Source organism: Camelus bactrianus, chromosome 3 (assembly GCF_048773025.1).
Source record: "Camelus bactrianus isolate YW-2024 breed Bactrian camel chromosome 3, ASM4877302v1, whole genome shotgun sequence".
Classification (NCBI taxonomy): domain Eukaryota; kingdom Metazoa; phylum Chordata; class Mammalia; order Artiodactyla; family Camelidae; genus Camelus; species Camelus bactrianus.
Genome location: NC_133541.1, coordinates 44,546,877 through 44,835,234, shown reverse-complemented (window position 1 = coordinate 44,835,234; position 288,358 = coordinate 44,546,877). Strand labels below are relative to the sequence as shown.

At 38.4% G+C, this 288,358-nt stretch overlaps 4 protein-coding genes across 7 annotated transcripts in view; 1 reads left to right on the top strand and 3 right to left on the bottom strand.

Annotated features, from left to right (window-relative positions):
* CWC27 (CWC27 spliceosome associated cyclophilin) overlaps positions 1–70,691 on the bottom strand; it is a 199,069-nt gene extending 128,378 nt beyond the window's left edge. For both annotated transcript variants that reach the window (XM_074358921.1, XM_045512419.2), the window contains exons 1-10: positions 70,421–70,691; positions 58,990–59,086; positions 54,136–54,248; positions 51,784–51,927; positions 50,053–50,151; positions 49,316–49,419; positions 47,556–47,625; positions 37,143–37,222; positions 36,138–36,171; positions 32,919–33,076 (exon numbers count right to left, since the gene is read on the bottom strand). In XM_074358921.1, coding sequence (XP_074215022.1) covers positions 32,919–33,076; positions 36,138–36,171; positions 37,143–37,222; positions 47,556–47,625; positions 49,316–49,419; positions 50,053–50,151; positions 51,784–51,927; positions 54,136–54,248; positions 58,990–59,086; positions 70,421–70,462 — 941 coding nt within the window. In that variant the 5' untranslated portion in view covers positions 70,463–70,691. The remainder of the gene's footprint in view (positions 1–32,918; positions 33,077–36,137; positions 36,172–37,142; positions 37,223–47,555; positions 47,626–49,315; positions 49,420–50,052; positions 50,152–51,783; positions 51,928–54,135; positions 54,249–58,989; positions 59,087–70,420) is intronic.
* Positions 70,692–70,908: 217 nt separating this feature from the next.
* Positions 70,909–107,123, top strand: SREK1IP1 (SREK1 interacting protein 1). Its single transcript, XM_010949382.3, has 5 exons — positions 70,909–71,096; positions 80,843–80,890; positions 88,289–88,432; positions 99,044–99,116; positions 101,498–107,123. Exons 1-5 carry the CDS (start codon positions 71,084–71,086, stop codon positions 101,685–101,687), a joined length of 468 nt encoding a protein of 155 aa, XP_010947684.1. The 5' UTR covers positions 70,909–71,083; the 3' UTR covers positions 101,688–107,123.
* Positions 107,124–107,174: 51 nt separating this feature from the next.
* Positions 107,175–124,930, bottom strand: SHISAL2B (shisa like 2B). Of its 2 annotated transcripts, none has more exons than XM_074358936.1 (3): positions 124,355–124,818; positions 119,876–120,033; positions 107,175–107,373 (listed from the first exon to the last, which is right to left on the bottom strand). In XM_074358936.1, the coding sequence occupies exons 1-3, from the start codon at positions 124,543–124,545 to the stop codon at positions 107,237–107,239; spliced, it is 486 nt and encodes a 161-aa protein (XP_074215037.1). In that variant the 5' UTR covers positions 124,546–124,818; the 3' UTR covers positions 107,175–107,236. The 2 variants fall into 2 exon arrangements, with proteins under 2 accessions (XP_074215037.1, XP_074215042.1); XM_074358941.1 differs by lacking the exon at positions 107,175–107,373 and adding an exon at positions 123,948–124,095 and having other exon boundaries at positions 119,898–120,033; positions 124,355–124,930.
* Positions 124,931–175,856: 50,926 nt separating this feature from the next.
* Positions 175,857–269,397, bottom strand: RGS7BP (regulator of G protein signaling 7 binding protein). 2 transcript variants are annotated; one of them, XM_010949384.3, is made up of 6 exons: positions 268,584–269,391; positions 267,506–267,672; positions 209,421–209,551; positions 194,624–194,771; positions 192,384–192,454; positions 175,857–181,425 (listed from the first exon to the last, which is right to left on the bottom strand). In XM_010949384.3, the coding sequence occupies exons 1-6, from the start codon at positions 268,746–268,748 to the stop codon at positions 181,334–181,336; spliced, it is 774 nt and encodes a 257-aa protein (XP_010947686.1). In that variant the 5' UTR covers positions 268,749–269,391; the 3' UTR covers positions 175,857–181,333. The 2 variants fall into 2 exon arrangements, with proteins under 2 accessions (XP_010947686.1, XP_074215014.1); XM_074358913.1 differs by lacking the exon at positions 175,857–181,425 and having other exon boundaries at positions 192,380–192,452; positions 268,584–269,397.
* Positions 269,398–288,358: the final 18,961 nt, after the last annotated feature.

Genomic DNA, 288,358 nt, shown 5'->3' with positions numbered 1-288,358 from the left:
GAAGGGCTATGTCCCTGCAGGGAGCTCATCTGCAGTAGTTTCCTCCCCAAGAGATTAGAGCTTAGCCCTTAGAGCTTAGCCTTTAGACATTAGGTCTAAGAAAGTTTATAATATGCAGTCTTCTGGCCACAGATGGCCTTGCTCAGACAGTTACCACATCCCCTACAATAAGTGCCAGGAATCCTCCTTGATTCTGTCATCTTTGGGCACTCAATCAGTTGCCAGGTCTAGTTGCCATTTCTTTCACAACCAACTTTCCCCCCATCTCTTCCTTTGTATGTTCTTTTCAACTGCTTTAATCACTCCCATGTATAACTGCCCAGATGCCTAATGGATTTTTCTGACTTTAGTCTTCTACTGCTGTAATCCATCTTATTACCATAGTGTTCAGAAACCTTAAATAGATATCTAAAGAAAGCTTAAATAGTCTGCCTCAAGATCTCCAGACTCCAGCCCAGCACTTCGTTTCCCAACATTTGCCTATGGAGACAGCTGGGCCTCTCCCAGTTCCCACACCAGGCCTCATGCTTCCCCGCTTCCTGGAACTTTCTCAAATCCCCTCCAGAGAGGAATGACCTCCCTCCACCTGTATATCTATCAGCTTGAATTCTTTCAGCACTGCCTATTTTACCCTCACCTTCTTCATTCCTGGAATCTTCACAGAGGCCATCATAATTCAATGTACGTTAGATGAACACTGAATGAATGCTTCTTCTCAACAAGCTTTTTAAGGACCAAGACTTTGTCTTCACACCTCTAACCTCTGTACACTTATTTAAGAACCTAATGAAAGTACTTAACAGATAAAGGTACTTCACTTATTCACTCATTCAATAAACATTTCCTGAGCACCTAGTACATGTCAGGCACACAGGTTAGGAATTCACAAAGAGGACAGAATTAAAATTATGAAAATGGTCTGTGACATAAGAAGAAAAATACGTATTTGGTCTCTGCCCCTGACAAAGATTTCCTAAAACCCTTGTAATTTCCTGAATGATGGGGCTGATAGAAGCATCTTATACAGTACTCCTAAATTCCGTGGAATTTCCTGGGTGTTAGGAGTCTATCTTTTGTTCTAATGAGATGACTCCAGGTGGGCTAACTAGACAGCTTCAGGATGCAGGCTGTCAACAGAAAGGCCAAACCATGATAAGAACCTTGGAACTTTTAGCCCCATCCCCCATCCTCTGGGGAGGGGATAAGGGCTGGAGACTAATTAATAAATCAATCATGCCTATGTAATAAAGCCTTGATGAAAATCACTAAACTATGGGGTTCAGAGAGCTTCCAGGTTGGTATAAGCATCCATGTGCTGGGAGAGTGGTCCACTCTAAATTCCACAGGGACAGAATCTCTTGTGCTTGGGACCCTTTCAGATCTCATGCTATGTATCTGTTCACCTGTATCCTTTATAATAAACTAGTAAACAAAAGTGTTTCCCTGAGTTCTGTGAGTCATTCAGGTAAATTACTGAACCCAAGAAAGGGTTTGTGGAAGCCCCAGATTTACAGTCAAGTTGAACAGAAGTGTGGGTAATCTGGCAACCCACTACCTGCAACTGGTGTCTGAAGCAGGGGGCAATTCTGTGGGACTTTAGGCTGAAAAAGCTATAGAATAAGGAAATATGCAACTAGGCAGGGGATGGAAGTTGGGGGGTAAGTATGTATGAAACCTGTGGAGTGTTTGCTAACTCTGTGTAGTAAGTACTAGAACTGAATTAAACTGTAGGACACCTAGTTAGTGTTGGCAGAGAATTGCTTGGTATAGAAAAACCACACCTTTGGTGTCAGACATGTTGTGAGTAGAGAAACAGTTTTTTCTTTTATGGTGCAACCTTACATTGTTTTGAAAGAGTCTTTTCTTATCAAAGAAGAACTAGACCAGACAGATTCTCAGTTCCTCTTGAGGCAAGTTTTTATAATACGATTCATTATTTCTCATAAATACCCTATGCACATATGACCACATCCAAATCTGAGTATAAAAATCATTCTAAATCTAAATAAATGATTTTATAAATTTGGTCAGTTTAGGTTACCATACTTCTGTTCCTTTTCTTTGACACAAAAAAATTAAGAGCTTACTAGGTTATTCTAAGACTCAAAGTTATAAATTTCAGCTTTAATACTTATGGGGAAATGGGCTTTCCAGAACACTTGTAAGTTAAGAGGCAGAGGACACCTGTGTATTAACTCTGCTTTCTCCCTCTGGATGAGAAAAGGTCCTTGCTGACGCTGAGTTTGGTTCAAGAACCAGGAAAGTCTGGTAATTATAAACATTCCCTTAAAAGGAAGCCCACAGAGTGTTAGTTCAAGTTCTTCTGGAATAGTGATGAAAATGGAATAGCTCACAGATTCTTAGTTCTTTTAGAATAGTGCCTCTAAAAGGGTAGTGACATACCAAGAAATGACCTTTCTTGATTCAGGGACCCTATCTCACATGTATATTGTTATTGGCAACTGCTGATCCCTATTAGGGGCTAAGAGAAGCTATGCTGAGATATGTTGCACCTGCTTCCGCCTGATTTTATCTCTGATAAAATACTGGACCTTTGGTTAATTAAATTGGGAACTGAAGGTAAAAAGCACACACGAGTGTATGTATATATGTTATCCTCTTGTCAATCTGTAACCCACCCAAAACATTGCATTTAGAGAAAAACTAAAATAGCAAAGGTAATCTAATTGCTTTGACTGAACAGTAACATTAATTATTCAGGAATAAATCAATTATGTGATCAATACTAATTGTGGAGATTGTTCATTTGATTAATTGAAGAGAGTTACTCTTCAGTAGGGAGAACTTCTGGTCACAAAACAAAACGTAGATAATTTAGGAATCTCTAGGGAAAATGTAGTGTAGTAAGGTGTTTTATACTTCAACTTTTTCAAAATGATACCTCAAAAGATAGAAGGTGTTAAAAATGTCTTCCAAAGGAATACTATTAAAAGTTTGCAACTTCAGAAATACTTTGAAAGAAAAGGGTTTTCTAGAACCAGCAACAACTACTTCAGATTTTACATTTTGAAAAATGCTCAGCAAAATTACACATTGAAGTAAGTTGCAAAGTTGTAAAACTAAATAAGAAAAAAAAAAAAAAGAGTTCATAGGATCTTAGTCTATGTTTTTAATGTCCAACATGCAGAAAAGAGTAGTAAAATGGATTTTGTTAAGCCTGGACTTCTCTCTTGTTGGCCTAAGAACAAGTCATTTTGCTATACAGCAAAAGATAAGACTAATGCTAGATATTAAACACGACTTCACTGACATCTTTTCTGGTTTCCCCACGAAAAAGAGACTGATTAAAATCTTCTCCTGAGGTTTGAAACCAAATTTGGCAGTTTAGTAGCCAAAGTAAGCAATGGAGTCACATTAAAAACTTATCAGTGTACAAAGTTCTTTTTAAAAGTTAACTAAAATAAAGTAAGCTACTGAAGATTTTAACATCTTTAAACCCCAGTCTCAACAACCAAAAATGTAGTTACATATGATAAAGATTATAATAGTGCCACTTTGCTCCAAAGGCATTACAATTCCTTCCTGAAAAAAAGTAAGCCTCTGATATATCTAAAAGCCTCTGATATACTCCCTCCCTTCCCCCCAAAATTATAAACGTTAAAAGTTAAGCCTCATTTCAGAAATGCAGAAGGAGGGCAAATTTTCTGAGGGTTTCTCATTTGTACCTGGAAAAGTCTTGAGCTTGAATGACTTGAGAACTGCAATTATGTACACCCACAAATGGCCTAATGTAGACATGAGTATTTGTTTGTAAAATTTGGTGCGTATGAAGTGGCAAGTACAAAAGCCATCCTTCTGAAACTTTCCCTGGTGGATGGAAAATCTTAGTTTCTCATTTATGTAAACCAGTTCTGTAACTCAGATAAATACAACTTTTTTAGAAAAGGAACATTACAGCAGCCTTGCTTTTCCTCGGCTAAACTTAGAGCATTCAATGATGGGCACATTTTCTGAGCTCCACCTTCTGCAAACAAATTTAAAAGTACTGAAAAGCAACCAAGGCTTTACATCACAGAATAACAGATTTAGGAACGAACACTGGAGAAAATGTTACGAACAGTACTGTTACCCTTTTGGGTGATTTAAACAGTAAGATTTATTGTCTCTTTCTAGTCTAAATTTTAAACCATGGATTTTGTCAAAGGTTAGTACTAACTCACATCAAATTAGGATTGATGTGAATGGGCCAACTAACTCCTAACCACATACTAAAAGTAAGAAAATGATTTGCCTTTTTTTTTTTTTAAAGGTCATATGTCTGGGACTACAGCAAAAAGCATTATTATTAAAGGGAAAACTCCATGTGGTTCCAAGAATGGCAAAAACATCTTCACAGAGGAAACTCTTGATTAGCAATTGAATGAAAGTAAAAATACAAAAGTTAAGTGAAATCTAAAAATAGAACATAGCATGTAATACACTGCAAAGCCCCAGCAGTCAGTGCTATTTGTGCCTGAATGCTTGGGATTCACCTCTTTTCTCTTTGTCTTCTAGAACCACCAATGACCATTAGATTACCTCAAAAGTACAGGACTTATAAACACTTTGAAATAATGTGGTACCTCAGCAGTATTCAAACTTAATTGTAAGCCTCTTCTGTATGTTCACTAGGTTCTGTTATTATAAATGGGTAAAAATAATATACTCTCAGTCGAATGCCTTAAATGTGATCATTAAATAATTATTTGAATAGAGTACTTAAATATTTGTTAAACTGGATGTAGAATATAATTCATAAACTAGTTTAATTCTTCATTAAATATTTTCTTCTTGAGTTAAGCAATTTATTGTCCATCTAGTGTATCATCAAAATTAAGCTAGCAAGTTTTAAATCTTTGTTTGGGTTTGACACAGTTCAACAGTTCCAAGAATTAAGATAGGCTCATAAAGAGACAAGAGATATGGAAGCAACATGTATCAGGACAAAGCTTGAGTCTTTTTTCCCTAGGCAAGAACACAGTGGCCTCTCTCATTAAAATAAAAATAACTAACTAAATAAATAACAACAAGGATATACTGTATAGCACAGGGAATCACAGCCATTATCTTGTAATTAATGGAGCATAATCTGCAAAAATACTGAATCTCTATGCTGTACACCTGAAACTAACAGAATGTTATGTCAACTACACTTCAATAAATAAATAATATGAAGCTATCCTATAAAACAATTCACCAGAGAAGTCTGACTAATTGTTTGCTAGAGGCTGTAATTCCAGAGATGGTTTAGAGGAAAAATAAATTATTTAAAGACACTGGATCTTCCATACAATGAAAGAATATTAACATAAAATTTTAGTTTTATCAAAAATTTAACCATCAATTCATGGCAAACTACTCCTTCTAACAGAAATGAATCCATATTACCTATATCAAGCAAGATAACATCATACATAAATATACAGCTATTTCCACTGCTAATTTACATAATGGAAAGTGGAAAACTTTGCTGTTTCCAAATCCCAAGCCAAAGCATATAATTATCTTTGCCAAACATTCAGCAATCTACAGAGTCTGAATGCGTTAGATATCCATAGCCAGTATTACATCTGTTTTATGGACATGCCTGTAATGGGAAGGAGGAACACAGATTTAGCCAATAATCCTCTATAAATGTGATTTAGACATTTACTTTACATAGAAATTTATCATTCATTTATTTAGCAACTTTTTGAAAAGTAAATTTTCCAATTATAATATTGGAAGATGTTCACTATTTAAAGACACGATGTTAAATACATCCTGGAGAAGTTGAGTGGAAATAGTCTATTGTTAGGAAAGTTCTTCAGTCTACTATTCATGTGCCTGAGAGACTATCTTTTTATCAAAATAAAATTTATAAATCTGAAAACCGTAAGAAAATATAAACTTATCATAATGTTCTCCCTTTCAGTTTTGTTAATTCAGATTTTAAAAGATGTTTCTCTGTACTGTTAAGAGGGGGACATATGCAGGCTCCAGAAACCTTCAGTTGTTTTAGCGGTGAGAGCCAGGGGAACTCCCAGAATTGAAAACTCTTTTCCTGTTCTACGACTGAATCCAAGGACAATCTTTAGAAACAATTCTTGCTTCACCAAATATGAAGCTTGCTTTTGGAGATGGCTCAGGGGAAAGGATTAAGAGCTTAGGTGTACACAAGTCTGAAGTAACAGTGTTGTATAAGCACATGAATGGGAAACTTTTGGACCCTAGGTATAGAATACATGTGTCCTTGGAATTTACAAAGAAACTTTAGTTTCAATCAAAACAAACAGCAGAAAATACAAGAAAGGACATACATCAGTAAAAATAAAGTTAAGATAAATGCTTGGAAATCTCTCCACTTGCCTTTTGAATGTGTCACTGCACTGAGCATTACCTTTTGGCCAGGCTGAGAAGAGTGATTATCATCTAGTCTAACTTAGAGTGAAAGGCATTTCATAGAACTCCAAAAACCAAATTATAAACATGAGGTTAAAACAAAATATAAAATTATTCCAGATCTTTTGTACTGTCCTAGCAAATTACATCAAGGTTCCTTTGGTTAAAAAAAAAAAAGTTCCTTTTGTATTTGTGATATGTAGAAGAATACTGAGATAGTATGAGGAGATGTAGTATCAGAGATTCATAAAAGGGTTCATTTAAAGTTCAAATCAGAAAAGAACAGAGTTTTGTTTCTGGTTACAAGGATGGCAGAAAAAATTCTACTTATTACCCTTTTATGCAAAGAGATGTAATTCGATAAATGTTGAAAAATTTCAAAGAATTAATTTGTTTTTACTTTCTTTAGAATTTGAATATTAATGATACAACATGATTTCCTTTAAAAAAAGGTGATGGGTAAATTTTGAGGTTGCTTCCAAGAAAAAAATTCACAGTTGATTATCCCCCATCTGATGTTTAGTGATAATATTCAAATTTGGATCATGGTTATTTACTATCCTAACAGAATAATTTCATTCGATATGATTGATCAATGGCATGAAGTCTCCTGTTGGTCTCAAAAATATGGTTAAGCTACTTTTGTATTCAATCAGAAGTTCTGGCAAATATGTTCAAAAAAAGATAGAAGCAATCAACAGCTACTGTGTTCTGGATTAATGATGGATTTAGCTGAAGCAAAGACTAATTTTGACTATATTCAGAGACTCAACACTTCCCCCCTACACTGTGTGGCAATGATGATAACTAGCCTTTTAGTACAAAGCTTTGGGGTAAGGCCATAGGAAAAGAATCACAACTTTGAGTTATGTCACAGAGCTAACAACAACTTTCAAAGAAATGCAGATTGCAAAGAAAATACGAGCTGAAAGCAAAAGCCTACAGAAAGCAGTACAAATGGTTGTTTAACTTCAAGACTAGCCAAGTTGTGTTATCATTTAACACTGAAGACCAAAACAATTCCCCAACCCTTTATAACCACTGAAAATACCTCCTGAGGCCATTGAACCTGCTGAAGGAATCATTTCAAAAGCACAAATTGGTCAATGGATAAAGACAATCCAGTTATAGCACATGGACGAAAGCATTTACTCCTTTGTCTCTGCTATCAAAGCAGTTCATAGTGTACTTTTCAAACTAAAGTAGTGTAAACAAGATATACAAAGAACTGATTCTGAAGGTCTTCAGAAATAAAATGTGTCATCGATTTGATTTGGTTTAAGTATGAGCTGATTTGAAAGCAGTGAGAGAACTTGGGAGTTTCCAAACATCCAGAATTAATGGAGTACATATAACAATCTATAGAATGCAAAATAATAATTTGCAAACACACAGGCTGATTCTATGCCAGGTAGTGTTCTAAGAGCTTTATCTATACATATACATTAACTCACCCTCACACAAATCCTATGACATAGTACTATTATAAGCTCACCTGACAAATAAAACTGAGGTAATTACTTGCTCTAGATCCCACAGCTAGGCAGAGCCAGATTCATTTGGTTCTAGTCTCTGCTCTAAGCTTTTAAATCACTACATAAGCAGTTCTCAAAGGATGGTTCATAGACCCTGGAAAACCCAAAAATCATTTCATAGAGAGTACACAACCTCAAAACTATTTTAATAATAATATAAAGATGTGATCTTCCCTTTTCTATGTTTTGACATTTGCACTGATGGTATAAAAGCAACTGTGGGTAAAACTGCTGGAACAGCATGAATCAAGTGGCAGCACACTGTGCTGGAAGTCATTGTATTTGTCACTGCCAGGCACTCACAGTAAAGGGGAAAAAAAAATTAAACCAGTTTCACTGAAGAATCTACTTGATGAAACAGTAAAAATTATTAATTTTATGAAACTTCAACCTTTGAGCACCACACTGTGTGATGAAACTGAAGCATGCATAAAGCACTTCTACTGCACATACAAGTATGATAGTTCTTTTGAGGAAAAACAGGTGCAATCATTTGAATTGTGAGCTAAAACAGGTTTTTTTTTTGCTGGTTTTTTTTTTTTAATACATCACTTTATTTGAAAGACAGACTGGTTACTCTAATTTGGGAACAAAGTAATCCTCTCACTTTAAGGAAAAAGACTGAAAATCATAAATTTGTTGACAATAATAAAATCTGAGCTTTCAAGGAAAAAACAGAATTTTGGAAAACTCAGAACTATACTACCACTACCTTGGAAGAAGCTGGAGATCAGTGATGATTTTTAACAAAAGTGATTTTTTAAAAATCATATGGCAAAATGTATCTACATTTGGAAGATCTGCATAACTCAATGGATTAATACCTTCCAAATGGCCAACGCATAATGTTACAATATTATGCATGGGTGAACGATCCATTCAAAGTGCAAAATAAACCAATGGATTTTAATGTATAACAGATTATGAAGAGTTCATTGATTTCATACTGCAGTTAATCTTCAAGAAATTTGTACTTGTTGAGTTTTGGCATAATATCAGAGAAAAATAACTATAATTATCCGAAAAGGCTATTAAATACTCAAAATACATATCTGTGTGAGGCCATATTTTCCTCCTATAATTTAACCAAAACAACACAGTACATGTGACAGACTGAATGAAGAAGCAGATATGGGCATCCAGCTGCCTTTCACTGAGCCAGTCATTAAACAGATTTGCAAAAATGTGAAACAATTCTACTCTTCTCACTAAATGTTCTTTATTTTGGGAAAAGGTTACTTTTTCTAACATATGTGTTATTTATGTTAAAATATAATGAAGTTTATTATTCTTATTTTAAATTTAAATTAATAGATATTTTATAGAATTTCTCCACATTAATTTCTAGTAAGATCAATATTAAGACATATAACCCCCCAAAACCAAAAACTCCTTGGAGTCCTCAATAATTTTTAAGAGTATAATGGGTTCTGAGACCAAAAAGTTGAGAACTGCTGCCCAAAGCTATACTGGTCACTCTCCTGCACATGTGAGTGTGTGTGTGTGTCCATCTATGTACACATCGGGGGATGGAGGAAGACCAACAGCCTTTGGCTGCTTCCATATTTACTACTCAACTTCTGCGGCTTTGTTTTGCTTCTGAAGTAGAATTCCCTGCTTCCCTACTAGGAAGGGAATGTACTGACCGTAGACATGAAAATTACCTTGGCAATTATAATTCTATAACTCAAGAAATTGTTATTTAGCATTAAAAAAAAGTAGTACTCTGACTAAGCAGAAAGTAGTAGTAGTAGTAGTAAATTAGACAGCTATGAAGGTCTAATGACCAGTAAACCTATTTGAGTACTCCTGAATATTTGAAGAACACAAAATCAAATGTGTGATTCACAAATAGACCATATTTATAAGGTAAGGCAAATATTTATACAAATACAACATAATATAATACACCACCTATTCAAATCTCACCCTCCTTGAAGATCCAGCTAAGATTTAAGATTCTTAAAATATGCCCTAATCACATAGCAGATATTCATTAAATATAAACTGAAAAAAAAATCAAATAAATACACTGATTAAAATGATTCTCCTTTCTCAGACCTGCCATTGAAATTATTGTCAGGATATGGTCAGCAATCATGGATGTGTGGCCTTATGTGTGCACTTCTAATGGCATTTCATAGCTTTTAAACACACACGCGCACATACACACTTTTGTATATGTATACAAATAAAGTTACATATTTATCTCCTGACACTTTTCTTCCCCCTTAGTGGCATACCAATACACCCCAGAATAAATTTCCCAAATTGAGGAAAACCAATTATAAGTTACAGCCTGTTTCTATAGGAAAATTTTCTTAACTTCTACATAACACACAAATAAAATTGCAAACATGATCCATTTATGAGTCAGTAAATACCCTGACATTGAGCAAATAATTCTAAAATTGGAAGTTGACTGAATTTCCTGGACCCAACAAATAATCTAACAAAACAAGAATGAAACGCATGAGTCATAAAAGGTATAGGTGAGGCAAGTTTTTAGACAACCCAAATCAAGAAAGATCATTTCATAAGAAATGACATTAACAGCTTAATTATTCTTTTGTAATCAAATTTATCTTAAACATAAAAACCTAAAAATCACACTTTCATTTTGTACAGTCACTGAGATTATCGTTTGCATAATTGTAGATTCAACATTCACTCATTCCTTTAACAATGGTTGAATATTTACCACATACCAAATGACCATTGGTAGAAGCTATGACTACTTCTCTAGGTGGCTTACTGGCCTTTTGCTTGCATATACCCTTTTTATTAACTAGTGAGGGGAGGAAAAATAATAGTTGCTTTCACAATATAATGCATTGTTGTAGACTGGTGAGTGGTTTGGAAGCTTTCAGAGGGAAGTACACACACACACACACAAAGGAAACAACCCATATGTCCATCAACTGATGAATGAATAAACTAAATGCTGTATATCTGTACTATAGACTATTATTCAGCAATAAAAAGGAATGAAGCGCTGAAACAAAAAGTATGCCAGATTCTCATTCGGATATTGAGACTACTTAGGTTGACAGTAACAAAACGAACTTGATCAAGCCACATATCCTCTAAAAGTTTATCTGTTAAATGAAGAAACAGAAAGACAGTTGATATAGATCTTCCAGCTTTAAACTTCCGTAATTCTCTTTAGGCACTTTGAACATGTGGTGTAGAAAGAGTAAGTGAGACAGGAGATTTCATGCTACTTAATGGAAAAAAAAAAAAAAAGTAGTAGAAATGACTCATCCTAGCTATTTAATAAATGTATTATACATTAACTGTTTTTTCTTAAATTAAGAAATAGTAAAATAAACAGTATTCAGAAAGAATTACTTGGAAGATTCCAAAAATATATTAGAAAATATCATAAGTACATTGTATCTTGAAAATAGAAAAAGAAAATATTATAACTGATAGAATTTTATTAACTATGATTTATTGAATGCCTACCCACTCATCTCATCATACAACAATCTGCTAAAATAGGTACTTCTATTCCTATTTTAAAATGAAGAAATTGAGACTCAGGTAGATTAAATAATTCATCCAAAGACATTAATTTAAATAAGGCACTGCTGGTATTCTGACCAGAGTCTGTCTGACTACAAAACAATACCCTTTCCACTATAACAACATAGTGCATTTAGATTCCCACAAATGAGTCCCTTCTTTATAGATAAGCTTTAATTACTAGTGGTAATGGGAAAAGAAACAACATGAAAAAATAAATCCCACACAAGCGTGGTATAATAGTTTATGACATGGAATAAATTCCAGTAAAATGAATTCTGGGGCTGGATGAGATTCTAGATCAGATGGCTTCTGAGGTCCCTTCTAAGTCTCAAATTCAAGCAATATTCTCAATTCATTTAGTTTAAACAGGTTCTCTAAACCATTTCCGCACTTATTACATAAATTTATAATTTTATTATATGAACTATAAGTTAATCACAAATTGTAAGCATATAATTTAAAGGAATAATACTGGGACTCTTCTAAGGAAAGGATCCAAAGACTTTCTTTTTTTAAACTTTCTATTTTCTTTCATTGAGTTTGTTTAAACGAAACACATTGAAAACTCAAAAGGCTATTTTAACCCTGGCTAATAATACTTTCATAAGTTGGGAAAAACTTGCTCCAAAGAAGAATATACAGATTTGATTTTTCATTTCCATGTACTTTTTCTGTTTTTAGGGTGAGACAACAAAACTGCCACACACACACACAAAATGTTCTAAAGAAAATTAAGTAAGACAAGTCCAAGAAAATTTACCAACTAAAAATTTATTCTTGGATAATCAAGAGGAAACTGAGAAAGATTTCTAAGTTTTATGCAAGATAAAACAAAGAAAATGACATAAAACTAACAGCTGCCTTATATTATGACCTACTGCAAATAATCAAGTAGCAAGAAACAAAGCTAAAAATAACTGTTAACTTATTAATTGAAATAGCTAATGAAGTACAAAGTCAGAACTTACTACTTAGTCTTAGTTTTTTTAGAAATAGGGTCATTTAAAAAAATCTGATCTAATAGTAAATTTAAAGCTACTAGGTATAATTTAAACATTAAAATGCAAGTCTAAGGTGCCGTCAAAAGTCCTTATAGAGCATTCCAAACAATCACAGCAGAATACATATTCTTTTCAAGTACACCTGGAACATGCACAAAGATAAGCCATATCCTGGACCAAAAGACAAGTCTCAATAAACGTAAAATAACTGAAATCTTACAGAGTATGTCCTCTGACTACAATAAAATTAATTTAGACATAAGTAATAGAAAAATATCTGGAAATTTCCCAAATATTTGGAAAATAAACAGTCCACTTCTAAATGACCCACAGGGCAAAGAAGCAGCCCCAAGGGAAATAAATTAGGCAGTACTGTGAACTGAATGAAATTGAAAGCGCAATTGTATCAATCCAGGTTTAACCAGAGAAGCAGAACCAATTGAATTTCTTCTTCAGCGAAGACTCAGCTTTGCTCCTCAGCCTTTCAATCGACTGAATCAGGCCCCCAGATTAGTTTGGATAATCTGCTTTACTTTAAGTCACTGATTATGGACTTTAACCGTATCTATATGGAATACCTTCACAGCAACAGCAATATTAATGTTTGATTAAACAGCTAGGGTCCACAGCCTAGCCAAGTTGACAGTTGATGAAACTGACTACCACAGCAACATATAATAATTGGTGAAACGACAGAATGCAGTGCTTAGAGGGAAATTTGGAGCTTTAAGTGCTTATACTAAAAAAGAAAGTCCAAAATCAACTATCTAAACTTCCAGCATAAGAAACTAAAAAAGGAAAACACAGCAACAAAGAACAGACAAGGAGAAAAAGGAGAAGAGAAAAAGGAGGAGCAAATTAAACAAAGTAGAAAGAAGGAAGTTAGAGGACTACTTGATTTCAAAACTGTTACATATTACAGACCGTGTAAATCGTTCTCTCAAAGACTTTTAATAACATATGAGACGCGCCAATTTGGAAAATTCTCAGTTTCAACTTTTCCCTGCTGACCATGCTCCAGATAAAACTTTCACTGAAGTTGAAAGCTGGATGCACCCTTGAAGCTAGAAGGTAGTTTAATCCTTTCGTTTTTAAGAAAAGAACATGCAAGGTCAAACAGCTGGGGAAACGTTGTGCAAGGACTAGCATCCTGATTTCCAAAACCTCTTCCCAAAGCTCTTCCCATTATATACTGTCTCCAAGTTGCCTTACATGTCACTAAAAATATGCCACACCAAGGTCACTGTTCTGCAGAAACCATGGAAAAACACCACCATACCTATGTGCTGGTTTTCTTTTATTTCTTAAATTTATCCACATTAGCACATAAAGCACCTTCCCCTCTGGGGAACCTCCTAGGAAATAAACACCTTTTCTGTGCTGAAAGATTAGAAAAAGGCACCCAGTGCTTTGGGCTGATGTGGTCCCTGAGCAGTGCACAAGGCTTGGTGTGGAACTCCAGCTAGATTTCAGCCCATGCTCATACTCCACAGCTAAGTCCTGTTTTTCAGGTCACAATGGACACAACTGTCTTCAGTAGCCCTGCTTATTGATCATCTGCTATCCTATCAAATGCAGAAAATCCAGTAATGTCACTTCATAAAAATACTCCCTTCAGAAGTCAAATATATATAAAAACAAACTTTGAAAACCACATCTTAAAACTCTTAAGCTGTATCTTAAAACACTTGGCATAGAGAAGTTCTAATATTGTAAATATTCAAGGAGAATCACAATGTTAAGAGTAGGAAGAAAAACTTTATTACTAATACTTCATTTTAAAAATGATATTTTATGTTTGTTTTGTTTAGTAAGATTTGAAGTGTTTCTGTAAGTGCTATATTAAAAATCACATAGAAGGAAAAAATAAACCAATGTTTTCCTAAGCAATAAATGTCATCATTGAGTTTTCAGCAAGGACATTTATCTTTCTAAAATAAAACAGTTGCATACACTAGCTAAAGTTAGAATTTTATCTTTTAATTTTGTTTCCTTAAGTGAACATGTCCATAATCACATTTGTAGAACACGCTATTTTTGTTTTATGAAGTTGTCATTAAGTTTTTATTATAAACAGGATGTTCTCAAAAATACTTCCATTTTTTATAAACATTCAAAATGAAACAAATGAAATAAAAATAGTAATTAACAATTTCAGTAAAATGCATTATCTTAGAAGATTTCTTTTATTAGCAAAATTACTCCTACAGTGTACTTGCTCCAGTTTAGATTCTGGCTGTTGGCAGTATAAAGCTGCCTTAAAACACACCTTCAGGAAAACTAATTAACCTCATCCGACTTAATATTTTACTTGGGATTTCCTATGTATTTAGAGTACTCAGTCTGTCTATGCCACTTGGTACTTTTTAATGTATTCCCTTCTGAAATAATTTCATGTGCTCATGGCTTACAGCACATGATTTAGGCAATAACTGCATCTGATATAGACAGAGTACATTTTCTGTAGCCAAGAGAGGGATGTAGGAGGTGAGAGAACCAGGATGTTTATGAAGAACAGCAGTTACTAATTTTCTTTCTAGGTAGGCTTGGCTTGTCTCTACATTTTCCCCATGGAGTGGGTTCATCTCTTCTACTTCATTGGTATCACACTGCTTTAACACAGACATCCCCTTAAATACTGCTCTGGTTGCCATATATGCTTAATAATTATTGTCAATTACCTAACAAATTAATTTTTTCATTTTATTTTGAAATATGCCATGGTTGGAAGGAGTGCCAAAAGGTAGGCTGTCCTATGGTTGTTAAAGGGGGTTGGATTGTGTGGTGGGTAGCAAAAGCACTTTAAACTATGTAATCATAGGTCACCAATGGCATCATGTTTTAACAGTAGTCTCATACACATAATTTCATTTGACCTAATCACAATCCTATTGGGATAGGAAGGGCAGATATTAATCGCATTTTACAGATTCAAAAATGTTGACTTGTTCAAAATTTACTCAGGATAAACTGATGCTGGGATCAGAATCTAATCTTTATAGATCGCAATTGTCATTAAATTTGAGTAACATTCATCATACAAATAAAATTTTTAGCACAGTGCCAGAAATAAAATTTGTTTTCACCTTGCCACTTGGTAGATTCATTCTTCTCCTTAAACTACAACCTCAGTTACTACAGGGATTTGGTATTCATCTTCAAATTATAAAAGGTAAAATAAACATAACTACCTGTCACAGTAATCTCACCAAACCCCCTACTCATATTGCTCCTCCAGAAAAATGTAGAAATCCAACATTCATCCATCCTTGAATCTTTCAAGTTGACTTACTCTAAGTGAAAAAAGAAGTTGATCTATGTTTATCTGTTCACTTGAATTAACACATAAATCAAGCAAAATGAGTTATATTTGCACTTTACTATCCTGGAAGGTACCTCATGAGCTGGTCCCAACCTATCTTTCCAGTTCTATTTCCAACTATATCCTCTCCTCTAGTCACAACAGATTGTTCCTCAAATACACTGCACTTTTCTCAGTTTCCTTTACTGGAAATTCCCTCCGCACCCATTTCCTCTTATTCAAACTCTACCTCTTCTTCAAGGACTGGTATTAATGCTATCTTCTTTGAATACATGCAGGCTTCCTGATCCCTAAAGTCAAAATTAATCTCTCCCTCCTCCAGGAAGCTACTGTACTTTCTCTAAACGTCTGCTTTATATAGAGTTCATTGTGTTCTAGAGTTCACAGCTATCCATCTGGCTTAGCTGTGAGCTTTGAGGCGGGGGAGTATCTTTCTTTATATCTACCACATACATATTGAAGATGTTTGAGAAAATGTTTACTGAATGCAAATTATCTAGCAAAGAGAACACTGTCTTAGTTCAAGTTTTCATCGTATCTTATCTGGATCTGGACTACTAAAGCAGTCTCCTGGCTGGTCTCCCCAACCTCTAGTGTTGGCTGTCTCCAGTTTATTTTCCATATTACTACCACAGTGATCCTCTGAGGCAAAAACCTGATCATGGCAGTTTCCAATTTTACTTTATATTGTTCTCTACCATTTAGAAAGTCCAGTTTCTAAACATGCCATCCATGGCCCATCTTGATTTGGCCTCAGTCTACTACTCTAATAACTTTGTACATTAATTCATGCAGATGTGCATCCATGAGTACACAAGTTCCCAGGTTATCAGGATATCAAACTCCTACCCATCCCCTTGAATGTACTATTTGCATCCTTGGTCCACCATTCAACTATCTCATTTTTTATGCCCTATCTCAGGGGAGGGATAATATGGCAGGTAAGTCAAACATATCTGTGTTTAAACCTAGATTGTCCATTACTTGGAGAGTAATCCTAAGTTAAACTTTGCAAATACAATTGCAGAAAGATGGGAAAGCTCTCCAACTTCACCATTCTTTCTCTACTTTCTTTACTATACCACTCTGCTCCTATGCTTAGGTGGGCAACTTTAACATTCTGTGTAAAATATAAAACTAGGAGCTAGTTCCAGATTTAAAAATTAATAAGCTGTAATCTTTGTTTCCTTCTACCTGCTTATTCACTAAAACTAAAATATGAGGTAACAATATACAGAAAAATTTAAATCTTTTTTTGCTTATAATAGTGGTCCATCTCAGCAAAGATGTACATATAGCATATTTTCATATATTGTTTGCCTCACTTATCTTTGGTGAAATATCTGTTCAGATCTTTTGTCCACTTCCTAATTGGCTTGTTTAAGAGTTTTGGTTTAATTTTTAAGAGTTCTTTATATATTCTGGATACAAGCCTTTTTATCAGATGTGTGATCTGCAAATATTGCTTCCTAGTCTGTGGCTTGTCTGTCCATTCTCCTTAACAGCGTCTTTTGCAAAGCTGAAGTATTTTATCACTGCACTTCATGACTTTTATATCTAAAACCTCACTATCAAACCAAAGTTCATATGGATTTTTCTCCTGTGTTTTTTTTTTTTTAAATGGAGGTACTGAGGATTGAATCCAGGACCTTGTGCTACTAAGCCACACTCTACCACTGAGCTATACCCAACCTACGTTTTCTTTCAGAAGCTTAGAAGTTTTACGTATAGGTTTCTGATCCATTTTTGAGTTAATCATTATTCAAAATGCGAGGTATGTGTCAAGGCTCTCTTTTGGTGGGGTACAAAGAACTCTATTCTAGCACAATCTGTTGAAAAGACTATCATTTCTCAATCAAATTGTCTTTGCAATTTTGTCAAAAATCAGTTGACTATGTTTGTGTGAATCTATTTCTGGGCTCTGTATTCTGTTCCATTGGTTGATCTCTCTATCGTTTAGCCATCTATTTCTTTTCCTTCTTTAAGGTTTAATAGGTATATAATGCACTAGATTTGTTAAACAGCATATACTTAAGTACTTCCTTCTAGTTCAAGGTATCATAACTCTGTATATAGATTTCCTTCTGTCCTAAGAATCAGAAACGGAAATCTAACAGTAAAAAAATGTTAACATAAGCAGAACTTAACGGTGAAGCAGAAAAAGAATACTGTAGCATGCAGTAATATACTAAGACTAGGCAATTGCTCTGCCTGAAAACTCGGAGTTTTTTCAACCTTAAATAGCCCAATTGAGGTGAATCCCTTTGGCATAATCTATTTCCGCGTCAGATTTATAGCTCTGTAGGGGTTTTGATTGCTTGCATTTTGTTTTAACCTGGTTTAGGTGCCAGGTATTCATCTATTCTAAATTTCAACAGTAACATTGTTTTAAAAAATAACAGTTCAAAGACATATACAGTATGAACTTACAAATATTCTTAAAACAGTACTTTAGAAACTTTTTAAAAGAACTGAAATTAATTTTCTCTTATGCAAACATGCCTTATATGCTTTTTTGATGGAATAGCAGTATCTTATCAGTGTTTTATGAAAAGGACCTTGAATTAGGAGTTTCTATACATCATAAAAAGCTATTACCTTAAACTCCATGAATTAAGGTAATTCAAACATTTCTCCATATTATGGCCCTAGCACCAAAGACCCAAAGCAGTGATGCTGCAATTGAACCATCTTTAGGTTCTAAACCGCCACTGGAGGCCAGGGTTCTAGGTGCTTAATTCTTGTTGACAGTTGTGTGTATTATAACAGGAGTATGTCCCTTTCTTCCTAGTGAAAATTGTTTGCTATTCACTGGCACAGCTTAGAAACAAGGCCAGTTTGGCTCAGAGAAGGGACCCTCTCACTTTGTCTCCCCAGACTAGAGTAACCAGTGTCTTCTGCAAACATCTGAGCCACTGAAAAAGACAGATAATCTAGATTCAAACTGGCTCTTTAACCTTTTTACCTTAATTCACCTATGCTTTCAGTATATAGGAAATGTCAAGTAACATGTGTATTTTTATCACTAATTGGCTTACTACAAAAACTATGAGCAAAGACCTTTAAATATCTACTAAAATGTAAACACACTTTGTCCCAAAATTCATTCCATACTACACAGTATAGGCTAAAACAATGAAAGGTACACATCGTAATTTTTAGAACTTCTCTAGGATACTGATAAATCCTACCTAAGAGTATAATGATGAACATAAAGCAAAATAATTAGGACTGGGGAATAACTCTGCAAGGTTATCCTAGCCTTCAGTTTCTGGGCTACTCTCCAGTAGCATCAGGATTAGACATTCTCACCTTCTATCACACTAAATATGCTTTCACAGGTAAGCTATATATCTTTTTTCCTACGTGACTAGGCACGTTTGCATAAACTATACCTAAAACTGAATCCTACCAAACAGCAGCAAGGATATAAAATACAAGAACGGTAACACTCAAGTCTTTGTCTCAGGCCTACATGATATCATTCTAAACTCTTTGAAGCCAAGCCAAGGGTTTTTCTTTTTAACTCCCTTACACAAAGCCTGTCTTTAAGATATTTCAAGTTATTGTCAATATTGTGAGCAAATAAGCATATCCGGAAATTTTCAATTAATTTGTAATGATTAATATAACCAAAAAAGTAAATGGTTATCTAAAAGGAGAAAGAAACTGGCAGGAAGTCGTTACATAACTTTTGAAGTTAAGAAAACATTCTTTTTCTTAGAATCAAGAAAATCAAATATACAGCAAAGAACAAATCTAACTTCCTATCTGCTAAGTACATATACACCTTTGATCTGATGAATTTCTAGAACAAATTAAAAATACAAATTAAAAAGAAATGATTCAGTACTTAGGCTCACATACCAATTAATAACTGTCTTTGACCACAAGAAAAGTACTTTTCAGTAGGAATAGAATCCTACCCATTATCATATAATAAATTTGAGACTGTTTAAACAAGATAATTCTTTTAAAAAGCAGCTAAATCAACACTATAAATTTTAAAATGTAAAGCAGACTACGTTGACATCACAAAATTAGCAATTAGGAATACCAGGAAAATGTATTAAGGATCTTTAACAAAAAAAAATTGAGTAGAAGATAATATAAGTAAGACTTATATTCATTTCCTCCCTGCCCGCATTCCCACCTTAAAGATCCCACTCTATTCACAGCCCTGGAAGAAACAGTCTTAATGTACTTATCGGCTTACTGAAAAATAAACCAAATATAAAATTACATTAAAAATCTAGTAAGCCACTGAAAGCATACCTTAGAGTAACAATGGAAAAACTCTCTAAGATTTAACACTCCATAGGTGCTTTTAAATAGTACATTCATTGAAATCAATATAAATGTGCACTTACATTAAATAAACTGATACACACGGTTTAGCAACGTCTAAATAATAAAGACTAAGGAGGGGGGAGAGATCAAATATTACTAACATATTAAAACTGGCAAAAAGGTAGGAAAGAACTGTAATGAATTCTATGAGATTCCTCTTGAAAGTAGGTCATTACTGAATAGTTTATATTGTGTCTACTTTTAAAAAGACAAGCTTAAAGGAGAAGATTCAATAACGCTAACAAAATCCATTCGTTTGAAGATTAATGTTGATGAAACACTACAGCAGCTGTTCTTAAAAGATGTAGAACTTCTTGAAAAAAAAAAAAAAAACTTATTTTGGCTAGGAAAAGTGATCCTCTAACTTCACCTCCCTGGAATAGAGTGACCATTGTCTTCTACAAACATTTGAGCCTAGCACTGAAAAGGACAGATAATCTAATTCCAAACTTGCTTTTTAAACTTATCTTCATTCACCTATACTCCCAACATATAGGAAAAAGTTATGTGTATTTTCATTAATTAACTGACTATAAAAATATGAGCAAATCACATTCTAGACCTACTGAATGAGATTTTTGTTTGTTTGTTTTTTGAAGGGAGTAGGTCCTAGCATACACATTTTGTAAAAATCAGACAAATTTAAAAAATTCGTCCCAGGTCATTAGGATATGTACCCTTGGTAGGGATGGAGGGAGTTATTTTAAATCATGTGGTCTGAAAAGGCCTCTCTGATGAGACTCTATTTGAACAGGGAATTGAATGAAGAGAAAGAATGGTTACTAAGAATATCTCGGAGAAGGTGGTTTCAAGCTGAGGTAACCCCAGGTACAGAGGCCTGAAAGACCAATGAGCTTCGCGTGCCGGTGGAACAGCAAGAAGGACACATGCCTGGTGTGACGTGAGCAACAAGAGCAATGTGGAGAACAGTTTGGCCACAGCGTGTATGAAAGTGAGGACCAGAGCACAGAGTGGAGGGGTTGCCTTTGCTAGAAGAATATGGATTCAGGTGCAGATGGGTAGATTTGGTGGTGGAAAATGAGGAAGTTCTCTTGCTATTTCTGTTTCTGTAATGAAATAAGCAGCAAGATGATCAGCCACAAGTGAGAAGGCGGTGGAGATGTTGGGTGTTTTTAGGATGATTCTTTTCCAGGAACAACAAGAAAGCCAACTAAGAAAGCTATGTGAAATAGTGAAGCAGCTACTTAATTCCTGCCTGCCCACATTCCCACCTTAGAGAACCTACCCTCCTCACAGCCCTGGAAGAAAAAGCCTTACGCTATCAGTTAGGTTTAGGTTCTATCGCACTTAACAGAAACTCCACATAATATGGCTTTAACAACTTTAAGATTATTTTATCTCACACAGAAAAAGTTTGAGATAGGCGATCCAAGATGAAACTGTGATTCCATCAAGTCTCCAAGGATCCAGGCTCCTTTGGTTGCTCCATTCTGCCATTCAAAGATCCAACCTGTGTGTCAGGTTGGTAGCAGGAGCAAAGGATGAAGAAGGGCTAGCCTCCTCCTTTTCTTAAAAAAAAAAAAAAAAAAAAAAAAAAAAAGACTGCCTGAAAGTCTCACACATCTCTGTTGCATCTCATTAGCCAGAACTTGGTCACAAGGCCATACTTAGGAGATTGGTGAATGTCTTTTAGCTAGGCAGTCATGAATCCAGCTAAAAATTTGGGTTATCTAGAAACAGACTCACAGACATAGAAAACAAACTTACGGGTACCAGGGGGAAAGAGAACGGGAAGGGATAAATTGGGAGTTTGAGATTTGCAAATACTAACTACTGTATATAAATAGAAAGAAATTGACACAACATTGTAAACTGACTATACTTCAATAAAAATACACATACAAAAAAAAACAAGTTTCTACTGTATAGCATAGGAAACAATATTCAATATCTTGTAGTAACCTATAATGAAAAAGAACATGAAAAGGAATATATGTATGTTCACGTATGACTGAAGCATTGTGCTGTACACTAGAAACTGACACAACATTGTAAACTGACTATACTTCAATTTTAAAAATTGGGGTTCTCATTATTAAGTAAGAAGGGAAGGACAGATGATGGAGGGACTAGTCATTTCTGTCACCTACACATCTCATGGCTTTTAACTCCCCTCCACTATCATTATCCTCTTCAATAATACAACTGAATAGACACCTAACTGAAGCTGAGCCAATAAGATTCTGTGTCCCAAGAATTTGGATTTGGGACACAGAAATCGAGTCAATTTACTTCAGAAGAGCTGAAGTACAAGACAGAGCAGACTAGAGCCTTACAGAGAAAATGCAAGATTGTAGAAGATAATGGAACAAATGAATAAAGGAAAGTAGAGAGATGAGGCTGCAGAGGGAGAGAGAAAAATCTAAGTGTCTGACAACTTCCTTTCCCATGACGCCTGTATGCAATTCTTTTATCTGAATTCTGTATAACTTCCCTGTTCCTTTATACAGAAATCCCTTTACTTGAGCTAATTTACGTGGGTCTCTATTCCCACTTACAACGAAAGGATCCGTAAGATACTTACTAAGAAAGTTATGATTTAATGTGATGTACATATGAAGTGTTTCTGCATCTCCTATAAAACTTGAGGAAATATTCATTATGTTCTTCTCTACCTTTTGTGTAAAGACTGATAAAATAGAATTTCCTTTAGAATTTTATACTTTTTAAGTGTTTGAGATAATTAGGAATTGATACCTTTCTTTTAAAAATTCAGATAATGGCAGGTAAGCTTTATAATGCCTCTTTTTGTCTTGCCTGCCAGGAAGATGATTAAATTTATTACACAGTCACATGGCAATTTCTGGCTAAAGCACAGAGACTTTAGTAGATTATATTACTGCTTCTAAGCACTCAGTGAAAAGTTTATACTTCACCATGGACATCAGGCTTGGCCAGATCATTTGCTCTGGCCAATGAAATTGTGTATATATGCCACTTCTAAGCAGAAGCTGTAAGTGCTGGTGTATGACTCATCATCACTCTTTTCCCTCTGCCATGCCTCCTCTCAGAAAGAGGCTGTTCCTTCATCCTCAACCCTTGAAAAAGATGATATGGAACAGATCCCACCAGGATGTTGACCTAAACAACCATTTCTCCAGTGAAGATATATGAATGGCCAATAGACATATGAAAAATGCTCAGTATCACTAATTATCAAACAAATGCAAATCAAAACTACAATGAGGTATCACCTCACACCAGTCAGAATGGTCATCATTCAAAAGCCCACAAATGACAAATGCTGGAGAGGCTGTAGAGAAAAGGGAACCCTCCTACACTGCTTATGGGAATGTAGTTTGGTGCAGTCATTATGGAAAACAGTATGGAGATTCCTCAAAAGACTAAAAATAGACTTACCACATGATCTAGCAATCCCACTTCTGGGTATATATCTGGACGGAATTCTAATGCAAAAAGATACATCCACCCCAATGCTCATAGCAGCATTATATACAATAGCCAAGACACAGAAGCAATCTAACTGTCCATCGACAGATGACTGGATAAAGAAGTTGTGGTATTATTTATATAATGGAATACTACTTGGCCATAAAAAAGAATAAAATAAGGCCATTTACAGCAACTTGGAGGGACCTAGAGATTGTCATTCTAAGTGAAGTAAGCCAGAAAGAGAAAGAAAAATACCATGTGATATCACTCATATGTGGAATCCAAAAAAAAAAAAGAAAAGAGGACACTATGAACTCATCTACAAAACAGAAACAGACTTGCAGACATAATAAACAATCATATGGTTACCAGAGAAAGAGGGTTGGAGGGGATAAATTTGAGAGTTTGAGATTTACAAATGTTAGCCACCATACATAAAAATGGATTTTTAAAGTTTCTTTTGTATGGTACAGGTAACTATGTTCAATATCTTACAATAACCTTTAATGGAAAAAAAATATATAAACGAATATATGTATATAAATGCATGACCGGGACATTGTGCTGTACCTCAGAGATTGACACATTGTAATTGACTCTCCTTCAATCAACCAATCAATCAATAAGAAACAAATCAGGATGTATGTTTATATGTTGGGACATCGAGGTATAACAGAAAGGACAAACAGGACAAAAATGTGTGAGGGAAGCACTAGGAACAACCAGAGTTTCTATCTCAGTGCTTATCACCACCACTTAGCCAATTATCTAAGCCACAAGAGTCATCTAGAATATAGCCAGAAATATACCTCCTACATCCAATCTACCACCTCTTTATTATCTCAAATCCCCCAACAGACACTACCTTAGTTAGACCCTGACTACCTCTCCCTTGGGCTAATGTAGTAATCTACTATTTTGTCTATCTGCTTCAATCTCCTTCCTCTAACCCATCCCCTACACTTCTATAGAGTAATGCATATTCCTAAAATGATGTTACACCTTTGCTGGAAACATTCCACATGAGAGTCACACTTCAGCTGGACACGTAGGCATTGGCCCTGAACAACCCCTCTCCAGGCTCCCTAGAGGTGTCACAATATTGTAGATTCAGGTACCAGCTATGCCACTTTTTGGCCACAAGTCACTTAACCTCTTTAAGTCCAGTTTTTTGGTTGTTTGTTTTTTATAAAATGAGAATCATGATGCAAATTGTACCTTGTACCTTTCTTCTGGGCATTAAATTAGAGAAATAAAATAGACTCGGCAAAGTGCCTGGTCACACTGTCGAAGAACAATAAACACTTGTGGAATAAGAGAACAAATTCTCTGGCTAGCTCACCCATGAACACTTCACAGCCCTTATTTGCTTATACAACTGTTTCCCTTCACTAGAAACTAAGCAACTTGAGAAGAGGCTGAGACTTACTAATCTGGGCATCCCGGGACATAGCACAGTGCCCAGTATAAAGGAGCAACTCAATTAATGGGTAAAAGCTAAGAAATCTTTGAAAGGTAAAATCCCTAAATAGAGGAGAGAGAAAGGCTAGTCAGACAAAATAAAACCACTAACTGTAACTCTCCCTCAGGCCCTTGTGTAACTTCATGTGCCTTTAACTGTGTGCTAAACAAGAACTTGGCCTCTTGGGTGGCTCTTCTGTATTTTACCCAAACTCACACTTGCCAATTTAATTACAGGTGAATTCACAATGTACAGACAACGAAGGTAGGAAAGTAAAGAATATTTCAAAACTCTTAAATGTGGCTATATTTGTTTCAGAGTAGAGAACATTTCCTCAAATCCTGAATAACTTAAAGAATGTTTGCACATAATCTCAATACTACATTTCAAATGTACAATTCCATTCCCTATAAACAACTGACACTGCAAGATCAACAGAATGTCACTCTCAAGGGTAATACAAATCAATACATTCTAAAGAGATGCAAATATCTTTTTCCCATTTTGACAGCAGAATCTCCCCTACATGTGCATTTCATTGCTTCCTGTCTGCCATACAAAATATAATTGTAAAAACAGTAGGGTTGTTGTATTTCTGAAATATATAACTGAAATTCAAGAGCTTTTTTGTTTTATTTTGAAGGTGATTCCTTGGATATGGATTAAGGTTTTCAGTGAACTAAATGGACATTTTTAAAGATGTATTTTATTTCAAACAGCCCAAGAAACAGTTTTGCCCAGAACATCCAAAAATTCTTGCTATAAAGATCCAAAAAGAAGAAAAATGGAAGCTTGCCAGAAATGCCAAATGATGGTATGGTTTACACTATAATTGTTACTATTCCAAAATTTTAAACATAACAGGTAAAGGCAATAGGATAAACCATCTAGTCTACACTGAGAGATTATCCAACATTAATTTAAAGGATTTGACAATGATAAAATGTTATTTCTCTTAAATAGTGGTTCCCCAAAATTGCTTATCTTACTACCATTAGGGTGAAACTTAAGAAATTGCTGTATTTGACTATTCTTGTCCTATAATAAAATGGCAATTTTATACTCAACCCTTTTTTAACCTGGTATTTTAATCTTTTCCTGAAATACACATTGTCTACTTAACATCTATAATGTTCTGCATGGACTTCTTTTAGAGCATTTGCCATACTGAACTGTAATTAATTGTGGTGTGTGTGCATTGATGTTGTTTTTAATGGAGGTACTGAGGACTGAACTCAGGATCTCATGCATGCTAAACATGCACTCTACCACTAAGCTATACCCACCCCTAATTAATTGTTTATAATTCTTACTTTTAGGCTAAATTGTGAACATTTGCAGACAGAAACATTTTCTCCATTGTCTTCATGTTCCTGGCCCCTGGCAGTGCTCGGCACATAGCAGTTCTTACACAGTAACTGACAACCAAAAGTAACATACATTTGAGAACAGAATGATTGGTTAGGAAAGAATATATAAAAAAAAAAAGGCAAGTTCTAGTAAAAGTATACAAACTTCATTAAAGTCAATGGCTTCAAAGCTTAATATCTGCTGTTAAACCCAAGTATTTCCTGAAAATACAGCATTTAGACTACTACTCCATACCAAAGAAATAATACTTGCGAATTTTCAGAGAGCAATTACCCAGTATAAAGATCTCACGTTTCTTTCTCTTCCTTTTTCGTTCTTTCTTTTCTTTTTTTTTTTTTTTTTTAAACTGTCTGCTTCAGTACAACACCTTGGGGCAAAAGGTGAAAGGAAGCAGAAATGCTCTAACAGGTTAATTTCATTCCTTGCTTAGACATGTTCTGAGGACATAAAGGGGGTACTTCTTAGAGATGATTCTAATGGTTTAAATAGGGTTGTTAAAACATCTGTGGATTTCAATCTTTGTTGTACTACCTTTTAAAGTTAGTACTATCATTTTTTAATGTGTAAATCTTTTAAATGTTTGAAATTTAAATATTTTATTATCTTTTTGAATTGGCTAAAACAAACCTAGTTAATGTACTAAAGACAACTATGTACTTCCTATAGTTTGATCATAAAAGAGAAACCAGAATACAAAGTATATTAAGACTCAAAGAATTCACTGAGGCTGAAAGAAAGCTTATTAATATTTTTGAGAAGGCTAAAAATATTAAGGAAAAAGTATTCAAAGTTCCATAAGAAATCCTGGTCACAGATTTCAAAGCCAACAAAAGGAGACTTGAAAGACTAAAATGAGCAACCGTTCATCTGGCTGTTCACCCAGGCCTCAGGAGGTATATTAAGACTGTATTACCCCTGGCTTCATAATTTAAAGTTCAATCCTACTCACTAGGTTTCAAACTCAACTTCAATATTTTTATCTAAATTTCTGAAGCTATCATATAGTAAGATATTTCATATCCCATCAACCAAACCACAGCTCATGAATAAAACACAAATTCTACTTAACTTTACCAAAAAAGATACTCGTTATATGAAAAAGGAATAGTGCCACAGTCAACTAAATATGACAGGTCAACAGAACATAGCTGATCAAACCAGAACATGTTCAAATATCAAAACTAATGCCACTCTAGTTAACCTTAAAGATAACTACCAAAAGACCGTAATTTGAGGATATATGTGTCAGGATTTCTTTGATTTATATTTCAATTTGATGAAAATAATTTAGAAGTTAGAGTAATCACAACAAAACTAAAGATGATAGAAATTAAACGATAAAAGACAGAATTTCCATAATGATTGTAATCACCATAACAAACCACTGATTTTTGACTAGCCAACTTGCTTGCTACATCTGATTTTACTGTTTAGCCATTTATTATAAATCAATACACAGATGCTAAAAACAAGTAGGGTAGACAACTGTTTGGTTTATATGATTAACTTGCAGCAGCTGAGCTCCACCTACAGGCAAAATAAGTTTCTCTAGAATGTTTTAAAATAGGACTTTCCGAAAGAGGCTGCAACTACCACCACACTGCAGTTTATGTTGAGTGCACATTAGAATCACCTGTGCTTTTTAAAACTTATGGTCCCATACCAAAAGTTCTGACTGAATTGATCAGGGTGGGGCTTGTTCTCAGGTGATGCAAATTATGGAAAAGCTTGAGAGACTGATTTGAACTTTTACCAGCACAAATCTTGAAAAACATTTAGAGTACTCAAATATCATATTTTCCTTCTTCTAAAATTACTTGATTCCCACTATACCAACCCTTTATCTTTTTCAGAGATTAAATTAAGTTCAGTTGATATGTCTTATCCCTGGTAGACTGCAAAAGACCTGAAGTGACACTACACTTTTTCTAAATTACTTTTACATGATTCTATGCCTCAGAAGTAATAGAGTGTTTGGTGGGGATTAGGGTTCTTAACCCTAGATACACACATTAGAATATCTGGAGAGATTTTACAAAGTATTATTGCCCCAAAGTTACATTATGTTCTTAGAAGTTAGAAAAGTGGTACTATTAGGGAATGAGGGGAGAAGTAACCAGAACAGCACAAGAGGGAGACTTCTGGGTAATGGTAATTTTCTGTTTCGTGATCTGCGTGATGGGTATATGGGTGTATTAAGTTTGTAAAAATACACCAACCTATATATTTATGATATGTGCACTATGAAATACAGCTCATACAAATATATCCTGAATGTACATTACACTTCAATAGAAAGTTAACAAGTTAAAAAGGACACGCCCAGGCTTCACTGCAGACCAAGTGATTCAGGATCTTTGGGAGTGGCCTGGGTGTCAGTATTTCTTTTTTAACATTCCTCCAGTTAATCTAACATGGAGTCAGCAGTGAAAACCACGCCTCTAATGAATCACAAGAGTTTTCATTCATCTACTCACCCACTCACTACACAAATCTTAATGAACAACTGCCATATGCCATATGCTTATTTTACTAGACTCAAAAGACTTAAATGTAAGACAGTCTCTGAAGGAGCTCACTCTAAGCACAGGAAGTGGGCAAACCCGTAAACCTCATGTGATGAATACAAGCAAGGTACTTAAAAGGTCTCGAGGACAAAGTGATTGGTCAAAGGATTCACTCACTTTTTTTGTTCATTCATTTATATACATGTCAGCCGCGGGAAGCTGGAGAGGGATTCGAGAAGGTGTGCTGCCCAGCTGGAAAAAGGCGCGAGAAGCCGACATGCAGCAGAACAGCACTCTACCGCAGTACAAGCGGGTGGCTCGCGCGCTCAGGCGTCTGCACTCACTGGCCCTTTTATTATGCCCGCGCATGCGTATTGTTCAAAATGCGTACTCATGCTACCAGCGCATGCGTACATGTACTTCTTACCCCCCACACATGCAAGTTATTGTGAACTTTAACCTGGGTCCCACGACCTACTCACTTAAGACTGCGACAATACATATTTGGGAACCTGTGATGTTTGACCATGGATAAATGGACCCAATCTCTGCCTTCAAGAAAATTACAGTACAAGGGTACACAAAGAAGAAAAAAAAAGATATAACCTGCTGTCATACTGACCATCACAGAAGTGTGAGAAAGGTGCAACAGGAATACCCTGGGGAGTCAGAGAAGGTACTACCAAGTTGCTGACCCTGGAGGTAAGAGGACATAAACTTGAACTAGTCCAGGAGCACTGGTGGTAAATATTAGTATTCTAAAGGAGTGCTTCTCAAACTCTCCTAACGTACAAATCACCGGAAATCCTATTAAAATGCAGAGGCTGATTCAGAAAGTGTGAGGTGGGGCCTGAGACTCAGTATTTCTGAAAAGATTCCAAGTGATATTAATGCAATTGGTCCACAGGTCACAATTTAAGTAGAAGGTTTTTGAGGAAGATGGTTTTCAAGAAGGAAAAGACCAAAAAAAAAAAAAAAAAAAAAAAAAAAAAAGCCAAATTCCATAGCAGAGACTAAGAAAAACAAAAATTGGAAAGCAGCCATTAGATTTGTCAAGGAGGTAGCCTTAGTAAGAGGAGTTTTAGGGGGTGATGAGGGAAAAACTAGAAGATGTATATGTAGAAATAAATGGGAACTAAGGTGGTGGGGACAGGAAATAAAATAAGAGGTTTTGTTTTTACTCTTAAATGCTCCAAGAGGCTCAAGTCTATGCACAAGCTGAAGGAGAGGAATGAGTGAAGAGGGAAAACTGAAGACAAAGGAAAGAGGATGGAATAATTTTGAATGGGTAGAAAGATTTTCAGCTTTAAAGAGAAAGAAGAAAAGGGGATAAAAATTAGTCTGAAAGGGTAGAGGGGAAAGAGAAAAGGATAAGAATTTCTCCTGTTTCATGGCACAAGCAGCCAGGTGATCTGATGAGAGAGTGAATTTAGGTTTAGAGGAAGCACCCAGGAACAGGTAATGAAGAAGCATTGGAGGCAGAGCTGAGGTGGGACTTGCACTTGTCTGTGTGATTCTGCTCAGCAGCATCCAGTGGTCCGTATAGGCTTAGAGGAGGGGACTGGATAAGAAACAGAGTGAGACTGATAACATTTTGAAAAGGAAGGAGGCAAGGGACAGAAATCCTTAAGAAGCCTTAAGTACAGTGAGAGGAAAGAAAGGGGAGAAGGGGGAAGAGCTTTGGATTTTTCCTTATTGAACCTCTAAGTATTTTTCAACAGAACAATTAGGGAAATATTCTACTCCATGAAAATTTGTTGGAAATATATTGTTAAATATCATTTCCCAACTTAAATATTAAGTACTCGATAGATCTGCTCATAGGTTTAACATCCCAAGTGATAAACAACTTCAACATAACTGATTCCAGATGTTGCTTTACCAGTAGAAGCAATACCACCAATTTTCAGTAAAATTATACTTTGAAAATGGCTCCTTGCCTAAAAGGCTGGTAGGCTAGTCTAGTCCCTGATCCTACTACTTGAATCAGAAAATGACCCGAGGATAACAAGAATATTCAAGCACATCCAGAAGAAAACTTTGTATACACCAAGAGCACTGCTTTTTGAATACGTAATGATTTCATACTGACATCCTATTTGGCTGGCAGCTATACCCATTATAATTCAACTTAGACTGAGCAGTAATTTTCCTTTAAATATAATTATCCTTTCTTACCACATTACAGTTTTTTAAGACTCTTAGAGGTTTTTTTGTTTGGTTTGTTTTTTTTTTAACATAAAATTAACTTGAGACTTCAACTACAGTGAAGCTGGTATAAACTGACCAAAAGCACTAATGATTTTGGTAATTTTTGTACTCTAAATAAGTGGTCGTGAGACAATCATAGAAGTTTCTAGACAAGAGACAAAAAATTGTATTTTCCTTTTAAGATTCTGTACTTTCTCCTCTATCCTGACCTTATTTTTCTTTTATTTCTCTTTGTAGGTAGGAGAGACAGGATGAAAGAGGGAGAGAGGAAGATGTGAATATTGAAAACCTGGGCAAAGAGGGGAAGAGTTATAAATGGGTGTTTGGTGTTCCCACAGTTTACTAAGGCAAATTTATCCAAATAAGCTTTATTTAGTTTATAGAAAATTGCTAAATTTTAAGTTATATTAATTATAGGGTATACAAGTATTTGGAACTGTATTAACACCAAAAGAACAGAGTAGAGTTGAGAATTTAAAAAGCACTTAAACATGACAAATATTTGGTTCATCTATTAAAAATTCAAAATGTATTTTTGTCACATTATAAATGAAATCTTTAAAAATTCATTGTTCTTAAAAATCAGCAAATGCATGTCTTAAATGAGAGAGAGAAAAAATATCTTTGATTATATTAATGATTTGACTAATAAAGCTGATAAGAGGCCCTCAGCTCCATGTATGTATAAGCATATACATGATCAACAAAATCTTCAGGCAGTAGTGGCCCGAAGTTAATCTACTATATTAAATTATTCAATGGTGATTACTTGAGTATCAGGTGAATGTTGCTGGGAGAAAGATATTTAAGGTAACTTCTAAGTACCATGCGAAGGTTATATCATTAACAGAAATTTCCGAGAATTACTTTTCTAGTTACATAAACAAAAAAAAAAAAAAAATTGAGGGAGCTAAGCGATGACAACATGGAAATGCTTTTCATTTTTAAGTTCTTCTGTATGAGGATGGGAAACAATGAAAAAAAGAATGTTGTTTATATATAGCTAGTTCTATTTTATCCCCAAATGTAGGCCATCCAAAGAAAACAAACACTACTATTTTTAAAGCAGTATTATTTAAAATATATACCATAAAAGTTGTAATAATAGAGTTACAAAGGAGAGTCTTTCAATTAAGCTGAATTTCAGGAGAATAAAATGTTGAGTCAAAAAATTCAACCACTCTTTACCATCAGACATTTGCTGAAATTTCTTTTATGATACCACTAAGATTAGGAGAGACAGATAGTATAAATCAGACTTGAAAAGACATGAGTATTTTCAGGCCCACACATTTCTTACCAGTTTTGACAGACTTTACTCACCTAAATCAGAGGACATCTCTTTCTCTTCTATACCATTACTTTACTGCTTTCTGAGGGGGAGGTAATTAGGTATCTTTATTGATTTCCGCTGGGAGGAGGTACCAAGGACTGAACCCGGGACCTCTTGGGTGCTGAGCGTGCGCTCTACCACTTGAGCTATCCCCTTCCCCCACCATTACTTTACTGCTCTTGTTGGTTTTAAACAAATAGAATCTTCCACATCTAGCTAATACATCTCTTTCCCCAAATATAAGACATGTTAGAGGCTTTTAATGAAGAGATCAGAAACAAGTGAAGTGGAATTTGACTCATAGAGTACTGCTGTGATTAAAACTGGTCTATTTGCTTTTAGGCCTCCAAGTGGGCTAATTTAACATAACTAATACATATATCAAATGTTAATAAAATAGTATTTTAGAAAATAAATTGGAAAGAGGACTTAATCTTAATTTAAAGTAAAGAACAAGGAGACAAAAACTCTGATACCGGGAAGCGCCATGCCTGCCTTACCTGCGGCTAACTGATTTCTTCCCCACTTCACCCTCTCCAGCTGACTTAACATTTGCACTTGTGTCCTTTTTCAACTTCTTTGCAATTCTCTCTCTCATCAGGTTCTTCTCATCACCATCAGCATATTCCTCATGCTCCGCACCTTCACAGTCTGCATCCTGCAAAAATTGAAATGGAGGATTTGCTGGACAATCCATTCTCTCCCTTCACTTCCAGAGGTCCATCTCAGACTCTCCTCACTGCATTCTCAGCCAGGTTTATTGCTTGTTTTGTTTTGTTTTGAATGAGTAAGGGCTTGAAGAATTGGCTGCAGGTGGGAATACCCCTTGGGGTTTGCTGTAGGCCAGCGAGGTAAGTACAGCAGAGCCCAGGAAGGCTTGTTGCTCAGTCCACACCCAGCCCCTCTGCGCGGCACAGACTGCTCACTCTGAGTCCCCCAGGATACTGTGGCCATCTACATCCCTACTCTTTCCCAGTGGGAAACGTGGCTTCTGGAGGCAGTTGGCCAGCATACTGACCTCACCCAGGGACTAATTCAGGTAAAAGAGGTGGAGGTAGAGAAGCTGAGATTTCTTCCTGTAATTTAAGTCATAGCAATTACTTCTCTTCTCAAAACCCTCCAGTGGATGCCCAATTCACTCAAGACTGTATACAATCTGTACCTCCGTGACATGATCTCCTAGACTCCAGGACAGCAACACTAGCCAACCCTGGAGCTGCTGTTCTCTCCAGCCTGAAACACTCCTACTCCCTGCATCTGCAGTGCTCGCTTTCACCTCCTGCAGGTCTCTGCTCAAATATTACTCTCTCAGTGATACTTCTCTTGATCCCCCTATTATGGCAGAACCACCTACTTACCTCCAGGACTTTCTATTCCCCTTTCTTGTTTTTTTTCTCCTCCAAAACATTTACCACTCATCTGATTTACTATATATTTTAATTATTTATGTAATGATTGTCTCTCTCCCATAACTAGAGGAAGTACTCCGTGAGAGCTAAAATTCTGGACTTTTTGCTCACTGCTGTATCTTCAGCTTCCAGAACAGCTCCCAACATTAGTAGAGAGAGGAAAGGAAGGAGAAAGGAGGAGAGAGAGAGAGGGAAGAGAGGACAGAAGAAGAAAGAAACTACCCCAAGTGGAACTTCTTCTCGTGTAATTCTCTGATCAGGTGAGCCATGGTGAGACAGGATTCTTAACTTGAGGTATGTGGACCCTAGAGCAGTGGTCCTCAAAGTCTAGTCCTCAAACTATAAAACATGGATTGTTTGTTTAAAAATATAGAATCTTAGCTCTCATCTCAGTCTTACTGAACTAAATCTCTAGGGATAGAAATTGTGAGAATTTTCAGCGAGATGTTTAAGAAATTCTTTAGCCTTAAAAGTTAATAACCACGGACCTACGTCTTCCATGCCTGGTCCTCAGGAGATCTAAAAAAATCCCCTGTAAATTCATAAAATTTTGTTTGTGGATATCATATATTTCCCAGAAGAAGGTGCCCAGTTTTAGTCACTGCAAAGGATCTAGGACACAAAACAGATTAGAGACCATACACTATTCTTAGGTGACCTCACCCCCACCAAGACCATAAGAACATATCAATCAGTTTACATCAGGCCTCGATCCTATCTTCCAGACCCATATTAATGTTATACAGATTTTTTCAAGTTAACTGAATCTCAAAATGCACAAAATTAAGCACATTATTTTTCATGTCTCACCCCACCTCAAGCCTAACCTTTCTTTTGTACCCACGTAACAAGTTGCCCAAATCAGAAACTCTGTGATTGTCCTAGACTCCTACTTCTCCCTCACCTCAGAGAATGGAATCCATCACCTCTTAGACCTCTTTTAAGTCTCTCTCTCTCCCATCTCACAGCTGTGGTCTTCTATCAAGTTCTCCTCTTGCCATAGCTTCCCGATAGGGCTCCTTGACTCCAGTGTGTTTCATCCAATTTCTCCTCTATCATGTTGCCAACCGTGATCTTCCTAAAATGCACAGTTGACTACTGCACTCTTCTTTTTAACTAATCCCCTTCAACTGTTCCTCATTACTTTTAGGGTGAGATTTAAACTCCTCCCCATAGCCTGTGAAGCTCTCTAATATTTGGCTTCTCCCTACCTCTCCAACCTCAATTCACTCTCCCTCCTGTCACTACGCTCTGGTCACACTGGTCTGCTTTCAGCTCCTGGAACGCATCAAACTCACTCCTTCTTCAGAGCCTTTTTGCATGCAGTTCCCTCTACCTTTAACACTCTTCCTCCCTGCTCTTCACAAGGCAGGCTCCTCCTCAAACTTTAATGTTAGCTTGTACTTCCTAAATAAGGTATAATTTCTACTTGTCACCATGTTTTAACATGTGCTGTTCTCTGTGATAGAGGAATCCCACCTTCACCAGTTTCTTTTTTGACTTAGTTAACTCCTAATTCTCCCATAAGACACAACACAGCATCATTTCTTCCAGGAAGGTTTTCTTGACCAGGTTAAATAGCCATCCTTTCTCTATTATACATGGTCAGAAGGAACCCTCTCTTTTGACCGTGGTAATAGATGAAGCTGCATTCATGCATGGACACTTACGTACTTCCTTCTGAATTATACAATGCACAGATCAATGGGTTCTTACATAAAGTGACAAATGTATGACATGAAAAACTTGATCTCTCATATATAAAGGAAACCCTGCCTTCTGTTTTATCAGCTTTAACAGCCAGTACAACTAATGAAGAAAAATCACTAGTCTCGAGAGAGAATCTTCTGAAATGTGTGTATAAAGAAGGAATGCTACTATAAATGACTGATCCAAGCATTTCCCATGCATCATGTAAGATGGGGCATCTATGTTTTAACTAGATCAAAACATAATAAAATAAAATCAATGACATCTAAATTTTGAGTATTCAAGTAATGTCAAGTGAGGAGAAAAAAATAGGCTAGAAATTCATATATAAGATTCCAATTTTGTAGGGTAACACACACACATATGTATACTTGGAAGGAAAATTTCAATACCAAAATAATTTAGTTTTCAAATCTTTCAATTTTTTTCAAAATTATACACATACAATTAGAAAAGTTTACCTTTTTATCTTTTAAGGAAAAAACTAATTACCTTTTGTAAAAAACATTATGTTTAAGGAAAAAATAATTTAATCTTTCATAAAAACCTTGAATTGTCTATAAATTGTTCAACTATATTTATACTAAAATTAATACTCACATCATTTAAATCTCCTGCTGCATCCCCCTTTTCACTACAAAAACAAGAAAAATAAGCAAGTTTTAGCTTTTAAATGAGACTAACAAAATTATCCAAAAATTTAGAATATTTTGCTGGGACTAATAGTTCAAAAACACTTCAACATAGAAATTTTCAGAATAGCATTGTAGAGCAAATGGAAACATTCTAAAAGGAAGTTGTTTTTATAAATAGAATAAAAGGTATGCTCCATTAGGACATATATGAATTCACTAGAATTCTTTAAAAAAAGGAAACAACAACCAACAGTGCTATTTTTATGAACAAAGGGCTGCAGAAAACAATTTCTTCTATTGGCTTGATGTATTCTGGCTGAAGAAGCCAAATCCTTCAAATACAAGGACATTAAGAAAAGACTGTTCTGAAATAGAGTTCTTGAAAATGACCTAAACTCAGTACAGTAGTATTTTAGTCCCCCTTTGAGACATTGGCCCAGTATATCATGTGCAGTTATATTCAACAGTAAGACACCTTCCTTTCACAAAGAGAAGAAACAAAAATAGTAAGAAAATTTTCTGATAACTCCTAAAATATGTAAGAAATAATACTCAGTGAACTGGCCCAAAATGTGGCAACTTCTTCACAAAACCCTTCAAATCTGATTTGCTTACCCATGATTCTGAGACAAAAATGATTCAAGGAAAAAGTCAGCAACGCAAATCTGAATTAACCATTAAACTGTTAAAGTAGACAGTTTCCTAGTATTCAAACAATCCCAAAGATTTAAAAGTTTAACAATTGATTTTAATTAGTTCAACAGAGGTAGCGAGCAAGAAGAGTGAAAGTGACTAGAGTGGTTCTCCCCAATATGCTGGAAGCTCTGCTGCTACTGTCACCAAAATGCTTTAGTTCTTTGGTTAGGTTGACAAAAATTTGACTTATGAGAACTGACCTTTACTTACAGAGGAAGCAAGAAAATTATCTGAGCCAGAAAATAACTTAGGATCATACGAGAACCATACTAACCTTTCAACAGCTGGGACAGAGCTGAGATGTGGATCATCCTTAAGCAAGTCATGACTACTCTTGCTTTTTCCCTTCATGCTCTAGAAAGGAATGTGTGATATAATCATGAGTGGGGAAAAAACAGTCTTCCAAAAGGACAAGTTAACAAATTTGCATAACATCTAGTACTGACATACTGTGGTTAGCAAAAGGTATATGGCTCCTAAAAATTTCAGTATCAACTGAAGCTTTATAAGTAAGAATCTTATTCTTCCATTGACTGAAAATATTTTTAGAAATACCTTTTATTTCAAAAGGCTATATATCCTTTAAAATAAGTTTACTGATTACTATTTCCAAATACTAAATCCTTATTATGATTTACTACTAAACTAATTAATTTTAGTCCCATTCTTCACTGTTTAACAATTTTGAGAACAGGTTTCTAAATTTGATAGGCTTTACTTTGAGGCAAATGTATCAATTCTGAAATTTATTTCCATGATGAAAATAATAGATTTTTAAATTTCTGTATGAACATGGAGTTCACATTTTAAAGACCTAATCAGTTTAAACATGCTTATAGTCTATTTTCACAAGGCAAAACAGAAACTTTTCTCAGTTAATCTAAAGATGCTATTTTTCTACAGTTTTAAAAAGTCAAAGAATCTGAATTATGCAATTAATCTGTATTTCTACCTTACACACACCAAGGAGCAATTAAAAAAAAAAGATAAAACATCAAGTAATTACTTGGTAATACATTTGTCCAACAATGAATACTGAAAAAAAAATGTTCAAAATCAGAAGATGGTGTAGTAGAAAGAACACAGGGTAAGAAGAAAGGTGATAATTGGGCCAAATGAGTTTCAAAATCTAATATTCAATAATTCTATGGGTTTTAGTCCAGAACTTGTACCATTTGGGGAAAGAGACTTCAGAACCTCTTCCTACAAAATAGAAATAATACTAGCAGCCTTGCCTACTTCATGCAAGAGAGTAAGTGCAGATATGTGCAAAAGCGTACAAGCGAATATAAAATGACCTCAACTAAAATACAACTTGAACATCTTTTTTTCATGCTTTCCTTCCCTAAAATTTCTTCCTCCTGCATCTCTAGCCATGACTGTTTATTTTCATCTACTCTAAGAAATATTTTCTTATTAATTCTCCCCATGTGGCTCCCTCATGGAGTCATAATCACAGACATTATAGCCATAGTTGGCCTCAGACCCTCTGGTTAAGCCTCTTAGTTAACAGATCAGAAAATGAGAATTACACTAATAAAGAGCAGGAGTAAGATTAGAATTCAGGTCTTTAAGTTAGCCCATTAATAAGCTACACTATTTCATTTACTTGTTGGTTTACAGTTGTTAGTTTAATTAACATTTTTAAAATGGGTTCTTATTTATCTCCCAACACTTAAATCAGCTTGAAGGGAAAAGAAGAAACTTGCCTTACGTCAACTTAAAATAAGACTTAACAATAGGAGGAAACTGAATTAATCTGAAAAATCATTACTATTTAAAATTTTAATTAACTTTTTAAATTAAATTAGCATAGAAATGTATGATCAAAAGCAATTTTTCAGATGGCCCTTCCCACTATAGTAGACTTTGAATCCTGCTGGCAGAGAAAACAAATTATGGAAGAACTGAAGAAATTTGGAGATAGTCTCAAAGGGTGTAAAAATGAATTCAGATATTTCTCTTTTATGTCTGTTCTTTCTGAAAGACCTATTTTAAGGTTCTTATTTATGCCATCAGGTAACAATAAATTTAGAGGAAACAAAAACCTAATATATTTAAAAATAATTTTTGAAAAAATTACATAAAAGTCACTGGCTAATTAAAAGGTTCAGGGGCCGAACAAAATACTAAATATACTTAGTGAATACAGTGTAATGAGCTCTGTAGTAAATTCAAAACTATCTGTAAGCAAATCTGAAAATGAACATCAAAGAGGATGTGGGAAAATCACATTATTACTTGGCACTTGATACCTAAGAATACAGAGGCAGTGAAACAGTGGGAACTAAATAGAGTACAAGTAGAAAGAAAAAAAGCAAGAGGTACAGTAGTACCGGGGAACAACACTGGTCGAGAAGTTGGAAGGTCTGGGCCTCAACCTCTAACTACCTGTGTGTTAATTTTATGCTACAGTACCCAGTTGTTCGGTCAAATACCAGTTTAGATGTTGCTATGAAACTATTGTTTAGATGTGATTAATAATTTAAATCAGTAGACTTCAAGTAAAGCAGATAGTTTATCCACCAAAATGTAAGTGGGTCTCATCTAGTCAGTTGAAGGTCTTAATAGCAAAGACTGTTTTCCAAACAAGAAGCAATTTGGCCTTAAGACAGTAACATAGAAACTCTGCCTGACTTTCTGGCCTGCAAATTTTGGACTCAGAACTGTAACATTAACTCTTCCTTGAGTCTCCAGCTTGCTGGCTGGCCTACTCTACAGATTTTAGACTTGCCAGACCCCAAAAGCACATGAACCAATTCCTAAAAATCAACCAAATCTATCAATCTCAAACTCTACCTCTTCCCCTCTCATTACCCTCCCCATGACACACACATACATACACATATATATAAATATATTGTTTCTTTGATGAACCATACCTATTATATTCTGTGACCTTTAGCAGAGAACCAGAAAACTTAACAGTTGGAAAAAAATTGTACAGGCCACTTAATCTAGTCTCCAACCCAATGCAGGAATCTCCTTGACATCACTATTAGTCAACCAGTATCTCAACACTTGAAAGGAGTTTAATACTCTCACACACACCCACATAAAAATCACCTCTTTTTAGATGGCTCCCACAACTGGACATTTCTCTAATTGGAGGAAAAAAAAAATCTATCCATGTGTAATTTTCAATCGCCTAACCCACAAACAATGTCTGTTATTAGGTATACTCTGTAGAGTTTAGGTACAAATAGATTGGCAGGCAGGGTAACAGCCCCTAAAGATGCCCACACCCTAATCCACAAAACATGTGATTGTGTTACTTTACTCGGCAAAAGGGACTTTGTGGATAAATTAAGAATTTTAAGATGAAGAGATTGCCCTGGATTATCAGGGTAGGTCCAATGTAATCACAAAGGTCCTTACAAGAAAGAGGGAGGCAGGGGAGTCAGGTGCAGAGTGATAAAGGATGAGAAAGACTTGACCCGCTATTGTTGGCTTTGAAGATGGAGGAAGGAACCACCAGCCAAGGAACACAGGCGGTCTCTAGAAACTGGAAAAGGTGAAGGAATGGATCCTCCCCAGAGCCTCCAGAAGGCAGGCGGGCCTACCAACACCTTGGTACCTAACCCAGTGAAGCCTACTTTGGACTTCTGCCCTCCAGAACACTATGATACGAAATTTGTTTTGCTTCAAGCCACTAAATTTATGGTAATTTGCTAGAGCAAGAATACAAAATAATACAAATATGTTAACATCTTTTTTAAATTAGTTAAATATAAACAATTAGAAAAATAAGAGAAGTTTAATACAATTTAATGGGGCAAAAAATATTTTATAAAATTAAGACTGTTTAATACTCCTGACAACCTCTGTACAAGTGGTCTAGCAGCACTCTCCAGGCCATGCCCAACCCACCTCCCAAATTTGGCAGACACTTTAATTTCATAGGATAAATGAGAATAGGACAAAAATATTCTTATTTTATTCTCGAAAGTGGTATATGTGTCTTTCAGGATAAGTTTTTCTGGGTGGGAAAAAAGCCGCTTTATAGCCAACTCTGGAGTTGAGGTTAAAATGTTAATATATCTTATAGTGAGAGAAACACTGTGTATCAATGTGACTGTGATACAATTTAATCACTATTTTCAAATTTAGCTACTGAGAGATACTTTTATACTGGACCTACCATTTACCTTGCCTCAAGAAAACTACTTGTCTGATTGTAAGCTTTCACTTGAAAAATATTTTCTGACATTTGTAATTAAGTTATACACAAAGGCTCAGGAGTAAACTTAAAACCAATACAGATATTTGAATGAAACTATTATTTAAGAAAGCAATACAAAGGGAGGGATCTTCCAGATAAAAACCTTTCAAATGTTTGAAGCCGAGGATCACATTTTCACTTAGTTTTTTCTTCTCCAAAGTATATCAAGTTCCTCAAGCAGTCCCCAAGGAAGATCCTTTTTGGCATCACCCCCATCCTCCTCATGACCCTTCCTTCCTCTGGATGCATCTAGTTTGTCAGTATCCTTCTTAAATGTGTTCAGAACTGAACAAAATGCTGAAAATGTGATCCCCCAAAATGCAAAGAATGTTAAATTCCTCATTCCAGAGACCTTACTCTTAATAACTCAACTAGAGCTTACAGGCTATTAAATCTGATGCCTATTCAGCTGATTTCATTAAACCAAAGGACAGAATATACACATACTCCTATTACATTTGAACTTACTAGTTCAAAAAATCAGGCAGAGGTTGACAACAAAGCTCTCTTTGGGCAGAAGTGTTCAGCCCAGCTATAAATCCATCTGACTGTACTATCTCCCAGATCACATTTCCTTGTGTTGTCCACAAGAATAGCATGAGAGACTCTGACAATGTGCTTTCCTGAACTCAAGATATGTTATTACAGCATCCTCCTATCATGCAATCCTATCAAAAAGGAAATGAAGTCAGTCTGGCAAGTCACTTAACCAGAGTCTCAGTTTCCTCATCTATAAAGAAAGGAAGTTGGACTAGATCCCTTTGAGCTATAAAATTCTATTATTCTAAAAGAGATTTTATCAGGTAGTAAGAGATACTGAAATAAATAGTGAAGGAAAGCTAACCCACGTGGGAGAGGCACCTTGTCATGAATACTGAGTGGGGTGAAGCAGTGTCTGTAATCCCACACTGATAATCCATAAACCAGAGACGACTCGACCTTATTTCTCCTTTCACAGAAAGTAAAGCCTCAATACAGACTTTACCAATTATTAACTTGTGGTGTTAGGTTCTGGAATAAAGCTTAACACTGTGGAGTCACTGAAAAAAGAAATGTGATAAGCAAATAAATAATGAAACAATTATTTTCAAGCCCTCTAGAAATATTTAATTCCATGCAACCACTGAAACTGCAAATTGTTCTTAGTCATTGTAAAAGACACTGAGTTGACTTGGCTCTAGTTATTTACATTTGAAAACAGTAAGGCTAAATTTTAAAAAAATATTGGTCATACTTTTCTAGTATTCAGGCTCGCCTTCCCTTTTCTTATCAAAGTCTCATTTTACCCAAAAGGTAAGAGTATTTGAAGGGTAATCATAGTCAGGACAAAAGCAGAATAAAGAAAATACACTTCCATTTCTGTTCTCTCTAGAATTTATCTCATGTGCTTCAGAGAAATTTCCTTTTCTCTAAACCAGTAAATTTTGACAATTTTGCTCTCTTTTCTCAAGCTAAACTCACCTATGACTCCATTATATAAACACACAGAACAGCTAAATTCTGCAGGCCATCTGCATGGTGTTCCAAGACCCACTCGCACATGAAGAGTGGGTTGCTGGTGGGTCATGATGTACAGGTGTACACCCATCCTCTCCAAGACTGCTCAAGCTACTTCTCAGGACCCTGTGGGAGTGCTCAGGAAGGGCACTAGGCCAGCTGTGCTGAGCTTATGGCTTCCTACCTCAGAAAGCTGGACTACTGTGGAAGTTTCTCACCAGCCCTCTAGACTACCTGAGCATGAGGGCAGCAGCTGCTGCACGATAATCATGATCATATTAGCAACCAATATTCTTTAGCTTTCTGAGAATAAAGTACAAATTATAACATAGAGTATATTGTTTATTTTAAGACATTTGACTTTCAAAACCATTTTTTAGGATTGCATGATGTAGCAAAGTAAGGACTAACCATTTATTTTCACAACTCTAAATGGTACATATTATTCCCATGTCACAAAGAGGAAAATGGAGGCTCAGAGAGCCTAAGTTATCCAAGGTCAGAGTGTCTGTAGAAAGTGAAGTGTCAATATGAGTTTGTATGATCCCAAATCCATGCTATTTTTACTTCAACACACCGCCACTCAAAGATGACACAAAGCTTACCATCAAGGAGCTCACAGCCTAGGACCCTATATAATTAATGAGTTAGAAAAAGGTATAAAGCTTGAATAGTATACAATGAGAACATAGGCATATGTTTCCATGTAATAAAGTTAAAAGAATGCTTTCAAAAGGAAAATACAAGTATCACAAGAAAGGCAGAAGTTAGATCAGAAAAAGAAAAGATTAGGGAAAACTGGAAAAGACATTTAGAAAAGATAGTATTCTAGGTGTTGAAAACAAATATGACATTGATATTCGGAAGTGGGACAGCACACTTCGCAGGGAAAAGGACATGAACAAAGACATACAAAAAGGAAAACACAAGGCGTATTTGTAGAACAGCAAGTAGTTCAGATCTGCTGACAGTGCTTCCTACAGTCCCCAGATAAGGTTTCCAGGGAATTCACTACATGTATAGATTCCCTGGTCTCTTCCTTACAGATTTTGATTCAGTAGGTCTGAGATGGGAACTGGGAATATAAGTTTTTAAAAATTACTACAAGTGATTTTTATCAGTAGGGAGGTTTAAGAAATATTAGACTAAAGGACAGAGTTAATCATGAAGGCAGAAGCTTGAAATAATAGGCCAAGGAATCTGGCCTTATTTCTACAGACAACAGAAAGCAACTTTAACATCTTAATGAGACTTCAGGAATACTATTCTGATAATAATAAGTGGAAGGGGGAAAAAGAGAAGGGAGATGGGAGACCAGTCTGTAGTCCATGGCAGCAGCCCAGGCTAGAGATAATGAAGGCCTGAACAAGGGTAGTAGCGAAATAAATTAAAAGGAAAAAAGATTTGAGACACACCATGGATGAAAAATTGGTAAGAACAATGCAACTAACTGGTTGTGCAAGGAAAAGATAAGAAAAAAGTTCGAACTTAATCTAAATTCTTCAAGGGACACTGGTATCAGGGAATTAGAAAGAGAAGTCACAGAACAGGGAGAAGTTTAGGAAGAAAAGATAATAAATTAAGCTTTGGCTAAGGCTTAGGTAACTAGTGAGACATCAAACAGAGAGATGTCCAGTAGGCAGCTAGATAAAAGAAGAGTAAGTCAGCCTAGAGATACAGATTTAAGAGTCACAAACAAACATGATAATTTTATCACACGGCACCATCAATTAAAAACTCAGATGAGAGAAATGTGATGACACACAGTAGGCTTAGACCACCTATTTGATAATGGACTTTCAGTTGCAATGTTCTTGGCAAAGAGGAAAGAATTTACTTGGTCTTTCTACTGTTTAAAGTGTTTTCCAGGTTTCAGAGCAAACATAAAGAGCATGCTAGAACTATCTATGGTGGTATCTTCCACATTTCAACCTTGTAGCAAACACAAATTGCTTTTGGAGTATCAAGTTCACTGTATTCAGTGTAAGTTAACCATTTTTTTTCTTTGGGCAAAATTAAGTCACAGGAGGAAGATAAGCCTTAAAAATTTAACACATGCTGTTGTTGCAAACAGAAAAAATTCAAACTAAATTTCTGAGAAAAGTCCATCTCAGAGCAATTGTGAACAAAACTTATTTTAGACCAGAAATTTAATTCAACAAAAAGACTGACAGAAAAATTCCTTTCGCCCACCCTTGTTCTCCAAGGCTGCTCAACCTCATACTATGCAGGGCCCTCTGGGAGGTAGGGAAGAGCAGTGGGCCCACTGCACTGAGCTGCCCTCCACCCCAGAATGCTGTGCTGCCAGCGGAATTTCTTGCCAGCCTTTTAGATAGGTTGGGCTTGAAGGAGGCAGCTTCTGCAGTATTCAAAAGCACATTAGATAGAGACTTTAATAGCTATAGAAACTTAAGTTCAAAATTCTGATTCCATGACCTCCTAATTACATGGTCTTGGTCAAGGAACTTGACATCTCAGCACTGATACCTTCACTTACAAAATAGGAATAATAATATCTATACCACATGGTTGTGATAGAGATAATACAAAATAAATACTTATCACAGGGAGGAGGTAAAAAAAAAGAAATCATGATAATGTAGTATAAGTGCTTTGATGGCCACAGACAGATTATTATGGAAAGAAGTTAAGCTCAGCCTGAGTGGAAGTTGGGGGTAGGGGAGGGAGGTAGAGGTAGTGAGGAGTTAATAATGGAGCTAAATCTTAAAAGGAAACACAAGAATTAGCCAAATTTGCTTTTTCAAGCAAAAGAAAAAACAGGGGTGATGGACTTAGGGGAAGGTGTGGATATGCAAGGGAACTTGACATCTTTAGAAAACATCAAAGGGAAACTTGACAATTCCCAGATCTAACATCCGTGGTTTTTTCCATTTACAAATATACCCACAGGATCATGATACATAGTAAATCTTTCATTTTCATAAGGGACAAATTTGAATCATAAATAATGCAAGACTAGTACACTGACATCTAAAGAAGATGACTTCTGGGATATCAGGGGTGACACAGTGATGATGCTGAGAAGGAATAGTAAAAGGAGGTTTTCACAGAAAGATTAATTTAATTTTGACATACAAAATAGAGATGTTTCAAAACACTAATTCAAAAAATACATGAACCTCAATGTTCATAGCAGCATTTTTACAATTGCCAAGATACAAAGGCAATTTAGATGTCCCTCAACAGATGAATGGAGAAAGAAGACGTAATACACACACACACACACACACACACACACACACACACACACACACACAGGAATATTACTCAGCCATAAAAAAGAAGGAACATTAGCCATTTGCAACAACATGGGTGGACTTAGAGGGTATTATGCTAAGTGAAATAAGACAAATACAAATACTGTATGATATCACTTATATGTGGAATCTAAAAATGTAAGAAACTAGTGAATATAACAAAAAATAAACAGACTCTCAGATATAGAGAACAAGTTAATGGTTACCAATGGGGAGAGGGTGGGGGAGGGGCAATATAGAGGTAGAGGATTAAGAGGGAGAAAGTATTACATATAATAAGCTATAAAGATATAATATACAACACAGGAATATAGCCAGTATTATATGATAACTATAAATAAAGTATAAACTTTGAAAATTGTGAATCACTATACTGTATTCCTGCAACTTATATAATACTATACATCAACTATACTTCAATTAAAAACATTTTTTTTAAATAAAATAAAATAAGAGATGTTTCCTAAAGGCAACTCAGAATGAGGGATAGGAGCCTAGAAAAAATATCTGGCCTTGTCTGCTAGAGCTCAGAATGTTAGTATACAGGTGGTAATTGAATCCATGGTATCAAATAGATCAATAAAGGATACTGAAGACAGAGTAAAATAAAATTGTGACCAAAATATTTCTTACACATGCCCATTTTAATTCAGTTTTAATGCAAGGAAGAGCGCTCACTATTATGCCCAATATTAGACTACCAAAACCAGGCTCAGTGATGAGCGAGGCAAACGGATAAAGAAGTAAATACAAGGGTGACAACAATGTGCTTCTTGGTCAATGCTATTGTTAGCGTCAGTGAGAAACAGGTGACTATGTTAAGCAAGTAAAGCAGTACTAGGTTATGAACTTGTAATTATAGACTATAATAAAGCCTTTGAACCTCATCCTTTAGGTCTCAGAAAGAAAGACATATCAAAATTTGGGGGAGTAAAAACCCTTGAAGATGATTTTCTTTGGACATATTTATCAGAATCACTGCTCTAAACAACTGTAGAGCACTGTATGTGTTTCAAAAATTAGCTTTGTGATAAAAGTAATACTGAGGAAAACCATACTTAAAGGCCTGCGGGAAGCATGGTGGGGTAAAAGGCAAGGAGGCAATGTATACTCCAAAGACATGGACTTCATAATGAGACCGACCTAAGTTTATAAGTTCAAATCCCAGCTCTAGCAACTTACCAGCAGTGTGACTTTGAGCAAATTATAACCTATCAACACCTTCATTTATTCATAGGTAAAATGGGAATGATAATACCTATCTTAAAGGACTGCACTGAGAATAAAATGAGTAAATATATATAAATGATATTAAAATGAATATAAGAACTTTTGCTTGTCACTGTTTATTATAGTAATGATAATAATTATTATTATCCAGCAAATCAATTAAACCAATAACAATTAAAATCTGAATCATAAAACTGAATCATTCTTTAACTCTGGTTCTAACTGATTAAAAAATGCCAGATTTTTTTTTTAAACTATAATTTTAGGAGGACAAATCATCTCAGAAGTTGTAAATATTAGAGACAACAAATCATTTTACTAATCAGTTCAATGAACATTTACAGAATATGTACTATGTAAAACATGCTGTGCTATTTATAGCAGGAGATACAAAAATAAGTGAGACACAGATCTGAATCTCCTTCAACATTCAGAACAAAGGGCAAATTAAGAGTTTTACCTGACTAACTCGATTTACTTCCTCCTCTTCTTCCTCGGCTTCCTCTCCAAATGAAAGTAAACTAAAATTCCTAATCAAAAAAAAAAAAAAAAAAAAAAGAAAGAAAGAAAGAAAGAAAGAAAAAATTAGGAAGAAAAAGTTAAACAGAACTTATACATATCCTATTTTCAAAGCAATAGAATGGAATTTATAAGAAGAAACACAATCTATCAATAGACAATATTACTTAGTATTCAGGGGAAATAAAATATACTAAGGATCTATATTTTTAGCATAATATAAAGTATTTGGCCCAGATCACAGATGCTTCATAGACTAATGATCAAAAATCCATCCTTAGTACTACCATTAAATACACTGAGTCAAGCATGACAGAAATAATGAAAGCTTTTAATTTTTATTAAAACTGGTTAGCAAAATGGGGATTTCTGAATAACTAATAAACATATAGCACTGAGAGCACTAGAAATGGGAAGCAATTAATCTCGTGTCTGCCAAAATAATCTTAATATTTTAAAATTAGTAAGTCATAAAAAGTTATCAAATATAAAAACAAGCAATACACTTAGCTAAAAAAAAAAAAAAAAATCCCATGGTAAGAAAAAGCTAAGTTTTATCTTTTTTGAGTCTTCAAACTAAAGCATCACAAGGAAGATAAATAATAAGTTATTAAAACTCTCTTCTCAAATACTGGAAAAATAAAAGACTTGGCAACAGAAGAGGAATTTTCATTTCATAACCTAGATGCAATCAATGACTGCCACATCATCCCTAATATATTTGCTACACATTAAAAACAAAAATAAAAACACCCAATTTTTGCACTTGTCAAGACAAATCATAATAATGAAATATTGTATCTGAATATAGTGACAGTGACCTTTCTCTCAGAGATAAATTAGTTAAAATAAATGAATAAAAAACAAAAGGAAATCAAATATAAAGTTATATGTTATTTTGCCACAAGATATCAACTGCTTATCAAAATGTCTGACTCACATTTGACAGTTTATAAAAGCAACTTAACTTATTTACATTGTAGGACATCAAGGAAAGAAACGAATACATATTGAATACCTACACTATTGGGTTTTTTCAAATTCTCCTCATTTAATCTTCATAAGAACCAGGTGTTGCACTATAATTCTTCCATTTTATAAGATGGGGAAACTGAAGCTCAGAAAGATTAATAAACTTTGCTTCTTATAACTGGGGTAGGCAGGATTATACTTAAAGCTGTCTGAATCTAACACTTACAAACACAAAAAAAATCCCTAATACAGATGTTATAATTCAGTAAAAGAGTAGGTTGAAATCTCTGATGTCTATTTCAACAAAATGGACAAAATTAATAATGTAAAGAATTTTGTTCACAAAATACTGAAATATATTAAAGAAAAGAAATTTCTATTTTTTTGAGAAAACTATCCTCAGGAAATAATCCAGAATACAGAAATGGCTTTATTTTTTTAAATATTTACAATAAGATTATTTTTAATAGCACCAAAAAAAGGGGAGTAAAATAATGTAATAATTTTTTAGCTTAAGTTTTTAAAGTTATATATGGTATCTGAATACAAGAAATGCACATTTAGGGGAAAAAAATACACACACACAACAGACATTCATATAGATATTATCCCTCAGTCCAAATTTGCCTCCCCTTCACTAATAAGCAATTGTGACAAAAGGAAATAAAGTGAACTAAATGAATCAGTGTTTCTTTTCAAGCTGAGTCAAAATGTTTCTACTATGATTACTTTGTGCCTTTGGGTCTCAATCTCTTTACTTCCTCGTCTGGTTTGTCTCTTTTTGGCCTTTTTGTTTCTCTTGGAGTGATGTCATCAAAAGGATTAAACAAAACCTATGAAAAGAAATATTTTGAAAACATTATTCAATTTTTTTTTAATTTCACAAAAAATTAAAACCAATATTTAATTATGTTGCTATTAGTGTCTATAATTTTTCCTCACATAACCATTGTAACTGTAGTGATATATATACTAGAAAAAGTGCCTCCATTTCCATGGCCTCATTGTATTTTCCCAGTAATCCAATGTGCTACTAAAAGATGTTTTATCCCTATCTTAAAAAAGGGGAAAACAGTCAAGAAGGCATAATACATAATAAGAGAGACAGACTCAGGTATTTTGACTACAAATCAGATGCTCTATGGTTCTTGCTTCCTCAATGAAGGATCACTTAAATTACCTAAGAAATCACTTCATTGGGCTAAATAAACCTAATTCATCCAACTTTCTATTATGAGTTGAGCTTCCCATTCATTGAGTTATCAGCTAAAGTTTCATCCTTGAATTCAAAACCTTCAATTAAACAAAATTCTTAGCCATCAATTGTGCCTAAATTACATAGATAAAACCTGAGCCGTGATGTGAATTTATTATTAAGCCTATATCTGATAATTTAATAATGCAAATAACCAATTTCTCTTAAGTGATAATTTAAGTAATATATCTCATAATAATCATGTTTCTACCTCACAGCTTTTTATTTTGTGTGGATTATGTGGTCTGTCTTCATCATCAATGTCTACTTCTGTCAGTCGCAGCATGTTATATATTGTATCCCCCGTAACCTATCAAATAAAAAGGAAGATTTAATTGCAAATTATTAAATTCATTCTTTGAAATAAGGAAGGCTTTCTGAAAGTATTTTTAAATAATTATAAAGAGGATTTCATATTATTATATAAGAGTACATGCATTAAATAGTGTAAATAGAGCAATGTCATCTTAAGAGGAAAAAGCATTGATGAAGTTTAATCCCTCAGTAAGATTTTTGGGAAATTTCCAATATATACTTAGTATCAATTTTATTAAAATAAAAATACAGTGGAGGGGGAAGGTAGAGCTCAGTGGTAGAGCACATGCCTAGCATGCACAAGGTCCTGGGTTCAATCCCAGTACCTCCATTAAAATAAATAAATAAATGAACCTAATTACCCACCCCACAAACAATCTTAAAAAAAACATAAAGTAAAACAAAAAATATAATGCCAAATAACCTCCTTCTGAATGACTACTTTTTGTTCAAACATTATAAATTTAGACTTCAGAATACGGTATAACAAGGAAATAACAATTACAATGTGGTAAGTGCTTTGCAGACATTATCCCATTTAATCTTCACAAATATCCTAAAAGTAGACACTATCATTATCTTCCTTCTCCAGGTAAGAAAATCGAGGTTTCTAGAAGTTATAGAGCCAACAGTCATGGCCTTTCTGACTTCTAACCACCATGCGATACTTTGTCTCTAATGTGTGAGTTATACATCAATTGTAAACAATGGTGCAGAATGGCAACCTATATCTCATTTTATTTTTATTCTTTTTTAATAATAGAAAGGAAAATCTATGAACAGACAACCTGTGTTGGAGTGGCTCAAATATGCCCATGCATTTCTTAATCCATGTGCTTACATATTAAGCAACGATATTGTATTGCTTGCTTTTGGCATGACTCCTTTCATTCAACATTTCTCAAAAGTTCTAAAATGATACCAGTTTTCCAGTTGTGCTAAGTTTGTTTTTTCCCTTTCATATTCATAAGATCCAGTTTTGACTAGGATCTGGGGAAACCATTCTTACTGAACCAGCAGAGGGAGCCAATACACTAGTGATGTCTAACATGCATAGGTCTTCAAACGGGAATGTATTTAAGAAAAGGGAGAAATGTGACAAAAAAAACCCCAAACCAAAAACAAACAAAAAAAACTTCAGAATCCCTTTTAAAGAAAACTACTGAAAATTCTATGAAAATGACGTTCCCTGATATGATGTTAAATGTGAGCAGGATTAAATAGGTACTATTCAGTTATATTTCGGGTAAAAAGTTTTAATGTTAACACAACTTCCATTTTAATTTAAGGAAATCTGTTATTAACAAAATAAACTTTAAACTACTAAATGTTATTACCTAACTGTCTTTCTAAAAATGTGAAAACAATATCAGCTGAGTGACACGGTAGCTAATAATATTGTTGATGTGATTTTAGAAAAAAGAAAAGTTAAAATTACAACCAATGACTTATTTGAAACACACATATACAAATTCCAGTGGTCCCTCAGAGTTCATTATAACAGGAATATATAGTATTCCATCATTTTTAGAAATAAATAAATACCCTAGGGAATATCTTTATGAAGGCAGCTCTTGGATAACTTGATCATATATATCACTGAAGCCTAAGATAACGGAACACAAACCTTTCCAAAGATGGTGTGCTTATTGTTAAGTTCATCTGCTCGACCCAGTGTAAAGAAAAACTGGCTGCCATTATCATGAGGGCCAGCATTTGCCATGGCAACCAGTCCTCTCCGATTAAAACGTAACCGTGAGTGGAATTCATCCTGAAGCATTGAAAAAAAAAAGAAAAGAAGATTTAGTGAATGACCGCAGTTATAAGGCCCTTCATATTCATCTAACAAGCAAGATCCCATACAACTTCTAAGCCAAAACGCTTCAGTTTTACTTAACTGATTTTTCACATATAATCAAATCCAGGAGCTGTTGTTCCTTCAATGCTATTAAATTTGACTTGACTAACCTGTAAGAATCCTCTAAATATACTCATCTCAAATTTAGCCTATTTTGTGGAAATCTGCCTATTTACACAGAGGAAGGGTACTCGACGGTAATGGATTTCTAAAATTAATTCTCCTATTCTTCCCATCTGCCAAAGCCATCTAAGCTTCTAGGACCTTCTACTTTTCCTCTAGGATAATTAGTTTTGAATCACTGCAGAGTCTTCAACTATTTCCTTCCCAACCCCATTCTAAATGTCATGAAACAACTGTTTTCTTATTTTTTAATTCAAGGACTCTAGTATGATTGTGTTATGTGCTTTACTGTGTTTTTTAAAGTCTTTAAGTTAAATCTTCTCTGAACTAGCACTGGTCCCATTTGCCAGTTTTCAAAAGAGCAGGAGTAAGCCCTTCTAAGGTAGTTTTCTTGCTGTGGTGGGGCTACATAACATGTACATTAGTCTTAGTTAATCGAATTTCTATCAAGACCTGAAATGACTAGACTCATTTATAATATAGCCATGTTATGTAATCAATGCTTTTCAGAAAGGAAGTTCTTTTTCCTTAATAAATTCTCAAGATATTTGAATTCAAAGGATCATAACTTTGTATATTGTATAAAAATAACTTAATTGAAAAACTTACCGAGATGATTGTATTACCTAAACATAATAAGCAAAAATCTCAATTTAGAAAGAAATTATCACAAAGATCTATTCTGTTACACCAAATAATAAAGGAGTGCATCCTACTAGATGAAGAATCTAAAATAATGAGATATCTCAATTTTTTAAATATAAAATAGTCTAATAATGACATTTGAGACTTTTTAAAATAATCATTTCACATGCTCTAAGGCCATTATCATCTGAAAATTAAAGCAAACAGTTCAAGCATTTTTCTCAAGAATCATACAGTAACCTACCATAAAATTAAAGGACACTCCAGACACTCTATCCCATTAGTATAAATGTGAAGTTTGCCAAAATTCCCATATTTTAAGAGTTACTGATGTTTATTCATTCAAAAAACATAATACTGGTACCAACAGATTAATAAGTAACGTGTCCTTTAGCTTTTACTTGAACCCACTGTTATTTTTTAATATCTTAACTATGACATTAACTCTTTTTTTGTTTTTAGATCTATGTCGGCAGCTAACAAAGCATTGACCTCTCTTGATTAAAACTCACACCCTTTTCTAACATTTTTTATGTTGCTTCTATCTTCTGGTTCCCCTTGTGATTTCTTGTTATGGTATCCATTCTGTGCTACAAAGGTTTATGTGTATGATTTACAATGAATTCTGCTATGGACTGAATTGTGTCTCCACAAAGTTCATATGTTGAAGCGCTCAAGCCCAATGTGACTGTACTGGAGATAGGGCCTATAAGGAGATGAAAAAGACTAAATGACTTTGTAAGGGTGAAGTCTTAATCCAATAGGGCTGGTGCCCTTATAAGAGGAGGAAGACACCGGAGCGATCTCTCTCCACCATGTGAGGACACAACAAGAAGGCAGCCATTTGCAAGCCAGGAGGAGAACCTTCACCAGGTACTGAATGTCAGCACCTTGATCTTGGACTTCCTAGACTCCAGAACTGCAAGAAGTAAATTCCTGTTGTTTAAGCTACCTGGTCAGACGTGTTTTGTTATAGCAGTTCAATATAAATTCTATATAGTGTTAAAAAAAATGTTTGAAAATAGGATGGCATACGCAATGTTCTAAGAGTTGCAGAGATCAGACACAGTCGGATATACGTTTTATAGCCTCTTTTCTGACTCATATTTTCCTTACTACCACTTTTAACTCTACCTGAATTCAATCTAGCATGAAAGTTTGTGATAAGACAAATGAGAGAGAAAGCTTGACAAGGTCTAAGTGCTGCTCTTATTCTGTTTAGTCCTAAATGTGTAATAACCCTGATTTTGTGCACTGATGTAAAATGCATTTTCTTCTTGTAGGAAGCAATCATTTTCAATTAAGCAATCCAAGCTGACTTGAAAATTAATAATAATAAAAATTCAGTCTCACCTTGAACGGGGCTCCATAGACAGACTCTCCACCAGTCCCTGTGCCAGTAGGATCTCCCCCTTGGACTATAAAACCAGGTACAACCCTATGAAATATGGTGTTGTCATAATATCCTGGGGGAAAAAAATAAAAGTAATTTATCAATGTCTAAAACTAAGTGTATCTACAGTTAATACAACTAGTCACAAGATCTTTTTCCCCCAGAATGTTAAATAGGCTCCTAAACCAAAATCTTTTCTTTCCTACTTATAAAATATCTACTCAAAACAGCACAATTTCTATAGAACCAAGGTAGTTGTTGTTTTGTATCTATTTCCTGGATTCTCTCAAACTCTGGATAAACAGTTTTCAAAATAAAAATTAGACTTCTGGTAAAGCTCTGTGGTTCTCAACTAGAGGAAGGAGGAGTAGCAATTATGTTCCCTGGGGGACACTTGTCAATGTCTGGAAATATCTGGTTGCCACACATGGGAGATGTTACTGGATTCTAGTGGGTAGGGGTCAGGGATACTGGTAAACATACTACAAAACACAGGAAACCCCTACAACAAAGAATTACTGGCCCAAAATGTCAACAGCACTAGAGGTTGAGAAATCCTTGCAGAGATAAACAACTTATTTCCTAAGTCTTCCTAGTCTCCCCATAGAAAATTAATTTACACAAACAATATACAAATCCAAAATACATCAAAATTACTCACTGATTATAGGTCTAGCATCATCAATGCACCCTCATCAAGAAACTTTCAATAAATGAAACAAATACTCAACACAATATATAATTGAGCCCAACTAGACTCTTAGTAAGTTTGCTAAATGATTTATATTTATATATCATATATTATTTGGAAGCTATAAACATACAAGAGAGATCATATATGATCTCCTAATAGGTTGAGGTGAAGTCAATTATTGAGTGTAGTCATAACTCAATCTATGCTGAGGACTGCAAAGCAGAGAGATGCAAAGAGCATACACAGTTCCCTAAAGGCTTCACAGAGCTACAGAACTGCCTGACACCAGATTTCTGATCCAACAGGATTATAAACGTCTTTATTATTTATATACAACCTAACTGAATACAACCTAACTCATTCAATAACAAATACTAAGTGCCTACTGTGGGCCAGGCATTTTGCTGCTACAACTACTGACATCACTCATAAAGAACCGATGACATGGTTACTTTGTGATACTTTATTAGTCAAAACATGATTGTGGTTTATCATAATTAATAAAGTACTATAATACTGGAACTTGCAGACACCCTCATATTACTTAGATTTGCAAGCCATAATTGTATATAAAATCCACATTTTAAAACATGTGATCTGTAATCTAACAACTGTATCCAGTATATAGGATGGATTGGAAGAAGTTGATAGAAAGAGTAACTGATTTTTTCAATCCCTTCTCCCTTGAAGAACTGTTGGGCTATATTCACAAAAGCTCCCCAGTACAGTTCTCCTTGTGGTTGCAAATAGAAACTATAAAAACCAAGAAGTCGAAAAGTATCTCTCCTGCATCTCTAAGTAACCATTTACTCAGATTAACATTGTACATAGCAGTCAGGAGTTCTGAGCCTTGCCTCTTGTTAGCTATGCAACTTTAAACTCAATTTTCTTTCTTTTTTTTTTTTCCTTCTGTTTTTTTCCTTCAATTGTGATATAATTGACATATAACATTAGTTTCAGGTGTACAACATGATTCAATATTTGTACATATTGCAAAATGATCATGGACAATAAATCTAGTAAACATCCACTACCATATATAGTTACAAATTTTATTTTACTTGTAATGGGAACTTTAAAGATCTACTCTGTTAGTAACTTCCAAACATGCAACACAGTGTTATCAACTATGGACATCATGCTGTATAGGCAATTTCTCATTATAAAACTAATAATATAAATTAACTTGGTGGTGTTCTGAAGATTAAGTAAGGTAACGTGGAGGTAACCTATAAATTTTCCAGTTCAACATAAATAATAAACTTAATTATTTTCACTTAAGCTCTACAAATTCATATTCAAATCTGAATATAAAACACATACCAGTCTATATCAAAAAATGAAAATAATCCTTGAGGCTCAAATGTGCAGCCAATCAACATTTTTTTGAGCACATGATCAGATTCACTTTTTCAAATGGGATCACTTCAAATTCCAGTATGAAGAAATGACTAGAAGTGACAAGATTGAATAAAAGAGGGAGCAACTGCTGTCCCAAGACAGGAGCATGGCTTATCTTGAGATGCACAGATTCAAGAATTCTCTAGGAAGCAGGATCTTTAAGACTCAGAGATCTATTATATGTGAGGGAAGGGATCATGAAAGAGGTCTTTACTACTGTGCGTTCAAATTGGGAAAATGGTCAAAACGATACAAATTATCACTTATAAGATGAATGAATTCTGAAGACTGAACATACAGCATGGAGATTATAGTAATAATACTGTACTGTATACTAGACATTTGTAGATCATGTTCTCACCACATACACACACACAAAAAGGTAGCTGTGTGATGGGATGGATTTGTTACTGAACGGTGATTGTGGTAATCATTTTACAATGTATATTTAATCATCACATTGTACACCTTTTAAAAACCTTTTAAAAATGACATTGTCTATATACAATTTTTGTCAGTCATACCCCAATAAAGCTGGAAAAAAACGACTAAGAACCTCCCTTTAACTGTGAACACCATTTTAAGTGAGAGCTGTATCTGAGGCTGTGCTCCCATGGCTCATTTTTATTCATTTGCTTTTTAATTTTGGAAACTGTACCTTTAAAAAAATATGAATATTAAAAGATCTAAAAATATTATGACTTGTTTAAATCATATAATCAGTGAATTAGAATGAGGTTCTCTGAATTAAATTTTTAAAACCTTGACTTTATTCATTTAGGAGCATCTTAATTTAACTCAGAGTCTTCTCAAGCATCTTGTTAGCCTTCACAATAATTCTATTTCTTACCTGTTCAATTAAGAGACTTGCTCGGTTATTTTTTTATTATTTTCCTATTCTTTTTCCTTTCTCCTTATATTCTCAGAAATAGGGAAATGTTTTTTTGATGTTGTAATTAAGCTTCATCATCACCTAACTTAAGAACCTTATTTCTTCTTCACTGTCATATTATATCCAGATGTTTTCTGTTTCTTCCATTCACCTGGTCATGGATTATAATTCACCATTTATTCTTTCTATGTTTTTATACTTTCATTCTTCTGTAAAATTTGAGCTATTGATTCTTCAAAACTTCTTTCCAGAAACAGTCTGGCTTTTCTGTGTCTACTGTGTTTCATGGCTCTGTTGACAGTTACTTGAGGCTTCTCTGCCTGAACTACCTGTCTGACTCAACTTCCTTCCTGCCTGCCATAGCAATTACTAATAATGGTCTTTACAGATGCCTTCTTTTCTCTTTTTCTTTCTAGTCAGTTTGGGGGTTTTTTGTTTTGTTTTGGAGGGTTTGTTTTTGTTTTTTGGTATAGGTATTTTTATTTCTTAAGTCTTCACCTGGTAATTTACCTATTTGTCTATCTATTTGGGGAGCTCTCACTGTACCCTAATACAGGTTATTTTGTGCTCTCCTTCACATTTTGCTTTTGACTCAAAATGCTATTTTCTGATATCTTGATTAACCCTGCCTATCTCTAAAAATCAGATATAATTTAGAAGGACGATGATTTGCCAACACTGGAGATATTTGAAACAATATGCAGTATATTCTGAAAGTCAACAAGCTACAAATGTTTAGAACATTTAATTCTACAGAATGTAGGAATATAGAATAAGTTATCTATATAGGAATATAAAATAAATAAAAACATTCTACAGAATAAAAGAATATTTTGAAGGGAAAAACACTCAAGTAGATGTAATTCTGTAAAGTTTGTTAGAAAGAAAAACAATTATTTTACATCTCAAATATAAGAATCATTATTGACATTGATAATAACATCACTGAATGGTGCATGGAAGGCTTAATGGAGAAAGTAGAATTTCAAACGACATTAAAAAGTGAGTTGACTTGAACAGTACAGAAAGGAAGAGAAAGTAGTCCAAAAAGGCAAGTGAGGATATGAGAAGATTCAGGATATGAAGGAGGTATGAGTAGAAACAGGAAGGAACTGCTTAGGCAGTAAAGATTATAACCAACTGAAGGCACATAGATATTTAGTACAATAAAAAATAAAGTTGGAAAGCTAGGAAGCTAAGCTGCCTGAGGATTCAACTACCAGGTGAATAAGTGTGAGGGTAAAGTGATTAAAAATGAGAGGAAGGAAGATGAGGTAAAAGGCAATTATAATCACACAGCTGAAATTCAAAGCAGTCTGGCAAAGAAACTGGCAAATTTGGTTTTACACTAGTTTAGTTTTAGCTGATAGTGGAAGACTTGAGTAAAAAAGTCCACTAGGCAATTAGATCTGTAAATTAGACCTCAGGTGAGACAAAATGGCTGGAATTCTAAATTTGCTAGCCATTTGGATGGAAGTAACAACTGAAACATAAAGACAACAGACGACTAGAGGCAATCTTAGGGATGCTCACACTTAGACAATGAAAGAATGAAGTGCAAATGACCAAAGAAACCAAAAAGGATCAAAGTATTATTTGCTGAGATAAATTTCTCTATTAAAGAGATAAAGATTTATTGGGCGGGACTTTTCATCTCCTCTCTCCATTTCCTGGCACATAGCCCCAGACCTTATCAGTCATATCAACTCCCATCATTCATTACCATCATTTAACACTAGTTTGCACCATCGTGGAAAAATATGCTGCAGTTTATCTTTAAATTAACAAAAGTTCTTCTATAGAATAAAACTCAAGAATTATAATTACCTTCCAAACAAAGCTGAATGAAATTTCTGCAAGCTTTAGGAGTCTCTTTTGGCCACAATTCTATATCAATCTCTCCAGCTGTAGTTTTCAATAAAACCTGTAGAAAGCATATAACATTGTTAAATTAAATTATCATTTTGCTTGATAATCAGTTGATTGGCTGCTCACCTTGAAGCATTCAGTACTGAGTTTTCAACTTAAAAATAAAAATTAGAAACTTTGCTTGGCTTTTGCTATCTTCAACAAATTTCAAATATTCAGTGCAAGTCATTATATATTTTTATCTTTCAAACACTATTTTTGGAAATAATTTAGGCTTTAAGAAAAAATAGCATATATGTTTTTTAATCACAGGAAAAAACCCTCATTCATCTCAAAATCAATAACATAAATTTGGTTTTTTGGGTTTTTTTAACTTTTTTTATTGAGTTATAGTCATTTTACAATGTTGTGTCAAATTTCAGCGTAGAGCACAATTTTTCAGTTAGACATGAACATACATATATTCAATGTCACTTTTTTTTTTTTTTGCTGTGAGCTACCATAAGATCTTGTATATATTTCCCTGTGCTATACAGTATAACCTTGTTTGTCTATTTTACATTTTGAAATCCCACTCTGTCCCTTCCCACCCCCTACCCCCATAAATTTGTTTTAATTAAGAAAGTTTCCCACGGCAACTTCTTCCAATAAAATTGTAGCAAATTAAGAAATTCAAAATCTATCACAGGAAATCACAATACTATAAGACAATTTTACAATTACCTTTTAACATAAACACTCTACTTTTTCATTCAAAATCATGCCATTCCTTATTTACAAAGGAACATTCTTGATCTAATTCTGGGTTGTATATTACTAAAATGCTATGTCTTTAAATTACCATCTACAGTAAATAGCATCTTTTGGTAGCCTCCTTCCTACAGCTCATGAAGGCGGTTACTCTTTGGTGGAACCAGCCATCTGGCAACAACCAAAATCCCTACTGAGCCCACAGGAAGAAAAAGCTTACAACTGTCTTATTAATAACAACAAAAAACCAAAAAGAATGTTAGCTGGAATTCAACTTCTCTAGTATTACATACCCTACCCCCATCCCTACTCAGTGTACCAAAGGAGATCTATGCCAATCCATGATCAATGATTTGTGACCATCACAATCACTTTTGCTACAATTGTCTTTCAATTTCTGTTTCAGAATCCCAAATTATACTGTCACAAGTTTTATCACATTGATGAGTTTATTGTATCTTTTGGGGCTTTTACTAGCTACATATTTCTTTTACCATTATGCTTCAATGACCATGGGGGTGGGGTGGAGGATCTGAAAATATCTATATTGTGGAGGCTTTTCAAATAGTTTCCTTAACCCTTAAAGAAATATGAAAGAACTAGAAATGCAAATGTACATGATTTTCTCAATCCATTACACTTTCTCTATGAAAAGAAGGGAACATTTATTGAGCACCTTCCATGTGTCAGCTTCTCTGCCAGACACTACGTATCCTATCTCACTTAATTCTAACCTACAAGGTAGGTATTATTGCTCCTATTTGATTTATGAAGAAACAGAGACTCAGATAAAGTAACTTTATCCAAGGTCTCACAGTAAACAAACTAAGCCAAAGGCCGTCTGGCTGCAAAGCCCATGCTTTTTCTATACCACCATAGTGCCTCCACAAAGTTCTCCATAAATTCCACGCTACACTGGAAAAAAGGTCTATCAATCTCTAGGGCCTGCCACATGTCTCACAAGAAATCCTCAAGTTACCCTGGTCACAACTTATTTGAATAGAGAACAGTGCCAAAGTCAAAAGCAATCATACATTGGTTGGACATGAGCAAGGCCTTCTAACTTGGTTTGGGATGAAACAATGCCCAAACGAGATACTCCATATTGGATGGTGACAAACCAATCCAACTGGATTCCCAATCTCCAGGGAAGTATACATTTGGGATGCAAACTGAGAGGCTGAGTAACTCCCTCTCCCTTAGACTGTATCTAGAACAATCCTGTGTAACACCTTCTGATTTTCCATGAGGCCTGATGTACCTCCCAATCTTAAAAGCACAGTATACCTAAAACAGACAATGCCCTGTCTACCTCTTCATCCTTTGTATACTAGAAATAAACTGCTATTGTTAAAGGGAACCTAGACATGTCCCCTCATCTTTGCAACTTTAAAGCAGTGATCTCCAAACTCTTGGTTAACTGTGCATCTCTATTAGCAAAGGAGAAAAGGGGGGTGGGAAGGGAGGTAAGGACTTGGAACATACATACCCAAAAAGTACATATTTAAATCCCACATGTACTACTATATTACTCTAGTATTACAAAAGAGTCACACAAAACAAAAATTTCAAGCCATTACATAAAAATACTATTTTAAAATAATTGTTAATTTGATTTTATTTACTAATGATACAATGAAACTTTAAAAAAAAAACAGCTTTATTGAGATAAAATTCACATATCAAAGATTTACTCTTTTAAAGTGGTTTTTAGCATAACCCACATTGTTATACAACCACCACCACTATCTAATTCCAGAACATTTCATTACCCCAAAAAGAAACACTGTACTCATTAAGGGTCACACCCTATTTCCTCCTACTGGCAACCACTAATCTACTTTCTATCTCTATGGATTTGTCTATTGAACATTTCATAAATAGGCATACCTCAGAGATACAGTAGGTTCAGTTTCAAACCACCACAATGAAGTGAATATTGCAATAAAGTAAGTTACATGAATTTTTTTGGCTTCTCAGTGCATATAATGGTTATATATATGTATAATATAGTCTACTAAGTATGCAATAGCATTATGTATAAAAAAAACAACATACATGCCTTAATTAAAGAATACTTTATTACTAAATATTGCTAAACATTTGCTAGTCATCTCAGCCGGTCATAATCTTTCTGCTGGCAGAAGGTTTGAAATACTGCAAGAATTACCAAAATGTTGGATCAAAGACTTAAACATAAGACAAGATACAATAAAGCTCCTAGAAGAAAATATAGGCAAAACATGATCTCACATACATCTCAAAAATGTTCTCCTAGGGCAGTCTACCCAAGCAATAGAAATAAAAGCAAGAATAAACAAATGGGACCTAATTAAACTTACAAACTTCTGCACAGCAAAGGAAACCAGAAGTAAAACAAAAAGACAACCTACAGAATGGGAGAAAATTTTTGCAAAAGATAAAACTGACAAAGGCTTGATCTCCAGAATATATAAGCAGCTCATATGACATAATAAGAAAAAACAGACAACGCAATCCAAAAATGGACAGAAGACCTAAACAAGTAATTCTCCAAGGAAGACATACAAATGATCAAAAGGCACATGAAAAAGTGCTCAATATCACTAATTATCAGAGAAATGCAAATCAAGACTACAATGAGGTATCACCTCACACCAGTCAGAATGGCCATTATTCAAAAGTCGACAAATGACAAAGCTGGAGAGGCTGTGGAGAAAAGGGAACCCTCCTACACTGCTGGTGGGAATGCAGTTTGGTGCAGCCACTGTGGAAAACAGTATGGAGATTCCTCCAAAGACTAGGAATAGACTTACTATAGGACCCAGGAATCCCGCTCCTGGGCTTATATCCAGAAGGAATCCTACTTCAGGATGACACCTGCACCCCAATGTTCATAGCAGCACTATTTACAATAGCCAAGACATGGAAACAGCCTAAATGTCCATCAACAGATGACTGGATAAAGAAGAGGTGGTATATTTATACAATGGAATACTATTCAGCCATAAAAACGACATAACACCATTTGCAGGAACATGGATGTCCCTGGAGAATGTCATTCTAAGTGAAGTAAGCCAGAAAGAGGAAGAAAAATACCATATGAGATCACTCACATGTGGAATCTAAAAACAAACAAACAAACAAAAAGAACAAAACAGAAACAGACTCATAGACATAGAATACAAATTTGTGGTTGCCAAGGGGGCAGGGGGTGGGAAGGGACAGACTGAGATTTCAAAATCTGTAGATACTGACAGGCATATGCAGAATAGATAAACAAGATTACACTGCATAGCACAGGGAAGTGTGTACAAGATCTTGTGGTAGCTCATAGCGAAAAAAAAATGTGACAATGAATATATGTATGTTCATGTATAAAAGAAAAATTGTGCTCTACAATGGAATTTGACACTACATCGTAAAATGACTATAACTCAATAAAAAAAAGTTTAAAAAAAGGAATGGAAAAAAAGGTTAAGATAGCAAATTTTGTTATGTATATTTTTAAATAAATAAAAAATTAATAATAATTACCAAAATATGACAGAGACACGAAGTAAGCAAATGCTGGGAAAATGGTGCCAAAAGACTTGCTCAAGGCAGGATTGCCACAAGCCTTCAATTTCTAAAAAATACAACACCTGTGAAGTGCAATAAAACAAGGTGTGCCTGTAAATGGAGTCATATAATGCGTGCGCTTTGTCTTGCTTCTTTCATTTAGTAGAATGTTGCTTACAGATTGGAGAGGTTCATCTTTCTACTCTATATACTTCGTTTTTAAATGTCTTGAAAATCACAATAGCATTATGTTCTTACTGATAAATATGTCAAGGTAGAGAATACATTGATGACAAAAGTTCACCATTAACAATAATAGAAACCCAAAGTTCAAATGATCTTCATAATAATTTCCAATTTTTGACAGACTTCCCATGCTCCACCTTTTTTAATGATTTGCTTATATTTACATTATTAGTATTATTCTGAGAGCTGGTTTAGTTAATCTAGATAGCATTTAGATGGAATGGAAATTCATCTAGCAAGGCATTAGGAAAAATTACATTATGATATATAAAAACTAACTGACTGAATAACTGAATTTATATGTTCCTTTATATGTATAAACAGTATTGCATTTAAACAAAGGCAAAAATAAATTTATAAACAGAAGTATGCACATTTTCACCCTGCATCCCATGGGTGGTTTGGCACGTTCCCTGAAGTGTGCACTCACTAGTTTAGAAACCACTAAAGAACAAACTAATGCACATCATCCCTCCCTCTCCAGGCTCTGGAGTCAGGCTGTCTGAATTCAAATACTGACCCACGTATGAAGGGAAAGGGAGCTTCCTTACCTTGGACATATCAGACACTACTATGACTCAATTTCCTTATCTAAAAACAGGGTAATAACTGAACAAGCAATGGATCACTGAAGAAATCAAAGGAAAACTCAAAAAATGCCTAGAGACAAATGAAAACAGATATGTAACATACCAAATTTACACGATGCAGCAAAAGTATTTCTAAGAGAGGTCACAGCAATACAGGCCTACCGCAAGAAACAAGAAAATCTCAAACAATCTAACTTTACACCTAAAGGAACCAGAAAAACAAATGAAGTACAAAGTTAGAAGGACGAATACAATGAAGAACAGAATGGGAAGAAATAAAAGAGAGACTAAAACACAACACAAAAGATCAGTGAAATGAAGAACTGGTTCTCTCAAAGGATAAACAGAAATGACAAACCTTTAGCCAGACTCATGAAGGAAAAATGGAGAGGGCTCAAACAAATAAAATCAGAAATGAAAGACAAGTTACAACTGATACCACACAAATATAAAGGAGCATGAGAGACACCCTGAACAATTATATGCCAACAAACTGGACAACCTAGAAAAAAATGGATAAATTCCTGGAAACATACAATCTTCCAAGACTGAATTATGACAGAACAGAAAATCTGCAGAGACCAATTACCTGTAAGGAGACTGGATTAGTAATCAAAAACTCCCAACAGACATAAGTCCAGGACCAGATGGCTTCAGTAGTGAATTCTACCAAACATACAAAGAAGACTTAATACTTCCCTTCTTAACCTCTTTAAAAAAAAAAATTAAAGAGACGGGAACATTTTGAACATATATTCAAAAAGTCTCAACAAAATATTAGCAAACCAAATTCAATACATGAAAAGGAACATACACCATAATCAAGTGGGATCTACTCCACGGATGCAAGGGTGGCTCGGCACTTGCAAAACCATCATGACACACCACACGAGCAGATGAAAGATGAAAACCCTGCGGTCATCTCAGTGGACGCAGAAAGGGCATCTGGCAAAATTCAACACCTATTGTTATGACAAAAACTCTCAACAAAGCGGGTATAGAAGGAATTTACTTCAATGTGATTGAAGCCAAGTATGACAAACTCACAGCTATCATACTCAATAGTGAAAAGCTGAAAAATGTTTCCTCTGAGATCAGGAATAAGACAAGGATACCCACTCTCCCCATTTTCTTTCAACACAGTACCGGAAGTCCTAGCCACAGCAATTAGGTAAGACCAAGAAATAAAAAGCATCCAAATTGGATAGGAAGAAGTAAAACTGTCACTATCTGCAGTTGACATAATACTATACAGAAAACCCTAAAGACTTCAGCAAAAAAATTGTTAGAACTAATAAATGAATTCAGTAAAGTTTCAGCATACAAAATTAATACACAAAAATCTATAGCATTTCTATACATTAATAACAAACTATCAGAAATAGATATCAAGAAAGCAATCCCATTTACAAGTACACCAAAAACACCCAAAAAAACAAAAAACAAAAAACACCTAGGAATAAATTTAACCCAGGAGGCAAAAGATCTGTATCCTGGAAACTACAAGACATTGATGAAAACACTGAAGAAAGGTACAAAATAAGTGGAAAGATATTCTGTGCTCATGGCTGGAAAGAATTAATATTGTTAAAATGTCCATACTATCCAAAACAATCTATAGATTCAATGTACTCCCTATCAAAATTCCAATGGTATCTTTCACAGAACTAGAACAATTCCAAAATTTGTATAAAACCACAAAAGATCCCAAATGGCCAAAGCAATCTTGAGAAAGAAGAACAAAGCTAAAGGTATCACATGCCCTCATCTCAAATTAAACTGCAAAGCTAGAGTAATCAAAACAGCACGGTATAAAAACACACACACAGATCAAGAGAAACAGAATAGAGAGTCCAGAAATAAACCTACACATACATTGTCGACTAATTTACAACAAAGGGGGCAACAATACACAGTGAGGATACAACAGACTTTTTGATAAACAGTGCTGAGAAAACTGAACAGCTGCATGTAAAAGAATGAAACTGGACCACTATCTTACACTCATAAAAATAAACTCAAAATGGATTACAGACTTGAATGTAAGACCTGAAACCATAAAAGTTCTAGAAGAATACATAGGCAGTAATCTCCTTGACACTGGTCTTAGCAATTTATTTTTTAATCTGACTCCAAAGCCAAAGTTAACAAAAGGAAAAATAAACAAATGGGACTACATCAAAATAAAAGGCTTCTGTATGGCAAAGGAAACCATGAACAAAATGAAAAGGGAATGCATTGAATGGGAGAAGACATTTACCAATTATATATTGAATCAAGAGTTAATATCCAACACAACACTGTAAACTGACTATAACTCAATAAAAAAAGAGAAGTTACTTAAAAAAAAGTTCATATCCAAAATACATAAAGAACTTATACAACTCAATAACATAAAAACAATCTGATTAAAAAATGGACATGAACCTTAAGACATTCTTCCAAAGATATACAGATGACCAATAGGCACATGAAAAAATGTTCAACATCACTAATCATCAGGAAAAGGCAAAACAAAACAAAACCACAATGAGATACCACCTCACACCCATCAGAATGGCCATTATTAAAAAGACAAGAAACAAGTGTTGGTAAGGATATGGAGAAAAGGGAACCCCTGTGTACCGCTGGTGGAAATATAGATTGGTGCAGCCAGTATGGAAAATAGTGTGGAGGTTCTTCAAAAAATTAAAAACAGAACCACCATAATACCCAGCAATTCCACTTTAAGGTATTTATCTGAAGGAAATGAAAACACTAACTGGAAAAGATATATATACCCTATGTTCATGTAGTGTTATTTACAATAGCCAACATATGGAAACAATCTAAATGTCCAATAACAGATGTATATAAAGAAGACATACTATGTATACATACATACATACATACATACATACACACACACACACACACACTAGAATACTACTCAGTTATAAAAAAAAAAAGAAAGGAATATTGCCACAATGTGCCAATACATGCCACAATATTTATGGAGCTTGAGGGTGTTATGCGAAAGTGAAGTAAGTCAAACAGAGAAAGTCAAATACAGAACGATTCACTTACATGTGGACTCTAAAAAACAAAACAAACAAAACAAAGCAAAATCCAGACTCTTAGATACAGAGAACAGACTTGTGGTTGCCAGAGGCAAGAAGGGGTTGGGGTGGGGCTGGAGGGTGGAATGGGTAAAGGGGATCAAGAAATACCAACTTGCATTTATAAAATAAATAAGTCATGGAGATGAAATGCACAGCTTGGGAAATACAATCATTAATATTGTATTAACTTTGTACGCTGACAGATGGTAACTAAATTTACTGTGGTGACCATTTCACAAGGTATACAAATGTCAAATCACTATGTTGTACACATGAAACTAATATAATATTGTATGTCACATATACTTCAATAAATTGTTTTAAAAACCAGGATAATAATATTCTCATAGGCTTGTTGTGAGGACAAAATGAGTTATTATACATAGATTACTTAGAATAGTACCTGACAAATAGTAAATACTCAAAATATGGTAGCTATTATTGTTGTAATTAATGTTCTTATACAATTTTTAGTCCACAGGAAACTTACACTCGGTAAAAAGAACACATATATGGTAGGGCCACCTTGATCACCAGGGCTTCTTAATCTTTTCACTAATAAGATCCTGAATTTAACAGAAGGCACGTGGCTCCTCCATTGGCCATACATTCCTAGTGGCCATAACCACTTTGCCAGGCATCAGAGATTTCTCTTCTTAAAGCTTAAATAAGGCGACATTTTGATAATAAAATGTTTCTTAAGAACAAATATTTGAGTTAATATACAATTTAGATTAAATCATCATAAAATGTGGAAATTTCATCTTCAGTAATAAGGAAATTTCTATCAAGTGGTATATTTCTGTGACTTGTCTGCAGAGGCCAGAGTTATAGCACAACACAGCAAAACACTGCACATTTATGGACAGTTGCCAGGGATCAACCACTGCTATAATGTGTCAATTACTTCCCCAGTTGATACTATGCTCTTTGATGAGAGAAATTTTGTCCCCTTTATTCTGAATAGCTTGAATCCTTTCAGTACCTAATGCAGCATTAGGCAATATAGGCACTAAATGAACATTCATTAAGCAAACTTGTTATTACATCTGCTTTAAATTCCTTCCAGGCCAAAATTCTTGCCAAGCTCTCCACAGTACAAAACGCTGAAGCTTCAATGTCTTCATTCAGCCTTATGCTGGAAAAAGTCCCAAACTGTTTCTGAAGGAGAACTTGGGCCATGCCTAATATTCTCCCTCAGCCCAATTCTGTTCAGGAGGACAATACTTACCACAGTTTGCATAAACTTATTTGCATGATTATTTCATCAATATATATTTCTCTTAAGTGACTCTGTGATAATAGAGACAATGCTGGTTTTTCTTTCCACTGTATCCCTAAAACCTAGCATAGAGCCTGGCATGTGCTAGGTGCTCAATAAATACTTGTTGAATGAAAGGTCTCCTATTTAGGCATGAATCCCTGTCAAAGCTTCTCATCTTTATGACTATGTCGAATCTTCCACAGAGTAAAACAACTAAGTCTGCCCTCGACCAGTAGCAATATAACCTCAAGCTCACTGATGCTTAATACTTCTCAGAAGTTAAGAGAAATACACTATTAATTTATCCATCCATCCATCCATTCAATACATACTTAAACTCCTCCTCCTATGTGTCGAGCACCGTTGTACACGTCTGTCTCTGCCTGCATTCTGTGAAGGGAGAAAGGGTGGAGGAGACTACAACAATAAATACTAAGTACTGTAGAAAAAACTAAAGAGGTCAAGGGGGCCAGGGAATGCTGGGATGTAGGACATGAATGAGGTTTTCTTTTTTATAGAAAGTTGATAGGAAAGGCTTCTTTGTTAAAACAACATCTGAGCAGAGTAACGAGCAGGCTAGAGAAAGGAATAGCAAGTGTGTAGGCCCTTCCTAGCAAGATGGGCAATGTATTCAGTCTCTACCAGTGTTTATCAACTTGGGGTGATATCACTCTCAAAAAGTATTTGGATATATGAAGACATAGATATTCTGGGTTTTTACGATGGGTGAGTAGGGGTGAGAAGTGGGGGTAGTTCAAACAACAAAAAATGGAAAGAATTGCTTTGCCCAAAATACCTACTAACATTTTGCTGGGCACATCAATTACAACATTTTTGTTTTTGTTTGGGGTGGGGGCAGGTAGTTAGGTTTACTCATTTATTTTTAGAGGAGGTACTGGGGATTGAACCCAGGACCTAGTGTATGCTAAGCATGCGCGCTACCACTTGAGCTATATTACCAAATGTAAATCATCAAGATTGCACAATTTATGACATAGTCATGCAACAGAATTGTACCTGATGCAAATTTAGTTTATCCTAATTCACCTATATAATTTCAGTACCACTATTTTCTCCATTATACTGGTTCATCACATTCTGTATGTGATATAGACTAGGTCTCAGTTTAAGAATTCAGGTGATACTTATTCCATTATTGACTCTGCCTCATACTGCATATAAACACTTTGGGAATAAAGATACTTTGACCATCAAAATCAATCAAAAAATCATTCCTTCATTCTAATGTGGGAACACTTCTCAATCTCCACTTTCTCTCACAATCATCTCATGTTTTAAGATCAGCTCAAAAGACACTTCCTCCATGAAGCTTTCCCCTACTTTCCCAATTGCTAACCTCTTAGTGCTACCATAGCATTATGCTCCTCTCTCCATATGCACTCCTATCAAGCATATCATAAGGTTTTTCTTTACCTGCCTGCCTCCCAAGCTAAACTGTAAGCTCTTCTAGAGCAACAACTAGACCTCATCCGTCCATCTTTGTAGCCCCAGCATCTACGCACCTGGGGCCTAATAAGCACTAATTAAAGGATTGTAGAACGAATGGAAGGAAAAAGAGCCATCTCCAAGTTAAACAAACAAACAAACAAATATCAATTTTTAAAATGTACTTGGCTTTTTACCTACAACCCTAGAAAACACATGCAGAGTTAGGCTGAAGCAAGAAATAGGGCCAGAAGTTTGGTAGGTGGAGAAATCTCCATTTGAGGGCTTTTTCAATTATATGCTGAGAAGCGCCAATAGGTGGTTTTCGACGCAGGCTGTTTAGAGGCAAGGGTAAAGACAAGACTTCTTGTCATCTCTTCCAAACCCCAGAACTCCCTTAATCTGTGAGTTATCACTTTGGAGAACCCAGGTACCCTGAATGAGGCTCTCACCTTCCCGTTCGTGGGAGGCTCCTGGATGTAAATGTTGCTCATACTGGTCCGTGCTCAGGTCTCTGCTCCTAACTGGGGATGAGAGCGGACGGCCGATCACTAAAGTTGTCCACCTATCGGTACACGCTTCCTAAAATCGGGAGGTCGCGTTTTGAAAGCTCCAGCCTGTCAACACCCCGCAAGACAGCGACACCAAACACCATCCTTTCAAAGCTCGCCCCTCACGGACGCCGCCATGTTGCTCCCGGCCCCGAGCACCGCTATCCCTGACAAGGGGGGACTCCAGTGGCCTCCAGGGAATCGAGAAAAGATTATGAAGCCCCTATAGATTAATTTAATTTGCATTACAATTTGAAAAGTAACAGTTCGTAAGTCTTGGTGTTGTTTACTTTACTACACGCGTGTGCAGGTTTCATTACCCCCCCCCCCGAAGCTGGCAGCAATGGTTTGGACCGCGTATGGTCTACAATAGGATTCCCCTGGAAACTGCAGCAGCAGCTACTTGGTTCCGCCATGCGATAGGCTTTCAGGGCCTCCCGCCACTGTCACGAAGGTTCCCCAGCACGGGTTGGAGAAAGAGGCCGCGCTCGCTGTGCTTGGTCGTCGCGGCCAGCGGGAAGCCAGCGCGTTCTCGGAAGCCTAGGAGTCCGACTTACCAGGACCATGGCAGTCCCAGGTAAAGAACAACTGCAGGGCCCCTGGGTCTGGGCGAGGGAGGTGGGTAGGGGAGGTTGGGGTGCTCTGGGGTAAGGAGTAGAGCCGAAGGGATTTAGGTGCAGGCGTTAAAATTAACAGGTTCGTTTGGTTTACATGCAAACGTTTACAGTTCAAAAATAAGCTTAGAAAGAAAGAATCTGCTCCCCCGCCCCATCCGCTCCCACTGCGCTGGATGGATTACAGGGTAAGTACGGGGGTGGGGGGGTTGGGTGGAGACGGACTAGTAACTGTAGGCCTAGGAGGCGGTTGGCTGAACAAACCTGACCTTAACTTTGGTATGGCTTGAAATAAAATTTGAAGTGGCAACACTTGGCGAACCCAAGCAGGCAGAGGCATTGTTTGTAGTGGAAGCCGCAAGGCTGAAATGGACGTCTTGGGTTCTCTCTCTTCCTGTTGTATGTGTGTGCTGTGTGGCCCTGGACCGGTCGCTATGCCCTTCTGGGCCTCAGTTTCTGCATGTGCAAAAGAAGATTTGTTGATTTATGCGTACGGTTCCTTCCAGCTCGCAGATTGTGTGTCCAGTGGGTGCCGACCTAAAAACGGTGAACCTTGTGCAGTAAGTGCTTCAGAGACTTCCAGTCCACAACTACCAGCTTATTTGAAAGTTCTAGTAGAGGAGGTACCTCCTTCAGCCTACTTTTGCCACGACGTGTTCTGCTGAACACGGCGTGTTCCCCCGCCAACACACACACACACAACTTGGAGATTCACAGTGCACTTTCGTATCAAAAAGACAGAATTGCCATAGTTCAGAAGCCCTAACTTTGTTTTAACTTGCCCTTCCCAGAATGAGCTGACCATGTTTGTTCTGCGGCAGCCTTTACCGAACCGTATTACACAGATAGCTGTTATGGGAGGGGTGTGCTATTCTACCAACTGCGGTTTTGGGGGGAGCACAGGGGGATTGTTAGAAAGAAAACATACATTCATTCATACACAGAACAATTTTTATTAAAAGCGTACCGCCTGCTAGGCTATGTGCTAGGCATCGGGAACAGTTGCTCTTCACACAGAACTTAGTTTAGCCGTGAAAGGAAAGTACTAGAAAGTGGACAAGTGTATGGCAGGGAAAGTACAAAGCCTTGAGGAGCAAGTAGTGAGGGCACCTAACAGGAGACTGGAGGGGCCAGAAGGACTTCCCAGAAGATAATGGCATTTAGGATAGATCTGAAGAATTGTGAAAGGTGTTGCAGCCAGAGGGACTGAATATGTAAAGGAAGAAGTGTGTGAAAAGAGGAAATGAAAGATGTGCCTTATGGATGGAACTCAGAATACAAATGGGAGAGAAGGGAGAAATTAACTAGAGAGATAATAACAGTAGGTAGTATTTACTATGTACAGTACTAACATTTACTATGTGTCGATGTTTCAGATACTGTGTCAAGGGTTGTACTTTCTCTCATTTAACATTCACACCCACATATTATTTCCATTTTACAGATGAGGATGCTGAGGGACAGAGGGATCAAGTAACTTGACTGAGGGAGCTAGTAAGTGACAGGTCGGTCAGGCCCCCACAGACCCCCTGAGCTTATCCTTGTTGCCATGTTTTGGTGTAATTTACAAGGTAGTTTGCAATTCTTAAAGGATGTTTTAAGCCATGACAAGGAGTTTACATGTTTTCCTAAGTACCATAGGAAGATATTTAAGGATTTTTAAACATATTCACATTTTGAAAAGCGCATTATGGCTGCACAGTAGATAGGAGGAGAGCTAGTTTGGAGGCAAAGTCACCAGTTAGGAGTATTCCTGTTAAGTTATGATGGTGCCTCACATGTGGTCTCAAGTCGGTGAGGAGAGAAGCAGATAGATTGGAGATACATTGTTGGTGGTAGCCTCACTGGGAATAGATACATTGTTGGTAGCAGCCTCACTGGGAATCAGTTTGGATTTGATTAAGGTTGGAAATGAAGTATGCCTGGGTTTCACTGTTAGGCAGTTGGGTGGAGCTGTTTACTAAAATAGGCAGCACCTGAGAAGGAGTAGTTTTCAGGGGATCATGGTGGCTTCAGTTTGAAGCTTGTGTTGAGGTGTAATCAGGGAATGGAAATATCTAATAGTAAGAGATAAGAATGGAAATATCTAACAGGCAGGAAGGGATAAAATTCATAGCTTAGGAGGGAAGCCAAAGTCAAAGACAACTAACTACTTGGTGTCATCCACACATGTAATAAGACATGAGTCCACAGAAATGGAAGTCTGCTCAGGTGCAGGGCTTGGAGTGTGAAGAGAATGTCTGTGGTTGGAGCCTGGAGAATATTAACTCGTAAGGGGCCAGCAGAGAAGGGCCAGTCTGCACAGTAGGTTGCCTAAGCACCTGATTGGCCAGGGTCAACCCAGGTGATCTTTGCACAGCTGCATCCAGAATTGACCTGCTGTTTCATTATTTGAGCAGGCATTTTGAGCACTTATGTGGTAAAGGGATTGTGGGGGGGTACATTGTCACAGTCTGTGTCCTCATAAAACTTTAGTAATGAAAATGTGCTGCTTAACAAAGAGGACAAAAGTGACTGTTTTTAAAGTCATTATTGAAATTCCCTTAAACTTAGACCAGTATTATAGATATGTTAACTTTCTTTCAATTGAAAATAATGCTTCGAAGTGTAATAATTTTAAATTGTGCCATTAAGCTAGATGGTAAGACATAGATAAACTGTTTAAACTCAGCAAAAATTGAAATAATAGGCATGTAAAATAATAGCAGTGTATAAAGGTACAATGCAAGTGCCATTAGAAAATACAGATACAGAAAATGTTAAGGCAATTTCTTGGATGATCGATCCAGACAGTGTATTACAGGAAAATAGGGCTCTGGCAGAAACCTTTAGAGGTAATCATCAGAAAGGACAAGAGTGCTCTTTTATTTTTAGGTATAATGCTCATATGGATGCAGTATGGCATTTCTTGAGTGGTCCTGCTAGTGATTATTACAAGATATGACCATAAAGTATCGAGGTTGCTTTCCGCAAAAATCAGCCTCATCCATTTTATGGTCACCTACTTCAGCTGTTTTTCCACAGCAGTGTGTATAAGCTTAGGTAACAGAACGGAATGTGTGCTCTCTTAGAGAAATCATAGACTCTTCGTTGTTGTGAGAGAAATGACATTTAAACACCTCGAAACTCAGTGAAGTTTACTTTCTTTTAAAACTGCTTTTCCCGGTCATAGTTGTTGAAATTAGTTGTGACATTCATGTTAATGATTCACCATTCCCCACGAACAGTTACCTGGCCCAGGTGGCAATATATGTTACTGATGTCATTGGCAGGAAAACTCGTTTTTCTTTTTCTCTCTCTCTCCTTCAGTAAAATCTATATAGCAAGATAGTGAATTTCTTACAGCCAAATTAACATTACATTTGAGTCAAATTCTTAACACACTACTATAGCATCTTAGTAATAGAAGAATTCTAAATTGTACCACATCCAGTTTGTTTTCACTCCTCAGCTATACTCCACACAGTTTCTTTTCTCTCTAGTCTATGCTGCACATCACTGGTGAAATAATTTTCCTAAGTCATATGTCTGATCCTGTCCTTCCTGGAAGCAGGAACTTAGTTCTTGACCCCTATCTGTCAATTTTTTATTTCTTTTCAAGCAGCTTAACCTTTCAGAGGCTCTGTTTCCTTGTTTCTGTAAATGAAGGAGTTGGTGACTGAGCTTCCTTTCATGTCTAAATTATAATGCCAAAGCTCCCCACCTGCAGGGATGAAGTGCCCACTCCGAGGCACGGCCAAATCACTCTGGCTGCCCTTTCCTCCCACCACTACTCTCATGCTTCCTACAATCTTCTGATTTGGCCAACTGTTCCCAGAACTTCTCATGTGCCTTTCTGCCTACATGCTTTTGTTACCACTGTCCTGTTCCACTGGCCATATCTACCGTGGGGAGCTTTCCTGAGCTCTCAACTGCAAGTTATACCTGCCCGTTCATCCTCCTTACTACCAGAGCTGTCCCAGTCTAGCATGTGTTCCAGCTGTGGGTGATTAGCCTAGGTAACCTAGTATATTGTAAGTTTCCTTTAGGAACTTTTCTTTATTTATCTCCCTGGCTTCTCTCACATCTATTTCAGAGTTATGCCCATAATAGGTAAGTAATATTTAGAGGGTTGATCTCTAGAATTGCTGCTGAGCAGAATCTAGTACCAAAGTAAATAGACTAAACTAGAGAGCAGTCTGGTTTCTGTTTCATTAGATAGTGAATTTAAACTTCTCCATGTCTCTTCTTATCTTAAACTGGTAATGCCTGTAGCCTTTTTCTTCACAGGTTATTTGTGTTTTTTGAGACAAGTGGTTGAAAGCACTTTATACATTTACTTGAATGTTAGTTCTTTCATGTCAGTAGTTTAAGCCATTCTTTGATTTATTTTTTTCTCTCCTTTTGAGGGTCAAATGATTATGAAGGCATTATTAACTGAAGGTGAGGACATCTGCTCTTTTAAAATGTTTATATCAAGGAATTTCACTTAACCAATTTTTTTTTAATGCACAGAGACTTAAATTTCTGCTGTTCTTTCTATTTTGCTCTAAGTACAATATTTGGGGATCCCAAAGAAAGGGTTATATCTATGAATTCTTAGTATAAATCAGTAGGAAAGTTTAAATACTTGGAGTTTTACTTCGCATTCAACTTTAGCAGAGTATATATATATTATGTAGATACTAGCACCTATATGGTTTAAAAATGTGGCCCCTATTTGAATTTTAAAAGCAGAGAAAATTGAAGTTATCTTTAAGGGTTACCACATTATGATGACTAAAATTATAATGAAGCAACCAAATGTAAAACAAAGTTTTTCAAAACAGAAAAGGAATCTAATTTAAGCCTAACCAAGTTAAAAATGAAAAGAATGGACAAAGGTAATTTCAGTTGCTAATTAATTAATACAGGGAAAACTTACCTAAGCTATTTACTTTTAAGTTTAAATGATTATAGAAAATGTTTTAATAGAAAGAAAATTTTGACAGGCTTCCCTAAAATCTAAAATATACAGCACAAGAGAAATAAAATATTAAGTTTCAGGCATCACTGTTAAAGTTCTCAGTGACTAAATTGTTGACTTTGGAAAAAGGTGATGTGAAATTTCAAGAGAATAGATTGAGGTCAGTATGATGGCTTACCATACCTTTGGGGGCCACTGAACAACCTGAGGCCACTCCATCCCTTTCTCTCATTTTCTCATTTCATTTTGTTGCTACTGTTTCAACTTTTCTAACCTTTCTCTTTTCTCTCACTTCTTTGCCCTACTATTACTTTTTTTTTTTTTTCATTTTACAGCTTGGAGAATCATATACAGATTTTCATTATTTCCATCACCCCAGAAAGTCCCCTTGTGCCTCTTATCAATTCGCCTTTCCCAGCAATCATTATTCTGATTTCAATTGTCCTTTTATTCCTTTTCTTCTGGTTCCTATCATGCCTCAGGTGGCCAGTGACACTGCAGACACTGTCTAGTTTCATAGCTGGCAATTTGGAGCTATAGAAGTTACTGATTTCCAACTGCTGAACTCTTTTCTTAAGTTTATAACCTCAAAGCAACACATAATTGTTGAGGACCTCCTAACAGCACTACACCATGCTAAGCACTGACATGTGGCATGGTCCCAAATCTAGAGTAACTGACATTCTCTTCTCCTTTAAGTAACTGAGAAGGGAAGGACCCCTGCCACTCAAGTTGTTCAACAGAATTCTAGGTTCAGAGTAAGCCTATGTTAACTTGTAACAAATACAAGAAGTAAAGACCTCTAAAATTCATTCCTAAAACCATCAGTTAATAAAATGTTATTGAAAATCTGCAGTGTAGCTTCTCTGAAGAATTTACAAGTGCAATCATTGCCTTTTGTCAAAGAATGTGTGCATGACAGCAGCTCTTCTTAGTGTTGGGGTTTGGATTGTTTGAAGGAGGTTTTTTGATTTGGTTTTTGAGAAGACAACTCATCACATTTCAAATTTTAAAAATACCAGAAGGTGTATAATGACGTGTCTCTCACCCTTTTTCCCTCTGGACCCAGGACTCCTTTCTTCAGGTAACCAGTGTATATCCTTGCAGAGACACTTTTTACGTATCTCCATCTATCTATTAATATAATCTGTATTATACGTGTGTTTGTATATCTATGAAATTTCCTTTCTTTTATACAAATGGCAATGTTTCATAAGCATAGTTCTACACTTTGCTTTTTTCTCTTTAAATCTTAGAGATCAGTGCATACCATTAAGTAAAGACCATCCTTATTCTTTCATACAATAATTGATGACTAAATTTTACTGCTTATAAACAACGCTGCAGTGAATAACTTTGCACATAAGTCTGTATGCATTTGTGCAAGTAAAGTGAAAGTATTAACTCCCAGATGTGGAAGTGCCGTATCAGAAGAGTATGTACATTGCTAGTTCTGATAGATTTTGTCAGCTTACTTTCCATAGAGATGGTACTAATTTATACTCCTACCAGCAATAGATGGGAGTGTGTCCCCCTACACCCTCATCAAGCTTTTTAATTTTTGCTTTTCTGCTAAGTGAAAATGGAATCCCAGTATAGATTTTAATGTACATTTCATTTATTATGAAAAATGCTGAGCATCTTCCCATGTTGCAGAGTTGTTTCCGTTTCCTTTTCTGTTAACTCTCTGATCAGCAACTTTGCCCATTTTTTCCCCCTCTTGGTTATTGGTCTTCTTCATGGCTTGGTGGGTTTTATAGAGTAGGGATAACACCTTTTGTTGGTGCTGTGAGTTGCAAATATTTTTCCCATGTTTTCATGCATCTTTTGAGTTTGCTTTTGGTGTCTTTGACATTTAGATTTTTTTTTTATGTAGTCAAATTTATAAGTTTTTATTTAATGGCTTTTGAATTGTGGGCCATGATTAGTTAATGGATTTTGGATTGTTGGAACATTTTGAGGGAAGCAGGGTCTGTTACCCCAAATAGCCTTAGCAAACTTTAAAGCTGAGTGGAACAAGAACAGCATGGGAACTAAGATGGGAAAATGGATAACTTGTCAGACTAAGGGCCTCCTGATACAACCTTGCTATTAAGTTTGACATGGATCTCAAGTACCTTTATATTAGCAGAGTTCTTGTTCCAGGCAACAGAAACTGACTAGTTGATTTAAGCAGAATAGGAAAGATATCAGGTAACTCACAGAATCTAAGAAAAGGCTGGATGGTAAAGGCTCTGAAAACAGGCAAGACTGAGGGAACCCATAGCCAAGATCTGCACAGGCCCAGACCTTGTTAAAGCTGCTGCTGCCAGTGGCATCACTGCCTCCAGAAGCTGGATCCTTACAGCAGAATGAACTGTCCCCATTGCATTTATTGTGTCTGTTGCATCAGATTCAAGTTTCAAGTAGACGCCTTTAGTTGGCCAGATAGTCCCGAAAATTACAGGCAAATGAAGCTTGAGATCTTAATGTAACCAGAGGCCGGTGGGGAAGTAGCTGACAGGAAATTATTTGGAGTTCTTGTTATAGTTCCCTTTCATGTAAAAATTACACCCTTGTTGAAGAAGATGAACTGCTCTGAAAACATTTTATATTTCGTTCATTCTAAAAATATGAGACACTTGAATGATGAGTTTTATCAGTGTCTTTAGTCATAAATGAGTTACTTTCTAATACATGCTTAGATGAGATCATTTTGAATCTGTCCATTACATCATTTTTGGTTTGTTGTAGGAATGGTAATGGTGCATTTAGCACAGCTTTGTTCAGTATTATTCAGTGTCTGTGGTTTCTATGGGAACAGATTTAACATTGACCCGAATACTCTGAGCTTTTCTTTTTCCAATGTGCAGTTATTTCATAATGAAAGAGCCTCAGATTTCATTATTAATCCAATTTTATTCCATAGTTCTGCTACCATGCAGCATATGTGTTCCTACACTCTGCAATAAAAACCACAAGGTTTATGAAAAAATAAAATGAGTTTGGGTCACAACACTCAAACTTCATCAGTGATACATCAAAATCATAGGAGCTTATTTGCATATGTCAGTTGGTTAAAAGATATGTGAATACTGCAACAAGTAGGGCGCTGTACCTTTTAAAAGACCTGAAGTTTGTTGTGGAAGTGGAGACCAGGAGAATTGCAGCTTGTGAGTTGTTTTGAAATAATGGTGAGAAGGTGATGATGCCAAATCAGATGGGAGATCATAACACCAAATATGGGTGGTGCTGGTGGTGCTGCTCAGAGCACACGTGGTGAACTGAGGTCGCTGGAAATGTTTTGAGGTGTGTGTGTGTGAGGCTCAGAGCAACTGGATGTGGTTTTCTTTATTCACCTAGTGTATTTTGTGGACATGCTAAGCTCAAATTGTTCCCTCTTATAGCAGTTGCATTGGAACAAATTTATGTTTTTAAAACAAGCATTGTAGCAGAACTGACTATATTTTTACTAAAACAACTAAATAATGTATATTTTAAAGCAAGATTGGAGTTGGGGAAAATGACTAATATTTGACCTTCATAACATTAAAGAAATGATTGGAAGTGATCTTTTAAAATTAGCTGTATTATATTTATACTTTATGTACTTTATTATTAAATTGAGATTTTGCAATTTGAAGGATTTAGAAGTTAGATGCCCTTCATTAAGGAAATAGAGTAATACTGTACTGGCCCTTTGATTGGTTGATGGAAGCCCTTCCTGGAGGCTAAAATCAGGCTATATATACATACAGTGGAATATTAGTCAGTCATAAAAAGGAATGTCATTCTGGTGTATGCTACAATATGGATGAATCTTGAAAACATTATGCTAAGTTAAATAAGCCAGGCACAAAAGGATAAGTATTATGTGATTGCACTTACATGAGACACCTAGAATAAGTAAATGCATAAATACAGAAAGGAGAATAGAGGTTACTAGGAGGAGCTAGAGGGAAGGAGGAATGAACAGTTATTGTTTAATGGGTGTAGTTACTGTGTGGGATGATAATGATGAGGTTTTGGAAGTGCATTGGTGATGGTTGTATAACATTATGAATGTACTTAATGTCACTGAGTTGTACACTTAGAAATGGTAAATATGGTAAATGTTTATGTTCTGTGTATGTTATCACAAACATCAGTTTTAATTTATTTCATCTGTTATTTGTATCTTTAACATTACCTGCATGCACCAGTAATTGTACAGAGATACTGTAAATATTTCTGAACATTGATCAGACTGAATATGTGACTAGTTTGTTTTCTCTTGTCAAAATTGGAGTCCTGAGTTGAGATGTTTCTAATAATACCTAGCAATTAAAGTATTCTGGAATTTGACCAATTCCTCTAAGAAATTTAGACTTTTTTTCTTCTAAGGAAAAGCAGAAGAACATGTGTTAACCTGAATGTTTACATATATATCTAGCCAATTAATTATCTTACATTTGAGGGACGGGCCAAGGTACCCTGGAATTTCTTCCGCAGCGTTACAGAATTCCTAGAATCTTTAAGCTCTCGACTATAGTATTGCATTTCTGTTGAATGAATTAGAGAATAATGTGTCCTTGAACTATTTGTCAAGGGGATAGTTTGAGTAAATTGGCTTTTCTAATGATTTCTAATAGTCATAACAATTGAGTAGTGTCCCTAAGCTACGTCGGGGATGATTTTTTAAATAAATTCTGCAGCAGGTGGTTTTCTTAGCTTTGCCATGTGATGAAATGCTTATGTTTTTACTTGTTTGTATGTCTCCTAACATGTCCTCCAATTGTATTTCAGGTTGCAACAAGGACAGTGTCCGGGCAGGCTGTAAAAAATGTGGCTACCGTAAGTACATTTTAAAAAGTAGTGTTTTGTGCAGTGAATTGTTGCCTCTTTGGGCAGTATGATTTAGTATCCTGATTTCCGGGCCCTGGGCATACTCCTTTAGTCCTGTTATTTAGCTTAGGTTTGCAGATAATTCAGAAATTCCTCTGTCAGCACTAAATACTCATTTTTCTTCCCTGCTGTAGACTCAGTGACAGGGGGCTGTATATCTGGTGACTAGCGAGGATGTCATGAAGTGCAGGTAGGGTAGTAGATTTAAGAGTCTGGAGAAAGTATATTCCAGAAAAAGTACATAGATACTTACTCTTTTATTCCTTATCCTTCTAGATACTAGGTGAAGAGGGGAAGGCAATGAAAGGTTTTCCTGAACTATGAATTGTTGGTGACTTAATTCTTTATAAGGGTGAAATTGAAATTGCTCCCAGAATTTCTGTTCACTGGCAACAACTTGATTTAAACAATCATTAATCTCCATTATGATTAATCGAATGGAGTGGAAAAGTAAACTTCACCGTGTATAATTAGGCAGTCTAAATTTGTACTTAGGTCCTATATAACCAAATATAATTTCTCTAAATAAATATAATTCCTAAAGCCTTGCTTACAGCTCTAACAGTAACATTACACTGTTTTCTAAGCTGTTTGGAGAACATGCGCATGAGCCTGGATTGTCATTAATACTCCAATTCATAGCAGAGTTGTTTCGTAACGAAATAAAGGTGATTTGAAAAAAAAATTTTCCGTACGAAAACAGGTAGTAAGAGAGCACTTGAGGCATAAGTCTCCATTAGAAGGGCTAAGAACAAAAGCAAGCTGGGAGAACCAAGTCACATGCCTCCAAGCAAAGGCTGAAACCTGGCTCAGTTGAAGCTTGCTCAACTAGCAACAGTGGGTGTGTAGGTACACAGATCCTTCAGATGAATAAAAACTCCTGAAGGATATGCTACACCCAAGAAATCTTTTCTTTTTTTTTTTTAAATTTGTTTACATTTTTTTCAGATTTGGTTACATTCTTTTAATCCTTGCTAATTTTGTTTCTTGTTCAAGATTTAACCTACATACGGAGTAAAACCACAAAGAAAAGACATGCATAAGTGAGGCTGGTGGGAGAGGTTATGTGGGGGAGGTAGGGACGTGAAGTGGTTGTGGAGGAGGGACACATAGAAGGTTAGTTAGGGTTCTGTTAACAGTCTGTTTCCTAACCTGAGATGGGTATGCAGCTATTCACTTTATTTTATATACTCTTCTCTTTATATGATGTACAAGATTGTTTGTTTGAATTTTTACATTAAAAAGAAAAGACTTAAGAAAATACAGTATATATAAATGCTGTATTTACTTCAAAATCTGGAATGGATTTCCTAGTTTGTCTACTATTGTTAGTTTATCTACTTGGACTTCTTTTAACTTAAGACTTGTAGGAAAGCAATTAAAGTCATCTTTTGGAAGTAGAATATTTGTTGATCTAGTTTCCTCTTTGCTATTTTATTTTAGACAGTAATTGAAGCATCTGTAGTAAGTATAATTTTTTTTAGGAAAGCCAGGTAACCAAATAGTTTTGACAGTCTTTCCAACTTTAGTGCCTTTTGCTATATTATTCAGATCTTTCGATTTTGGTGATTAAATTATAAACAATTTGTAATTTGTCTCCTATGAGAAAATTTTGTAATATTCTGGGTTAAATTTACATCTTATGGCTGCTAGAGATGAAAGGTTTTGCAATTTACATGTCTTTTTAATAGAAACTACATTTAAAAATGTATCTGTTATTTGAAGGCCAGAATCTGTATTGCTTTTAGAGGTAAGAGAAAGATCAACAAAACCCTTTTAAATGTTTTCAGCACCTAAAAATTTGAATGTTCATCAGTCAGTTACAAAAGAGTGTTGTCCCACTATTGTTGTAAAAAAAGTAGTTTAGATTGTACAATTTTTTAAAATTTTAATACTTGATTGAAAAACATTTTATTGTCCGTATGTTTGAATAGTGGTTATATTGGTTTTTAAAAGTTTCAAGTTAAGCATGAATGTATTGCTAGGTAACATGGATCTCACTTTTTCATGGCAGAATTTCCTCAGCAAAATTAGAAGAATGGATATTTCTATAATGAATTTTTATTTGAATTTTTTTGAAGTTGGCAACTTCTGAAGTGGAAGATGAACAAGCAGTTAAAATACTCAAAGAAATCTGATTGCAAAATCCTTCTATCATTAGTTCTCAACGTGATATTGCTTCCATGGGTATCTGTGGAGGTTTTTGTTTTTGTTTTTTTAGTTGCTCATTACAGGGTGGAAAAGAGCAGTATGACGTTTAGTATGTAGGGTCCAGGGATTATAAACATCCTACAATGTGTAGGCCCGTCCTAGACAATGAAGAATTGTCTGGCCCCTTTGCCAGTGGCACCCACCTTGAGAAAAAAGGTAGCTTTTCTCATTGTTTTAGATTTTTTTCCCCTAATGTTGAGCTGCACCCCACCGGCACAGAAGACCTGGACTTGCCCAGCTCAAGACCAAAGAAAGAGCTGAAGTCAGCAAGAGACATCAGTGGTTTAGTAGATAGAGGAATCTTACACGTATAAAGCAAGATCCTAGAGTGACACCCTATGTGTGAGGCAGATGGCAGGCGGGAAATGGCAGCAGTCTTTGCTGAGGAAGGGAGGGTTACAGGAAAATAATGTCAGGTTGGCTCATCTACTTGGTGCGAGGGTCTGCACTAAGCAGTTTAAAGATATGATTAATGGTATTTCATTTCAAAAACAACCCTGTGAAGTAGGTTTCGTAGTCTCCAGCTGTGTGACTTTACGCAAGTTACTTAACCACTCTGTGCTTCAGTTTCCTGTCTGGAAAATGAGATGATTATAGTACTTAGTTCCATAAAGTTGTTGTGAAGATTAGTTAATGCAAGCTTTAGATCAATGGTTTGCCATAGTAATTCCTCAAAAGTTGTTGATATTGATTATTATTGTTATTGTTACAAATCAGAAAACAGACTCAAGAGGATTATTCTGTTATTAAATTGGAAAACTGGAGATTGAAATCTTGTTATTTTTAAGATTTTACGCTATGCTGGGGTCCTTTATTTCCCCATTAAAAAAATTATGGTAAAATACATGTATCATAAATTGCCATTTTAATCATTTTTAAACAATTTTAAGTATACAATTCAGTGGCATTAATTCCATTCACAGTTATACAACCACAGCTATACAACCATCACCACAATCTATTACAAAATTTTTCATCACTCCAAACAGAGACTCTGTAAACATTAAGCACTAACTCCCCCACTCCTCCCTTCCCCCAAGCCCTAGTAATGTCTAATCTACTTTCTGTCTCTATGAATTTGGCCATGCTAGACATTTAGTGTAAGTGGAATCATGCAGTATTTGTCCTTTTGTCTCTGGCTTATTTCCCTTAATATAATGTTTTCAGAGTCCATTCATTCATGTTGTAGCATGTAGCTTTGTTCCTTTTTATGGCTGAATGATATTTCATTGTATGAATATAGCATATTTTCTTTATCCATTCATCTGTTGATAGACACTTGGGTAGTTTTTACCTTTTAGCTATTGTGAATAATGGGCAACAAACATTGATATACAAGTGTCTATTTGAGTCTTTGTTTTCAGTTCTTCTGGGTATATACCTAGGAGTGGAATACTGAACCATCTCTGTTCAGCTTTTTGAGGAGTCACCAAACTGTTTTCCACAACAGCTCCATCATTTTATGTTCCTACCTGAAGTGTACAAAAGTTCCGATTTCTCCACATCCTTGCCAATGCTAATTTCCCTTTCTCTTTTTTTCTTTTTATTTGTAGTCATCTTAGTCAATGTGAGATGATGTCATGATTTTGTTTTACATTTCTCTGATGACTGATGATGCTGAGCATCTTTTCATGGTCTTAATGGCCATTTGTGTGTTTCATCTGGAGAAATGTCCATTCAAGTTTTTTTTTTAATTGATTCGTCTTTTTGTTCTTGAGTTGTGGAAGTTATATATGTATTAACTATTAAACCCCAGCAGATATATAACTTACACATATTTTCTTACATTCTGTAGGCTATCTTTTCACTTTCATAATAATTTCTTTGCACAAAAGTTTTAAATTTTGATGAAGTCCACCTTATCAGTTCTTCTTTTGTTGCTTATGCTGTTGGTGTTTTATATCTAAGAATCCATCACCAACTCCAAGGTAAAGAAGAGTTACCCCATACTTCCTTCTAAGAGTTTTGTGGCTTTAGCTCTTACATTGTCATGGTCTTTGATCCATTCTGAGTCAGTTTTTGTGTATGACGTGAGATGAGGAGTTCAACATCATTCTTTTGTATGTGGAAATCCTGTTGTCCCAGCACCATCTGTTGAAGAGACTATTCTTTCCCCACTGAATAGACTTGACACTCTTGTCCAAAATCAGTTGGCTATATATGTATGGGTTTATTTCTGGACTCTAAATTCTATTCTACTGGTCTGTATGTCTATCCTTGTTACAGTATCACCCTGTTTTGATTACTATAGCTTTGTGGTAAGTTTTGAAATCAGAAAGTGTGAGTCTTCCACCTTTATTCTTTTCAAGATTATTTTGACTATTCAAGTGCCTTGGGTTTCTGTATGAATTTAAGGATCAACTTTTCCATTTCTGAAAAAGCCATGTTACTTTTTACAGTCAGCTACTGAAATGTTATAACTTGAAATGCCTCTACATATTTGAGGTTAAAATTTAAGTTTTGGTCACCTAAGAATTTTCTGCTCATTGTCTTTTGGGGGTCTTTTAGAAAAGTCAAAAGAACTATCATTTGGAATACAATTATTTCCTAAATTCGTTCACTTATTCCCCAATTAAAAAAAGAATTAAAAGGAAACTTTATGTGTAGCTTCACAAGCAACTTGTCTTATTATCAATTTAGGGTCCGTTTCATTGAAGTAAAGCATTTTAAAGTGAGTGTAAGACAGCCTGCTACCCGTGTGGTTATTAATTAAATATTTTATTTATATTAAATATTCATTACGGTATAAGGTATTTGGATGAAAAGCAAGCTTAAGTAAAGAAAAAATTGTATCATCAGGGGTTCTGATCAAAATGGCAAGCTGAGCCAACGTATAAAGTCCTCCTTTCTGCACCAAACACAAAGATGCTGGAGAAAAATAGAGTAACAACAAAAATAGCCCAGCTGAAAAGAATAAAAAGGAAATTCCCAGGTGTTGCACGGGAAAGGAGAACGAAGCCAGAGCAAGGAATGATAGCTGAGAACAGTGAAGTCCACAGGCCTACTGGAGAGACCTTTATGGGGTACAGAATGAAGTCTTAGACACCTGTCGGGTGGCAGCGTGGCTGGAGTGTAGGCTCCTGGTTGAAGCCAGAATGCTCAAAAAATGCTATGAGGCAGGGATTCGAAGAACTCCATTTACTGTCTAGGGGAAGTGGTGAGAAAGTTTACTGTGTGTTTAAATTCCCACAAAATAATAATTAGAAAGAAAAGAGTAATAAAAAATTGGCAACCCAAGCTTCTTACACCATGTATAGGTATGAGGAGTGACTATACACTTCCTTCAGTGAGGCAGGAACTATTTTTCCAAGCTGAGAAAACATGAAAAATTGGTCTGTATCAAATTAAATTTAAAAAGTAAGTCCAACTACATGTCATTACTAGTGAAACTACTTAGAAAAGTAAAAATTACGTAGAAAATTTCAAAATAATGGGATGGGGAAAAAAGAACACTTAGTATGTTGAATATTGTGGATATTCAGCTGTTTTATGCCCAAAAATTGCAACTTCATATGATTCAACTAATAATAATCAAAAGAGCACGAGTAGAGCAGTTTTAATATCAGACTTTCAAGGCTAGAACAGTACTTAAGGATAGAGATTAAAGAACAATCAGCCTAGAAGAGAAAATAATAATGGTTTTGATTGTGCTTATTAATATAATCTCAAAACATGTATAGCAAAAACTGTATTATAAGGAGAAATTGACAGATCTATAGTGATAAAGGTCAGAAGTTATTAGACAAAAAGAAGATGGAAATTTGAACAGCAAAATATGTACAGGACCCCATTCAACAGTGATATATATTCTTTTGAAAGACGTACCAAATCTTTCTCTAAATTTGCTACATAATAAGCCATAAAAGAAATCTCAGCAAATACCAGAGAACTGATATCAATACAGACCCCATTCTCTGATAACAGTGTAAAAAATTTAGAAATCAGCAAGAGCATGATCTGAAAACCCAGTGTTGAGAAACTAAAAAGAACACTTCTGAATGATTCATTTGGAAGGAAATTTCAACAGAGACTTGTTTCCAGCAGTATTGCAGACTGGACCCTCCTGTAAACAACTGAGAAACTTGTACAAAATATGCAATACATATTAGTTATATATTGGTGTGCTGGGAAGAAAATAAAGAATTAAAGAATACTTGGAGGCCAACAACCAAAGGAAACAGAAACTCTAGGAGGTAAGTCTTGAGGTATTTGCTGAACCCAGGGTTCTTAAAATTCTATTTATTTGGATTGGCAGGGTGCAGGGAATAAAGGCAAGGTGCAGGGCCCTGCCAAGATTGGTACTCTGATAGAAGGTGCTCTTGTATAAATCTAGAACTTTCAAAGGACTTCACCCTCAAGTAAGAGACAACTAGAGATAAATCCTAACACAGGGTTGTGGTGAACCATGAGTGGGTTGTGAAATCAATTATGTGGTTACTGTCCAGCGTTGTTTTTTTTTTTTTTAATACCAAATGTAGTAATGCTTCATGTATTGTTTTAAATTTTGTGGGCTAGTGTATATTTGTATAAGAACATATACATGAGTATACTTAGTTGCAGTGTTATTTTTACCATCATTCAGGCCTTGTCAAAAAAATTTGAAAGCTATTGTGTTAGAGAAGTCGTGGCATACATGCACAAAGAGGCATATGCAGCTACTCTTTTCAGCAGTATTTATAATAGCAAAATACTAGAAGTAATTTAGCAGTCTATCAATAGTAGAAAGGATAAATAATATTTTTATACAATGAAATTAGATGAAAGCTGTGTAACTCCATGAGTATAGTAGTCAAGCTGAGAAGGGAAAAGGTATGAGAAAGGAATAAAATATAGGATCCTAGGTAGAGGATATTTTCTCTAGTATATAGAAAGGGAACATACAGTAATTCAATACCATGAAATCCATAAGAAGTAGCCAAAAAAAATGCTTATTGAATTAGAAGCCATGATAAAAAAAGAAAAAGTTCTCTGAGTACTAACATTCAGGGAAAGCAAACCACCACTCACTGAACAAAAGTTAAAACTCAACATTATATTATTAAAATTATAACTTGTTGCTTGTTATGACACAACAAAACAAAAATTACACAATGCATCCACAGTGCTGCGTTTACATTTTTTATGTGTTTTACTCAGCTGGTCACCTGACTTTTGAATGCCGCAATTTTCTCCGAGTGGACCCCAAAAGGGATATAGTCTTGGATGTCAGCAGCACCAGCAGTGAAGAGAGTGATGAGGAAAACGAAGAACTGAATAAATTACAGGCACTGCAAGAAAAAAGTAAGCAATACTCCTTTCTCCCTCCATCCTTTAAAAGTGTCTTTAAATGTTCTGCTATGTAATGTCATGCTTATCTGTTGTTCTCTTGAATTTATCATTAAAGTATCTTTTTCATCTTCTGTAGGAAGTACTGCATAGGTAAGGGAACAGTCTTCAAACTTTGCAAGTAATTTGCCTCAAATCAAACAGTTGATCAGTGATAGAACCAGGAGGCAAGTCTATTTCTGATTCCACGACCCAGGTTTTATTGTTTTATTTTGTTTTGTTTTCTCATCTCACTTGAATGTGACACATGGGACAAAGAGTCTGATTTAAGATTTGGTTTCGAGTTCTGTTGGCCACTTTTTAGCAAATGACTTTTAGCAAGTCACTTACTCACTCCGAACCTTATTTTCCTTGTGAGATAACACAAAGGATCAGATGGTCAAATCACACTCATTCAAATCAGAGATGTTAGCAGTATCAAGCTTTACTAGTACAGTTGGCCCTTGAACGACAGGGGTTTGAACTGCACAGATTAATTTTATGCTGATTTTTTTCAATAATATATATTACAATACTATACAAGCTGCAGTTGGTTGAATCCCCTGATGCAGGCAGAACCATGGATGCAGAGGAACTGCATATATGGAGGACCAACTATAAGTTACTCTTGAATTTTGGACTGCATGGAGGGGCACTTTCCCTAGCCACTGAGTTGTTCAAGGGTCACCTGTAAGTTCAAGTATACAAGTGGTCGTGAGACGTGGTCGTGAGGCATGGGCAAAGCAGCAAGAGTTCTGGGACTACCAGCACCACCCCCAGGTACTCACTCTGGCCAAGGTTAACACAAAAGATTTCTACATTACTTATGCAAAAGAAAGTCATTTTGGTCATGAAACATCTCAGTTTTGTATCCAGATAGTTACATCTTCCAGGGAGCCATGCCCCATAAATCCATAGATTCCAGGATTACTTAATCATTAACAGCCTTAGACAAACCAGATATGTTGTGCCATAAGCAGATATTCTCTTCCCAACAGCTTGGTCATGGACTTAGAGCTTTCAGGACTGTGAAGAAGTAAATTTCTGTTTTTAACACACCCTCCCCTCAAAAAAACCACAAAAAATGATTCCCTGGCTAGCAAATACTATTAATTTGTTTTCAGGAGGTCTATTACAAAGAAATTTGATTAAGTTACCTTCTTTCTTTCCTGGGGCCTCCTCCTCTCCCTTCAAAAAGAGAACAGATTTCAAACCAACTGTTTAACCGTTTCTCTCTCATCTTGTGTATAAAGTGGTCTATCCTCGCAATGGGGTTTTTAGGGACAAAATGTGATGATATATGTGAAAATATTTTGTAAACTACAAAATGCCATTATGGTAACTTTCACACAGAAGCAACATGCAATTTTTTTAAATACAGGTTTAGGCATGGGGTGAGAGAAATACAGAAAGTTTAAACTTACCTTATTTTAGGTTATTAGAGAACAATAAACACTTTACAATTTTTTAAACTTTCCATGTTATGTCCAGTGAAGGTAAGTGAAAAAGTGAAATGCCAGGTACAGGCCGAGAAGGCAGAAGAGGGTAGAGTCTCAAAGCAGGCAAACAAGAGTAACAGTAAATACAAGTATATACAACTTCAAGGTAAATGTAGCTGCTTGGATATACACACTTAGTTTTGCTCCCTGCTGAAACAAGACAAAAATGATAGTAGAAGAATTTTTTAAAAACATATATCCACAATGACAAAGAAAATAAGAGTAAGAAAATTTTGCTGAAAAGCAGATGACTTAGTGATCATGGACTGCTCACTTAGAAAGCTTTAACCCTTTAACAGTGTGGAAAGCTGAGAAATAACATGATTATACACTTTAAAACCTCCTAAAGACTTGATAATGAGTATCCTTAGTATCTCTGAAAGTGAGAATGATTTTAAGGCTAAAAACAGAGGGAGTGGTTAAAAACCTAAAGTAATTAGATGCTCTGTTCCCTTCCCCTACTGTGTGAAGCCCTGTTCCCTCAGCAGACCGCCACAGGTCTGTTTTCTAGACAGGGTAAGACAAAAGGGTGTGTCTTTAAACTGGGACACACCAATCAAAAATGAAAATAGTTAAGTTAAAAGTTAGATACAGAATGGTGAGTTTATTTTTTTTAATGATAAAATAAAAATAATGAACAAGGAGAAAGTAAATAATTTTTAGTGTACTTATATAATTAGTTGTTTCGATGTTATGAAATAGAGACATGAAAAGGAAGAAAGAGAAATGTTATAAAAAAACAAGGCTCAAAACCTATTTTTGTCTAAGTTCTGTTTTCTATTTTGTCTCTGTACATATTTGCTTCTATTCTGCATATTTTTAAATGTTGGTTTAATATCTTTCATTGAAAACAAAAGAAATCTAAATGAGAAATAAATCAATTTTTGGTGCAAATTATTGCAGCATAATCAATTATTGACACAAATTAGAAAAGACTGAGACCTGTGCAGCCTTAGAAAATATATCACCAGTACTAGGAGCAGAGAAAGATAGAACAGCGCAAGCAAGGATTATAAGCTTTTACTGACTCACTGTATGTATGTGTATGTATGAACATGCTTACTGTCCGGTGGTACTACAATTTCACGATTATTAAGGTTTTACATTGTGCTTTGAACTTCCTGAAGAAACTTGCTTTTGAATTGTAAGTGGTAGTAGCAAATATCTCAAAAGCTGTTTTTATGTTACAGTATGCATAAAGTCAAGTAAAATGATTTTACTGTTTACAAAGGACCAAAGAAATTCAAGAGTATGAAAATTTTTTCCTCATTCAATTTACCTAATGTTAACATTAATCAGCAATTTGCATATAATTAGAAGGTGGTCCTTCCCTCATATCTCATCCCTTAATATTTAACAATATTCTTTTAGTTCAGTACAGAAATGTTGTATTTTGACAGATTTGGAGGATTTTGGCTTAGTTTGGTTTTTGTTTTGTTTGTTTAGGAGTATTTATGTTAAATTCATACGTGATTTTATTTAAGAATGATTGACACTAAAAAATGCCTAGGAGAGTTACTGCTAGAATCAGATTCAAATGAATGACTTAAAATGGTGGTTTCAAGCTTCATAAACATAGGGCTTAAATTAATCCACAGGATAATTGGAGTAAAGCCTATATTTGGCTCAAAATGTACTTTTTATAAGAGAGCTGCAGAAGATACTTGCTAAGTGGTTGATTGGAAGACATAAGAGAGAATGGGAAATTTAGATTAATGAGTCTAGGGTTGGAACTGCATGGTTAAGTATTTAAAAGCAGCGGGGATTGCTGCAACCTGGTGGCAGATCGGCAAACGAACATCTAGCCGAGCCTGCTGGCACTGCTAGGATGTCGAGTCTTCCATACTATCCTAAAGCTGTCTCTAAACACTGGATCATAACCTCTGACACCTGTGTGCTACACAAGAGACAACCACTCTTGCTGATCATTCCAAAATGTAAGTACATAAGGACCTTCTTGCCTTCTATTTTGTACTACAAAGGTTGGTTGTATCATTTCCCAAGAAATTATTATTTTGCAAAAACTTAAACTCTTTTCCCTGCTATGCCGGTGTATATTTCAGTATCCTGTCTCAGAAGGAACCTCAATAAATAGAGGTGAATAGTTTTAATAGTGGTAGTACAGAAACACTGAACTATCTAAAATAAACTTTTGTCCTCAGTGCTTGAATCCTCAGAGCCTTTACTATCATTACTGCTAGTTTCTAAGGATAAATAGTCAGGAAAAAAAAATTCCTGAATTCTAGAACTAATTTTGTATATAATCTGATCAATGGATTCCTTATCCATCTTTCCATAATGGAAGAGGAAAGTATTCCCAGAGCTACTTTTATTTCGCTTAGTTTCTCATAACTTTTTATGACATATTTACAATAGTTATTCTGAACTTATTATAGCTATGAAAAAAAGACAGCTATTCAAGAGAAAGCTAAAGTGACTATTTTAAGATCAAATCATGTAGATTTCAAAACTAAGACAAGGAATAAGGAAGAGTTTTTTAATAGTGATAAAAGGGTTAGTTAGCCACGAGGACATAAGAATACTGTTTATGCACCTAATAACAAAATTTAAAATATGTGAAGCAAACCTGGATGAAACTACCAGGGAAAGTCCTTGTGGATTAAAAAAAATTTATATTTATAGTCAGACTTCAACACAACTCAGTAATTGATTGAACAAGTAGACAGTAAATCAGAAAGGATAGAGAATATTTGAATAACACTGTCAACCAACTTGACCTATTTAACATTTATAGAACACCTCACCCAACAACAGCAGAACACACTTTTTTTAAGTACATACAGAACATCTACCGAAATAGGCCTTATTATAAGGTGCTATGAAACAAGTCTCAGTAAATTTTATAGGATTCAAGTAATGCAAAGTATCTTCTCTAGCCACAAGGAAATGAATAACAGCTTCCTGTTAATTCCCAAATAACTAATCTAGCACATTTCTAAATATTCCATTGGCTCAAAGAAAAAAAACCAAAGGAAATTAGAAAGTATTTTTGACTATGAAAATAAAACACAACATAACATTTATGAAATGTCCCTAAAGCAGTACTTAGAGGCAAATATTTGGCACTCCATGCCTGTATTAGAGGAGAAGAAATGTCTCAAATTTATGACTTCAGCTCCTACCTTAGCACATTAGAAAAAGAAGAGTAAATGAAACCCAAAGAAAGCAGGAGAAAGGAAATAATAAAAATCAGAAGTGAAATCAGTGAAACAGAAAAAAAAAAAAAACAATAGAGAAAAATCAGTGAAACGAAGTTTGATCTTTGAGAAGATCTTTAAAGTTAAAAATTCAGTATCCAAGCTGATCAGGTTAAAAAAGAAAGAAAGAAAGAAAAGTTATAAATTACCAATATCAGAAATGAAAGAAGTGACAACACTACAGATTATACAGATGCTAAAATAGAATAAGAGAATAGTATGAACAACTTATTCCAATAAATTGGACAACTTAGATACAATGGACAAATTACTTGAAAGATAAAAACTATCAAAACTCTTTCAAGAAGAAATAGATAAACTGAGTGGCCTGCATCTGTTACAAAAGTTAAATGTTATAAAACTTTGAACAAAGAAAACCCCCAGTTAATGGCTTCTCATGAATTCTGCTAAACATTTAAAGGAGAAATAATACCATTTCAACATAAAATCTTCTAAAAATTAAAGAGGGGATACTTTCCAACTCAGTTTATAAGACCAGCATTACCCCATAACAAAACCAGATAAAGACACTACAAGGAAAATAGAGACTCCTGTAAACACAGACACAAATGAGAATTTTAAGCAATTAAAAGAGTTTTAGTAAATCAAATCCAACAACATATAAAAAGGATATTTTGACCAAGTGAAGTTTATCACAGGAATTACAAGATTTGTTTTACATTCAAAAGTCAGTCAATGTAATTTACCATTTTAATCAGATTTAAAAAGAAAATCTAGAGTATTTTAAGAAAACTAATATTTTAAGAAAAATTATTTGGGAAGTCCATCTTCCCTTTCTGATAAAAATTTTCAGCATACTAGAAAAAGAAGGAAGCTTCATCAGCCTGCTAAGGGACATCCATAAAAAACAAAGATTACACTGTACTTAATGGTTAAATCCTGAATGTTTCCATAATATAAGGAAAAAAACCAAAGATGTCCACTCCTTCCACTTTTATTCAACATTATAGTGGAGATTCAAGCCATGTAATAAGGCAAGAAAAATCAATTAAAGGCATCCAGAGTAGAAAGGAAAGAGTTAAAAACTGTCTTTGCAGATGACTTGGTCATCTCTGTAGTAATCCTAAGGGGTCTACTCAGAAAGCTTCTAGAACTAATAACTGAGTTTAGCAAAATTGTAGGATGAATATCAATCAATGGGCAAAAAAAAAATCAATGTATTTCTGTATGCCAGTAGTGAACAATCAAATTAAAACTTTTAAACTACCTATTATAATAGCATATATGAAATACTTAGGGATAAAAAAGACAAAAGATGTATAAGACTGAAACATACAAAACATTGCTGAGGGAAATTAGATCAATCAATCAATCAAAAGATATACCAACGTGATTTATAGATTCAATCCAATCACAGTCAAAATTCAAGCAAGCCGTTTTAGAAAATGACAAGTCAATTCTAAAGTTCTTGTAGAAATGTAAAGAATTTAGAGTAGCCAAAATATTTTGAAAAAGAACCAAAGTTGGGAGATTAACACAACCTACTTTCAGAACTTTCTGCAAAGCTACAAGTAGTCTGGACCATGTGGTATTGATGTAAAGACAGATTAGTGTAACAGAACAGCCCCATATATACATGGCCAATTCATTTGTTAGTTAAACTTTATTTTGAGATAATTGTGGATTCATATGCAGCTGTAGGAAATAACACAGAGAGTTCTTGTACCCTTTACCCAGTTTCCCTCAGTTGTAACATCTTCCGAAATGTATTACAGTATCACAATATGGACATTGACATTGATACAGTCTAGATATAGATTATTTCTAACACTACAAGGATCATTCATATTGCCCTTTTATAGCCATACCGTTTTCCTTCTTGTCCTTATCACCTTCTTAATCTCTGGCAACCAACATTTTGCAATTTCTATCATGTCGTAATTTCAAAAGTGTTTTATAAGTAAACCATTTGGTATTTAACTTTTCCAGATTGGATTTTTCTCACTAGCTCTAATTCTCTAGAGATTCAGTCAGGTTGCTATATTTATCAATAGTTTGTTCCTTTTTATTGTTGAATAGTAGTCTGTGGTATGGATACCAGTTTTTTTAAGCATTCACCCATTTAAGGACATCTGAGTTGTTTCCAGTTTGGGGCTATTACAGATAAAATTGCTATCAGTAGGATTTGGATAACTATAAATCTTTTATTTCTGTGAGTTAAATATCCAAGAGTGCAATTGGCTGGGTTTTATGCTAATTGCGTGTTTAGTTTCTTAATAAACTGCCAAACTGTTTTCCAGATTGGCTACACTGTTTTACATCCCTACCAGAAATGCATGAGTGATCTATCCTCACCAGCATTTAATGTTGTCAGTATTTTTAAAAATCTTAGCTTTCTGATGATGTATAGTTATATCTCCATGTGATTTAATTTACATTCCCTTCTGACTGGTGATGTTAAACATTGAATGTTGAGTCCTTTATATATTCTGGATACTAGTCCTTTGTTAGATACCTGGTTTGCTAATATTTTCTCCCAATATGCCCAATATGTAGCTTGTCTTTTTATCCTCTTAATAAGTCATTCACAGAGCAATAGTTTTTAATTTTGAAAAAGTTCAATTTATTAATTTTTCCTTTTATGTGCTTTGATTTCAAGTGTAACTCATTGCTCATCTCTGGGTCACAAAAAATGGTCTCCTTTACTCTTTTCTAAAGGTTTTATAGTTTCATATTTTACATTAAGTTTATGACCCATTTTGAGTTGACTTTTGTATAAGATGTGAAATTTAGAGCACCTACTATTTTGCTTAAGAATGACCAATTGTTCCAGCACTGTTTGTTGAAAGGCTGTCTTCCCTCCATTGAAATGCTTTTATGCTTTTGCCAAAAATCATTTTGTCATATTTATGTGGGTTTGCTTCTAGGTTGTCTATAATGCTCCATTGATCTGTGTCTATCCCTCCACCAACGTAACTAATGCAGCTACGTTAAGTCTTGAAGTTGGATAGACTGATTTTTTCCACTTTATTCTTTTTCAAAGTTGTTTCAACTATTCTAGTTTCTTTTCCTTTTCATAGAAATTTTAGAGTAATGTTTATATATGCAAAAAATCTTGCCTAGATTTTGGTAGGAATTGCATTAAACATGTTTATCAATCTGGGGGACAATTGACATCTTTACTGTATTGAGTCTTCCAGTCAATGAACGTGATATCTCTCTCCATTTATCTTTGATTTCTTTCCTCAGCATTGTGTAGTTTCCAGCATGTTTTAGTAGATTTACACCTATAAATTTTCTCTTTTTTTGAAAAATTGTAAATGGTGTTTCATTTTTTTTATTTTTATTTTGCTGTCTGCATGTTCACTACTAGTGTGTAGAGATACAATTGAGTTGTGTATGTTTATCTTTTATCCTTACTGAACTCACCGATAGTTCCAGTTTTTTTTTTTATAGATTCTTTGGGGTTTTCTATATAAACCATCATGTCATCTGCAAATAGGAACAGTTTTATTTCTTCCCTTTTTCTCTGTAAGCCTTTTGTTCCCCTTGAGTGGTTGCGGTGGCTGGAACTTACAGCATTATGTTGAAAAGAGCAGTGAGAAGTGACGTACTTACCTGGATTCCAATCCTAGGGGGCAAAAACATGCAGAGTTTAACTATTAACTGCAAGGTTTTCTTGTAGAAACTCTCTTTATCAAGTTGAGAAAGTTTCCCTGTATTCCTATTTTTTAAGAGTTTTTATTTTGCCAAATGTGTTTTCTGCATCAATTGATAAGATTCTATGATTTTTTTGTTTAGTCTGTTAACAGTGGATTAAGAGTATTAATAGTGGATTACATTAACTGATTTTTTTAATTGAAGTGTAGTTGATTTGCAATGTTATGTTAGTTTCTGGTGTACACCATCATGATTCAGTCATACATACTCTGTTTCATATTCTTTTTTTTTTTTTAATTTTTCATTTTGCTTGTTTTGGAGGTGGTAGCTGGGTTGGTTTGTTTGTTTGTTTGTTAATGGAGGTACTAGGGATTAAACCCAGGACCTCATGTGTGTTAGGCACATTCTCATTCAGTGATTATTTCCTGCCATTGTGAAACCTTCCACTGAGCTTTTTATTTTGGTTTATTGTATTTTTAGTCTAAAATTTCTGTTTGATTCTTCTTTGGATTTTTTATTTCTTTAAGGTTTTCTATTTTTTCATTTGTTTCATGCATGTTCATAATTGCTCATTGAAGCATTTTTATGATGGCTGCTTTAAAATCTTTTTCACATAATTCTAATATTTCTCTTACTGTGGTGGTGTCACCTATTAGTTAATTTTTCACTCAATTTGAAATCTTCATAGTTCTTGGTTTGATGATTTCTTTTCAGTTGAAATTTGGGCATTTTTATATTATATCACAAAACTCTGGCTTTTCTTCAAGCCTTCTGTTTAATCTGATTTTCTCTGGTACCATTCCAGAAGGGAAATTGAGAATGCCACCTTGTTACTTCCAGGTGGAAATAGAAGTCCAGTTTCACCACTCAACCTCTACCAACACCCAGGATGGACATGCCTTCTTATTACTGCTGGGTGAGGGTAGCAGTTTCAGCTCCTGGTGTGGTATCCCCTGACACCACGGTGGGAGTGGTCTTGCTGCCATTGGGTGATGGCGAAAGCCCTGACATTCATTAGATCTCGTCTGACAGTACTTAAGCATGGATGAGAGGTGTGCCTCATTACTGCTGGGTAGGGGTGAAAATCCAGACTCCCTGTGTGGTCTCCACTGACACTGTTAGTGGAAGTCTCATAACTGGCCAGTGAGGATGAAAGTTTGCCGCACTACTTAGACTTCTCAGGCAGGGGGAGTGGAACGTCTTATCACAGCCCCACAAGGGGAGAAGTATATGTTCTCCACTCAGCCTTTGATGACGTGTGTGGGGGTGGTGCCATGTTCTTGTCTGTGGTGTTTGGCTGGAGAATGGCAGTTATTATCTAAAAGTTTCCTGTTACTAGGTTTTCCCTTTCCTGGTCCTTTGGCTAAAGAGAGCAGACTTTTGTTGGGGCATTTTTGTTTGCACCAGGTTACCAGCTTTTTCAGCTCTAAGTCTGGGCTGCATAAAGCAAAAAAGAAATTCCAGGGAACTCAGCACTGCGTCATTTTCTGGAGTTCAAGATCCCTAGCTAGTGTTTGTCTTTCCACCTTTCAGAGTCATCTTCTGTTTGTTTTTCTAATGTCTGGGTTTTTAGTTATACTTAACAGGAGGAATAGGAAAAGTACATCTACTTCATCTTCTCAGAAGATGTTAAGTGAAAGAAATAAGTTGGAAAATATTATATATGCCACAGTCCATTTTTCAAATGAGAAGAAAACTTGAGACTTATGTGTAACGATGTTGATATAAGTGAATGTTTTAGTTATATACCGAGAAAGCCCAGAAGAATACACATCAAATTGTGTATTTAAAAAACAAGTTATAGTATGTATTCTCTCCTTCTAAGATACTGACAACATGAATATTAGATTTGTTGTTATTGTCCCATGATCCTAGGATTTCATGATCCTAATTTTGCTTGAAAAAGAAAATTTTTAAAATTATGCATGGTTATATTGTTTTGTTTTTTAAGATCTGGAATAGTGCACACCAAATTGTTGACATTGATTTGCTTTAGGAATTAGAAGTGGAATACTTGAATTTTTTACTTAATGTACTTAGTAGTGTTTGAAATTTTTATTCAAAGCATGTAATACTTGTATAAGGTTTCTGATGAGTACAACGATAATCAAGAAAGGGGACATTGTTACAAGAAAAGTGCAGTAGCCTGACAGTGAATTCACCAGCCAACAAGCCAAATCAAAAAATGTGTACATACCATATTAGTATATAAACTCACGATGACCTGATTCTTTCCCCTCAACACACAGGAGTAAATGAAGAAGAGGAGAAGAAAAAAGCAAAAAGCAAAGAGAAAATCAAGTTGAAAAAAAAAAGGAAAAGGTATTTAAAAAAATTGTTTTTTGAAAACCAGGACTGTGAGTCCAGGATGGATTATAAAATTTTATTTTTCATGTTATAGTACAGTTAGTTTGTATTGATTTTAATAAAAAGTTAGATGTTTAATTGTTTCAGTAAAAGAACAAAATCCTTCATGTTAGGATTCAAAAATAAAGTCAGCCCTCAGCCACCTTAAATTATCTTTTTTGGAGCAAATCAAGGTAAAAATAAATAACAGGCCCACCCCGTTTTTTATGGATTCTTATTGTATTCTAGAATTTTTAAGTTTTAAAACATCAGTTTTTAATTGAACGTAACTCTAAATTCTTCACATACGTATTTTGTTCTCATATATATGAAGTTGGAGCTTAAATATTTGTATTCTCAAAATATCATTGCCATGGCTAAGACATTGATTTATTAGTAGGATTTATGTACTCATTTGTCATGCTAAGAATTCCTTCAGATCTTTCAGAATTTTCACCAGCCACCTGTGAATTTTTACTATCAATTCTTTTAACAGCTGGTTAAAGAAATTGATTAAAAAACTTAAAGCGCAACTTCTTCCATAGTTAGTGAGTGCACTTTGATTCATACTAAAATAAACATGTACATATAGACACTTTTTAAGGTGCTTAGCAGGTAGGGATGTCTAGCTTAGACCTTGATTCTCTGACAGAGTGTGTTGTGCAAATCAGGGGTTGTCACTTTGTAGTTTTTATAGAGCATGTGATATATGCAAACACCCCAGCTACTTTATAAATTGGAAAAGTTAGCTCACTTTCAGATGTTGGGAGTTAAATAATAATGTTTAATGTAAAAACTAACATAGGAAGGTAGAGCTCAGTGCAATCTGACTGGTGTGTTGTTGAATCATTTGTATTAGCCCAGCAAGATGGATTGCTTACAGGAAAAGTGAGATTTTCTATTTTCTTCCAAATTCTAATATACTTGTTGTATAGTAACGTATTGGTTATTCAAACCTCTCTACCTTGGGCCTCACAGACCCCGGGTAGGGCCCGAAATTAAAAGAACTTTTTTTTTGTAAGTGCACTTAGCAAAGATAATGCAACCAAATGTGGTTGCTATGCCAAAGTGTAACATTCTGCCTTAAAAAAGAGAATCCAGGTCCAAAAAGCCAAAGAAAAAAGTGCAGGCAGAGAAGCAGCTCTGGTCAGAATGCAGAGTTCAAGCAGGTCTTTAAAACAGGAAAACACACAAGAATTGAGAACAACAGAGTTGAAGAAGGTGCAAAAGAATGCAAGAGAAAATAAGCTTAGGAAATGGGGGAGTCTAAGTAAGTAGACAAGGAAGAGGAAGGAGTACAATGTTACAGAAACAGGGCAAACTCAGAGTCCCCAACCAAGAAAGGCAGCCAGGAAATTCACACAGTGAGTCACTCTGCAGACACAAACTCTCAGTCTCATGTGGTTCCTTTTTCTTCTCCTGTAGATCTCTGCCAGGTTTCCTTAGTTTGGATTTTAACTTCTAATGTTTAAATCACTGAACTATCTCTTGGGAAGCCTTTTCTTTGTTTTAAATTAACTCAGTTTCTGTTTTGTCACACATGTTTGGGGTTTGGGTATTGGTGAATGTTGGACACCTTTTTATAAAAGATCTTAAGAGTTGGTGTTCTTTGTTCTTTTTCATTGGAGGAAAGAATTCTACAGATTTTTTTTTCCCTAATTTAATATTAGAGTAACATAAGAAAAATAAAGTATAATGATAAATCATCCTTATTTATATAGAGGATACATTTAAAAACATCCTTTCTCGAACTAGTGGAAATTATTTTAGAATGCAGATGTTCATCTGTATCACTCTCCATCTAAAAGAATCAAGTGCTTTAACTTGAAAAATACAAAAAAAAAAAAAAGAACAAAAGTGCTCTTATTTTGTTGATTTTCAGCTTTCATCCATTTCTATGGAGGTACAATTACAGCCCTTTTTATATAATTGCATTCTTTGTGTCTAAAAGAATATGCTAAGAAGTCATTACATACACAAGTGAATTGTGTATATAAAAAGGGTTGGTAAATGCCACTTTCTTTGCCTTATAAGAAAGATTTTGAAGGGTACACAGGATGAAAAACAAAAAAAAAAATCACACAAAAATTACTTCATCCTTACTGAATTAAAAACCGATAACTAGAAATGAGCAGAATAGAGACAATTGTTTTATTAGTTTCTCTGGCTAAGTGGCTAAAATTCTGAATACAGTATTTTAAGAGAATACAAATATATAAAGCACATTTTATTTGCATTTCTTTATGTTTATACCCTCTCCCTTGCTCCAAGAAGGATTTAAGGCAGTTCAAATCCCATTTAAATTTCCCCATCAGCCATAAATACAGTTATCAGTCAGTATGTATTATTGCCTGTAGGTCTTATTCGTCCAGTTCCACTGAAGAGGACACTTCAAAACAAAAGAAACAAAAATATCAGAAGAAAGAAAAGAAAAAAGAGAAGAAGAATAAGTCAAAAAAGGGGAAACATCACAAAAAGGACAAAAAGAAGAGAAAAAAGGAAAAGCATTCTTCTGCCCCTAATAGTTCTGAAATCTCCAAAAAGTAACTGAGATTTTGGCCTAAGCCATTACATTTAAAAATTTGGTTTCAAAAATTATTTTACCTTCCTTGAAATTTGCTATATAATTATGCTTTGCAATAAATCACAGCCTTTTCCATGTAGACATTTTTTCATATATGGGACCATTTTTGTCTGCCAATATTTTGATATGTTATGATTATAAAGTGCTGAATCAGTCTTACTATTTGATAGCCATGCCCAAAGTATGGATAGCCGTGCAACAAAACCCAGCAGTTTTGGTGTTTGTGTCTGTGTCTAGTGTTACTACTTCGTCAGTTGATTGTAAACAGCTTTCCTACGATCAACACAGGTAATCTGCCTAACAGTTACGAGTATTGCTGAATTAAGTACCCACCTTCCAGTGATGAAGTGAGGTAGCGGATTATGCTTTGCTCTTGACACTGAAAAATGTAGCAGCTTTAAATCCTGTGATAATGTACAAAGATAGTGAAATTCTTCACTGCTGTTTTTAAACCAGGCTTTTTTGGAAAGTCATAGGAGATGAAGCTGCTTTATTGGTCTTGACCAGAACTTTTTAAATGAATGGTGTCGGGAGATGATAATGAAAATATTTATAACAAAATTTCGCTGTTTCCTGAAATGCAGAGTTTCTAATACCTGCCTCCTTTGTTTTTGTAACAAAATATTTCTTCCTTGTTTAAAATGACAAGCCTAGTACAGCCTATTTGTAAGTCTCACAGAGATGATACTGTGTTGGGCAAGATTTTTAGGATAGACTCCTGGGTGGTTTTACAAATGTGCCATATTGGCACGTCTTAAAGAGATACCTCAAACACAGAACTTTTTATTTAGAAGGGTGACAGCTAAATCTTCATTAGAATTGATTTTTTATTTTATTCAGTATGTAAATTTTATGAAGCTTGTTTCTATGAGTAATGTGAAACATTTTTATAAATGTAAACATATATATATTTATTTGTCTGAAATAGTTTGTAGTTTTGAAGCAGGTTTCCACTGAATTTATGATTTCGTAAATGACCAGTTTGGGGTGTTTCTCTCTTTTACTTCAATCATAAATCTCAGGAGTAGTGACAAAAATTTAGGATTAAGATTTTTATTCTGTACTTTTTAAAATTTTAAGAGCCAGGGAGTTACATCATGAAAGCCTTTGTATAGCAATGGAAATTTTGTATGAGTAAGCATTTTCAAACACGTATTAGCAGATATAAATGTTTCTACATTTTTAATTTCACAATGATCAATGTTACTTACTTTGCTTACTACTTGGATATCCCTTATGTCCAATAGTTAAATACTTACTGTTGTAGCAGCATCAAAAGTCAACTGGTTATCACGGCACAGCACCAAAGATTGTAAGTACCTCACTCTGGTGCAGTTATAAAATTTCTAATTGGTGACCTACAGACGTGGCTGTAGGTGACATCATTATGATGAAATCAGGTGAGTACACACAACCTCACAGGCTGGAAGGGTGTACTGATTACTTCCTTCACCCAGCACCCCTACCTGGCGTGACCTCAGCGAGACTGGGAGAGCCTCATAACTCCTCTTAACATATGCTTTCCGTGCTCAGATTCTAGGGAAGCTACATCCACGTCTGTATCTTAGTATTACAGCCATGGAAGCTCTCACGCTTCTAGCTTTTCCATAACGTAACTCAGTCCTGTGGCCTCCTTAGAAGTCCTCTTGTTTAAATAGCTCAGTCAGCTGTTTGGAGAGAAACACAGAGCTCTAGGTTCTTAAGGGTAATTTTTGCCTCTGCTGTAGTTGATGCATTTTGGGAAACTGGATTTTATGACAATATAATTCTTTGGTTATCAGGATGAAATAAGTAAAAATAAGTTTTTAAAAAAACTTTAAAAAATGATTAGAAAATGCTAATACATGCAAAAAGATGGTCTTATCCTATTGAGTGTGTAACGTGATTAAAAATGATCATTGTAGTGACACAGTTAATCCAGTTATACGTAAGTTTTACTTCTGTTAATTATAGAGGTAATAAATTTGTTCATCCGATTTGTTTTCTGAATGGTGACACAATCAGTGACTCAGAGTTACGTAAAATTCAGCCCTCATTAACCAATATAGTATGCAAATTAGAAGATTTTAATGCTCAGTAATTTTTCCCCACTGGAAAGCATCTTGGAATTATTAAGTAAATTTCCTATAGCATGATAATAGTTTATGAAAGATCTCGTCTGAATAAAAATCATTTATTTTTACTAAAGTAATTGTCTTCTAAAGTGATCTTGTTATTATTATTGGGATTGGATGCAGATCTCAATATTATAGGAGAAAATCAGTGGCATTTCCTCTCAGGCAGTTTATAGCAGAAGGAAAACTGAACTGAACAGTAAAAATCCAAAAGTCCTGGTCGTTCTAACTACCTGTGTGACCTTCAGCAAAGTCATTGACCTTCTCTGGGCCTTGATGTCTTTCATCCATAAAATATCGTACCAAATTACCTCTGAGATCCCTTCTAGCCCTGTATTTACAACTCACTCTGCCAAAAATTATATAGCCCTAGGTTGCCTTCAATTAAACTAGATTAAAGAGTTATCAGTAATAGTCTTGTTAAATGCCACCGAGTCCTTTCCTGAGCAAACATTTATGGAGTGGCTGGCATGGCAAACAGTGTGTTAAGTACCAGGGATACAAAGATAATAAGACACATTTGCTTCCCTGAAAATAATTCACAGTTTCGTTGGTAGGAGAAACAGCAGAACTCATCATTACATGTTAAGCACAGTACATGTGTTTATAGAAACACTGAGGGGTCCCTAACCTAGTCCAGAGAAGTTAGAAAAGGCTACCTAGAAAAAGTAATACCTGAAGTGCATTTTGATAGAGGATGAGAGTGAGAGTTACAGGAATTCCGGACAGAATGAGGGCTGTGAACAAAGCCCACCATAGAAAAACGAGTGGGGTCAGGAGGGGATGTCGAGAATTATAAGCATATGTGAGGCAGGAAGTGGTAAGAATTGAGACCACCATTCTAGGTTCTTAGGTCCCAGAGAAGGAAGGTTTATGTTCCATGTTTGGGAGCTTGGACTTTATCTGTAAGGAAGAGACACCATTAAGAGAGTTTTAAGGAAAGAGATGATTTGTTAGGGTTGGTTTCATCCACTTCATAATCCAATTCCGCAGTTTTTAAAGGATGAAATTGCTCTCATTAGAAGGCCACATAGAAAGTAATTTGAACCTTTTATATTCTATTATTTGGTCTCTTCATCTAGACCCTCTTTTCTTTCTAAGATCTGATCATTTCTAAAAATTACAGCGACTGAAGTCTTCTAAAAAGCTCCTGTAGTCTTTATCAGACCCGTTCCCAGAATTATATGCGTATGTACGCAATTTGAAATGTGGTTGCTTTTAATTTTATTCTAGGTTATTTTTGACTGACTTAAAATATATTGTGCTATATTAGTATTTTCAGTCCAAATAAATCATTTAAAATATATTTTTCAATGCACAGACTGTCATAATTTGATAAGGCTTCAATATTTTGTCTCTATATTAGGAATATTACGAAGCACAACTGCTTCACAGTCACAGGGACACATACCAGCTGGTCCACCAGATGAGCCCTGTCGCTCTCCCTCAGGTAACCTGGCTCAGCAGGGAGTGCTCCAAGGACCCCAGCTGATGTTTGTACTGAGATTCAGTTTTCCTGGGCAGATGGCATCCAAGAACGGTAGGGTTTTTTTATGTCAGCTTGACAATAATTTCACTTGCAAAGCCCAGGGTCTTCAGACTACATTTGTATCCTCCCAATTCCTCCAAAACTTTGCAGAGTGCCAGAGAATTGGGTTGCCTCTCCCAGAAGCACAACGCATGGTGCATCCAGCCCTGCCCAGCCCTACTTCGCCTGTCCCACCAGTTGGGAAGAGTCTGGGGGACTAGGAGCATTTTGCTGGCCCCGAGTCTCTAAGTTTCCTGCTTCTTGTGTCATTTATGGCATCTGCTCTTGCCCTTGAGCAACAAGAGTAGACTGTGCCAGTGCCTTAACTAAATTCTGCCAGCCTAGATTTTCACCAGAGGCAACATCTCATTAGTAAGAATTATTAGTATGTGTATCAAGGTAGCCAATTTTCTGGAATTGATTTGTTTTTCATCAAAGCTGGATAAAAGATCAAGCACCCACAAATGCTTTATGTGATTTTTCACAAAAATAAATAAAAATTCTTTGCTTTTATGATCACATAAAATGTCATTTTTGTAATGGAAATGTTTTAACCTTCAGACTTCACACACCGAGTAATTTTAATATTTAAACATTGGCAAAACTGTGGTCTTTTTGAACGTGAAATCCAACACAGGCAGAAGGATGTTGCAATAATGATCTGGAACTATGTTGTCAATTTAGTCACATGTGGCTAATTAAACTTAGATTGTTTAAATGAAAATGTATTTCTTCAGTTGCACTAGCCACATTTCAAGTGTCCAGTAGCCACAGGTGGCTAGTGGCTACTGTGTCACAGCACAGATACAGAAAGAACATTTCCATCATCACAGAAACTTCTACTGGACAGTACTGGAATCTTCAGTTCTTGGTAAAAATTTTGACAGCCCGATGATCAAAAGTTTCTAACCCTGAGCTTTGCATGCCTGAGAGCAATAAGACATAGCTTTTTTTTCTCCCCTCAGCCGACCAGAAAAGCTGTATTTGGCACATTTTGAAAGGCTAGTCTTCCAGCTACAGAAACTGTACACGGTAGATGTGTTAAGGAGAGCCAGCTTAAAATTAATCCTTTTTTCCTGCTGAATTCCATTATAAGATCAGGTCTGTGTTGTTATAACAGAAATCACATTTGTGAATAAAAATCTTTTAAAACAATTATAATTTGCAAACACTGTAGTTTACTTCTAGAGCTCTAAGATATTACTGCAGTAGCTTAGATGGGCCTGGAGAACTTACTTGGTTTATAAATTTCATCATAGAGATTCTTTAGGAACTTTATCAGTGAACGATTTTTGTTATGGTTATCCTTCGGTATGCAGAAAGTATCTATCATGCAGATTATACATTATATGTTTTGTGATTGAATGTTAGCTTTCATAAAGGCAATAATATAATTTGTGTGCTAAGCAAGCCCTCTAAAAAAGGCATGGGTTGACTTCTAAGAGACTTTAGAACGTGCCTTAAGAAACTTCTGGTTTATAAGGCCACCAACCCTGAGATTTACCTATCCAGTACCATCCCATCTCTTCTAAAAAATAGCTGCCTCTTAGTATGAAAAACTTGTGAAATTCTGGTAATGTGATATAATTTTGTTGTTCCTCACTGACATAGGTTTGCTTATCTGTGTTATTGATAAATTCTATGGTTTCTCTTGAAGTATTAGTATAGTTTCTTAGCAAATAAAAGTAAACTTACGCACGTGGAAATCTATCAGAAACGTTAGTGGGTGTTTAATAAATGAATTGATCAAAACTGCAGCTGTATCTTGCTTTGTGAGTGGCGAGTTTTTGACAAGTATTATTACGAACTGTATTTGAAATGCACTCTTTATTGCTTCATCTCTCCAGCAAGCTTTTACAACACGGGATTTTTAATAATAAGCAATATCGCTTTGTGTCGTATCCATTGTTTTTTCTTGAACGATATCATCAGCTACATAGAATGTTTCATTTATTGAATTTGATGCTGCATTTGAATTGAAGACTTTGGTTTTTCTGTTTGAGTTGCCTGCAGATACACAAAACAAAATGAAATTAATTATTTGAAATTATGACATCAAATTTTATGTTAAAATTTGTTCCTAAAAGATAAAATATGATGTCCTGAAAACACTGTGGATGAGTGAGAATTGAATCATTTCAAAGTTGCTTTTGAGCATTTCCTCCTGAAAGTCAAACAGAAGTCAGGATATCATTTCATGCTTACCTTTTTTCACACTTCCATGGAAGAAACTATACATTTGATAAGAAGGTTACAGTTTCTGTGTTGCTTAATAAAAATGTGACTGTCCCTATGCACAAAGTGAATGAAACTAAAGTCAATCGTAATAATTTGCAACAATCTTAAGGCTTTGCCATTATAATCAATTTAGATGTAACTTCAAAAGAGCATATTTGTTCCACCACCCCATTCACTCATTCTATATTAATGAGTCCAAAATGCACAGGGGAAAAGGAATGTGAATCCTTGCTCATCAGAAGGTAGACTAACAAGCTCATAGCAAAGAAACAGACTATTACTGAATGGTGTTAGAAAAATTAGGTGTGAAAATAATATATTTCACCAATATATACATATTTAAATATATTTGAATAATATATAAATATGTAAATATAGTGCAAGAAATCATAAATGTTACTAATAAACTCCTGTTGCTAAGTCCACAGTCCAGCTCACAATCCACACCTTACTTGGCCTGTCAGAGGCCTGTCTTCCCTTGGCTTCCGGGATGCCACCCTTCCTCGATTCACCATCTCTCTTTCTTGGTCTCTCTCTTGTTGGTCCCTTTTCCTCTCCTGGGCATTTTAGGCTTAGGAGTGCCTGAGGGCTCAGTCATTAGTTCTTGTCGCTGGCTCTCTCCCTAATTATCTCATTTGTCCTACAGTTTTTAATACCATCTCTGTGCTGATGACTCCCAGATGCATATCTCTGACCCACATTCTCCTAAACTCCAGGTTCAACTTCCTAGTTGCCATCTCCACTGTGATATCTAATAGACATCTCCAACTTTGTCCAATACTGATATTTGGATCATTCCCAGAAAAAAAAAAAAAAAAGCCTACTCATACCACTCTAGGCCCCACATTTTAAACAAGATATTTTTAATATTAGCCCAGAGAACAATACCATGCATTTTTCAGTCCTATAGGCAAGATCTCGGAGCTGTAGTGAGACATCCTTCACAACGGATAAATAATATTGCCTGTTGAGTGCTGATGATGGGAGTGTAAACTAGTACACTTATTTTAAGTCTGAAGTGTTCCTACCTTGTGATTTTAACATGAAGTACCAAGGAAACCATACAAGGTGAGATCTAAAATGTATATATAAAAATACTTGCTGGTTATTTCAATATCAAAAAATGTGAGTACCTTTCATATTTTTAATAAGGAAACTGCTAAATTATCATGCATCAAGTATCATGCAGCCATTTAATTTGAAAAAGCAGTTTCCAAGAAATTTTTAATTATGTTCAAAGTGCTCAGAATACAATGTTAAGTGGGAAAGGATGCAAAACTATCAGCAGTACAATCATAGCTGATACTGATACAGCACTTCCTCACAGCACTTACTGTCAGCTTCTCTCTGCTTAAAATCCTTTAGGAGCAAATCTGAATTTCTTGGTTAGGCTGAGGATCAGCCCTACTTCCCTCTCCCGGCTCAGCTCACCGCCATCCCCCCGTCATACTGAAACCCTGACAGGCTCCCCACACGTGCCCTGCTCTCTCTCGCTGGCTTTCTCTCTCTGCCCTAAACCTTTGCACACTTCCAGCTGCCTAACTCTCTAATCTTCTTTGTTTGAATAATGCTTACCTGTCCTTTAGGTTTTAGAAAATCTCCAAACCTACCAAAGGGGAAGGGGGACGCACTGGCCAAAAGGTTCCACTATTAGAAGTAGCTTTCCTCTACTTTTTAACATCTAGTCTATCTTCATTATAATTTTTCCACTTCTTTTTATTAGGTAAGTCTAAGCCTCACCTTTAAGTGTGTTCATACTGCCTGGCTTTGCCCATTTGTAAGTAATCATATAGGCTGCTTTCCAGGCCAGTCAGGACATCCCCCACTACAGGTTGATTTCATAGATCAACACTCAAAGGGCAATTATTATTTACAAGTTGGGAAGGGCAATGTCTCACTACTGCTCCCAGATCTTACCCATAGGACTGAAATATGTGTTGTTTGTTCTCTGGGCTAATGTTAAAAATATGTTTTAAATGTAGGGCCTAGATCAGTACAATACATGGCTTTATTTCATTACTTGTCTTCTAAGCTTTTGGTAAAATAATGTTCTACTTCTAAACATTCACTCATAATGTTTCAACCATATAGTTTGAGTTTGAAAAGTTAATTTGCTGTAAGCACAACATTTTCTAGCCTGACAAGTAGCCCTTTGCCCAATCAGCAAGCAAAACTGTTTAAGATAAATGCAGTAGGAAAAGATGGCATGAAAATTTGATGATCTGATAAATTCTTGACTGTTATTTGCAAAGCAAACTTTAAGAAATACAGTAGATTCAAATTCAACTGCTAAATAAGGAGTGGAATATATACATGGGGGCCTTGAAACCATCTTCCTTATATAGCATTTGAAAAAAATGTAGGTTTATTTTTACTTGTTTAGCATTGTTTTTACTCTTCAGTCTCATAGCAGGTAAAGGTAAAAGATCAAGAATTTAAGATACAAATTAATTTCATATTATCTGGATGCAATTTGTATCTTATATAAGCACTTCTTTTTTTTTTTTAATTGAAGTATAGTTGATTTATAATATATTAGTTCCAGGCCATACAACATAGTGATTCAATATTTTTATAGATTATACTCCGTTTAAACTTACTATAAAATATTAGCTATATACCCTGTACTGTACAATGCATCTTTGTATCTTATTTATTTTATACATAATAGTTTATGCCTCTTAATCCCCTACCCCTATCTTGCCCCTCCAACATTTCCTTAAACATCTAAAATTTTAACATTTTATTCAAATTCCTCGAAGTCTGAAGACATCATGTTGGCTGATTCAAATCTGTCATGTTTACTAAGCTTTGTACATATTTAAATTTATAATATTCTAATGAGAGTTTCAAGGTAGTGTTTCTACCTCATCACATACAGAGTTTTTTGTTTTGTCTTTTTTTAATGGAAATTAAACTCAAGAGGTTACTTCCTAACTTAGTTTGGGGTTCTCTCAAAGAACCCCTTGGCCTGGGGTTCTCTCCATTCTGATAGCTCCAATTTCTACCGTGTATTTTTCTGTCAACAACTGAAAGAGTTTATCTAACCTGTCTGCTGCCTTTTGAGATGTACAGGCTCACAAAACACATTCCAGTATTACAGATTTTCCTTCATCTAAGACTTACAAACTCCCCTACTCCCCAGCCACACGACTGAGAAAAGATTTGATATAAACAGTACACTGCCGTCACTTGAAGCAGGAGCTCTGATTAGCAAGTTAACATCCTGGTGTTCACTCTCTCTCTCCCTGCAGCTGATGAAAATCCAAAGATGCTTTCAATATATATGTCTCTGGTAAGTTAGAATAGTTGGACACGTTATGGAAAAACCAAGTGCAGCAAGTGGGTCTGCACTGCCGTGGCATCAGAGTCCCACTAACTGCATCCCTTTGGAATGATTTTAAAAGAGAAAAGAGGAAAAATCTCAGCAACCTCAGCCTCTCCTAATTTTCCTTTAATAAACAGAAACTAACTTCTTAACCAGCAACGTAGAGATAAAACCAGCTGCCTCTTCTGTCACAAGGTTAAACCATGGATCCAATTTTAAGTAAGAAATGTGTAATACTACTGAGCTCTCAAGGGGTTTGTTACACATAGAGGGTTTTTCTTATTTAATTTCTCCTTTCCTTTACCCGGGAACAGACTGCAAAGAGCCAACAACACTGTGCTTTCCTGGGTGGACATTAGTAGCTCTTTCTGCTGCTTGCGTTCCATTTTTCCCATTTTATTCTTTTTTTTTTTTTTTTGGTCTAGTCATGCTACGTAAATCTCAACCTTCTTTTAATCCTATACCTTTCAGACTGGCATTTAAATTAAAGCTTTGGCCTCTCCAAAATTGAAATCCAATTCACTAAACCAATCAAATTCACCCTTTAAAGCAAATTCATCAAACTCTTTCCACCTACCCTCATCACAAACTAGGCCAATATATTTTTTCTAATAATAGTTAAATTTTGCATTCATTTTCAGAACCATTCCTCAGGGATCCATTTATCCTATAACTCATCTTTGAACTCTGCTCTTGCCTGACATTTCAAAATATCAACAGAACGCTGGGGACGCTCGCTGCAGGACTTCGTCTCCTGGCTGGCAGGCAACGACGATAATCAAGCTTTTCTGCTATTATCTGCCTGGGTCTTCCCAGCCTCTGCATCACCATTTTGCAGTCCTACAGCCGTTCCAAGGACTAGTAAGCTAGCTCGATTTATTATTTAGTAGAAAAGCTACACACCCCACTCATCCTGCATTTCCTTCTAGTGGAGGCACAAAATCTTCCATTTGCACCCTAAAAAAGTGTTTTTTATTTACAAGGGGACATTCTCCCATCAAATTCAATACGATGCACAGGACAGGATCTGAGGTAAATGGTGACGTGAGCAAAACTTGCCCAGTGACCTACTGATCAAGTGACCTCCCCTTCTTCCATGCCCTGCCTCCCCCTTGAGAATATATAAGTATCTTATGTAAATACAGCTAAAAATTCATTGTGAAAGTTAGAATCTTAGACTTGCCCTTTTGCTTTGCCCATCAATCAATGAATGAAGACAGTTCTATCCAGAAATTTTATAAAAAAAAAATCTATTTTTGTCCACAGTTGGACCTTTTTTCTTTTCTGCGTTGTTAAATTCTTTCAACCATAGATGACTAACATATCTCACAAAAGAATTTAGCTGATATTTTAAATCCTTTAAATGAATTTTCATAATGAGAGACTGGCTACTGTTTTGCTTATTGGCTCCAACACTGGCTAGCATCGCCTAACCCTGCACCCCGAGGAGGAGACTCACAGATGCTAAAAGGAGCAGTGGCTCTGCTGAGCAAGTTGACTTCCTACATTCTAGGAACAAAAAAAGTCACAGGAAATTCCAGACTCATTAGAGAAAGGCCTAATGTAGAAAGGTCCCTTTAGGAGACACAAGTGGCTTTTTCTGCCATTGAGTTCAAATTATTCCATCTCAGCTAAGATCTCAGTGAGTTCTTAAAGCTATTCTGAAACAAAGAATAGCATTAACAATTAATTTGGCAGCATAATTAGTAAGTGTTTTGAGCAGAGTTTGGTTGAATTGGTGTTAACGCCACTAAGAAAAATAGCTCCTAAAGTTATTTGTAAATTTAGTACAAAATCCATCAAAATACCCCTTGATTTTGAAAAATTGGACAATATGATTCAAAAGTTTATTTGGAATACCAAATGTTACAAAGGTAGCCAAGAAACTTTGGGGAAAAAAGCATAATGGGAAGGGAGAGAAAGTCTTGCCTAATCAGATATTAAAATAAACTCTATAGCTACAATAATTTTTAAAGTATTTTACTACCTGAAGAATAAACATACTGATAAATTTAACAGAACAGAAAGTCTAAAAACAGATCCTAGGATATATAAGAATTTAGTTTATGACAAAGGTGACATTTTAAATTGGCAAAAGAAAAAACATAAATTGTCCAAAAAAATACTTGAACAATTGTCTCATTATTTGTAAAATAAAAATAAAGGCAGATCCCTACCTCAACACAAAAATAAAAATTCTAGGACTATTAATGATTTAAATTAAAATAAGAATTACTGTATTAGAAGAAAATATAGGTGAATATCATTATAGCTTAGAGGGAGGTAAGAACTTTCTAAGCATGAAACTAAAGGGAGAAATTACACAAAGAGAAATGTCAGTTGAAAAAACATTACACATAAAATTAAAAAGGAAACAACTATGAAAAAACATTTGCAATATATGCGGGAAAAACTTGAGTTACTGTATGGGAAGTTCTCATGAAGTAATGAAAAATGAACACCCCTATAGAAAAAATGTATATAAGATACAAGCACCAATATGCCACAAAAGAAACAATGACAAAAACACTTAAAATGTCCACTCTCGCTCCTAATTAAGATAAATTAAAAATAAAACACCATGTTGTTTCTCTCAATGAAATTAGTGAAATATGTATCTTTTGAAATAAAAATACCCATGACATAATTATTTTCTGGAGGACATGAGCAACTTGTAGCCAAAGCCTTTAATATGTGCCAATCCTTCGGTCAGCAATTCCACTCCTAGGGATTTATGCTAAAAAAAAAAAACTTAGATGTTCAATGCACATGTGTAATGGAAAAAATGGAAGCTAGTTCAAAGTCAATCACTCAATAAAATAGAATATACCCAGACTTGGTTTCTAAACACCAATCCCAACTAAAATGAATTAAACTTTTTGGAGAAATGGCAGATTTCAGGGCTGGAACAGGAAAAGTACAAGATGCCCTAGAACATTTTGTGACTGAAAGCAAAAAAATGCTCAGAAAAGGATGGACACATTTCAAAAGGACACAGGACCCAATTTGAAGCGGCTCCCAGAGGCCAAATCTGAGATAATTTAAGGGCCCAAATAATGACAGTAGTAGAATAAAGAATGATTCCATACTGATATTAGTAAATAAATGAATAGGTAAATAGAGGAAAAGGAAAAGTCTTCCTTGTAGTAGAGTAACAACTAATATACAGAGAAGGTTAGAAAATTGCCATTTTTACAACTATCATAATAATAATTCTGAAATTATTTTGAATTTTGAATGAAAATAGTCAGCCAGAACCATCAATGGTTGGGTGAAAGTCTGAGGAGGAACAGGATATTTTCATACCTCCCAACATATTACTTAGTGATGACAAAAGGAAAAATAGTGACTTTACGATGGATTAATCCAACAAATACAACCTTAACCAAAGAATCCAAGTTAACATCGTACCTGGACAACCCAATATTATGTGCTTCTTGATATGATGTCCTGAGAATATAACTAATGTGGTAGTCCTGTCAAAATGTATTTCTCTCCAATCATGAGAAAAAACATCAGACAAACTTAAATTGAGGGACACTGTACAATATAACTGGCTTTTACTTTCCCAAACTGTCAAGATCACCAAAGACAAAGTGAGGCTGAGGATTAAAGAAAACTAAAGAAATATGACAACTCATTACAAGATGTAATTCTGGACAAGAGTCTAGATAAGAAAAAAATAGCTATTAAGGATATTGGCAAAACTTGAATATAAACTACAGATGATATAATATTACTGTATCAATGTTGTACTTCCTGACTTTGATAAATGTACTTTAATTATGTGAGGAAAAAAATCATTGTTCTTACGAAATATATGCTGAAATGTTATGGCATGTTATCTGCAAATTATTTTTGAAATGGTTCAGAAAATATACATCAAAAGAAAGTCAAGATGAAGAAAATGAGGCAAAATATTAATAATTAGTAAATCTGAGAAAAGGTATACAACCTTATACTTTTCTTGCAACTTTTCTGAAAGTGTGAACTTTGTCAAAATAAAAGAATAAAAAGTCATAGCACGCCATCAAGGTAATAAATAATGAAATCATAAAAAGTGATGACATAATGGAAAGGAATCTAAAAAATAATAATATATATGTATGTACAACCTAATCACTTCACTGTACACCTGAAACTAACACAACATTGTAAATCAACTATACTTCAATTAAAAAAAAAGAAAAAAGTGATGGCAAAGGAGTTTATTTACTGGCAAACAACAATGTCAGTATTGGTCAGTTTAAAAAAAAGCATGTTATAGGATTCATTTTTTCCCCATTTTGTCATATACATGTATCTATAGAGGCATAGAAAAACAATCAAGGAAGGATATTCACCATGGTGTTAATATCTGTTATCTCCATGTGATGGGATGATGGGTGAAGTTATTTGTTTGTTTTTCCATATTTTCTAATTTTCCTAAACCAAAAGTGAATTTTTAAAAAAGTTTTCTTTCTGGGGGTGTGAGGATGTCTTCTAAGAAGAAATATAGCAGACACTCTGAGCTTGTCTTGAATCTGCTTGCTTCCTCAGTATTCCATATATAACTTACATTTTCCTCTTAGACAACAGTGCCTTACTGCTGACTTGCTTAGCCTTTTCATTTAGATTGCCTGCCTTTGCAAAAGAGACCACCAAATAATAGACAATTGGAGCTATTATTCCTATACAACACCATTATTTCACTTGTGTCAAGCAGCTCTACCCTCTGCCCTTCTATTTCATCAATAATTCTACTTCTAAGAACCCTCTCCTCAATGTCTCACCCCTCTCACAACCCTAGCGGGTCAATGGATACTCAAAACCACAGAATGAATATCGTTTCTCTTCCTGGAGCATCAGTTTTACTCAGAAATGGAAAGGAGATGATGTTACCATTAGAGTTAAACAAGTCATTATATTAGCAATCAAATTTAAAATTCTCATAATTTAAAAAATACAATGGGCAAACTTAAATAATTTAAAGCTCACAAGGCAGGCCTTTCCACTATAACCCTTGAAATTCTAGAGGTACAAATTCCTTTCTTATCTACCTTCAAGGATTCTCCAATGGAAAAGTTTGAGAAGCAGGGACCTAAGACTTGCATCCCTTCAATTGTTCCCCTATTTATCATAAATGCTTCCACATCTGACGAAATGAGCACTCACCCCAAGAGTGTCGACTCAGAAAGATGCCCTTCACATAGCTATCTTCTTCTCAGAACTGTTTTGAGATACATGCATAACTCAAAACACAGAAGTTAAAAGGAAAAAAAAATGATTATGGGACACAGTTTAAGGACCAATCAATTGCTTAGCAATAGGGACCTCTACAAAGTGAGCCCTTGGAAGTAGCCCAGCCGCTACCAGAGACCTGGTGTTCTTGGGATCAACTTAAAACATACAAAACCTTAAATTGTATATATTAGAAATAATGAACCCTAATAGAATAAAGATACACAAAGGGAAAATCTTGGCAAAATAGTCTAAGGTTAGACTATTTTAGACTTAAACTATTGTTAAAAAAACAAAATTCAGCTGAGTGAATTTGAAGATGTAGTTGGCTTTATCCAACAGTTCAGTATCTCTCTCTTTTTTTTTTTTTAATTTTTAAAATTTTTGGTGTTGGGGAGGTTAGGTTTGTTTGTTTATTTATTTATTTATTTATTTATTTATTTATTTGGGGAGGTACTGGGGATTGAACACAGGCCCTTGTACATGCTAAGCATGGGCTCTATCATTTGAGCTATATTCTCTCCTTATCCAACAATTCATGAATTGGACAGCATCCAACATAGCAAGTAGAAAGGGGCCCTGAGAAGATGTATGAAATGGAAGGTTTTTATAGGCAGAGGGGCTAGAACAAGGAAGTCATAAACAAAAGAAAGGATATTTTCAGGCAGTCACCTTCCATTAGGGGAAGAGTGGGTGAGACTATGCTGCAGATCGCCTTGGTGCTAGTGTTCATCAGGAAATTCCAGACTAATAGGTTTAAAATTCCACTCCTGGGAGAGGCTGAAACTGCAGTTAGGTTAGGAATTAAGTTTTGGTTTGCTGACATGGGGCTTAGCACAACTGACTCCATTTGGGGCCTGTTGTTTCTTTAACACTGCTGTCATTTATAGAAATTTGTAAAAAGTCCAGTGCCTTAGGTCAGTTTTAGTAATGTGCCCCAAAACTCGTTCCCTTCAGGCCATTCAGATTGCCTGTAATGAAAAATGTCTCAATTCTAAAAATTAATCTAAAATAATCTGAAATAATTAAGAACAGATAGTTTTGAAAGAAAGGAGTGGAAACTGAAACCAATTTTCCTCTGATGTAATTTTACTTGCTTAATTATTATGCAAACATAATATTATGTTCCTAACCTTTAAGGCATTCCTTAAATGGAATAAAGACATGTTTTCTCAGTAGCTGGAACACTGGCATCTATCCCTAGGTGGAAGAATCACTGGAATGGAGAATGCATATTTAACAAGAGGTACAACAGTGGTTTTTAATTACCACTTCAAAGGGTCGCTTTCAAATATAAATCGTTTCCTCTTCCTATTCCAGTGACATTTGGATGATCTATTTTGTTTTCAGCTCTCTGCTATATCTGATTTGGTTAATATGAAACCAAGGGTCCAAAATCACCTAATTTGAAAGCAGCAGAAGGCAACGATCAGATAAAATCCTGCCTTACCAAGAGTAAGCACTCAGCAAAGATGTATTGAATTAATTTGCTGACTTGGTAAACATAATGTTTTTGAGAAGGGTAGAGCAGGGACATTTCATTGTAAGAAAGTAGCCTCATCTAACTACATAGGTGATGCATTAATGGATCTCCTTAGCTAAATGGCCATAAGACTATAAGATTTGAGCCAACTACTTCTGTTGCTGGGTTTTCGGAGCCCACTTGAAATAAAATTTTGGAGTAGTCCCTGAGCTAACTCAGGAAAAAATAATCAACTTTTATTTAGCACAATGCATTGTTATAGAAGAGGAAATCAATGAATGTTTGATGACTGTAATAATGACAATGAACATGCTCCTTTGATCACCTATAATAGAGGCACACTGCTACTTCACTCCATTCAGTGAGTAAACATTTGTTAGGTGTGCTAGGCACTAGGGACACATAGTGAGCAAGCAAGACAAAAATTCCTACTTTCCTGGAACTTACTTTTCTAGTTGGAGTGGAGAAAAGTTGGACAATAGATAAGTGAAATATATTCATATATTAGTGGTAAGTGCTTTGGAGAAAAATAAAGCAGGAAGGAGGTATTTAAATGTTGAAGTTAAAAATGCAGGTAGGGTGACCAGGGAAGAACTCCCTGAGAAGGTGACTTTTAGTAAAGGTCTAGAGCAAGTGAAAGCGAGAGGAAAGCATTCCAGACAATGATGATGGCATGAGCAAAGGCCCTGAGCCAATAATTTCAAGGGCATCAGATGCAAGAAATAAAGGTGAAGAGGGCAGACCACAAAAACTCTGCCATATCTATTGAAAGAAATGGGGAGCAATTAGGGTTTTGAGTAGAGTAGAGACATGACCTGATTTAGGTTTTAATAGGCTCCCTCTGGCTTCTCTGTGGAGAGAAGACAGCAGGGGAGCAAGGACAGAGCTGGAAGAGGAGCTATTTGTTTTAAAAACGCAGTCTGGAGTTTGCGGTTTTAACAAGCTCCCTAAGTGATTCTTATGCACAATAAAATTTAAGAACTGAGATTTCAGATTATCTGAGCAATTGAGACAAAAATTGATTTTACTCTCTGATTATCTGATAATCACTAGTCCACTACTTCATTTTGCCTGGGAGAAACAGTTTGAGTCTTTGGATTAAACTCAGCGAATAACCTGTCAGTTCAGCCATGCCCTCTCCAAACAGTGCTTCAGAAAGCAAACTCCAAAGGGAGCTGGACTCCTGTGAGGTGACACAAGGTACCCTCTGAGAGAGACCTCCACCAAGAAGCAAACTAGAGCTAATGCAATCATGTGGTGGCGGTGCATTTGAGAAGGCTCCAGAGCATGTACTCCATAAATATGTTTCCGGATTCAGCAAAAATAGATAAAGCCTATGGAAAGGGAATTTTCTCAATTTTTAAAAAAATAAAGTTCTTCATTTTCTTTTTAAATGGAAGTTAGTGAGCATCTGTGTCTTATTATAAATATATAATATATATTCTAAATTTTTATTCAAATATATTAATATATATCAAAATAAAATTCATGATGACTACTTTTAAAATATACTAATAGAAATTTACATTCACAAAATATTTTAACAGTTCTGCGTGTTTCATAATGATAACACTTAGCACATATAACACTCATAAGTCAGATAACAGTGAGATTCAGTTCCAAAAACACACATAAACATTTCTACTTTATAGATGTGCTACACACACAAACTCAGGCACACACAGGCCCATCTATCTGAACTAGTTTGTGATCTAATCAAGAATAAAGACTGTCTTCTATTTATTTTTAAATTTCTTTTCTTATGCCTCCAAATTGCTTTATATACTTCCTCTGAATTCTGCACACCACAGGCACACAGATAAATGCTTAACTGACCATCAACTAACTGATCTAGAGCAATGCAACACTGAGAATTAACTATCAGATATTTTGTTCCTCTATTTATTTGACTTCTCCCGCTCCATCAAAAACAAAATTTCAAAATTCCAAGAAGCTACAACCTTTATAACTGAGAGACATATAAATAAAGTAGATTTGTTGGATCAATGTATTATTTTTCATGAGAAAATTTACATCCCACCGCTATTTTGACTTGGGCACAATTTCTCTGAAGTATTTCATCATTAAGGCCTTATTTAAAGTGAATTTTTATAAAGACACATAATAAACTGAATTTTTAAGAAGCATTCATTGTTAACAGTACAATCTGTTTCCTAGGCACAGGTGATTACTTCGAATAGAGTACAGGTAATTGGTTACAAATAATGGATACTAATTACCTTCCTGAGGGGAAGCAGCCTCTAGATGTTGAAGTTTAAGGCCAGTGTCTAATCTTTGAGGCTTTGTGTACAGAAATAAGTAGCAAAGGACACAGACGCTGATAACAAAGGCAAGTAAAACCAGGGCAGCAACTCCCAGTCCAATCAGGGCTCCGACGCTGAGGAAAAGAAGCAAACAAAAAACCCACTGTGACTGTCACACAGACTGGCTTGCACACGAACTAAAGAAAAGGTTTAAATATTATTAATTCTTGCTTTAGTCATTCATAACCATACTTTTTTTTATAAATAACATACGATTGAAATCTACAGCTCACTCTCTACCATCAAATTCTTACTTTTTCTCTCTACATTTATATGTTAATGTTAGTATAGAATACCATGCAAATTCTTTTTTTTTTTTTTAATGGAGGTACTGGGGATTGAACCCAGGACCTTGTGCACGCTAGGCACGCACTCTACCACTGAGCCACCCACCCCCATGTAAATTCATATTACGGGTAGAAGGTCACATGATTCTCTAGGGATGGTTAAAAAATATCTCAAAGAAACCTCTATTATTAACAAATTTTAGGAGGAAAGACTGGGTTCACCAATAAAAGATGAATAGAAAGATAACTACTTCTGTAAAAGTAGGGAGATGTTTACCAGAAATGTAGAACTTTTCTTTTGGAGACATGTATGGGAGTTATCACGTATTAATACCCAAAACCACAACTATTACAAGAGAGAAGACAGTTTAATGAAAGGAAAGCAATGTTTATGAAACGTACATAAAGTTCATGTTCAATCTGAATTTTTCCTTTCTAAAAGAGCATAGCACCAATGGCTTCTAGCATTAAAGAAGACGTCCTTGTACTTTTCTCTAAAAATGCAATGTATATCTGATATTATTTGCTTTGCATTAAATTTGTAATAATTCTGACACAGTTATCTATAAGGCATTTGAGAAATAACATAGCTTTCATAAACCTGTAAACTTAATATTTTTAATGGGAAAAGAAGCTTGGAAAAAAGAAAATGATCTTGAAAGACTAATATGCAAACATACGTACTTTACTTTCATGAGTCCTATGTACGTGTGAATGTGTAAGGAGTGTAAGGACATATAATCAGATTTTAAGCCGCTCAAGAGCAGATACTTCTGTTGACTTTCCCATAGTGATGTGCACACTTAATAAAAGTGTTTAATAGAGTACTTAGCTTGTACTAAATGTTTCATAAATGACAGTAAATGATAATTGACTGGTGATTGATCCATTTGTAGTAATTGAAAAGTAATGACCATTGAAATGATCATTGAAAAGTAATGATCTTTTTTTTCATTCTCTTCCTGACTTGCCTTTCGACTTTCTGCTATTTCCCAGAGATTAGGGTCCTAACAAATTTTACATGTACCAAAAGGTTAGGAAGGGGAACTTGACCAGGGATGCTCAGTGTGTCAATGCTTTGGGAGGAAGAACAGAATTAAACGTGAGGGGCTAAGCTCATCCCACTTTTCCTTGGTTTTAGGAGACAGAGCCCCCTGGCAGTTTCAGAGATTGCCTCTTGAGACACAGACATGGAGTCAGACTTCAAAAGATTCTTGTGCTTGGTTTATTACTATCAGCCCAATTCTTCTAGCCCCCCACACACGTGAAGACTGGGCAGTTTTGTGTCCAGAGTCGGTATGTTGTTATACATTTAAACCGGCGTTTACCCTCACTTTGTGCTCTCTCTTCCAAGGGGTATACTCCTTGGCTCCGGCAACCCCTTTCATGCTTGCTTGCACCAAAGCTGACTTTTGTAGATCATTATGTGTCAGGGAAGGTTACAACTACACACCGACACATGGGAACGTAATCCTCTTAATTAATATTATCTGCTTCACAATGCAGCTAGGAGGCCAGACATTTGGAAAGAGTCCTGAAATGAGAACCTAGTAATTAAAAAATCCTTGAGGGGAAGGTATAGCTCAGTGGTAGAGTGCATGCTTAGCATGCACAAGGTCCTGGGTTCAATCCCCAGTACCTCCATTGTAAATAAAATAAATAAACAAACAAACTTAATTACCTCTGCTCTGCTATGAAAAAATTCTTCAAAGTGAAAAAGTAATTTATTCAATTTAAAAGTAAAATTGTCAACTTAATTAAATTCAATGTATATATTATGGGCTTTAAATGTACACAATTTAAAAAACACACCACGTGAGCTGAAGGAAAAGGCATGCTATTTCTTTCTGTTATAAAAATAGGTTCTTCATAATCCTGATGAACTGTTTCAATGTCACAGTTCTACTTTATAGAAATGTTGCTTTATGCATGCAAAACTCCAGATGAAGATGGAGCTCTGGGAGTCTCTTAAAATATTCATTTCAACAAATACTTACTGAATGAATGCATAGCCCTGCGCAATAGGCATTCTTTTCCTAGGTCCTGAAGAAGGGTAACAAAGGAAACCCTTAGAGGTTAGGGATTTAGAAAAAGAGAAGAGATGGGAGTGGACCAGACACAGAAAAGGGAGAATTATCCTTTCCTCACAGCACCATGGGGCGGTCTGCTTTTCAATCCCTGAGAAAGGGTCTGAAGCTGCCGTCACATTAACACCAGATCTCTCCTATTTAGCAACTTCATTTACCTGGAGGTTTTATACCTGTGCCTTTCTGCAGCAGCTACAGAATCCCAGAACAAATACGCTAGTGACTTTGGGGAGATGTTTCACAGTAGGACTATTTTAAATTAGGGGAGAGAGTAAAGAATGCAAGGGAATTGAAGCTCTGAATTTTTACCTCCCCATTGTGTTCTCAGAGCTCAATAACTAAGAAGAGACCCAGGTCTAACAGTGCCAAGTGATGCCATCAGTTGAAATGATTTTTCTATTTCCCAGGAACTGAGTGCACCACCTGAGTTGAATGAAGACCCCAGCCAGCTGTTCATTCCTTTGTGCCCTCACAAACCCAAGGGAGGGTTTCTATACTCTGCTGCTTGTCACTTGGGAACAATTCAGAATTCTGAGAATCCTAGGCACCTTTCCAATTGAGTTTGACTTAAGAGTAGCCAGTCTCATTTGGAGGCACTGCTACCATTATCAACACTTCCTAAGACTTAGAACTGGATTACTATGTTATTTTCCAAAACGTTAGATAATATGCCAGTGCAATTCAGACTGCTTCCCCAAATGATAAGGATAAGCTGTCATTCTTTTCTGAGATTTTGCCCTGTTTTGGCACAATACAACTTTGTCAGTTGAACTTGTTGGTAAGTAGGCACTCCTTTCGAGATTTTTTTTTTGAAGCTTGCAATGCATTAAAAAAAATTACTTTACTGCTCTAAGAAATAACATTTAAAGTAATTTGCTGTAGACTTGACATGTGTGCCAAATTCTGGACCATGCTAGGAGATTGGGAGGAATTAAAGTCTTCTTCTTAGCAGAGTCAATCCTCTCTCTCTCTCTCCCCCAGATATAAGCTAACTTGTTTACAAAAAATAGTTTCATATGGGGTGGCAGTTCTTTCCTACAATCGTCCCACCCCATGCGTTCTCCAGGCAAAATGAAAGAATCAAGTTCTAAGTTTGCCACCTTTTGCATTTGGGGGAACTGGAAGCACTTCACAATGAAAACATCTGCATAAACACAAATTGGAATAAGTAAAATTCCCATCATAGGGAAGAGAAGCAAGAAAGACACCACCTTACAAAGTCTCTTCACTTTCCAACAATGCTCAAAGAGCTGAGGTGTTGAGAAAGGGAGTGTCCTGGAAAGGTTCTACGTGTGTTGTAATTAGAGCAACTAAAACTCTCCCTCTCTGTGAGTCTCCAGTTCGGTCCAGGATCAGCGTGAGATCGGCTGAGAAGGGCAAATTGTTAAGCCCAGTCCTATGTGCGGCCCCCTCCTCCAACATCTTTTGTTTGTTTGTTTGTTTGTTGATATTTTAAAGAATACAGCCAAATCCTTCTTACTGGCAAAGAGGCTTAAAATACTCTGATCCTTGATTAACGCCCTAAAATGAGTCTCAAAGGAGCCCCCTTCTATTCAAATGTATCAACTGCCCAAACAAATCAAAAAGAGAAATCAAACCGTCTCCTTAAGTTACCTGCGTGTCTTCAGTCTCCGCCCGCAGAGCCCGCCGCCTGGGACGGATCCCTGAGGAGAGTGAAGAGCCGTGCGCTCCCGCCAGGCGGCCCTGCGTGCGCCCTGGGCGCAGAGCCGGCACTCCTCCCGCGCGCTCTTCGCCTGGGGTCCTGGGGCGGGTTCACACCTCTGGGGTCACCGCCCGACCCTCGCCGGACGAGGGTGGCACCGAGCGGGTCCTGGCTCCCGAGGGAGCTTCGGGCCGGGGGAGGTTTCTCTGCAGGCCCTCGCCTGCCCTCGGAGGTTCCTTTACTCCCGGAGGGACCCGACCTGGGAGGGTCGTGGGGACGCGGGCTACCTCCCTCCTCCCGGCGTGGCCCGGCTCGTCGCCTCCCCAGCCCCGGGCCGCCAGCCCCCAGCCCTGCCCACCTGAGGCTCCACATGTAGCTGTGCTTGTAGGGGAAGTAGCTGCCCGGCTCGCTGCAGCAGTATTTGAGGTCGGCGAAGCCGCAGCAGTAGAGGAGGGCGGCCGCGTCGCCGCGCCGGGGGCACTGGAAGGGCTCCACGAAGCTTTGGTTGAGGCTGTAGTAGCCGGAGCACACCCGGCTGGCCTGGCTCATCGCGCGCCGCTGAGGGCAGGGGAGCGCGAGGCCCCCGACCTGCCCCTGCTGCACGCCTCCCACCCCGCGCGCGCCCGCGGACCCCTCCTCCCGGGCTCCCCTCTTGCGATCCGGGGGCTGACTGCTTGGGCGCTCAGCCTCCACGCGCCTGTTCTGCCCGCTCTCCTCCGCAGTCCGCGTGGGGTCTGGTCACTTTACTCGCGCTTCTCCCTCTCGCTAGTGAGTGGTCCTTTTATCTGCCGATCTCCGGCCCTGTAGCTCTTGTCCCTCACCCTCGCTGCCCTCTCTGCACGTTCCTCTTGACTCCCCTACACTTTCCCTCTATTCCTGGAGCGGTCACCACTCCATGCCAGAAAGATTTCACATGAAGGAAAACGGGAGGTATAGGACACATTTGCCATTTGGACCCATGCATCCGAAGTTATAATTCTGTCTACCGAGGGACAGGGCAGGTGGGTTCCAGGCAAACAGAGCAGGGCTGGCGGGGAGGAGGGGGGCGGGGAAGGCGCGTGGCGGGAAGCTTTACCCGCCACGGACCGTCGACCCTCGGAGCCGGGTGGTGGGCCGAACAAAACGCGCTGAACTACCGTTAACGGGCTGTTGAGACGTACCCCTTCTCTCTTGAAAAGCATGTGTGATACAATAAAATCTGCCAATTTAAATATCAAAAACAAGAACAAATTTTTCTCCAAAAACTAGCCGTACGTTCTGTATTCAGTTAAACAACCTGCAAAAGGAAGGAAAGGCAAGACAGGTAAAGAAGGTGAAGACTTTCTGCAGGGGCAGGGGGAAAGAGGAGGAGGCAAAGGAGGTAGAGAGAGAGAATTTCATCCTTTCTGAAGCGTTGTAGAAATTTATCTTGTCCCCTTTTTATTTGATATTCTCATTATAGTGATTCATTTGTTCACCAAGTTTTTAAAATAACAATAGTAATGGATGCTCATTGTAACAAATCAAACAATACTATGGTGTGTAAAGAAAAAAATGTTAATGGCCTTGTGATGGGAGAGGAGGCAACTGTAACATTCATAGAATTTCTGAGTTTGAGCGTTGTTCCCTCCTCTTCATTCTCTGCTGCTTTCCCTCAGGTGAGGGTTGATCAGATGCCAGAATCATGAATTTTTACCCTGTTGGGTGCTGGGTAATTTAGTATTCCCATAACTATTCTTGAGCTTTGTTCTGAGGTGCAGTTAAGTTACTTGAACACTCTTTCAGGTTTGATTTCGAGCTTCGTTAGGCGGGACCAGAGGACTTGAGAACTAAACTAATGATTCTCTTCTGAATATTCTACCAGGTATCTTGTGAATTACAAGGTTTACCATTCTGACTGGTGGAAACAAACTATTCTAGGCCTTGTAAGGGCTCCAAGAATATTCCCTCTGGCCCTTTTAGGTGGCTCTTATCCTAGATTCCAGTAGTTTCCTTATAGGCATATACTGATCACCGCTTAGCTGAAGACTCACAGATATCCTCCTATGATCCAGATCTTAAACTGTCTCTCTCTCTCTCTCTCTCTGCAGCTCTCTTCTCTCTGGTAGTCTGTCCTGCTACCTCTAGCCACCATGGCTTCCCTGGACTCCTAGCTCTGTCTTCTCAATGCAGCGAGACCACTGGGTTCCACCTGGGCTCCCCCTCCCAGTACTGCAGTCTGGAAACTCTCTGCAGGCGGCAAGCTGAGGCAATCTTAAGGCTTACCTTGTCTGTTTCCCCTCTCTCAAGGATCACTGTCCTGCACTACTGGATATCTGTGTTCAAAATCATTGCTTCTGTATTTTGTGTGTTTAATCTTTTTCAGGCAGGAGGGTAAATTTGGTCCCTGTTAAGCCTTTTTAGCTGGACTTGGCCAGATCCAAGCTAGCCGGTTGGGTTCTCTGTCTGGAACTGGGATTCTGCCATGTGGACAGGAAGCCACAGCAGCTAATGCATAGGAATGAGAAGAATGAAGCAACGAGGAGTGACCAAGAAGGGTGAAAGGCGGGCTGATGGCTTTGCAGTTCTTGTTCAGGTCCTTTCCTGAGACCCATGACATTCCTACTATTGAGTTTTTTGATTCCTTAGAATGAAATCCCATTTTTGGGCTAAAGTGCATTCAAGTTGGATTCTACTGCCTACACCAAAGGGCTCTAACTCAAAAAGCACTTAGATCTTCAGGCAAAGGTGAGGGGAGAAGGCAGTTGAAAGGGTAAAACCAAAGCTGTTTAATCAATGGCGCACATTCCCTTGGAAAAGGAAGTGGCTGATAGCACAAGTGCGCTTTTCTTCTTGTGTGAGAGGAAGAGAAATTTCGAGATGAAAAGGAGGAAAGATCTTCTGGACAATTAAATTGTCTCAATAAAACATACAAGTCTTCTTGGAGCATGAGACAAGAAGGTGGAATTTGGGTACTTGAATAGAAGGGAAAAGACTGAGAATAAACACTGGGAAGCATCCTGGTTGAAAAGGATCGGGTGCGTCATTGAGGGCCCAGTTAATGTTTAGAAATCAGAACTTTCTGGTGGAACTAACATATTGCTCATGTGATTTTCTCCAGTGGTAACTGTTCCATAGTCCAGGAACAAGAGAAGAGAAATGGATGGCAGGATTTGTCAGGAGGGTTCCCTCGCCTGTACACTGGCCCATCACTGCCTCTGCAGTCACGGCAGCACCTTAGCCCTTTCTGGCCCCCAAACACTCACAGAGGAAGGCGTGCCTGCAGCTGATAGATCCTGCCAAGACTGGAGTACCTTGAGGCCTTTGAAGTTGAAGCAAACAAAGGAGCCTTTTAACACAGGAGGCCCAAGGGCACTTTCAACAGCGCCAGTTCAGTAAGTTCATATCCCTTGCTTGACTTGCCTAGTGTGTGGTCCCAAGAGAACCAATTCTCAGCTCTGCCTCCAGGCAGAGGGAGCTCCGGCAGGGAGTGGGGGTGGGGCTGGCCCAACACTAAAAGAGAGCCACACAAGTACATCTTTTATTTTCTTGCATCTCACTGGTTCCCAACCAAGGTGGTACTCCCCTTTAGGTAGTCTTTAGGAAACATTCTAGAAATAAGGAGACATTTTTGTTTGTCATGATGACTGCTTACTTACTCGACTGGAGAGAAGGGATGTGGACCAGAGATGCTAGACATCCTGATGCAACTTGCAACATGTACCAAAAAATGAAGAACTGGCTGTGACTTTCAGATATTCCATAGGACATTCATAGAGATGAAAATTCTATTATAATTATCTGCACCTCGCACCTGTTCCTGGGTTACAAATAAATACCACGTATTTCTTGAATTTTCCAGGAATCTAACTATCCTGTAAATTGAAGGAAGATGGTTGTTTTGTTTGGAACTCTACCAAGGGTTTTCCACTCTTCGAGAAAATCATGTACCAATGTTAATGTTGCTCGAAATTTTGTATTAGAGTTGCCAATACCGTGTGATGTCTGTGTCAGCCTGAGTTTGTACCATTGTGTTTATAGCCACTACATGCCCAGTATTAGTGTAAACATTACGTCTTTTGGTATAGTTGTGCTTGAGCATTTACAAATGAAAATACATAATGTACTGTAAATTACATTCCATTTATTTCTTCTTGATATGACAATCAAGGCATTATATACAATCAGTGTATTCATTTATTAGGTCCACCATAACTAACTACCACAGACTAGGAGGTTTAAACAACAGAGAAATCATTTTCTCACAGTTGTGGAGGCTTGAAGTCTGAGATCAAGGTGTCGGCAGGGTTGTGCTCTTCTGAGGGTTGTGAGGGAAGGATCTGTTCCTGTGCCTTCACTCTGCCTTCCCTCCTTATTTAGGGAGGCTCCTCCCTGGCTCCTCTCCTAAAAGCCCAGCGAGGTAGAAGCAGTAGCCAAAGTTAGAATTCACCATCTGATGTAGAAATAAGTGTCAGATTTCATCCCAAACCTGAACACACCTGGTGAACATTCTGGCCCATGAATAAGATGAAAGGGCTCACGGCTGATGGTCCAGTGGATGCGGCTCATCGACACCCTCCTCCTTTGGGATGAGCATTACCATGTCAAGATGTCCAAAGAGTCTGTGCCCCTCGCATGAAGAATATGACTGAACCAGTGCTGAGTCACTGTGAAGGCAAATAGCACTTCAGCAGGAACTGGTGGCTGTCACCAACAAACGATACAAATATTTTATCCACCTCACCACAAAACACTCAGGACTCGAGCTGAGAGATGACTCTTTCCCAACGCCTAGGGGCCTCCATCTTTCTTTGGTCCCTGGGGTGGGGCAGGAAGGAGACCAAGTTACTGCATCATACCAGCCTAGTGGCTGTTTTCTAGCCCTCCTCGTTTTCCTGGAACTCTCAGGATGTGGAGAGAAGGAAGAGAGTCTCTTCCTCATTTGAGGGGGCAGTTTCATTAGAGTTTCATTTGTCAATATGTTACTTTCTAATTTTTAAGGGTTTTCTCTTACTGCAGTAACCTAAACTTAACAATTACTAACCTACTTAATAGTCACTGTTTAAACCGCCCTCCCGTCCAAGAAAAACCAAAAGGCTCTCATTCATTTAGCATTGACTATGACTCAGAAGTCGTCAAAAAGAGTAACTCATCCTCCCCCTTCTCCCACATTAGAGTGGAGCTAGTGATTTGTGTTGTTAGGGTCTGATCTAAGATGAGAGAGGCACAGGCCAGACTGGTGAGAATGGGTGGTTCAGGGGCAGGTAGGTCCCAGAGAGTGGCACAAGTTGGGTAGCCTCATACATCTGCACTTTTAGCTTTGGTTCTTGGAACCATCACGTAGTTCCCAAGGACAAAATTGGAAGTCAGTCTACCAAGGCTCTGTTTGATATGTACAGTGGGAGAAACTAGTCTCAACTAGTATTTACTCCAAGATTCTTTCTCTCTCTCTCTGCTAGATTATGTAAGTGAAAATCAAGGACTGGGGATGGGCTCCTCTGGTCTGAAAGTTTGGGGACCTAGGCAAGGGATGCTCCTACCAGGAGAAATGATCATGTTTTCTACAGATTGGGACCTGAGACTTCCTCTTGGCCATTTCAGATCCTTCATGCTTCCTAGGGAACATTCTGCCCTTGTTTCCTCCTGGTATTAAAGAGGAAACTTTGGTTGTAATTTCAAGTGCTGCTACCCATGTTCACATGTCTGTGGGAATCTCACAGGGCAAGCCCAAGCCCGGTCACCACACCAGTGATAGCAACAGCTCTGAGAGGTGGCGCAAGTGTTCTCAGGGGAAGCAGAGGGCCACTGTGGCAGCATAGGTGACCTTCCATGGCTCCAAGGCTGTCAGGGGCAGTAAAGATTTCTGAATTGATAAAGGCTAAGAGGGCTTATTTGTTTGCAAAAATTAGCTGCCCCTCTGAATGCACCACTAAATAAGTGTAGGTAATTTGGAGAGCAGAAAGTGCCGGGAAGTACTGAAACAGTGGGTGGAGCTGAAGCAAAGACATGGTGTTAATTACTGTTTATAGGAAATCATTTTACTCCTATGAATGGTTTGATCTGGGGAAGCAGGCTGAGTGAATTTCAAGCCTGAAATGCTTTTAGTGACTACCATGTTGGAGATGGAAAAGACACAGTTTTTACCATAGCTCTATAAGGTTTTCTGGTAGGAGAATTATCTAGAAAAATTATCTAGAATCATAAGTTCTATGATTGATTCGCTTTATAAAAATTTGAAAATTTGACCACCTCCTTCTACATTTTACCAGAAAAAAAAAAATCTAAGAATGCTTAGCGGTTTTTTTGTTGTTGTTTATGTAGAAAAAACAAATATTTAAACATGGAATATGTCACTCATGTTAGTTATGTTATGGCAATATTGTGCCGTATTATCATAACTGATACAAATTTACAACATTCAAGTAAAGAATCATTTTTTGAAATCAAATGAAATCTGATGCAAACATCAGTCTGGTAGGAAATTTAATCTCAGTTATATTTTGGGAGTCCTTTTTCTCTTCTCCTGGTGGTGCAAGTGTCCTGGAGAGATTACGCAATTTCAAACAATCAGTGGGTACTGAGAGTGGGCTCGTGGGAACAGTCTGCTCCAGGTGCAGGCAATAAGAGTGTGCCTTTTTGTAGGTAATTAAGAATAATAAATACTGATTTAAAAGTTACTCTGATTTTAATTATCACCAGGCAGTAACAAGTTTAATCACTCAGTGACAGATATTCCATTATGAGAAAAAAATCTTTGTGTGCCTAAATTATAAACAATTGCTGTGAACATTGTTGCGTTTTACTAATACATATTAAACTACAAATTAGTGCTTTGATTACTTTCTTTTTAATAAATAGTTCATTCTACATGGACTTCAGTTAGAAGGACCTTTAGTTAGTTCTCCCCCTCCCCCCAGCCCCACTGCTGCCTTGGATACAGCAGACAGGTTTGCTTAGTGATAAATTCCTAAACATTAGGATCACCTGAGTGAATCCGTGCGGCACGACAGATTCCTGCATTTAAACGGTGGATTCAATTCAGAAGAAACAAAGGTAGCACACTGATTATACAGATGAAGACAGAAAACTTCAGATACTTCAATTCTCCCATTCTATGTGAGAGCTTGGAAATTTCATTTGTGTTTAAACGTTTAAAACAGTCAGAGTTCAAGTGGTGATGCATGGTATTTTTGTTTGGTTAGTGCCTTTTCATCTCCTACATGCAAGATCCTACTGACTCTGCATAACTCTTACCTTGAAATTTTATATTATAAATGGTTCCCTCTTTTAAAACTAAGGAAGGAGTCAAGAAAATAGTTATTATTATGTGATTAATTCTTTAAAAATTTGGCTTATGGAGGTAAAAATGCTCAGCTCCTGGCGTCAAGTGTACTAATATGCTTCTGCTCTGGTGTTGGATCCATTATAGATACCACTGCTCTTGGCAACAGGAGCTGTTTCAAGGTGACAGTCTGCCCATCACCTTCCCTGGGACAGTTTCTGTGGCCCATCAGTAAAACAGCCACTTTCTGACTTGCTTTAGGCCATGTGGGGAATGTTGGTAACTGCCATCCCCTCCTTATTCTAGTGTTAGGTCGGGTCATGCCCCTTCGCCTTCACCCGTAGCACTGCACCCTTCCTGAATAATTTGGCTTTCTGCATAGGTTTTTGAAAACAAAATTCCCATAGCACCATTCTGGGGCAGGGAAAGCTCAACTTTCTTTTCTTTGAGTGTGTGTCATTAGAAGGAGATGGGTCAGGATGGAAACAGAGAATTTAGAGGACTATATCTCATTGTTTTGTCCTGAGACCATGGAAACATGAAACACTTAATTTTCCTCTTAGGTTGTCTTGCTACCCTAGTCAAGAGGATTGTCATGGAATTGTATTTAGGCAGCAATTCTTGTGAGTATTGTCAATTCTGAGAGATAAAACGATTGCATTTGTAGTACTCTTAAATCACACAAGCTTTGAAATATTATAGTCCACTCGAGTCGCTGAGTTTGTTAATTACATTTTGGCTTCATTTTTGTGAGCTATGGCAGCATTCATCGTTGATTATGTCATTGTCCTGTCAGTAGAACATGTTATTGTGTATAATGTGGGTTGATGGTGTTTCTTTGAAGATGACAAAAAAAAAAATCACATTTTTGTAGGTAGAATTCATTGATTAAGTCCTGCGGTATTAGCTGAACATCCAGTTGTGCAGTTATGCAAGGTGCTTAACTCACCCTACAGAGTGTTGGGGATTTGTCTCAGGATCCTTTCTTCTGCTCAGCACTGCCCTCTGTTTTCCTTCAGAGCACTGTGGCTGTTCAAACTAGACGGTTAGTTTTTTTTTTTTTTTCCATCTGCATGTAGAGAACAAGAAGTTACTAATGCTCGGAAGTTATCCATGGTGATTCTCTTAAGTCTGCTGCTCTCAGCAAGGGAAGGAAAACTTTCTTTAATGGAAGGAGTGGGACCCTGGGAGTATACTCCAAACAGGTAAGGTGCGTCCTTCATCCCTGACTCCAGTTTCCGCCGAATTAATCATCACAGCCAAATTATTCTATCTACCGATTTTACGACCCATTCCTGAACCGTCTTCTGGTTTTCTCTGCAGCCTCTGTATCATTTCCTGTTTAGTGCATAACCAGCCCTAACGAAACATTAGTTCCCTTCCTCTGCCTTTCCTTTCCCCCTTCGCTGAATGAATGAATGAACAAATGAATTAATTCTTCTCTGCTGCCAGCCAGTTTTCTCTGTTCCATGACCACATGGCAGAATACACCTAGGCAGAGTCCTGAATTTTTGTATTTTGCATTCAGGTATACTGAGAGTACCTCAATTCTGCTGATCTTAAAATCAGATTCCCGGAAAGGGGAAAGGTTATCCTTTGTCTAACCTATTTTGTTCAGGGAGAGTCATTGAATTACCCTAGGGGCCCCAGGATGTAATGACATGGCTGTGGCTGGGGTGGGGAGTAGGGAACAATTTCTCCAAAGGAGGTTCTGGGCAGAAATCCCCATACTTTACGCAGCTCCTTACATCTCTCTTGTTCATCACTTTGGTCCTGTCTCAGGTTTTTCCTGTCCTGGATTTGATACATCAAGTCCCCCTCTGACCATCCTGGGTCATGTTAATTTGCGCGTCTCTCCACTCGGCCAATGACACTGGCTGCTCAGGCTGGAGGGTTCCCAGTAGCTAGTGCCTTCTCTACTCCCCTCCTCCACCAGGTGGGCTCCCCCAACTCAGTTTATAGCCATAACTGAGGTCAAATTGCTTGTAACCCTTCCATTCCTACCGCACCTGTCATTAGCTCTCTGTATCTCAGCTGTGCCTTTCTGATTCCACCGTCTCTTGTTAGAAACTAATCAAATTTCCTTTTCAACTGCTGGAACTCAGGGGCTTGATCCTGAAACTGCTAGTTGGAACCCCAAACCCCACTTCTACACAGAAATGGGTTTTGTCAGAGTTGAAGGAATGCTCGAGCACATGCATCTGGTGCATTTTGCATCCAATAGGCTTTTTATAGGCTGGCCTGAGAGCCCACTACAATTTATAACGTCAGCTCTGAAATTATTGTTCCTGTGGACTCAATTATTGTCATAGAAGTAGACTTTTCTGGGGAACAAAATCCATTTGTAAATTAGAAACCCTCTGATACTTCATATACAGTCTGGACCATGCTCTCTAGGCTAAAGCACCAGTGTGGGCCTCTACATTCAAAACAAAGGTTCAAAACCAGGACATCAGAGCAAGGCATAAACAGACACTAACATCCTACCTCAGGATTTATCTAAGAGGCATGGACGCTGGCGTGTATGTGGAAAGGATTGCAATGGGGAGGAGGAGTGAGGGCTGGGGTATTGGACCCTTCTGGTCAGGCAGAGAAAAAACTAGGGTGGGGCCCAGGAAAGGGCTAGAACATGATTACTGTCAGTCACAGAGCAGGGAGGATATAGGATGTCCCCACCAAGTGGGGTGGTCAAGCCAGGGCGGGATGACAGCTAGAAAGTACAGTTGTCATTAGCAAGGCATCAGTCTCAGGCTGGGGTGAAGACTGGGGACTCTAAGCAGGATCTCAGGAGTGAAACAGGATCTCCAACTGGGAACAATGAGAAGCTTGGTCCTCAGAACTAAAACAAATCAGGAGAGAAAAGAAGAAAATGTACTGGGGAGAAAAGATGCTTACGGAGGCACAAGAGCCCTGTTATCAGAATGAGGCATCAGGGCAGGGAGTGGTGATGAGCTGCAACCTAGGGACCCAGAGAGGAGCCTAGATGCTAGTGCTGGCGCTCCCCATTTTGGGCCCACCCTGCTCCTGCACGTTAAACCAGTCCCCTGAGGACAAGGAATGACTGGCAGGTCTTCTTTTCCCTAGTACACTGGCAAGACCCAAGTACAAGGCATCCTGCTTGCCTTTCTGTTGCCTAGCAACAGCCACCTCCTTGATTACCAGAGTTGTCATAGTTTTTCTGCATCTATCTCAGAGTAGGGGGATCCGAAGGACTGATTTCATGCTGAATCCAAAAATGGAGCAGGATTGCTGGTGGTCTAGTGGTTCGGATACGGTGCTCTCCAAAATGGAGCAGGAGAGAGAGATGGGAAGAAGGAAAGTCTAAGAATTCTGTAAATCCAAGAATTATCAGAGACAGAGGAGGTGAGAAAGAGAAAAAAAATAAAATAAAATGTCAGATAAAGTTATTTTAAATTTTAGAAGATGTTCTAAATGTATATTGAAATATCTATCTTCATCAATCATTCTCTTTCTAGTACAGAAATTATTTAATTCTGTCAAACACAAAGAAAAGCATGTAGCTTGTAATTCAAAAAGCCAAAACTTCCCAGATTAAAGTGGTCATAGTTGTTTCTCAATCGTCAGAATCATTAAATGCCAACATTTAAAACTGTTGGGTAAGAAGGTTTTAAAAAAGATGCAAGAAATCCTCAGTCGTATGAGGTAATGCCTCAGACAATTTGGGAAAGTCAAGGGTGGAGAGCTGCAGGTTCTCTTCCCACCTGAAAGATCATCAGATGGAAAACACTTTACTTTCAGCGATCAAGTTTAAGTTGGGAGGCACTATGCTTAGAAGAGCATTGAGTTGAAAGAGTCCGCATGTCTGTGATTAAAGCCATTAAACCATGTGTTCATCGATCATAGCCTGTTGGAAAATACGCCTGCACATTATTCTTCTTTCAAATCAGGGATATCGAATCATCTATTTTTATTAGCTATTGCTGACCCTCCCACCAAATCAACATTCTCATGCAAGTAAGAAATGTACATAGTTCTTTCAGTCTTTGTGGGTTTTTTTTTTTTTAAATCATTGTTTGGCTTACACAGAGAAATTTTTACCATTTCATTCATCACTTATGTAGTTAACGAGGTATATCTAAAAAGAGAAATTTTTCTGGTATGGCTAGTGCTGATAAAGGTTGAAGTGGGGAAAAGGGGACAGGAAAGGAGAAGGGGGTGGGAGGAGGAAGGCACAAAAAGCATGGAAGAGGGTGAGGACCTGGGGGTGAGAGGCTCAGTAGTGACCTGGCTCTCACGTGCCCCAGGCAATCAAAGCCACAGATATAAGTCTGAGAAAATTCTTGTCATAACCACCCCTTGAAGCTTTTTATTTCTTTCTTGCAGTAGAAATCGTTGCCTGGTTTCTTTTTTAAACTTCAATTTACTTTCTCAAGGAATTACTAAGATATTTCCTCCCTGAAGCTTCATCTAAGGATGTAACCAGTTTACTGGAAAATATTGGAAGTGGTGACCAATTTAAATAGCTATCAGCACAAAAGTCCTTGCTCTTTTTCTGTAATTCAGAAGACTGAGCATTGCCAACTAAAATACTGTATCTGGGGGGTTTTTTCTGTGAAATTAATTTTTATTCTTTATGATAGTGATACTTATGAGTAATTCAAAATTCAAATAGTGCTAAAAGGCTTAAAATGGAAAACAGTAGTCTTCTATTTGGTTTGCCTTCTATCTGCCCCTACTTCCCATCCTCATCCCATTTCCTGGAGGTGGTCACTTACAACGTGCTTAGCTGTTAATTTTGATACCTTTTGATAGTTTTCTCCACATTTTAAAATAATATATTGGCTATTTATCAATTCATCCATTTGAGACATTATAAATTTACTTTATGGTATAGATGACTTAGTGTTTTTAAAATATATTCCTCTCCTCCTTTCCCTCTCAATATAGTTATAATACCTTATTTAGTCTGCCTTTACATTGTATTAATAATTTTATATATAATATGATTAAAAATAATTATTATAATTGTTCACTACTGAGTCGAATCATCTAATATCATTATGCTTTCTTTCTTGTACCATGTTTTGTTCTCCTTGAAGTTCTTTTGTCCCTCATTGTACATGTCTCTTTCATTTTTCTCCAAGTGCCAGGTGTGTGCTTGCATGTGTGTGTGTTTGTGTGTCTTTCATGCTAGAACACTCCTGAATGTCTGGAGATCTTTGACTGTATTCAGATTGAAATGTGAGGTGACTAAAAATCTGAACTGATTTCTGTGAGTTGTGTGGACTTGCCAGATTTGGGAAACCACTAAATGTCATCTATGGAAGTCTCTTTTTTTTTCTGGGGTATTCAGTTTTTGAGAAAAAAAAAATCTGTGAATTTTCTGTGGGTGAGGATGGTTCTGTGTGTGTGATCTTCCCTGCTTTTTGTCGGGGCAGTGAATTGGGTGAAGGAGGCTACATATCCCGCCATTCACTGTGAAGAACATCACTTACTTACCCTGTTTTTAAGACCCATGCCACTCCTCCAGTTGCGGGGGGTCTCTGAGTCCTGAGCCAGCCTGTGCCAGGCTCCCAGGTAACGTGCCTCCAGTAAGCGACGGCTGTGTGGTCTGAGGGGAGAGTGTCTCCCACATGTCTGGTTGGTAGCCCCATTACAGGCCCTGGGGTGTAGCTTCCTCAGCTTCTCCAGTCTTCTAGGCACTTCCCATTGAAATGACCCTGTTTCACGGGGAGTCCTATGTAAGGAATCCATCATGAATGAAAAACACAATCCAAAGCCATTAAATTTAAATGGGTAAATTATATCTCAATAAAGCTTTAGGAAAATAAATGATCCTTACATCAAAAAAATGGTGGAAAAAAATGGTGGAAAACAACTGAGTACTACTTTTCTAACGAAATAAATTGGGAAGGTCTATATGTGCATTTAAATAATTTTAATTTCCTTTTCATATTGGAAATGAAAAATGGAAGAGTAAAAAGGCTACAGAGAACAATCACTTAGTAGCAATAAAATAATGTGAATCAGAAACTGTCCAATCGGAATGTACTTCATAATTGACATGGAAAATGTTGGAAAGCCTGAGAAATAACATGGACATATACAGCAACAAAAATCATTTTCTGTGAAAGTTCCATATTCTATAGAAGTTACTCTCATAGGAATAATTCCCAAAGAAATTAAGGATCAAAACAACAACACAAAAAACACCCAACAGATAGAGGCAACTTCTGTAATGAAGGGTGTTGGTGGCATACATATAGCCTGGAAATAAAAGGCACTGCCATGTTTAAATTCCTGAGTTAATAAACCCTGGCTTCAAATAACTATAGAAGACACATTATAATAAGAAGCCATGCATATAAAGATGTAATACAAAATGAGATCTTGGATGCAGCATGATAAAACTTGCCAACTGAGAAACATGGTTTGAAAAAAGTCCATCTTTCATAAACATATGGTTAAAATAAAGTTTAGAAAGTCTATCTCCATCTACAGATAAAACCAGAACATTAATAACAGTCTTTCACTTTTATTCTGAAAAACATTAGGAGAATAGAAGAATCAAGAGAAATAGTAAAAGAATACTAAAATAAGAGGAATATACATCTTAAAGGACAAACCACAAGGTTTCATATGTGAAATGATAACCTCCAAGCATATATTATACATTAAGGACTTTTATATACCATTGAAAACTAAAGATAGAAATGGCTAATCTTACAATTTTAATAGGCAGGTGGAAACTTCTGGCTTTCTTATCTTTGCTCTTTAAGAGATAATGTCGCTGTTTCCTTCCACAATACCTTCAGCATATCATTTTGATGCAGGAAGATCAGGTTCCCAACCACAGTGCTCACTGCTCTTTTCGTTTTGGGGAAATGATGGAGAGTTGTATCAGTTTCTTGTGGCTGCTGTAACAAATTTCCACAAATTGTACATCTTAACACACAGAAATTAATTTTCTCATAGGAGGCTAAAAGTCCAGATTCAAGGTATCTGCAGACCAAATATTAGAACAGAAGATGTTTCTGCTGTTCTTATTACTTAGAATTTTACTTATAAGAATCTTAGGAGCTTAGGAATTTGTAAGAATCTTTCTGTGCCAGAAACTGGGGGCAGGGACAAATATATACATTTCCTATTATTTCATGCATAACAAAGTTTCAAGTCCAAAGGCAGTCAGTAGGAAGGCTTCCCTCTTCTTTTGGGGTATATAGAACTCAATGGTCTATTGTTTGCATATTTAACTTACAGACTTTATTTAGGAATTACATCCTCCATTGCTTTTACTGGTCTTTTGATTGTTGAGAATATTCACTTTATTTTTTTTTTAAGAAAATTAACTTTCTTATAAGAATGACTTTCACCCAAGGCGACTCCAACATGAAATTGTCAATAGGTAAAGAAATGAGAGTAATGTGAACCAGGGAGAGAATTATCAGAGGAGGTTAATGACATAACTTCACGGTGTACACATGATCTTTAGGACAGAAAGTGAACATGCGAAGAATTCAGGTACATAGTAAAACGTTCAGTGTTACTTAGAAAAAAAGTCTTGTATTAATAGATCAAATTTATCATCTACATGATTCGGGGAACCTGAGGAGTAGGTTTCTAAGAAGAAATGATCACATCAGTTTATACTGCCAGTCTCTGAACTTCAGCTCCTTCGTTCATTCTTTCATTCATTCATTCAGCAGACGCACTAACAGCCTGCAGCCTGAGCCAGAGAGGAGAGATAAAGGAGGGGGTGAGGGAACTCGAGGAGGAGGGATGTCTTTGCATCACGCAAGTGACTGAGCCTGAAGTAACACATAGACCCAGAGAAAACCTGCCCTTTGGTCCGGTTGGCCCATGTCTGCTTTGCATGGTTTTCCTTTACGCTGAGCCTGATCTTTTTTTCAGGGCCAGCGCTTGAACTGTGTCGTTAAAGCTGTAGAAGTTTCTGGTATGAGTTCGCATTGACTAGAGCAACATTGGTAGAATCTCTCATGCAGCCTGTTTTCCTACATTTGGAGTCATCTACCCTTGAAAACACTCTTATCTGAACCTGTGTACACTATTTTTTTTAAACAAGTCAACTGTACCTAAATGTTTTGCTGAGACAAAAAAAGCCAAATTTCATGCAATATTCTATTAACATTGTCAGTATTGTGGGCAATCGGTATTGTATAGATTTGGCCTTGAAACAATGTTTTCCAAGACAGAATTGCCCTGTGACTTCTAAAAGCAAAGTGCCCCTAACAACTTCTGATGAAGAATTTGATAGTTAGACAAGTGATATCTGCAATCCTAAAATGAATTCAACTGAATAGTAGTATCTACAAGTTGGTAAACTAAAAAATGATTCTTACAGATTTGGAGTCCTTGTGTATCGAGTTTCAGGAGAATTTAATGAACTTTACATAAACAGAAATAAAATTTAAACAAAAGTTTATATGTGATACTTTCTAGCTCAACTGTGCGATTTTCTTAATGCTGACGTGGCATTGTAATCACCTTATCTTTAATAATCATCATTCTCTTATCCCTTATGAAATAGCTACTGTTATCTCATTAGCTTATTACAAAACAACATTTATTTTAGGTATGTCCCACTATGGGGTAAAAAGTTGTCATTCTCAGTAATTTAACTTAGGTGTGTTGACATAGGTAACTGGTTTTCTTTTTTCCTTAGATTCAAGGATCACTTTTTAATAATAGCATTTATCTTTGTAAGACAGAAAATTACCAACGAGCTAGCCAATTTAACCATTCATATTTTCATATGGTGTATTGGTTATTTGTTACTGTGTAACAAATTATCCCCAAACTCAGCAGCTTAGGACAACAAACATTTATTATCTTACAATAGGTCATAATCTGAGTGCAGTTTAGCTGGGTGACCCTGCTTTGAGGTCTTTTGAAAGGCTTCAGTCAAAGTCTTGGTCAGGGCCACAGTCATCTGGGCTCTCCTGGGCTTCTAGGCTTACTCATGTGACTGTTGGCAGGTTTCACTGGCTGTAAGATGGACCCATTTTTGGTTTGCCACATCAGCCTCTCACAACATGGCAACCTGCCTTCCCCAGAATGAAAGCTGAGAAAGAAAGACAAAATAAGGGTCTTTTTGTCAGATATCACTTGTCTATCACCTAATCTCGAAAGTGACATCCCATTATTTTTGCCATCTTTTACTTGTTAGAAAATAGTCTGAAATAATAGAAAAACTATTTATTGGATCTCTGTCTTTGGTTCATGATACAGAGCTTCCAAATCTCTTGGAATTTCATGGGTGATTAGAGTGTCTTTTGTTATAATGAAGTGACTCTTGGTGGGCCAACTGGGTAGTCAGGACAGGGGCTGGTCACCAGGCAGACCAAGCCATAACTAGAAGCTTGGAGCTTTCAGCTCTATCCTCCATCCTCTGGGGAGGGGGTTTGGAGAGCTCCTGGTTTGTTGAAAGCATCCATGTGCTGGGAGGGTGGTGCACTCTGAACTCCTTGGGGCCAGAACTCCTTGGGACCCTCCCAGATCTCACTCTCACTATGTGCTTTCTTTCATTTGACAGTTCATCTATCTCCTTTGTTCTGTTCTTTAAAATAAATTAGTAAATATGTTTTCTGAGGTTCTACAAGCCATTCTGGAAAATGATTGAATTCAAGAAGAGGTTGTAGGAACCCCAACTTATAGCTGATTGTTCGGAGTGCAGGTGACAACCTGGGACTTGGGGTCAGCATCTGCAGCGGGGGTAGTTGAGACAGCTCTAAATTTATGGATCTAGGCTAACTCCAGATAGATAGTTAGTGTCAGAATGACTTATAGGACACCAGTTCGTGTTGCAGAGAATTGTCTGTTGTGTAGAAGCCCCACGCATCTGGTGTCTGAAGAACTGTGAGCATATGAATAAAGGAAAACACAGGAGTATTTTCCCTAGGCGGAGTTACTAGGTCCAGTCCATGCTCAAGGAGAGGGAACCGCACAGGGTGTGAACACCTGGAGGCAGGGATCACAGGGGGCTATTTTAGAGATTACCTACCACACGGTAAAGTGAGTCCGCTTTACTATTCATGTTTTCAAATGGTAAGCTGCACCATATCGTATTATGATAATTATTTTTAATTGGATTTTATGTTCTGTGATAAATATTTCTGTGAGAGCCCCAGCCCCGGGGAGATGGGCCGTTACCTTTTAGGGAGATGGAGTGGTGGCTCGCACTAGGTTTCACAGTTTGTCCCCCTGTCCGTACCCTTGTCACGCTCCATTGTGGGACAGTGACATGTTGACTCCTCACTAACTTTAGTCTTGGCCACGTGACTAGCTCTGGCCAATGGGACACGAGGGGAAGGAACACTGTGCTGAGCAGAAGCCGTAGGGGGTTGCGCGTTCCCACTCTCGCTCTCGTACTCCAGCCTGTCGGAAGGAAAACCCCAGGATGAGAGACACGAGATACAGACCTCAGCTAGAGCCAGGCCCGAGCCAGCTGAGCCAGGCAGCCTGCAGACCTGCTAATGAGAAGTCTATGTCTGCAGTGGTAAGCCTCGAGAGTTTGGGGGTGTGTTACTGCTGCAGCAAAATCTGACTGGTACAAGTGGGTCAGCGGGGCTACAGCAAACATCCCAGAGGCTGTCTGCTTCCGTCCATGTCTATCTGTTGCCAAATCCTGTTGAGACTGACTGAAGCCCAGTCCCCACAGGTAACTGTATTGGAGGATGCTGGTTTTGAGAGCATTCAGTCCCCAAGGCTGGCTGTAAGACTTTGGGGAAATTGTTAGGACTCTTGGTAAAGTTTTGAATACAAAAGATATATAAAAACATATACGTATAGTTAAATCAATGATTTCAAGCTGTTGTGTTTAAAACTTGGCAAATGCTCAATTTTCTAAAATTTCAGATATTATATTTCATCTCTGTCAAAACTTTTCAATTGGGTTTACTTTGTAATTGAGATAATTGCCATTGAATCCAAATAGTGAAAGAGGAAACTTCTAAAATGAAATAATAAGTGTGCTATTATTAACTCAGTAGGATAGCTGTTTAGACAGTTATCTGATCGTTCTGTATCCCTGAACACTGAGGGAAAAGCATGAAAAAGATTCCGTAAACAACACGTTGCCTCTAAACAGCTCAGGGAACACTGACGTAAATCCAGCAATTACTTCCCTCATCTGAAAAAGAGGTGTTGAACAGTGTGGAAGACACTCACTATAGAGGTTAATTTAAAAAAATTTTTTTTTACTTCTTTGTTTTGTAACTGCTTGCCTGCATCTTCAAAGAAAAGTCAAGAGTTGCAAAATTATTTGATGCTATCAGGATGAGAAATCATCCTGCATAGAGCATTTGGGTTATTCGGGTATATCTAGTGTGTGTGTGTGTGTGTGTGTGTGTGTGTGTGTGTGTGTGTGTGTGTGTGTATTCCAAACCTGCGTATCTGGAGGGATAGCTAGTGCTTCCAGAATTCATTTATTGATAGATCAGCTTTCTATTCTGTGACCCAATAGACTAATTGCTATGTAGTGTGTAATTCAGGGACAGAAAATTAAAATATCCACAGTTACATTAGGAAAAATTATTCAGATGGTAAATTAAAGACTGTCAGTGAATGAGTGGAATAGAGACCAATTTCCACATAATTCTCTATGCTGAGATGACTTATGAATCATCTCCCCCTTAACTCCAATTATTCCTCTGTAAACGTCATAAAAAATTTTAGTACAAAAATAATAATTTGGATTAGATACAATTAATTTAATCTTCCCTTCCTTTCCCTGCCCCACCCCTGCCCTTTCCATCCCCTTTCTGTCTCACTGTTATCAGCCTAGTTACAACCTACTGCCTGGACCATACCATGGGTTCCTAGCCAGCCTTCTATTCCAGTTTATCTAATCCCCTGGTGAGGTGCCCCCTCACCCCAAGAACTTGAAAATGAGGGAAGCTTTGCTCACTAGGAAAAGTCATGTGAACCCTGCGTGAGTAAGAGCAGAGACATCGTGAATTAAAAGGATTTCTTCAAAGCCTGTGGGAAACCTCTCCTCTGAAGCACTTAGAATGGATTAATATATCCAAAGAAAGTGTCTGGTACCAAATTGTGTCAAACTGACCATGGCTGGTTATTCTGGAGACTTCAGAAAGGATGTTCCTGAGGCCGCTGACCAAGTGCCCTTTGAAGTCTGAGGTGGACCAATCCAAAATAGTTCTTTTGGGACCTCTTAGAAACTATCGCTGTCATACTAAGGCTGGGCCCCACCGCAGAGATTCTGATTCAATTCACCCGCCCAGCCTTGGTATTTTGTTTTAACAGCTTTATTGAGCTATCTTTGATGTATAATAATTGTATATATTTAAGATGTACAACTTGATGTTTTGATATATGTATACATTGTGAAAAGATCGCCACAATCGAGCTGATTAACATATCCGCCACCTCTACCATTACTGCTGTGTGTTATGTGAGTGTGCGTGTGGGCATGGTTTTGTGTGGAGCCTTGGCATCTTTTAAATGCTCTCCAGGAGTCTCTAATCAGGGTTGAGAACTTTCAATAAACTGTAAATTCCAGTTCTAAGACAGGCTCCTCAGGCTGCCCTTAGGTTCATGTCTGCCACGAGCCCCAAGCCAGCTGACAGTCCACCCTGGTTCCGTGTTCACTGAGCAATCCCCCGGCTGCCTAGAGTCTGGCTGTTGGAAGAGTTCACAGTCATCAGGCAAACTAAACTTGGAGTCCTGGGGATGGTTCTCTCGCACTTTCTAAGAGTGTCCTGTTGTGATTTTTCCATTGCATTCATGGAAACAATGAGCTAAGTTTACCAACATGAGAATTTCCAGTCCTAGTGACAATTATAGTTCTCATAATAAATAAATAAATAAGGACCCCTGTGTTCCTTCTGGTGCCATGTAAATTTTAATTATCATGATTTTTGTCTTTCACCTCTTAGTGCAAACAGAGTCCTTGTCTGGGGCTTTCAAAACAGGAGAGGAGATTTAACAGGCTTTCCCTGCAGCACTTAGACCTGCTCCCTGTGTCTGCATCCTGCAGCCAAATTAAATCTCTCTAAAGTGCAGTTTTGGTCATGTTACAATTCTGCTTGTTTCCGGGACTTCCCTACTGTCTTCTGGTCCTAGTCTACCTTTTTTCTCCCAGTGTTTTCCAACCCTCTGCTCCAAGCAAACTGAATCATATCAGCTCCACACTTTCCTGTCTCTGAATGTTAAACTTGAATTGATCCCTTTATCTGAGACACTCTCATTTCCACCCTTTTATCAATCCTTAACATCTTACCTGGTTAATCAATTTTTAATAGCTAATTTATTTTTAAATGTGATCTCAATCACGTCACCTTCTCCCATCACCCATTCTTCCAACCTCTCATCAAGAATGAAATATTCCTTCCGGACATGCCTTTATTGATACCATCCCAACTTGTTTTCTCATTCTAGACCTCTCTTCTTGCCATTTCCACTAGCTAGCTAGTTCCCACTCATATTTTATTCAGGTCCAAATTTAAATCTTTTCCTTTAGGGAGGCTTTTGCTGACTCCCAAGCCTCAGGGAGATTCCCAGGACATGTTCCCATAAGGCTCCCTGCTCCTCTGTTGGAACAATCCTTACATTGCAATGATTTGCTCAGAGTCTATGATCCCTGCTAGTTGTTGAATTCCATGAACACTGCTGAATATCCAGCCTCCAGCACAGTACCTGGTCCATGGTAGATGCTAAATAGGTACTTGCCAAATGGATACTGAACAAATTTAATTTCAATTGAGCAAATTTTATTAAGCATCTGCAGCATGCCAGACAGTGCTTGAGGTAGGTCAGTGAATAACAAAGGTCCCTTCCCTCATGGAGCTCAGATTCTAGCAGGGAAAGATAGACAATAAACATGTAAATAAGTAAGTTATAGAGCATGTTAGAAAGTGCTAAGTGCTCTGGGAAAATGAAAAGGTAAAGGAAAATGAAATTGAAAAATAAAGTAAGAATGAAAAAGTAAAGTATGAAGAAACACGGGGGTGCAGAATGTGCAGTAGTAAATTGTGTGGTCAGGGTAGGTCCCATTGCAATGGTGGCGTGTGATCACAGACCTGAAGGAGCTGAGGGAATCAGCCATGCAGACATCGAGGGGGAAGGATGTTCCAGGCAGAGCGGTGGCCAGTGCAAAAGTCCTGAGAATCCTGGTGTGTTGGGGAAGTAGCTGGCGGCGGTGTGTCTAGAGCAGAGTGGGCAAGAGAGAACAGTAGGGGAGGAGTTATCATCTGAGGCCCTTTGGGCCATTTGTAAGGACTTTGGCTTTTATGCTGCATGAAAAGGGAAGTCCCTGAAGGGTTTTGAACATCTTCTGACATGATCTGACTTGTTTTAAAATAATTCTTCTGGCAGATAGGTTAATGATAGACTACAAAGAAAGAGGGTAAAAGTAGAAATAGAGAGACCAGTTAAAAGGGAAGAGGACCTAGTTGCCTGGACCACAGTAGTAGAAGCAGAAAGGGTGAAAAATGATGAAATTTTGAAAAACAAATTTTTTTTTTCATGATAGAGCCAAGGTTTCCTAACAGATTCCATATGGGATACGAGAGAAATCACAGATGACTCCAAGGTTTTTAGCTTGAAAAATGGAAGGATAGAGTTGCCAGAATCTAAGAAAGGGAAAGGTTGTGGGTTAAGTAGTTTTTTGGGGGGGTAGGGTAGGAGAAAAGATCAGGACTTCAGTTTCAGTACATAAATGTGTCAAATATAAGATGTTTAATTAGACATTCAGGCAAGGGTGTTATGAATCCAGTTGGGTATATGAACCTCAGGTTGGGAGGGAGATACAAATTTGAGTCACCAGCAAGAAGGTGGTATTTGGAGTCATAAGCCCAGAGGAGACCATCCTCGGGGTAAGTGTGAGTGAGAAGAGCAGAGGACCAGCAGCCGAGCTCTAGGGCACTCCAGCCACAGAGAAACCTAAGAGGAGATGATGGACCGACTGAGAGAGGCCAGAGAGAGAGGATAAAATCCAAGAGAGTGTGTTGTCCTAGAAACCAAGGAAAGGCAGTATTTCAGGGGGAATGATGAATTGTGAGAAATGCTGCGAGTAAGTCAGATGAGGCCGTTCCACTTGGCAGTTGGTTGTTGGTGACATTTACGAAAGCAGTTTTGGAAGAGTGGTGTGGGAAAGAGCCCTTTTAAAAGTGGATTTAAGAGAAAATGGGGGGAGAGTTTGAGGATGAACAAACGGATAACTTTTATCTCATTCTACCTTCTGTTATCGTCATTGTGTCTTCATCTTGTCTCTCCTTGAAGACAGGAGGAAGCTGTGTCTGTGACCACAACTACATGCCTGTGGAACCTGGCACAATGCCAGCACACAGCAGGCACCCAATAAATGTTGGTTGACTGACTAATTGGTTGAATGAACATTAAGGGTGAAATTAAGTTTCTTCCTCATCCTTCTGGTGTTCCTCCATTTCCTTCATAATCCTTCCTTCCCTCCCTCCCCCTGCACCTAGGCAGATACTCAGTGTCTTCCTGCTACCTTCTAACTGCCCCAGCTTTTGTTTGTCTTCCCTTCACCCTCTACATGCTTGACAATTACCCACATGGAGTCTATCCCTCAAGAAGGCCACAGGGATAGGAACAGGACAGCTAATCTAATAAGAGAACTCCAGCTTGGGAATCTACCGTTTCATGGGGCTTCTTTTGGATAAAATCCACTAAAGTTATGGTATTCTAATACTAGGCAGTAAAGACAAGTAGGAGTCAGATCTCAATACAGTAAAAAGAACTTGAAATATGCAAGTGTTTCCTTTTCTTCATTTAATCTGAATTACACACATCTAACAGGAATAGTGATCAGCTATTTCTAGTAGAATGAGAAACCAAAATCAATCAAAGCCCCAGAGAGCTGTTCTTAATTGCCTTCTCCTGATATTAGCTTTTATTTTATTGGTTGTAAAATAGTATTAGATTCTTTTCAAATGAGGCGTGGACCTACCTGTCTAATGAGCTAATGTAATTTCTTCAAATTAGTCACTGGAATGTGCTGATTTTAGGCTGTCGTGTAGCTGTTTAGTTAATTTTGGACTGTAGAATCTGGATTGCTGGATTTCATTCATTCAGTTATTTAAAGGAAACCTGTATGTTGGACACTGCGGTATCAACAACAACAACAAGGAAAGAACAACGGTAAAAAGTACCTTTAAAGCAAAGGCCAGTTACCATCGCTTTAAGAATTAGCAGCCACTGTCACCTGTCAGGGTAGACAGGCTAAAACGAAACAGAAGTTTCCTCTTGTTCCTTTTCTAAACTCTCCTTTGCAATTATGAATACTATTCACCTGTGTCCTCAAACATTTATACAAATACATTCTGAATAATTGAATCCTCAATAGATAGGCGCTATATGCTAGTGCAAATGAAAACATTAGGGAACAAAGCGGGAAGCTGACTTAGTTCAAGTCATTTGACAACCAACGTGCAGAAGAGCTTAAGCAACAGAATTACCCAGGCGTGGAGTCTGAAAGCAGTCTGATAAACACCTTCCACCAGGCTGATAGCAAGAACTGTACAAATTTAATAAAGCAAATTATTTCCACACAGAGAAAGCACACAGGAAGTGTACTGAGAACGTCTCCGTCATCTGGGTGTGGGGTTTTCTCCAGATAATTAGCACAAAGTGACCACGTGATCTTTCCTTGGTTTGCAAAGACTGCCTGGAGGTCAAAGATCAGTACTGAGGGTGGACGACATGTCTCAGTAAGGTGAAAGGAGCTGAGTGTAATCTGAAAACACCATGGTCATCAAAGAATATAGGTGTATACACATTAGATTCATTAATATTTGAATCAAAGGAAAACAAAAAAATGAAGACGCGCATCACAAGTACTGACCTTATTCAGGAAATAAAAGGATTGTTAGCTCAGCAAAGTATAATAGTAATTGTTCAGTTTATCCCTGGAATTCCATGTGGTCCAGGCTAGGCTGCACCAACTGTTGCAATTCAAGTTTGCTCTTGTATTATTCAGGCAATTTTGCAATAAAAACAGAGTTAAAATGAGCCAGCCTTTTTCATTTTCCTTTGCAGCCCTTCCCCCAACAATCCAGCCTTCAGAACAACAAAATAAGACCACACAGCATCTCAATAAGAACACTTTATGAGTTTCCCCTCTATCATTATTCTCTTTTGGCTGAACAATCTTTTTTTGACAACAGAGTATTTATCTTCTTTGCGATGCCTGGATTTATGGTCTTATGCCATCCACTGTGGTGATAATTTAGCTGGATAAAAGGTATACAGTCCATTTTGAAAGTCAGTTTGTAGTTTTTGCATTTTAAACTATTTTTCCTCACCCCCAAATCCATTTCAGATGGGTTAAAAGATGCCTAATAAAATACTAAAGGTTAGAAATCAGAATAAAATGCAATTTAACAGCTTTGAAGATTGTGAAGAGTTTTTTTTTTAAATTATAAGCTTAGAAACAGCAGATAAAATAATAAAGAAAATATTGACAGATTTGTATGCATACAAATAGTCATATTTGCACATAAAAACAGATTTACAGTCTACTTCATAGAGAGCTCTTGGAGGAAAACCCATTTCTGTGGTATCATCAGATTTTCTATTATCACTCTTATACTATCAAGACCTTTTATAAAATACTTTAAAATATCCTCAATGTCAGTCAAAATGTATGGATAAATCATAACAAATTATGAATCAAAATAAATCACAGACGACTAAATAAATGAGAGGAGAACACTAACCCTTAAAAACGTCAATGAACAAATGCCACAAACAGCCAAATTCTCATGACATGCAATCCATGGACTTAATAAACATATTGGAGAGAACTTCCACTGAGAATCCTTGCCTCAATTATTACAGTGAGAGTTGCAAAAGGTTGATTTCCTCCTTCTATCGTTTTATCCATATTTATTAGCTGCTTTTTTTTTTTTTATAAAGAACAGCATTCCTTCTTTCTTTTAAGTGTAACTGTGGACTTTGGGTGTTATAATCAATTGTCATCGTTATTATTTTTAATGCTCAAATTGTTCCATATTTGTCCAGTGAAAGTTCCTGTAAGTTAAGTCCTACGTCCCTTTGACATGACACAGTTTTTGAGCACTTCTTTGACTTGTGAGACAAGATTTCCCAGGTTCAACTTGACTACCCCTGACCCGGAATCAGCAATTTTCCAAGATATGCTATTTCTCTTAGTGGGGAATGGTATTTAGAAACACAACTGGGCATAGATAAGTCTTTAGTGATGAAATTTCAGGCATTGCCAACAGTCTTTTGCAAGGGTCTTTTTGGAATAGTCATGCCCTTCTGAAAGCTTCTCTGATCACACTGTGTATAGCACTGCATGGAATATTGTTCCTCAAAGGCATAAGGGGAACTGGGAGCCACACACCTTCCTGGAACTTCACCGGGCTGGATGGGATTGAGATGGGGTGATGAGAGGAGAATCTACCATCGTAGTCTCAGCCTCAGTGCCCTAAAACAAAAACAACTTTAGGGAAAAAATTAAGAAATCTCCCTCCTGACTTTTCTGCCTTGTCTGGGTTATTGAATAGATGTAGTCCAAAGCTAAAACTTCTCGATGTTTTCTTTATTTCCTGATTGACTCCACCTGCAGAATTCACTCTATTCTAAGGTGAATTACAGAACAGGCTTATTTGTTTAAAGGCCTTATTAGTCTTCAGGCCTCAGACTACACCAGCATAAACTCATCTCTGGCCTTAAGAGGAGAACGTGGAATACCTGGTTACTGAGCGTGAACCTGTGTGCTTCGTATAAACTCTAGGTACCATCAATATCAATGTAGCTATCACACCCAATTCCATTTTCCACCTTCAGATTTCTTGCTCCAGCCATGCTGACTGGACAACAGGAGACAGGACTCTTCTGATCCTTTCCAGAGTTCACTGGACTAGAGATATTTACCTCACCCAATCAGATTCCTTCTCTTAATGATTTGAACAAAGAATACCTAGAGGGTCAGTCATCAGTGGTCTACTGTGGAGTTGGGCCAACAGCCACATATAAAGTGAGGAAGGTGGGGGAACGGTATAGCTCAGTGGTAGAATGTGTGCTTAACGTGCACGAGGTCCTGGGTTCAATCCGCAGTACCTCCATTAAATAAATAAACAAACAAACAAACAAACCTAATTACCTTCCCCCTCACAAAAAAATAATAAAAAGTGAGGAAGTAAAGAAAGATGACTGAGAGACTGAGAGACCATTTGGACTAGTCTGGAGAAGGAACCGGGGATGAAGGAGACCACACTACTGCTATGAAATAGAGAGCTTCTGCCTGACATTCGAGCTCTCCGTGCCATGCCTTGTCCTTGGAGTCTGTGAAGTTTCTGTATCCTTGAAATCAACTTCTTTCTTTAGTAGAATTAATTCTCTCTGCAACTGATGATCTTGGCTCTAACACTATACGATATAACTGTGCACATTGTTTTTGTTAGAGGGAACAGTTGTACTTTGGGTTATTTTGTCTGCAGTTATCAAGCAAATAGGACATTGCCAAATATTTGCATAGAAAAAAACTGCATTATCAAGTAGTAAATGAATACTACACCTACTTCTTTTGCAAGAGCTATCAAATTTCCATGAATCTGTGCCTCTATAGCTAAGATTTGAACCCATCAATTTACAAGCAATTCAACCAATCAGAACCCAGTAATGCCGTGAGCTTATGTAAGCCTCACACATCTGTCTAGCTATGTTATTTATCAGAATTTGGTGGCTCAATTGTAGTAGTAGTACCTATTGTGGAACTGAGCAATCCTCACAAGATCAACATTTATGGTTAGTCAGTCATAATAAAATAAAAATATAAACTATGATAAAAAAAAATGTGGGAGGGGTAGAAATTTTGAATTAAGTTAGGGAAGGGAAAAAAATGGAAAAGAGAGCAGCTGGCAGAATGCAGTTCAGTGTATGTTTGATCTTCCCCTGTTCTCGCTAGCTGCAGAGCTGCCCCCGTCAGCTCCAGACCTGGCGCTAGGATGTAAGTTCTGCTGCGAGGTGTTGGACACCACAGCGGATGCTGTCGTTGCCCCCACTCCCAGCCTCTTCATCTCCATTCCCCATCCCCCAGCCGCTTCACGTGTTGGTTGGTAATGGCTCACAGGTGCATCCTTCTCCTGAGAACTGCCTTCTGCCAGCAAGAACCACTTTACCTGGAAATGCCTGGGAGGCTACACCCTCCCCTCGGGGGTGGCCCACAGTACCTGTCTGACTGATAAGACCAAGGGCATCGAGTGATCAATAATGAGGTGTGTTGCTATGAAGTAAACTCCCCATAATGCTAAATCTTCAGTGTAAATTTAATTTGCCAGGACAGCCTTGTGGGCTGGTGATGTGGGAAATAAAAAGTCAGGGTAGTAAATATGCCAGTCCCAGAGCCACCCCTCTGCTGACACCTACTGTGAGTAGCAGCGTCCTTTCAAGGGGGCAAGAGGTGCATGTCCTGGCAGCAACAAGCAGCGAATGGTGGCCCAGGGGACACTAACAGAGGCAGGGAGTAGCAGCTGCGGCACAAAACTGACTCAGGGCAGGTAGGAGACAAACCCTCCTTCCCCCCAAATAACCTAGAAGAAAACAATGACTTAGAAGCAGGGAGAAAAAGACTGGAATCTGGATTACACACACACACAACCTCAATGGGTACCTAACTATTGTGAACACACAGTCTTTAATGGAATTCTGGCAAAGTGGAACACAAAGCATTTAAATTTGTAGCATGGTTACATAACCTTTATTTGGCTTTCTTTCTCTTTTTTTTTTTGCCCAGAATAGACAACATCAGAGCCTATTAGTGCTGTCCTTGGGAAGATTAAGTGCTTTTAGAAAATGTACTCTGCAATAAACAAAAGCACAATCTGGTAACTAAAAACGATTTCCTAAAAGGAAAGACATGTACCTTTCCTTCCCTCCTCCTCTGAGTCCTACTGATTTTTTCATGTCACATCTCAAATACCCACCTTCCAGACCTGTTCCCAATCAGCAAAGATTTCTCCCTCCCTTGGGCACACTGTGAACTATAGTGTATGCTTCACAGTGTTCTATCCAATCAGGACTCATCTCAGGAAATATAAACTAAGACAGAGACATATAACCGGCAGAATTCCAAGAGTTTTACTGACCACTTACTTCACCTCAAGAAAGTCAATCTGTGTGCCAGGCCAAGCCTAATTCAGAGACAGGATTTCATAACTGTAACCCAGCAGGACCCTATGGGGCCTTCCCAGGACAGACCACCCCCTCCCTGCAATGTCCTTCACCTGCCTCTTGTCTGTAGGAAAATTTAGTTTCCTAGGCTTCCCTGAGTTCCAAACAGTACGTTTCATCAGAGAAGTGGGAAATGCAGAAAGAAAGGAAAACAGTGAAGCAAGACAAAATAGTAACAGTTTAGCCGTTAAAGTCAGGACCTTTATTCACTCCTCAAGGGCTATGGATAATATTCTGAGCCATGGCCTTTGAGCTGTTTTGCAGAGACTGAAACCCCCACCAGGTGGGAGAAGTTGACTGTAATGCTGCCCACATGCACGCAGACCCCAGACCGGCTGGAACCAGAAGGCTGACGATGTTGACTCCTGATCGCCTCACCACCAGCCAATCAGGAGAATGTCCACGAGCTGAGCACACTCCCCCACAACCCTGCTCCCTCACACTGTCTTTAAAGATCTTTCCCTGAGAACCTTTGGAGAGTTCGGGCCTTTTAAGCACCAGCTTTTCTAGACTCCTTGCTTGGTGCCCTGCAATAAACGCCACGCTGTCCTTCACCACAACCCGGTGTCAGTGGACTGGCTTCGCCGGCAAGCGGACCCAAGTTTGCTTCGGTAACAAAACGACTTTATAAATTCCAAGAATCCAGGAACAACAGTTACTACTTGAATAGTGTGTGCCATGTACAAGTTCTTTGCTCGTGTTAATTTGTTTCATTCTCATTATGGTCCTGCGAGATGAGTATCGCCCTTGTCCTCATTTTACAGACAACTGAAGAGCAGAGATGCTGAATAGCTTGTCTAAGGAGGAGCCGAACCCAGATGGAAGGAAAGCAGTCTGCCCTGAGCTGGTAAGCCATGCTGCCTGATGTAAGATGTTTACAAATCCTGGTCTACAAATGCCATTCTTCTCCCAACAAAACACCATAATCTCTCATATTACAAAGCAGAGGCCGGTAGACAAATAGGAACAGCATTAGAAAAATGTGTACTCTCTCCCTCTGTCCTGGGAAATCTCGAACTCTATAAATCCTGGAGCTCTTGATATTTTCTGATTTTTAACAAAAAAACAAATGTGAAAATGGCACAGTTCCTATGGAAAGTGATGGTTTACATTTTGGAAATGATTTGTAATGGATTGTAACCAAAAAAAAAAGCTGTTACTTTTTAAAGTGTTCCCACTAGTATATACACATGGTGAAAATGGGCTTGTAATGGAAAGTGACAATTCACTCTTCTGTCTTCCTCACATCACTCCTTCTTAGAAGAAAAGTCTGCTTAATTTTGTGATAATCTACGTATCTCTGAAAACATGATTATACCAAAATTTTGATTGATCCACTGTAGACACTATTGACTGACTTCAGGAAAACAGTCCTGGAGAAAAGACTTCCACTTAGTAACGGTCGCAAACCTGGCCTCTCTGGCTGGCTCTCTACCCAGTCACCCAGAGTGGAGGTCACCAGCCGAGAAGCTCCATCCAGGTCTGCAGAAACTCCAATCAGTTCCTCAGCAGCTTCGTTAGAATTTAATTTTAATTTTTTTCAAAGTAATACATGCATTACTTTAAAAACCAATTGGTATTACGAAGATTTATAATGAAAAAATAAAAATGGTCCCTCCCTTTGCTATTCCATCTTCATTTTCCTCTCCACAGAGGGACTATTCCCAAATCTTTTAGCTGTTTCTTCTGGTATTTATCTCTGTATTTCTAAATATGTAATGTTAACAGTTTGACTTATATATACATCAAAATACACTTACATATACATCAAAAATAGGTAAAATCATGTTTATAAAATCTTTAAGCTTTGCTTTTGTTTTTAGTCTTTATTTCATCTGCTTTTTAGTTCCAGTCTTTCCACATCTCTGGATGAGGTTCCCAAGTGAAATTTTAGTACCTTAAAGATTAACCAATTGCAATAGGACATAAAGAATGTATCTCAATGTCCACAAAGTATTTAATAGATATATTCTTGAGATACACATAAACTACCTTAAAAATTGATTTTAAGTTCATTTAAGGAAACTTTAAGAAGCTTACTACACTTTCTCATTGGTATTCGAAGGAGGTTGGTTCCAGGTCCCCCATGGACAAAAACCAGAATACCAAATTCCACGGATGCTCAAGTCCCTTATATAAAACGGCACAATAGAGCTGGCCCTCCATATCTGTGGGTTCTGCATCTGGGGATAAGAGTGGAGGGCAGATTGCATTTTAAAATAAGCCTGTGTATGAGCTCTTTGTCAAGAATTATTTTGTTTTCAGATCCCTGTTCACTAGTACGTATGCCTTATTCATTCTACCCCAATATCATATTCAGTCTAAAAATACCCTCATATTCAATTTATGACCTATTGTGACATGAAGATAATCTCTTTATTTTCCTGTCTTGTGTTTTGTAAGGTTTTCCTCTCTTAAGTGTATTACTCAGTCTCTGCCTCTATTATCTAATTTGGATCCTAAATTTATTTTCCCCTCAGAAATAGCCATATATGCTAGACCTGTATGCTTTGTTCAACAAATTTATAAGAAGAATATTATATTCCAAAGTTGTTTTTTCAGAGAACCAATTCAGTCCCATTGCTGAACACCACCTTTCCCCATCGTTACGAAAACCCTCCTGAAAGCACTCTTTCTGCTAAATGATGTGGTGTGCTGTCTATTTTGAGCATATGAACAAGCACAGTTGTTTCTAAGTCAGAGCACAGTGTTTAAGTTAGAGTCGAAAATCCTATTCAATTCCGTCTGCCTTTATTAGAGCGTATGTGAACGAGGTGCTGAAATATCAAACACGTCACCTCAGTTCAAGAAATGTGTGGTGTTTACAGTGACATAGACATGAAATAAGCAAAATATGGATGGAGTTTGAGAGCCGAAATGAGCGATGCAGGCAAGCATCCAAAAAATGGAGAGATGAGTGCGGGTTGAGGTTGTTGATGCAAGGTTTCATGCAGTGGTTGGGATCAGAGAGCCTGGGAAAAAGAGGAATTGAGCAGAGAGTAGGTATGGCGGGACGGTGGAGAACAAGAGACTGTTGGTGGCAGAAGTGACGAGTGGTATTTGGGAGACATTGATGGCACTTACCTGCTGTGTTGTATTGGAGCAGAGAGCTAGAATCAAAAGGATCAGGCAGGGAGAGCTTCCACGTTGTGGAATCCATGACAATAGGATGAGTTTAATTTTAAGGATGTATGTCTACTCCCAGAGACATGAAAATCTCAACTTATGCAAAGTAAACCTTAGTAAAAAATGTTGCATACCAGGTACCAACAAAATTTAGCAACGAGAAAGACTTCTGTTTGGTGCAGAACTACAAATTGGCTTGAAGTAAGGACAATTATCTCAAAGTGAGCCCAAGGCACGAGGGCTGGAAAATCTGTGGATTTTCATGGAATCGGTGTGTGTTGCTTCACAGTTACTTTTTAATAACTCAATCTCCCCTTCATCTTCCCCACCCCATTTTCCTCCTTTCCTCTTCCAAATTCTGATCATGCCTGGAAGGGCACTGGAAAGACTAGCACTGTATTTGGAGAGCCACTCACACTAAATTTGTGACTAGTCATACACGGTTCATTAGACTTCATGTTTATGCCAAGATGGTGAAGCTGCAGGTGCTGATATGAAAGCAATATAAATGTGTCCTCAAGTGTTTTTGACTAGTGCAAAATGTGTGTTAAGACAACACAGAGCCAAAATAAACATCATGGGAGAGGGCATTCTCTCTTATTTTCTTACCAGTAGGCTGCAACAGATCCATCCACCAGACAGCAATTTATCAAAAGATCGGTTTGCTGAAAAACCAATTTGCTGAGTGCCAGTTCGCCAAACCCTGATTTATGGGACTAGTAATTAGCTGATTGAGTAATTCATCAAAAGATCTATTTGCTGAATTAGCAATACACTAAAAACACCATTCTATTAACTACTACAGCAAAAAAGTGCAAAGAAAATGTGATTTTATTTTTCAGCAAAGATCCGATCTTCCTTATCGTGCCCCTACCCCCACAATTTTTACCCTACTGAGTGGTGTAGGCCAGGGGAATGCAAATGAAGGTTTATCATTATATTCTGATTTCAACTGTTTCCTTTTAGTTTATGCCCTTCCAGTAAATGTTTATTTTTTCATGGTTCTTCACCCTCCACCTTGTCCTGGACGAAGATGGCTTCTGGGATCACTGCCTTTCTGTGTGATTGTGACTGTAGCTGGGGGAGGGGGCAGGGCTCTTATCCGTGAGTGGATCCTTGTCCTTCTGTGGAAAGAATGTTCCTTGTCCATCTTATCCCTGCTCTCTCCACTGGCTCCCGTTGCTGAAGTTCCTGGAGAACTTGTGGTCTGGTTTCTCTTGGAGTGGTCTAGGCTGTTGGCTCAGACCTCCCTCCGCTGTGGCTGATGCCTCGTGGGTCACCCGAGATCTGGCTGTGAACTGCCATTTGACTCTTGCCCTGGGTCACGGTCCTGGAGACATGGCTCTCAGTAGGGTGACCCGGAGAAGCTCACCAGCCAGGAACATCAACTCCCTTTTGCTCCGTCACAAGCCACTAGGGAACTCCTAGCAACTTTTTATACAACGGGAGCTAAGAGAGGCTCGGCAGCCCGCCAACAGCGTGTCGTCCCATAACCCTCCCACATGCGCCCTGAAGAGCTACCTCGGGTTGCTAAGAGGGTGGAGCACGTTGTGCCATACAAGGGTCCTTAGACTCTGAAGTCTGCGTCTTTCTTCCTGGCCTGTCTTCTCTGTGATTCAGCCCAGAAATCAGACAGTGGACATCCCAAGTCGTGCTTTTTCTACTGCTGTTCTCTTCCCTTCTCCATCATCTCCCGGAGGCCAATAGGGGCCAGATCACCACTTCTTCTTGACTTGTTGGAACTTCCCTCCCCTCATACGCTTCTTCCTGCCAGGGCCTTCTCATTCTCCTCCCTTCTTAGGGGCTATAATGACAGAATGGCTCCCTACCCAACAACTTAATTTACTGGAGAGGAGAGACAGAGAAAAAAATACATTTTCAGCTGATGTTTTTAAAACTTCATTTTCATTACATTTCCTCCCTAATCTTCCTCCTCCTCACCACGGTTGGATTTGTAGGGCTGATTGCCCTTCGTGGGGAGCAAACTTGAATTACCATTAGACTTCAAGAGGATGTATGGCGAGGGTGGTGGCCAACGTGGGATCAAGCCAGGAGGGAGGAACGTGAGGCCCAAGCCAGGCTAAGGAGGACCCCTCACAAGTTCACCAGCCCCCGACTTCACGGGCCTCCTGCCACCAGCGGGTTGGGAGGGGAGGTGCACAGCTGAGAGAGTCATAGGTCCCCACAAGGACATAAATCCAAATGCCATCTCTGCGATGAGGCTGGGGGGGGGGGGGTTTGGAGAAACAGCATCTCCCTAAAAGGGCTGTTGATACTGAAAAGAAACTGTTGAGACTGAAGAGATTAAGACATCTCTGGGTTGGTGAAGATTAGAAAAATTTTTTGAAAGCTACATTTACTTTTCATATTTGAATTTTAGTTTGAGTAAATGTGTGGCCCTACTTTAAATGTTTATAGCAATTCACTTTTCACAGAAGCTACCTAATGTTCAGGGTTTTTTTTTTTTGAATAGCATTTTGTTGGATATTTTAATATCAGGTCACAAATATAAAGTTTGTTTTTTTTTTTTTAATATGATAGGGTTGATTTCTTTGGTTCAAGTAATGTCCATCCAGTCTCTTGGCTTTCCAAATCCAGTTAATCGACTTTGCTTTCTAGAGTGGAACAGAATAGGGCAGAGGCACAGGGGTGTACAGGGAGTTGTGTTTGGGGATGTTTTCCTACACGTGTGTGTGTCCTCTGCCTCCTGTGTGAGCTGGTTCACATAACACGCACCCATATGCCCTTCCTACTTCACCTCTGGGTAGACTCAACTTCGCTTTTATTTTCCCATGGCTGTGTTAATCCTCACATGTCCAAGATAGTTGAAAGGGTAATGAAAGACTGACCATTTGTGTATCATACATTCAACACTGAAGTGCCGAAGTATCTGAAATAGGAAAGAACTTAGTTTTGCCTTACGTTGTGTTAGAGCAGAGGCAAGTAGAGGAAGGTCCTTTTCTTCCACACAAAGTATCTGTCAGCTCCTGCACTTTGCTGCCCCCTCTCAAAAAGCAGCCTCTGAATAGAATATTCAAACTTTAAGGGAGTTTGATCCAAGCTGAGACTAGGAGCGAGCAGAGTGGAAAATGATGCCAAAATGGGCTGAGCCAATGAGTCTGGAATCAACAAGTGAGGCTCCAAAGATTATATCTTATCTAGGAAACAGTGGAAAAGATTTTTTCCCCCAAATGAAACACAAAGCTGAATTACAATTTCATAAATATTTATAGAATAATATGAAATGTAAAACGATGTTCTGGGTCCCACTTAGCAGAGCTTACAGAACTGTTGGCCAACTGCCAGGTAACCAGTGGGCAGGGTGATTCAGGGCAATTTGTCACCAAAGGTCCTGGTTTGCTTGGGACTGAGAGGGTTCCCAGAACATGGAGGTTTCAGTGTTAACATTGATGAAGTCTCAGGCAAACCAGGAGGAGTTGGTCACCCTACTTACAATACAACTTCAGCTCCAAATTCTGTGATTCTAACCTTAAACTTCTTCTGGATCATAATAACCTGTGATATTTAAAGTATATTATGACCCTATAGATGTTTGCTTTTTGCAAAGCAGAGGTGTGTAGGAAAGAGTTCTGTCTTTGGACAACTGGTTCTGCTGCTTTACTAGCTGAGTGGCCCTAAATTAATCATAATTGATCTCTGAACTTTATGGTATAAAATGAAAAAAAAACATCATACAGGTTTGTTATGAGGATTAAGAGAACTCATGTAATGGTGTTTTGCTTATTTTAAAATACTATGCAGATGTGTGATGTTATTTATTTGCAGACAGGCTCCTGTAGCAATAATAGAATAATAGAAAACAAAATTCTATTTTTTCTGAGTCTCTCATGATGAAGTTTTCCCCTAACATGTTTTCTAATTTAGCAGAGTTAAAAATAGTGGAAGACACAGTGGAGCACAAAGTATTATTATACTGCCATCTTTGGGACACATTTTGAACTACACTCTCATGTAGTTCAAGTAAATTGTTTTTCAAAAGCAATGTATCAGCAACAATGAGTATGGTCACCACTGCAGAGCCTGAAGGCTTTTTAGCTGCTGGATCAATGATAAGGAATTAAGTCAATGATAAGCACCTGTCATTACGAATATGGATGAGGCTGGTCTCCTGGAATGATTAGCTGGTAAAGCTGGAAGGGACATTAGAAGGCAGCCTTTGCAGATGGCTTCCTGTTCACTGCCCCAAACTCAACTTGAGAATTTAGCAACAGGAAGATTGCAGCTCTGGGAGGTGCCCAGGAGGAGGGGATAGGCAATCTCTGGCACAAAGGAGAGATGACATTGAAATCCAGGTTCTACATGCATGTATCATCCATGTATCTATTATATGTGAATGAATGAATGAATGAAAGAAACTCTTTGGTTAGGGCTTATTCCTTTCTGACCCTCAGCTTTGTCTGGAATGAGGGTGGAAATCAGAAAAATCAGCCTTAGAGTCTCATCCTGGGCATGTGAGGACTGGCCCTGTGGGGGAACTTTGTGGGGTGGTGAGAATGGTTTTATATCTCCATCTGGTATTGGTATATATAAATATGCAAAGTTATCAAGCAGTACACAAAGGTTTGTACATTTTTTTACTTTACTTTTATTTACTTTAAATTGTGGCTCAGTAAGATACTGCTAAAAATCTCCTTTCCCCTCCATCAGCCTTTCCACCAGTTACAATTCTGTTCGGATTTATTGGCTTCTCTTTTAGAATGTCCTAGTGGGATGGCGGGAGGAGTTAAGTCAGCCTGGAGTGTCTTAAGTTTTAGGAAGCAGGAAGGTGGGTATGAAATGTCTAAAGACTGCTCGTCCCCACTTTGTAACTTTATTCAGGAGTCATGCAATGGCAACTACTTCAAATATCACAAAAGGAATGTCTCCACCTACTCCTCGCCTGTCGCGGATGGTCCAGGCTGGAGAAGAAACACAGCTGTGCTAATTTAGTCTTACATTACCTTTATCACCACAAATCTTAAGTGGGCCCCTCTGCAAATCCTTGCAATCCTATTGTATTTTGTAAATAAATTTGCTTTCTTACTTCCTAGAGTTATTCATACCTCAGCCCTCTTGCTCTTCAAACCAACCACATCCTCTCAGCTCAGACCTTGTTTCAGATTTCACTGAGAAAACAGAAGGCGTCAGGGGAGAAATGCCTCATCTTCCCACCACCAGACTACCTGTATTTATATCCAGTATGTCTTTGCTCCTGTTTCAATGCATCCGTGGTTATCAATGGGGGCTTGAGACTGAATTTTATTTTTGTAATTTATAAAGAAATATAATTTGTAATATGAGTTTTTCCCACAATAAAAATCTTTGCCCAGATAGCTTCACTGGTAAATTTAACAAATATTTAAGAAACAAATAATTCCAGACTTGTATCAAACTTGCATCGAGATTGAATTCTTAAAGTGCTGATGTCCGAATGCCACTTCCAGAGATTCTGAATTAATTAATCTGGTGTGGGACATTTAAAAAAAATATTTTTATTTATTTATTATTGTATGATTTAATTATTTTTTCAGGGGGGAGATAATTAGGTTTATTTATTTATTTATTTATTTATTTATTTAGAGGAGGTACTAGGGATTGAACCCAGGACCTCGTGCAAGCTAAGCATGTGCTCTACCGCTTGAGCTATACCCTCCCATCTCATCTTTTTTTTTTTTTTTTTTAATTCTTAAGGGAGTCTAATATACAGATGAAATTTAGAATCAAGAATTTAGGATGTCTGACTCCTCTGCTTATCCTGTGGCTCCTTCTCTCATCTCCTCAAAATCTTGTTCTTTAACTTACCTCCCCTCTTTCTTACATGACCAGTTTTTCTCTGGGCTAGATAAATCCCATCAGCATATAAACACACTCTCACATCTCCTGTCTTGACAGCAGCTCCTCCTTGATGCCACCTTTCCCTCTCGCTGCTCCACTTACAGCAAAACTCCTGCAAATTGTTGTATCTACTTGTGCTCTTCATTCTATAACCTCCCATGTTCTCATTCATCTACTTTTTTCTATCATTCAGTGTTGAAATCATCACCATCCTACATGTTGGCAAGTTCAGTGATTTAATTTTCAGCTTTGTCTTATTTCACTTTCCAGCCACATTGAGCACAATTGATTTTTCTCGAACACCCTTTCCCTAGGTGATGGAGTTCTCAGTCTTACATGGGTCCTTGTCACCCATCACTAGCCTCTTCCTTCTTCCTTTCTGGTGCTTTTTCTCAGGCTTCACTGCTGGCTCCTCCTCTTTCTCCCAAGCTTTAATCCCAGCTGCTCTTCCTGGCTCAGTCCCTGTCCCTAATCTTCTCCAGACACACTGTTTCCTGGGGTAACCTCATCCGGTCCCACATGTGTCTTGAACTCTCATCTCTTTTCTATGAGCCAGGCTCATAAGTGCCTCCTCAGCATCTCAATTTGGATATCAAATAAATGCACAGATTCTTCCTTCTCCATAGCTGTCCCAATACGCAAAAACCTGGTATTCTACATCTCAGGAAATGGCATCTGAGTTACTGAGATCAGAATTTTTAGCAACATCCTCTTCCTTTTCCCCTCACTCCATTTCCAACTTGTTAGTAAATTTAGATACTTCCTAAGTCCTGTCACTTCTCCCTATCTCCCATTGTCACCAGCCTGATCCATGCCACCATGATCTCTCCCCACAGCTATCTCGTGACTTGTCTCTGCTGCCACTCTTGCTTTACAGTCTATTCACACACAGCTGCCAGTGAACCTGAAAATGCAAATCAGGTCATGTTACTCCCAGACTCAATCCTTCCCCCAGCCCCACTCCCACGGGCTGCCCATTACACTTGGAATCAAATCCACATCCCTTAACACCGCCTACAAGGGCTCCCATTTCCTACCATTCCCACCATTTCCCCTTTCATTCACTCTGGATTGAATCCACATGGATTTGTATGTCCCTGGAAAGGACAGCCTTCTTTCTGCCTCAGTCATTACTCTTGTTTGTCCTTTGCTTGGAAAGTTCTTTCTAAAGATCTTTGTATGTCTGTTTTTTTTTTCACCTTGTCCTGAAATCTGCCTCCGTGTCATCTCCTTGAGAAAGCCCTCCTTAGTCACCCATCTGAGGACAGAGGGAGAGAGTTTATTTATGGTTTTCACTGCTGTATTCCCAAAGGCCTGGCATGAAGGGGGCTCTCAATGAATATTTGTTGAAGAAATGAATGTTTTGTGCTGCCTTTAGCATAAAAGCATCAATGTGTGTATATCAACTATAGGATATAAGATACAAGGTTTACCGGGGAGGGGGAAGGGGGTGGGAAGGGATAAATTGGGAGTTCAGGATTTGCAGATATTAACTACTATATATAAAATAGATAAACAACAAGTTTCTACTGTATAGCACAGGGAACTATATTCAATATCTTATAGTAACCTATAATAAAGAAGAATATGAAAACGAATACATGTAGGTATATGTATGGCTGAACTGTTATGCTGTCACCAGAAATTGACACAACATGGTAAACTGAGTATACTTCAATAAAAAAAAAAACAATACAAAGTGACTCTACCTGTAGGGAACAGATGGCTGATTTGAAGAAAGTTTAATAAAAGGACTTATAAAGTGTAGACAGGGTATAGGGGAGCCACAAGAGAGAATGTGGCATGCCAGGGCTACTAACAGTGAGTTCGCGTTACCACCCCGATGGAGCAGAACCTGGAGAGAGCCCCGCATGGGGAGGGCCATCTGTTAGGAGTTGAGATGTTCAGGTCGGAGAGATAGCCAGCCCACTGTGGTCCTGTGGGGACAGAGTCAGGGTGATACATACCCTGACTTCATTATCTTTTTCCCCTCCTTGCTCATTCCTGCCAGGGCTCCCCTTTGACAGAACACATTTGGAAGCCAAAGGCCAAGACAGCCCATTGATGGAACTCCCAGGGGTCATCCTCCTGGGGCGTAGGGCAGGTTGGAGAAGGATGGAGGTGGATCTGAAGGGGCAAAAGGACAATATCTGACACTCACATCGGGGGTTACAAAGTAGCTCTTTTCTCACCTTAAGCAAGTTGACCCTAGTTATTTAAATGTTTGCTTACGTTAACAACATAGTATTCTTCTCAGGGCTGCCCCTGGCACGGGGAGCTGCTTGAAATCAGGCACTGCTCAGTTAGTGGTGGTGTGCACTCACTATGTGGAAGAGATTTTAAGATACTCTTTAGGATGTTAGTGATTTCCCCAACTGCTTGGTGAAGTTCTGTCAGAGGTCTGCTGCATTTGTATAGAATCTACGGGTAGTTTTGGAGATCAGCAGGACAGATATTATGGTCTTTACATGGCTGATAAAGAAATGGACTTGTTGGGAGCTGGAGTTGAACCCTAGAACTTTTGACTTCTAGTCCATGCCTCTACTGTAACAAGCTGCTTCCTTTAGGGGGTCATTTTTGTGGGTTATGACAAGTTATTTTCAAGATTCTACTTTGTAAAATAATTTAGGGAATGACTGCATATTAAGCAATTACCACTTTGTAGCTCGTACAAGGAAATGACAGGGAAAATTCCCCTAAGAACCTGAAAGTGAAGTTGCCCTGTAAGAATTAAACTGTGACGTTAGCTTATAATAAATTACAACACAGAGAGCAGTGTCGCCTTAAAGGGGCAGAGTTGTTCCCAGGTCTGCCAGACTCAATTATGAGTCAATTGAAGGTATTACCATTTAAGAAGGACAAGTTATCAGTCAGAGTTGAGGTTGGTCATCCTTCTATCATTAAGAAAATGAGAGTCACAGAAACCAAAACCCAACTATCTGATTATAATTTTATTTCCCATGAAGTATGATCACAGGGAGAGAACAATTTGACCAGAAAATATAGGTTATCTATTAACATTGGCAATTCTATGTCTCATTACAAACAAATCAATTGGCATTTTGGTTTATGTATCAATTCTTGTAAACTTAATGTGATTCTTAATGTGTTAATGTAATTCTCTTGAGACTCTGCTGACAATTGGGTTTCCAAGCTGTAAGACTGAGAACTAGAATTCCAGATTGAGGTAAATTCAGTAAGGAAATGAGTGACACTTTAGCAGATTTTCTAAAGTTATGTGTATTGGGTATAATTTACATACGGTTAAATGCACCCTTTTTTGGTAAATATTTCTGAATTTTGACAAACCATACACAATCAGGTAACCACCACAAACAAGGCGTAGAACGCTGCATTCACCCACAAAAGTCCTCTCATGCTGTTGCATAAGTCAGTTGCTTCCCTTTTCCCTAGTCCCCAGCAACCACTCATTTCTTATTTGTCCCTTTAGTTCTGCTTCTCCAGAATATCGTATAAATAGAATCACTGAGTAGGCACTTGAGTCTGGCTTCTTTCACTTAACATAATGCATTTGAGACTTGTTCATATTGTTGCATATCCTGGTCATTTTTATTTTTCATTTTTTGTGACATATAACGTTTTAATGTAAGGTGTACAATGGGCATTTGAGTTGCTTCCAGTTTTGGACTATTATAGAACAGAGCCATTATAAGCATTCACATACAAGTGTTTTTTATTTTTTAATTTTTATTTATTTTTTTATTGAAGTATAGTCAGTTTACAGTGTTGTGTCAATTTCTACGTACAAGTTTTTGAGTGGACATGTTTTCACTTGGGTAAATGCTTCAGAATAGGGTTAATGGGATGGTAAGTGTATGGTTTTTCTTGACAAGAAGGTGCCATACTATTCTCCAAAGTGGAGGTACCATTTTGCATTCCCATCAGCAATGCTTGGAGTTCCAGGTGCTCCATATCCTTGGGAGCACTTTGTATTGTCATTTTTCACCACTCCCCTGCCCCTAATAGGTATAGAGTGTGATCTCACTGTGGCTTTATTTTACATTTTCTCAATGACTGATGATGCTGAGCATTTCTTTTTGTATGTTTATTAGCCATCTGTATATCTTCTTGGATGAAATGTTTTATCAATCTTTTGCTTATTTTTTTATTTGGGTTGTTTGTTTTCTTATTGAATTCAAGAGTTCTCTATATATTCTGGATATCGACCTTTCATCAGATGTGTATTTTACAAAACACTTTCTCCTAATCTGGGGCTAGATTTTTATTTTTATTTTTAACAGTCTTCCAAAGAGCAGACATTTTTAATTTTGGTGAATTCCAACGTATCAATGTTTCTTCCACGATTTGTGTTTTTTGTGTCCTATCTAAGAAATCTTTACCTTAGACTCGCGTCAGAAATATTTTCTTCTGTATTTTTTTCTAGAAGTTTTTATGGTTTTAGATTTTTACATTTGAGTTTAAAATTTTAAGTTAATTTTTGAGTATAATGCAAGGTATGGGTCATTTTTTTGCATATGAATGGCCAGTTGTTCCAGCACCAGTTGTTGAAAGGACAGTTTCTTCTCCATTAAAATGGCTTGGCTTCTTTGCTGAAAATGAGTTGACTTGTGAGTGTGTGTGTGTATGCATTCCTGAACTCTGTTCTGTCCCGTTGTTTCATGTGTCTGTCCTTTTACCAGTACTACCCTGTCTTTATTACTGTAGCTGTATATTAAGCCTAATCAGTTATTGTGGTTCTCCAGTTTGGTTTTCCTTTTCAAAATTATTTTGGCAATTCTAGTTCTTTTGCTTTCCCATATAAGTTAGAATCAAGGTAACGATTTATACAAAAAATTCTGGTGGGATTTTGATTTGAATTGCATTTAATCTATAAATCAGTTTGGGGAGAATTAACCTTTTAATAATATTAAATCTCTCAATCTATAAACATGACATATTGCTTCACTTATTTAGATCAAATTTGATTTCTTTAATCAGTTTTTTTTTTTAGTTTTTAATATAGATATACTACACATATTTTGTAAGACTTATACCTAAGTATTTCATAGTTTTTGATGTTATTTCAAATGATACTTTTTAAAATTTCAACTATTGACCTTATATCCTGTGACCTTGCTAATAAGATCACTTTTTAGATCTAGTACCTTTTTGTAGATTCTGTGGAGTTTGTGACATAGACAACCATGTCGTTTGCAAATAGAGAAGTTTCATTTCTTCCTTTTCAGTCTGTTTGCCTGGAGTTCCTTTTCTGGCTTTGTTTCACTGACTAGGACCACTGGTACATTTGAACAAATAAAACCTTTATAATTCACATACCATACTATTTATCTATTTAAAGTATAGAGTTCAGTGGTGTTTAGCATATTCACAAAGTTGTGCAGTTATCATCACCACAGCCAATTTTAGAACCTTCTCCTCACTGTTAAAAGAAACCCATACCCATCAGCACAGTCACTCTCCATTTCCCCTCCACCTGCCAGCTCTAGGCAACCAGCAATCTAGTCTCTGTCTTTATAGATTTACCTGTTCTGGACATTTCACATAAATGAAATAATACAACATGTGGTCTCTTGTGACTAGGTTCTTTCGCTTAGCATAATGTTTTCAAGGTTTGTGTATCTTGTCGTATGTATCAGTACTTCGTTTTGTCTTACTGCTAAATAATATTTCATTGTGTGGCTATAAACCACATTTTATCTATCCATTCATTTGCTGATTGATTTTTTAGATAACATTTTGGCTATTATGAATAATGGTGCTAAGAATGTTTGTTTACAGATTTTTGTGTGGACGTATGATTTTCATTTCTGTTGGGTATATACCTAGGAGTGAAATTTCTGGGTCATATGGTAACTCTATGTTTAACATTTTGAGAAACAGCCATATGATTTTCTAAACCAGCTGAACCATTTTACATTCCCGCCAGCAATGGGCTAGTATTCCAATTTCTCATATCTTAGCCCACATTTATGATATTATAGCTTCAGTACAATTTTGGTAAGAGTAAACATTCTCACCTCTGACTTCTTAGAGAGGAAGCATTCAGTCTTTTACCATAAAGTATAATGTTAGCTGTAGGTTTTTTTTTTTTTTTTTTTGATGCCCCTTATCCTTCTGTGGAAATTTCCCTTAATTCCTAGTTTGCTAGAGTTATTTTTTTAAAAATCATGAATGGATGGTGAATTTTATCATATGCTCCCCCACCTCCCCATCTACTGAGATTAGCATACAATTTTCTCCTTTAGTTTCTTGATACGGGGAATAACAGTGATTGATTCTTGAAAACTGAACCAGTCATAGGTTCCTGGGATAGTCTCCCCTTGGTCTGGCTATATTATCTTTTTTCTGTATTGCTGTATTTGATTTAGTAGTGGTTTGTTCAATAATTATTATGAATTTTTATTTCAGCAATTGATTTGAATTTTCATTAGCTCCTTTTTACTCCCTAATTTTTCCTCTTTCAGAATATCCTGTATTTGTTTGATGGGGATGCAATCTTTTCAAACTTATTTGAGTATATTTAGAACGATTACTTTTTTCTCCAGTGTCAGTGTTTTTAATTTGTTTGTCTGATGATAGTCTTTCTCTTTTAAGTTGTAGACTAGTCTCCATGTCCGGTGAGCCTAGTTGGTTCATGGCTAACAACGAGTAGTTAAAGCTGGCGGTGAGTGGTGGTGGTTGACTAATGGCTTCATTTCCAGGTTAATGTATCAGGAGTGCAGCACAGGTTCTAACGTTAGAATTTTGTGGCATAATAGTTTTTGAACTACTTACCTCATTTCCCTTTGTCATTGTGCCAATTTTTAGCAGAGCTGTTCACTGCCGTAATGATACTCTGTTACATGTTAGTGAAACAAAACTAGTGTATGTTCAGTAAGCACATGATCTTCCAGTTTGATATTTTCTAAGCCTCTTACCTTTAATTTGAAGATGGCTCCTGCTCTATAGCAAGTCACACAGTCTTCCCAGCTCAGTGACAGACTCACCCTAGCAAAATTTAGCAAAAACAAACTTTCGTATGGGTCAAAATTTGGAGAAGTATGCAGTGGCACCAGTGTTCTAGAAGCTCATGGGTATGTAGAAATCCCTTTTAAAATCTGTGAGAAAATGAAACAGAAGTGATTTCTGAGTGGAGGGGGAAGCTCAAAGGACAGTGGGCTGCTGGAGGAGATGGGGGGAGGTGAGCCTGGATCACGTGCTGCAGTTGGAGTTCAGAACATGTAGGGCAACATGAACGCTAACTTGGGGTGAAGACACCTCTCATTAATCTTATGGAGATTACATTCTGATATAGGTGGGAGACAAGCTGGAACCCTCAGAGACAGACAATGCACTGTGTTAAGAGATGGAGTTTTAGTAGGAGAGTCGAGGGGATTTTTAGAAATGGAACTAGATTGGAAAAAATTCTCCATAAGAAAGCTTTTCTGCACGATGTACTTAATTTTTTTTTTCCTCTTTCCTGTCAGACATCTAGTGCAGTAGGTAGATTTGGGAGGGCTTTTCCTTAGACACATCACTCCGCCTTACAGATGTGGTGACTGAAACATAGTGACCCAGGATCACACAGCATGAGATGGGAATCAACTTCTGCCATCATGCAAGAGCTAGAATGAAAACCCTTATACTGTGAGGCCAAACTTGGAGCACTGTCCATCAAGTCAAGTTTCCTACATTGAGTAATAGGATGGTGACCTTCACCCAGTGCAGTTCTGTGAAAAATTTTTTTTCGTATGAAAGTTTCTCTTGGGTGGAGAGTATGGCTCAGTGGTAGAGTGTGTGCTTAGCATGCAGGAGGTCCTGGTACCTCCCTTAAAAACAAACAAACAAACAAACAAATAAATAAATCTAATCATCCCTCCAAATAAAAATAAACTATGACTTTAAAAAATAAAAATAAAAAAATATAAAGTTTCCTCTTTTGCAGAGTCAAAAGGTAATAGCTGAGGCCCAAGCACTGTGAACTTGTAACTTAATGATGCTACTTTTGACATCTATATTAACTTATTGCTTTGGGTTATTTTCTCCTAACACATATTGATGAGGACAGAGCTTAAAGAACTTAGGAGAATACATAGTTAAATCTCTTGGACAGTCTCAGCCTTACTGCAGATGGGAAAAATAGTAGTTGCCAATTAAAGAAGAAAATTCTCTGAGGAAAGCCCAGGATAGAGAAATGATTGTTTTGTTGATTGAAAAGATATCCATCTGTTTGACATGCCAGCTGACCAGACAGTTATATTAACAAGCTATTCATTCAGAATAGTTATTCAGGGATGGCTGTGTGCCAGGCACTCTTTGGACAGTGATCCAATCCAGACAATAAATTCTGCCCTTATGGAGCTGGCATTCTAGTCAAGGGGGATATGAATAAAATGAGTCAATATTAAAGTTGATAAGCTCCTTGGAAGAAAATAAATCAAGGAAGGGAGCTGGGGAGTGCTGGGCCTCCTATTGTAAATAGGATGATCATGTGAGACCCCAGTGGAAGGCAACCATAGAAGATGCTGTTGGTACCCTGCTCAGATCTCCTTTCCTGGGCCATCGCAACTTCCTCCACTTGGGTCTATGAGTCACAGAGAACTGCCCTCGGCTGATGGGCCATCTTTCTCAAGAGGCTACTCTGCACAGTCCCCTTGCCAGGTGGCCCACATCAGTGACTGATGAATGCTAGGATAAGAAGCTGGATTCCTTGCCTCCGGGGGCACAATTAAGTGATGCAGTTTAAGCTCCAGACCCACTCTCTCCCACCCGTGGCAGCCTAGATTTTACCCGAGACAACATTCTTGCTCAAAATCTTTCCTCTTTACTACCCTGCTTCCATCTCTCCCTCCTGGGATTTTCCAAAAGAGCATCCTTCAAAAAAAAAAAAAAATCACATGCACACAAGTCCTTCTTTTAGAATCTGCTCCTATGAAGCCTACCCTAAGACACTGGGTACCAGAAGTGGTCCTAGGAAGCTAACTCTAAGGATGGAATTACTCACCAGGCAGATGGCAGTGAGGTCCCTAGCCTTGATGGTGGGTGCAGTGGGCCCCGGGATGTTGCAGCAGTGCAATTGCTGAGACCTTCACCTCTCGTGAATTTGGACAGAATACAGGTAGGAGGGGCTGCACGGGCTCATGAAGTATCCCTGGCCTGGAAGAAGCAGCAATTAGGAGGCTGAGGCAAAGGTGCAAGAAGTGTGGAGAGGATCAGGATTTTAGACATACTCTGAGTCCCCAATAAGAATTACTACTTTAATCTTCCCTACAACAAATTAACTGTCCTTAAGTGTCCCCAGCAGAGGTTTTCCTTGAGGCAGGTGAAGAGGAAATTCCTAAAAGCCCAGGCTGAGTTTAGTCAGCCATTAAGTACCTATGCACTGTTACAAATTATGCCATATTGTTATGGGCCTTTATCTAACAATCAGAACATAGACGATAGAACTCTCTGTTACTCATTGTATAATGTTACTACTTAGCAGCTGTGTACCTGGGGTACAGCCCAACTCCATGTCCTCCCATGACCTTTTAGAATCAGCCTTCTCTATCTCTCGCAGACCTCCCAGGTCTATAGCTCCGTATGTTCTCATTTTATAATGTTCACTTTAATCATTAAGTGGCTGGATACCTGGGGATTAGCATAAAGCCATGTCCTCAGATGGTTTTTTGAAACCAGACTTCTCTGTTCCTATCAGGCCTCACCATTTCTCACAACAGCATAGTCCAGTCCTTCAAAGACCATCACATTTGTCCATCACTAAGTTGATGACATCATGTTCCTTGGACTTGGGGAGCATGAAGTGGTAATTACCCTGGTAAGACATGTGAACTCCAGAGGATGGGAGAGGAACTTTACAAAGATTGAAAGACCTGCACATCAGTGACTTTTTTTTTTTTAAATGGAGGTACTGGGGATTGAACCCAGGACCTTGTACGTGCTAAGCATGCACTCTACACTGAGCTTTTTCCCTCCCCCCCCCTCACCTCAGTGACTTTTTAGGAGTCCATTGGTCTGGGGTTGCTGGGATATCCCATCCAAAGTGAAGGAAAGGTATTGTCCCTTGCATCTCTTACCACTGAGAAAGAAATGTGAGGCCTGGTTGGTCCTTTCAGGCTTTGGAGACAGTGTATTTCACACTTGGTAGTAGGCCTCTGACCCAGCTATTGGGTGATGCTGAGAGTTCTAGTTTTAAATCAGTCCCAGAGCAAGAAGGGGAAGTGGCTCTGCAGCAGGGTTAGGCTTCAGCATAAGCAACCCGGTCACTTAGGCCATACCATCTGGCAGACTGCTACATCAGGTATCTGGGTACAGAAGGATGGTGGGAAGATGCTGGCAAACTCCAGTAAGAGTCTTGACATAGATGCTTAGGGTTCTAGAGCAACGTCACACTGTCTGCAGCAGAGAATGATACACTGTTCAAAAAGCAGCTCCTGGAAGAGATGGAGGCTGTGAATGGGTCCAACAGCATGTGTTTTGTGGGAGACAGAATAATGGCCCCCTCCAAAGATGTTCACATCTTAATCCCTAGAATCTAGAAATATGTTAGTTTACTTGGCAAAAGGAAATTTGCAGATCTTATCATGTTAAGACTCTGGAGATGGGAAAATGATCTATCCTAGGTTGTCTCAGTGAGTCTAAGGTAACAACAAGGTTCCCTATAAGAGGGAACCAGAAGAACAGGAGTTGAGGGAGGATGTGTGATGATGTAAGTAGGAGTCATAGTCACAGCCATAGTCAGAGAGAATTGCCGGCTTGAACATGGACAAAGGGGCCTCTAGAATCTGGAAAAGGAAAGGAGATAGATTCTCCCCTCAAGTCTCCAGAAGGAATGATTTTAGACCGTTGAAACTGATTTCGGACCTCCAGCATTGTAAGTGATTAATTTCATGTTTTAAGCCACTCAGTTTGTGGTAATTTGTTACAGCAGTGGAATAAGAAGCTAAGACAGGCTTTTCTCACCAAGACTATTTACAGCCACTGCTGAGTGTCCAGCCTGTTTCCAACAGAGACTGACACTGCACCCTTGAAAAAATACCGTTTCTTGGGGGTGAACAACCTGCCACTCAGTGACAAGTTGATGACACCAACCTAACTGGGACTGGCGTGGTTTCTGGATATGGGTTTGCCATGACCATCTGCAGGCCTTTAGCCAGCACCATTATCCGTGGACTCAGTGTCTCACCTACCCATATGAGACCCCATATAACATTGCCTCAGACCAAAGGCCCCACTTCATAGCAAAGGAGGTGCATCCATATGACTAGGATGCACTGTTCACACACATACTCCACCAAACAGAAGCCATCATCCCAACAGAGTGGCGGCATGGCCCCTTAAAGGAGAGGATACCTTGCAACACTTGGTGCACTATACACAGGATGCACTGTATTTCTTAACTTAGTGGTCACTGTTTGGCTCTGAGTCACCAGTACATAGAATATATGGGTCCAAAAAACAAGGGGTGAAAGTAGGAGTGGCCACAATGATCTACTGAGAATTTGTCCTTCCTATTAAGGGGTATAGAATCTGTGTGTCTAGAGGGCCTGGGTCACAGAGCAGAGAAAATAAGAGCCCCACTGAACTTTAAGCTACCTCAGCTACCTGGTTGCTTAGGTCCCTCCTGCCAGAAAACTAGTAGGTGAAGGAGAGAGTTACCCCACTGACAAGTTACTGGCCCTGATCACCTTGAGGAAGGAGGGCTGCTGCAGCATAATGAGGTCCCAGAGGAAGATTTTTGGCACTCAGGTGACTGGGTCACCTCTTGGTGTGCTCATGGGTTTTTCAGGTTTAACTGTAAGTGGGCAAGTACAGCAACCATCCAGTGGTCTGGTAACCGGGTCTCAGACCATTAGGAGGGAGGATCTGGGTCATCATACCAGGAAACTCGGAAGTGCCAGTCTAGGATGAAGGGAATTTGGGATGGGTGGTAGAAGAGAGAAGTGATGAGTATCAGCCATCTGTGGTCTTGGGACCAACTGCTGTGCTCTGTCCACTATCCTTCTTCTTGTGTTTGTGAATTGCGGTAACAAATCACAAAGAATCCAGAAGCAGCTCTACCTGGATGGAGTAGATCAACGTGAGAAGCCAGTGGATCTGAGCTGTGCTAGGGGTGAACTGTAGTAGCTACTGTGATCCCTGCCTATGTTTGTTTTACTCAACCACAGCATCCATTTCGGCTATGTGAAGTTGGCTACCAAAGGCAGTTTGCACTTTTACACCTAGGTCTGTCCACTCAGCACTATAACGGTTTTATTCTTTTGTCTAGTTGTAGATAGCTATAATAGAGTTCATTTCTTTTTTTCTATTATTAAAATATAGTCAGTTTACAATGCTTTGTCAATTTCTGGTGCACAGCATAATGTTTCAGTCATATAAATACATACATATATTCCTTTTCATATTCTTTTTCATTATAGGTTACTACAAGATATTGAATATAGTTCCCTGTGCTATACAGTAGAAACTTGTTGTTTATCTATTTTATATGTAGTAGTTAGTATCTGCAAATCTCAAATTCCCAATTTATCCCTTCCCACCCCATTCCCCCACTGGTAACCATAAGTTTGTTTTCTATGTCTGTGAGTCTGTTTCTGTTTTGTATATAAGTTCATTTGTGTCTTTTTTTTAGATTCCACATGTAAGTGATATCATATGGTATTTGTCTCTTTCTGGCTTACTTCACTTAGAATGACAATATCCAGGTCCATCCATGCACCACAATATTCATAGCAGCAGTATTTACACTAGCCAAGACATGGAAGCAACCTAGATGCCCACTGACAGGTGAATGGATAAAGAAGATGTAGTATATACTTAGAATGGAATACTACTCAGCCACAAGAAAGAATAATGCCATTTGCTGCAACATGGATGGACCTGGAGATTGTCATTTCTTTTTATTGCTGTATAGTACTTAGCTGTGTCTGTATAATACAATTTACTTTCCCATTCTTTTGTTGATGGGTTCTTTGTTGAATTGTTTATGGGTTAAAGCTATTACAGATAATGCCCTTATGGATATTCTTTTACCCACGTTTGAATCCACACACAGGTATTTCTGTTGAGTCTCTACTTAAGAGTGAAAGTGTTGGGTTATAGGTACACATATGTTCTACGATAGCAGATAATGTTGAACAGTTTTCCAATGTGGCTTGTGTCCTTTTAGGAACTGTCCCACAACTCTTGTCTGTGAAGATATTCTCCTATATTATCTTATGGAAGCTTTATTGTTTTACCTTTCACTTTTAGATCAGTAATCAATTTGAAATGAGGCAAGGGTGAAGTTTAATTTTTTTCCAGATGGAAATCTATTGACCATTTGACTTAAAAGCACTATTTGCTTCAAAGATTTCCCCTTTTCTGATATTCTGCAACACATTATCTTGCAATGTTTGATGTGTTTGATTTTTCTCATAAAAGAGCTTTGATTCTAAGCAAGTAATTGGACAGTCATTTGGTTGAACCTTTTGTGATACTGATGAATTACTTCTGTTTTACCCTGAGGAAACTGAGGCTTACAGAAGTTAATTCATTTAGTTAATGAGTTCTTCTATACACAGATTCACGTTATTAATGCCTTACATGAGATAGAAGTTATTAATTAATCGTTTAAGCAGATAACAGGATGAGATAGGTCATCTCTGTTAGGGCGCTTCTGTCATCTTCATGTGGTGTCAATTTCTGGTCCAAGACAGTTGTTTCAGCCCAGTGATGAGGGGAGGAAGAACAGGGAAATGCAGGTCCCTTATTTTAGGGATGTTACCTGGAAATTGCACAATTCCACTCATATCCTATTGGCCAAAATTCAGTTCTATTGCCACACCCACAAGCAAGGGAGCTTAGGAAATGGAGTATTTACTTTTGGTGACCAGTGTGTCCCTGAAATTTGGGATCTGTGTGGCTAAGGCAAGAAAGGAGAGAACGGATGCTGGAACTGGGCGCCGTAGTTGTGTGCTTTGCTGCAGCGCTTTGAGAGTCAGACAGCAGTGTGTAACGCCAGGCTCTACTGCACAATCCTGACAACGAGCTGGACTCGAGAGTTTGCCTTTTTTTTTTTAACACTTCAGGGATACATTCCTGTCAGAATTTAATTCCTAGATGTTTCTCCAGACGTGTGTATCATATGTTAATAGAAAATAAAATTATTCAACTCAGTGTATTTTTTTTTTTTTTGCCCTATCAGGAAAACGAGCGAAATTTAGAGACATTGCTGTGGTTAGTGAAGGAGTTTCCAAAGCCTGTTCTGATACTTCTTCCACTGACTTCACTTTCACTTAATTCTTTCTTTCCTCCCTCCCTCCCTTTGTCCCCTCTTTCCTTCTTTTCTTCCTCTCTTTCCTCCCCACCCTCCTTTGCCTGTCTGTCTCTCTCTTCTATCTTCAAAAGTTATGATGCCCTGGTGTTTTCTCTCCATATCACCACTGCCCCCATTGTGACAGGTAATATGTCAGTGGGGTGGGGCGGAGGGGGTAGGTAGGGTCTGGGTGAGTGGTGAGTCACAATGTCTCTTTCACTTTTTCATTTTTTTTTATAACTTTTATTATTAGTTTTTATTACACAAGTAATACATATTCATTGTAGAAAAATTAGAAAACACAGAAAAGCAAAAAGAAAAAATAATCACCCATAATCCCACTACCCATAAATAACTACTATTAACATTTTCGTGTATGTCCTTCTAGCTTTCTTATGCATATATATATACATACATAGATATATTTATATATATTTTTCTTTTTTTTTTACAAATATTGTGTCATTACTATACATACTGTTTTATAACATGTGTTTTTCACTTTAATATATAATGTGAACATTGTTATTTATTCCCTGAAAAAATTATACAGACACTACATGCTCATTGTGGAAAAATCAGAAATTACAGATATGCAAAAAGAAAATAATATAATTGCTCCAAATCTCACCTCCCAGAGATAAATGCTGTTAACATTTTAGCAGATACCTTTTCAGATTCTTTAATGCACACACATATATGCGTATTTTAAAAATGGGATGATACTGTAGATATTCTTCAATAACTTTTTTTCATTTAACAATATGGTTCATTTCAATAAATATATATATCTGGTGCTTGTTATTAATTGGTGCACAGTATTCCATTGAAAGGATATACTATATTTAACCAACCCTATACTGTGGGCTTATTTACATTTTTTTCCCATTCTTCCAAATAAGCATCCTTTTCTGCATTTTTTTGAATAATGAATAAATATATCTTAGCTCATTTTTTTCCCCTGATCTTTTTAAGGAGAATTTCTCTACAGTGGAATTACTTGGTGTAGGTGAAAAATATATTGCCAAAATATTTTCCAGAAAAGTGGACTCACTTTACATACTTGTTGGCTCTATAAGAGGTTGTTCATTTCCATACTTCCTTGTTGTCTCTGGGAACATTAATTCTTTATACGGTTCCCTTTCTGATACATGAAAAAGTATATCATAATAATTTACATTTTTGCTTACTAATATAATAATACTATGATAAATGCAGTAAATAATTTCATATTTATTATCAGTGCATTGTTTTGATTTATGGTACATTGCCAGTTTGTGTGCTTGGCTAATTTTCTACTGGAAAGTTTGATTCTTTTTGAGTCATAAAATGTCATTTATTCATGCATTCATTATTCACTCATTCAGTAAGTGTGTTTTCAGTATTTGCTTTGTGTTTAGCACTGTACTGAGGATGTAACTGTAAGCAAAAGTGATATAGTTGCTGCTTTATGGAACTTCCAATTCAGTGTAGATAAACAATTAAGCAAGTAATAATGAAAAAAGTACAATAAGAAAAAGGACAAATGAAATGGGAACACTTGGATGGGAAGGGGGCTGTAGATCGTGGAAACTTCCCAAAGGTAGTGGAGTTTAAGCTCTTGATCTATATTAGAGGTCTACGTTCTTTGTTGCATATGTTTCAAATTTTGCTTTCTCTTGATCTGGTTTGTTATTTTTTACTGTATAGGAGTTTGCATTTTTAACTGGTCACATCCATCCATCTTTCCCTTTAGGGTTTCTTTCTCTGCTGTCTTAAAAAGGTTTTACTTTCCTACACTAAAATTACATAAGCATTAACCAATATTGCTGGCTGGTCCTTTAACATAAATATTCATCAGTATTACTGGTTTATTTATGTGCTTTAACATTTAAATATTTACTTCACCTACAATTTATTTTGATGACAGTTATGAGGTATAGATCTAATACTTCCTCCAACAGAAGGCTATTTATCCCAATATAACAATTAATAATCCAACCTTTTCTCACAGATTTGAAATGTCATCTTTATAATATTCTCAATTCTTCTATGTTCCTGGGTTTATTTCTCAACTTCATATTTAATTTTAGTGGTTTATTCTGGACCAATAGCATCACTGCCTTTTCTCATCCTTTCTATAATCACCTGAAAGTTGAATATTTTGTATTTTGTGATGTTCTAGAACACAAAGAAATGGTAGACATTGCTAAGGTAAGCATGTAGTGGGTGGGACGTTAGTTTGGGTGATACCCTTCATCCCCTCAATTCTGAGACTTCCAGAGTCTGCAGTTCCATATGGGATCATTGTTAATCTGGCTCACTTGTTTGCTGTCTAAAATCAATTAGAAGCTCTTATGCTCTGTGTATTGGTTTTCCCCTTTTGCTCCAAAGCTTATTAGCTTTCAGTAGGTGGCAGTATTGCCAAACAGTAAGTATCCAAACTGTTACAGGAGCACCGAAAAACAAAATGATCTGGCAGGATTTTAGAATCTCCCCAAGAGCTTTCACGAGAGGAGGCATCAGAGCTGTGCTACGGCTAAAGTCTTCTTTGTACCCTTGAACAATGGTACAATCAGAAGTGTGCAGAAAATCCATTCCGAGATGTATGCAAAACATTAGTGGACAGATCTTTTAAAGTGGCACCTTGGCCTTGTGGGCATTTCTTCGCATACCTTATTCAAAAGTGCCTTTGGGCCCAGACGCTGACTGATTTAAAGCCTGGAAATGGGGCTTGAAACAACATGATTGTGGTGGGATTCAGGTTTTTTTTTTTCTCCTTTATACTTGGTGGTATTTTTTAGATTTCCCACCAAGAACATGTATTGTCTCTGTCAACTGAAAAAAAGAATAAAGAGCAACACAGAATATTAAAAATATGGTGGTAACATGGGTGATTGTGTGCCAGAAACACTTTCCATCCTTTTTTGTTCCAAGCATGTAAGTACATGCAACAAAATGAGTTCAGTAGGCTCTCCTTATCCCTAGAGATCAGCTCAGTGTTATTGCTAATCTGACCAATGACCAGCAGGAAGCTGAGACGGTGGAACTATATCTCATGGAAGTACACCTGAGAAAGTCCTTTGGTAGGTGAGAGGAGAGTGGGGTCAGCTCCTAACAAGATGCACTGGTCTATCTAATGGGAAATGGTGGGTTACCTATTGCAACTCTGAGCCAGTTTAGGTTTTTAGGACTTTGAGCACTAACTTTAATTTTAGGACCTGCTATAGTGAAAGAAGATCTATAAATCTTGGAGTGTGTCCACGGGAACTACAAAATTGATCAAAGGCTGGGAAACAGGCACTATGAATAAAAGAGAAGGTGGCTGAATTTCTTTACCTTAGGTATGGAAAGCCTAGCTAGGGAATTAGACAAATCCTCATCCCCATGAGTAGCTCCTCGAGCCCTCCCCAGACATGGAGGTGAGACCTGAATTTATTAACAGTCTTCAGTTGTACAAAGGACAATTGCACGGAAGGTGTTACCTTCACACTGAGACTAAGGCGAGAGTGAGCACAAATTAACCAGGCAGAAGTAATTTAGGTCAGGCATTTACAAGAATGTGCTGAACACCAAGGCCGGGCTTATATCCGTTAATAACTTGGATGGATTAGTAGGAACTACTTGAAGCCAAGGATTCCATATAGTGGGAGGGTGGGACAGGGCAGAGATGGAGCTCAGAGCACGCCAAAGTGGGCTACTTCGTAATTTCTAAAATAATGGACCTGAAGTGAATTAAACTTCAGGGGATGAAAATGAACCCCGCACATTTAGGAAAGGACATTAAGCTTTAATCAAACCTGATCTAAGAAAATCGGTTTGCAGAGCAGGTAAATCTAGGAGTGGTTACCTGCTTTGCAAAGGAGCAGTCACCCTAGGAGTCTTTAAAGCATATTCCTACAACTGTTTTGTAAGTATTTGATTTAGAAAACTGTGATTTTTCTCATATAACTTCCGGGGTCATGTCTTCATATAAAGCCAGTCACACCTGTAACCGTGCCTCGATTGCCAATTCATTGGAACACACCTCTGGGCTCCAAGAATAAGGCCAAGAGCCAGCTGGTGTGCTCTAAATAGAGAGCTGTGTAGCCTTCTGAGATCTCTTCTAACTCTGAATCTTTCATTTTCAATCAAAAAAAACAAGAAGACAAGTCCAACGATAATTTCCACAACTTCTGATATTAGGTTTAACTATATGAAATTGCCATTTTTTTAGGTCACAACAGTCAAATATCAGCAATTTGATATAATTCAACCTAATACAATAATTATTCCAGGAGTTCATCTGTACCTCTTTTCCTCTTCAGTAAAGCAAGAAACTTGAATATATTTAGCTTTTAGGTCAAAATACTGGTGGACATGTAAATGCCTGTCTGCATAAGCACTTCAAAATTATAGGGCTGGGATTCAAGATGTGTTTTGGATAAACCATGTACAACTCATCTTTTTATTGTGCTGGACACTGGTGCCTCTTGTCTGACTTCAGGGATTTTCAGGCGATGGAAAACAAGAAAAGAAGTCCAAAAGCCTGATCTTTCAACCCATGGGCAATTCTGTCTGGGAAATGGGCCAAAGGAAGAACAAGGGAAAATACCACCAGATCTGTATGTACCAGGTTACACATTTAGTGGAGGAAGAGAACAACAAAGCCGTGAGCAGAAAAACAAAGCGTGTGGCCTCCTCCTGTCTAAAATAGACTATTGCTTAATGTGTCCTGCTTTCAAGATTCTAAGCATAAGACAAGACACCAAGTACACATTGGAAAAGTCATATCTGCATAGTCATCTAAAATGAGACAAGCTTAGCTTAACTAAAAAGAGTTTTATTAACAATGTAAAATGTTAAGTATTTTTACGGTCTGAGCTAATTTCAGCATGCCCTATAAGATTTAACACTAGGCTGATGTGCAGACATCATGCTTCAGATTTCAATTAGAACAAAATGTGATAATATTCAATTTTACATTTGAGGATAATTGTATATGTTACTACACCATTTTCTAACGGGATTACTTCATTCTCCAAGAAGCTGAAAAAGACACCATTGGATCAAAAGGAAATTAGTTGCCCAAATGCATTGGATGAAGGTATTAGGGTTATTGTGTATTTACAAAATTTAAATACTTTTCATATATGGTGTTTGTTGCATTATAAATTAAGGTATTTTTATGTTGAAGCTCTTAGATTCTGACAGAATGGAAGACTAAACGTAATTAAGTGCAGAGAAAGCAATAGGTGAGGTGGTGTATGTTCGATTATAATACTATTTCTAATATTCACTGGATTTTTGAACAGTTTTGCAGTTTTCAATAGATTTCTATGTTGAAAGACTCTCATATATGACAAATTGTTAACATGAGATCAGCAAGAGCTATAGATATACTATTATACATGAAATAGTTTTTCTCTGTATAATACACTTAAAAAAACCTTTAAATAATTTAAAAATCATAATTCCTGCATCTGTCATGGTGTGGTTTGGAGCAGACATATGCAATGTCAGCTTTAAAAATCCTTTTAAAAACAGCCTGCTTTTTGAATCTGTTTTTTTTTTTTAATCCCTTGACAGCAGCTGCTTTCAAATGTAAAATCATTTAAAAGGGCAGGGGGAGGCAGATAAAAGTAATAAGGAAGCATAGAAAACATAGTCAGAAACCAATAACTGTGGTTCAGCTGTCCGGAGGTCCTCGGGTCCTTGAGATTTTCAGGTCTTCCCAGTGGTGGGTTTCCAGGAGGCATCGCCTAGCTTGAGACAAGACAACACAGCCCAAAGAACCTTCTCTTCCGTCTTCTAACCAGAGGGTAGGGAGTTAGGTTCAGAAGGCTGCTGTCATCTGTGGGGACACAACATACGTAGGTTCAGACGAAACAACCTGTGTTTTATAAACTGGCCTTAAAAATCCACCAGCTTTGAATCAGAGTTTCTTGACCTCAGCAAATGTCAGCACTGTTGACATTTTGGACCAGAAAATTTGGACAATTCTTTATTGCTGGGGGCTGTTCTGAACCTAGCAGGGTGTTTAGCAGTGTCCCTGGCCTCTACTCACTAGTTGCCAGTAGCACTCCCCTACCAGTTGTGACCACCAAAAATGTCCCCAGATGTGGCCAAATGTTCCTGGGGTGGGGTGAGGGTGGAGCAAATAGCCCACAGTTGAGAATCATTGCTCAGAATTAAATTTGAACTGCTTAGAGGCAATCTTTCAGTTGGGAGATGTACAGCTTCTTAGAAAGAGTCCATGCTTTGGAGTAAAGTTGGCTTCTTCTCTAAACTCGACTCTATTTACCAGCTCTGTGACTTTGAACATATTACTTAAGCTCATTAAGTTTCATTTTTCCCAGATGTTAAAAAAAAACTTATCTTAGGTGAGGATTAAATGAAATAATATGTGAGAAACATTTAGCTTGGGTGGGGGACCTTGGTGCCTAACATGGAGGAAGCATTCGATAAATACAGTTATTATTAACTATTTCCCTTTACAAAGGACCATTGTCTTATCTCCATTCACCTACTTTATGCCTCAGGAAGAAGTTTCAACTATTCCTTGTTGAGTCTTTTCTATAGATATCTGCACACAAGGGCATTTAGAGAAGATTGTCAGCTGTTGAGGTCCTGTTTTGTTTTGAAATTTTTAGTACAATGACAAATAGAGAAACAGGTGGGGGGCATAAATTAGGAGTTTGGGCTTACATATATACTCTGCTAAATATAAAACAGATAAACAACAAGGACCTACTGTATAGCACAGGGAATTATACTCAGTATCTTGTAATAACCTATAATGGAAAATAATATGAAAAAGAATGTATATATATGTATGTGTATACACACACATATACAACACATAAACACACACACACATATATATAAATATATAAATTAATCGCTTTGCTGTACTCTTGAAACTAACACAGTATTGTAAACCAACTATACTTCAATCAAAAAAAAGATAAGTAATCTGGTTTGAGCAGCTGGGGTTTATGAAATAGTGTAGTTCAACAGAGAGGGTGGTAAATACAGGCTGTTGGAACAGAACTGGCCAGTGTGGGTCCAAGAGGCTGGAGAAGGACCCCAAGGAAATAACCTAGACATTGCCAACGGGTACAGCACTAGGATATGGTCAGAATGGAACCAGGGGCAACAAAACGGCTGGTTGGCTCTGGCAACTCTTACATACATAAGATTTGCCAGGACTAGTTGCACTGCCCTCCCAGAGCAGAGCTAAGATGTTCCCTCCTTTCCCCATCCTAATCTTGAAGATACAAAGCCTTGGGAAAGAGCTCAGAATCAGGAGTTAGATGAAGAGATGGGTATAGTGAAGAACGTGCCCGTCTTCAATAAAACTGCCTTCTAGAAGAGGTTGGTGTTCTTGATTATTGAGCCTTAGATGCTCAGGAAACTGTCAAGAACAAAAATGAGTCTTGGCTTTCTGGTTTTCTTACATAAATTGTCATCCAAGGTCCTGGGCTTTCCCTCCCTGTCCCCAAAGGCTCTCATGTGTCATACTTATTTGCAAATGAGTGTCACCCACCGAGTTGACAGTGTTCCTCGGAATGCTCACTGTGTTGTACACTTCGGTGCAACTGGAGTAGCAAGTCAGAGCCAGGGGAGAAAACAGGCGCCCCAGCTGGGCACATCAGATTAATCAAACACAGCCCACTCACCCAGTCTCTGCAGATTAAGATCCTCTCTTAAGGCTCATGCTCTGTTTACGTGGAGAAAAACAGGACCCTCTTTGTCCTTTTCATAGTGAAAAATAATTCACTACAATCTGGATGTCAACATTTGGAGACTAAAAATAGGACAGCTCTTTTTTTTAACAGTTAAACTTGCCCCAAATAGTTAAGACACTGAAAGCAATGTCAAATCCTATCCATAAGCCTGATTTCTCAGAAGAATCTCTCAGAGATGAATCATGATATATTTGGAGCAGAAAGAAATGATCACCATACTTTCTCATCATTTTGGGGACTTTTACTTCTTTAACCACCAAGTGATCAGTGAACTTAACCTAATTGGATGTGGCAAAGATATAGCAGACTCTGAAGGGTAAAGAATTTTTTATCTTTTGGTGTCTCTTTGAATACTGACTACACTTCCTGAAACTCAAGTTCAACTGGAATTCCATGCTCCTTGGGACAGATTCACCAAAACAATGAAGATACTAATAGGAAAGAAAGGTCTTGTTTCTATTTCTTTGAGACTTGGAGACCTATTTCCTGAATTCCCCGTATACTTCCCCTTTCTCCAAACATTTAAGAGATTTGGGGGTGACCTCACAGGTATTTATACATTATAAAATGCAATTCTGATACGTATTGTTCCCATTATTTGAGGAAATGTCTACGTTCACTTGCATGTTGTATTTACAAAAAAGTGTGCGTGTGTGCTAGGCTGGTGTATTTGCTCCCACTCTCTCTTTTTTATGTGTTAAAAGCACACAGGTATCATACAGGAATTATGAGATTTCTATCAAGACTGACCCTTGCATCTGTGCATTCATCACGGTGAATCAAAAAACCTTTTGTGCTATTGAAATTCTCCTCATTCAGCCTTCTTTTCATATATATATATATATATATAAAAACATTCACCTGTGAGCGCTATATGTACACATGAGCACACACATACACGTATAGCATTCACAAGTGAGTAAGAAGTGTTATAATTGATGAGAAATTGCTCAGATGTTAAGCAAAAGACAGGCTGCCTATTAAGGACGACTGCTGGGTTGGGGCATTTTGTTGAGCATTTGTGACACCTTTGCCTAGCCCAGAGCTTGTCTGATCATCACCTAGGGCTGAGTGACACAAAAGCTCAAAAAATTCTTGGCAGAAATTCAGAGCGGCTTTCTACACCCTAGGAAGCTGACACCTGCTGTAAATGCTGAAATTTCACCGAGCAGTAAGGATGCCTGGAATGGTTTGAAGTGCACTCAACTCCAGGGAAAGGTGTCCTTCCACATTGACTGAAATCCTGTTTCTGAAGTGAGGGGCTGTCAACAGAATGTGAGCAAAACGCAATGTTTCCCTACTCATCCTAAACTTTCTGGGCTAGCCCATCTGAACTTGTTGGGAAATATTTGATTTTTATTGCAAATGTTTGAGACTTTTATAGTATCTTTTCTCCAAAGTGCATACTCTCAGAGAACTGTAACCTAGGACAGTTTTAAATGTGAAAATAAAAAGTGAAGCAGGAAAGCACAGGAAAAAGTGAAAGAAAAGGAGGTTAGGAAATTCAGCCATCAGTAAGTTCAAACCCCAGTCATTCAACGTTTAATTCTCAGATACTACTAAAGCCAATGACGCTGGCGTTCCCCAGGGTACAATAATACCATTTCTCCATAGCTCAATTTTCTTTTGCTAATAAAAGTTTTCCTTACATAGATGCTATGTTAAGAAACAGAAGGACATGACAATTCAAATAATAAACTGAGTGTTTGGATTTAAAGCTATGTTCTCAAAGTCAAGAGAAGTGCTTATAATGGACCTGCAGTTGCAAATTTCTATTCCAGACAAAAAGAGATCTTCAGTTAATTCCCTGGGTTGCCAAACCTTAGCTGTGTCAGCTTCTTCTGAGGGGCTTATTAAAGCACATATTGCTGGCCCCAACTCCAGAGTTTCTGAATCAGTGGGTCTGAGGGGGGCCAGACAATGCGCACTTCTTACAAGTTCCCAGACCTGCTGATACTTCTGGTCTTGAGACCACAATTTGAAAACCACTGAATTAATCAAAGTCCTGCTAAGTGCAAGGCTCCATGTCAGGTGCTGGAGGGGTAACACCAGATGGGTCCTAATAGAAACATGATCCTTGGCTCCCAGGATCTTTGAGTAACTAGGAGGCTTCTTTAGAAATGCAATTAGAGAGACATGAATACAATGCTATGAGAATTCCCGGAGCGGGGAAATTACTCCCATCTGGAGGAGAAGAAAGACCTTCATGGAAGATGCCTGGGGCCTCAGTGTTCATGCTGGGCTACAAGAGATGCTGAGAACTTGAACATTTGGTGAAGTAGGGGGGCAGGCATTCTGGCTGGAGGAAGCAGTGTGAACAAGACATGGAGGTCAAAGGCAGCTTGAATTTGGGTCCAAGTAAACAGTCCATCTGGCTGTAATGAAGGGCATATGAAGGCAGGGATAGTACAAAACAGAACTACTTAGCGTTCCCTAAATAGGGCCGTACCTTCCCTTGCCTTTATGCATGCCATTTCTTTTTCCAGAAAAGTCCTTTTTAAAAATTTTTCTTTCTTTTTTAAAAAATGGTTTCATTATTTTTAAATTTTATTTTTAGGGGGGTAATTAGGTTTATTTATTTATTTATTGCTAATGGAGGTACTGGGGATTGAACCCAGGACCTTGTACATGATAAACAGGCACTCTAACACTGAGCTGTACCCTCCTTCCCTGGAAAAGTCTTTTCTGACTGCTCCAGGCGTCTGCCTCCCTCCACGCTTTCATTCATCTGTAGACAATGGCTACAGCCCTTGGTACACTGTCTGCCTCCAACCCTGTCTGTCCACCATTCTATAAGCAGCCCTTTACGAAAATCTTAATAAATTTCCCTGTGCTGCCCAGCTCTTTATTTCCCACTCACTCCTCAACCCTCCTTAATGAGGCTTCCACGCCCCAGATTCCAAGGAAGCTGCTTTTGCCAACATCACCAGTGACCCCGATTGCTGAATCCTATGAACACCCTCAGTTCCTGTCCAGCTTAACTACCCCACACTCAGCCATCCTTCCTTTCAACTTTCTTATTTCATTATGCTGACTCTTTTCCTCAGTCCCCTTTGTAAACTCCTCTTCCTTCCCCTCCAACTTTACATTTTGGTATTTCAGGGCTATTCTCCGTGCACACTCGCTTTGGGTGGTTTCAATCATTTTTAGGGCTTCAATTACCACTGTGCTTATGATCTTTAAATCTGTATTTCCAGCGCTTCCAGCTTGCATGTGTCCCTCAGCATAAGCCTAGTACCTTCACTACAACCACTGAGCATTGCTCTCGGGGTCCCCCCACATCCAGAACTTCAGCATTCCGCTTCCTACCTCTGCTGCTACTACTCTGTTCTCTCTGAGTATTGACACCATCATTCACTCTGTTTTCCAAGTCTGAACCCAGGTTTCTTCTTGATTCTGCCTTCTCCCTTACATACTTCATCCAACCGGTCATATCTTCTTCCCCAAGCCCCTGGCTTTACTTCCAATTGTAAGCATTTCTCACCTGGCTGACTGCACTTGCCTACTAACTGAATCCCTCCAATGGCCTCAGGGTAAAATCCAAACTTCTTGCCATGAGCTACAGGGACCTTAATGATACAGCCACCTTACCTTTCTAGTCTCTCTCTTAAGCCTCTTTTCTAACCATTTTTCTGATGAAATAAGTGCTTGTAGTTCATCAGAATGCCCCACTCCTTCACCTTCCCACACCTTCACATTCAGAATCTTCTGTCTAGACTGCCTTTTTCCAAACTTTTTCTCTGGCTAATTTTGATGCACCTAAAAAATAATCTCAGCTCAGACACTTTTCAAAAAGCAATTCTCAATTACTCCCATGCCCTCCCACCACATTTACAACTAAAATCTGGCTAGGTGAGAATCCAGTATGCCCTTGTGGTAATTGGTGTCTATGGCATTATGGCATTGTTGTATTTTAAGCACTATTTTTTTTTTTTTTGGTCTTTCCAATAGAGTGTGTGTGTGTGTGTGTGTGTGTGTGTGTGTGTGTGTGTGTGTGAGGTGTTTCCAGAATTCACATGCCATATCCTGAAGGCGCCATCACAATCTCTGCAAGGCGAGGCAAGTTTGTTTCACTTAAAAAAAGCTTTCCAGGTGATTCTCACTCCATTCTTCCTGTTGCGATGGAGAATCTCTAGGAGGAGAGACATCCCCAGCACCTGAGACAGAACATGGCCCATCATAGGTGACCATCACATGTTGGATAATGGCAGGGGCAATAGATGCTGAGGGGAGAATTCTGTTCTTTCTTCGAAAGACAATATGCAGGCACTTAATATTTGTGAGGAGAGGCTCAACATAATCAGAGTAATGTATTAGGAAAGAGATGTGTTATCAGTGATGAGTGTGTTAGATGGGAGGAGAGAGAGGGATTACATATGTCATGCTGAATCCTGGGAAGGTTGTAGAGATTGCAAAGGATACAGGGCAACCCATAAAACCACCCTGAGTGACAGCTGGACACCAGCTTGAAGCACAGCAAGTCTTTCTATGAGGCCCTGGGGAAGGACCTAAAAGGTCATCTCCAGGCTAGCAGGTGGCATAACTGCCCAGTGTTCTTCACTCTGACATCAGAGAGCTCTTCCGCCTGCCATGGCTAGGTTGTTTCCAGTTAGATGTCCTGACTGGAGTGGATCAGGGGTGTGGGGAGTGGGGAACTGTTCCTAGACCCAGTTTAGCCTGGGGCAGGGCTGTCCCCATGCTAGAACAGCCCCAGTTCCTGACTGATCCACTTCAGATGGACTTTAACTTATTGTATCAACAACCGAGTTCCAGGCAAGAGTAAATGTACTGACACACCACACAGTGTTCATTAAGTCAGAATTTTGGAAAAGGTGAAACTGTCTTTCAGGCTTAATTTATTCCTGCAATGTTTTGTTTGATTACAGCCTGGATTTAGAAGATGCTCGTCCTTCACTTCCTAGTCTCCTGTTAGCCTTTGTCAGTAACCTTGCGGGCTCTCCACAGGTGGTTCCATTTGTAATCCATTTGACACAGCAAGACTATCATAATTAATGAAGCTCCCTACAGCACTGCCAGTGACCCAGAATGTAGGACAGGAGAGGCGCTGATGCAGAGGGAAGGACAGCGGGCCGAGAGCCAGGAGACCTGGGCGCTGTCGGGAGGCTGCTGTGGAGCCGCCGCAGAATGAGAGAGGCTAACCTCTCTTTTGTGCACCTCTTTGTCTTAAACTGGAAGCAAGGGAAGGAAAAGGCCCTATCTCAAATGCAGGCAGAGTCACTAACCATTACAATTTGTGCTCTTGGCCACCTTCCTCTGTTTGCCACTGAAAATCAGTTTAAAGCAGATTGTTGCTGAGTCAAGTTTTGATTGTAGTGGGACAGGGAGAGGGGTGGAGATACAATTAAATCTTTAAATGCTACAATCAACATGGAACGGTTTCTGAGTTGAGGACTGGGATGCAACCTGGGGAACAGGGAGATCTGAGTATTTCCACTGCTGGCTCCCCGCCCCTGCTTGCCTGGCAAGATTTTCCTATGGTCAGGGTTTGAGTAGGAAAAAGAGGGACCAGGAAGGAGCAGTATCTTTTCCTTTTTTCTCTCTGCTTAAAGCACACATGTAAGTAGGATAAAAAGAGAAAGGAAAGAAGCAGCCAGAAGGAAAACAGATGGCTTTCTATAATGCTTTTCATCCAGTCGGAATTATGTTTTGACAATACGGTCCTGCAGAAAAAGCTGGAATACATCTTTCCTCATTACACCCCACACCATTTTCTGCATAGATAGACCTGTATAATAAATAAATTGCCTGAAAAGAATTCCAGGAAGGTTCTGGGTTAGCCCCTGTGCTCTATGTTGGCAGACACAGTCAGAGAGAGGAAACTGGCTGATTAGTTCATAAAATGGTGCTCTATGTATCTGCTAAAAAGTCCTCCCAGAGTGACTCCAAGAGACCAACTCTCCTTCCCTCAGGCCATCTCAGACCCCTCCAGTGGAGATTCACATCCCCCTTCTCCGCTGGTCAGCTCCCAGTGACATCCTGCTGTGAGCACCCATTTAACACTGGGGACAGGGATGTATCTTCACCTGCTAAGGATTCCTGTCTCTCCCTCAAAGGAATAAACCTGAATTTCCCATCAGATTTCACCTCAATTTATTGTTTTAAAATCACACTGCATTACTCCCTCCTGAGGAAGTCCTTCTATCTCCTAGCGTTTTCCTTTTCATGCCCCAAATGCATTTAAGGTTTGAGTCCTGGGCATCCCTTTTTTGGATTTTTCCCTATGACTTGTGTTTTTACCTAGAGTACCGATCATTCATTACTATTATTATATTTTTAAACTGTTTAAAATTCAAATGACTTTTTCTGTTTAAAAAGTAATACAAAGTTACACAAAATAGTTCTCTTATACTTTTTATGATTGCAGATATGTCCTAAGTAAAGAAAATACAGTTTCTGCTTTTCCACTAATGCCTGGTTCAGAAGCTAGTGGATGAACTCACTACATGAAGAGGGAATGTTTCAGATGGTTTCAACATATAGGCTCCATAGCACCCATGAAATCTGGCCTGGGGGGCCCCGGGTAGTCATCCTCCTGGGGTAAAAGCAGAGGCCCATGTGCTGCTGATCGGGGGAGACTTGTCACACACATTAAGGAGCTGAGGCTGGCTTCCGACATGAGCCCCATATCCAAAGTCTCAGGGATCAAGGTTCTGAAGAGTAGGTTCAAGGTCAACCTTTCACGGACCTGATACACAGCCTGCTTCAGAGTGAACGGCTGCCAGGCTTGTTCTGTTTGATGATGATTTGGAGTTTTCTGACATGTTAATTTCCCAAAGTTAAATGACTTGTCCCAGGGTACAAAGCCGGTCCACGGCAGGGCCGGCATTGGAACCCAAAGCTAGCCTTACCCATGCTGATTTCTAGCAGCCAGCTCGCATGCTGTGGTTCAGAGGGCTCTCGTCACTACAGCGTGCGGTAGTAAAACACTGGCTTCTTACAAACCCTACGAGGTTTCCCAAGCACTATACCCAGGGCTCAAGTCATCAAGCCTCGCTCACCGGGCCCTCCAGGGGGTGCTTGCCGTTAACCTGCAGCACCACTCCGCCTGCCGCATTTTCTGACGCCCGCCTCCATCCCTTGTGGCTCGGGTCACACTAGTACCCAGCCTCTTCTGTCTGCTGTTCTCACGTCCACCTCTCCACCTTCTGCCTCTCTGCTCCCTGAGCCAAGCGGCGCTCCAGCTCTGCTGCCAAGTCCTTTCCCTCCGCACTCAGGCAAGCAGCCCTCTGTCCTCCCTCCCGCCTAGGCTCTGCTCCATGGAAACAAGAGGAGTTTCTCCTCTCTAAAAATCCTTTCCCCACCCTCCATGGACCACTCTCTGAAGCTCATGCTTCACCTAAGGCTGCTCTGGCTGCGTTTGCTTAGTCAAAGTGATGATTACTGGTCCTTTGTACCTGTCTTCAGACTCTGGGGTTGCAAAGTTGGGTGCAGTTTTAACAAATATTTATCTATGCTGGGTGTTACTCTACGTTCCAGGCATTTCTCTAGGTACTGAAGATACAATAGTTAACAAAAGCATACAGAGGCCCTCACAGAACTTACATTCTCGTGAATCTCCCTGTTGCCTTTCTGTGTTAGGGTGTATACCTCATAGGGTGGTTCTGGAGACAGACTATCCCAGCCTTTCTACTTACAGTTTGTGTGACCTTGGCCAAGTTAGTTAACCTCTCTGTGCCTCAGTTTCCTGTAAATTGGGAACCATGACTAGCATTTCCCTCAAAGGGGTTATTAGAATTAAATATGTTAATTTGGTTAACACCTCTAAGGTATTTAGGATAGTGGCTGGGATATTGTGATTTATAATGAGAAATATATCCACCTAAATAGATGGGGATACAGATACAGATGTAGATATAGATATGGTCTTTGACCTCATTCCTGGTACAGAGCTACTAAAGCTCTCTAGGAACTTCCTAAGAGAGAAATCAAGGTGTCTTTTGTTATGTTAATGGTGTGACTTTTGGGAAACATCTGAGGGTGGGGGCTAGTTGGTAGGAAAACCAACCGTGTGGTTAGAGGGCTGGAACTTTGAATCCCACCCTCTGACCTCCAGGAGAGGCCCTGGAAGTTGAATCAATTGCCAGTGGCCAATGATTTAAGCAATCATGCCTATGTAAGGAAGCCTCCATAAAACCCCAAAAGGACAGGGTTTGGAGAGTTTCTGAGTTGGCAAGTACAGGGAAGCTGGGGAGAGTGGCAGGTACTCTCTCCCCACACCTTGCCTTATGCATCTCATCCATCTGGCTGCTCCTCCTGTGTAATAATAAATGGTGATCTGGCAAGTAAAATGTTTCTCCGAGTTCTGTGAGCTGTTCTAGCCAGTTAATTGAACCTAAGGAAGGGTTCATTGGACCCTCCAATCTATAGCCAGCCAGATGGTCAGAAGCACAGGGGACAACCTGGAATTGTGATTGGCGTCTGACGTGGCAGGGCGGGCCGCCTGTAGGACTGAACTCTTAACTTTTGGAATCTGATGTTATCTCGGTTAGTATCAGAATTCAGTTGACTTGGAGGACGCCCAGTTGGTGTCCCAGCATTGCTTGGTGTTGTGGAAACCAACCCCCTCACATTGGAACTGGATGCAGAATCACAGTGGCACACTGTAAGTTCTCAATATATGTTAATTATTACTATTACTTTTTTTAGATAACTGAACATCTCGATGACAGGGATTTTCCTTTGGAAGTGTTAAGTCTCTTCCACCTTAAAGGCAAGGGCCAAGTCTTCAATCCTTTTGTGTTTGCTACACCTGGTGTAGAGTTTTCACAGCATGGACAAGGAATTAATGCTCTCGATTGAAGGGGCCAGTGAAAGAAATGTCTGTTCTGGGATCATAGTGTTTCTCGGCTCCCCTCAGAATAGAACTGTGTTCACCTGATAAACTATTCTCAGTCTTTTGTCTTCTTGAGGACAGACAAATGTATGCGCAATGCCTACTATTATTTGTGTAAACAAACTTGCTTTAATTTCTTAAGAAACAAGACCCAAGGTTATCATGTTAAAAGCATCCTCTTCCTCAAGGATAAATGACAAGACTCACCTTGATTTTTCAGTGGTAAAGGCATAGTTTCCCTGAGTTTGCTTAAAAGGTTTTTCATTTCTCGCATGTCTCTGTAAAGTTGATAAAAAGAAAAAAATTAATCAGCTGTAAGTTTCTGAAGTGCAATCTCATACTGTTCTCTGTGTCACCTGAAGGCCAAGAGTTTTTGCCTAATTGTACCAGCTCTACCTTCCAGGAGGCATATATTGAATTCATTTTGCTTTTATAAGAAAAAAAAAAAATCTGAGACAGGTTGGCTCTGGAAGGAAGAAGCACTCCTCTGACAAACATTTGCACCGGCGTTCTGCTGTCCCAGCCCTGGTCTCTGCCTTCAGCTGGACCCGGCTGAGGTCAGAGGAGAGCCTCTGGTGCTGAGGACAGTCCTTCCGATTGCCAAGGTTGGGGAAGGACCCACAGCTAGAACAGCAGGCGGACTCTGAGCAAAAGTGAGGCCGGGGGACAGCATGTCCCAGGCCCGCTGGTCAGAGGGCTGTCCTGGTTCCATCAGTTCACTCTCCGTCGTCTCTCGTTACTGTGAATGGAATTCAGAGTAACGCAGGCGTTAAGCATTCCCAAGGGTCGACAGTTATTAAACTGACTTGGACTGTTTTTGAAAAGTCTTCCTAGTAATTTTATTCTATTTTTTTAAACCAAAATCATTTTAATTAATGAATTAATGGGGGTGGGGTCCTTGATTTTTTTAAATTTTTATTTAATGGAGATATTGGAACTTGAACCCAGGACCTCACGCATGCTAAGCATGAGCTCTACCAGTGACCTCCCTGCTTCCTGTAATTTTAATGTGCAGCCCAGAGTAAGACCCACAGATCTCTTGGGGCAGAGAGATGGGGAAAGCGAGGAAGCTGCCCTTCCCAGACCAAGTCTAATGTGGCTAACTTCTTCCAGTCACTCCCACCTCCTTTGACCAGAATCTGGACTTAAAGACTGAACTGAAATCCCGCCAACACCGAGGGCTTTTTTCTCCTATTATCATTATCAGCCGTAGCTTGCTTTCTGACCAGCTTACAAGGCTTGGATCACGCTTCTGTACAAGGTTTCTGGAAAGGAAAATGGCTTTCTGATGGATTATGCCCTGACTGTGGACTCTAGTAGATATTTCTTCCTGGAAATAGGACAGAGCATTTTCTACTTTATAAATTAAGATAAACCACTCCCTCATCATTTGTCTCTAGTTCTATCAAACTGTGCCAAACAGCTTTATTGTTTTGAATTGTTGGATTTCCAAGCTTATACAAAATCCAAGTTTTATTAATAGCTCATAATTATCACATGCTTCAATTTTTCTATAAACACAGAAATTTGGTAATTAGCTATAGAATTATATTACAACTTGAAAGTAGACCCACAATGGCTATAAATGCCACTGTGTGTTACTTTTCTAAAATTAAAAAAAAAAATCAAATCGTCATCATCTTGTCAGTGACTCAACCCCGCACATACACAAGAGCACTCAGTGAAACCGCCCAGTATTTATTCAGCTGCTGTGTGCCAGCTCTGGGGACATGAGTGGCAAAGGACAAGATATCAGCGTGAAGGCCAGTAAACAAGGGGCTCATCCCTCTGCCTCACAGAATGGAATTTTTAGCATCCTGATGCATTTATTATTATACTATTATTATTGCTCCCTTTTCCCAAATGAAATAGAATCAGTGTAGCATCTCTTTTTCCCAAGAAAGTCCCTCTAGGAGTGAGCTGCTGCTTGTTCAAACAAATGCATTAACGGGCTTTGGCCACTAAGGGGCCATCAGCTGCATCCTGGGAGAGTAAGAGAAGGGAGCTCTTGGAAAAGCTGTCTGCGAACTGGACAGAGCACTCAGCCCCTGACTGGCAGCTAAACAGGCCATTCCATACACCTAAAATCTGAGAATCTACTGGAGGCATCTTTGCATGACTTTAAATTCTCCCTTAAACAGATGGAAATTGTGGGACCCAGGCCAGTGGGTGAGCTGTGATGGGTGTGTAGATCCACTTCCTTCCTTCCCAGGGAAGCACGCTGTTTTCATTTCCCTGGAGAAGCAAGGCTGGTGGAGTGAGATAAGCAGAGGCCCGGAGTCCATGTCCACTGGGGGTTCTGCTTTCATTCCACGGCAGGATTTGGACCCCTCGTCTCAGTTCACTGAGAGCTCTGTTTTAGAATCTGAAAGAAAATCTGGACTTCATAGCCCCTGAGTTTAACTGGAGGAGGACTGGCAGTCTATGTGGGGTAACTGCCCACTTACCTTTCAGTGTTCTCGATGTCTGTGGAAACCTGCCAGGAATGTTGCTGAATCTCCATAGGGGATGATGAGGAGTCCTCTAGAGCCGGTGTGTCAGTGCACTCCTCAATTTTGCAATCCAGACTCTTGGTTCCCCCACCAGGCTCCTTTCCTAAGGGGGTTGGTGTTGGAAGAGAGAAGAGATTGAGAAATCATAAATGCAAGTACTACACCCAAGACATCATTGCAAAGGTTGGCTATGCTTTGAGTCAAATGCTCCATTAACCCTGAAAACTTTCCGAATATTAAAAAAAAAGAAAAAGTCTCTGTGTGTGTGGGGGTAGGGGGTATGTGTTCACAACATTCTGGGAAAGATATTTTGAGGTCCACATGACCTGAAGATCAAGATAAGAGTAAGGGCCCTGCCTTTAATGGAGTATCAGTGCTTTGTAACCCATTCTTCTTGAGCTGGATCAGGTGAGCTTGAGTGAGGGGATTCAGCCTGTGAAATCGTGCTGGTTTCTGGTCCTCAGATGCAGGCAGGGGCAGGGAAAAGGGCTGGGAGCAGGTGACACCCAGCGGGAAGGATGGGAGCTCCAGCCGTTCTCCCTGATTCTGGCGCCAGTCCTCTGGGCCTGTGGGAAGCAGTGGAGGCGGTAGACCTGCCTTCCGCTTCTTGGGCTCTCCAGCCTCCTTCAGGGTGTCTTTTTATGAGGAAAGAGCCTGGCTTCAGGATCCAGCCTTACTCTGCGGAGGCCATCAAGTGCCATCAACTAAAGCACCATGGCCTGGGTAGCTTCAGACCAGCGTACTGACGACCCACTAAGACTGTGTTGACCATGACTGATTTCAAAGGAATAAATCAGTACTTTCTGGAAATGAATTATCCAATTGATTAAGTGAGAAATTTCAGAAATTCATTTGAAATTAAATTGGAGTTACAGCCCATGGCCCAAGTGTCCTGTTAATGTCTTTTATTCTGCCTTGAACGTGTGCGTATCTGCCTGGGGGTAGAGGTACCTTGGTATCATGGGAATGGCCTATGAGGCCCAAGAACTGGGTTTGAAACCTGCCTTTGTCAATTGTTCACTCACTCACTCACTCACTCACTCACTCATTCATTCACTTACACAGATTCCTGGGTGTCAGCTAAATACCAGGTACTGGGCTTGATGCTAGAGAGAAAGAGGTGAAGGAAAGACACAGTCTTTGTCTCATGGAGCTTAAAGTCCTGGAGCTGGAAAATGTAAAAAAATTATACAAATAATTACAAAGCTGTTGTATAATGTTATGTAGTCTGGTGAAAAGGGCAGCTATATTGTTTCTTCTATTCTTTCAGCCAGCTTTACTTGTATTGTGTAGCTAAACTCTAGACTAATTGTTAAGAAATTGTTACAGCCCATATCACGGAATATTTATGATAGCAGATACCCCACATCACCTCTTAGCCTGGGTTCCCTAATCATGATATGACTGTTTTTGCATGTTTGAAAAAACAAACCAAAAATAAAACAAAAGCACTTGTGAAGAAGATGGCTGTTCACGGTAAAATCTAACGGGAAGCTTTGCCCTTGGATTCCCCTGATCTGAATGGGACTAGCAAAAATCTTGCCCCTATCATTTATAACCCACGTGGTGGTAACACAAGGGGAAAGCAATTAAGTGGTAATTAACTGTGCACCGTTCATCAGCTTGTAGTAGAAATGGACCTCAGAATACTTGGCCAAAGCACAAACACAAGTGGACTGATGACAACTTGAACCTTTTGTGTGGACTTTGTGCACACTGATCCTGGGTGATGGAATCGCTTTTTCAATTTTATGCTATTGCCCTTGGGTAGAAATTAGTTAAGTACATAATTTAGCATATTACCATTTCCTAGGTGGGGGGATTGACCTCTGAAAAGCATTTGCTTTGCACCTCCTGGCAGATGTACAAATGCAGCCTGTTGGGCACCCATTTCTGAACAGTTCAGACTGAGCGAGTGTGGTGAAGACTTGAGAGAGGGACAAAAGGGAAGGGATATCTCTGAAAAACAGCCCTCTGCTTTTCAAGGCTCTGAAGGATAGGGCCATTTGAAAGCACATATGGCTACATTTCTACTCCTTCGGGGTTGAACTTCCTAGGAGAATGGAGTTTGATTTGGGCAGCAAAGGGAAGAGGAAGAAGATTCACACAAAGAAATTCTCTGCTTTATGGACTTTGCTTGGCGTGGGGCCACAGTAGCCCCTGTCCCGTCCAAAGCTTTCATTCATGGGAACAGGGGAGGACCCACGGCAGGTAGTATGATATTCCTTCATGGAGTCCTCTCTCTATCTCCCTCACATGTACACCTTGTACACACGAAGGCATACAGAGTCCAATCCACAACTGTTTACATCTTAGCTCGTGTTCATTCTACCACTCACACAAGACAGATACCATTCTATACATTTCCAAAATAACATAACTATTCATGTATTCCTGAAACACACCTATGAACTTGTAAGGCCAAGTAATACTCCCCTGTCCCTCATGTTCAGTGACTAGACCTAACTCTGCTAATGTGGATGGACAAAACAAAAACCTTGGATGCTGGACCTGCAGTTCCGTGCTTTCTGTCAGCTCACAAAATCTCTGCAGAATTTTGATCATGTTGTATCCTCTCTGGCTGAAAGCTCTTAAGACAGGAGAGATCGATATCAATTTCAAGGGTTTTCAATTCCAGAACATATGTGCGGACCTCATAGTTGCCCTCCTTTACTGATGGCACTGGCTTAACGCTGGGCACCCCTTCGCACTCCAGTCACTGCTTATTGCCTTTGTAGAACTTATCCCAATCAGAAATTATCTTGCTTATGCACTTGCTAACGAGTTTATTTTTTACCTGCCCCAACCCCACTCTCATCTTCCGTCTCCAAACTGGATATGTAAAGTCTGTGAGGCCAGGAACTTTATCTGCTTTATTCAATTCTATAAACCCAGAATCAAGGACGCAGCCTTACACATCATAGGATTTCAATAGATACACAGCATTAAAAAAAAATAGTAACTGTACTACGTATGTTATCTGACTTTCTTCACCACCTTAGCATGGCTAGAGATACTTTCATGTTAGCACATCTTGATTTATTTTATGCTCTTTAGTGGATGGGTAGTATTTCAGAGGAAGGAACTGACATTGTGATTCTTCCCCTTCCTCTACGATATGCCAGTATTTGTATGGGACAGATCCTTTGAAGTAGAAAACTGGGACAAAGTTTATGTATTCACATTTTGTACTTGAATATATATTGCCAAGTGGACCTCTGAAAAGGCCACGCCAATTTACATTTCATTTCCACCAACTGTGAGTGGGAGAATCCATTTCCCCTACGCCTTTACCAGTACTTCATATTATCAATATTTAATTTTCGCTCATTTGTTGGAGAAAAGCAGAATCTCTCATTGAAGTTTTATTATTCATTTCTTTTATTGCTACTGAGATTAAATTTATTTTCATATGTTAACTGGCTACTTGTAATTCTTCTCTTCATTTTTTATTTGTATCATTTACCCATTTGAACAATAGGGCTGTCTGTTTGATTTGTAAGGGTTCGCTCCGTATAGTAGGCACTGCTCTTTCCCACTGCACGTGAAACCGTGAACGACTAGCACCTGAGACCTGGAACGCTAATGAAGGATGGATCGTTGATTACTTTTTCCAGACTGTCTAGGTTTAATGGTTTATTAAAATATTTTGTTCTTCTTGAATTAAATTGGTTATTCATTTGTCCTAGAAAATCATTCACTACCTTTTTAGTAGCATAAAGTTGAATATGGTTTTCTATTGTAACTGTTTCATGTCTCTAATGCTGTGTATCTATGGTGATTTCTTTGTACACCATTGTTTCTTGGGTTCCATATCTTCCCGTTTCTTGAATTAATTTTGCTGGAACATATCCTTGACTAATTGTTTCAGAGGACATCTGTGAACATAAAACTTCTTAGTCTTTTTATTACTGAAAATACTTTTCCTTCTCTCTCTCTGGCTCTCTCTGCTCACATTTAAAGTCTAATTGACTGGGTGTAAAAATGTGTGTTCAAACTAAGTTTCTCTCTGAACTTGGGTGATGCTGTTCCCGTGTTTTCTATCTGCATCCAGCGATGCTTTGTATGTAGCCTGTTTGTGGCTCTTTGAAAACTTTTTGTTTTTAAGCTTTAAATATTTGAGTTATGAAATGGTTCCTAAATATTTCTAGGTATGCGTTCTTTCTAAATTACTCTAAGGATTACGCACCACATTTAACTGTCAGGTTTCTTTCTTCTCTCTTGATCTAGAACAGCACCCTTTTTTCATCTTTCATGACACTGATATTTTTGAATAAAGAGTTCAGGCCAGTTGTTTTATAATCCTTATAAAGCCTTCAATGTAAAATAAACAACCCAAAAATGCTATAAAGGACGTATTGGAACAATTAGGAAAATTTGAATATGGAATATACATATTAAATAGCAGTGTTATATCAAATTGAGTTGAATCATATTTAATCAAAGTTAAATGAAGTTTTTTGGTATAATAATTGTTTTGAGGTTATGTAGGAAAACACTCTTGTTCTTTAGGAGATATATGTTGAAATATTTAGGATAAAGTGTCATTAACATCTGTAACTTACTCTTAAATTGTTCATCAAAAATTATATATATAGTATATATTTATATATAGAAATTATATATAATCTATATGTATAAAACCTGTATTGTATATGTGTGTGTATATATATAAAGAGAGATACACACAGGGAGAGAGGGAAAAAATTATGGCTAAATATTAACAATTAGTGAAACTAGAATATTTGGTTATTCATTGCATTATTCTTACAAGTTTGCCATAGGTGTTTGAAATTTCTCAAAATAAAAAATGGAGAAAATATATGGCAAATGCCAATCAAATGCCAAAAAAAAGGAGTCATATAAAAGGGTGGTCAGTGCCTCACTTTGCAAGATGTGCAGAAATGCAAGAGACTGAGGGAGCATTGTCTTCTAACACTAATTAACTCATCTATTGATTTTTTTATCTGATGGGTAACACTTTCATTCCCAACAAATCTGTTTGCTTCTTTTCTGTTGCAGTGACTGTTTTATGGGTATGATAGACTGAAAATAAGTCTCTCGGAGAATACTGATTACATTAATATTTTAAATTCTTCATCTGTTTCTACTTTAACGTTTGCTCATCAAGTGTGAGTTGTTTGAGTGTTGCCATTTGGTATCTCCCTTTCGGGGTGTTGGTTTTTCTACTCATCCTTGGATATCTGTTCAGCTTTGTCTTTGAGGATCTCTGCCTGTCATCCTCATAAGTATCCTTCTGGTGATGGGAGAAGGGGCAGGATGCGTGGCTGGACCATGTGTGTCTAAAGCTTGTCTGCTGGGTACTTCTTGTCCTGACTGGTAAGTTTACCCAGGCACACGGCCTACTCTTTGGGTCTCGTGTTTGCTTTCAGTTTCCTGTTTACAGCTCCAACTCCGATGAGATATACAGAGCAATTCAGCCTGGGAAAAACCCTGGAGTCACGTGCTCACTTTCTTGTCCTTCTGCAGCTGTCCTTATGGAGTTTTTCACCCTCTGTCCTGCTTTGCTGCCCAGTCCTGACACCCACACCAGGTTTCCTCCTGGGGCAGCAGTGATGGTCTCTGTTAGCGTGGGGCAGCCCAGATTTTCCTGATGCACTTTCAAACATTCATTTCCCTGGCAGCAGTTCCAGAAACCTTTCCCATGATTTGAATTTGTTGATTCCTATTTGAAGTATCTGTGGAATTGATTTCACTTTAAATTTTTTTCAAATTTATTAAAAAAAATTTTTTTAGGGTGAAGTAATTAGGTTTATCGATCTATTTATTTTATTACATGGAGGGACTGGGGATTGAACCCAGGACCTTGTGCATGCTAAGCATGCGCTCTACCACTGAGGCACACCCATCCTCTGCAATTAGTTTCACTTTTGTAGTAAATTTTCTCCTGCATGAATTTCTTTTATTTCTTCATGAGTTTCTTATCGACAGGTGGCTTCTTGTCTTATGTCCACCAATCCAATCCCAATTGTTCTGTAGCTTTGAGAAATCCCTCAGTTTCTGGTTTGTTAAAGTCACCCTTCCTTGTTTCTCAGAGGCATGGAAGACTCTTGTGTCTGCCATCTTGTTTCCTTTTCCTCTCACAATCAGCAGGGGCCGCATGACAGAGTTACAGCAAATGGATTCTGAATAAGACTAGTGTATGCTTCTTCTCGACTGACTTCTAAAAATCCTCCCGTATGAACCCTCATGCTTTCTTTCTCCCCTGACAGATGGATGGATGTAGGAAATGGAGAAAGCAGAGCAGCCCAGCCCGCCGCAGCCCTGGCACGGGGCTGTGATGTGCGTGAATAATGAACTCTTCTTGTCCTCTTCCATTGAGACTTGGTGGTGCTTCACACAGCTGTCACCCCACTCTGACAAACAGAAGAACTAATATGGACTTATTCTTTTCATGATATCTTTTGCTGTTATTCCAAAGGATTTTTAGTAGGAGGGGAAATATATGAATGGGTTCAGTCCGACATCTCTGGACAAGCTTTTTTTCTCCAGTTACACGTCCTCTGTTTTAACAACAGATGCAGAGTGAAAGCAGTTCCTTTGCTTAGTCACTAGTTATTAATTTAACCTGGACTCTGCTCCAGGCACTGTACTAAATGCTGGAGGTACAATGGTGAACACACTCCAGGTGATCAACTTTCGAGGGGACAACAGACAACCAATTGGGCAGCTACCCCTCCGTGTAATGCAGGCCATCGTCAGTGTCATGGAGGTGCCTGGTGGACACACCGGGTGGGCAGAGACCCAGCCTTGGAAGGCCAGGGAAGCTTTTTGTAGGAAGTCTCACAGGTATAATTCAAAGAAAGCATAGGGATGGACCAGGGAAAAAAAGGACGGTTTTGGGGTGGGGAGGGTGGGCAACATGGTTCAGGCAGAGAGAACAACTGGAAAGAACTTTCGAATTCCGGTTCCTCAAAGTGGTTCAAGATGCCTTGATTGTGGCAGGCAGGGCCTGGGGGGCAGGTGAGGCGGCGGTGGCTGGTGAGAGGTGAGGCTGGAGAGGTTTGCAGGGTCCGTTCACAGATGTTCCTCTGAGCCACATTAAAAAGTCAGCAGGGGGCGCCCTGCTAACCCGGATGGTGGCCGATTTAAGTTCTGCCTCCCCAGGGTGCCCGTTGTCCTTAGAACGCAGCACCTGTTTCTAACATCAGGTGGGCTCTCTGCCCTGACCTCGGGAAAGCGGTGGAGCTGCTTCCAGATGGTAACTTCAAGTCACAGTTTTACTTTGCCCAAAAGTGAATATGCACTTAAAGTCATTTTTTATTATGAAATAAAAAACTCTGTCTCCTGCAAAATCAATTTCAGGTCTCAGTGAACAAATATTTTCTCGGGGAGGGGACGGGGGCTAGGGGAGAGCCTGTAGAGCACCTTGAAATCACACCACGCTGGCTCATCGCTGTTGGGAACCAGGACATCAAAAATCTGGCCTCTTTCCTCAGGGCCTCGCAAAGCTTTTTTGCCTTCAGCTCCTTTGGGATTTCCAAGTATTTTTAGCCTGTTTGTGGATAATATAATAGGCATGTTTGAGGAAAAGTTAAGGGAAACCACCCATGAAGCACATACCAGTTTGGAAGGCTGGTTATTCTTATATTCGTGAGAAATGGTCAGTTGTTCAAGAGGAACGAAAACACATCTGCTTGCTGGGCAGCCTCAAGCTCCACAGAGCTCCCCCCGCCTCAGAAGTCCTAGGCACTGGCCCAGAAGATTGGGCTGGGGTCCTTTATTTAGAGTGGGGCATCCTTTATCACACTTCGCTCTGGAGACCTCTTTCCTCCTCCCGATCTCCTCTCTCCCACCCTCTTTCTTCTCTGTTCGCACTTTCCTCTCTCCCCTTCCCTTTCCCCCTCCTCTTGCTTTCCTGCCTGTCTTGAGGCTACAGTAACTCTGGGAAGTGTTGCCACAGACAGTGTCTCTTTGGGGGCCCTGAATTTGGCCTCTAGTGTCCAGAAGAGTCAATTTTCTCCATTTACTTCAATATCCCTAGGAATCAAAACAAAACAAACGAATCTTCTTGGAGCTAATATTACAGCACTAAACTGTCACTTCCTTGATGACAGGGGCACATTTCCTATGTCCTCTGTACTCCTGACACATGACCTGCTCTGATACTATGGGCAGGGACGGCCCCCCAGGACAGCTTTCAGGCCGACTGTGAACAGCAAAAGGGACACAGCTTACACGAGACACGTGGAAGTTCGTCCACACAATCACTCACTCTCACCCATTTTCGTAACTGGTGGGAGCTTGTAACTCCATGCACTGTGGAAAGGACACGGGAAATGTAGGCTGCTTGCTAAGCAGTCCACTTTTACTCTCACGTTTCCAAAAAGCATGTAATTTAAATAGAAACAAGTCATATTAATTCAGTTAGTTGTTTACCTATATTTAAAAATAGTTTCAAAGGCTCTTGTATGTTAGAGTAAGAAGATATTCACAGTGCCCTAAAACACGTAGTGGAAAATGATATTTATACCATAAACAGAGCTCCATTCTTGCCCAAACACTGGGAAAGAAACACTTTCCAGTTCAGAAGGGAAACAGAGCTGTCTCCCTCCCCCTACTGCCCTGCCTCCTTCTCTGTGCTCCTTGTGACGCTGTCGTCCTATCACTGCACCAGAGCAGGAGCCGCCCTGGGGGTTCCGTTAGCTGTGTGAGGAAGCAGGTGCACAGGGGCCCCGTGCAGCACAGGAGGAGAGCAGACAACGCAAACACATTTAGGGGAGGTCCCACTGAGGCTTTTACTGATCCATTTCCGGCCCCTAAGGTAGTGCAGAACAATGTACAGTTTACTTAGCAGTTAACTAATTTCAACTTTTCCTGAATGGGTACCATGGCTAAAAAATGCTCTCTTTGGATCACATGAATGCTGCATTTTTACTGCATATAATTATTTCCTAGTTAGAATTAAATTTCTTTACCCAAAGTGAAATATTTTATAAATAATTAAATGGGAGGGGAGGGTATAGCTTAGGGGTAAAACACAAGGTCCTGGGTTCAGTCCTCAGTACCTCCAGTAAGAAACAAATAAATAAATAAATCTAATTACCTTCCCTCATCCCCCAAAATAAAAAATAAAAAAATGTTTAAAATGTTTAAATAAATAAATCATTAAATGATCTATGGAGTGAAGTTTCCCTCCCTTCTTAGATAACACTCTGAACTTAGTGTTATTTTGGTAAGAAATTAAATACACAATGAATTTTAGCCATGAAACATGGTGTTTTGAAATATGCACACTAATCATTAAGTATGTTGAATCTGCAGATAAAATTTGGCCCATTGTGCTAGCATCTTTTATTTTTCCATTTGATATGTTCTCTTGACTTCCTCCAGTGTAGCTCAGTGGGAAATGGTCTGGTGTAGTGGAATAATCACCAACTTTGCAGTTGGATTAATGTGCTATATGACCTTGGACAAGTTACCTCTTTGAGCCTCAGGTTCTTCATCTGTAAAATGGGGGAAATAATACTTGAGGATAAAAAGAGATAACATGTATAAAGCACCCCGCAAGTAGAAAGTACACAGTAAGTGGAAGCTATTCTCATTGCTATTACCCTCAGCTGACAACTACTTTGGCAAAAGGTGATGGATATGGTGTCTGGCTCACTGGTTGGGATGTGAAGACATGGAGACACAGTAAAAGGTGGTGTTAGATTGCCCTCAGATTCCAGAAGTTGGTTATGTTTATATTCTGCAAATAGTACAAGCATTTTCTGTGTCTTGGGTTCTTAGCATTAGATATCAGTGTTTATGAAGTTGTTTCCTTCTTGTCATTCAAATCTTAGATTACATTCTGTCTCCTCAGAGAGCATTGACCAACCCTTCTAAAGTAGCCACCCAGTCTTGGTCACTTTCTGTTACATTACCTATTCCATTTTAACTATCGACATTGTAATTGCTAGTGTTTGGGATTTTTAGAATTTCCCCCCACCCACCCACTATTTCTCTGCACTAGACAATATACTCCACAAGAACAGGGATCTTGTCAGCTCTGATCGTTGCAGTCTCCCAGCACCTAGGACAGTGCCTTATATTTAATAGTTGCTCAATAAATATTTGTTCAAAGAACAAATGCATGTTTCTACTCATAGTCTATTTTAAGATTTATTCTGCTTCATTTCTTCTAACCTTCTGTTCTATTTTAGTATTAATTGCCTCATTACATTGACAAATAAGGTCTTTACTTGGGGCTCTATTCTATTTCTGTCTTTATATTGCTTGTTTCTTTTATTGGTGTGGGTCATTTCCTTTACATTTCTTAATAGGAAGCTAAATACAGTGAAGTAAAGACTTCTCTCACATTCTCTTTGTTGTCTTGAGTTTATCCTGTATTTTGCTGGATGGTGGTTCATTAATTTATTATTAGAGCATCTTGAGCTCTCAGCTCTCACTAGATTTTAAATTAAGATTTTTCAACTCAGCATTTCTCTCTTCTCTCCATTTTGTGATTACATTTCCACTGTTCTCTCTCTCTCTCTCTCCTGGTGGCACATTGCAGGGGAAGAACCCATCTTATCTTAGGGGGAAGCAAGGGAGGATGGTATACCTCAAAGGACGTGGGGACAATCTGGCTGTAAATGATAGCAGATGGTGGGGCAGAGTCAGGGAAGACCCTTGACAGGGCTCAGAGAGATGAGAATCAAGCTGGAAAGAGCAAGTTCACACGTGAAGAGGGGCTGCCCTGGAGTGTTCCATCATCTCTGCTCCTTTCAGAACAGGAATATTGTCAAAACTGATTGACTGCTGGGAGACTGTGGGAGAGGGGAAAGCCATGGTCAAAATAGCAGGATCATTCAACCGCCTTAGAAACCTGGCTCCACTTTCTGCCAATGGAGTGAACAAAACCTGCAATCTTATTTCATCTAGTGTCAGGAAACAGGCACTAATGGTCAGTGTGATATATGGATTCAGTTATGTGAAACGATTTCCTACCTAAACTAACTGTGAAGAAGTGAGAGCAACTATTTTTCACTATAAACATAGAAATTAGACTCTGTCAAGTAATGGTCCAATGTACAACTTAAAGCGTTAGAATATGAAATTACAAAATGCCTGAAATTATTCCCATCTGTCATTTTCTTGAAACAAATGAAACAGTTTTTCAGAATCACATTCTACACAGTATAATCCAATAGCCTTTCTTAAATGTGGATTTTTCCCTCATATTACTGTAATTTAATTTTGTTGGCCATGAAATAAGAAAATCATCTTAGTACTGTTTGTCTTCATACTTTTTTGGCAATAGCATGACCTTATAAAGTATAAAAGATTTCCAAGTAGACTGTACCAGTCAGACTTATGGGACAACAACAATTCAGAAGCATGGTGCATGGAAGAAGCATGAAGATTCACTGAAGATATTGTTAAGGACTAAGGATATTTAAAATTTGCTTAACTGAGAGAGCAGGATAATTTTCATTATTAAATTCAAGCTCACTCCAGGAGCTTTAAAATTATTCAAGGCTTATTTTTTCCCAGAAACAAACCATACTCTTCACCCCTGAAGTAACCTTGTGTGCCATTTTTCTCCAAAAAGCAAACGAATAACTACTCAATACAATAGTAAAACTAAATGTGATATACAATACTTTCTGGGCTTCTGGTGGCTAATTTGAAATAAAAATAAATTAAAAGTACAGATAACTGCAAAACAACTTGGCTTCAGGATCCAATCGCAATGAAAAATGGACTCTCATATTAGTGCCAAACTTAATGACTCAATTACAATTCCTTCTTTTCCCCTCAATGAAACAGAATGAGTAAAGAAGAGAGAAATGGCCAATGTGTAACCCTCACACTGAGGAAGAAGCAATTAGCCAACCTAAAAGTTATCAAAAGACCAGTTTTTATCATAGCGTTAAAATAAACACACTGGAAAGAGATTTGAAGCAGAAAGAGATTTCGAGTGTTACAGACTAGAATGGAAATCACTATTTCCCTAAGACTCTGAGGACATGTATACAGTTGTCCCTCAGGGTCTCTAAAAGGTTGGTTCCAGGACCTGCCACAGACACCAAAATCTGAGATGCTCAAGTCTTAGTCGGCTCTCTGTATCTGTAGTTCCGCATCCATGGATTCAAACCACCATAGATTGTAAGCAGAGTACGTGATCTGTGGTTGGTTGAATCTGGAAGGGCCAACTGTATTTGATTTCTTGAAGGGACTTAGTGAGTTCTTCCCTAGCCCAAGGCCACACCAGAGATACCACTGTTTGGATAAAGAGAGGATTACTCAGCATCTTAAATCTTGATAGACAGACTTCTTTCTAGTGGTGATAAAACAAGAAAGCATACAACAAAGTTGAAAGCATGTACTTAGGTGCGTAAAGGATAGCCAGATAAGGGCTTGGAAATTTCCATTTTTATTCCTATGATGGAATGATTTCCTTTTGTTTCAAAGGGTAGCACAATAGTTCTCCATCCTCACTGTGTTTCAGAATCACCATGAGTGCCCTCAGATTCTGATTCATTTGGATTTGGTCCTCTGCAGGATCCATGAGTCTGCATGTTTACTCAGTATCCTGGATAATTTTGAAGCAGATTGTCTAAGGATTTACACTTTAAGTAGTAATGATTTTAGAGTAAAATAGAAATACAAGGAGACTTAATCCCACAAAGGGGAGAAATCAAAGATATTGCCAGGTATATTCTTTTCAGAATTGTACAGAGAGGGTTAGGTGCTGAGTGAGGAACAGGGGTTTATCATTTTTAAGAGAATAGGCAGGTGAGGACACAGATCAGAGACTGACAATGAAGACAGGAGGCTGCGCAGACCAAATGAGCTGATCACAGTTAAGAGTTGATGTGCTTTTTGTTTGTGTGGTCAAGACCAAATACGATAAAGAAAAAAGCTGGATGAGGGAATCCCTTTTACTTTTAAACAGAGAGCTAGCAGAGAAGAATCTTCCTTTCAAATGTCATTTGTGAAAAGACAAAAAATAGGAGTGGGTGGCAGGAGACCAGGTGAAAAACCGAGGGGTTAGAGAGAGAGGAGGGGTGGAGGTCACTGGGTGTTGAGGACAATCATCAAGGGAGATTCCAGGGGCAACATGGGAATGAAATACTGCAAGTGTAGCCAGTGCAGAACTGGGGGAAAACGACGCATACCCAGTCGATTCAACCATGATTAAAAAGAATGAAAATTCTACTCTCTATGCGTGTTCACGTGTGAATGCACGTGTGTGGGTGGGGGGCCGTGCATGAGAACGGAGAGGACAAGTAAAGACATCAGGCTGTGACAGTTGTTTGGGTGTCATCAGTGCCTCTGAGTATTCAATTTAGTGTTCAGGCATCCGGAGTGTCAAGGGGATAATCTCTCCAAACATGAAGTAAAGATGGAAACTGTGGAAGTTCAGGCTTCAGAAGGAAAAAGGAAAAAGAAGTAATCTTTCTCTGTGGAGAAAATGTTCTCTCTTGGAGCGATGCTGCATAATCTTAGTTTTAGTTTTGTCTGGTGCACACATATGTGCGTACACAAGCTCTGAATTTTGCAGGTACTTTGTCATGTCACTTAGTTCCTCCTCGATTGCACACTCATTTGATTTCAAATCTCTACGTTAGTTGCTTCTTCACCTGAAAGGCCTTTCTTTTTCCTTCCTTACCTGAACCCTATCTTCACAACCTTTTCTACAAGGTTTTTCCTGAATATTACAGAGTTTACTGACCCTTTCTGTCTCTGAATTTAAATCATAGACAAAGATTACCTCTGTGCATCCCCCTGTTTCTTGAGCTCAAGCACAAAATGTTTGCATTCATGAGTTCCCCCCCAAAATAAGTTATTTGATGAACTAATAAAGAAAATACAGATTGAATGAATCCCAGTGACAGAAACTTTTGGCTTCCTCCCCAGCATCCATTCCATTCCACCCTCTCCCATCATGTAATAGCCACTGGTTGGGTGGAGGTGACTCCTCTTCTAGCTCCACAAATGGGCCTAAACCAATCAGTATAATTCCATACCTCTGGCTATAGTGATTGGCTCAAGTGTAGACCCATGGTCTGACCTGTTCCAGTCAGAATGAGGCGCAAGACATTTGCTAGTCTCTTATGGGAGAAATTCTCTCTGTGCATGCGTATGTGATGGCTGAAACTGTCGGAATCAGTTTGCTAACGTAGGGAAAGGCAGTTTGAGGGTAAAGTCGACACTCAGGAGAAGGCAGAGCATCACTCATGAAGGGAGTCAGAAGTCTGATCAAACCATGCAGAAGCCACTGCCACCTCTGGAGGTTTCGGTCGTTTGAGGCAATATAATCCCTTTATAGTTTAAGCCAAGGAATGAGATTTTTCTATTACTCATATGCCTCCCTATTGTTTGTTGAGTTCCCCCTGTTTTTATATCTTTGGGACACAATACATGTCTTACAATATTTGTCTTCTTGCAACCTAATATATTTAGGGAAATAGCAGCAATCTTGGAGATTATTTACTACCCTAGTAAGATCATTATGTATTTTTGTTGCTCATGCTGATTCTAACCAAAGTCATGTTCACAAGGGATAAAATGGTACATTTGAGAACTGTTTCTACCACAGTTTCTGTTCAAGAGGATCAGTGTTCTTAAGCACTTTGAAAGTCCTGAGATAGACTTCTTTTATTCATTTATATCACACATTTCCTGGACATTTATATCCATTCTAATTGTGTGTCAGTAGACATATGGTACACATAGGCCTTTGCAAAAGATGAGCTTTTGTTTTTCTCAGTGTTTATGGCAAGATATTAAACGTAGATACCTTTTCGATGAAATTGAAGAGACCCCAGCAGACATATGGATTTTAGCATCTCCGTTGTGTACATTTCCAAGCAGCATTGCAGCTGAATGTAGAGCCGACAGATTTCTGGATGGATCTCACCATCTTCCGGGCTGCAACAGAATGAAAAAGAAGAGCTGTGAACAGTCTCAAGATTTCACTCATCAGCCATTTGTCTCGGCTCTGAGAGGGGAAAATGCTCACTGAAGATTCCTTAAAGCCTTGGGTCTAAAATAGAGGATTTCTTGCTTTCAAAGCAATGATCAATGTCACAGTTCTTACATAAGTGTCTTTCTGTCTAACAGCTCTTAATATTTTTCCCCTTCAGCAGCAGATTTCTGCTGGGAGCTTAAGATTATAAATGTTTTAAGTAATTGAAAATATCAAACATTTCAATTTAACTTGGAACAAATTTCCAAAATATATTTAAACCATAAGACTATTCTTGCCTGCAAAAAGAGATTAAAAACCCTTATTTTTAGAGAAACTAATGAAGAACTATTCAATTACCATTTATAAGATAGCTCTTTAATATTAAAGGCCTAGCATAATATGGTTAGAGAGCCCAGATAACAAATTATTTTTATCAAGGTCTTTTGTCTCAGTCTAAAGGAATTTCCTTTATTGTTTGCTATGGTTAATTTATGAAAGGCTAAATGTTTTTAATGAAAAATCTATGAAAAAAGAAAAGTAATAAAATTCTAATAATTCTGCTTAACAATCTAAAGCTAAGTAAAGACTAAATTTATGCTCTAAAATTTATTTTAAAGTCCTTGATCCTTTATCTATTAACTATGATAAAATGTACAAATATGATGATAAAACATGGAATAATCACTTTTACTTTTTAAGAGGGGAGAAATTAGTTATTGATAGAACTCTTTCTGTGCAACTAAAATAGTGTGTATTGAATAAAGCAAACTAAATAAAAGGGAAAAACTGAGAGAGAGATTAGACATGGAAGAAGCCTAAAAGTGAACTCTGTCTAATGTCCTGATGTAGTATCTTTACTTCCATCTCCATTCACTTAAAATGCAATGAAATATGACTAAACAACACAGCCTTTGGACTTGAGTCCTTTGTAAAGTGGTCAGTGACAAAAATGTTCAGGGCAATTATTGGGAAAAAAAATGGTGCCTTCATTTTTATGTAAGTTCTGGAATCACCTTCAAAAGAGTTTGCCTTTACACCACACTGTACCATGATAATCAGTTTTCATTTTCAATACTTACTTTGTAGATAAACCAGAGTTTATCTAACAACATGGCTTATATAACACAAGACAATGCTAAATTCTTTGCCTGAGTGTGATGCCTACAAAGTTATTCCACGTCTTTCCTGTGTCAGAACAAAGTGCCTCACAAGAGCTTCACATGCAAAATTCAGCTTTGTCTGAAAAATGAGAGACTACGTTACTTTCTCATTTGTGTCTCATGAGTCCAGCCCTAGGCCAACATTGGAAGCAAGTGTATCTTTGGCGAAGGTCCCAGATTTTCTTTCAGAGCTTCTTCCCACAGGTGCCTTCCACCCTCAAGCTGTCCTCCTGCGCCCTAGAGTCCTCCCCACCAACCCTGCGCCACACACACACACACACACAGCGTCTCATTATTTCATATCATCTTCAGCCTTTCAAAACGCCTCTGCCTGTCTCCTCCCCGCCTCTCATGGCTCTGCTAAACTCTGAAGGAATCGTGGGCATCAGTGGTTCATCTAATAAAAAGTGTTCCTGGTATACTATCTGCTAATACATTGATTTTAATAGAAAAATCTGAAGATAATGTCTTATCGCAAAGGCAGGCTAGTGGGAAAATATTTTAAGGCAGGCTGGTCTTTCCCGTGCTGCTTCATCATCCCCGTCATAGCTGCTTGCTTTCACCTGCGCATAACATTGGCCCTGGTGGCTCATATGCAGATGAAAAAAAAAAAGCTATAATGAGTCTGGTGTGTAGTGTACAGCTGATGAATGGGACAATTAGCCAGTGCAGGATCATTCCAAGCCATGCAGTCTTCTTATTTTCAGAAGTACAAAATATGTGTCTAGTGGCTTGGTTCCAAAAATATGCAAACTTCTTTGCATATATATATATGACATTTTATGTAATTTAAACAAATGATTAAATTACAGATATAGATGACATTTTATATAATTTAAACAAATGATTACTGTAGTAACATATCTTAAAAGCCAATATATACTTTTTTTTTTTTTTACAGTTGTACAGTGAGAGATAAAGCAGTGTATTAAGTGCTTCTGACAAAAGGCAAGTCAGAACAGAGATTAAAATGCCTAATTCATACCATTTCCTTGGGTGCTGTCTTCCTAATGCCTCTGGAACCTATGGAGATTCTAGAAACTTGGAACCGTTTTGCTCTTCCTGTTAGGGAAAGAAACTGAACAGGGGCCACCAGAAATACAATCAGTCTAACAAAAATTAATTGATGCTAAAGTTGTCATAAATTTTCTGGTGAGAAAATTCATACATATGCTCGTAGATTATCCTTTAATATCTTGGAAAATTGAAGTGTAGAGAAAGAAAGGGGCTAGTTAAAGAGCAGTGGAGAAGTTACGATACCTCTTATGTTAGTGTTTCAAATGCCTTGACTGGGTTACACTAGCCTCAGGACTTGTACAATTCATTTCCCCCACGTTAGCACTCTAAGCTGTATTACTGCTACAAATTACCAAAAGCTTATTAAAAGACAAATTGTCAAATGGGTTATAATACGTCTAATGTCATGAGCAGTGGACTGAAATATATTTTTGAGAAGCATTAGGGCATCTAGGTTATTTTCATGACAAGGGAGCAAGAGTTAGAGCCTGGAGAACGGAGAAAAAGTCAAGAAAACAGCGATGTAGAAGCTGGAAACTTCCTGGGGATAAATGGTAAAACCTGAGGAGGATTTTACATGAAAACAAAATTAGGGCTGTAGTCTTCCTCCAGGAACTGAAGCAACTTAGCTTGGAGGTAACTTCACCACACGTTACTGACGCTTAGTCTAAGGCGATTGACTCTTATTAATCAGATTTAGGTCTGTGAGAGTTAACCCTGAGGTGATGCTCATTTAATTCAGTGAAAGAAATTTTGTAAGTTGTGACTAGGTGTGATTATTTATTTTTCCACTGAGCATAAGTCAAGCTCACCTGATCATTTTGATTAATTTAAAAGCCTAAGTATTAATAGAAAATATATCCTAAAGATTAACTTCAATAATATTTCAGTGATTTAGAGCTCAAATTGAGTCCAAAAACATTTAAAATCACTGCCAGATTATGAATCTTTCCATCAGCACCTTAAAGATGAGAATCAGGATTCAGTGTCTTAATCATATGACTTAAGAGACCTGACCTGGTGTAGTAAGGGGGACATGAACACAGACGTTGCCTAAGTCGCCCTTTAGTACTGGAAATGCTCTCTATTGTGGATACTCTTATTTTGTAATTCAAAAGTAATACGAGGAACACCCACCAGAATGGCTAAAATTAAGTAGACTGACAATGTCAAATGTTGCTAATGATGTGAAAAACAGAAGCTCTCCTACATTGTTGGTGGGAGTTAAAATGGTAATACTCCTTTGAAAAAAGTTCTGGATGTTCCTTTTAAAACAAAACATATACCTCTCTAAGACCTGAAAATTCTATTTCTAGGTATTTACGCAAGAGAAATAAAAGCCTATTCACAAAAAGGTCTTTTTAAGAGTATTCATAGTAGTCTTATTTAGAATAACTAAAAACTGGAAATAGCCTGGGTATCTGTCAAGAGGAAAGTGAATAAAGAAACTAGAATACTGCAAATCACCTATACTTCAGTTAAAAAAAAGAAACTAGAACATTCCTATAATGGAATAATACTTGATAATTAAAAGGGGTAAGCTCCAGATACACAAAACAACACGAAAGCCTCTTAAACACATAATCTGGGGTGAGAAAACCCTTATACTGTGTGACTCCACTTATACGAAGTTCTAGGGCGGGTAAAACTCATCCATGATGATAAATACTAGAACTTTGGAGGGGAGGGGCATGGGGAGAGGAGACTTTCTAGGGTGAGGGTAATAGTCCATATCTGGATAGAAGTTTGAGTTACATGGGTGTGCACATTTGGCAAAACTTATTGAATGGTACACTCGATTTGTGCATTTGATTAGATGCAAATTTCACTTAGAAAGAAACCCATAAGCAAATACTGAACCGCACTTAATGATCGGCATGCTGAACAGTTTAGGTATAAAGTTTGCTGATGTCTGCAACTTCAGGAAAATAATTTGGATTGCTGGTTTGATAGAGGGGCGAACATACGGGTAGATATGTAGTAAAGAAAATATAACTTAGCTGTAGACTCTAGGTGGCAGGCATTTACCTGATGTCCCAGAATTTACAATTCCCCGAGAAGTTACATGGCAAACATTGAACAGAACAACTGGAAGCTTTATGACAAGTAAGGTCGAGTTCAGGAGTCAGCACACTGGGGATTTTGGCTATTAAGTGCCTTTGCTCTGCATCTGTCTGCTCTTTTGCCAAGGTTGCCAGATTTTGGCATTCCGTGCAGCTGCTAATAGCTTCTTAAAAACCAGCAAAATATTAGTTATTTTCAATGTCTGTCCTTAATGTAATGGTTTATATATTTAGTTGAAGGCAGCCAGACATAATGAAAGGAAAATGGGTTCCGGAGTCAGAAAACTTTCTTCTAAATACAGACTTTGCTGCTTAGATTTGTGAGTGGTCAAAAAAAAAAAAAAAAAAACCCACTATAACTTATCTGAGACTCAGTTTCCTCCACTGTGAAACATGCATAAAACTATTCACAACTGAAGTATCCCAAGGTTGTCGCAAGGATCCAATGAGATCATGTCCAGGAAAACAAGTAAAAACTGGGAAGGATTGTTGAAGTTGACTGCAATCCATCTAAGCACGGTAAAGTGTTTACTTAGCCTTACGCTTGTATATAGTCTTAGTATTAAAAATTCTCTGCTATTCTGTAACATTATTTGTTTACAGCTCCCAAGTATGGAGCTGAAGGCGACTTTGGTTAAATAAACGTGCCACTAGGCTGAGAAAGAAAGGTGTGACCCCATTGACAACCACTTGGCATTTCACAGACTTCGGCGATGACAGATAAACACTTGAGGTGTGTCAGCTGGCGGAGATGGAAACCAGAGCTCCTGTTGCAGCAAATCTCTCCAAGACTCTCTTTGCAGAATCAATTCTGTTGTTGCTGATTAAGTCAAATGATGAGGAAAGACCCATGAAGCCAAAGGGAATGATACCCTTTGCTTGATTTTTCAGAGCAAATTGCTAGGGAGGAAAGGGATTACTTGACTTACGCAAGGATCCTGAGCTCCAGGGTTTCTCTTTAAATACCTCCGGAGTTTCCTGTCGGAGGAGTTCCACTTACAAGCATGCCCTCGTTTTTGTGCCAAATTCAGTGACAGCTTCAGAGCCCAGCCTTCATGTGGTTTCATGAAGGAGACTTCTCAAGGCAGCTCTGTGAGTTTACACGATCAGTGCACAGTCAGAGGGCAGAGAGCGTGTGTGTGTGTGTGAGTGTGTGTGACCCAGTGATTAGTCTAGGTTTCAAATTCTTAAATGTCATTATAGGGTCTATCCAAGTTCATAACACAGAGCAAATGGCAGGTGTCTACCAAACCACTATAATCTTTTATACTAAAATAAGCCCTGCAAGAGAAAGAGGAACCCAGTTAATCAGAAGAACAGAAACAAGACATTTTTCAGGGTGTCCGTATATATAATAGTTGACTTTCCTCATTGTCTCCGTTTTTCTCATAACCTTTCGCTAGCAAATTTTTATAAAACTTGTGTTTTAGGTAGTAGCCTCCTGCATTTTCGTCACAGCGTGTTGCAGCAAGTTTGTCCCCCACCCCCGGAGCCTTTGAAGAAGTAATTGCAGTGATTCCCCTCACTGCACAGCACATCGCTCATGGGAACACATGGCTTAGTGCCTTGGTCGACCCTGAACACGTATCGGGATCAAACTCTGCCCTGGAGCTATTCGGGTTCAGTCAGAAATGAATCTTGACTTTTATAAAGGGCAAAATGAAACATGTAGTGCAATGGGGTTGTCTTTTGGTGGCAACTTTGTGTCCCTTATGCAAAGTAATGGGCCTCAGAGGGGCAGCCCTTTCATGATTTAGGGCCATATTCTGGTTTTCATCTTCCTGTTGGTTTTCGTTTGCCCTCTGGCCGGACCTTCGACGTGTCCCCGTGACCCAGTTGGGAGAGTTGATAAATACTGGGTAGCATTACCAAGTCATTTTTTTCCCATTTAACAAGTAAAAACTATATTGAAACACATTTAAACACTTAAAAAAATCAATAGCCTTCTATTTCCTGACATTATGATACTTATAATGAAATAAGACTAAAAATATTACTACGGAATTGTAAATCATCTTTTATTTATCTTCAGCGTTACTGGTTAAGGCATTCCTGGGGAGAGCTGGGAATAGGTGGTGACCTTTGTGGCGATTCTTAAGGGCCTTTCTGGGCATTTCCCAGCGGGTTAGAGGTTGATGGCGTTAGTGACCTGCACATCATAACTTTCTTCCTTGATACTTGAAACTCATGCTTATCGATCAAGACAAAACTAGCATTTGCAAAGCAGTATTTCTTCACTTTCCAAAATAACATATCTTATTTTTTCTTGGCCTCTTCTCCCACCGTTCTATCCCTTTTGGCTCGAGAGCCTTTTGGTCTTTCCCTTTTCCCCTCTGATTTCCTCAGTGTTTTTCTCTTTATGGTCTCTGGTTGGGAGTCATATGGGGTTTGGAAATGGCAGTTAGGTCCTGCTTTACCAGGTCTGGTGATTCCGACAGTTAGCAACCCGTGGCTGATGTCAGAGTCTAGGATTCTTGCATCTCTGCTGAGATGACAGTCAAGCACGGTGGGTCACATGGCTACCATGCAGCCCAACCCCACTGACTATAGCTGAGATCAGCTTATTGTATATACAGCATGTACACATTGATGTTTAAATGAAAGAAACATATATGTGTTTCCACATTTTAACTGGAAAATATTTTTTGCCTCAAAAAGCAAGATTTTCAACCTCTAAGGCTCAGTTTTCACCTGACAGCAATGATCTTCAAAGATCAATCATTCATTCATCATGTGTTATACTGGAAAGAATTCAACTCATTAATTTTCATTATATTCAAAGTCTGGGTTATTAATTACAGCAAGCAGTTAATTCCTGCTTTTATCCACCAAAATTTTAGGGCTCAACATATTAAACTGTTGGTTTTTCTAAATCGCATTAAGCCCTGCATTCTTAGTTATGTCATTAAGTGAGACGATGTTGTATCTCTCTTTGGCTAAAGCTCTAGGCCTCATCAGTATTGCCAAATCAATGACATGACTTTAAAACAACCTGAGATAATTGGGCTGACCAAATTTAACTCATTCAATTAATCCAAAAGAGAATTTTTGACTTAAAAAAAAGGAATTTCCTCATTTCATTAAATTGTCACAGCACAAAATGTTGATCAATACTTTAATATCTAATGATAACATTTCAGAGTAGTTATATATACTAATATGTCTCGCTATAGACTAACTCATTGTCAAACTCATTGTGTTTGTGCCTTCCCCTTACATGTGAGAGACTGTTGATCAAGAGTGATGGTCCAAGGGGTGACAAAAGGTCATGAAAGTCCAAGGCATGGCCTGAAATTCTTTGTTTCAGGCTCACAAAAAGATGGAACCAGGAAGGCTCTTTGGGGAGGGTTTAGGAATAGGGTAGAAAGATGGCATGTGTTTATCATATAAATAACAGCGGCAAATACGTAGAGCTTCTTCCAGGCGCAGGAGCTTCAGGGCTGCCAGTTTAGCCCTCTGGCTCATTGTTCAATTTACGTCAAAGATTTTGAGAAGAGTTAGAACTTTTTTAGCATTCTGCAGTCTACTTTTCCAACTTCAGACTCCTACCCAATGCTGGAGGTTCTTTAAATACTCTGCCTAATAGGATTCTGTGATGTTGTTCTGTCTTCCTATTGGCGTGCAATGATCATTTGTATTTTTTGCATAACTCTCAAAAGATGACATTTCATGCCAATATGGAAATGTGCATTTCTGAGACAGATGTAACAGCTATTTTCTACAAAAAAGCAAAAGCTTTATGCAAACAGAAGAGATCAGTATCTATACACATAGAAAATGCCGCATTCTACCATGAGTTTTTTCACTGGACTATAAATTCCTTGAGGCCAGAAAGTTGATCTTATTTACCTCTGTAAGCTCCACCTCTTAACAGATTGTCTGGTACCTAGTAGGTTCTCGGTTAAACCGTTTCCCAGGGCAGCTTTAAAAGGAGCACCTAGATGCTATAAGAGATGGAAGACTGGGATGACAGTGCTGGTCCTGCCATCACCAGCTCCATTTTATGGGGGAGGGAGGGTATAGCTCAGCAGCAGAGGGCGTGCCTAGCATGCACAAGGTCCTGTGTTCAATGCAAGCACCTCCATCAAAGATAAATAAATTAAAACCTAATTACCTTCTAAAATTTAAAAAGTTGAGCAACCAGCTCCATTTCACAATTAGAGATCAATTTCTTAAGAATTTCTTCTCTTGCAGCCTTTGTTTTTCCTTTAAACTGTTTTATAACAGTAATACATATTAACAGACATTTTACACAGATAAGTAAAAAAAGGAAAAGATGATTTATACGAATAACAGAGGTAGCCATTTTTTAAAATTTTTTTAATTTTTAATTTTTTAAACTTAAAAAAAATTAATCAGTTTTTTTTTTTTGGACGGGGTGGTAATTATGTATTTATTTCAATGGAGGTACTGGGGATTGAACCCAGGACCTCATGCATGCTAAGCATGGCAGTCTACCATTGAGTTATACCCTTCCCCCTAGAGGTGGCCTTTATTAACATTTTGGTATATTTCCTTCTGGATTAATATCCCCAAGAGCAAGAAGTTTTATTCATTATTTCTGTTTCCCGAGCACCTAGCAGAATGCCTGGATCATGGAGACTCTCAGTCCATGTTTGCTGAAATGAATCAGACTGAACGCTCAAGGCGGACCGGATATGAGTCCACGTGCTACATGTAGTGTTTGTTCTCAAAGGAGCAAGGCTGGGAACATCAGAGTGGTCAAGTCAGGGAAGGAAGCAACAGTAATCTGACTACTGGAGGAGGAGGGTCCGCTTTGCTGCAGTGGCTCACGTCCTCTCAAGGAAGGAAGAAATATTAACATAAAGACCACCTTCCCACCTCCATATGAAGCATAAGTGGTCCTGCGTCCAACAGTTCGGGGTTTAGCTCTTGATTTCATTATTTTTAACTGTGTGACCTTGGGAAACTTCCTTAACCTCACAGTGCCTCAAAAACTGAATTAGGAAAATAATACTTAATTTACAGCTTTATTAAAAAGATTTAAGTGAAATAATATATGGGAATTATATGGTCATAACAAGCACAAATGAGTGGGGGAAGTGTTCAGGGAGGCAATTCTGCACATGATGCCCAGACATCTTTACAACTTATGGGCTTTTTCCTCCTACTTAATAGTTAATTCAAGTAATATTTATTGATTTCCTGCTATTTAAAAAGAGTGAATCTGGAGGGAAAAAAAAAAAGGAAAGCATTACTTTTTCCAGAGTCCTTTTTTAAGAGTTTATGGAAACTCCCGTTATTATCCTATGGTGTTTTTATTTGAAAATGATATATTGTAAAGTCTCCTCTAAGCCACATTAATTTTTCTGAACACTGACGGAAAACTTGCTGTCTTTTATTGTTTTTTCGATGTGGTTTCATTTTACTGCCATCAGATTTTCAACTAAATGGCTCTGACGTGGAGCTCTACACATAATTCTTTTTTCTTTCTTAATGATGAAGTATAATGTACCATTAGGTGAAGCAGAGTAAAAGAACCCTGCACCCCTGCCAACAGTTAGCTGGAGACCAGAAATAGCTCTTCAAGGAGACAGACATATGGGCAGGAGGAGATAGTGATGAACAAATGTTTAGGTCAGTCTTTCCAATAGAGACATTACTTCTGATTTTCAAATAGTATAAATTATGTAAGATCATTAGCCTTTAGCTAGGAAGAAAAAAAAACATGGTTGTGGGCTACACTATCTAAGGACTCAAGGTAAGAAGACACTCTATTATTTCTTGGCGTTTGATTCAGCATTAGCAAAGTGCAGTACCATAGGATGTTTACTGGATGTTTGCTGGGTGTCAGCTGCCATGCCAAGCACTTACATCTCAGTTAATTCTCCCAGTGAGTCTATGAAGTAGTTCCTATCCTTACCCTTACTTTAGAGATTGAAGGAAATGAGGCATAGAAGAGGTTCAGAAACTTGCTCAAGGTCACGCAAGTAGTAAACACAGTGCTAAGACTCAAACCTGCATTTACGCTTTGAACTGCTTTGTCTTATTACTGGAGCTGAGTGCCTAGGAACCGAACTATATTTATATGTTTGTCACTCACCTCATGCATAGTTATTGAGAGCATGCTCTATGCAAAATACTGTGCTAGGAATGAACTCTTTTTTCTCCCTTTTCTTTGTTGAGCCACTAAATTATTGTAGTTTAAGTCGACCCTACTCATAGTTCCTTCATTTTCCCATTTCTAGTGTGCGATAATATTTTCTGCCCGTCTCAGGGAAATGCATAACACAAAGGGAGCAAACATGTAGAACACAGGAGGCGCGCCAGGCTGGTGCAAGCTGGTATATGTGTGGGAGGGTGGAAAACTGCCAATGAGAACAGGGTGCTCCCTGGCCCCGCAGGGATCCCACCATCTGAGCAGGGCAATGAGAGTGGGGAAAGGGCATGTTACAGACTGGGCACGGGATTCTCTTTCTGGCTCTTTGTGCACTTTTCTGCACCTTCAAAAATGCATACACTGAGCAGGGGATGGGGAGGTGCCATTGGTGCTGTTCATGGATCATCATTATTCTCTCTTTTGCTCAAGGAGAGGTAAAAGGATCCAGCCTGCAGTGCAGAGGTCTCTTTTTACCATTTTCCTGGGAATGTGAGAGTTCTCTGCACAAAAGGAGAAATGAACACTGTAAATTATTTGCAAAGCATTTCAGAAGTGAGCAGTGAGATAAATGTATAAATGCAAGTATACTGACATCGTTGGTAGCTAATGGCTCAGTTGATTTAGACCAGAAGCATTTAAAAATGTTATACTTAGACAAGCAGTCGTCACACTTTGTATTTCATGCATCCCTATAAATAAAAAGATTAAGCATGCTCTCCAACGATATATGTATTTGTCAATTAATCATACATAGATAATGATATTAACATAGTGGGCATTTTAAAAATGTAAAAAATCAGAAAAGGAGACTGTAAAATATAAAGTTATAATATTCTCTTTCAGGTCGTCTTGTTCACACTTTGAAGCCCACAGGCTTAGATCAGAGGTTCTCAAACTTTAATGTGCATTAGAATCACTTGAAAGGCTTTTTAAACTACAGAATGCGGGGCTTTGTCCCTAGAGTCTGGGCTGAGGCCTGATCATTTGATTCCTAGTAAGTTCCCGGCTGATAAAGGAAATACACTTTGAGAAGCAACGGGTTAGCCTAATACAGTCAGATCCTTAGGGAAGGTATACAGCATCCAAAGGAAAGAAGCAATAATGATGGTGGCCAGTGATAAGGCTGATATTTAAAGCAGTCGACCCTAGGGGGTACCCCCAAATCATAACACACAGCCACAGAACTGATTCCATTAAGCAAAAGAGTAGCTTCAGTGAACATCCAAGTACATTCCAGGCACATGGAGACAAAAATGTTTTCAGATAACATTCAGGATACACATTAAGAGAATCTTAGTAAGTAGATCCAAACCCACACTTTAGCTCAAACTTAAGCAGATGGAAGATCATGGGAGGCTCAGGACTACAGTGATACAGCATCCCACGTGGCAGGCACCCCTGAGAAGCCAAGCATTGCTTGGCAGATTCTTCTGAGAGGCTTCCTGGAGGGTGTACATTCGCACTGCAAATCCTATTTGGTTTGTGCTCCAGGTTTTACTGGGCAAGGTTTTATCCCAATTTTAAAAACATCTTGTTTAAAAAGTTTTGCTTCATTTTTCTTTCATTGATTGTCCCTGAACTCACATCCCAACACACAATACTAACTGACATCTTACTGCAAATCAAAGGAAATGTAGCAACATCGACTTTACAAATTAGCATATGAGTTAATAAAGAGCCCCAAATGGTGAGATGGCTGCAAAGTCTCATGTTACCAGCAAGGGCAAGGGAAAGGTTGATAAACTCTGCCTCCTGCTCTGAACAAATCACTTACATGGGTGCTCATTTGGAAGCAATGACAGGGAGAGACAGGAAATGCACAAAGGCACATATCGGCTCACACTACCAATATTCCCAAAATCCATCACAGATACTCAGTATGTCTATAGCTGATGAGAACCGCTTGAAGGATCTGAAGCTGTAGCCTGGACTGGAGCCTGCAGTCTCAGTGCAAAGGTAGAAAGACAGCTCCTGTCTGTCTCTGTGAAGAGCAGAAATCCTGGTTGTGCTTTTGGACCTGCTGCAAAGAGCACGTGTACCAGGTGGGAAGCATCCTTCAGTGGAGTCTAACAGGGAAACTAGAAAAGTTGATTCAGGCCAGACAATGAGAGAATAATAGAAGCCTGGCTGACACTAAGACAGAAGGAGAGGCCCAATGAGGACATATCTGTTTGGATATGAGTGGGGATTTCGTTGCATTCCACTGGTGGAAGGTTACACACACTGGCTTCTAAAACTGCAGTGAAACATGAAATACAGTCATTCTTTCCCAGGGATTTGGGTGGCCAGGAGTTCATTTCTGTTTAATTGTTACACTCCCATTTCTCTCTGTCTTGTTTCTGTTTTCATAAACAGTGTAGCTCCATTTTTTAAAGAATGCCATTCCTTTCCCAAGTTGATTACTTCGACTAGTGTGTGCTTAAGCTACATTTCCAAACATGAATGTGTGAATTTTCCAAGTGATCTACACACATTCATTTCCTGCTACTATGAATTATGAAAGGCAATTTCCGTTGCAATTTAAACATGTCTTCTAATTAAAGATACAAATCTTGAAATGTTTATCTTCTTTCACCATACTATCCTTGCTTACATACACACACACACACACACACACACACACACACACACACAGATTTTTTTAGGTCAAGCATGCAGTGTTCTACAAGAAAGGAACACTGTCAAAAATAATGGCAAGAAGAAAGAAAAATAATCACTCAGTCTACATGGAGCCAAGAGGAAGACTTAGAAAACCAAGAGTAAGATGTTGTAGGGCAATTTTCCCAAGCAGTAAGCAATATTATATTTGTTTGTTCTTTGAAAATGAGAAAATAGCATGACGACAACATTAAAATCATTTTTAGATGAAAAGCAAATTATCCCCCAAATCCCATGTCTTAATGTATCTAAGTGAACTCTTGTGACAAATTTTCACTATTTGGATATTCGCTTTTACACAGTTAAAATAATTGTAGGCCGATACTGTGGTGTTGTTTCTTTTTTTTAACTTATCACACTATCATAAACATTTTCTTATTTTAATTAATTAATTAATTAATTATTTTAACATTTTCTTATTTTAAATACTTATACGGTAATGCAGAAAAAAAAAAAACCCAAACAGGAAGCTCATGGAAGAAATATGAAAAGATAATAAATCCTTTAAAAATACTCAACCTCATTAGTCATCAGGAAAATGCTCATTTAAGTCAATGAGAGATATCATTTCATACCCACTAGATTAGAAAAATAAAAGTCTGGAAATACCAAGTGCTTAAGAGGAGCTGGAGCAATGTACCAATGGGAGAGTCACTTAGCGCAATCACTGGAGAACAGTTTGAAGCATCAAGTACAAGGGAAGTTGTGCACATTCAACCATGCATCATTTCTACTCCCATGTCTGTCCTCCAGAGTAGCATCGTTCAGTAGAACTTCCTGTGATGATGAAAACAGTCTTCCGTGCTGAGCAGTATGGTAGCCACGAGCTTCATGTGGCTATTGAGCACTTGAAATAGGCTGGGAAACTGAATTTTTAATTTTATGTATTTATTTATTATTTATTTATTTTGGGGGGAGAAGATAATTAGGCTCATTTATTTATTTATTTTTAGAGGAGATACTGGGGATTGAACCCAGGACCTTGTGTATGCCAGGCATGCACTCTACCACTTGAGCTATATCCTCCCCCTGAATTTTTAACTTTAATTGCATAGATTTCAATTTCTATGCCTCTAGCAGCATATAAGTATACCAGTTTCACCACAGAATTGCCCAAACTGGATGTAACCATTTTTTGACTTTTTGCTCATTTACAATGTGTAAAATCCTATATACTGTTTTACCGTGTGGTTTTTTAGCTATTAGCAGAGTTGAATATTTGCCTTCACGTTTGCTTATTCCAACTGTGTGCTCATATCTTTTGTTCATTTTTGGCTGAAGTCTTTGCTATAAATCCCAGGCAATATATTTCTTTTTGTTTTCCTGGCAGTTCTTCCTACTTTTATATATTCTTTTTTTTCCCGTAATTTGTATCCCTTAGAACTTCAGTACAATTTTTTCCATTGTATTTTTTAATAAGCATTAAAATATTTCTGCATTTTAACTTACAGTTTCTTGTTTGAGGGTTGAAACAGCTGTAGTTAAGATGAACAGGTTCAACCATATAAAAACTAAACTAGTATTGAAACAAAAGAAAGATACAAATACTGATGCAAACACTGAACTGCATTGAGTAAAACAGACAAAAATGTTTGTGTAAAATATGAAGCTCATTCAGTTCATAAGGAAGCAATCCACTGAGAGGGGGAGCAAGTTCTCTTGTTCATTTGCAGAGTGCTTATTATCTGCTACACATTTTATTCCATTGGCATCTGGCCTCGATTTTTGTTGTGGAGAAATCTGCTTTCAGTTTAATTGTAGTTCCTCTGTAGGTAATGTCTTTTTTCGCTGGCTGCTCTTAAGGTCTTCCTTTCCCTTTGGTATCCTGTGATATCATTCCATTCTCTTTCCCCTTTCTGAAACTCTCATTAGAAGTATGTTGGACTGTCTCCTTCTACTCTTCATGGCTTCTTAACGTCTCTTCTTATATTCTCTGTAGTTTTCTCTGCTGCATTCTGGACGTTTTCCTTGGACCCATCTTCCAGTTAACTCTTTATAGCTGTGTATTATCTATCCATTAGGTTTTCACTTTAATGATCATATTTTTTCATTTCTGGAATTTGAGTTCTCTTCTAGGTATGCTTGGTCATTTTACATACCGTCTTTTGTCCCGTGTTTTTAATTCTTTTGTGTCTTTAGTAGTTTAAGATGTGATTACTCTAAGTCATTATCAAGTTGTGCTATTAGCTAAAGTTCTTGGAGACAAAATCCTCCTGTTAATTTTGCATGTTCATTCTCATCTTTGCTGGGTTCTTTGTGTTTTACAATTTAAGCTTGTGATCTCATTTTAAGCAGGACTTTATCTGTAGATTTCTGAGAATTACTGATTTTTGGACTACAATAGCAGTGTCAAACATGGTTGTAATTTCTTAGGAGGCCAAGTGAAGTAAGCATCCTAGTTATCTTCTTGTGCTAGAGGGACATTTTCCCTGGACTACCTTTTCATTGAACATGTAGCATTTGAGTGTTTTGGTTTGTGTCGGAATCACAACAGGAAACAAATGGATGGTGTGGGAAGCATTTATTTACATAGGGATTGATTAAAAAGTGTGAGTGGTAAATGGGAACCATCAGGAAATTAAGACTGACCATGTGGCACTGTCACCACTCCTAGGCACTAAGTAATGAGAAGAGAGAGAAGTTCTTAGGACCTGAAAAAAGAGAGTTGTATGGTGCAGCCTCCTTGGATAGAACAGTGACTTGGGGTTATGGAGTGCAGACAGCTCAAAGGGACCTCATAAAGAGGGAAACAGGAGAACAGATATCTTGACCTCACTCCTCTCCTTTCCTTCAAACTTTTGCCAGGGTTCTCCATTGACTAAGCCCAATTGAAGGCCAAGAACAAGGGAGGTCACAGGCCACTCGGTGATACAGGGAAGAGAAGGGCAGAGTGGATCTGGAGAGCCAAAGAGCAGACTTCCAGCACATGCCTTTACGTAGGGTATCTCATTGCTAATTCCTGTCCCCATATAACCTTCCAACTGCAAGCTTCTTGGTAATGGGGCCAGCAAACTCCCTCAGGGAAGCCATCAGATCAGTCCACACTGCCTCCCAATGCACTTTTTATTCTTTCTTCATCTTTGACCTTGGAGATTTCTTTTACTTTCTTGTGAGCTTACTTATACACTTAAAAAGGTATTTGTCATATTTTATCATTGTATCTGTCTCGTTAAGTTTTAGAGTTGTCTAACTCAGTGTATGGCTAGAAATAGAAGACATGAGTTATCTCACCCAATCTTACACATATTCTCTGTTGTAATTAATATTTTAAGATGAAGAAACCAAGGCTGGGTCACTTTCTCAGGGGTCACAGAACTATGAAGCCTAAAACTAGAATGCTGCCTCCAAAATCCAGGCTGTTTCTACCACATTAAACATTGGATGCAGGGATGCTGTGTGGCTGCCATTTTGAAAAAAAGAAAGTAAAGAAGGTAGGAAGGAAGGAAGAACGGAAGGAAGGCCTACAAATTCAAGTAATACTAGGTCATCTGTAAGATTAACTGTGAAGCTCCCAAAATAGAAGATAAATAGGCTAAAAACCAAGAACACCAGAGATTCATTAATTAAGAACTAGCATTAAAGTGTTATGGTTGCAGGTTTGAATTTGACATTGATTCTTCCATGGAAGCCTTCATTAAGGGAGGAAAAAAGGTGAATCCTGATCATTTATTTTAATTTGGACAATACGCAACTTGAAACAAAAATATCCTGATTTCAGATGATCTGAGCATTTTCAACCATACCATGACCATGTTACTTCAAAACAGAATCAGAAGCTTCCAAATAGATAAAACAGTGAACAGATATCTTAGAAAGAAAAAAAAAAAACCCACCATTTTAAGTACAGAAAAATCTCCAATTTAAATTGAGACCCAGGTGTAAGAAGCTGACATAGAGCAGAGAAGAAATTCTGATTCCTGATTATATTGAATCAGGTCAAATAACTGCTTCACATGCAGAAGAAATTAACAATGAAGCTGTGTTAGTTATAGTGGGTCAATTATATTCTAAAACTTCCGTTTTGCAAAAGCAAAGAAAAATTCTGCTTTGTTGACAAACAGGGCAAAGAGAAAAGCAGGGAGGGGAGGAAGAAAGAAAAGAAAAAGAAGAAAACTGTGGAATGCAGTAACATACATTCTACTTGAAAGGCCAAATAATACAAAAATGCCAGAATTTGCTAACGTAGTGAATGAATTTTGGAAGGCTATTTAGAAAATGTATTTAGGAAAAAAGAATCAGAATTGATAGAAGAGGGAATTAAGAAAAGAAAAGTTCCTTAGTATGGACATTTAAAAATATCACTTAGGGACTGTCATTAGGAGGTACCCTTTATCCCCTTAGACTAACACACTGTCAAAATTTTGTGATCATCAAAAGCACATTTATTGAGTGTGGAGGTAATCTGCTTCAAGATGTACCTTAAAAACAAGGAAAATGAATTCTGTAGATAAGAGATGCTTTGGTTTTTCAAAAATATTTCACGAAGGTGCTTATCCAGATTCTGACTAATGAGGAAAGTTCAAGTTTGTAAGATACCAGACATGGAGATGATAAGCTAACCTGATACCATTTTGGGTGCCCTGGTAAACTTAATGTGGGGAACTCAGGTTAACAAATACCGTTTAAAAAGAAACTATTTGTGAATCAAATGATACTTAACTGGAAGAACTGAAAAATTTTCTGAAAATTTTAAAAAATGAAAGATTTTAGGTTAACTACAAAGAATAGAATGCTAATATGTAATGGACTAATTAATTCAAAATTAACAACTGCTTAACACATACTAAAAGAAAAGAAAGATGCAATATATTTTTTTAATGTAGCAAAAACATATTGTTGTGCTGACTGAAAAAAGAAGCTGCATGGAAAAATCCCTTTAGTTTTAGTAGCCAAGTGCTGATCTGAAACACTTTTTCTGAACTCTTGATGTCGAAAAATAAATTGAAGCACACTCTACGGTTCTGATATAGGCTGACGCCCATAAACATCCTTAAGACAAAGTATGCTTCTGTGGAGAGCAATCTTTGTCTGTTTTAATACTGTGCTGGCAAAGGGGGCACATTCTAGAATAAGGGTGACAAATCAAGGGAAAGCTCAATACAGAAATGAGGTGGAAATGACTGGGGTTTCCACACAATAAAATATCAGTTCAGCTAGCATTCAGTTTGAGAAACTGCTGATATGATTTTATTCGGGTTTAATTGCTTTAGAAAGTACTATTTTTATGGGTTTAGACTGCTGCATGTTTAAATATACTTACAAGCGTGTTTGTTTCACAAAATGAGGAGTGCTCTCTCTATGGTCTGAAAGTTTATGTCCCCTCAAAATTCATGTGTTGAGCCCTAAACCACACCACAAGATGGTGGTGTTTGGAGATGAGGCCATTGGATGATAGATACTTAGGGTTAGATGAGGTCATGAGGCAGGGTAGGGCCCAGATCTGATGGGATTAATGCCCTTACAAGAGTCACCAGAGAGTTTGTTCTGTCTCCCTCTCTCTCTCTGCCACATAAGGACAGAATGAAAAGGGAGTCATGTGCAAGCCAGGAAGAGGGTTCTCACCAGAATTTCTGATTGAAAGGTGAGAATTTTTTTACAGCTTTTTTGAGGCATAATTGACCAAAATTATATATATTTAAGGTGTACAATGTGATGTTTTGACACACGTATACATTTATGAAATGGGTACAAGCTAATTAATATATCCATCACCTTACATACTTATAGCATTTGTGTGCCTGTGTGGTGGGAACATTTAAGATCTACTCTCTGAGCAAATTTTAAGGTCAGAAATACAGTATCGTTGACTGCAGACATCAGGCTTGGATCTTCAGAACTTACTCATTCTGCACAACTCAGACTTTGTACCCTTTGGCCAACATCTTTCCAGTTCCCTCACTCCATGGCCCCTGGCACCTACCATTCACTCTCTCCTTTTATAGGTCCAACTCTTTTAGGTTCCACATATAAGTGAGATCATGCAGTATTTGTCTTTCTGTGTCTGGCTTATTTTACTTAGCATGGTGTCCTCTAGGTTCATCAATGTTGTTTCCAATGGCAGAATTTCCTTCTTTCAAATGCTGAATAATATTCAATTATATATGTACATGTGTGATAAATAAATGTTATATGTCACACTTTCTTTATCTGTTCATTCATCCATGGACAATTAGGTTACTTCCATGTCTTGGCTATTGTGAATAATGCTGCAACGGACATGGGAGGCAGATATCTCTTTGAGATATGATCTCTTTTCTCTTGGATATACATACACCCAGAAGTGGTATTGCTGGATCATAGGGTAGTCCTATTTTTAATTTTTTGAGAAACATCCATATTGTTTTCCATAATTACTGCACCAATTTACATTCTCATCAATAGTGTGTAGGGGTTACCTTTTGGCACATCTTCATCAACATTTGTTATCTTTCGTCTTTGGATAATAGCCACACTGAGAGATGTCAGGTGATATCTCATTGTGGTTTTGATTTGCATTTCCCTAGTGAGAAATATTGAGGCATTTCTCAAAAAAAGACACACAAGTGCCAACTGGTACTATATGAAAAGTAGGAATATTTTTAATAAACGTTGCTAAATAGACATTCATTAGGTTTAGACTAACTTACATCCTCTACTAGACATTTCTAATAATATATTTCATAACTTAAAGAAATTTTTGGCAATCTAATTCGCATTTCTTTGATTACCAAGAAGCCAGGAAATTTTTCCAGATGTTTTCTGATCATTTTATTTCTTCTTTCATGATTTGGGATTTCATATCCCTTGCTTATTTCATTCATGAAGATTAATTAATTTGTTTATTTTTACTAATTTGTCAAAGTTTTACAGGTACGTTATTAACTTATTTCTGAAACATTTGTTGAAAATATTTTTCCTAGTATGTTTGTCCTTTAATTGATAAATAAATAGCTACAGAGATTAATTGATAAATGCATTAATTATATAATTAATTCAGAAAACACTCTTAATACTATCTGTTTCCAGATTTTCTCAATGGTCCCTAAATTTTTTTTTTATTTAAAAATTTTTTGAAACCAGGACTCCATCAAGGCTCATGTAAGGTTAAGGCTCTTTCATCTCTTTTTAGTCTGAAGCAGTCCCTTGCCTGTTTTCCCCCATGACATTGACTCCTTTGAAGAGACTAGGTCAGTTACCTAGTAAAATGTTTCACATTCTGAATTTAGCTGTTTCTAATTAGCATTATTTTACTTGCATACAGAAATTTAAAAATTTTATTTAGTTAAATGTGTCAAACATTTTATTTATAATCCTGGCTTTGGTGTCATTTTTAGAAAAGCTTTTCCCATTTTGGTTATATTAATGTGTATCTCTATTATTTTCCAGTAATTTTATCACTTCAGGTTTTGTACTTAAATCTGGAACCCATCTTATTTTGGTAAAATTGTGAACAGATTTCTTAAAAGATTTACCATGACACTTGTGAGAATTAAATACGTTATTAGGTGATGATACTGACAACCAATTTTGTATGCAATGTTAACATGAATAAACATCTATTTAGTGCAACACTAAATCATGCAGGTAATGTTATTTAAGTGTCATACATTTATTTTCTTTGTCAGGTTTCAGATATTGCATCAAACAGAAACTGCATCAAAGGGAGGGAAAGATTCTGAGTCAAATTACAGAATAATCAGTATTCAATTTTATGTCCATAGTTTATTCTATTTTATTATTTTCCCCTAAAAGACTCACTCACATTCTTCAAAATAATAGAGTCTATAATTCTGGTCATAGTGAGTGATGATTTCAAATATAGGTCATTTAAATGAAAATTAGAGGAAGCATAGACAAACTCATGACTTACACAGAATGTAAATTAGAATAGATGTATGAATGAAGAATTTCTATCATCAGATAAACCACTCCAATGTTACTAGTACACTGGCTGGTAATATTTCTAACATACTCTTAATTAGGACTGAGATTCTTTCTGACAAGATTTTCCTGACCATTATGTTATATAATTTAGCTAACTTTAAAGGAAAATTAAATTACCTCTTTCTTATGAAACATCCTGACTTATGTTTACATGTTTTTAATATTAGATTTGGTTTACTGAAGGGCAATAGCCAATGATGGGAAATACTTAAGGTAAAAGGCTTTGAAATTTTTATAAGTACCAGCTGAGAAGCTGTGGTTTATAATCTCAGAAAACCTGACTTGCAAAATGTCTGCTCACTAGAAAGCTAAAAGTAAAAAGACAGACCGTTCCAAGCTTTGGTGAGAAGAATTTTTAGATGTGGATTCTGGGAGTGTAATTAGCATTACCTCTTTCAAAGAAAAAAAAACCCCATGGCTTTATTAACTCAAGCTAACTATACATCTATCCTATGATCCAGCATTTCACTCCTAGGCAGTTCCCCAAGAGAAAGGAAAATCTATGTCCACCAAAACATCATAGACAGGAATATTCACAGCAACTTTATTCATAATAGCCCCAAACTGGAAACATTGCAAAGTCATTCAATAGGAATATGGACAAATTGTAGTCCATTCATACAATGCAATATTGTACAGCAATTCAAAAACTACTGCTACATGCATCACATGAATGCATCTCACAGATACTGTATGATTTTATTCACATGAACTTAAAAAAAACTGCGAAAACGAATCCATGATGATGGAAATCAGAATAGCAGTTATTTACATCTTGGGGGTGAGGTTGGGTGAGAAGACGTATGAGGGAACTTTTCCAAGTGATGGGAAATGATCTGCATCTTGATCTAGGTTCTGTGGTTCATGGAGTGTACATATATGTAGGAATTAAGGAAACTGTATACTTAAGATTAGTGCATTAACTAACTGTGCTGCCTCATATGAAAAAAATTCTGTTGTTGATGCTTTTAACTGTATGAAGGTTAGAATAAATACATTCAAGTTTCTGCCACCTTAAAAGAAGTCCTTAACCAAGTGTCCTCTCCCAGGACCTGCCTATCCCGGTCCTTCCCTTTACAATCAAAGTTCTTTCAGAAATATCTGTAGTCACTGCTTTTATTTCTAATCTCCCAACCACTTTCTTCAACCGCTGTCCTCTCCCCTTCCCTGAAGCCCTTCCCAGGGTCCCTATTATCCTTGCTATCAAATCCAAAGAATAATTTTTCGTTATTTTATGACCTCTCAGGAGCCTACCACACTCTTGACTGCTTCCTCCTCCTTGAAATTCTCTCCCTTGTTCCTGTTACACTGCCTTACATGGTTTTACTCCTGCCTCTCAGGGTGCTGTTGTCTTACCTGTCTGTTCTTAATTTTGATGTCCCTCAGGGTTCTGCCCTGGGATCTTCATCTCACACTACACACTCTCCCTGACCCACCTTATCTGTTCCCGTTACTTCGATTAACACTTGTAATGTTTACTTCCAGCCCAGACCTCTTAACTGAAGTCCAGGCCCATTGATCCAACAGCCTATTAGGCATTTCCATTTTGATTTCCCACAGGTACCCCAAATTCGATGTTACTACCCTGCCCCCAAATCTTTTCCTCTTGTCTTCACAACCTCAATGACACCTCCCCATTCACTCAGATGACCAAGCCAGAATTTTGTTATCCTTAATGTAGTCTCCTGTTTCTTTCCTCAGATACAATTAACCACTTCAATTCTACCTTCTGAATTATGCTCAATTTCCTCTGCTTCTTTCCATTTTTTTCTACATTAACCACGTTCAGATTAACATCACTACATAAATTACACCAACATCCTCCTAAGTTCTGACCCCTTCCAACTCATTCTCCATGGTAAGGCTAGAGTACTTTCTAAAGTGCAAATTTGATCATATTATTCCTTTGCTTAAAGCTCTTCAGTGTCTTCCTGTTGTCCTTAGGATAAAATTCAACTATTTAATATGGTTTACAACATGCTCTTGATTACCTCTCCAGCCTAATCTCTCTCTTCTGGTCACTGATTACTGCACTACAGCCTAATATTAAAACTACTATCAGTTCTAAAATGTGGCATGGTCTCTGGCAGGAAGTAGTGAATCAGGGGTGTCTAAAGCATCACCTTTTTGGCATTTCTAGAAAGGGAGCATTATTGAAAAGGTTTCTTTTTTTAAGTCCTCAAAGTCTACCTGTTGTATAGAAATACCAAAGACTTAGTTTTTGCCACAGAAACTAAAACTCGGGACTTAAAATTAGTGATTGAAGACTATGGCTTAAAGGCATCTGTCCTTCCCTTTTCTCTGTTCTTTACCAGAAGGGTAGAGAGGGTACCCTTTTCTCTGCCCTCCACACCCTCCACATTTGTCTGAGCACAGATCCCCTGGGAACAGCCCTCTGCCTGCGCCACTCTGGCAACTCTAACAGATCTGTCATTTTCTTTCATGACCCTGCTTCCCTAGACATAGTCATTGCTTGAGGTGGACACCAAACTTCATCAGATTCATCACAGTACCCACCTCTTGCCCCCAAGTGATAAGCCTAGAGATGGGAGCAAATCTGTTCCTTCTCTGGGACTTTTTTTTTTTTCCCTTCACTTTCTCTCCAAGTGGAAGGAGCTGGTCTTGAATGAGGGGATGAACAGTCACAGAGATGACAAATAGAGGCTCCTCATGGTGTTTAAGTTCTGGATTCTGCTATTATGCAAGTTATTCCTGAAAGGACTGGAACCTCCCTATCCTTCCTATGTCTGATTGCAACACTTTCATGGAGTTCTTATCCTCAGAGAGTGCGATTAATTCTCTTTTTGGCCTGAGCTACTTCAGCATTGATTTCTGTCACCTGTAACTAAAAGAATCTTGTCTAATACAGAGTAAGATATTTCTGTCTTTGCTGTTACTACTGCAAGAAAGCTCCCCAAACATCTCTCCATCTGGCTAAATAGTCAATACACAAACTCTAGATGATGTGGTCATGTTCCATCAGGAGATGTCTTTCCCCACATAAACTACGTGTGTCCACAGATTGTCTCCTCCTCCATTTTACTTGTTCAGAGGATGACCCTTTGTGAAAAATTCTTGTCATTACCCTACTTATGGCTCTAACATGATGACTGTTTTCAATGTGTTTTTCTGACGGGTGTTGACTCTCCTCAGCAGTCTTGTACTTTCACATTAATGTGTCTTGTGCAAAGTAAAGAGGATGGAGCATCCTTCGCTTAGAGTTCTAGCAGTTTTTGAGTGTTTGACCATACTTAAGTGGGCTCTCTACATTTAAGACATGCTCTATTGAAAGAGTTATGTATTTTCCTATGTGTATCGTATGTCTTCTAAACATTTTCCACTTAACTCTTATGAAATTTCCACGTAGTACCATTTGTAAAATGGGGACATGCCTCCTGCTATGGTTCAAAAGGCCAGAAATACTGCATTAATAGGCGTTCTTCCGCATGGAAGAAAATGTCTGGAATGAGGTAGAGGAGTTCTCTCCCAACATTTGCTTCACACTTGGATGAGGCCAAAAGGGGGTGACGCGTGTGTAACTGACAAGTGTCATATACGCTTAGTAACTTTGTATTTATTTATTCATTCATTGTTGTGATGAAAATGTAGTGCCATCAAATGCTGACAAATTCTAGACACAGAATTCAGATTGTTCAAATCATGGTGCTGGAAGGGACATGTAAATTGGATACAAAAGAAATTGTGTATGTTTCCTTTTATTGGTAAATAAGCGATGCTCACATGGGAAGTAGAGTAAACAGCAGGCCTAAGACGCCCGCCCTCCTCACTAGGGGAAAATGAATGGCCTCAAGCAGAGCTCCTTATAAACATGCTAATGGTATTTTTTAGTGGAAAGATACCCGAGAGTCCCTGTCTAAAATACTAATGCTTTTTGGCATCATAGACCTGGTCTGTCTAGACTGTGTATTATAAATAAACTGGCAGTTTATGGCTTTATGGGGCATGGCTGGTTGGAGACTGGAAGGTAGTCACGTAAACATTTTCTATCTGTCTAACTAAAGGAGTAAAAAATTGGGAACCCCCATATCAAAATGATCTGTGTGAGAACAACATGTTCATGTAAATTGTTCAGAACTCAGTGGTTAATGTGAAACCAAAACACGTTGTAATGCAGGAAAAAGGGACAGTTTTGGGAAGCTGTGTCTGATGGACTCAGGCTTCTCCAGAAAGGAATAGGCATCATCTGTGATGGGTTCTTGTTAGTATCCTTTGTGTCATTTGCAAAGGTTGGTACTGAGTAAGATGTGTGGTACTCGTGAGTCTGCTCTGACCTTTCAGCTCTTATCTAACAAACCATGTAACATAAGAAATAAGAAGCTGATGAGTGTGGGCTATCAGAAAAGAGGAAGAGTACAGATTACTTATAAAAATAGTGCTGTGAAAATGTTTTAATATTTAGAAATAAAGGGATTCCTTCCTTGGATTACATACTAGAACAAAAATAAAAAGGAAAACCCATAAAAAAAAAGAATGAAATAGAAAATGTATGAAGTACTTCTGATTTTGTTTTAGGGAAGCTCTTTCTAAGCAAAAATAAACCAACAAATAAATAAAAGATGAACTAGCAGAAATGATAAACAAAGAGCAGGCTGAGGAAATGTATTTGCACTGCATCTGACAAAGGTAGATTTAGTATATTAAGAATTAAAAATCACTGAAAAAAATTAATACCACCATAGGAAAAGGGCAAAGGTGATGAACGAGTAATTGCCAAATGCAAAAAGATAGAGTGTCAATGAACGTGAGTGCAACACATTACTTATCAAGAAAACTCAAATGAAAAAATGAGATGCTATTCTCCATTATGCTGACCACGCTTAAGAATGTTACTATCTGATGATGATGACCAGGATCCCAGAGCACGGATGCTCTCGCATGCACTGCTGGTGGGGAGGGAAGGTGGCAGCTGTGGAGGACAGAATGTGCTGTGCGGAGTGCAGTGAGCTCACGGCCTCTCGCTGCTCCAACTTTGGGATCCACCCAGGCGTTCACGCCAATGCCACATTCTGCAGAGCTCCCAGCCAGTGACTAAGCAGGGTGGGCCACTAGACCCCAGCCACTTCTGCCCAATGTAGGACTCCTCTAGCAGGTCGTCTTTGCTCAGAGGCTGCTCATTGCCCTGGCTGAGACTTTTTCAGCACTGCACTGCAATTGGAGGCTCTGCTGACCCATTCCTCCTTCCCTCTCACTCTTCTTTCACAGAAGTCAGTCCTGCTGAAAGCTTTCCCTTCGTACTCCTGTTCCCTCACCCGTAATCCTTCACAAATGTTTCTCCCAATAAATATCTTGCATTTCTAACTTCATCTTAGTGTCTGCTTCCCAGACTACCTGAACTGAAGAAAATCAATAAGTATAATCTTTCTGGAAGTCAACACAAGGATACTCTTTGACCTTCATTTCACTTCTAGAAATTAACACTAAGGAAATCAACAGATATGCTTATAAATTTTATGTAGGATTATCTAACAGTATTGTTTATAATCGAAAAAAGTAAAAATAAACTAATCATAAAGGATTGGATACATTGTTATATCCTATAAAGTAAAACAATATAGATGGCTTCAGTTTTAAAGATGTGGAATGTTATTGTACTTATTAGTGAAAAAATGTTTACAAGTGGTACATAAAATCTTATTAATATATATGAAGACAGAAGAACAAAGTATATATCCAAGGATGTAATTTTAATTTTCTTCTTTGTGCTTTTTCCTATAATTTCTAAATTTTCTACAATGAACACATTATCTTATGGTAAAAAATACATCTTATTTAACTTGTACCAATACAGGCATTTAAAAAACAGGTGGGAAAATATATCTAAATGTAATTAGTGGTTATTCTTTGGGTGATGATGTTATAAGTAATTTTATGTCTTCTTACTCTCCTGAATTCTTCAAATTTTCTGAAATTAAAAATAATCTTAATTAAAATTAGATTTCACTGATTTTTTAAAGCAATGCATACCAATTTAAAATGGTGCTTGAACAATTGGACATCTGCATTTAAAAATATAAACTCAGCCTACTTATATTTTGTACAAAGATTAGCTCAAAATAGATCACAGACCCATATATAAAACAAAAAAAATTTTTAAAGAAAACAAAAGAAAGTCCTTTTGAGTCCTTTATTGTCGTGAGTTAAACAATGAGGTCTTAAGCAAGACACCAAAAGCACACTTCATAAAAGAAAAATTGATAAACGGAAGTTCATCAAAAAAATTTTTAAATTGGTCTGTGAAAGACACTGTTAAGAAATTGAAAATACAAACCTCAGACTGAGAAAAATATTTTGCAAATTACACATCTGACAAAGGACTCATATTCAGAAAATACAAAGAACTCTAAAAACTTGACAGTTGGGACACAAATAACCCAACAAAAAATAAGCAAAACACTTAACCAGACACTTCACTGAAGATATGTGGATAGCAAATAAAGCATAAAAAAAAGATGCTCAATATCATTAGTCATTAGGGAAATTCAAATTACAAGCACTAGATACCTCTGTATACTTTAAGAATGGCTAAAACAAACAAAAACTAACAATACTAAGACAAGGATGCAGAGAAACTTTAAGTCTTACACATGCTGGGTGGAATGCAAAATGGTACGTCACTTAGGAAAACAGTTTGGCAGTTTCTTATAAAATTAAATACTTAATACATAATTGCCAAATGACCCAGGCATTCCACTCCTTTGGTATAAATGAAATGTATGGAAATAAATGAAATAAGTAAAAGAAAATTATATTCACACAAGAACCTATATATGAATTCTTGCAGAAGTTTTATTCATAATCTCCCAAACTGGAAATAACCCAAAAGTCCTTCGTTTGGTGAATGAATAAACAAACAGTGGCATATCTGTATGATGGAATGCTACTGAGCAACAAAAAGGAATGAACGTTGAACAACATGAACGAAGCTTGAGTAGAATCAAGTAGAATTTTAAGGAGAACAGATAAGTGAAGGAAGCCAGAGTTAAAAGGCTACCTGCTATATGATTCCATTTGTATGACATTTGACAAAGGCAAAATCAGAGGCATAAAGACCAGATCAACGTGTTCCTGGGGATGGGGATTCCCAGAGGGACTGACCACAAAGGGCAGTGTGAGAGAATGCTTTGCGGGGATGGAACTCTTCTGTGTCTTGATGTTGGTGCTTACACAATGCCATGCATTTGTCAAAACTTACAGAAATGTACAACAAAAAAGTAAAATTTATTCTATGTAAGTCAAAGAAATGTTTAAAAGGTAAAAATAAAGTAGGAGCACTAAAAGGAAAAAGGTTGGAAAATGTTGATGGTTGAAGCTGAAAAAATGATTTTCAATCAGAACTTTGATACAATATTAATTAAAATTACCTCTCTCTATGGTTTAGGTTAAGTGGATAAAATAATGCATATCTCATGCATAAACTTTTAAAATTCATAAATCCACAAGAAAACATGTTAAAGTGAGGGGAAGAGGAGCTTTAATAATTAATTGCTTGAGACAGTTACACCCGAGACTGATTTCTCTCCTCTTTCTTTCCTCTCTTTCCCACTCTTCCCATGTGGCTGCCTTCAGGCATTTAACACTGAATCAAGTTTTCATGTGGGTCTTCACGTTCCAGGTTTTAAACAGTGTATCAGAAAGCTTAGAGAGCAGTTTGACCCACCAGGGAGAGACAGTCTTCATATGATCATCTCTCTTATGGATTCTTGATACAAGTCAAGAGCCTAACACTGAAATATTTCTGTGAAAGAATTTCCATCATAATTTAGAGCAAAGTGGTCTGTGATGTAGCTTTCTGGGGCTCTGACTTGATCCAGGGATAGAAATGAGAGAAACTCACGGCTGAAATATTCCTAGAATATCTTTCTTGAATATAAATGATGTAGCCAAGTTTCTAGGGAGAAGTAAAGCTCGGAGACTCCAAAATGAACACCTGTAGCAGGTACAGTAGACCCTCTCCTACCCAGTGTCACTGACGCTGGTAACTGGGTGGTTAGTAAGTCAGCTGTAACTGTATCTGTATCTTACACTGTTATTTTAAGCTGAGACGTAATTTTACACTCATCCACCAGTTTTCTGATGAAAGGCTAAATCTTCTCTTTGAATGTGGATCCATTGACTGGGGTTCCCTCATCTGCCAAAAAAAAACCCACACCCATAATACATCATGTCCAATTTCCAGTTTCAATTTCTATAAAGTGCAGCAAGAACTTAAAGACACTTGTGATACACACCAAGTGCAGAATCCTCCTAAAATTTTATGATTATGGTTTGTAGCCTTTTATAGTTATCTTGTCCACACCTAATTTGATAGTAATTTTTCTCTTAGCAGCTCACTTTTATGGTCACTTTCTAAAGTATTCAGCCACTTCATTTTTATACTAACGGCTCTCTTTTTGCTCCTCCTATCTCATCAGATTACCTAGTCAAAATTACAGCATAAACATAGACATGTTGGGAAAACAGCATAACTCAAGCATAGAAGATAAGCATAGAACGCAAGCGGTAGGGCAGAAGTCCATGGCACGAATTAGAAGATGCTTGCTAACCTGGGCAGTTGTAGGTTTTATGGAGGAAGTGAGAGCTTCCCTTAATCCAGGGACTCAAGGAAGTGAAGGTCAGTTAAAAGAATACCTATAGTAGCTGAAATGTAGATATTCTGTGTTGTTGACTGACAGACGACACGTATGCTTCATATACATTTTGTTTTGAAAAGTAAAGTATGTGATATGTATTCCTTGCCTTGATGAGAAATCACCATCCACACCAGACCCATGCCCCCCACCCCCAACCCTCAAACAAAGAAAAGTTGTAGGAATAGGTGCAAATAGCACTAGGATTTTCACACTACTACTATTACCACTACTACAACACGTAGTTGGATTTTTAAAAATTTTGAATGTACGTGGCAATGAACACCAGAAGAAACATAATCACCCTGGTTACACAATTTCTTTTTCTCCGTGTCCTGCCCCCGCCCCCTCCCCTCCCACCCAGCATAGCTGATGCTCACAAGGTCCCTCTCAGAATTTTCTTATTTCTCCACTTTCTCACCATGATCATCACTTCTCGCTCCCAGTGGAGGCTGGCCCACAGAAATCAGAAATATCTTGCTTTTACTGCTGCGACTACAGGCTTCTGTCTTCAAACGCGGCCCTGTTCCAAGGTTATGAGCCGTTTTTGGGCTGTTCCTTGCTATTTAATGAGGATATTACCAACCCAAAGAGACTTCTGGACTCCAGTTCTGAAATCCCTGCTATGCAGGGCAAGACTGTTTTGACTTTGAGAGTTAAAAATAATCTCTTTCTGCAAAATAGAGGCTTAAATTGGCACCTCCATAGTAATTTTTCAGTCATGACTGCACCCCAAAAGCTTGTCTATATGAACACTCAAGACAACTAAGTCTCTGAGTCTTTTTGTGTGTGTTATCCATTTTGATTCCCAAGACTCTCTTCCAAAAGACTAGATTTTTGCCTTTTAAAAAACTGATATTAAACTGTTCCACTGACAGTTACTGGCCATGCACATCCAGCTGCTGCTTGTAGCCACCACCTAAAAGATGCTGGCAGGACCATTTAATCTCCGTAAAGGAAGATCTGCATCATCCTGTCTGCTAGAGAAGGAGGATAAAAAAGTCTAGTTCAGTTCAAAATTCTAAAGGGGAATGAATAGGGATTTGAGGAAGTCTTACTGTATGCAGTTTAATAGCAAAGCTGTGTTAGGTAGCCTTTTCATCATTTAATAATCAAATTTTATTTACAGCTTTTTAAGCTGACCATGTATTTTGCTCTTTGATTATGATGATTATTAGCTGGAGAGGTGAGCCTGGTAGGAAGCATCCTTCCAGAAGTTATTCATGCTTGGGGTGAGAGCAGAACCAGTCCTCCCCCAAGCATTCGTTCAAGTTTCTTGCAGCCATTACACCAACGAGGGGATGCACTGTACATGTGACATTCAAACTGGGATCGGGCATCTGATGCCCCGCAAAACCCTCTGGTCCCTCCCTCCGTCCTCCTCTTGCCCAACATTTCAGCAGCATTTGGCACAACCACCACACACTCCATCCTCCCATCTAGGGCCCTACAACCCTCCCTTCCTGGCTCCTCCTCAGCCTTTGCTGGAGCTCTCCTTTCTTCCTAAACTTGCTCAGCCCTTAGCTCCTTCCTGTTGTCTATCTACATTATCTCCCTGAATGAACTCATCCAGTCCCTAAGTTTTAAATACCACCTCCATGCCAGTGACTTCCAAATTTAAATTTACAGCCCTGACCTTTCCTCTGAGCTCCAGACTCGTCCTAATGGACATTAGCGTCTAATGGATATTAATGGATGCCTAAAGGAATCTCAAAGTTATTATGTTCAAACAGAGCTTTGTATTTTGCTGTCCCCTCCCCCACAGTGCGCCGCACTGAGACCTCCCTGTTTCACGGCGCGGTGCTACCATCCGGCCAGCTGCTCAGGCCAAAAACAAAGGACTCATTTTGGGGATTTTTACTGAAGTGTAGTCAACTTCTGGTGTACAGGAATAATAGTTCAGCCATACACATACATGCATATATTCGTTTTCATATTCTTTTTCATTATAGGTTACTACGAGATATTGAATATAGTTTCCTGTGCTATATACCATATGATATCACGTATATGTGGAACCAAAAAAAAAAAGACAGGACTCATTTTTGATTCTTCCCTTTCCCTCATCCACCACCCCCTCCTCACCCCCTCCAAACCCTCACTCCGCCTGGAGGTCCTGGCCTCACCTCTAAAACCATACTTCTCAAGTAAGCCACAACCACCTGAGCGACCGATTCCTCTCTTGCCCTCTCCAGACTTTCCCCACATATTAAAAAAAACATAATTCTCATCCTCCAATGGCTTTTCACTGCAATATGAATCAAATCCACTCTTCCCTGTGACCGAGCAAGGCCCTGCTGAGCTAGCTGTTAACTCTCTCCTTGACCTTGTCTTGTCCACCCTCTCTCCCCTCTCTGGTCTGTCAGGTTCTGGAACTTGCCAAGTCTGTTCCCGCCTCAGGGTCTTGCCACTTGTTCCTCCTTCTGTCTTGAATGTCCTGCCCCAGATCTTCACAGGGCTAGTGAGACCACACAGGTCTCACCTCAGATGTCACCCCTTCAGAGAGGACTTCCCTGGCCGCCCAAACCTTTGCCTGGCCCTGGATGTAACATATTTGTTGTCACATTAAAAAATAAGTATTATTATTGTAGTCTTTGCACACATACCACATTTGTCATATCTTGTTTGTCTTCTTAGTTATCCTGTGTCTCTTCTAGCAGATTCTATGAGGGTGTATCACATCTGCTTTATTTTCTGGGGTATCGCCAGTGCCTGGCACATAGTAGGTGTTCAAGAAATCTTTGTTGAAAGAGTAACTGTAACTCAGAAATAGGCATGAGAAGAAAAGAGTGGAGTAGTCTCTGATGTTTACTTGGAACCCAGTTTTATTTCAATGTGTCTAATCACAAAGAGGCATAAGGCTTTGAATGGCTGTGAAATTGCTCTTAAAATCCAGGTCTCCTGAAGGCATAGAAGTTCATTTAGGAAAGAAAAAATATCAGATGATGATCTTTATATTTAGTTCCTTACCCTGCCACTTTCAAGGACAGTGGTTCTCATCTTTGGTTGTCACTGGGATCATCTGGTGGGCTTGGCCTCACTCACTCTGAGAGATGCTGATGTAACTGATGGGGGCTGCAGCCTGAGTGGCAGTAGTTCTTAAAGCTTCCCGGGTGACTCTAATATGCAACCAAAGTTGAGAATCCTTGTTTGAGAGGCTACTTTTGGACCTCATGAAATATGGTTTCCAAAGCCCATGAAATCTGGAATTTGCCTTAGAACTGAGTTGTAGAGGTTTCCACAGCTTCTTATTCATGAATACAAACAGGGTGGGACATGTCTACTTTATCCTGGCTGAGTTTCAGGATCACCAACCACATCAGTCTCTCTATAGCTGGGAAGGCAACAAGAAAGCTGATGACATTTCAGAAGCAGTAAGAAGAGAATTGAATGCAGGTGAGAAATGACATGCCACTCAAGAGGCAAGGATTGACGGGGCTACGTGTGTGGTTCAACAGAGAAACTGGTGTGATCATCTCCTGAACCATATCAGTTGACGGAAGAGTGCTCGGGGATGACATCCAAGGGGATGCTTGGGCAGGAGGAGAGATTAAGCGGTAACAGCAGCTTTGTGTTAGCGGCATCTTGAACATGAAGGCACAAGAGCAGCAGTCCAGATTCCAGTCAGTATGTGTACAGGATGAAGCTGTGAGGAAAGAGATTCAGCGACCCAAGAGCAGCACTGTAGCTGGGGGGAGTCTGGTAACACCGGTGACTCAGGCTGCAGCGTGGGCTGTCTCAGCAGCCAGTGTAGACAAGCCCCCCGCTACCCAAATGGACCAGAGCAGAATGGCCTGGCAAGGGAGCGTGCGAGTCACGGGGAGCACCAGCCTCCCCGAAGAATGTCGGATGTGGACTATAGGTAAGAGCAGTCCCTGGGGGACTGAGAGACTTCGTTTCACTATTTACAGTGAAATTTATAGACGTATTCGAGCAGCTGGTGTTTTTACTTTCTCTGTGAAGCTGGAGACTAGATCATCATTCTTTTTCCCTCATTGTTTTCAAATGAAAATGGTCTTCCAAATACTTAGAAAAGCAAACATCGATGCTTTAACATTCAGCTTCTGGAAACAAAAGGTTATTATTTCGACACTTGAAAAGGTGTTTCCACAATTTCTCGTAAGAGTAACCGCTCTTGACAAAGCCCATTCGGCCCCTCTGCTTTACAGAAGAAGCCTCATCATTCTAGGGAGCGCTTTCTGTTTGAGTTTATGAGAACAGACCCTGAGCTGATACAACCCAGGTTCAGCTTCAGGGGGAAAAAGGATATTATAACAAATTGTGGTGGTGCTTGCACTGTTTAGAAAAAGATTTAAACAATGATAACAGTAAGTCACTGTACAGCTCTTCCCATTGATGGCTCCAGCTTGCAGTTTATTATTGAAATTAGCTCGACTTTAATTATAGACTTGTCTTTGATGAGTGCTCACCTTTTAACTTTTCTGAAAGGCAGTAAGCAGGGCAAAAAGATTTATGAAGCAAAATCTTTCAATACCTAAGATTATCTCTAAAAATAGTACTTACGGGTTAGGAATTTTTAGTCTTTAGTTGTGCATGTATGCATGTTGCAAAAAAAGGGGCAAAACCTAGCAGGTAGGAAACTAGAGGGCAGAGCAGGAGGTGAATTTCCAAGACGATGAACATTTTTAACACTGTCTAAACATATTAGTCTCTGTTACTCCCATGTTATCACTACAGGGGTCCTCTAAATCACCTAAATCCGCTGTGTGGTTTGAAAAATGAGATTACCTCTAATTCTTGCTTTGCATCATACTTAAGACCAGGGGACTCAACTTTATACATGCAAGGACAGGCCCACCACACACATGAACAAACCAGATATTTTTTTCAGGATCTATGAATTTTTATCTTTGTGATCCCAGAACCGGGTACTGGAACCTTCACTGTGTTGCACACAGAAGATTGAATGATGAGTGCAGGTGGAATGAATGAAGGAACAGAGAGGGCGTTTGCAGACTCTGGCTTAGAGCAGCTGTGACCCTATTGCATGGGGTGACTTCACGTACTGGAGCTGGATTGGAAAGCTAAGGAGAGCATCCCTAAGTCCGCAGACCTCTGAACTTGGAAGATGGCAAATAACACACTTTGTGGGTGCTGAGTTTTGGTTCCTTCTTTTTTTGCAAATTGATGTTGCCCATGGGTTTGAGTCATTAACCATAGATTTTTTTAAAATTAACAGAATAAATAAAGACATTTTTCTTTTTAGAATAGCTTGTAATTTTCCTTAGACACCTCTCATGAGGTTTTTCCTAACACTGCAGGAAAACAGAAAAATACAGTTATATATCTTTAAACCATTGTTGTTCTGCAAGAGACATTTGTAATTTTCTTTGGCCCTCCAACATTCAGCCCTTCTTGTTGGGAGATTCCCCATTATCAGTGGTGCTGAGGGGTCACAATGTCCCGCTTCCCATTACGGAAGCTGAAAGGAGCCACTCTTCCTTTCCTCCCTGCAGCCAGGATGCTGCCCAGGACCAGGTGCACAGTCCTACCAGGGTTTGAAGCAGCATGTGTGAGCCAAGAGGAAGGGTTGGTTAGGACTCATCTGGGGCAGCAGCATCCATCAGTGGCATTGGCAAGGGCATTATCCTGGCCAGCCCGTTTCTGCTGTGTAGCCTTGATTCATGTCCCTTTTCTAAGCCCTCCCTTACGCTCCACCGTTTGATTGTATGATCCTCACCTAACCTTTCAAAATATCCTCCTATTTGCATAAGCTATCTAGAGCAAGCTGCTCTTGTTTGCAAAAACAAAACAAAACAAAACCTTAATACATCTCCTCGATTACTGATCAATAACAGAGCAGTTATAAAAAAAAATAAAGGGGAAAGCAAAAAGTTATAAATTATCAAATAAATTCGAACCACATTCAGGTATTATTTGTGTTCTTCCAGCTGTGGCACAGGGGAAAGTCCAGTGGTCTTTGAATCAAGAGGTCATGAGTTCAAGTACTGACCTTGCCATTTATTGGCTATGTGACCTTAGGCAAAACAAACTCTGTGTGTCTCCATTTCCTCACCTATGGTGCAAAAATAAAAATATCACACAGGTATGATCTAAGGATAATATGAGGTTATTTTTATCATTAAGCACTTTTGAATCTTTGTTTTAATATTGAAGTATAGTTGGTTTACAATGTTATGTTAGTTTCTGGTGTAAAACAGTGATCCAGTTATGTATATATTCCTTTTCATATTTTTTCATTATAGGCTATCATAAAATATTGAATATAGTTCCCTGTGCTATACAGTAGGACCCTGGTTTTTTTTATCTATTAATAGTAGTTAGTCTCTGTAAATCCCAAACTCCCAATTTATATCTTCCTCCCCCCTTTCCCTCCTGGTAATCATAAGTTTGTTTTCCATGTCTGTGAGTCTGTTTCTGCTTTGTAATAAGTTCATTGTGCCATGTTTTTAGATCCCACATATAAGTGATATCATATGGTATTTTTCTTTCTCTTTCTGGCTTACTTCACTTTGTATGATGATCTCCAGGTCCATCCATGTTGCTACAAATGGCATTATTTTGTTCTTTTTATGGCTGAGTAGTATTCCATCGTGATCTATATCTATATCTATATCTATATCTACATCTACATCTATATCTCCACAACTTCTTTATCCAGTCATCTGTCTATGGACATTTAGGTTGCTTCCATGTCTTGTCTGTTGTCAGTAGTGCTGCTGTGAACATTGGGGTGCATGTATCTTTTTGAATTAGAGTTCCCTCCAGATAGATGCCCAGGAGAAGCTCTTTTAAATCTTAAAGCTATTTTTATCACTCCAGGCCAACAAAATCTCTTCTATATAATCTCATTTTGTCCATAATCCACATTTGTTATGTATTTCCTAGTTTCTTCTTTGCATATAGCCTAGGAGGTGAAATACTTGTGGCTTCAAATTCTTGTTTTAACAAAATACCTTATTATGACTTCCAGTGTAAGCCATAAAGCTTAAACTATGTTGAAAATATGAATAGATAACTTTCTTGTTTCTCAGTTTCAAAAGCTAAATTATATCTGACCCAACTTCTCGCATCCCCGTACAGGCAGATTTACAGAGCAGATCTCAAACCACAGCTCACTTGCCTGTTAATCACCAGATTCTTCAAAGTTACCATTTGAACTTTGGCTTCCATCCCAAATTCATGGTTGAAACATGTTTTCCCAGTTTATTGATGTCATTTGGTATAGAATTAAAGACCTGCCATAGAAGCTCGTAAGTGGGCCCTAACGGAAGTTTTCTGGTCATGTGATACAGGCACAACTAAAGGAAGATTGTGAAAACTGAGGCAGAGATGCAGAGATGCAGAGGAAGGGAGCTGGCATGATGCTGGCCCAGCAAGGATTACAGTCTGCCATCTGGTCATTGGTCTTGGATGATGTCACATCAATTGTTTCTGGGCAGTTGGTGTAACTCTTCCAGCAGAAGGCAGGAAAAAGAGGGGAAAGGAAAGAGGGTTCCATGGGGGGGCTGCTCTCCATTGCCATGGCCTGGGAGGACCTCCTTGGGGAAAGAGGAAGGGAGATGCCTTGTGCCATGTTTGTTCAGTGGTTCCTTTGTCTATGCCAAGGGTTCTCAAAATTGTCTGTGTATCAGAATCACCTGGGGATATTTAATAAATTCTGGAGCCCAGGCCATACCCCCTACCCGTAAATCAGAACCTCTGAGGGTGAGACCCAAGCCCTGATATTTTTTTGAAGCTCCCCAGGGAATTCCAGTGGGCAACACAAGTTTGGGAACCCTTGGTCTACGCTGTTCTCAGATCCTATTTATGTCAAGGAAGCTTGTGAATTGCAACCATCAACGTCAAAGTTTCTTTTTTCCCATTTCTCTACCTAGTCTTAGTTCTCTTGAACCTTGAATCTGACAACAAAGTCAAGATACAGTCATTACACTGTGTTGTTTTGAAAACATTTCTTAAGGCCTAATCACTTTTCTAACAGCAAAATACTTGCTTTAAAGCCAAAGTCATTTTCTAGGGTAACTGCCTTTCTCTGTGGCTCCTCATTCCTCTAAGGCACTTTTTCTGAAATAAAATATTCTATTCTTGGTGTCAAACCACAGAGGGATTATTCTTGAGCACTTGAAATAATACTCTTATTTTAGTATGGAAATGGTGGGAAAAAATACATTTTTCTAATCAAAATATAATCTTCCAAACTATTTTTGTCCTTTCCCTCCCAAACTGTTAAAGCTCGAAGCTTGTACGATTCTCTTTTTGTGGCTTATGATGAAAATCTTATCGATACCGCAAGGTGTTCCTGGTTTAGGATACTGGAATAAGGTGTAATAATAATAAGAGCTGGCATCAATTGCACACTTGCAACGTGTTCCATGTTTTGCTTGGGGATTTACCTACATCACCTCTTTCAATTCTCACAGCGATCCAGGGAGGTCGGTGCTATTATTACTCTCACTTTTTGGGGGGATAAACTGAGGCTTCAGGGGAGGAGGATGCTGTGAGGTCACACACTTGGTTAAGTAGCTAAGTTATTTCCTTCACAGAGGAATGTGTGAATGAGTGAAAATTTACTGATCAACTGTGTGACAAAAGGTGTGCTAAGTCCTCGCATGGATGTCTCTCATTTTATCTTCATAACCACCAACACAGGCAAAAAATATGACAGGAAGCTCTAGGGATGAAAAACAGATCAAAAGCCTTCTCTCCTGGCTCTCTGTCCTCCCAACTTGCTTGCTCCTGTTTCCTCTCTAATTATTCTCTCCAGTGAAATGGGAGCAGCCCCACCAGGACCCAGAACAAATACTGCAGGAAAAATGCTTTCTCTCATTTTTTCCCTCTAGATCAGTAGTTCCAAATCAGGAAAATGAATGAGTCTAAAGCTAGTCTAATTTTGAAGGTGACCTAGAGGACAAGCGAGGCATCAGGGTTTTGCATGTAGCTGCCCCATAAATAGAAGAGCTGCAATTCCACACAGACAAATGTAATTATTTTTGAAATTTTCTACAACTGTATTCAAGCCTGATTTTCAAGGTTTGGCATGTATCAGTAGATTTTTCCCCTTAATATTTAATATAGAATATTTAGAAAACACCAATATGTAAAAAAAGAAAATGAAAATCACTTAAATCACTTATCCAGAAAGGAAAAACTGATGATTTTGGTGCATATCCTTGCTATTATGTTGAGCTATATAATTTTCACTTTCCCCCCTAAATGGAATCATACTGTAAAACTGTTTTATAATCTGCTTTTTCCACTTACTGTCATTTTAAATGTTTGCACAGTATTCTAGCACCTGAGTGTATTGTTACTTATTTAATTCTCTGTTGGATATTTAGATCCTTCCTCATTTTTCACTATTACAAGTGATTCTGTAATGTACTATCCACATTTTTCAGCTTAAAGGAAATTTAGAAAAATGGTAAGAAAACTAGAGCCCAGAGCAGTCAAGGGATTAAGAAAAATTACTCGTTGAAATCTTGGCTGAAATTCTAACCGGATTACCAGTCTGGGCTTCCTTCCTTTATACCAGTGGTTCCCATCCTGCAGAGATTTAAAAAAATGTTATGTCCAGGCCTCTCTCATAGAGGGGATCTGGGGTATGGAATCCAGCTATCAGTATTTTCAAAAACTCCTCCAGGAGCTCTAATGTGCAGCAGAGTTAGCACCACTGCTCAACACTGTGGGGCTTCTGGAATGAGAAGCCCACAGGGAGGTGTCCTGGGAGCCTCTCCACATTTCTCCTTCTGCAAGTTAAAGGGGGAATCTCGAAATATCCAAGTAAGTATTCTTTCTTGAGTTAACAGTACCCAAATATGTTACTCTGGTGACTTCTCAGTCACTTTTCACGGAGTATTTGGTCCCGAAAGTTGAAAGACAAGTGCATATTCTTAGAACTGCTCAAGTTTTCGAGAGCTTTGGATGTTTGTTTTAGAGCTAGTGCAGGGGAAGGGCGGGAGGGCCAATGAGGAGCTGCAGCTTGAGGGAAAACTGAGTGTCTTGGGCTTTTCACGTGTACTCACAGCTACAGACTCCCTTAGCAGGAGCCCTGAGCTCGCCAAGGCTCTGATCCCGCACCTGCTTGGTTGCAGCCAGCCTCCCCAGGCATCTCCAGGAACCCTGGGGTTGTATTTCTGTGAAATACTGGTACATATCTAAACAGTCCCATTAGTTGCTCACCAGAGCAGTAAGCCAGCCTGAGTCTTCAGCCCCAGGCCCCAACTGTCCCACAAAAGTGCCAGATGAACTAGAACTGGCCATCACTGCCACTGCCTCTTCCTGGCTGCGGTGGAGTCAGAAATTGATTGTACCCTGAGGCTGGGGAAAGTGAAGTTCACCCACCCCTCCTTCAAGTCAGAGACCAAAAATTAGAAAAAGACTGCTTTGCTATGTCTTCTGTGTATTTGGAGAAGCCTCTGGAAGCAAAGTTAACTGAATTGCAAAACTCTAGCATTTAATGATTTAGCTGTCAGTTCAAAGCCACAAGTTCCATTCCAGGGCCTGGGTTGGAAAGAGTTTCAGGGCTGTGCTCTACCTAGAATACCACTCTCTTAGAAATTATAGCGAAGTGCCAGATGCCTTCTTCCTTCACGGTGGATTTGCTCCTGGGGACCCCCTGAGGTCCTGTCTAGGATCCGGACCCTTCAGGTGTATATCATGCATCAGTATACCACCTGAAGGTAACCAAGGGGCCGCAAATGGAGGAGATGCATGTCTGTTTACAAGAGAAAGATTCCTTGAAGACAAATAGTAGGATGATGGAGAGTAGGACCTATGGGGCTGTGGACAGGATCATGGACTGGAAGGCAGGAGACCTGGCTTCTCATTCTGACTGTGTCACTCACAGGCTGTGTGGCAAAAGGCAAGTCACGTCACCTCTCAGAGCATCAGTTTCCTCATATATAGAATCAGGATAATAATTCCCAGCTCAGAGAGGTATAAAAGAGATTAAATGATTTAATAGTTGCAGAAGCACTTGGCATCCTGTAAAGCAAGAGACACCTAGAGTGACAGTGGGTTTTATTTATTCTGTGAAGGATAAGTGCACCTCTCAGGGGCCTTTAAGTCTCCAAGAAATCAAGGGACATTAGACGGCACTCACCTGAGCTCTAAAGGTGTAGGACCAAAGAAGGCCCGCGATGGTAGGGAGCAGGAGGAGTCTTCACAGGACTACCTGGGGGGCACTGAGCCCCACGACTTATTCATCCAACTGCTTGAAGGGGCGTGGGGAGGTCACTAGGGGGAAGAGCAAGAGAAGAATGGATGATCCCCTGGGCTACATTCAGTCTTGAGTCTGGAAGGGACACAGTGAGTAAAAGGAAGGTTTGGTGTAGGTTCCACACTTGCAGGCAGAGAAATCTGATCATAGAATGAACCCTCTTTGCTGGGAATTTAGAAATAGCCACCTAGAAATGGCCATGACTCTTTCTTGCAAATTTGTCAGTGTTTTGTATACAGCATCCTCTTTCAGTGAAGTCCTACTAGCTACTCAATCATATAAATATTAAGAAATCAGGTTAAGAGAGTATTTTCTCCTCCTAGGATCTCATTTCGATAAATTAATATATGTATGTCCTACATTTAGCTTTCATGTGGAACTCAGACTCTGTTATTTATCTGACAGGCTATTTGTCTTGATTCTGATCATAATAAGATCAATGGCTCCTATTTGATACAAAAAAGTAATGTGTGAGGTATATGATAATTTAAATAATTGTCTCAGTAAAAAAAAAAAGAGGCCCTTTCAAGCAATTTGACTTCAGGAGACAGGTATAAATATTGTCCTTTCTTTCCTTAGGTTTAATTCCAGAAATGTTTAACATGTTTCTAAGGCTAATTAAATATGTCTGGCCTTCACTAACTAACAATTTTAGGCCAAAATATATTTCTCTGTTTTTTTTTTTCTATTTTTGGTAGGGGTTTTTGTTTAATGAGGTGACAAGTATTGGCAAGTTTTAATACTCCACAATGTGCCATTCTGAAAGCGACAAAGAAATTGAGAAGGTGATGCAGTTACTAACACAAACCCAAAACGGAAGACATCCTGACATCTCTCTAATTGTTCATATCCAACAGTCTGCAGATATTCTGAGCAAGCGATCAGGTGATAATTAACAGAGGTAGACACCGATGGCTAAGGGCCTCTTTTAGTCGGCAGACTTTTGGTGTTGGCCAGCTTAAAAAAAATCATGCTATTTCACGCACAGACATGAATTTATAGATTCTCTTAAGGAAAAAAAAGCCACGAATACGGCACATTTGGCTCACCTTTCCACATGGGAAGCAGTAATCAGTGGAGCCTGGCGGCAGCCTGCTCAGATCCACAGGCACACACCCTCCAGCCCATCACTTCCCCACCTGGCCCGCTTCACTTTCGCACATCTGCCATCTGTCCCTTCGTGGATCTGAGTTTGGAGACCCTGAATTATATGCTGCCTCCACCCCTGCGCCTGTGTGTTCCCTTCAGCTTCATCCCTTTATCTCATGGCAGTGCTAACTCCTTAAGCAGCACAGTTCCCAAAGAACTAATTACTTCCTCCTTTGCTGTTTTCTTTCCTCTTTTCCGGCCCAGTCATTCTCCTTCCCTACCTCTTTCCCCTTCACATCCCACAGTTTCCTTCTCAGCAGTCAGAGAATGCCTTTAAAATGGTGAAGCGTGAAGCAAGACTTTCCCTGGACGAACTGTGGTGACATGTCTTTCAGAGAGATTACGCCTCAACAGATAATCTGCACTCGCTTCACATTTTCACATCAGATCTGCAGTGGTATCTGCGCGATCACCTAATACTAACATTTAGAGAATAATTTAGAGCCACTCTGAGTCTGAACAGACTTGGTAACTGAAAACATATTTCATCCTCAGAAAACAAAAGACTGAATCTATGAATATAAAACCAGTTGGTAAGGCTCCTTCCGTGGAGGGAACATTTGCGGAGTGATTCTGCATTACGGTGCCTGCTGTGGCCTAAAAGGATCTGAGCAGTTTCTCATTATTCAGTGATGGTACAGTATTCAAACAGACGCAGCCATTTGAGCTCAAACTTCAGGGAGTAAGAAAACAGGATTTATGGCAAAAAAAAAAAAAAAAAAAAAGCTCCACGCAAGTCACCCGTTTTGGAAGATACAGCGATCCTGTATCACATCCACGTCCTGACCCTCAGGGGAGGCGTGGAGGAGCCCTGATCCCGGACCACGTGCTGACAGACAGGATCCACCTCAACTGTCCCCTCACTGTGCACAGAGAGACGTCTTCCCAGGGGTCCACCGCTGGTCTCCCCACAGCCACGCTCTCAGAATCATGAATTCTGGGGCTTTCAGGCCTCGGCTATGGTCAGGGGAACTGACCCAGGGTAATGATTAATTTTACGTGTCAGCTTGACCACAGGATTCCCAGACGTGTGGTTAAACACTGTTTCTGGAGGAGATTGGCCTTTGAATTGGTGGACTGAGTAAAGCAGATGGCCCGCCCCAATGTGGGGGGGAGGCGGCACCACTCAATCTGCTGATAGAGCAAAATGGTGAAAGAAAGCTGAATTCTCTCTCTCTGCCTGAATGTTGAGCTAGGACATCCTTCTCCTCCTGCCCCTGAACTGGGACTGACAGCATTAGTTCCCCTGGTTCTTGGTTCTTTGGACTTTTAATTTACATATAACTAAGTGGCTTTCCTGGGACCCGGTTTGCAGAGGGCAAATCCTGGGACTGCTCAGCCTCTGTAGTTGTGTGAGCCAATTTCTCATTTTATACAACCTCCCCCCACACATACACACCCTATTGGTTCTGTCTCTCCGGAGAATCCCAGCACGCCCAGTGTGGGAGACATCTTCCACTCACCTGTCAGCCGGGTGAGTGTTTCCCTCTTCACAGTACAGCTGTCCCCATGCAAGGTATACATCCCCAAATCATAGCCACAGAAAGATTCTGACCATTCATACCTGCCTCATCTAGCTCCCTTGGCAGTGAAAACTCTGTTGTGGGCTCAAAGGGAAGGTCTTTCTACATCAAACGCTATTTTTGAGCAGGACCCAGATGGAGATGATCACAAAACCAAAACAAGTAGATTTTTATAAAAGTTAATAAAGTGCTAGTAAGAACAAGAACAAGAGTCTTAAGGTGATTTATCCTTGACTCACTCCCCTAATACTCATTTCTTACCCCATCTGCTTCTTGTTACAGCAGAACAGGACAGACAGGAGTGAATTTCTTTTCCCAAATAATTCCCCTTGGAATAGAAACAATGACACAAAACCAAAAATGTTTCAAGTGTATAATTCAAGAATTTCTGTTTTCTACCTAAATTTTCTCCCACGTCCGAAATGTTTTGGTGAGGGGGAATGGTTTATTCTTTACTTCTAAGACAGTAGGAATTTTTATAGTAATGGCACAATGGAAATATGATATCGAAAATAGTAAATCAGAAATTATCTGTTTACCAATCAAGAATATCTGAGGGAGAAAAACAACACCCAGCATCATACAATCCCTCAGCTCAGGGAGTAGACAGCAAGAATGGAAGTGAGAATTCCAAGCCAAGTTGGAGTGCTGCAGCATTAGACCCACTAAGGGAATAAGAGTCTAAAACTCGGAGCCTGAAGCTCTAACAAGCCGCCGTTCTGGCCAAAACCTGGAAATCCCATGAAGGGAGAAATTTAGATAATTACTACATATTACAATTTTAAACTCCATTTGTGAGGAGAACAGGAGCTCTTGTGGGTTTATTGACAAGGTTTTTTTTCTTCTTCTCTTTTTTTTGGTGGAGGCACTGGGAATTGAACCCAGGACCTTGTGCATGCTAAGCATGTGCTCTACCACTGAGCTATACCCTCCCCCCAGTTTTGGGTATCTTACGGATTGGTATGTAGAGATTGGCCTGGTAGTCTCTTCCTGTTCTTGTTACTGGTGAGCCCTTCCCAGCTCTTCACCCAGCCTCAGTGCTACTTTCCGGGGTGTTCCCATCAGCTGAGCCCCTCCAGCCCTTGATTCCTCACCCTCAGCTCTATTTCTCTTTCACCCCTGTACTCGCCGATGTCTTGGAGTTGAGCTGGTGGCCGGTGTCACTGTGGTAGTGGGGTGTCCTGCTCCTCCCCAGATGTCCTCTGCTGGGAAGAAGCAGGTTGATTCTTGAAACCCAGAATTCAGCCTCCCTAGACCTAGGTCAAAGTCTGGGACATTTCTAGAACTTTCATAGGCAAACAGAGAAGAAAGAAGGTGCCTGAGGATGGAGTGAATTGCGGCAGACATAGTATGGAGGAAGGAAGTCTGATAAATTCGGGGCCCAGAGAGAAGTGCTGAGGCCTCAGGAATGCAGAGCCAGATCCATTCACATTCAATTGGCAGCTTTAGCAAGGCCATAATTTTGTTATTTTTTTCCTGCCTGCCTGTTTTTCCCTTCTTACTAGCCAAGGAAACCTGAAAAACCCTCAAATCAGCTGTGTGCCGTCTGAAGAGGCCCTTGTGCTGAAGTGTGTCCAGGGGAGGAGGGAGACTCGGAGTGGGAATACTAGCTTGTGGCAGGGGCCGGGAGGGAGGCAGGCCAGCCAACCCCGAGGCCGCTCCGAGAAAGGAAGGGACTGCGGGGGAAAAGGACAGCCCAGCGTGGCGTCAGGAATAAGGACTCTGGCCCCGGAGAGACCAGTGTTCCAACCCCAGCCTCACCAAATATCCTGACGAAATATCTCGACGTTTTGCCTTAAAAAATACTTGGCATGTTGGGTGCTCTGGAAAGCTTCCAGATGATGCATGCCTCATCTAGATCCAGGGCTCAGCCCTGGAGTCGTATGGGCTCTGGATGTGACTGCTGTCATGGAGCCATCAGGGCAGGTCACTCGGACCACTGTGCTGACATGCTCCAACTTAAGAGAGAACCCCAGCTCCCAGCTCCCTACACGGTGGCCTGTGAGTGGGCCTCTGCAGTCTGGTCACTGTTCCTTGTCAGTAAATGCATTTCTTAGCCACCGTATCTTACTTTAAAACGTTATCACACTGGGTTCTAAGTAAATATTATTTCAGAGGGACTCATTTAATCATGGAGAAATCTACGCAAGGGCACAGCCCACCATTGGCTCTTAGCACATCTAAACTCCTATTTCTGCTTCCTCTTGGTTCATGACAGACAAATAGTGTCCCTTAAAGTTTACTCATGGCAGGAAATTCAAGGCCAAGCAAACAAAAGAGAAAGGACATTGCTACTTGCTCTCAAATCTCAGTCCAGCAGCGGCATCCTTCCCTTTATGAAGTGGTCTTTCCTGCCTACACCCGCTCAGGCAGGGCTGATGGCTGCCTCCTTTGTGCCTCTACTGGACCATCTATGTATTTCTTTCTTTCTTTTTCTTGAAATATATAGTTGATTTACAATGTTGTATTAGTTTCAGTTATATATATATATATATATATATATATATATATATATATATATATATATTCCTTTTCATGTTCTTTTTCATTATAGGCCATTACAAGCTATTAGATATAGTTCCCTGTGCTATATACAGTAGGACCTTGCTGTTTATCTATTTTATATATAGTAGTTAGTATCTGAAAATCCCCAACTCCCAATTTATCTCTCACCCTCTCCTTCCCAGCCTGGTAACCACAAGTTTGTTTTCTATGTCTATGAGTCCGTCACTGTTTTGTAAATAAATTCATTTGTGTCCTTTTTTTTTAGATTCCACATGTAAGTGATGTCATATGGTATTTTTCTAAAATTTCCTCTGTTTAAATATTAATGGAGGTACTGAGGATTGAACCCAAGACCTCATGCATGCTAAGCGTGTGCTCTACCACTGAGCTATACCCGCACCCCACCCCTCACCCATTTTCTATTACAGCATCGACTGCACTGTTTGGCAGAGATTTGTTTACATGTCTGTCTCTACACAGGTGCTAGGCGATAAGCTTCTCAAAGGGCAGGGGCTCTGTTTTATTTCTCTTTATACTTCCAAGCCTAGCACAGTGTCTGGCCCACAGTAGGTGTTCAATATTTAATGAATAAATGGATAGGCCAATACATCAAGAAGGGAAAGGGCAGGAAGGGAAGGGAAAGGCATCTCCTCCCACTTCTTTTCCCCACTTCAGCACCCTTTCCTTCATCCAGGCACCCTACCCTTCCTGTCTCCCCAGTCGGGCTAAAGATCCTGTCCTCGGCCTCAGGAAGCATCCCTTTGACCTACATATTGGGAAACTTTTGTCCTCTCTAGGTAGCTAATATGGAGAGAGATGCCTGTCATTTGGATCATGAAACTTGTAACCAGGAAAGCCACATGCACAGTCCTGGCCAATGAGATGTTCAGAAGTTGCTGTGTCAGGCTTTGGAGAAAGCCCTTTGAAAAGAGACACACTCAATTGTTTTATGTCTTTGCCTTTTGCTCTCTGACCTTCCTACTTGCTGGCAATGTGGACACAATTTCTGGAGCTAAAGCAGCAATCTTGGGACCTTGAGAAAGAGGCCTGGGTTATTACATAAATCTCAGTTCCAATATCTTTGAATCATGAACCAGTGCATGCTAGCTCCTATCCCTGGGCTTATAATTATGTGAGAAAATAGGCCTTTATGTAGGTAAGTCACTGAAATCTGGTCTGTGTTACTTGCTGCTGAAGATAACTGCAAACTGATAATCTAGTCTTCTTTCTTTTCCTCAGACACACCAAGGTCGGTTCATTTACGGCCTTTACACTTTATTCCTTCGGCCTGAAATGTTTTTCTCTCAGATCATCACATGACTTGTCCCTTCTCAAAGTCAGATACCAAGTTAGAATATCACCTTCTCAGATGTCACCAAATTGCATCCATCATTCTTTAATATTGTCCTATTTTATTTTCTCCATTGCATTTATCACACTATCTGAAATGCCCTCTCTTTGCTTGTTTCTTATTTTCTTAGTCCATTCAGGTGGCTATAACAAAATGCCACAGACTGGGTGGCCTATAAACAACAGAAATTTATTTCTCATGGTTTTGGAGACTGGGAAGTCCAAAATCAAGGCATGAGTGTGGTCGTGTTCAGTAAGAACCTTCTTCCTGGCTCATAGCCAGTGCCTTCTCTCTCTGTCCTCACAGGTGGAAGGAGTGGGAGAGATTTCTGAGGCCTCTTTTATTTAGGGACTAATCTCATTTAGGGGGTCTCCACCCTCATGGCCTAAGCACCTCCCAAAGGCCCTACCTGCCAATATCATCAATCAGGCATTAAGATTTCAACATATAAATTCTGTGGGGATACAAGCCTGCAGACCACAGTACTTCTTCATCTTCCCCACCATGAATGCAGGAAGCATCTCTATTTTTTTTCAGAACTGCTAAGTCTCCAGCACCTAGAAAAGCACGTGGTATATGGTGGGTGCTCTATGAGTAGGTCCCAGAAACAGAGACGACTTCCAGAGTTGGAAAGAAATACATTTCCCCGTAGAATGTACTACCATGTGTTGAATGGGTTTATAATTGAGGAAATTATGGGTTAAATACCATTTAGGACCTGACTACTGTATATAACATTGTTTATATGAGATAACAATTTCTCTTAATGAATTCATTATAATCTTGATCATAGATCATCTTGCAGCTTATCTTCATACCTAGAAAACCCTGCCTCCCTCATTTTATTCCTAATAGCTCATCGGATTTCAACTCCTTGATGGAATTTTTTTCTTTGATTTAAAAGAAAGTTTAAAAAAAATTTTTTTAAAGAGTCCCACTCAATCTCTGGTAGGTTTTTTGAAATTGATTTCTTGAGTGCCATTCCTTAGCCCCCTTGCTGGCCCTATCCTATTTCACATCCTGTCTCAGGAAATTTATACTCAAGCCCTTTCAAAGGCACCTTGCCTGACTTCCTGTCCTCCCAGTGGCTCCTGAAACTCTCATCTTTTCCATAGGCCTATTTAAAAGCAGCAAAATCTTCTTAATCCCATTGGGACCCTTCCATCTGCTCTGGATTTCAGTGTGAGGCGCACTGGCAGACAGTGAGACTGCAGGTAAGACCTCGACGTTTAGAAGAATCAGTTATTCCTTTTAATATCTAGAATATGCTTTTCCATATAGAAACCACAGATAGAGACTAACAGAATGGGCCATCTTGTTACACACACGCCTGCTACATACTCTTAAGGAATAAAAAGCAGACTAGTTTGAGTAAGTAAAGGGTTTACAGATTAAATGGTAAAAGGTAAGTCTAGGAACACAGATTGGGGACAGAGATCGTTAGTTGTTTGGAAATAGTCACGCTCTCCCTTTTTCTTAGTGATGAGGTCCTCCTTTTATTTAAGGTGACAATGATAAATGAATACATCTCCCAGTCTCCTCTGTGGTTAGGTGTGCCCATGTTACGCGGTACTGGATGAAGTTTTGTTTGGGTTTGCTTAAAAAGAGGGGACCCAGCTGGGAAGTGTGGCCCTTTCCCCTTCATCCTTTCTTCCAGTCTGGAACTTGGACTGATGGCTGGAACTCCTGTAGCAATCCTGCATCACAAAGTGGGGTTGAGGATGGAGGTCACAAGCAGAAACACTGATTCCATGGCCCCAGTGCACCAGTTCCGAATTCCCCATTCTGGGGCTTCTTTTCTGTGAGAGAATAAACCTTGGTGTCTTCAAGCAACTGCTACTTTGAATTTTTTGTTAAATATAACCAAGTATAATCCATTTTGATACTAATGCTCACAGGGGAAGCTTTAAAAAAATATCCCGGTGCCCGGCCTGCATCCCAGATCATTTATATCAGAAACTCTAGGGATGGAGTTCAAGCATCAACAATTTTTTAAAGCTTCCTGGGTGATTGCAGTGTACAGCCCAGGTTGAGAATCACTGCTTCAGGCTGACAGGCCTCATAGTTAGCATGTTCAAGAATCTCCTGGGTGATAGGGCAGTGTTAAAAAATTGGATTTCCAGGCCTTATTCCCCCAAATTTTGGTTCTTTCCCTCTGAAGGCATCCCAGGTGATTCAGAGACAGGCAACCCAGGGATCACATTTGAAGAAACACTGCTTTTAGCAACAGGGCATCTTTGGAAGTTTTAAAGCAAAGAAGTCACAAGATTAGAGGAGAGTTTTAAGAGGATTAGTCTGGATCCAGTGAATAAACTGAAAAGAAGTGGGAGATTGATGGTGAGGAGACCAATTGGGAGGGACTATAATAGCTGATGGCCTGAGGGGATGTGATTCTGAACTAAGTGGGTGGCCACAGAAATGGGGAAAAAAGAGACACATGGTAGACACTGAAAAAGATAAAACGCTACAGGACTTGGTAACTGACAGAACAGGACTGAGGGGGACTTCAAGATACTTATTTTTAGTGACTGAAGAGTACACTGGGGGATGATGACTTCTGGGATAGTATGTATTTCCCCCTTTTGCTAAACTCAGTTACATTGCTGTGGGTTATTAGTTTACTATGTATCCACACCTGCACATGTTAAGTTGCTTTTTGTTCACCTGATTGTATCTAGAATCTCTTGGTAGATTGGAAACATTATTTGCTAAATCAGCTCTTCTATTTAAAGGCTCAGACATTTTGTCCTAACAAGAGTCTATTTCACAGATTTTAGTGTCTGTTTAGAAATATATAGAAATACATGTATATGGACAAGCAATATACATGTGTATATACATATGTAGGAAAGCAATTAAATATTTTTTATGAGGTTTTTACTTTTTCTAAAGTCATATTTTGTAGAGCAGAGGAAATAAGCGGGTGGTTTAGTTACTGCTCTGAGCTCTGCTTTATGTAGATTTTTTTTCAGATGACCCACAACAAAACTTTTTTTTTTTCTCTGTGAGTTATCATAACATTTTGTGTATATTTCACTGTGCTATACAGTGTAATCTTGTTTATCTGTTCTACAATTTTGAAATCCCAGTCTATCGCTTCCCACCCTCCACAACAAAACTTTCAAGGGCTAAAAGTTTAAAGAATGGATTTTAAAAATGATCTCAGGGGAATCGTTATTTAACTATTCAATGTAAAGCCACCAAGCACACAGATGTTAGGGTGATATTTTATCAAAGAACCTAAAACATAATTACTTTAGGAGTAATTCTAAAACACACACTGCTCACTGATGTACTGTCATAATGAGCACATATGCCTCAGAAATATCTTAGGTGTGCTCTTCCAGTCCCCTCTTATTTACAAACCAACATAATGGTTTTATAGTTACAAACCAGAAAAAATAACAGTCAAATGTAATAGAAATATCATAAAATATCAGCTAATGTATTTGCTCAATTTTTACTAGTTGTTCTTTTTATTTCTTTTATTGAAGTATAGTTGATTTTTTAATTGAAGCATATGACACAGTTTCTTTTAGGAACAGATTTTAAAATCCCAAGTAAACTTAATGAACAAACAAGGTGCACATCCCCTCACTGAGTTCACCACTCCACACAAACATGAATGAAACAGCCTTGCTCTCTTGGACCTCAACAGTGTAAATAATGAAGTGACGATGAGTTTTCCTAAAGTTCATTTAAGAATCAATTTTCTCTCTAATTGGAACATCTATTAGAAGGCTCTAACAAGGTGAAAGTCATTAGATCTATTCAAAACACAAAAGGGCTAACCTTCAACAGGCCACGGGAGACCGTGTGTCTAGATTCCATATCACATTTCCCTTTGTTGCTAAGAATAGCTCCCTCCTTTAATTTGATATCAGTCCTTTGTCACTTGCTCCTGAGGATACTTATGGCCCTTAAGCGACAATGCTAGCCTCACCAAGGGACCACCACCCACCCAGTCCTAGTCACGCGGAGAGGAGGTGAATGCACTATATGTGGCAGTCAGGTGCCCCTGCTACTCCCTGCAATATTCCCTTCGGCAGTTGGATTTTGTTTCACTTTCAGACACCAGTAATTAAATTGGTTACAGCAAAGTGCTGACCATGCTGGGGATTCTTTGTGATTCGTTTCATACAAAAAGAATTCTATTTCATGATAGAATTTCATGGTCACAGACCCCACCCCTAATATGAGCTACAATCTTACAAATGATAAAATACCAGGCACTGGGAGGTCCGTGCAAAAGTGTTGAGAAAGTATGTAGACAGTGTTGGGCAAAATTCTGCCCTAATGGGCAAAACAACCCAAAGTGAGCTGCATACTGCAGATGGGCGAAGGGAATTTGCTATGGGTTGAATTGTCTTGTTTCCACTCCCCAAATTCATATGTTGGAGTCCTAACACCCAGTGCCTCAGAATACGACCTTATTTGGAAATAGGTTGGTGCAGGTGTAATTAGTTAAGTTAGCAGGATGTCATACTGGTACAGCAGGGTGGGCCCCTAATCCAACATGACTGGTGTCCTTGGAAAAAGGGCAAATTTGTACCCCCCCCAACACACACGGAAGAGAACATGTGGAGATGAAGGCAGAGATGCTTCCACGAGCCAAGAAACAACAAAGATTGCCAGCAAACCACCAGAAGCTAGAGGAGAGAAACAGACACATCCTCCCAGCCCTCAGAAGGAGCCAACCCTGCCTAACCTTGATCTTGGACTTCCAGCCTCCAGAACTGTGAGACAAGAACTTTCTGCTGTTAAAGCTACTCAGTCTGTGGGGCTTGAATACCGTAGGTCTAGAAAACTACCACAGAACTGTTCTCCCACCACTGTCCCTGACGGATAGCAAATTCTTTTGGTGCATATATAGCTCACCTTTCATCCTTTGACCCGTGAGAGTTAAAAATTTAAAACCAAAGCACCTGTAATAGGAAGGGACCATACAGGACAGGTGGGTGGCCTGGCATGCCTGCCAAGCAGGCCTCTTTTACTCCACCCCAGGTCTACTCCATCATGTGGACTAAAGAAAGCTGAGTGAGTTGGCTCCATGGTCACCAAGCCCTTCTTCCCTTCCCTACCACCCCAGGTAATCGCTGCTGTCTCAGCCAAAGTGCTGGAAGGCGGCACCCCTGACTCAGCCGCAGCTCTGTGTCCTCATTCTCCCACCTCCCCGCGTCCCAGCAAACAGCACAGGGAATGGGCAAGAACGAACTAGAAGGGGGACTGGAAAAAACAGGGCAGAAAAGTCAAATGAGAGTCAAACAAAACTAAAATAGACCAAAAATTAAATAAATAAATAAAAGAAAAAACAGGAGAGATACAAGGAGAAAAGAGAAAGAAAAAACCATAGGCATGGTTGCCCAGAAAAATCGTTGCTGAAGGAAAAACCTTAAAATCTGTGGGGATGGATTCCTAGAATAGTCATTAGATTGTTCCAGGAAGCCACTAGGAAATTAAGATTCTCCTTGAGATCGTAGTTATATGCACATCTTGAGAAATTATTTCTGGAATTCAGTCGTCAAACTTCCTACATGGTGTTTTTTTTTTTTTTTTTAATAGCTGAGTTCTGTAAACAAAATCTATGTGATGCTATGTGAATTAATAGAGAACGCTAGAATGATGGAGCCAGATGACTCTGAAATCATTCAATTCAATTATTGAGGTGTAAGAGAATTTGAGACTTGTCCAATGTCATGCAGCCTATCCCAGAGCTAGGCCAAAAGATTTTGTAAATATTATGATTCGTGAAGAATCTAGGCTGATTTACACAAAGAAAATATTTCTGAACTTAACTACTTTTGACTCCTCACATCTCCATATTGTTTTTCAGATATTAAAGAAGAGGCCTTTTGAGAAAGCCGTCAGGAAAACTTCAACTTAGAAAATTCCTCAGAACATAATGGAAGAAACTAAGGTAAACAAAATTCTATTCCAGCTAAAATATTTATTTGAAAAATATGTGATGGATAAATGTATTTTTAATATAAATGTATCCTGACCACTTGAATTCTAAATTTCTTAATAATTACAATAGCAATACTAATTGAACTTAATAACATTTGCTATATGCGAGGCAGTCTTCTAAGTGCTTGATGTATGTCACCTTACTTAATCCTCAGATTACTATATGATTTGGTCCCATGATGTATTAACCTTATTTTGTCAATGAAGAAATTGAGGCAGAGGGAGATATCTTTGCCCATGTCACACTGTTTGTGAGTGGTAAGGCTGAGATTTGAACACTGGCAGTCTAACTCTAAAGTCTGTGTACTTCACTATTGTACCAGACTGTCACTTACCACCCTATGAAGAAATTTGCGTATCAGTCCACACATATCCCTCATAAGTGGTAAAGCCAGGATTTTATCCAGGTCTAATCTGATTTAGAGTCAATGCACTTTCCCATCCCAGCTAAATGCCTCTCACATTAGTGTATTTAAACCTCACTTTCACTGTAATCAGTGGCCACCAACTAAAGGTAGTGGTGTGAAGATTGAGTGCGACACAAACACCACAGAAGCAGTCCAGGAAAAGGACCCCTGAGCACGAGCCCACCAGCCATGGCATAAACTCGCAGGTGTGTTGGAGGCTGTTGGCTCCCCTGGTCACTCCTGGCTTGTGTGCTGTGCTCGTCTCTTCAGTCTCAGGGGAGTGTGTGGATGATGGAACAGACACTAGACCAGGGAGCGAGAGACCAGGCTTCCAGCCTGGGAGCAGCCTCGGACTGGCAGAGTGCCCCTGACGGGGTTGGCATCACCACCTGGCTCCTCCCTCAGTCCCCCCTGGTACCCCCAGGAGTGTGCATGACAGCAGTTTACGGTGAAGGATGTGGGATTCAGAGGGTTAAGTAATTCCATAAAGGTCCCCAAAGTGCTATTCAGTCCAGGTCTGCCTGACTGTAAAATCTTCCCATATATGCCGCCAAGTTGCCTCTAAAGTCATTTAAATCCTCGAAATCCCAGATTCCTCAAATATAAAACAAGGACATTTTGCTAAGTCAGCACTCCCTGTATGACAGAGACCTAGGGATTCTTTCACGGTGTCTCCGAAGTCAGCTTTGGAAGGAAGTCCAAGGAGGGCCCAGATTGCTGCGGACCCCATGTGCACTTGCGCGTGCACACGCGCAGACACACACACACACACACGCGCAGACACACACACACACACGCGCAGACACACACACACACACACACACACACACACCCCCCCGAGCAGTGCCCCTCTTAGCTTTAACACCTCGGAGAGGATCACAGTACAGTAACTGTGGTAAATCAAACCAGTCGGATTCACCTGGCTGGTGCTGTCCAACGACTTTCAAAGAAAAGGCTGTCCCCAAATTTCTGTTAATCTAAACACAATTCGAGAAAGTGTATCTGTGAAGATGGCTTTCTGACCCAGGCCAGCTAGTGAGAAACACAGTCTGAGTTTCCTTCTCTTGCTGTCCCCATTCCTGGACAATTTTAAATGGGCAGGGATGAAAAGGGATGTACTATTTGTGGCTTAATTTGAACTCATTGTTTTTTCTCTTCCTTTCTATTTATCTTGCTGCATTCTCTTTTTACCCTGTCCGATTTCAATCCTGTCTCCCTCCTCTGGCCCCAAAACCAGGTAGGAGACAGGAAAGGAGTAGTCGGTGTGGGTACGAAATGAATGAATTCATTTACTCCCTCAATTCCTGCCTTCCCCCACCTGTCTTCATAAAGCAACACATCGGTGCTTAGATGCTCAGATGATTGCTGCCAGGCAGGCATCTTGACGAATGCATGGAGAGCCAAGGTTTACTTTCTCCCATCCCCACAGCTTGTATCCCTTTCAGGAAAAGCTACATATGTGCAAAAGAATAAAGCCAACAAAAGGCAAGTGTTCATCATGGTGACAGTGATCAGACCTTTTTAAAAACACTTATTGAGGTATCCTTTACACACCATAAAATTCACTCATTTTAAGCGTGCAATTCACTGAATTTTACCGAATATACAGTTGTACAACTATCACCACAATTCAAATTTGGAACATTTCCATCACCCCAGAAAGATACCTTAAGCTCATCTGCCGTCACTCCCTGTTCCTAGGCAACCACTAGTCCACTGTATGTTTCTGAGGATTGGCTTTCTCTGAGCACTTCACGTAATGGAATCATATACTATGTGGTGTTTTGTGACCAGCTTCTGTCATGTTACATACTCTTTTGGGGGTTTGCCCATATGTTAGTACATTTCTGTACTTTGTTCCTTTCTATGTGACACCTTTTTGAATGGCAGCATTATACAAAAAAAAAAAAAAAAAGATTATGGGTTTCAGAAGCATGCAGATGGGAGGCCAAATCAAAGTTGTAGCACTTCTTGGGAAGTTCTTTAACCTCTCTGAGACCCATTTTAGGATGAGGATGATAATCCCTCCCTCAGAGGACTTGGCTATCAATTAGCTGGATTGTGCCGGCAAACCATGGGCACTCAAGACATCCAGTCTTTCTCTCTACATCCCCAGGAATCTTTGCCTTTGTTACCCTGCATCAAGTTGTAAAATGATTCCTACAGCCTCCTTGCCAGCCTTCACATCAACCTTGAATTGGAAGCCCTCGTAGCTAGCAATATCCGAAACGGAATCCCGCCAAGGGAATCACATCCTTCATTAATGGAGGCCCAGATGGTGAGGAGCTAAAGGGATTTCCTTCAATTATATTGCTGTCATTTTTTTTTTTTTTTTAGAAAGAAGGTTAAACTGTATTTAATTGTTATCCAATGGAAGAAAATGTTTCAAATTCTACCCTAGAACATTTTACAGATTTGGCCTTACCTTTGCAGGGATCTAAGAATATATTTTCCCACTAATTCTTATAAAACTGCCCCCAATAACATCAACTTCTGGATAACATGGAAGCCAGTAGTGAAGGGCTATCTATAACCCTCTGAATTAATAAAATTCTCCTCAAGTCCTCAAAACTCAACTTTTAGCGAATAGTTTCAGACTCTTTCCCAAACTTTTACAAGAATCTGAATTTCATGTATGTCACAAAATAGACTAAATTGAACTCCTTGTTCATTTCTCTACTTCATCTTCTCTGGTTAGAACACGTCATCAATTTGAGTTCCAACTTAAAGGAATCCGGATCTAAACCCACCATACACTCTTAGACTCAAAGTTTACAAAGATGCGATTCCTTAGCCCTGAGCATAAAATTCTCTGTTCTAAACCCATTTTTCCTTCTGAATCATTATTTCTCTACAGTTTTTAATCCACCATGATTTCCCTTTGTGTTTCTGATTGCTTTTCTTCCCTTCTCCTCTAAGATTTATCACAGCTGCATTTCTTCCCCAGTTCCACCTCCTAGACTCACTCCCAGATTCACTTCCTGGTAAGTACAGTATAACAAAACAGAAAAGGATAATACTTTTTAACATCTCTACCAAATAAAACAGGTTTGCAACATACTTTACTTATCTCTCATTTCTAGGAGACTAGCGCAACATATCATTTTTCATGATATAAAATGCCCGTTGTCAAAAGTAAGCTAGTTATTAAGAAAGGCAACATACAGCTTTCTGATCTTTATATACCAATAGTTATCACTGTACATGCTAATGGCTTTGAAGATAACGAAGAGTGATTCTTTTAAATAAGTAAATTGGATATAATCCCAACAAGTGATCAATCTGGAACATTTTCAGGTCAGTCTGACTAACTAGAACTTCTATTCTGATAAAACCATACTCACAAAGACAAATAGATAAAATCTATACCCGGGCCGAATCAAACACGTAAATCACTGTATTTGTGTAAGGATTCCCACGCTCCCTTGCTCTTTGTGCTTGTCTGACAATAGGCACTGTTAACAAAATGCATGACTAACCCCTCCCAACACTGAGAGGTCAGAAGTGAATGGGGTCTCGAGACAAGTTTTCACTCACTGTCTTATCACCTAAAATAGGCGTGAGAATCCATAAATGTGATAAAAAAAAATAATGAGGGGGGACACAAACAGCTTAAATGGAGTTAGTTTTGTAAATTTACCCAATCTTTACAAAGCTTTTCTTATGTTAAAACTTCCCTTTCATAGACTACAGTGAAGAGAGTAATTTATATCCAAGACTTTATTTTGGGAATTTTATTTTAAATGATATCATAGGAATTTATCTCATGGTATAAACAGTTTATTAAATCTGGGATTTAGCAAAGATTTTTTCCCTACTGCAAAGGCCTTTTGTACAGTAGATGTTTAGCAGCAGATGAGCAGTTTTCACTGACCTCCTGTGCCAATCTTGAGGCATGATAACTTCAGTTTGATGCTCAAACATTCTGCAAAAACATCTTAAGCCCCAAATTCCAATGTGTGGCCAGCATACAGAAAGTTAATTTTTTAAAAAATCACTCAATGACCAAAATCTTCAATATATATACAAGAATCACACAACCTTCATATTATCATTTGGCCTATAGTTTGCTCATAGCTCTCTAGGGAATCCTGATCTCAGGGTGATTGGCTAAAACCCCACATTTGCAGAGATCATCTCTGAGGTCTTGGTCACCATAAATATCTGTCAGCATCCATGCATCATGCAGATGAGTTACCAAATAATGCTAAGAGTCTCCTACCCTGAGATGGCAGCAAGTTTTTGGTGTGCCTGGCGGGCCATTTCACAGCCTTTGGTTCTTGTCTTGTGCATTTCCGCCCGGAGTGATGGGCAGCTGACTGAGATGTCCCCGATAGAAATGACCAATTCTCGGTACAGGGCCACTTGTGTGTTGAACTCTTGGACAAGCTGGAAAAGAAGTGAGTTTCTTTCATGAGACACATCATCAGAAAGTTTCCTGTTTTGGTGTACCTAAACAGGGGTTTTCATTGACCCCTGTGTCACCTCCCCAAATCTCACGCTAAGGTGCCTGCAGATTGTTTAAAGATTAAGTCACAAAGACAAGTGTTTGTCCAAGGCAAGTGTTTATTTTTATTGGGTAAGTCTGGTCATTGAAGCTCTATTTCCAGAACTACTAGCCCCGACCGTTCAGGCTCAGTTTCTGAAGAGCAAGAACATATTTGGAGGGCTACCAGGCCACTCCCAGGTCACTAGAGTAATGCTGGGAACTCATGCATAGAACGCTCCCCTCTACTACAGCTAGATGTGGATTTAAAGTTGCCTGGGGATAAAGGCCAAAGGTAGGTTGTGTTAGGCAAACCGTTCACCTCCCGCCGGCCCCTGAACAGCTCCGGGAGCCTGATGGGAAGACCTGCCACAGCCTCAGCGCTGGAACCTTCGTCCCCTCCGCAGCGCCCGGTGCGCTCTATTTGGATTTGTTTGCTACTGTCTCCCCACAAAGCAGCACCCTCACCTACCCAACCCCTCCCTCCCTGGTGAGCGAGCCGGTCCACCGTAGCCTTTCGTATCTGCCATTCTCCAAGGAGGTAGAGGCACGACCTACAGCCGCTGACCCCAAGACACTTGCCACGACACTTCTTTGCAGGGCCATTGCGAGCCGGGTGTCACCCCGAATCTGGGGGACTGCAGATTTAAAAATAGTGCATGTGCACGTGATCGGCATGGAGGAGCTGAGGGTGGCGGAGTAGCGGCACTCAAGCAAACGATTAACATACACGATTCCCCCACCTCACCAAAAAAAAAAAAAAAGAGAGAGAGAGAAAAAAAGAAAGAAAGAAAGAAACGCATTTTTCACCTACCATCTTGCAGTCGTCCAGGGCTCGTTGGGTTTTGTGGGCGCTCTCGGAGCCGCTGCCCCTGCGCTCCCAGTCCCCGCTCTGCAGCGGGGGCTTGCTGATCTGGAAGATCGAGGAGCGGGTGGACCTGCTGGGGCGCTTTTTGCGCCCATTCGGTGCAGAACTCATGCATACACATCCACCAAGCCGAAGCCGCTGGTGCAGTGCGCCCCGGCGCGGGCGGCCCGGTCGTTGCCCTGCGCGCCGCCGCCGAGCAGCCGGACCCGGGACCCGAGGCGCGGCGCTCACAGGGTTGGGGCTGGCTGCGCGGGTGGGTAACCTTCAGCTTGAAGGAGAGCTGGGGAAGCGCTGGCTGTGCCGTGCAGCATCGCTTCCACTAGCAGCGAGGAAGGGGCTCGGTCAAGTTCCGATCAGCAGCACTGCCGGCCCTGTCCCGGGAGCTGGGCGCTGGCGCGGGCTCGCACCGCCTTCCCCTCGGCATGGACTGCAAGGCTGGGGGAGAAGGAACGCGCCGCCCGGCGGTTCCGAGTTCCCATTCAGATGGGAGAGCAGCTTTCACAGCCTGCGCTGCCAGATGGGGGAGCCGGGCGGAGAGTGTCGCTCTAGCTTCGGTGTCTTCCCGCAGCGGCGCTAGGTTCGTCTGTCCCCTCCCTCCCCCGTCACCAGGTCTCGAAGCGCTGGCGGTCCCCGAAGCAGGCAATTGGTTCTAATCGGCTGTCTTGATCCCTCGTCTCCACGGGCTTGTCTGTTTGAGGATCCCAAATGAATCCGTGGCGGGACTGGCAGACGCAGGGAGTCGGTCCGGCTGACGTGGTTCGCGGCCCCGCACATTGATAGGACAGGAATACTAATGTGATCCATCCATACAACCCCCTTCCCCCTCCACAGTTTATGCACTTATCCAATCACATCCCCAGGAACATCAATTGCAATCTTACTTCATCGGCTCTATTATTAGAAATGAAAAGTGTCATCAGAGTGGAGCACATTGCCACATGCTAGGACCTAAACACGAATTGCAGATCAACCCGTGTGGACTTGAGGCTCTCACCTGGGGCCACAGATTAGCAAAACCGAAGGAGGAGGGAGTGACGTTTTGGCCGTAGAAGGAAGATCTCTTAGTAACAGTTTTAAAAAATAGCTTTCTTTCCCTGGGTTTTGTTGTGGTGGTTGTTTTGGTTTTTTGTCTTGGTTCAGCGTGTGCGGGGAGGGAAACGGCAGACAGTGGGGCAGAATGCACGCACGAGGCCTTCAGTCAAACCGGTCCTCACCTCATCCCGTCTTCACTAGCAAAGCTCCTGGTTTTCCAGGCCAGAGTCTCAGGACCCCAGCTCTGAGAGTTTCCCAGCAGAGATTTGAAAAAGTAAGAGCCACAGGCCTCCCTGGGCACTCAAAGTGACTGTTCTCCTTTATGGGACATCAGTGACCCAGAGGCCAATGGAGGTGGCCCAGGAAATTGGGGAGCATGACTGCATGGAAGTGGGCCCGGAGGTGAGTTCCTGGGCCGTTTAAATTCACCCTCACCACTGACATCCCAACGCTCTTCTGGGAGGAAGAGAGACAGAGGGAGCATTCAACTCTAGTGTGCTGAGATGCTTGTTCCCATGAATGGTTTGTTTGGAGGGGCCAAAGAGGTCTGCCCAGGGGAACTAATTATGTGCAGAGAAGCCTAAGGGAGAGCAAAAGGGAGGTTTCTGGCCAATTTCTTAAAGGGATCTGGAGGGTCCACAGAGAGGGAGAGCCAGAAATAGCCAGGAAGGCTAACAGCCTAAGGAGATATCGCTAGAAAATTTTTACAAGGCAGGTAAACATGATGGGGTGGTACAATAAGAAAGGTATTCGGTCTTTGTCCCCAGCTCCTGGCAGAGATCTCCTAAAACCTTTGTAATTTTCTTAGTGACAAGGGGGATAGGAACTCCCTGTCTCCAGAAAGACCAAGCCTTGATTGGACATTTGGAACTTTCATCCCCACCCCCCCGACTTCCCCAGAGGGGAGAGGGGCTGGAGATTGATTTACTCAATCAATCTGATACCTGATTTAAATAGCCAATAGTTTAATCAATCATGCCTACATAATGAAACCTCCACTAAAACCCCTCAGTGATGGGGTTTGGGGATCTGGGTTCGGGAAGACAGGGAGTTACTGGGAGGGTGGGCCTGCTCAGAGAGGGCGTGGCAGCTCTGCCTCTCCCCGCCCCCACCTTACCCTATGCATCTCTTCCTGCGTTGTATTCTTTGTAAAAAAACTGGTAAGTAAACTAAGTTCTGTGAGTCATTCTCCCAAATTATTGAACCTGAGGGGAGTTTGTGGGAAACTGCATTTGTAGCCAAGTTGGACAGAAGTGTGGGTAACCCTGGGACCTGATCCTTGTGTTGGTCTCTGTAGGGAGGGCAGAACTATGAGACTGAGCCCTTAAACCGGTGGGGTCTGCCTCTAACCCAGGGTATTGAATTGTAGGACACTCAGTTGGTGTTGGAGAGTTGAAGCAGTGTTGAAAAAGATATCTTGTATTTGGTCGGGGAGGGAAAAAACCTTAACAGGTGAATATCTGGAGAATCAGCTGTATTTGCATAGTACTTCACTCAAGATTGAGAGTCAGTTTTCCCTAAGGAAGGGTGGGGGAGGGAGGCATCAGCCCCCACCCCATTCCTCAGGGTGTGCTCCTGCCCTCCAGGTGTTCAGGTGGTCCAGAGACCAGGGTCAAGGGCTCTTCTGTTGGCTGAGTCTCCCCAAATGTAGGACAATAAAGCCAGCTCTCTGACTATTTCTCTTTCCCTCAGGCCTAATTTTCTCCCTACTTGATGTGTGTAGGGAGGAGAGGTTGAGGCACACATCAGGTGATTTGGTGAAATTTTCTGGGATTTGGTGAGTGTTTGGGATGCTGAGGGAAAATACAGGGAGACTAAGGGGAGGGGCTTTAAGGAAGGATGGATAATACTCATTTGTAAATTAGGTCCTATGATATAGACCCTTTTTGTTAACACTAACTACTATCAGACTTAAAGAAAAGTCTGCTCCAACCCAAGGGTGGAGGTGCTTTGGAGAATTAAAGGAAAGGGGACTGCATTTTACATATATGTGGACCTAGGACAGAGAAAACAGGACACTGGTAATCTTTTGCCACCACTCTGCTATTTCATCCCATTTCCCTGCAGGGAAATACTGGCTGCCACCCGATTTGAGCATCTCCAAACTCCTCAGGAGTGGGCTTCTACTCCAGCTACAACCATCTGGTTTCTACTCCCCCCTTCTGCCTAGAGACAATTTCAACAAATTAAAAGGAAAAAAAAAGGCAACACAATTGCACAGCTCTGTTTCTATGCCACATTTCTTGCAGGAGGTAGGGTGAGGGTCAAACTGAATGGCACATCGGAAGGACTACAGATCTGGGAAACTGCTGAAGGATTAGGCAGAAATTGTCATTTGCCGGTGCCCCTTGGCCTTCCCCAATACACAGCCCAAGTCATTTTCCTGAGAAGGATGAAAAATAGCATGGATCCCAGAGCTGTCTCTCCCAGGGACAAATGCTGTAATCAGAATAGCAGCAGGCAGGCGCAGTTCCCTCACCTTCCCCCACATTTGAAACAGTGTGAATTTACATCCCCGGGGCTGTCTGACTGCCAGATAGAAGGGTGAAGTGCAGTTGGAAACCCCAGCCGCAAGGATACATTTTCCGGTTATCCAGACCCAATTTTGGCACAATTCTGTAATGGGTCCTGTACAGTTATACAGCTTGGACCCAACTCACATCCTAGATTCACTCCAATATACGCTCCACCTTCTGTTTCATGTCCTCATTATGGTAATTTTAGAGGATTTGTTTTGATTTAGGATTTTAAAAAATGAATATTAGTTTAGAGCGCATATGAAAAACTGGTAAATTTCTTCTAATTAGCGCTATCAGAACCACAGTGGGACCCAGAGATGCATATCTCAAACGGGGCTGGACAAAATCAACAAGGACCTCACCTGTGTGGGTCAGTGACAGAGGCACAGAAAAACACATTAAGTTGCTGAATTCTGAGAAGTTGGAAAGATCTGAAAGGAATGATCAAGTTATATTCTATTAGTGTTGAAAGACATTAAGTTACTGTGAAGAATTTAGTGAATAAACTACTTAATAAATGGTTTCTTTCCACTAAAATCAGGAAAAAGTACAATATATTGGGAACACTTATTTGTTAATTTCACAAATGTTTTTGAGTGTTTCTTATTAGGAACAGTTCCAGGTTTTGTCAGTCCTAAAGCTTGTAAAATTGAGGGCCCTTCTTTAAGAAAAAAAATCCAAAATTTAAATACAAAATTAAGTATATGGTCTTGGAAGGAGCCTATGCAATGAGGTTCCCTGAAGTCAGGCTTCATTACCTTCATGGTAAATCCCCACATATATGCACACACACAGTGGGCATCTGGTGCTTTGCCACCTCTGATTTTATTTTCCTTTTTCTGATAATAGCACCTTAAATTTCCTTTGAGAAACCAGTCTTTTCTCACTTTTGGTCACATGGCTCAGGGGTGAGCATATGACTCAGACCTGGTCAATAAAGTATTCCATTCTAGAGGCCACGGTGATTGGTTTCATGATGGGTATGAGATGTAAGATGAACTAAGGAACTTTAGGTCTTAGGAACTTTTCTGGAACTATTATGTTGAAACATACAAAATTGTCATTTCTGAACCATTTTGACCTACATAAATGACAATTTTATATATTTCAACCCGATAGTAAGCATTTCTTTCCCTTGGGTTGCTAGGGTAATAAGATGATGAAAGCCTGGAGTTTCTGGTAGTTACCTTGGCCACTCATGACCAACAGACAGCCTGAGAGCCAACCCAGAGAAAATCAGAATGGAGAGATGGAGAACGACTGATTTTCTGGGTGGGGAGGATAATTGACGTTCAACAGTATATCAGTTTCGGGTGTACAGCCTACTGATTCAATATTTGTATACACTGTAATCAGAATAGCAGCATGCTGGCTTAGTTTCTATGCCTTCTCCCACATAAAAAAGATTGCCAAAATAAGACTGTGTCTGCAGATCTTCCTCAACTTAATGACAATGAGGTAACTTCCCAATAAACCTGCTGTGAGTTGAAAATATCTTGGGAAAATGCATTTAATACAAACATCATGGCTTAGCTTAGCCTACCTTACACATATTGAGAACACTTAGATTAGCCTACAGTTAGGCAAAATCATCTAACATAAAGCCTGTTTTATAATAAACTGTTGAATATCATATGTAATTTACCAAATACTGTCCTGAAAGTGAAACACAGAATGGTTGTGTGGGCGCAGAATGGTTGTAAGTGTATTGGTTGTTTATCCTTGTGGTGGAGTGGCTGACTGGAGCTGCGGCTGCCCAGCACCACGAGAGGGTACCATACTGTGTATCTGCTAGCCTGGGGAAAGGGCAAAATGTAAAATTCGAAGTATGGTTCCTATTGAATGCTGATCGCTTTTACACCATCCTGAAGTTAAGAAATTGTATCTCAAACCATCCTTAAGTTGGGGACCATCTGTAGTTAACATCCATCAATAGACAGAGTTACACAGTAGCTTGTATCTGCCAATCCCAAACTCCCAATTAATCCTTCCTTTCCCCCTTCACCCTCTGGTAGTCATAAGTTTGTTTTCTATGTTTGTATACAGAGTAGATAAACAGTAAGGTCTTACTGTATAGCACAGGGAACTATATTCAATGGCTTGTAGTAACCTGTAATGAAAAAGAATATATGTACATATATATGTATAACTGAATCACTATGCTGTTCACTGGAAACTAATACAACATTGTAAACTAATACAACATTGTAAACTAATACAACATTGTAAATCAAATTGAATTAAAAAAAATGGGGAAAAAACATACATAATTACAGATTTCTTTTCTTGTGATGAGAACTTGTAAGATTTATTCTCTTAATGACTTTCAAATATGCAATACAGTATTATTAACTATAGTCTCCATTCTGTATGTTACATCCTCTTGGCTTATTAATTTTATTACTGGAAGTTTGTACTTTGTGGCTCCCTTCATCCATTTCACTCCCTACTCCATCCCCTGCTTCTGGCAACACCCCATCTGTTCTCTGTATCTATGAGCTGGTCTTTTTTTTTTTAAATATTTTGTATGTAAATAAGGTTATATGGTATTTGTCTTTTTTTGTTGGACTTATTTTACTTAGCTTAATGCCCTCAAGGTCCATCCATGTTGTCACAAATGGTAATTTTCATACTTTTTTTACAGCTGAAAAATAGTTCTTTGTATATGCACCACAATTTCTTTAACCATTCATCTCTTGATGAACACATGTTGTTTCCATGTCTCTGCTACTGTAAACAATGCTGCAATGTACATAGAGTTACATATATCTTTTCTACTTGCTGTTTTTGTTTTCTTCTGATAAATACCCAGAAGTGGAATTGCTGGATCATGTGGTAAAAGTTCTATTTTTACCTTTTTGAGGAACCTCCATGCTGTTTTCCATAGTGGCTGCACCAATTTATTTTCCCACCAATAGTTTACAAAGATTCCTTTTTCTTCACATCTTCACCAATACTAGTTATTTGTTGGCCTTTCTATAACAGCCATTCTGACAGGGTGTGAGGTAATATCTTATTGTGGTTTTGGTTTGCATTTCCCTGATGATTAGTGATGTTGGGCACTTTTTCGTGTACTATTGGCCATATGGAATTCTTCTTGAAAAAATTTCTATTCAAGTTTTCTACCCATTTTTAATCAGATTTTAAAAATTAATTTATTTTTTACTATTAAGTTTTGTGAGTTTTTTATATATTTTGGACATCAACCTCTTATCAGATATGTAACTTACAAATACTTTCTCCTATTCAGTAGGTTGCCTTTTTATTTTTGTTGATGGTTTCCTTTGCCATGCAGAAGGTTTCAGTCTGATGTCATCCCACCTGTTTCTTTTTGGCTTTGTTGCCTTTGCTTTTGGTGTCAAGTCCACAAAAAATCATTGCCAAGACCAATAACGAGGAGCTTGCTGCCTATGTTTTCTTCTAGGAGTTTTGTGGTTTCAGGTCTTATGTTCAAATCTTTGATCAACTTTGAGTTAATTTTTGAATATGTTGTAAGATAGAGGTCTAGTTTCATTCTTTTGCCTGTTACTGCCCAGTTTTCTCAACAACATTTAATGAAGAGAGACTGTCGTGGTCCCACTGTGTATTCTTGGCTGTTTTGTTGTAAATTAACTTACTGTATATGTGTGGGTTCATTTCTGGGATCTCTATTTCTGTTCCATTGATCTATATGTCTGTTTTTATGCCAGTACCACACTGTTTTGATTCCTATACCTTTTCAGAGATTTTGAAATCAGGGAGTGTGAAGTCTTCAGCTTTGGTTTTCTTTCTCAAGATTGCTTTGGCCATTCAAAGTCTTTTATAGTTTCATAAAATTTTAGGATTATTTGTTCTATTTCTGTGAAAAATGTCATTGAAATATTGACAGAGATTGCATTGAATCTGTAGACTGCTTTGGGTAGTATGGACATTTTCACAATACTAATACTAATTCTTCCAGTCCATGGTCATGGAAAACCTTTGCATTTATTTGTGTCTTCTTCAATTTCTTTCATCAGTATTTTATAGTTTTCAGTATTTAGGTCTTTCATGTCCCTGGTTGAATTTATTCCTAGATATTTTATTTTTATTTTTTTGATGCAGCTGTAGAAAGATTGAATCTTAATGATACATATTTTAAATTATGTAAATATTATTTACTTCTTTTTTATGAATTTAATTTTTTTTCTTGAAGTGTAGTTGATTTGCAATGTTAGTTTCATGTGTACAATTCAGCTATACATATACATTTTCAGATTCTTTTCCATTACAGCTCATTACAAGAAATTGAATATAGTTTCCTATGCTATACAGTAGGTCCTTGTTGTTTATCTATTTTATATATGGTAGTGTGTGTCTGTTAATCTCAAACTTTTAATCTATCCCTCCCCCCACCCCATTCCCCCTGGTAACCACAGTTTGTTTTCTATGTTCGGGAGTCTGTTTCTGGTTTGTAAATAAAGTGTATATATATATATATATATATATATATATATATATATATATATATATATATATATTTTTTTTTTTTAAGATTCCACATATAAGCTACTTCGTATATTTGTCTTTCTCTGTCTGACTTTACTTAAGTTAATGATATTATTTCAGCACATGGATTCAGTTTTCCCTGAAGTCAAAATAGACCTGTAATTTCAGTTCAGTGAACCAAATTCCTTTTAAATTAAGTCACTTTGATTTGCGCTACTACCATTTGCAAACCAAAAGAGTCCTGATTAATATAATACATAAAGAATGGTTGTGCAAAAGCATAAGATACATCAAATCAATTCATCATCTAGTACTGATTTAGTGTGCACTATGAACACTGTGTTAAAGACTAGATAGAATGCAATAAAAGACATAATTCCTTCTAAAGGACTTAAAGAACAATAAAATATGTATTAGCATTATTTTCTGGTGTATATAAATATTTTAAGAATTTAGAGATGAGATAAACGTCTCTGTAGGCTGAAGTTTTAGAAAAGATGACATAATAGAGATGCAACCTGAAGTAGGACTGGGTAGAACCTGGAGAGATGAAGGAGTGGGGAGAGCTCCTCAGGAGATTACTAATAGCAGGGGCAAAGGCTCAAGAGTAGCGTGAATGAAGAGCCTGCCCTGAACTGAAGAGAAGGAAGGGAGGCTACTGTGCCAGTGGTATGGGTAAGGTCACAAAAGCAGTATAAAAGACTCAGTTCCTTTGGTTTAGGAAAAGAAGGAGGACAGTAGGTGAAAAGCAGAGAAAACTTGATGGTTTTCTTTGGATGGCAATAATGTACATGATTGGAGGCCACACTGGGAAGCAGATTACATGGAAGGACTAACCTGATGTCTACCAGTGACCTCCTATACTTTCAAAGGAGTGGACTTGGGAGCTGAGCTCCACTGTTCTGAGGAATCAATGATGCAAATTATGGATAGGGTTGGAACTAATGTTGGCTAAGCATGGGATAGTTCACATTACTTAGACCTTTTAGAGCCAAACAGAGGAGTTCAGTCTTGAGGCTGGGTTAGGAAAGACCTTGGGCAAAAGAGGACCACTGCCATTTCTTGATTATGTGAGCTAATAAGAGGCAAGTGATGCTTCAGTAAAATTAATTTGGCAGTGATAGGATGCATTGGAATGAAGAGACAGTGAAGCCATTTTTTTAGGCTATTAACATAATCCAAGTGGACAAGAAGCCTGAGTGCCAGTAAGAATCAGGCAGGAATTTAGGACTGTTTCAAGGTAAGAGCATTACCTCACAAAAGGATTGACTAGAAAATAACATGAACTATCCAACGTAAAAAGCAACAGGTATATTTTAATATCTCATGGAAATAACAAAGCCCATTGGCAATTATCCCTGAAATTTGCACCTAACTGTGACTCTATAGAGTCATTCCTGCCTTGTATGTACACAGGACATGTACCCATTGGGCAAACTCAAGCCTGCTGTGTCCATGGACTCTACTGGTACCTCTTGCTCATTGACTAGACCTCTTTACAGCCAACCAGGGCCCTGGTCTAAATCTAATCTGCATCGTACCAAACCTAGTCACTGATTGGCCACTGCTTTGCTGGCCCTATTTCCTTTTGCTGGCCCCACCAACCCTGTCTGCAAAGGCCACTCTTTCCAACACAATTTGGTTCTTTTAAGGACACTCTGGACCAGCCAAGAATGCTGAAACACACACTGGAGGAACACTGCAGTGGACAGGCTGTGTCTGCAGGACCAGTTCCTTAACTGTCCTTTGACCCAACTCATTGCTGGCCATTCCATTTCCTACTTTGCCTCATTCTCTGGTTCCTCTTTGCTCTCTCACTCTGTGTTTCATGCTCTTTCTCCCTCTCTCCCTGTCTCGCTAATAATCACACAACTAATACAAACATAACTTTTCCTTATTCTAAAAAACTACATTGCGGATAAGGATAAAGTCCTCTTCGTCCACCAGCCTCAGTCCTCTTCTGTCTCCCAGAAATAATCCTTCTAATCAGTTGCTGTGCAAATCTTCTGTTATGCAATTGTATACTTACATCTCCCTGAAAAAACAAGCAGTGTTTTAGTCTTGTTTATGTGTGTGTATGTTTTTATAGAAATTATATGTTGCATGTGTCTTTTTCGGACATACCTCTCTTCTTTCTATTCCACATTATGTCTTTGTAAAGGCTTCTGTATTAGTGCACATCTACTTCAATCTTGTAATTCTGTGTGGTATTCTGGATAACAGCTATATCACAGTTTATGAAACCATTTCTTAGTTGGGACATTTAGATTATTTCTAATATTTTAACATTATCAATAATGCTGCCATGAAATTCTTAAGCATGCCCTCTTCTTCATATGCAAGTATATTTTTCATAAGTATATATGAAGATGTGAAATTGCTGGGTCATAGAGTATGTGCAATTACATTTGTAAGAGACACTGACATTTCTTACCAAACTGGTTGCATCAAATTACACGCATGTGGGCTATTTATAAAAGTACCTGTTTCCCAGTTTGATATCATTAAACTTTTCAACTTGTGCCAATTTGACTTCCTATCTTGATGCTATATTCTTACCTCTCAGGCTTCTCCTCTCTCCTCTCAGGATTTCACTGATTTAGTCTCTCTTAGCGAAGAATCTCTGTAGACTGATACTCTCCAGACTGGTAATGATCCCCTCCCCACACTCATGTACTACCCTCCTGCCCAACATGGTCCCAGGACTCCTGCTCACATCAGTAGCCCTGGGTGGGTGCAGCCTATCTCTGAAAGAGTGGGCTTCCAAGTTGCTTACTGATAGGGAGAATAAGCAGGGCAGGGATGAAAGAAAACAGTACCAGATGAATTCAAATTTCCTCCTCTGAGAAGTTATAAAATGGAGCTTTTCCTGATAGAATTGGACAACTGAAAAATATTAGGGCTGATGATGTATACTGAGAAGTTAGAAGGAAAATGTGGTCAAGGGAGCGTCGAGAGTGGATGTGTTTTCAGGAAGCAGCAAGGGCAGAAAGGGAAAAAGGCAGAGGGAAGGTTAAGTCTCAAGACATGTTGGCAGGTGAGAGGTGGGATACAGGGAGGTGTCAGCAGAGCAATGGAGAAGGGATTGCCAGGAAGACAGAGGGAGAAACCACTGAATGCAGCGTCGTCGAGCAAAGGGCAGAGTCACTTTCAAGGAGTGAACTGTCTGTTGTCCCAAAGGTATCAAGCTGGGAAGGGATTTAGAAAACTACGTTTTAGCAAGAGGAGGTCATTGTGGAAAGTTGTGTATATCGAATGAATGGAAGGAGCAAAACCCAAATTGTAAGTGAGCAATGAGGACGAGAAGTGGGAGAAGCAGGCGGGGACCCTAAGTCAGAGGGGAAGGACAGAGATAGGACAGTTGTTACAGAATGGTAGGTTCTGATGAGTGTGTGTTTACCTTTTAAAAGATGTATTTGAAAAGAAAAGGAAGAACCAGTGGATAAGCCAAGATAGATGTTGCCTTTATAAAAAAGCATAATTATAGAAAAAGGCATCGGAGGAGAGAAGAAAGAAGGTATCCTACCACGCAAATGAATGGAACTCTACTGATTTTTTGCAAATGAGGAGTCTGGACAATCTTTCCAGGAGTCCTCAACAGGAATTCCAGTGTTGCTGAGCTCAGTTTAATACTGAAAATGAAATCTACATTTAAAGTATCTAGGTCCTTAGAACAGGTTAATAAAATGATTTGTTGAATAAATAAAGGGCTGTAAAATAATATTGGTGGCGGCTTTGAGGATCAAGGCATTTGAACTCTTGAGTTCTCAATCTAATTACTGAAATTCTGATGCATCAGAGGGTGCGAAGGGGTAGTCAGAGTCTCCCACTAGGGAGCCAGCTCAGAACCTGGCCTGTGTTTTTCCTCCAAGGTTGGTTCTGGAAGAAGATTCTTCAATTCCTCTCAATTACCTGTTCTAGCAACCAACAAACTTTGCAGTCAGGACATTGGTCTTTATGTATATTCTAAATTTCTTCCTGGAGCAATTTAATTCCATTTCTTTAGTGAATATAAGAAATACACAGCATTTGGTGCCAGACTTGAAGTACGATGGATGAGTTAAAATAAAAACTGGCTTTTCAAAGTGATGATGTAGCTATGTCTGTTAAGCTCTGACAGAAATGGGGAGAGAATTAGGTTGGGAGAGTGCATCTTAACTCTAAGGCATGGAAGGTCTAGGGTCTTTCCCTGGGGGAACTGGGGAATAAGAGGGTGCTTCCAGGGGGGTTGAGGCGGAAGTTTCACATCAGACTAGGATGGATTCCAGCCCCTACTGTCTGGCTCATTCTGCCCGCCGTCCATTTCTGTGCAAGTTGGAAGGACGTATCCAATGTCTCTGTTCTGATAGTCTGGCAGGAGGAGAGGGTGTGTGACTTCCAGTTTGGCAGCAAATGCAGCCGCAGTACCTCTGGCTTGTTCAAAACTGCCAGTGCACAGTCCATCACCAGCTCTACTGATCTGCTGCACGATCATGGGTAAAATGAGGCCACTAGCCTCTTAATGGTGACCCTTACATCCTTAAAGAGTCCTATCAAGTCACCTGTCAGGTTTTTTCCTTCCAGGCAAAAATAATTTAGTTCCTGTATCCTCCCCTCAAAGATGTACACAAACATGTTTAAAATTTCAAAATAATTGAAATTAACTTCTATAATAAGGTCTCCAATAATAACTCGATTAAAGTAAAAGCAATTTTCTTATACCTTCATATTATACCTAATTCATTAAGGTGTTAACTATTACTTTTAAATAGAAATGACTACATTAATAATATATGTTGACTTTGTGATCCAAATGACAGATATGAAATAATTCTCACCTTATATGACAATATTAGTAAGAGAAAATATATAACATAGACATTTAGATCAAGACTGAAAAGAGACATAAAATAGATAAGACAAGAAATAAAGGTTGATTTATTTAGGAATTTCAAAAAGAAAGGCCTTGTTTTCTTGCTTGACTATATTTTTTTGTGGATTAAAAGGAGCTAATGACTCCTTTCTTTTTGTAAATCACATCTTTCTTGTTACGCCGTAGTTAATGTAACTGTAATGAAAATTGCCAGAAAGTTCTTAGATGAGTAGACTGGGCAGGACTCCACACTTGGAGGAAATGTCTCAAATCTGGCACAGTCAAGGATACGGTGAGGAGTAAGAAACTAATATTGAATGATTAATAGATGATCCTTCATTACAAAACTAAAAGACAACAGAGCATTTCAGTTCTATACAATAAGTTCAGATCATCATCAACAAAACCTTCTTGAATGCCTGGTGTTTTTAGGGCACTAGGCTATGGAATAGGGAGTCTGAGAAGTTAGATGACACCCTTTCCACTTTCAGAGCCATCCAGATACATATCGATCTAAGATAGCAAATGCTAAATGTTAAAACTCATGCCTGACTGTGAGGCATTCTGGGAAGTTGGTAGTACAGGTAGAAAAGGGGAAGAAGAGAGTCTGGAAACGGGAGAACTGATCCTCAGTGGCGAACTAACTATCTATTACATAGTGTCCAAAGAGATGGGGCGAAATTGTTCCCTTCACAGTGTTCATCGAGGTCTACCTTAGTGGAGATTTTTGTGGGGTTCACAAACATGACTGTGTACCTACTATGGGCCAGTTGCTGGGGATGCAAAGATAAACAAGGCAAATCCCTGCCAAAGAGAAACTTACAGTAACAGAAGTAAAAATGACAAGTAATATGCAGGGCGGTAGAACCATCTGTGAAAGAAGTCTGCTGCTAGTGAGTCTCCCCGCAGACAAGGAACCTGGCGGCAAGCTGACGAGAGCCCAAAAAATTGGGGGTTGGTGACACAGAGAAGTGGGTTGAGATACAGCGCTGGAGTTCCATTTCCAGAAGGAACTGGAGAGCTGAAGAAAAATATGAAGCAGAAGATCAGTGATATGGACCACGTCAACACTCTTGAGCAGAGAAAGGCTGTAATCCGATGACCATATGGGTATACAGACTCATCCACGCCAGTTATCTGGACTTTGCCAACAAGACTGATTTTTGCATCTGGAGATTTCTAGTGCACTACCTGCCTTAGAGGAGTGTCGTGGGACCTGGGAGTAGAGCTGAGCTGGCTTGTGACACACACAGGGACTTGCCTGACTACAGCTGAGGAAGTGGGAAGGTTCATGTTTTATTACTAAAAGAGTGAAAGGCTAGACTGCCCATAGAGGAAGGAGCAAGTACACCGCTGAAGTTGTAAAGAAAGCTTTCGGGGAGAAATGAAATTTAAGGCGGATTTTGAAGAAAAGGTGTGGGATTCAGATAAGGAGAAAACATGGGGGAAATATTCAATGCAGAGGAAGCGGTATGAACAAAAGCACAAGAGGAGGGTTTACTTTTTTTTTAATTGAAGTATAGTCAGATTACATTGTGTCAATTGCTGGTGTGCAGCACAGTGCTTCAGTCATATGTGAATATACAAATATTTGTTTTCATATTAAGAGGAGGGTTTAAATGCACATAGTATGTATGGGGAATAAGCACATCAGTTTGGCTGGATCAGAGGATTCATATAAGCAAATACTAATCAAGTAGATTGGAAAAGTGGGTTGGAGCCAGACTATAATAGGTCTTGAAATACCAGGCTAAGTATTTTGGACTGTATCCTATGAACAATAGAGAAAATTGATTTTATTTTTCATTTTAAAGTGGAAGTCTAGCAATATTTTGAGAAGGTTAACCTGGTGTCAGCGTATGGAACTGTTAGGACGTAGGAGTTAAAGTCGGAGAGAAGAGGAGAGGAGAAGTGAAGTAGAGGTTAGAATGAGAGACGATTCTCATTAAGGTAATGGAGCCTGGAATTCAAAAGCAGTAGTGAGAAAGGAAAGAAGTTGTGAAACACGTAACAAAGGAAGACTTGATAGGAGGTGTTAAGACTGTCTCCAGAGTTTTACATTTAGGAGACTGAATAAGGATGGGATGGTGTTGAATTATCAAAATCCAGAGGAGAAGCTGGTTTGGTGGGAAAATAATTGGCTTAGATTTAGATGTGTTACACTGAGGTGATAATAAGACTTCTACAGAAGAAGTCCTACAGGTAGTTATACATGCCAGGTCTGGAATTCAGTAAAGACATTAGGGCTTAAAATGTGGTCTGAGAATCCTCCTGGTAGAAGTGAAAGTTTAAGCCCTAAGAATAAATGATTCTCAGGGAGAATGTGTAGGACACTGATTCTCCACCGAGGCCATGTCTCGTCATCACGGGAGCAGTGGAGCTGGAGTCTCTGCCTGCCCCCTCTTCTAGTAACAGAAGACCTCTTTTCATTTTAGAAGCTGCCTCTCTTCCTCTCCCTATGATTCTGGTGGTGGGTGGGAGGAGGCTACAGTTATGAGGTCCCACTTTTTCATCATAAAGGAGGGCCTGCAATCCAGTATGGACAATCAGAGCATCTGTCTCCTAGATACAGTGACTGGTCCAAAGGTAGGGACATGACTCAGTGTCCTTTTAGTGTTCAGCCTGTAGACCAAGGTAAAGAGAGGCTAACTCTTTTCTCTAGTCACTAACTGTGTGTCTGATTGGAACCAGAAGCTTCCTATAGCTCTCTTTTCCACCACATAAAGAAAGTCTGTCTGACTATGAAGCCACCTCACAGGGAAGCAGAGACAGGGTCCTAAATGTCTTTTTAATCCCTAGGACCAGATTTTCCTGAATATAGTCCTATCACATGTCAGCTAACATGGCCACTTCATTTCTATGCCATCATACCACATTGGGGAGAGGGGGAGGGGAGGACTGGCAAAGGCTTCTTGACATTAATTGGCAAGGACATCTTTTTTATTTACCTGTTTAGGTCTTTGTGATGATGGAATAGTTTGGTATCTTGATTCTAGTGGTAGTTACACAAAACTACGCATGTGATAAAATGACAGATCTACACATACTCATTGTATCATGTCAGTTTCCTGGTTTTGATATTGTGCTATAGTTATTTAACAGGTAAAATAAACTGGGGAAAATAGGGTGAAGGTAGTATCTTTTCAACTTCCTGTAAATCTATAATTATTTCAAAATAAAAATGTTTTTAAATTGCTGTTTATAAGATTCACATTTAAATATGAAGATACAGAAAGGGGAAAAGTTAAAGGATGAGAAACATATCCCATGCAACTAATAATAAAAGTTAAGTTAAACAGATATGTTAATGTCAAAAAAAGACTTTAACATAAAAGTGTTAGGGTGAGATAATGAGAGTCACTCCATGGTGGCAAAACTTTTTTAGGAAGCTATCTGATAACATAAACTCAAAATATATAAAGTAAAACTGACATAATCAAAAGGAGAACTAGATAAACCTACACTCATAATGGAAGACTTTAACATACTTTTCTCATTTATCAATAGATTAAACTGCTAAAAAATTCAATAGTAATCTAGATCCTTAGGACAACAAACTGACATGTGCCCAGGATTCTACAACTACAGAACGTATACATTTAGGAAAATAAACTCCTTACTTGGTCATAAGGGAAGTTTCAACAGTTTTCAAAGATTGAAAGCATTTGACTTTTTCCTTTGACTACAATGCAGTTAAGTTTGAAATCAGAAATCATAGATAACTGGAAAATTCCCTATGTTTGTAAATTGATAAAAAACATATTTATAATAGTTAATGTGTTAAATAACTCATAATGAAAATGTAAGAAAATATTTATATTAGATGATGAAAATACTATATGTCAAAACTTGTTTGATCCATCTAAATTAGTATCTAGAGGATGATTTAGGGCCTTAATTATTTCTATATGAGCAGAAGAAGAACTAAATTAGTGAGCTAAATACCCAAGTCAAGATGTTAGAAAAAGAAAAGCAGAGAAAAAACCTCAAAGAATATATTAGGAAGAAAATAATAAAAATAAGAATAGTAATTAATGAAATGGTAAACAAACTGACAGTAGAAAGAATCAACAAGTCAAAAGTTGGTTTTTTGAAAGATTAATGCATTTCACAAACCTCCAGCAAACAAATAAAAGACAAGGCATATATAAACAATATCAGTGATTTTAAAAAGAGGTCATTACTACGGATATTTCAGGCATAAAGAAGACAGTAAGAGGCTATTAGAAACAATTTTATGCTAACACACTCCAAAATTAAATAACATAGAAAAATTCTTAGAAAAACCTATGTTAAGAAATTAAGATAAAATTTTCTTCACAAAGGAGAAATACAACCCCAGATGGCTTTACAGGCAAGTTTTCTCAAATATTTAAGCAAAAAATAACCTCAATCTTAAGAAAATCATTCTGGAATATAGAAAAGGAGGGAATATTCATGACTTAACTTATAATGCTACCTAGTTTTGACAAGGAGAGTACAAGAAAGGAAAATTACAGGTCAATCTCACTCATTAACATATATGCAAAACCCTAAACAAAACAGTAGCTATCAAAGTCTATGTACGTAAATGTGAGTATGTCATTACCAAGTTGAGTTTACTCCTTCTACGAAAGGGTGATTTAATATAAGAGAAGCAATAAATGTAATATTTCATATTATTAGCTCAAAGGAGAAAAATTACATAATGATTTTAACAGATAAAACTATTTGATAAAATTTGACAGCCATTCAACATAAACTGTTGACAAGCGATATAGGAAATAGAAGGAAAATTACTGAAACCCTGAAAACATTCCCTTTAAGATTAGAAAAGCTATAAAGTGCCTACATCATTGCATTCAACACTGAATTAGAGACCCCAGCCAGGATGCTAATGTAAAAAGAAATAAAATAAATAAGGGTTGGAAAGAAATTGTTCTATCTATGAAGAACCTAAAGTATTCCACAAATAAATTGTTATCATTAAAAGAAGTAAAACATGTACATAGTTAAAAAACTAGATGACATAAAAGGGAAAAAAACTTACCTATGTTCTTAATATCCAGAATAGACCTGATGTAACATGTTGGTATATTTTCCTGTAATTTTTTTCTTCTGTGTATTTAAAAAAATGTTTTTACATACCTAACATTGTATTATACCTATGCAGACTTGTACCCTTGCTTTTCATTTTAGCCTTGCATTTTTCCTTGTTTTAAAAAATTATTTTAAAAATTAGTTTGTGGACATAATATTTTCTTGTGTGGATGATAATAATTACTTATTAATTTTCCAAATGTTTAGGGAGTTTCCAAATGTTTCCACTGTAAACAGCCTTCTGATAAAGGGCTTTGTCTTCATGGCAGAGTATGTCCTTATGATATCCTTTTTTTTTAACCTTATTTTAATTGAACTATAGTTAATTTACAATGTTGTGATAATTTCAGGTGTACAGCAAAGTATTTTTTTCAGATTTTTCAGATTCTTTTCCATTATAGGTTATTGCAAGATATTAAACATAGTTCCTGTGCTATACAGTAGATCCTGTTGTTTATCAATTATATATATAGTATTGTGTATATGTTAATCCCAAACCCAAAATTAATTTATACCTCTCCTCCCTGCTGCTTTCCCCTTTGATAACTATAAGTTTGTTTTCTATGTCTGTGAGTCTATTTCCATTTTGTAAATAAATTCATCTGTATCATTTTTAAGGGTCCACATATAAGTGATATCATATGATATTTATTTTTCTCTATCTGACTTACTTCACTTAATATGATCATTTCTAGGTCCATTCATGTTGCTGCAAATGGCATTATTTCATTCTTTTTTATGGCTGAGTTATTCCATTGTATATAAATACCACAACTTCATTATCCATTCATCTGTTGATGAACATTTAGGTTGCTTCCATGTCTTAGCTATTGTAAATAGTGCTGCTATGAACACTGGGGTGCATGTATCTTTTCAAATTAGAGTTTTCTTTGCATATATGCCCAGGAGTGGGATTGCTGGATCATATGGTAACTCTATTTTTAGTTTTTTGAGTAATCTCCATACTGTTTTCCATAGTGGCTGCACTAATTTATATTCCCACCAACAGTGTAGAAGGGTCCTTTTTCTCCACACGCTCTCCAGCATTTATTATTTGTAGACTTTAATGATGGCCATTCTGACTGATGTGAGGTCTTTTAAGGTCCATAAAGGTTCTAAAAACCCTTTTAAGTATTTACCAAATTGCTCTCCAAACTGTGTCACATTAATTAAACTGAAACCATCAGATAATATGCTTTCAACTTATGAAACCCAACAATTTAATATTATCATTTGAATTGAATTTGAGTATCATTTATCTTTACTATTTTAACAGTAGAGTTTTTAAAATAAACTTTATTTTTGGAGCAGTTAGATTCAGAGTAAAATTGAGAGGAAGTTACAGAGAGTACCCATATGCTCTCTGTCCCCACATGCATAGCCTCATCCCCCATTGTCAGCATTCTCCACCAGAGTGGTACTTTCTTTACAATTAATGAACATAGACAATAGGAATTTACATGCTATTTTAGTTGGAATTTCCTTGGTTACTAGTGAGGTTGAATATCTTTCATATTTCTGACCCACTCATACTTTTCTGTGTATTTTTTATCTCCTTTCCCCACTTATGTATGATTTTTCAAGTATGTGTATGATTTAAAAATTGGTCAAGTTCAGATTACAGTAAGAATATTATCATTTCTCTATATTTGTTGTAAGTTGTTTTCTAGTTTTGATTTTTTGCTTTCTACTCACAAATATTTTTTATTTTCTTTCAAAAGATGTATAGCAAAAATGGATTACTATTTTATTTTACCTACATTTCTGTTTTT

What these genes read in the sequence shown, in the direction of transcription:
- SREK1IP1 (XM_010949382.3), top strand. An exon ending in ACAGGCACTGCAAGAAAAAA is followed by an intron (nt 88,433 to 99,043) that starts GTAAGCAATACT and finishes CTCAACACACAG; the next exon opens with GAGTAAATGAAGAAGAGGAG. An exon ending in TTGAAAAAAAAAAGGAAAAG is followed by an intron (nt 99,117 to 101,497) that starts GTATTTAAAAAA and finishes TATTGCCTGTAG; the next exon opens with GTCTTATTCGTCCAGTTCCA.
- SHISAL2B (XM_074358936.1), bottom strand. Translation starts at nt 124,545, where the DNA reads ATGAGCCAGGCCAGCCGGGTGTGCTCCGGCTACTACAGCCTCAACCAA. An exon ending in AGCTACATGTGGAGCCTCAG is followed by an intron (nt 120,034 to 124,354) that starts GTGGGCAGGGCT and finishes TCTTTTCCTCAG; the next exon opens with CGTCGGAGCCCTGATTGGAC. An exon ending in GGCTGCTTCCCCTCAGGAAG is followed by an intron (nt 107,374 to 119,875) that starts GTAATTAGTATC and finishes GTGTATCTGCAG; the next exon opens with GCAACTCAAACAGAAAAACC.
- RGS7BP (XM_010949384.3), bottom strand. Translation starts at nt 268,748, where the DNA reads ATGAGTTCTGCACCGAATGGGCGCAAAAAGCGCCCCAGCAGGTCCACC. An exon ending in AAACTTGCTGCCATCTCAGG is followed by an intron (nt 209,552 to 267,505) that starts GTAGGAGACTCT and finishes ATTCTGTTGCAG; the next exon opens with CCCGGAAGATGGTGAGATCC. An exon ending in GACATCGAGAACACTGAAAG is followed by an intron (nt 192,455 to 194,623) that starts GTAAGTGGGCAG and finishes TCAACTTTACAG; the next exon opens with AGACATGCGAGAAATGAAAA.